This window comes from Phialemonium atrogriseum (genome assembly GCF_030411735.1).
Source record: "Phialemonium atrogriseum strain 8032-3 unplaced genomic scaffold QBC33scaffold_19, whole genome shotgun sequence".
NCBI lineage: Eukaryota > Fungi > Ascomycota > Sordariomycetes > Cephalothecales > Cephalothecaceae > Phialemonium > Phialemonium atrogriseum.
In genome coordinates this window covers 302,482-555,709 of record NW_026848156.1, presented here as the reverse complement: position 1 = coordinate 555,709, position 253,228 = coordinate 302,482, and the positions used below count along the sequence as shown (strand labels likewise).

The 253,228-nt window shown below is 55.4% G+C and overlaps 76 protein-coding genes across 76 annotated transcripts; 39 read left to right on the top strand and 37 right to left on the bottom strand.

The window, feature by feature from the left end:
* The first annotated feature begins 1,680 nt into the window (after positions 1-1,680).
* QBC33DRAFT_544621 (uncharacterized protein) lies at positions 1,681-2,339 on the top strand. Its single transcript, XM_060428472.1, has one exon. The coding sequence runs from the start codon at positions 1,775-1,777 to the stop codon at positions 2,195-2,197; it is 423 nt and encodes a 140-aa protein (XP_060281756.1). The 5' UTR covers positions 1,681-1,774; the 3' UTR covers positions 2,198-2,339.
* An 11,472-nt stretch (positions 2,340-13,811) lies between these two features.
* Positions 13,812-16,402, top strand: QBC33DRAFT_612481 (uncharacterized protein). The gene has a single exon (XM_060432484.1). It carries the CDS (start codon positions 14,064-14,066, stop codon positions 15,942-15,944), a length of 1,881 nt encoding a protein of 626 aa, XP_060281755.1. The 5' UTR covers positions 13,812-14,063; the 3' UTR covers positions 15,945-16,402.
* Positions 16,403-16,439: 37 nt separating this feature from the next.
* On the bottom strand, positions 16,440-19,734 carry QBC33DRAFT_495670 (uncharacterized protein; the record flags this gene model as incomplete). The annotated part of the gene is made up of 3 exons (XM_060425549.1): positions 16,440-16,792; positions 16,842-19,170; positions 19,269-19,734. The coding sequence occupies 3 exons, from the start codon at positions 19,732-19,734 to the stop codon at positions 16,456-16,458; spliced, it is 3,132 nt and encodes a 1,043-aa protein (XP_060281754.1). The 3' UTR covers positions 16,440-16,455.
* A 1,142-nt stretch (positions 19,735-20,876) lies between these two features.
* QBC33DRAFT_455129 (uncharacterized protein) lies at positions 20,877-22,659 on the bottom strand (the record flags this gene model as incomplete). Its single annotated transcript, XM_060424760.1, has 2 exons — positions 20,877-22,170; positions 22,226-22,659. The coding sequence occupies 2 exons, from the start codon at positions 22,657-22,659 to the stop codon at positions 20,877-20,879; spliced, it is 1,728 nt and encodes a 575-aa protein (XP_060281753.1).
* A 210-nt stretch (positions 22,660-22,869) lies between these two features.
* QBC33DRAFT_544613 (uncharacterized protein) lies at positions 22,870-25,774 on the top strand. Its single transcript, XM_060428471.1, has 3 exons — positions 22,870-23,041; positions 23,104-23,240; positions 23,307-25,774. Exons 1-3 carry the CDS (start codon positions 23,028-23,030, stop codon positions 25,706-25,708), a joined length of 2,553 nt encoding a protein of 850 aa, XP_060281752.1. The 5' UTR covers positions 22,870-23,027; the 3' UTR covers positions 25,709-25,774.
* A 582-nt stretch (positions 25,775-26,356) lies between these two features.
* Positions 26,357-28,228, bottom strand: QBC33DRAFT_454978 (uncharacterized protein; the record flags this gene model as incomplete). Its single annotated transcript, XM_060424752.1, has 2 exons — positions 26,357-26,795; positions 26,877-28,228. The coding sequence occupies 2 exons, from the start codon at positions 28,226-28,228 to the stop codon at positions 26,357-26,359; spliced, it is 1,791 nt and encodes a 596-aa protein (XP_060281751.1).
* A 1,501-nt stretch (positions 28,229-29,729) lies between these two features.
* On the bottom strand, positions 29,730-30,686 carry QBC33DRAFT_455104 (uncharacterized protein; the record flags this gene model as incomplete). Its single annotated transcript, XM_060424758.1, has 1 exon — positions 29,730-30,686. The coding sequence occupies one exon, from the start codon at positions 30,684-30,686 to the stop codon at positions 29,730-29,732; it is 957 nt and encodes a 318-aa protein (XP_060281750.1).
* Positions 30,687-31,910: 1,224 nt separating this feature from the next.
* On the bottom strand, positions 31,911-33,142 carry QBC33DRAFT_144593 (uncharacterized protein). The gene has a single exon (XM_060422132.1). It carries the CDS (start codon positions 32,969-32,971, stop codon positions 32,048-32,050), a length of 924 nt encoding a protein of 307 aa, XP_060281749.1. The 5' UTR covers positions 32,972-33,142; the 3' UTR covers positions 31,911-32,047.
* Positions 33,143-34,502: 1,360 nt separating this feature from the next.
* QBC33DRAFT_455130 (Serine/threonine-protein kinase ksg1) lies at positions 34,503-37,070 on the top strand (the record flags this gene model as incomplete). The annotated part of the gene is made up of 2 exons (XM_060424761.1): positions 34,503-36,644; positions 36,720-37,070. The coding sequence occupies 2 exons, from the start codon at positions 34,503-34,505 to the stop codon at positions 37,068-37,070; spliced, it is 2,493 nt and encodes an 830-aa protein (XP_060281748.1).
* An 897-nt stretch (positions 37,071-37,967) lies between these two features.
* QBC33DRAFT_560901 (putative swi snf complex protein) lies at positions 37,968-39,525 on the top strand (the record flags this gene model as incomplete). Its single annotated transcript, XM_060430093.1, has 3 exons — positions 37,968-38,231; positions 38,294-38,950; positions 39,007-39,525. 3 exons carry the CDS (start codon positions 37,968-37,970, stop codon positions 39,523-39,525), a joined length of 1,440 nt encoding a protein of 479 aa, XP_060281747.1.
* Positions 39,526-40,533: 1,008 nt separating this feature from the next.
* Positions 40,534-41,654, bottom strand: QBC33DRAFT_144582 (60S ribosomal protein L26). Its single transcript, XM_060422131.1, has 3 exons — positions 41,537-41,654; positions 41,359-41,471; positions 40,534-41,290 (listed from the first exon to the last, which is right to left on the bottom strand). The coding sequence occupies exons 1-3, from the start codon at positions 41,550-41,552 to the stop codon at positions 41,012-41,014; spliced, it is 408 nt and encodes a 135-aa protein (XP_060281746.1). The 5' UTR covers positions 41,553-41,654; the 3' UTR covers positions 40,534-41,011.
* A 175-nt stretch (positions 41,655-41,829) lies between these two features.
* On the top strand, positions 41,830-45,243 carry QBC33DRAFT_544594 (H(+)-transporting V0 sector ATPase subunit A). The gene is made up of 5 exons (XM_060428469.1): positions 41,830-42,047; positions 42,109-42,187; positions 42,237-44,264; positions 44,324-44,544; positions 44,612-45,243. The coding sequence occupies exons 1-5, from the start codon at positions 41,919-41,921 to the stop codon at positions 44,741-44,743; spliced, it is 2,589 nt and encodes an 862-aa protein (XP_060281745.1). The 5' UTR covers positions 41,830-41,918; the 3' UTR covers positions 44,744-45,243.
* A 1,322-nt stretch (positions 45,244-46,565) lies between these two features.
* QBC33DRAFT_455369 (T-complex 11) lies at positions 46,566-48,614 on the bottom strand (the record flags this gene model as incomplete). The annotated part of the gene is made up of 3 exons (XM_060424767.1): positions 46,566-47,256; positions 47,302-48,332; positions 48,393-48,614. The coding sequence occupies 3 exons, from the start codon at positions 48,612-48,614 to the stop codon at positions 46,566-46,568; spliced, it is 1,944 nt and encodes a 647-aa protein (XP_060281744.1).
* A 2,710-nt stretch (positions 48,615-51,324) lies between these two features.
* QBC33DRAFT_544585 (uncharacterized protein) lies at positions 51,325-52,058 on the top strand. Its single transcript, XM_060428468.1, has one exon. It carries the CDS (start codon positions 51,482-51,484, stop codon positions 51,746-51,748), a length of 267 nt encoding a protein of 88 aa, XP_060281743.1. The 5' UTR covers positions 51,325-51,481; the 3' UTR covers positions 51,749-52,058.
* Positions 52,059-53,130: 1,072 nt separating this feature from the next.
* Positions 53,131-54,285, top strand: QBC33DRAFT_544578 (transcription initiation factor IID, 18kD subunit-domain-containing protein). The gene is made up of 2 exons (XM_060428467.1): positions 53,131-53,492; positions 53,577-54,285. The coding sequence occupies exons 1-2, from the start codon at positions 53,432-53,434 to the stop codon at positions 53,996-53,998; spliced, it is 483 nt and encodes a 160-aa protein (XP_060281742.1). The 5' UTR covers positions 53,131-53,431; the 3' UTR covers positions 53,999-54,285.
* Positions 54,286-55,419: 1,134 nt separating this feature from the next.
* On the top strand, positions 55,420-58,851 carry QBC33DRAFT_579645 (putative AAA family ATPase pontin; the record flags this gene model as incomplete). Its single annotated transcript, XM_060431155.1, has 5 exons — positions 55,420-56,847; positions 57,207-57,425; positions 57,506-58,273; positions 58,333-58,649; positions 58,719-58,851. The coding sequence occupies 5 exons, from the start codon at positions 55,420-55,422 to the stop codon at positions 58,849-58,851; spliced, it is 2,865 nt and encodes a 954-aa protein (XP_060281741.1).
* A 690-nt stretch (positions 58,852-59,541) lies between these two features.
* On the top strand, positions 59,542-62,327 carry QBC33DRAFT_591211 (HMG box protein). Its single transcript, XM_060431639.1, has 2 exons — positions 59,542-60,077; positions 60,253-62,327. Exons 1-2 carry the CDS (start codon positions 59,777-59,779, stop codon positions 62,301-62,303), a joined length of 2,352 nt encoding a protein of 783 aa, XP_060281740.1. The 5' UTR covers positions 59,542-59,776; the 3' UTR covers positions 62,304-62,327.
* Positions 62,328-63,273: 946 nt separating this feature from the next.
* QBC33DRAFT_475931 (Acetamidase) lies at positions 63,274-66,086 on the top strand (the record flags this gene model as incomplete). Its single annotated transcript, XM_060425247.1, has 11 exons — positions 63,274-63,555; positions 63,623-63,898; positions 63,976-63,999; positions 64,071-64,209; positions 64,271-64,362; positions 64,428-64,733; positions 64,805-64,852; positions 64,911-65,115; positions 65,187-65,261; positions 65,332-65,466; positions 65,550-66,086. 11 exons carry the CDS (start codon positions 63,277-63,279, stop codon positions 65,666-65,668), a joined length of 1,698 nt encoding a protein of 565 aa, XP_060281739.1. The 3' UTR covers positions 65,669-66,086.
* Positions 66,087-67,400: 1,314 nt separating this feature from the next.
* On the top strand, positions 67,401-69,913 carry QBC33DRAFT_436068 (Mechanosensitive ion channel-domain-containing protein; the record flags this gene model as incomplete). Its single annotated transcript, XM_060424170.1, has 2 exons — positions 67,401-68,880; positions 68,943-69,913. Coding segments are annotated over 2 exons (2,451 nt in total), but the record flags the coding sequence as incomplete, so codon positions are not given.
* Positions 69,914-72,008: 2,095 nt separating this feature from the next.
* On the bottom strand, positions 72,009-74,816 carry QBC33DRAFT_144033 (uncharacterized protein). The gene is made up of 2 exons (XM_060422130.1): positions 74,468-74,816; positions 72,009-74,419 (listed from the first exon to the last, which is right to left on the bottom strand). The coding sequence occupies exons 1-2, from the start codon at positions 74,658-74,660 to the stop codon at positions 72,207-72,209; spliced, it is 2,406 nt and encodes an 801-aa protein (XP_060281737.1). The 5' UTR covers positions 74,661-74,816; the 3' UTR covers positions 72,009-72,206.
* A 1,916-nt stretch (positions 74,817-76,732) lies between these two features.
* QBC33DRAFT_516840 (uncharacterized protein) lies at positions 76,733-77,871 on the bottom strand (the record flags this gene model as incomplete). The annotated part of the gene is made up of 2 exons (XM_060426162.1): positions 76,733-76,970; positions 77,027-77,871. 2 exons carry the CDS (start codon positions 77,869-77,871, stop codon positions 76,733-76,735), a joined length of 1,083 nt encoding a protein of 360 aa, XP_060281736.1.
* Positions 77,872-80,914: 3,043 nt separating this feature from the next.
* Positions 80,915-82,769, bottom strand: QBC33DRAFT_579640 (nucleotide-diphospho-sugar transferase; the record flags this gene model as incomplete). Its single annotated transcript, XM_060431154.1, has 3 exons — positions 80,915-81,030; positions 81,102-82,445; positions 82,589-82,769. 3 exons carry the CDS (start codon positions 82,767-82,769, stop codon positions 80,915-80,917), a joined length of 1,641 nt encoding a protein of 546 aa, XP_060281735.1.
* A 258-nt stretch (positions 82,770-83,027) lies between these two features.
* On the top strand, positions 83,028-84,764 carry QBC33DRAFT_544543 (uncharacterized protein). Its single transcript, XM_060428466.1, has 3 exons — positions 83,028-83,935; positions 83,990-84,183; positions 84,237-84,764. The coding sequence occupies exons 1-3, from the start codon at positions 83,252-83,254 to the stop codon at positions 84,646-84,648; spliced, it is 1,290 nt and encodes a 429-aa protein (XP_060281734.1). The 5' UTR covers positions 83,028-83,251; the 3' UTR covers positions 84,649-84,764.
* Positions 84,765-85,244: 480 nt separating this feature from the next.
* Positions 85,245-88,644, top strand: QBC33DRAFT_143936 (Spt20 family-domain-containing protein). The gene is made up of 2 exons (XM_060422129.1): positions 85,245-85,697; positions 85,752-88,644. Exons 1-2 carry the CDS (start codon positions 85,367-85,369, stop codon positions 88,514-88,516), a joined length of 3,096 nt encoding a protein of 1,031 aa, XP_060281733.1. The 5' UTR covers positions 85,245-85,366; the 3' UTR covers positions 88,517-88,644.
* A 741-nt stretch (positions 88,645-89,385) lies between these two features.
* QBC33DRAFT_579637 (autophagy-related protein 27) lies at positions 89,386-90,582 on the top strand (the record flags this gene model as incomplete). The annotated part of the gene is made up of 3 exons (XM_060431153.1): positions 89,386-89,644; positions 89,714-90,311; positions 90,387-90,582. 3 exons carry the CDS (start codon positions 89,386-89,388, stop codon positions 90,580-90,582), a joined length of 1,053 nt encoding a protein of 350 aa, XP_060281732.1.
* Positions 90,583-90,852: 270 nt separating this feature from the next.
* Positions 90,853-92,651, top strand: QBC33DRAFT_591181 (enoyl-CoA delta isomerase 3). Its single transcript, XM_060431638.1, has 2 exons — positions 90,853-91,456; positions 91,659-92,651. Exons 1-2 carry the CDS (start codon positions 91,122-91,124, stop codon positions 92,164-92,166), a joined length of 843 nt encoding a protein of 280 aa, XP_060281731.1. The 5' UTR covers positions 90,853-91,121; the 3' UTR covers positions 92,167-92,651.
* On the bottom strand, positions 92,420-94,695 carry QBC33DRAFT_455402 (Cupredoxin; the record flags this gene model as incomplete). Its single annotated transcript, XM_060424770.1, has 6 exons — positions 92,420-92,663; positions 92,757-92,982; positions 93,076-93,431; positions 93,488-93,708; positions 93,780-94,274; positions 94,336-94,695. The coding sequence occupies 6 exons, from the start codon at positions 94,693-94,695 to the stop codon at positions 92,420-92,422; spliced, it is 1,902 nt and encodes a 633-aa protein (XP_060281730.1).
* Positions 94,696-96,021: 1,326 nt separating this feature from the next.
* QBC33DRAFT_544533 (putative iron transferase) lies at positions 96,022-97,871 on the top strand. The gene is made up of 4 exons (XM_060428465.1): positions 96,022-96,555; positions 96,622-97,067; positions 97,145-97,346; positions 97,405-97,871. The coding sequence occupies exons 1-4, from the start codon at positions 96,400-96,402 to the stop codon at positions 97,699-97,701; spliced, it is 1,101 nt and encodes a 366-aa protein (XP_060281729.1). The 5' UTR covers positions 96,022-96,399; the 3' UTR covers positions 97,702-97,871.
* On the bottom strand, positions 97,844-99,653 carry QBC33DRAFT_143827 (uncharacterized protein). The gene is made up of 2 exons (XM_060422128.1): positions 98,637-99,653; positions 97,844-98,579 (listed from the first exon to the last, which is right to left on the bottom strand). Exons 1-2 carry the CDS (start codon positions 99,451-99,453, stop codon positions 97,987-97,989), a joined length of 1,410 nt encoding a protein of 469 aa, XP_060281728.1. The 5' UTR covers positions 99,454-99,653; the 3' UTR covers positions 97,844-97,986.
* Position 99,654: 1 nt separating this feature from the next.
* Positions 99,655-102,264, top strand: QBC33DRAFT_591175 (phosphatase 2C-like domain-containing protein). The gene has a single exon (XM_060431637.1). It carries the CDS (start codon positions 100,042-100,044, stop codon positions 102,064-102,066), a length of 2,025 nt encoding a protein of 674 aa, XP_060281727.1. The 5' UTR covers positions 99,655-100,041; the 3' UTR covers positions 102,067-102,264.
* Positions 102,127-105,439, bottom strand: QBC33DRAFT_544524 (heterokaryon incompatibility Het-C). The gene is made up of 4 exons (XM_060428464.1): positions 104,817-105,439; positions 104,594-104,754; positions 103,305-104,530; positions 102,127-103,243 (listed from the first exon to the last, which is right to left on the bottom strand). The coding sequence occupies exons 1-4, from the start codon at positions 104,959-104,961 to the stop codon at positions 102,433-102,435; spliced, it is 2,343 nt and encodes a 780-aa protein (XP_060281726.1). The 5' UTR covers positions 104,962-105,439; the 3' UTR covers positions 102,127-102,432.
* A 285-nt stretch (positions 105,440-105,724) lies between these two features.
* Positions 105,725-106,509, top strand: QBC33DRAFT_579630 (kinase-like domain-containing protein; the record flags this gene model as incomplete). Its single annotated transcript, XM_060431152.1, has 2 exons — positions 105,725-105,894; positions 105,951-106,509. The coding sequence occupies 2 exons, from the start codon at positions 105,725-105,727 to the stop codon at positions 106,507-106,509; spliced, it is 729 nt and encodes a 242-aa protein (XP_060281725.1).
* A 970-nt stretch (positions 106,510-107,479) lies between these two features.
* On the top strand, positions 107,480-111,578 carry QBC33DRAFT_579629 (uncharacterized protein; the record flags this gene model as incomplete). The annotated part of the gene is made up of 7 exons (XM_060431151.1): positions 107,480-108,234; positions 108,292-108,658; positions 108,695-108,759; positions 109,771-110,340; positions 110,410-110,718; positions 110,790-111,254; positions 111,320-111,578. The coding sequence occupies 7 exons, from the start codon at positions 107,480-107,482 to the stop codon at positions 111,576-111,578; spliced, it is 2,790 nt and encodes a 929-aa protein (XP_060281724.1).
* A 2,538-nt stretch (positions 111,579-114,116) lies between these two features.
* On the top strand, positions 114,117-116,339 carry QBC33DRAFT_560877 (uncharacterized protein; the record flags this gene model as incomplete). The annotated part of the gene is made up of 4 exons (XM_060430092.1): positions 114,117-114,557; positions 114,615-114,995; positions 115,062-115,812; positions 115,885-116,339. The coding sequence occupies 4 exons, from the start codon at positions 114,117-114,119 to the stop codon at positions 116,337-116,339; spliced, it is 2,028 nt and encodes a 675-aa protein (XP_060281723.1).
* Positions 116,340-117,447: 1,108 nt separating this feature from the next.
* On the bottom strand, positions 117,448-118,542 carry QBC33DRAFT_455466 (uncharacterized protein; the record flags this gene model as incomplete). Its single annotated transcript, XM_060424773.1, has 1 exon — positions 117,448-118,542. One exon carries the CDS (start codon positions 118,540-118,542, stop codon positions 117,448-117,450), a length of 1,095 nt encoding a protein of 364 aa, XP_060281722.1.
* A 1,386-nt stretch (positions 118,543-119,928) lies between these two features.
* QBC33DRAFT_143290 (pyridoxal phosphate-dependent transferase) lies at positions 119,929-122,113 on the top strand. Its single transcript, XM_060422127.1, has 9 exons — positions 119,929-120,138; positions 120,218-120,263; positions 120,321-120,453; positions 120,516-120,780; positions 120,839-120,870; positions 120,927-121,184; positions 121,257-121,375; positions 121,445-121,879; positions 121,947-122,113. The coding sequence occupies exons 1-9, from the start codon at positions 120,042-120,044 to the stop codon at positions 121,963-121,965; spliced, it is 1,404 nt and encodes a 467-aa protein (XP_060281721.1). The 5' UTR covers positions 119,929-120,041; the 3' UTR covers positions 121,966-122,113.
* Positions 122,114-124,002: 1,889 nt separating this feature from the next.
* On the bottom strand, positions 124,003-125,460 carry QBC33DRAFT_455348 (uncharacterized protein; the record flags this gene model as incomplete). Its single annotated transcript, XM_060424765.1, has 2 exons — positions 124,003-124,595; positions 125,175-125,460. 2 exons carry the CDS (start codon positions 125,458-125,460, stop codon positions 124,003-124,005), a joined length of 879 nt encoding a protein of 292 aa, XP_060281720.1.
* Positions 125,461-126,590: 1,130 nt separating this feature from the next.
* QBC33DRAFT_143284 (CHL4-domain-containing protein) lies at positions 126,591-128,748 on the top strand. The gene has a single exon (XM_060422126.1). It carries the CDS (start codon positions 126,983-126,985, stop codon positions 128,558-128,560), a length of 1,578 nt encoding a protein of 525 aa, XP_060281719.1. The 5' UTR covers positions 126,591-126,982; the 3' UTR covers positions 128,561-128,748.
* A 73-nt stretch (positions 128,749-128,821) lies between these two features.
* QBC33DRAFT_579624 (endodeoxyribonuclease-like protein) lies at positions 128,822-130,227 on the bottom strand (the record flags this gene model as incomplete). The annotated part of the gene is made up of 3 exons (XM_060431150.1): positions 128,822-129,795; positions 129,891-130,068; positions 130,147-130,227. The coding sequence occupies 3 exons, from the start codon at positions 130,225-130,227 to the stop codon at positions 128,822-128,824; spliced, it is 1,233 nt and encodes a 410-aa protein (XP_060281718.1).
* A 235-nt stretch (positions 130,228-130,462) lies between these two features.
* Positions 130,463-133,839, top strand: QBC33DRAFT_143233 (ribonucleoside-diphosphate reductase large chain). Its single transcript, XM_060422125.1, has 4 exons — positions 130,463-130,754; positions 130,810-130,967; positions 131,034-133,566; positions 133,636-133,839. Exons 1-4 carry the CDS (start codon positions 130,736-130,738, stop codon positions 133,677-133,679), a joined length of 2,754 nt encoding a protein of 917 aa, XP_060281717.1. The 5' UTR covers positions 130,463-130,735; the 3' UTR covers positions 133,680-133,839.
* Positions 133,840-136,363: 2,524 nt separating this feature from the next.
* QBC33DRAFT_544488 (uncharacterized protein) lies at positions 136,364-138,252 on the top strand. Its single transcript, XM_060428463.1, has 5 exons — positions 136,364-136,733; positions 136,799-137,009; positions 137,055-137,173; positions 137,223-137,672; positions 137,728-138,252. The coding sequence occupies exons 1-5, from the start codon at positions 136,650-136,652 to the stop codon at positions 137,794-137,796; spliced, it is 933 nt and encodes a 310-aa protein (XP_060281716.1). The 5' UTR covers positions 136,364-136,649; the 3' UTR covers positions 137,797-138,252.
* Positions 138,253-143,069: 4,817 nt separating this feature from the next.
* QBC33DRAFT_142425 (Serine/threonine-protein kinase ssp1) lies at positions 143,070-147,355 on the top strand. The gene is made up of 2 exons (XM_060422123.1): positions 143,070-143,732; positions 143,897-147,355. The coding sequence occupies exons 1-2, from the start codon at positions 143,485-143,487 to the stop codon at positions 147,234-147,236; spliced, it is 3,588 nt and encodes a 1,195-aa protein (XP_060281715.1). The 5' UTR covers positions 143,070-143,484; the 3' UTR covers positions 147,237-147,355.
* A 1,234-nt stretch (positions 147,356-148,589) lies between these two features.
* Positions 148,590-150,467, bottom strand: QBC33DRAFT_142502 (putative carboxymethylenebutenolidase). The gene is made up of 6 exons (XM_060422124.1): positions 150,252-150,467; positions 150,139-150,181; positions 150,044-150,084; positions 149,797-149,948; positions 149,370-149,495; positions 148,590-149,305 (listed from the first exon to the last, which is right to left on the bottom strand). Exons 1-6 carry the CDS (start codon positions 150,313-150,315, stop codon positions 148,871-148,873), a joined length of 861 nt encoding a protein of 286 aa, XP_060281714.1. The 5' UTR covers positions 150,316-150,467; the 3' UTR covers positions 148,590-148,870.
* QBC33DRAFT_142416 (uncharacterized protein) lies at positions 150,161-153,311 on the bottom strand. The gene is made up of 9 exons (XM_060422122.1): positions 152,996-153,311; positions 152,922-152,940; positions 152,791-152,865; positions 152,174-152,674; positions 151,730-152,109; positions 151,639-151,650; positions 151,507-151,582; positions 150,252-151,435; positions 150,161-150,181 (listed from the first exon to the last, which is right to left on the bottom strand). The coding sequence occupies exons 1-8, from the start codon at positions 153,239-153,241 to the stop codon at positions 150,621-150,623; spliced, it is 2,124 nt and encodes a 707-aa protein (XP_060281713.1). The 5' UTR covers positions 153,242-153,311; the 3' UTR covers positions 150,161-150,181; positions 150,252-150,620.
* Positions 153,312-155,210: 1,899 nt separating this feature from the next.
* Positions 155,211-157,760, top strand: QBC33DRAFT_544461 (Hsp70 chaperone). Its single transcript, XM_060428462.1, has 2 exons — positions 155,211-155,414; positions 155,507-157,760. The coding sequence occupies exons 1-2, from the start codon at positions 155,346-155,348 to the stop codon at positions 157,394-157,396; spliced, it is 1,959 nt and encodes a 652-aa protein (XP_060281712.1). The 5' UTR covers positions 155,211-155,345; the 3' UTR covers positions 157,397-157,760.
* QBC33DRAFT_544460 (uncharacterized protein) lies at positions 157,584-158,792 on the bottom strand. Its single transcript, XM_060428461.1, has one exon. The coding sequence runs from the start codon at positions 158,609-158,611 to the stop codon at positions 157,859-157,861; it is 753 nt and encodes a 250-aa protein (XP_060281711.1). The 5' UTR covers positions 158,612-158,792; the 3' UTR covers positions 157,584-157,858.
* Positions 158,783-161,920, top strand: QBC33DRAFT_544458 (RNA12 protein). Its single transcript, XM_060428460.1, has 3 exons — positions 158,783-159,214; positions 159,285-159,530; positions 159,586-161,920. The coding sequence occupies exons 1-3, from the start codon at positions 158,851-158,853 to the stop codon at positions 161,691-161,693; spliced, it is 2,718 nt and encodes a 905-aa protein (XP_060281710.1). The 5' UTR covers positions 158,783-158,850; the 3' UTR covers positions 161,694-161,920.
* Positions 161,811-164,733, bottom strand: QBC33DRAFT_591106 (kinetochore CENP-C fungal-like protein). Its single transcript, XM_060431636.1, has 4 exons — positions 164,433-164,733; positions 164,200-164,369; positions 162,400-164,133; positions 161,811-162,279 (listed from the first exon to the last, which is right to left on the bottom strand). Exons 1-4 carry the CDS (start codon positions 164,507-164,509, stop codon positions 162,170-162,172), a joined length of 2,091 nt encoding a protein of 696 aa, XP_060281709.1. The 5' UTR covers positions 164,510-164,733; the 3' UTR covers positions 161,811-162,169.
* Positions 164,734-164,943: 210 nt separating this feature from the next.
* QBC33DRAFT_579610 (ribonuclease H2 subunit A) lies at positions 164,944-166,050 on the top strand (the record flags this gene model as incomplete). Its single annotated transcript, XM_060431149.1, has 1 exon — positions 164,944-166,050. One exon carries the CDS (start codon positions 164,944-164,946, stop codon positions 166,048-166,050), a length of 1,107 nt encoding a protein of 368 aa, XP_060281708.1.
* An 18-nt stretch (positions 166,051-166,068) lies between these two features.
* QBC33DRAFT_544446 (protein SEY1) lies at positions 166,069-169,190 on the bottom strand. Its single transcript, XM_060428459.1, has 4 exons — positions 168,934-169,190; positions 168,410-168,859; positions 166,600-168,335; positions 166,069-166,545 (listed from the first exon to the last, which is right to left on the bottom strand). Exons 1-4 carry the CDS (start codon positions 169,023-169,025, stop codon positions 166,250-166,252), a joined length of 2,574 nt encoding a protein of 857 aa, XP_060281707.1. The 5' UTR covers positions 169,026-169,190; the 3' UTR covers positions 166,069-166,249.
* Positions 169,191-169,289: 99 nt separating this feature from the next.
* On the bottom strand, positions 169,290-170,762 carry QBC33DRAFT_544445 (Ketosamine-3-kinase). The gene is made up of 3 exons (XM_060428458.1): positions 170,478-170,762; positions 169,709-170,393; positions 169,290-169,641 (listed from the first exon to the last, which is right to left on the bottom strand). The coding sequence occupies exons 1-3, from the start codon at positions 170,662-170,664 to the stop codon at positions 169,548-169,550; spliced, it is 966 nt and encodes a 321-aa protein (XP_060281706.1). The 5' UTR covers positions 170,665-170,762; the 3' UTR covers positions 169,290-169,547.
* A 75-nt stretch (positions 170,763-170,837) lies between these two features.
* On the bottom strand, positions 170,838-174,117 carry QBC33DRAFT_612433 (NAD(P)-binding protein). Its single transcript, XM_060432483.1, has 8 exons — positions 173,795-174,117; positions 173,454-173,736; positions 173,222-173,389; positions 172,048-172,320; positions 171,773-171,940; positions 171,474-171,707; positions 171,339-171,406; positions 170,838-171,271 (listed from the first exon to the last, which is right to left on the bottom strand). Exons 1-8 carry the CDS (start codon positions 174,050-174,052, stop codon positions 171,182-171,184), a joined length of 1,542 nt encoding a protein of 513 aa, XP_060281705.1. The 5' UTR covers positions 174,053-174,117; the 3' UTR covers positions 170,838-171,181.
* An 82-nt stretch (positions 174,118-174,199) lies between these two features.
* Positions 174,200-177,389, top strand: QBC33DRAFT_544435 (MFS transporter). Its single transcript, XM_060428457.1, has 15 exons — positions 174,200-174,763; positions 174,833-174,895; positions 174,960-175,122; positions 175,197-175,343; positions 175,412-175,423; positions 175,481-175,514; positions 175,569-175,637; positions 175,699-175,723; positions 175,775-175,855; positions 175,919-176,139; positions 176,215-176,269; positions 176,324-176,426; positions 176,497-176,704; positions 176,794-176,927; positions 177,057-177,389. The coding sequence occupies exons 1-15, from the start codon at positions 174,677-174,679 to the stop codon at positions 177,182-177,184; spliced, it is 1,530 nt and encodes a 509-aa protein (XP_060281704.1). The 5' UTR covers positions 174,200-174,676; the 3' UTR covers positions 177,185-177,389.
* A 437-nt stretch (positions 177,390-177,826) lies between these two features.
* QBC33DRAFT_579605 (uncharacterized protein) lies at positions 177,827-179,673 on the bottom strand (the record flags this gene model as incomplete). Its single annotated transcript, XM_060431148.1, has 6 exons — positions 177,827-178,705; positions 178,760-178,907; positions 179,038-179,138; positions 179,198-179,465; positions 179,526-179,550; positions 179,607-179,673. 6 exons carry the CDS (start codon positions 179,671-179,673, stop codon positions 177,827-177,829), a joined length of 1,488 nt encoding a protein of 495 aa, XP_060281703.1.
* A 2,191-nt stretch (positions 179,674-181,864) lies between these two features.
* On the bottom strand, positions 181,865-182,981 carry QBC33DRAFT_495527 (mediator complex, subunit Med18; the record flags this gene model as incomplete). Its single annotated transcript, XM_060425548.1, has 1 exon — positions 181,865-182,981. The coding sequence occupies exon 1, from the start codon at positions 182,684-182,686 to the stop codon at positions 181,865-181,867; it is 822 nt and encodes a 273-aa protein (XP_060281702.1). The 5' UTR covers positions 182,687-182,981.
* A 268-nt stretch (positions 182,982-183,249) lies between these two features.
* QBC33DRAFT_544421 (polyamine transporter 3) lies at positions 183,250-185,438 on the top strand. The gene is made up of 5 exons (XM_060428456.1): positions 183,250-183,716; positions 183,776-183,782; positions 183,850-184,299; positions 184,361-184,939; positions 185,014-185,438. Exons 1-5 carry the CDS (start codon positions 183,445-183,447, stop codon positions 185,260-185,262), a joined length of 1,557 nt encoding a protein of 518 aa, XP_060281701.1. The 5' UTR covers positions 183,250-183,444; the 3' UTR covers positions 185,263-185,438.
* A 665-nt stretch (positions 185,439-186,103) lies between these two features.
* QBC33DRAFT_455358 (uncharacterized protein) lies at positions 186,104-187,009 on the top strand (the record flags this gene model as incomplete). Its single annotated transcript, XM_060424766.1, has 2 exons — positions 186,104-186,569; positions 186,681-187,009. Coding segments are annotated over 2 exons (795 nt in total), but the record flags the coding sequence as incomplete, so codon positions are not given.
* Positions 187,010-187,639: 630 nt separating this feature from the next.
* Positions 187,640-192,956, top strand: QBC33DRAFT_495518 (ankyrin repeat-containing domain protein). Its single transcript, XM_060425547.1, has 10 exons — positions 187,640-190,278; positions 190,334-190,348; positions 190,458-190,649; positions 190,707-190,814; positions 190,865-191,183; positions 191,243-191,490; positions 191,581-191,895; positions 191,949-192,059; positions 192,136-192,247; positions 192,311-192,956. Exons 1-10 carry the CDS (start codon positions 187,984-187,986, stop codon positions 192,607-192,609), a joined length of 4,014 nt encoding a protein of 1,337 aa, XP_060281699.1. The 5' UTR covers positions 187,640-187,983; the 3' UTR covers positions 192,610-192,956.
* A 1,294-nt stretch (positions 192,957-194,250) lies between these two features.
* QBC33DRAFT_621263 (uncharacterized protein) lies at positions 194,251-195,272 on the bottom strand (the record flags this gene model as incomplete). The annotated part of the gene is made up of 2 exons (XM_060432793.1): positions 194,533-195,272; positions 194,251-194,475 (listed from the first exon to the last, which is right to left on the bottom strand). Coding segments are annotated over exons 1-2 (720 nt in total), but the record flags the coding sequence as incomplete, so codon positions are not given.
* A 734-nt stretch (positions 195,273-196,006) lies between these two features.
* Positions 196,007-200,594, top strand: QBC33DRAFT_544415 (uncharacterized protein). The gene is made up of 8 exons (XM_060428455.1): positions 196,007-196,307; positions 196,397-196,693; positions 196,755-196,968; positions 197,031-197,147; positions 197,306-197,344; positions 197,403-197,447; positions 197,505-197,702; positions 197,765-200,594. Exons 1-8 carry the CDS (start codon positions 196,179-196,181, stop codon positions 200,398-200,400), a joined length of 3,675 nt encoding a protein of 1,224 aa, XP_060281697.1. The 5' UTR covers positions 196,007-196,178; the 3' UTR covers positions 200,401-200,594.
* Positions 200,595-201,009: 415 nt separating this feature from the next.
* Positions 201,010-202,538, bottom strand: QBC33DRAFT_516799 (subtilisin-like protein; the record flags this gene model as incomplete). Its single annotated transcript, XM_060426161.1, has 5 exons — positions 201,010-201,204; positions 201,323-201,668; positions 201,772-201,944; positions 202,009-202,194; positions 202,260-202,538. The coding sequence occupies 5 exons, from the start codon at positions 202,536-202,538 to the stop codon at positions 201,010-201,012; spliced, it is 1,179 nt and encodes a 392-aa protein (XP_060281696.1).
* A 2,918-nt stretch (positions 202,539-205,456) lies between these two features.
* Positions 205,457-207,222, bottom strand: QBC33DRAFT_142126 (zinc alcohol dehydrogenase). Its single transcript, XM_060422119.1, has 4 exons — positions 206,696-207,222; positions 206,315-206,587; positions 205,882-206,241; positions 205,457-205,820 (listed from the first exon to the last, which is right to left on the bottom strand). The coding sequence occupies exons 1-4, from the start codon at positions 206,960-206,962 to the stop codon at positions 205,761-205,763; spliced, it is 960 nt and encodes a 319-aa protein (XP_060281695.1). The 5' UTR covers positions 206,963-207,222; the 3' UTR covers positions 205,457-205,760.
* Positions 207,223-208,633: 1,411 nt separating this feature from the next.
* On the top strand, positions 208,634-209,460 carry QBC33DRAFT_560846 (uncharacterized protein; the record flags this gene model as incomplete). Its single annotated transcript, XM_060430091.1, has 2 exons — positions 208,634-209,034; positions 209,109-209,460. 2 exons carry the CDS (start codon positions 208,634-208,636, stop codon positions 209,458-209,460), a joined length of 753 nt encoding a protein of 250 aa, XP_060281694.1.
* Positions 209,461-210,432: 972 nt separating this feature from the next.
* On the bottom strand, positions 210,433-211,685 carry QBC33DRAFT_544406 (uncharacterized protein). The gene has a single exon (XM_060428454.1). The coding sequence runs from the start codon at positions 211,612-211,614 to the stop codon at positions 210,460-210,462; it is 1,155 nt and encodes a 384-aa protein (XP_060281693.1). The 5' UTR covers positions 211,615-211,685; the 3' UTR covers positions 210,433-210,459.
* A 1,239-nt stretch (positions 211,686-212,924) lies between these two features.
* On the top strand, positions 212,925-214,288 carry QBC33DRAFT_621257 (uncharacterized protein; the record flags this gene model as incomplete). The annotated part of the gene is made up of 3 exons (XM_060432792.1): positions 212,925-213,172; positions 213,243-213,976; positions 214,077-214,288. The coding sequence occupies 3 exons, from the start codon at positions 212,925-212,927 to the stop codon at positions 214,286-214,288; spliced, it is 1,194 nt and encodes a 397-aa protein (XP_060281692.1).
* A 739-nt stretch (positions 214,289-215,027) lies between these two features.
* QBC33DRAFT_591038 (major facilitator superfamily domain-containing protein) lies at positions 215,028-217,529 on the bottom strand. Its single transcript, XM_060431635.1, has one exon. It carries the CDS (start codon positions 217,036-217,038, stop codon positions 215,446-215,448), a length of 1,593 nt encoding a protein of 530 aa, XP_060281691.1. The 5' UTR covers positions 217,039-217,529; the 3' UTR covers positions 215,028-215,445.
* A 614-nt stretch (positions 217,530-218,143) lies between these two features.
* Positions 218,144-219,256, bottom strand: QBC33DRAFT_579598 (Fructosamine/Ketosamine-3-kinase; the record flags this gene model as incomplete). The annotated part of the gene is made up of 4 exons (XM_060431147.1): positions 218,144-218,274; positions 218,358-218,928; positions 218,995-219,113; positions 219,175-219,256. The coding sequence occupies 4 exons, from the start codon at positions 219,254-219,256 to the stop codon at positions 218,144-218,146; spliced, it is 903 nt and encodes a 300-aa protein (XP_060281690.1).
* Positions 219,257-219,627: 371 nt separating this feature from the next.
* QBC33DRAFT_544396 (uncharacterized protein) lies at positions 219,628-225,530 on the top strand. Its single transcript, XM_060428453.1, has 3 exons — positions 219,628-220,486; positions 220,582-221,402; positions 221,489-225,530. Exons 1-3 carry the CDS (start codon positions 220,067-220,069, stop codon positions 225,246-225,248), a joined length of 5,001 nt encoding a protein of 1,666 aa, XP_060281689.1. The 5' UTR covers positions 219,628-220,066; the 3' UTR covers positions 225,249-225,530.
* Positions 225,531-228,338: 2,808 nt separating this feature from the next.
* On the top strand, positions 228,339-228,995 carry QBC33DRAFT_141836 (uncharacterized protein). Its single transcript, XM_060422116.1, has 2 exons — positions 228,339-228,474; positions 228,547-228,995. Exons 1-2 carry the CDS (start codon positions 228,387-228,389, stop codon positions 228,861-228,863), a joined length of 405 nt encoding a protein of 134 aa, XP_060281688.1. The 5' UTR covers positions 228,339-228,386; the 3' UTR covers positions 228,864-228,995.
* Positions 228,996-229,617: 622 nt separating this feature from the next.
* QBC33DRAFT_141860 (cytochrome c/c1 heme-lyase) lies at positions 229,618-231,074 on the top strand. The gene has a single exon (XM_060422117.1). The coding sequence runs from the start codon at positions 229,806-229,808 to the stop codon at positions 230,889-230,891; it is 1,086 nt and encodes a 361-aa protein (XP_060281687.1). The 5' UTR covers positions 229,618-229,805; the 3' UTR covers positions 230,892-231,074.
* QBC33DRAFT_544386 (DUF647-domain-containing protein) lies at positions 231,012-233,285 on the bottom strand. Its single transcript, XM_060428452.1, has 3 exons — positions 232,867-233,285; positions 231,497-232,691; positions 231,012-231,297 (listed from the first exon to the last, which is right to left on the bottom strand). Exons 1-3 carry the CDS (start codon positions 232,948-232,950, stop codon positions 231,224-231,226), a joined length of 1,353 nt encoding a protein of 450 aa, XP_060281686.1. The 5' UTR covers positions 232,951-233,285; the 3' UTR covers positions 231,012-231,223.
* A 4-nt stretch (positions 233,286-233,289) lies between these two features.
* Positions 233,290-234,848, bottom strand: QBC33DRAFT_475783 (GHMP kinase). The gene is made up of 2 exons (XM_060425246.1): positions 234,634-234,848; positions 233,290-234,553 (listed from the first exon to the last, which is right to left on the bottom strand). The coding sequence occupies exons 1-2, from the start codon at positions 234,699-234,701 to the stop codon at positions 233,431-233,433; spliced, it is 1,191 nt and encodes a 396-aa protein (XP_060281685.1). The 5' UTR covers positions 234,702-234,848; the 3' UTR covers positions 233,290-233,430.
* A 515-nt stretch (positions 234,849-235,363) lies between these two features.
* On the bottom strand, positions 235,364-236,002 carry QBC33DRAFT_516788 (uncharacterized protein; the record flags this gene model as incomplete). Its single annotated transcript, XM_060426160.1, has 1 exon — positions 235,364-236,002. The coding sequence occupies one exon, from the start codon at positions 236,000-236,002 to the stop codon at positions 235,364-235,366; it is 639 nt and encodes a 212-aa protein (XP_060281684.1).
* Positions 236,003-238,138: 2,136 nt separating this feature from the next.
* On the bottom strand, positions 238,139-246,542 carry QBC33DRAFT_475779 (beta-ketoacyl synthase domain-containing protein). The gene is made up of 4 exons (XM_060425245.1): positions 242,623-246,542; positions 239,338-242,563; positions 238,610-239,255; positions 238,139-238,548 (listed from the first exon to the last, which is right to left on the bottom strand). The coding sequence occupies exons 1-4, from the start codon at positions 246,276-246,278 to the stop codon at positions 238,379-238,381; spliced, it is 7,698 nt and encodes a 2,565-aa protein (XP_060281683.1). The 5' UTR covers positions 246,279-246,542; the 3' UTR covers positions 238,139-238,378.
* A 536-nt stretch (positions 246,543-247,078) lies between these two features.
* On the bottom strand, positions 247,079-249,007 carry QBC33DRAFT_544372 (uncharacterized protein). Its single transcript, XM_060428451.1, has 2 exons — positions 248,381-249,007; positions 247,079-248,323 (listed from the first exon to the last, which is right to left on the bottom strand). The coding sequence occupies exons 1-2, from the start codon at positions 248,604-248,606 to the stop codon at positions 247,113-247,115; spliced, it is 1,437 nt and encodes a 478-aa protein (XP_060281682.1). The 5' UTR covers positions 248,607-249,007; the 3' UTR covers positions 247,079-247,112.
* A 2,850-nt stretch (positions 249,008-251,857) lies between these two features.
* On the bottom strand, positions 251,858-253,159 carry QBC33DRAFT_560833 (globin-like protein; the record flags this gene model as incomplete). Its single annotated transcript, XM_060430090.1, has 1 exon — positions 251,858-253,159. One exon carries the CDS (start codon positions 253,157-253,159, stop codon positions 251,858-251,860), a length of 1,302 nt encoding a protein of 433 aa, XP_060281681.1.
* Between the last annotated feature and the right edge of the window lie 69 nt (positions 253,160-253,228).

The following is a 253,228-nucleotide window of genomic DNA, read 5'->3' as shown; positions in this document are numbered from 1 at the left end:
CGACACCCTCTCCTCGACACCCTCTCCTCGACACCCTCTCCTCGACACCCTCTCCTCGACACCCTCTCCTCGACACCCTCTCCTCGACACCCTCTCCTCGACACCCTCTTCCCAACGTCTTCCTTTCCAGGTTCTCCTTTCGCACTCTGCACTTCACGCCTTCTCCTTCATGTCCTGCCCTGGAGACCATCCATCACCAGGTACCTATAACATTCTCAACACAAATATCAGTACAGTTCTCTGCATCAGTTGTATAGTGGCCTGTTCCCCTTGACTCGTATTTATCCGCTTGGCTCCTCAGATCTTCGGTCAAGACAAGCAGACCGTGGTTTCTTCGACTGACTTCCTCCATGCCGTGAGTCTTCCAGGCCCAGTTGACCGAAAATATTTGCCATACCCTCGTGTGATGCATATACAACGTCAGTCGCATTAGACACTTGTCGTACCCATCGCTCCTCGTCCATTCAGCGAGCATTATTTCTCAACGCCTCAGAGCCATCGGCGAAGCTGCCACTGATTTGCAACAACTCACGACGAGTTGGCTTTCATCATCGGCTGCTTGCTGTTGTGGTAGTACAACTACCAAGGTGAGGACCCCCAATGATTTTTATGTTACGACTTCCTGAGCTCCGGCCATGGTGATGTATACTGAAGGAGGGGCTGTGCCCACAATGTCAGCTTCGGCTGACACCCCTCACTTCGTAGGGTCTTTCGGTTGCCTCAGACCCCTAATGATTGTGACGTTACGACTTCCTGAGCTCCGGCCATGATGATGTATACTGAAGGAGGGGATGCACCCACAATGTCAGCTTCGGCTGACACCCCTCGCTTCGTAGGGACTTTTGGTTGCCTCAGAGCCTTCGGCGAAGCTAGCCACTGGCTTGCAACAACTCATGACGAGTTGACTTTCATCATCGGCGACACGAAACAGACGTTGCTAGCTGGATATAGCCGATTCACTAGCTGGTGTAATGTGTAGATTATAGGTCTCGCACTTGCTGAAATGACACGCTTGGAGGGTTCGGCACTGCTGTTGGACAGAATGTGTATTGTGGCTTGCTTCATTAGACGCGTTTTGCCGGTGAATGCGTGAGAGACAGTGGGTAGATGAATGTAGCTCGTGGAAAATTGTCAATCTTGCCTGTTATCATATTGTTTTGCCGATGAGATACTGCGATTTCACAGGCTGGTGTCCCGACGGCTATTATTAGAGGAAGGCGTATATCCGGCCAAACTCTTGGTGGTGCAGGCTCGAGCTCGCTCCATTGAGAGCAGACAGTCTTGCTGCGGAACTCCGTCCATCGTTGGTGGCGTTGGCGGTTTGCAATGGAAGAGGGAAAAAGCCAGGATACTTCAGCGTGTCCCCCCTATTTAAGAAGGGAAGCTTTTTAGGGTGGCGAAGGGTGACGGTGAAAAAAGTATGGACGTAGAAGTAGACGTAGTAATACCAGGGAAAAGTGCTGCCTAAAGCGGCAGCCAGTGCCAGCCAAATCCGAGCTCGTCTCCGCGTGCAGGGGCAACTGTCTCCAGGTGCAGGGGGTCTGTGCACTCCAGGTGGTACCAGGCCGCCAGATATTCTGACAGCTGCTGCCAAGGGCGGTAAGGGCCTGTGGTCTGTGCGAGTATAATTCTGCCGGTTCTGCCGGCAGAATCAGACTTAGAGTGAATTCAACCTTCAACCTTCCTACCTACCTACCTACCTTACGAAAATCTTCCACCTTCCTACCTTCCTACCTACCACCCTCCTTTGCCAGGCGCGATTGACCAACCTGCGATGGAGAGCGACAGCGACTCTGAGGAGTTTCCTGATATTGAGGATCTGATCAAATATGGTCCTCGATATGACTTATGCCAAGAACTGCGCGCAGAGCCACGCCTAGAGCTACGCCCAGAGCCACGCCTACAGCAGTTCATCGATTTGACAGTCTCCAGCAGTGAGAATGGCGATTCTAATGATGAATCGGAATGGGAAGGGTTTTTAGACAGCCCTGGCAATGAAGATGAAGCCCCTAGCAATAGCGACGAAAATCCCGGCAACGAAGATTCCGGCGAGGAAGCCTCTGGCGAGGAAGATTCTGGCGAGGAAGATTCCAGCGAGGAAGATTCTGGCGAGGAAGCCTCTGGCGAGGAAGATTCCGGCGAGGAAGATTCTGGCGAGGAAGATTCTGGCGAGGAAGACTGTGACCTTGCCGTTTGACTTCTACTTCCTCTCGAAGGCAGGATCCTACAAGAAAACGGCCTGAATATCTCTGCGGCAACTATACAAGAGCTTTACAACTACCTGAACAAATTGGTGAAGGATTACAGATATGCCTTTATTCAAAGCAATGCGTTAGACTATATCTATGGCAAGCTAATTTGCTATGTAATCCGATGCGACTAATCTTTCCAAACATAAGCTTCTGCTTTGACGATACGTTAAACAAAGTCTTGTAAGACTGCCTGTCTTTTTTATAGGTTTGCAATTGCCTAGGTAATCTCTAGGATTGGTTAAGCTAAGCAAGGCTAAGTCTACTGCAACTACAAAGACCTAGCTTGCTAGGTCTATAACTATAGGCTCTTAAGCAACGCATTAGCCTATCCAATGCACTGGAAGATAATAGATGCAGCTGTTTAAATTGTTAAAGAGTAGTCAATGCGAGTTGGAATATAAGTGTAAGATATTGAAGGAATTGTCTAGGACTGCCTTTCTAGTATAGTCTATACCTAAAAAGACATTATCAATGCCTGTCATTGGCTATAGCGTGAAGAGATAGATGGCTATACCTTAGCTAGTGCTTTGATAAAGCAGTTTGATAAAGAAGGCATTACTTACGCCTATAAGATAAATCCTAACAACCTAGACTAGTTGCTTGGAATTATCTTTACATTCCTATGGTTTGAGAAGATATGAAAGCGCTATAGTAAAGTCCTTTCTATTAACAATACGTATAGCACTAACTAGAACTAATATCCTCTTATGGTAGTTACTACAACCTCTAGCGCTAATATAGTGGTAAACCTTGCGTTTAGACTTATCAATGATAAGAAGAGAGAGTCTTTTGACTTTTTAATTGAAGGCTTAGACTAGATCTAAGCCAAGATTAACACTCTAGTGCTACAGATGGTAATTACTAACTAAGATAATCAGCTTTGCAAAGCGTTAAAAGTATGCAACCTAGTCTTTTAATACTGCTTGTATAGTTACTAACTTAAGTAATTAACTTTATAATATAGACTGTATTCCCAAATACATAGCTATAGCTTTGCATTTTCCATATTAACTAGAATGTATTGCTTTAAGCCAAAAAGAAGTGGAAATATCAATCAGACTTATCCTTTAAGTCCTTTGATAATGACAAGGCTTAGAAAGCTTTGGTATAGCTTAATAAGGCAGATTGCAATACACTCTAACGCATCAACTTAGCAGTCTACTAAGATAGGGCTGCCAACTCCTCTAACCATATTCCCTATGACTATCATAGGGTTTTTTAGCTTTAGAAGGTTGTGGTATTTGCAGAGACTAAAGATAAGTTTAAGAAGGCATGGGATTATCTGCAGACTGAGTTTTCTGATTAGAAAAAGATTCTTTAGTATCTATAGAAGTCTTGGATGCTGTTGAGAGACTAGTAGGCGCAGTATCTAATCAAGCATTACTTAAACTAGGGCATAAGGGTTACTTTATCTACTAAGTCAAGCAACTTTAATATTAAGGGTTACCTTCTTAACAGTAACAACGACTTCTTTTGTCTTGTCAAGGCGCTTTGAGAGATATGCAGCGACTAGGAATAACAGCTGAAGCAGATGGTTGCAAAGTAGGAGAAAAGGGTCTGCTAGGATTTTCTAACAAAAGATTACCTTGGTTGTCTGCCTTGCCAAATCTTTTACCATGCTTTAGATTGTATTACTAAAGAGTATCAGGTAGCTTTTAAGGCTATTCTTATAGCTATGCAAGAGGCAGAAGATATTGGTTAATGTATAGGCAAATGTATTGTCAAAGACTAACTTAGTCTTCTTTGCTATTATATGATACTGCAGGTGCTTTAGAGAAGGTCTTAGCTTAAGCTTTTAGATATTGATTGCTACTGGCATCTTGAATAGCAGCTAGTAAGTGATTTTCCTTGGGTCTAAATAGCTTTACTGACAGATTGTTTACTTGGCAGGGCGAAAATGACTGATACCTTTGCATTTAGAACCCTCTAGTTGCTAGCTGTTTACAAGGCTAACTTTGAAATAACCTAAACCTATTGCTAAAGTCAATGGCGATACAAGAAGAAGATGCTAAGCCTTAGCTAAGTCTTGCGACAGCAGCATTACAATAGTCTTCACAAGCCTAGCCTATATAGCGTCAAGTACTGCTAGTATAGTGTAATAACCTAGGCTTTTGGCTTTAGCTTAGCATTTGCTATTGCAGGAGTAAATGGGAGAAAGTCTTAGACTGCAAGGAATTTGCTAGCAGGCAGTTACAAGAAGAATTGTTATAGGGAAGGCTATTATAGAGGTTGCAAGGTAGCGCGTTGGCAAGGGGCTACTTCAATAGCAATCTAGTGATATTGTACGAAGTAAAAGTGGTGATGATATTCGGTGGTTTCTACGCAAAGGGCGCGTAGGCTTTGACTAACCTGCGCTAGCGCATAGGCTAGGTCACAGGCCACTAGAGCCACTTTAGGCCCTGCCTTTACTGTCTATTTACAGCTAGTAGAAACCATCCTTTCTACCCTACCAAGCCTTACGCATTAATATGCCAGGCTTAAAAAAGGATCTACCTGCCCTTAAGTGTCATATGGCAATGCTGCCATTAGTAGAGGCTTAATTGGCCTAACTAGTCAAGCCACTACCACTAAAAAATCCAGAGATTATCTAATCGTACAAATATTGTAAATCTAGATGCCTTTGAATGATTCAAAAGGCTAGATTCTACAGCGCCAAAATCGTCAATTTCCTAAGATCAATTCCAATACAACAGATTAACCTTCTTCTAATCCTAGAATCAACAAGACATGTAATTGGCTTAAATGAGTCACGTGCCAATGTTAAATTGACTGCCAATGTCTTTGTAAGTCAGGCCTATTGCGTGCAATGGCTTGATTGCCATATATGTAGCTTAGTGGCTGGCTTTGCTAGTCTTTTGGTTGGCTTAGTAGCTAGCTTTGTAGTCTTGGAGGCTTTGGCTTTCTAGCTTTTAGTCTTCTTAGCAAGAAGCTTGCCTGCCCTAGCCTTATATTCGTCAATAAGGCGTTGTGAGTGGTTTAGATCTGCTACCTTTTTCCACTTGTTATACTTGTAGCTCTAACCTTTCTATTTGATTAGGTATTAAGTTGTAGCTATGTAGCTGCAGCTGATCTTGACCTTTTGCTTCCTAACTAGCTGCTTTACCTTGTATATTGCGTTAGGGTTGTCAAGGTTGCTGTCAGACTTGTTAGGGCTAACGTTGATTAGGCTTGGCAGGGGCTGAACCTAGCTATAGGGATTCTTGTTGTTGCTAGTATCTGAGACTAAGTGCTGTATTGAAATGACTAGGTGGATATTCCAATTGTCAGGGAGGTCTAATTTGTAGGCTAGCTTGCTAACCTTCTTGAGAATTGTAAAAGGTCTTGCATGTTGCTAGGACTATTTGCGAGAAGGTTGACTAAGAAGGTAGTAGCTGTAGTGAAGTTAGAGAAAAACCTTGTTGTTGACGTTAAATTTGACTAGGCAGTGCTTTTAGTTATACTAATGCTTTGCCTGTATGGCTGCAAAGGTTATTGCTAGCTTAGCGTCTTTCTAGATAGCTGATTAGATAAAGCAAATGAGGTCAAGCTAGGCTAGAGGGTTACCTACACTAGCGATTACCTTGGCAAGGCTTAAAAGCTTGAAGCTAAAGAGGACTTTGTTAGGAGATGCTGCTATTCTTTTGTTGTGCATGTTGTTGAGATTCTACTAGAGTATAGGAATGATGTTAACCTAGTTGTCTTTAGGGTTGGTAAAGCAGTAGAATCGAATAGCTACTTCCATAGTCTAATTCTTGCGCTTTGACAGGCTGTTAGCTTGTAAGTGGTATGCTGTTGTTATCATTAACTTGGTGTTAAACCTAGCCTACAGCCTTTTCTAGAATTTCGACTGGAATTTAGAGTCTTGATTAGAGATGATTTTGCATAGGATAGGCTAGTCTAAGAGTAGTAGGGTCTAGGTAAATACTAATCCCTAGTCTTCTGCTATATAAGTCGCATAGCTTGGAATTAGTAGAGACCTTTTGGTGAACTTATTGGTAGTTGTGAGTAGGGTGTTGTAAGTCTTGTAACCTAGAATCTGCTAGGGAGTGCTAGCTAAAGAGACTTTTGGTAGACCTATGATAAAGTCAATTGCTACCACCTGCATAGAGGCTGGTTAGGTCTGAATTGGCTAGTAATTACCAGGCAGTTTGCTATTGTTGGTATGGTTGACCTTGCAAGCAAGGCAGTTGGTGATATACTAGTTAACCTCCTGGCGCTTTTGGTGCATCTGGTACTAATCTAGCTCTTGTAGCATACGTTTGTAGCCAAAGTGGTGCTTTTTATTGTAAGCAAAGGCTAGGAATTTGTAGTATAACAATTGCGGTATATAAAGCTGTTGGGAACTATTGTGCATTGTATAGTATAAGAGACTGTTGATTAGCTTAAACGCAAAGGCTGCTTTAGCTAGAGAAGCATTCTTAATGACTTTGTTGTCACTATGCAAATCCTTAAGGATATTTGCGTAGCTTAAGTCTGCGATATAACTAGTATGGAAGCGTTCCTTTAATTTGAGACCTATTAGGGCTTTAGAGGCAAGCCATGTGTTATTAGACTGCGCAATGTATTAACTATTGTTAGGCAGGATGTTGTTAAGGGTTGGTATAGCTGTAGGTTTAGGCTTTGCAGCTAAATCGATTATCTTTAGTTAGGACAATGCGTTAGGGACTATATTAAGTTTGCTAGCAATATGGTAGACTTGCAGAGGGTATTGCGATAGGTAAATCAAGGCAGTAACTAGTTGTCGATTAGCTTGATTAGTAGACAAGGTATTGAAAGTGGTCTGCTTTACAATTTCTTTGGTAGCCAAGTGATTAGTTAGTATAATTACTAGCTTCTCTAACAATTAAATTATTGTCTTAATCTTTTGCATGGCGTAGACTAGGCAGCTGACTTCTAATTTGGAAAGTCTATAGCGTTGCTTGGCGCTAGAAAGGGTCTAGCTGATGAACATTATAGGCTAAACTACTGCTAAGAGTATCTTATGACTAGGCTTCTAGTCATGACTGTCTTTGAGGTAGAAGACTATAATGCCAAAGCTATTTTCTAGTAAGCTGTCAAGCTGTATAAATAGTAGCTTTTGAAGATTGAAATAGACTAAAACGGTGTTTTTGGTAAGGGCTTTTTGCAAGGCATTGAATGCGAAGATCTTGGTCTTTGTAAGCTTGTAGTATATCTTTTGACAGTAGGCTTTTTAATAGTTGATTGCGCTAGGTTCTAGCTTTCCATCTTTGCGACTCTTGGCTAGTAAGGCCTTCTTTTGCTGCTGCAGCAGTTTGGCAAGCTAAGCGTAGTAAGGGATTAGGTGATAAAGAAAGCTAGTGGCACTGATATACTGTTTGAAGCTAGCAAGCTAGGCTAGAAAGGCGATATTTCTAATAGCTTCTAGGCGCTTCCAAGTTGTAGATAGTCTAAATCTATCAATGCAAAAGCCAAGGAGCTTGACAGAAGGGTAGCCTAGGTAAGACTTTTTTGAGGCGATTAAAATATTGTATTTGATAAAGAGGTTGAATATGCATGTTAGGTGCTCTAGGTGCTTTTCCTTAGTCTTAAAGTATATGACGATATTGTCGATAAAGGCGTGGCAGTAATCCTTGAAAGGCTTTAAAAGTTAGTCTATAAAGCGCTAGATGTAGGCTAGCGAATTCTAAAAGCCTATCAATGCAACCTTTGACTATTCTAGCCTTTGATAGGTGATTAGGGTGAATTAGTCTTGAGATTTAGGGTTTACTAGGAATTGGTAGAAAAAGGAGGTTGCGTTGATGACAGTAATGTATTATTTGCTGCAAATTAAAGCTATTATGTCTTGCTACAGCAGCAAGAGGTAGTAGTTAGGGACTGCCATGTAGTTGATTAGTTGTAGATTGACTACTATATGGCTCTTTTTGACTCTGTAAGCCTTACGCTAGACTACAAAGACTAGTATTGCAAAGGGTGTAGGTTTATTGACTTGCTTTATATAGTCCTTCTTGTGTAAGGCGTTAAAGGTTTGATTAACTACCTCTTGGTTCTTGATTTTAAGAGGGTATAGCCTAGAAGCAATCTTTTTGTTTTGCTAGCTGTTGACTAGTAGGATCTTAAGGAGTTGGTTGTTAGGGACTCTGATTAGACTGTTGTTAGTCTAAATTTGTTGGAAACGCTTGACTAGCTAGGCTAATTTGTAAGCTAGTTGTTTGTTGGCAGTATATATATGTATGCCTTCTTTAGTGACTTGCTTAGGTAGGTTGGTTGGGGTCTTGATTTCTAGTAAGCTAGAGGTTGGGGTAACGATTGGCTTTTCTACTAGTGGACTTTCTAAGGCTGCGTCCTCCTGGGCTAGGCTTTCTAGTAAAGCTGCTAGCGTAGCTAGGTTTTGCGTGATTGCAAATACTGTGTTGGAGAGAGCTAGCAAAGCCTTATTGCTCTCCTGCGCAACCTTAGCAGGTTGCAGGTGCAGTGGTTTTGGCAGGCCTAGGGCGACTGCCTTGGTAGTGTCAGTTAGGTTAAACTTTGCGCCAACTGCGTTGAAAGGAGTAGCAGTTAGGCTAAAGGTTTAGATTGGAAGTGAGGCTGGTAGTCTAAGTGCAGCAGCGTATGCCAAGGAATTGACAGACTAATTAGTCAGGCTAGTTGGTTTTACACTTAGGGCTGCGGCTGTTGTAGCTAAGGCAGTGGCTATGGCAAGTGCTTGGAGACTGGTGCTTAATAATGGAATGGCTAGAAAGGCTGAGTTTTTAGTCTTTGCGATCCTTCTGATTTGGGCGTTTTTTGAGATCTTTAGCAGTGTGTTGGTTGGATTGACTAGAGGCATACGCTTGCAAGTCTTTGAGTCAACTAGCATGTTGACTGTGGCTGGGTAGGTTGCGTTGAAGGTGTAAGACTAGTTGCTAGGCAGGGGCTTTTAGTCGACAGCTACCTAAGCAGTCTGACTAGGTTGAATTACAACTACCTATCAATTAGTTACCTTTTGGGTGACTAGGTTGCCTTTCTTGATTACTACAATAGGCATGCCAAAGCTGTCATAAGAGGCAAATCAAAGCTTGTCCTTAGTAAATAGCATGTTGGCGCTGTGAGGCTTTAGAAAGCCTACCCTTAACAAGGCTTGAGGCTTTAGGTCTTGGCAAAGCCATGCCTAGGCGGTGAATTTGGCGATTCTAGGGTTGCTATTGTAGACTATACTAGGGGTATAAAAGGAAAAGGTAGCCTACTGCGTTAGCTTAATAGACCTGCTAATACTATCTATGGCGCCTTTGCAGTCTTTGACCTTTAGATTAGGAAGGCTTTGGGCCTATTCCTTGTCAACTAATGGGTTACTGCATCTAGTGTTAGCGTAGATACTGACTATATCACTAGCTTAGGCGGCTTTCTTAGACAGTGCCACTTGCAGCTGTAGGTAAGTATACTCTTCAAAGGAGTCAATTGACAGCTTAGCTAGGCTAGTAGCTGTGATTATGTCCCTAAGGTATGCTGTTGAGTTAGTCTTAACTGCTAGCTTGAGTGGATTGGCAGGTGCAGCTGGCTAAGCTAGTTGATAGCTTGTCTGCAGGTGCTGGAAAAGGTTGTTGCAGCTACTAAAAGTAGTCTTGCAAATGCTGCAAGTCTAGCATTCCTTGACTTAGGCTATGGCAATGTAGCTAGAGTTGTTGCAGGAGTTGACAGATTGCTAGGACTAGTCTGATTAGGAGGAGGCTACTGACTTGTCGTTAGAGGGCTTTTAGGCTAGGTTAGCCTTGTCATGCCAGTTGAAGCGTTTGCAAGTATCTTGATTATCGCAGTTGCTGCGCTAATCACGCTAATCACAGCTGCAGTTCCTGTCTTAGGTGTCACTATTGCAGGGTTGGTTGTAGGGCTAAGCGTGGTTCTTGTTGCAGTCTTGATTGCAGTTGTAGGAATTTGAATTGCCTTTCTAATTGTCCTTTTGGTTGGTATGATAGTTGTTATGCTAGTTGCTATGCTAGTTGTTGCGCTAGTTGTTACGCTAGTTGTTGCATTGGTTGTTATAGCAGTTGTCACGTAGGTAGTTAGACTAACGCTAGGAGGACTTGTTGTACTAAGTATTGGCTTTAATCTGCAAAAGTGGGATTTTTTTCTCAATATCTTGCAGGAAGGTTGGGTAGTCGATGCTCTCTTTAGGAGGGTCAATTAGGTTTCGAATGGCTTAATCAAATCCTTTCTATATGGCGGTGAAAAGGTTGTTGTTTGCCTGCCTTTCAATAGCCTTGGCAAGGCAGTGCTAGCGTTGTATATACTAGCGTAGGCTGCTGTAATCTTCAAAGAATTTGCGCAGTGAGAAAGATGCAGCCTTAAGCTTCTAGAGGCTTGTCATTTGGTTAGGCTTGAAGCGCTTTTGCAGGTTTGCAATGAATTGACTTAGGTTGCTCTTAAAGGCGTTGCGGTTGGCTAGCGTAAGCTTGTCGGTATACTACAACAGGGCTAGGCTGTAGAGCAGCGTTGGGATTAGGCTTGTAAGGGCTGTTTTATCCTCTGCCTTCTAGAGGACTTCTAGTTGGTTGGAGAAGGCGAAAACGTTAGTGTAAATGTTTAACTTGCCTTTGGTGATTATTTTATCCTTGTTAGAATCCTTTGCGTTAGAGTTAAATACCTCAACGTTGTCTTTCTTTAGACGATAGCTAGAGTGGTTGTTGGAAGTGCTAGCTAGGGTAGTGAATTGCTCTTGTTGCTGAAAGGCTAAGCTACCTTGGTTGTAGAAGGCTAGGCTTTCTTGGGTGTAAGCTAGAGTGCTGCAAGGGTTTAACTAGTCGTCAAATTGGGTTTGCTAGAAGCTACTATGCTAATTAGGGCAAGATTGGCTAGGGCAAGGCTAAGTAGTTGACTAGCGTTAAGCCTAGTTAGCTATATCAAGGCGTTTCTCAAAGCAATCTATATGCTTGGAGAGGGCGTTGACGCAGGCGTTAGACTTTTTAGCCTAGGTTACTAGGAAATCTAGCTTTTTTATAATCAAGTTGTTGCGGTTAGAGGTTAGAGGCCTAGGTCTTTCTTCCTTGTCGTTAGGGAGGCGAAAGAAGTTAGACTTGCGCTTTAACTTATGCTTTCAGAGATTGTTGTATAGGTTATTCTATATAAAGTTGCCTGCTCTAAAGGATTTCAGAAGTTAGGTCTTTTAACCTATTATGGTTTTGTCGATATTGTTTGAAGCTTTGAAGCTTGGAAAGGTGTCTTAAAGCTTGAGATACGCTTTAGAGGTGTCAATACCTAGGTTAAATAGCCTCTTATTATAGTAGCCTTTCTAGATCTTTGCGATATCTTTGTCGAATTGGTTGATAACTTTGAATACCTAGAGGTTTAGGGTGTAGTATTGATTGCTTGATTTGCGTGACTAGTTGCAGTCCTAGTGATGGAATTAGGCTGCGACGTGGATAGCTAGGAGCTAGTTATTGGTAGGCTTGTTGCGTAGGTTGTTGACAGTGTTGTGGTTATTGATTAGTGCGCTGCTGTTGTCAAGGTTCTTGTTCTTGTGGTTAGAGTAGTACTGATTAGCGTCTGGTTGATTGTTAGAAGGGTTGCTAGCAAGGCTGGGAGGGTTTCTAGGTTAATGGCAGAAAGGACTACCCAAGTGGGCGAGGGTAGCAGGGTCTGCTGTTGACGGTTTTGCTTGCATAGGCGAGTGTCTAGAAACCAATCAGGCTATGGTAACTAGTCAGATTAGCAGGTTTAGCATTAAAGGTAACAGCAATGTAGAAGGCAAAACGATGTAAAAGTAGTGTAATGCAATGCAAAGAGTTAAGCAAGAAAGGATCTTCTTTGCAAGTAAGTTGGCAAAAAAGGCAGGAAAGCAGTGAATATGCAAGAGACTTGAATATTCAAAGGTTTAGTGAATATGCAAAAGGCTTGGGTATTTGAAGGTTGGTAAATACTCAAGCAAGTATTTAAATGTTAGTAGGAAGAGGCTTGAATACTTGACAGGTTAAGCCTAAATACTTGACAGGTTTGGTTGAAGCAGGCAAATAAATGGTGCTTTACGCGTAGATTAGTCTAATCAACGCGTCAAGAGCTTGCGCATAGCTAACGCTATTCGCAAGCTCTTGGGGTGATTTTGGTATTGCTAGAATTAGCGAAAATTAAGGTTTTTGGTAGGTTTGGTTTGTATTATAACTCCGACAAGTATATCTGTGCTACCAATTTATGGCGCGTTGGCAGGGGGCTACTTTAATAGCAATCTAGTGATATTGTACAAAGTAAAAGTGGTGATGATATTTGGTGGTTTCTACGCAGAGGGCGCGTAGGCTTTGACTGACCCGCGCTGGCGCACAGGCCAGGTCACAGGCCACTGGAGCCACTTCGGGCCCCGCCCTCACTGTCTATTTACAGCCAGTAGAAACCATCCTTTCTACCCCACCGAGCCTCACGCATCACGAGGATTGCAGGGATTGTAGGGATTGCAGGGAGGGCTGCTATAGGGAGTAGAGAGACAGGCGCTACTTGCAAAGCGGCTTTGAGGAAGACTAAAGGGCAGCAAAAATCGCCTATGGAATGTCTTGACGATGTCTAAGGCGGCAGAATTATATGGTTTTGGTTTGCCATTGAAGACTTGAAGCAGGCGTGTTATTTAGCTTGCTGCGCAGACTAGACAGACTGCAGCGACTGTGGAGGCTGTAGAGGCTGTAGAGGCTGGGGAGGCTAGACAGAGAAACCAGACTAAAGTGCCTAATTGAATTGAGTCAATTAGAATTGACTTTAGGTGGGAATCTGGGTGCCTTTGCGTACACATTACAGCAACTTGGCAAAATACCTAGACTACGCTATTATGCCACAAATAGTGTTTAGAACCTTGTAATTTTAGTATCGCTAGATAGGCTTAATTGAGGAGATCCTCTGAGTATAATTTGTGTTACTTGAATATACAATTTGGTGTTGTTATTGAGAGCAGAAGGTTTGGAGTTTGGCTGGGAGTAATGCGGCAGACTACGAGTGGCCCTAGCTTTGTTTGGCGGTGAGTAAAATGGCCCTGCCTAACTCTCACTGCCTTTGGCAGCAGCTGTCAGAATATCTGGCAGCCTGGTACCACCTAGAGTGCACAGACCCCCTGCACCTCGAGATTTCTGCCCCTGCATGCGGAGACAAGCTCCCAAATCCGGCGAATTTCCCTACTACACTTGGGTGTAAACTGTAAAGTAAGGTGTACGAGGTGAGATATAACCCAGCCAAAGTGGGTCTGGGCCTGAGGACAAAGAAGAGAAATGGGCAGAAAGTGAGGCGATTCTGAACAAAGGAGCAAAGGCGGCAACGACGCGCTACCGCGGCGCACCGCAGGACGACGGATCCGGAAGCGGGCGCCGGGGAAACAGACCGTCATGACCCACACCCCCAGACAAAGGCCGAGCCCGGCGCGGCCCCTAGAAAAGGCCGCGGAAACGAGGCGATACCGAAAGAAAGCACGGGGGTTTTAATCCAGCTAGCGCCCGTTTCTTCCTATGTGATGTATTACTAGAAGAAGCACTTAAGGCAACCAGAGTATAAATAATAATAATAATAATAATACAAGTATAGTAAGGGGTTCCAGAAATTAACGTGACTAGGCATGTGATTTTCTATGGATAAGGCGGCATCTGCATGAGTGCACGGACTCCCGAGCAACATGGACAACTTCCAATTAATAATTATTGCAGCCCTTGACCCCCTGAATCCCTTCTTCGCACACGCGTACCATATAGTTCGGCATCTCGTGATATTTCGGGCCAAGGGTTGTTGATTAATGTGTCTATTCTTCCCTTGATCCGGGTTCCTTCTTATTCTTCCCCTTCGTTTGGCCGGTTTTTAGTTTAGCCCCATAAACCCATGTGAGGCGCTGACGTCCTCAACCTTCGGAAAGGTCGACTGAACCGAGCCACGATCGCCATGCCGAAGCAGTACGTTCTCTTCGGGCGACCGCTCCCGCCCATCAGCTCGCGGCGTATTCCTTGCCTTCTTGCGGGCCTTGCTGTCTTCGCCCTTGTCAGCCTTGTCTATCTCGCACCAAGCGCCATACCGACGGGTCCAAGCCTGTCCATCGCCGACCACAAGTTCTCGATACCCAAGTCCGTGAAGGGAAGTTGGGGCCACATAAACCCATTCAAGCCGCCGGCGCACCCCCCGGCCCGCCAAAAGAATGACACGTACGGGGAGTCTTCGTGGTACGCCGACTGGAAGTGGCTTACCATCCCCTTCTCCTCGTCCATCACCCTCGACGAGAACCGTTCTCTGCTCCCCCAATTGACGCCGCGACCGCCGATCTACTGCTACTACGATACGACGGTCGAGAGGGACAAGGAAAACGAGGAAGCAGAGAGCAAGCTGCTATTGACATGGCGGAAGGCCTGGTGGGCACACGGCTTCAAGCCCATCATTCTGAGTGCCGCCGAGGCCATGAACAACCCCATGTACGAGGAGCTGCAGCGGATGGACTTCGACCCAGCCTTGAAGTCCGACATTATGCGATGGCTCGCATGGGAGAATATGGGTGGCGGGTTACTGGCTCAGTACCTGGTCTTTCCAATGGGTCCTCCAGATGATCCGCTGCTCGCCTCCTTCCAGCGTGGGGATTTCCCCCAGATTACCCGCTACAAGGGCCTCGGTGACGGCCTGTTTGCCGGGCCCAAGGCCGAGCTCGCCTCTGCCATCAAGCTGGCCCTGGCGACACCGGATGGGAAGGCGGTCAAGGACTTCGTGTCCGCCCTGCCTCCTAAGGGCGAAGGCAGTGGTTCCGTCAAGGTGGACGATACCCCAAAGTCGCTAGCGTTCTACAACGCCGCGACCATCGAGAAGAATTATCCCAAAGTCGGGGAGGCGATCAGCGCGTCTCGCGCGTCCGGCCTCGGCACCCTCAACCAGCTGATCACGTCGCACCTGCACCTGACGTGGCAGAACACCTACTCGGACGGCATCGCCGTGTTGAAACCCCTCCCTGAGCACTCGACGCACATGATCGCCCCGGCCTACGAGCTGGCCCAACGTCTGGCCCAGTGCCCCCAGTCGCCGCTCCCCTCCTCGTGTCCCCCGAACCGGCTTACGTGCTCCCCGTGCGTGTCTGCCCAGCCCATGAAGATCTCCACCCCAAACCGCTTCCAAAACAAAAGCTCGGTCTACGCCATCGGCACAGTCCCGCACCCCTACACCACCGCCATCCTGGCCAACCCCCGCCAGAACATCGACGTCCGCTGGATCCGCCGCGACTCGGACCGCGACGCCTGGGTTTCCGCCGTCACCAAGGAGATCCTGGGCACGGGCGTGTCCGCGGGCCGCCGCGGGCTCATCCTCAAGGAAGCCATCGCCTCCGAGATCGGCTCCGCCCGCTCCCTGTGGTTCAGCGCCGAGCGCGACCCCCCCATCCCCGACGACGTCGACTGGCGGTTCGGCTTCGCCATCCCGGCGGCCGGCGACGCCGACGACGGCAAGAGCGAGACCCCCGTCCCGGGCCCCGAGCGCCGCCCCCAGCCCCCGCCCCCCGACAAGGCCGACGGTCCCGTCCCCAGCCCGGACCAGCTTGCCGCCGAGCCCGAGCTGCTCAGGAGGGCGCGCGCCATGGGCAAGACCAAGAAGCCCGCCGACCTCGTTGTGCGCGACGCCATCGAGGCGTGGAACCTCGCCGACACGGAGGCGTGGCACTTCGCGAGGGCGTATCTCGCCCGGTCGAGGGTCGAGAGGCTCAAGTGGGAGGAGGAGGAGGCCAAGTACGCCGGCGGCGCGGGCATCGAGAAGGACCAGAGGAGTGGGTGGGGCAGGTGGCTCGATGTAAGATGATATATGCTCAGTTGTGTTAAAAAAATAATGGCGTTTCAAAGTGGCATTTAATGGTTGGGCTTTTCTCAGATCTAGCTAGAGAGGTGGTGGCATCCTGAGTATGATGGAATAGCAGCATGCCTCGTCCGTTCGATAAAGCTTTTCTTTTTTTTTAAAAAAAAACAAAAAACCACCTACTTAATCTCCACGACAAAACCAGGGATGTGGGATGTCAGTGGGAAATGCATAACTTCTTTTGTGTTCTACAGAAAACATACTCTACATACTAATCTTGTCTTGCCAATGGATACCTAGGCGTTATCGTCCACCCAGCGAAGATTCTTGTGTCTCCCATGACCTGATCCCGCCGTGTAAGGTAGTGTAGCAAAACTCGCAAGGAACATGTTCGGTAGAAGTTGAAATCATCGCAATAATCAGCAAGCATCCATCCACCTCTCAACACCAATTTTGTTTTTGTCGCCCTGTTGGTCATTATTCATACAATACTCAATAATACAGTCGCCATGCGTAATCATAAATTGAACGTTGAGAGGTTACCACGGTTTGCAACATCCATCGAGACAACGTTCCGAAACTGCTCCTCCAAGGAGCCTTCGCCATGAGAAAGTCGCTTCTCTCCGCGTTTGTCCGGCAATGGGTTGAGCAACGCACCGCCATCGCTGAGATCCTGGTCCGGAGAGCCATCCTCGCTGGGAGAAACAGACTTCCTGTCGACAGAGGGGCTCAGTGATTTGGCGGCGTATCCGACATACTGCGGAAGATAACCTTGCGCAGTCGTGGATGAGATAGCACTGCTCGTGCTGCCCTTCCGGAGCATCGTGTGCAAGAGCTTGACGCCCCTACACCCACTGGTTAGTAGCCATCCACCTGGATACCTTCGCACAGGCAGCGACATACACAGGGTTGTCAGATCGTCTATCACGCGAACTGGCAGATCCGGAGTCGGCACCAGCTTCGGCAAGGCTGGCCTTGGGCGGATGGCCGCCGCAAGGCTGGTTGACTTCGTCGAGTGCCTTTTGGAACTCCTGAGAGCCGCCGTAGATTTGGCTGCGGAATGAGCGGAGATGCGGCGCAGACGCGTATGTATCGTCGGTGCTAAGTGCCTTTGACTTCTTGCCCTCACCAGCCGGAAACAGGGACAGGAATGGATCCATTTCGGATTGGGTCATCTTGGGACCCGACTCTGGCGAGCCGTTCGTAATCGTCTCCTTGGCTGGGGACGGCGGGTAGAAGTGCTTTCCGTCGTACTTTGGCAGGCCCTGTCGAACGAATCGGGGTGCCTTGCCCCAGTAGAGGTGTCGAGAGCGGGTTTCGTCCTCCGTCAACTCCCGTGGGTATTGATAGTCGGCGTCTCGAGCAGTCCTAGGGTCGACGCCCTTTGGCAGGGTCCCTACCAGGTAAGGAACGCCCAATCTTGCCTTTTCCGCGGCCAATGATGTGGAGAGAGGATCGGTGACCGTGTCCTCCCACGTCTTCGAGCTGTTGCCGGTCTGATCCGAGCTCTCGCTAACAATCCGCCACTTCTCATAACCAGCTGACACTGGTCTCTGAACCGAGTTCCCGAGTGGCTTGCAACATCCCGCTACTCCCAAACACATACCTGAGCCGTTGGCGTCAGATTGAGCAACCATGTCGTTCTCCCCGCGAGGTCGGAATGGGGGGGCCAGAGCTGCATCGCTGGGCAGGCGCAGCTTTTTGGCCAGATCGATAGACTTCAACGCGGCAGCCAATCCGTTGAGGTTGAAAGCACCCTCACCGCTGTTACCATTGGTAGCACTGATGGCTTCATGCTGAGACCCGTTCTCCAAGCGTCCGTGGTTCGGGGCTGAAGTGTGGTCTCGGTGCTCATGGTCGGGGACCTTCTGGACGGCAGCAGGAGCCGGCTTGGGGTCGGTCTCTGCCTCCTTGGTCTTCTCCCGCTTCTGGTTGTACAGCTTCTCGTGCTCCGTTTGAGTTCGTAGGAGAGCTTCAAACTGCTGGATATGCTCTCGGATGGCCTTCACCTTGTTTTCCATAAATTTCTCGTCGATCTGATGCCGATTGAACTGCAGCTGATCCTCGTGATATTTTAGCGAGGTCCGAAAAGACCCAATCTGCTTCCTCGTGATGTCGCTGGGCTTGATAGACGAGATCGGTGGAGCGACCGGTGGCTGGAAGTCTTTGTTGATGGGTCCGGGTCCGGCTGTGGGCAACATGCCGGAAAATCCAGGATGGGCAGGCGGAGGGACATGGAAGGCTCCAGGAGCCATCATAGGTGCTCCTAGATTTTGGGGGTTTGCCAGATGCGGCGGCATGCCAGGATGCCCCATGAGAGAATGTGGCCCTAGGATCGGGCCGGGCATGAAGGGGTTTCCCATTGGAGGCGGGAAGTGAGAAGGGAACGGAAACATCCATTGACCATTGTAAACAAATGGCTTGGTTTGGTCGAACTGATCAGGTCGAGAGAGGTTGATCTTGTCAGTTCTCTTCGGCTCCGTCGCTTTGTCGGCCTGTCCATCCCCGGTCTTCAGTGTACCATCTGCGGCAGGCTGGGAAACCATGGGTCCACCAACGGCAGTAGGCATGGGAAACCCTCCGTGCATGTGGGGTCCAAATGCCATGGGCAAGTAGGCTGGAATGGGAGGATATCCACGAGGGAATGCCGGAAAGTATTGGGGCACGCCGTGTGGGCCAAGGTTCAGAGGGCCGGGAATGGGCTTCGTGTTCTTCAGCTTCTCCGGTGGCCCATGGTTGTCGACAGCCACATCACCCGTGACACGCTTCGCCGAGGGTGAAGGAGGTCCTCGGGTGTTCGGCACGATACGCCCCCCAGCTGTGACGCGGACATGAGTAGGGGATACAACTGCCTTGTAAAACCGCTGGAAGCCCTCGCTCTTCTGTGCAGGCAGCCCTGTTGGTGCCGACACCGGCTCGTTGGCAGTAGCCTCAGTGGCGCTCCGGCCACGATACTTCCACTCCATATCGCAAACAACAGTTCGAGCGGGAGCCGCAGCTGGAGCGGTTGCTACGGCGACAGCCTGACCGGTAGCTGGGCCGGTCGCTGGAGCGGCGGATGGGGTGGTCGATGGAGTGGCGGCCAGAGCAGCTGCAGCACGACGGCTGGCGTTGCCCTTGTAAACGACTTCGTCCGCAGCGGAATCGTCTTGATTTTTCACCGCAGCCTGAGTTTCGTCAGATACCTGCTTTGGGCCCGAGTTCTCTCCTTTGCGGCGAAGGATAATTGCGGCTAGGGGACATTAGCGGAGGCTGAGCGAAGGTATTAGAGTGTGGTACTAGGACACTTACCGAGGTCAGGATTGGACTTCGCCAAGGTCTCAAGACCACCAGGGGTATGCTTGACCCGAAGAGCCAGGAGCTGATTGATGGTGTAGGTTTTAGAGACCATTTTCAAGTCGAGGTAGGCGAAAAAATGGTAGGTCCGGTGTCTCGGTTTGCAGTGCCAGCGGAACAAGGCGGGAAAGGATGGCTTCTCCGAGCCCTTACGCGGGAGTGACGCGGTGATGAAGAACAAGATAGGCAGGAGAGACTCCTTCGTACTGACTATGTCGGTTAGCTTTTGGGCCTCGATCTGAGACAAGATGAACTCCGGAAGATAGGCGACAGAGAATTCGAATCCCGTTTTCTCCGGCTCCTCGTACTTGATACTGTAGAGAGAGCAGCGCTTGTAAAGGAGGAAACGGTACTTTGCTTCGAGCAGTAGGTATGGGGTAAGTGGAAGATCCTCAGCCTGCAGTTTCTTGACTCGTCTTAACAGGCGCTTTGCGCGCTTGCGTGCTAAGTGGACCGACATATTGGCCAGGCGATGGGTGGTGAATAGGGGCGATGGGGTGACGGGGTGACTGGGTGACTGGGTGACGGGGGTAGCGGGCAGGGAGAGTGACGAGGTGACGAGGTGACGAGGTAATAGGACAAGACACGAGATTGTTGTTGTTGTTTATGTTTTGCTTGTGGATGGTGGTGAAAGTGAAAGGGCAGAAAAACAAGACTGTACGTACCTCCCTACCAACGGTGAGGATTACCTTATCACCCCAGACCCAGAGTGCTGAGCGTGGAGATAGGGGGGTCCCGTGACCTCACCCTCGCTCTGGTGATGTTCGGGGTTTGTTTGTCTTGGGACAGCCAGCCAAGCAACCAGCCAGTAGTAAGCATACAATGCTCTGTAGGCAAGGTAGGACAGGCAGAAAGGTAGAGAAGGTAGACAAGGTAGACAAGGTGGATGGTTTCACGTTGATGAACGAGCGTAGATGGGTTGCAAGTAGAAAGAGCTTGGGGATGGCGAAAGCTGTGGTGGTGAAGGTTGGATGGAAGATGGAGAAATCAATATCCTACGTGGAGGAGGATAAATTGAAGAGAATGCCTGGGATGACAAGGGACAAGACGAAAGTGGAAATCACCACAGAAGGCAGGAGCTATGGTCGTCAGGCGCTCCCCCGTGGGAACTTCCATGCCCTCATCATGCGGATGGCCTTATCCCATCTCGGCATTATGTCATGGAGGGTGTACCTATTCTATGGGGAGAATCAGATACTTCTCGTGACAACTCCCTCCTCTCCAGCATGAAGGCGCACTTTGATCTGTCTTTTCAGGCACCCAGAGACCAAAGGAGAGGGAAGCAGCCCAGGCAACTACCTACCTAGGTACCTACATACCGACCTAAGACAGGCAGGCACCTTCCTCCTCTTTCCTGACGTATTCACACAAGTACCTACCTAGGGATAGGAACGGGTACCCAGGTAGGCACTTCAGCCCCTTGCTTCGCTAAACAAGGCTGGGAGAGAAGGGATTATCACAAAGGATCAAGCAAGAAGAACACGCACCTGGCAACCTTCCAGTTCACATAACATGGATCTGATTACCTAGGTACCTAGGTACAGACGACATAGCGTCTCCAAGACCTATATATGGATCGGTCTGGCTCCCACTTCAATCCCGTCAGACAGCGCCCCATATACCAAGAGTCCAATTCGCGCCGGCAGCCGCGTTCCTCATCAACCCCCCTGGCCCCATGCTCTGCCGCTGCTGGGCTTTGAAATCAACCTCGCCAGGCCTGGTCGCCCCGGAGGCACCCTGTTGCAGCCAGAGGTCGCGATCGATGGTGGCGATGGCAGGAACTTTGAGCTGGGTAAGTAGGCTTGCACCGCTCCATGGTCCAAGAGACTCGACGGCCCTCAGCTCGCCGTGCACCCTCGACCTGGCATCACTCCCCTTCCGTAGCTGCTCCTCAATCGGGTCAACTTCAGGGCCAGCGTTTGCAGCATCGTGCCAGACCCCATCCTGCTCTCCTCCGCCATCGGTCTGCGAACTGCTTCCCGTTGGCCCATTTCTTCTTGCTTGTCGGCTGCCCCCATTCTTCAGCTTTGGATTGAGCCTCAGCTGTTCCACACCCTTGCCCAGTACCGGATCCCATCCTCGTTCCTGCACGAGATGGGATACTTCGTCAAAGATTCTCCTCCGAAGCCCGAGAACCTTTGAACAGCCGCCAGTGAAGATAATTCGTGACATACAGATTGCTCTGACATCCACGGGGAGATGTAAAAGACTGCGATATACCAGTAGGTGCAGTGGGAGTTCATGGTCGTCAAAGCTCCCATGCGAGTACTGCAAGTCGAAGAAGGCGCTTTCGCAAGGCTCCGCGAGCTGGAGGTGAGGAATTTGAAGGGTCGTCGGAGGATGAGCAGACATCAGTGGGACTGAAACGGTATCGGGAACAGCGGCTGGCCCAGTGCCCTGAAGCTCGGATTCATCCTGCTCTTGCACGGTCGGAAGCGACTCCTCCTGTCCCTGGGGGTTGTTTGAACCGCGGGCAGGTTTACACCATGCCAGCCGTGAAGTAACGTCGTCGCATTCCTCGAAGCTAACGACTTGTTCTTGGGAAGCTTCGGGGCTGTCGTCGCAATCCCTGCCTTGGGCCCGGGCAAGGGAGCGTCCGAGAAGCTTGTGCATCTGGCTAACGAGAATGCGGCCAGCGCGGATGCTTCTGTTACACCGGACCTCCCTATACTCATACACGCTCGTCACGACAGTCTCGGCCCAGCCAAGGTCGACGATGAGTGCTGACCGTACCCCAGCGGCAACTGACGTAGCGATCGGGGCCGACAGCAGAGAGATAGTAGGAGGTAAAAAACGGTTGAATAAGGTGTCCAGCACAGCGGAGAGTAGAGGTGTTGCCATGGACGAAGGAAGCACAAGGACCATTCGTCTGGGCTTTGAGTCAATCAAAAGGTATCTGGGAGCTCTTGTCAGCTATACATGTAGCGTATATCAGGTAGGGGCCATTTTACTTTGTGAAAGCTTCTCTCAACGCCCTCTCCAGTTTGTCTCCAACCAGACCTAGGTCAACATCCCGGACATCGAGGTCCCACAGCTCATGATCTCGACCCCATTGCTCCCCAGTTAGTCTCTTCCTCCAATCGTCATCATAGTCGGCTTGCCATGCCCGGAAATCGCCAGTACGGCGTTGCTGATCAGGGCCAAACGAAACCGTGCCTCTAGGAACCGGGTCTCCAGAGAACCCCACGCGCAGATTTCTCGTGCCAAACTCTATGGCTATGATATCTTCTTCGGCTCGAATAGTAGAAGGCGAGCCAAAGGCCGAATGGATGGTGCGTAGCGGAGTGTGTGGGCTTGGAGGTCCACTTCCTGAAGGAGCACCGCCAGCCCGGATGTTGGATAGAGTCCGATGGGCGAGGCTGGGAGCCGCAGGATTCGACGCCATGCTAAATAAAAGCCGCAAGCACCGTCTAAGCCCTTTGGGCCCTTAGATTTCAGTTGTGATGCCCAGATATGAGCGAGGATATCTGGAGTTGCCTTGCTGAATGACGTTCCAGCGAGCTTCGTTTACGGCCGGGGGGTGGATATAGCCGGAACGGTCCCACCTGTATCCGGCCCTGGTATCCCGGTCAACCACTGAATCCATGTGACGGACCGACGGGGCGAGGTCAACATTGAACAATTGTGGTCGTCATACCTTCCCAAGAGCATGCCGATTGAGCGCGTGAGGCGATATTCCTCGGGAATATAGTACGGCCGATATGGCCGAATGATGACTGTTTTCGTATCTGGGCTACCTAGCAAGACTTCATCATGGGCATCAAAGGGTGAGCAAGAGCTACCCCCGCCACGCGCAGGTCAGTTCCGCGCCGCTGACCTTCTCCTGCAGGATATACCGGGAAATAGGCCCCGGAAAGCGCAAGTCGCTTTGCAAACTCGCGGTCGACCAGCTAGAAAGGACAGGAAGGCCATTCCGCCTGGCAATTGACATTTCCATCTGGCAATTCCAAGTCCAAGCAGCGCGAGGTGAATTGGCTACCACATCTTGGCTTAATCTTCGCCTTCAGTTCCTGGCTAACTTGTTCGCCCCAGGGGGTGCCAATCCCGCCATACGGACGCTCTTCTACCGCCTCGCACGGCTTCTGGGCCATTCGATCCAGCCCATATTCGTCTTCGATGGCCCCAACAAGCCCGCCTTCAAGCGCAACAAGCGTTCCCTTGGGAGTGGCGACCCCGGGGCCAAGGCGATGGCAAAGCGGTTGATCCGGCTGTTTGGTTTTGCCGTGCACGATGCCCCAGGCGAAGCCGAAGCCGAATGCGCACTCCTCCAGCAGCAGGGTATCGTGGATGCCGTGCTGAGCGAAGACGTCGATACGGTTATGTTTGGCTGCACGCGGACCCTGCGTAACTGGTCCTCAGAGACAAAGGGGAATAAGACACCTACGCACGTGTCGGTATACGACACTGCAGAGCTGCGACAGAGCGAGTCGGGCTTGGATAGGGAGGGCATGGTACTGGTCGCTCTGATGAGTGGAGGCGACTACATCCCCGAAGGCATCCCGGGCTGTGGGGTAAAGGTTGCATGCGAGGCCGCAAAAGCAGGACTCGGGCACTCCCTGTGCCGGATCAAGATGGCAGACAAGCAGGCATTGGCAGAGTGGAAGGGGGAGCTGCTCCACGAGCTGAAGACGAACGAGAGCGGCTACTTCAGAACGCGGCACAAGGCGCTGGTGGTTCCAGAAAGCTTTCCGAACATGGAGGTGCTTCGATACTATACCCATCCAGTTGTCTCGCAGCAAGCAACACTCGATAAGCTGAGAGACGGCTTCCCTTCCAAGGCGCCTGTTGACGTTATAGGCCTGAGAGAGTTTGTTCGAGACACGTTCGATTGGGCTTATAAAATCGGGGCTATTAAGCTCATACGTGTCTTGGCGCCAAATCTGCTCGTCCAGGCATTAGTAGAGCGGAGCGAGCACGCATCGGCCGAGCTGGGTGATCTCGATGCCATCCAGCAGAACGAAACATCTCTAATAAAGGCCATCTCCAGTCGCCGAATCCACTTCAGCACTGACGCTACGCCCGAACTGCGGGTATCCTATATTCCAGCCAGCGTAGTGCAGCTCGACCTTGGCGCGGAACCGCAGGAAGTTGCCGTAGCCTGTGGACGCGAGGGTTTAGCCTTGAATAGCGATGACGAATTCGAAGAGGATGCCGCCGAAAACGGATTGGAAGACGTCCCCAAAGCTACGAGCCGAAAGATATATGACCCTTCGCAACCAGAACTTATATGGGTCCCTGAATCTGTCGTCAAGCTCGGTGTACCTCTGGCAGTGGAGGACTGGGAGGATCGACAGAGGGCGAAGGAGTCGCGGATAAAGGCTAAATCAAGCAAGAAGGCGAGGCCGAAAAAGAAGGATATGCCTGCTGGTACTCTCGATCAATGGCTCAAGGTATCAAAACCCAGCAACACGGTCCCAGAAAAGGGGGCCTATCGGCTTACCGCATCCTCCTCATCGCCATCCTTGCCCAGTCTACCTTCTGGTCGGGATGGCCCCGCGTTCCGGGTGCCCTCTCCACCCCTCGTCACCCTCGACGATACATACAAAGAGACATCCTCTACTACACGAAGTAAGAAATCCAAGCAGTCCAAGGTCCCTGCAACGGCGAGTTTGCGGACGGCACAGACAAACCCTTGGACGCTTGCCGGCTCACAAAGCAGTCCCAGGGTTACGAAGATCACCGGATCCTCGCCTGGCAAGTCTTCACGGCAGCCGATTGTTATTTCGTCTAGTCCTCACCCCAACCCGCTATCTTCGCCCCAGGCTACGAATATGAGGACTAGGCGATTGCAATCGTCGCCGGTACGGAACTCGTCCGTCTCAGAACCGTTCCGGTCCCCTAATTCCAGCCCTAAAAAACAAAGATCTTCGCCTGGGCCCGAAAGGATGCCATCAAAGGCTAGAAGGGTGAGAGACCGTAAGCGTGATGAAAGCGAATCAAGGGATAAGCTCCAAAACTCAACACAGACCTCGATCAAAGATTACGGGTTTCTTAACAAGGCCAGGGGGAGCCGAGCGAATACCAAAGCCTCCGCCCAGCCAGATGTAATAGAGTTATCAGGGGACGAAACGGACGGAGGTGCGCCGCTGGGACTTCTTGCCGGCGAGTCGGCCAATCCCGGCTCAGGGTTGCCAGCAGCAGCAGCAGGGGATGACCCCGACGACCCCTTTGGGCCAACAGGACCCCGTAAGGAAGGACTCATGACGGGTGAAGTGGACGCCGATGGAGGCGCCCCGCGGTTAGCCGACGGCTCGTCGAAGAAGACGAGATTGTATATAAGCAGGCTCAGTGATGTCGGGTACTTCGAAGAAGTCGAAGTCACCCCGGAGGAGGCCGATCGCCTCCGGAACGATCGGGGAGCCTCTTCGGCGTCGCGGACGATCCTGCGGTATAGTGACGTCTCCATCGTAGACCTGACTTCCCATGAGGCGTGATGGACAGGTATTGGATAGTATGATACCAAGCCACAAATAAATAAATAATAATAAATTAATAAATACGTTTGTGGCTCCTTCAGTCGAAGCAAGTCACTACCTAGTTACCAGATCAGTGAATACCTTCCACGACAACTGCCTACCCTGAGCGGCTTTTATGGCACAAGTTGGCCATGGTCCTACTTCCCCCAAATGTTCACATTGACCATCTCAACGGGAGTAATCTTGGGTATTTCTGTTAAATTTCTTCATACGACTCTCCATTAAATGGGTATCCTTCCAGTTTAGACACGCTCTCGTTACATCAGATCGTGATATATCATAATAGAAAATGATAGGGCAAAAATATCCGAAAAGAATCGTCGGTGAGACAGAACATATCGAGACTCCGCCTCCAGTCCATCCATCGTGCCTTTCCATTTTTTTCGTCTATGTTCGCTGACAAGTACGAAACCCTCCGTATCATACTTAACCTCGCCAGGTGACGACTGCGCCCTGCTTTCCCTAGAAACACCCTAAAAGCCCACTGAGGGAGAAAAACAACAGAAGAGTAGGAAAATAGAACAGAAAGGAAAAAGGAGGGGGAAAAAGAGGACCATAATCATACCCCACGAGGGTCCACCATCTAAGCCAGTCTTGCCGTCTATCTCACTGATAAATCATCCAAGGGAGATCCCTATCCCCAATGGTCGTACAGGTCAAGTACCCAATCCCATCCGCCAGACCCCTCGCGTCCCCCGCCCCGCCACCACCACCACCACCACCGGCGGGAGCCGACTCCAGCAGCTCCAGCCGGCTGCCGGTGAGCGGGCGCACGACCTCGCGCGCCATGGCCTTGAGCTCGTCGACGCGCTTCTCGAACCGCCGCAGGTTGTCGCGGCTGTACAGGTCGGGCGTCAGCTTCAGGAAGCGCTTGCACTCGTCGTGCCCGAGGTACCCGGCCCCCGAGCCCGACCCCAGCGTGCGGTACGTCCTCCCGAGGCTGGCGAGCGGCGACAACAGCACCCCCGCCGACGCTGACGCCGACCAAGGCGCAGATGGTGGGTGCCGTCCCGACCGCCCGCCACCGCTGTTTCCGTTGCCGTTGCTGCCGCCCGCCGCGCTCCCGGCGTGGCTGCTCCCGGCGCGGGCGGGCACGGGCGGGCGACCGGATGTCCCGCCGCGGGACGCGGCGCCGAAGCGCCTCTCCGGCGCGGCGGCGGGTCCGGCAGCAGAGGGAGCCGCGGTGTTGTCGGCGAGCCACTGGCGGAACAGGCTGAGGGCGAGCCAGTCGAGGTAGCCGGTCGCGGGGGAGACGCGCTCGCCGGAGCGCGTGGTGAGGGCGAGGCGGAAGAGGCGGGCCTCGACGCGCGAGACCGTCTCCTCGAGCTCGTCCACCTTGTCCTCGATCAGGTCGAGGACCGACTCGGGCAGCGCGGCCCGCAGGCTGCGCTCGCCGGCCGGCCACTGCCCGACCACGTGGATGAGGGCCTCCTGGAAGATGATCTTGCTGCGGGCGAGGTAGCCCAGCCGGAGGTAGCTGATCGGGTACTTTGCTATCTGCTTCCACAGCTGGCCCTGGAACTGGAGCAGGTGGTGGTCGACGCGCGGGCCGGCGACGGCTAGCGCGTCGTACTGGTCGGCGAGCGTGAGGAGGGACTTGCACTGGACGTACGCGTCGGCGATGTTGATGCCGTCCAGGATGGGGGGGTAGTTGTACATGATGCGGAAGAGGTTGTCGTAGTCCCGGAGGAGGTCCTGCTCGGCATGGGTGGGCGGCGGGAGGGAATGCTGGTTATGGGACGACGGTATGAGGCTGAGATTGGCGACGGAGCGGAAGAAGGAATGCGGGCTATAGGCTGCGGACGATGACTTGGTCCGGCTCGTCGATACGGGGGGTGGCCCACCGAATATGGAGCTTGATGGTGTAAGGCCTGCAGCTGCTGTGTATGCGCTGCTGCTGCTCTCTTCCTTCTGGACAAGCATTGGTATGTCGCCCTCCCCGGTGCCGGGATCGAGCTCGTATCTCCACCTCCGCTTCGGGAATCCTGCAGCCGGCGGCGATGGCCTGTCCTCCCCGTCGCTACTATGCTTTCTTCCATCCCCCAACCTTGCCAGCTGATTATCGCGGTCGTCGTTGTTCGCCGGCCCTCCCTCTATAGCTCCTGCGGTCGCTGGCGGTGAATGTCCGGGCAGCTGTTGCGCGCGGGACCACTCATGGCTGGTGCTCGCCTCGAAAAACCCCGAGCAGCGGGTGAGGGTATGCCTGTGCAGCAGGTAGCGATTCTCATGGCCGCTTGCGACCTTGACCAGAATCTCGACGTCGCCCGAGTGGCTGAATACGGGGAACTCGTTCTGTGGAGTGTAGGCGCCGCCGCCGGCATGGGAGCGGTTGTAGCGGCGGGAGCGTGACGAGATGTGGGAAGAGGCCGCCCGCGAGTGCGTGTGATGGAGGTGGCGGCTGTGACTGCCGCCGCCGATGACGGACGCTGGCCCCCGCAGCGCCAGGGAGGTGGCATTCGGGTCCGACTGGGAGGCCATGAAGGGGGCCCGGGAAGCTCAGATGAAAGTAGCCGAGGAAGGAGGTAGTTTTGGAGAGAGGCCAGCTCTTCCTGTCCTGCTTGACCTCGTTCCTTCTCGATGGGACAGGCCGCGACGGCTGGAGCCGGCTGCCGAGAGACGGTCGCGTATATTGCTAGGTACCTTTGCTACAGGGCGGGGTGCCGCAGTCAGCATGTATGTAGTCGGGGATTAATGGATTAATAGAGCAGAAAGGACCGCAATAACTGTAATAATGCCAATGATGAAATGGTAATCGAATGTCTACAAGGCAAAAACCCACAAAACCTAGAGAGATGCCCGGAATTCCTTCCAGCCTCTTCTAATCGTATTCTCCTGTCGCTTGTCCAAAGCTGTCAAGTCAGGGGACTCGGGAGGCTGTGTGCTCGCGTCGAACTTAAGTCGCCACTTTCAAGGACGGGTTGGCAATGATTGGCGATAACGCGACGGCTCAAGAGTCGCTTTCGGCGCCCTCCACTTTTGACCTATGCTCGCATCAGACGCCAGAGAATATATTTGACATAGAAGCGGTAGGTCGATATTGGAATACAACAAGAGGGTCCGTCGGTTGGTTGTTCTTTCTTTGTTTTCTTGGATAGCCTCCCAGCAACACGGCCTCGTTCCTCTTTCGTGCCTTTTGTTGATGGCAACACTGCATGCAGCAGTTTCCAGCCCTTGCGCCTGCCCATGCACTTCGCTGCAGGGAATCGACTCGAGCAGCTCCAAATGACTCCAAGCCGCTTTACCACCTACCCACCTCGTCAAATTGGAACCTCCTCACATGTGTATCTGGGCTAGTGACCCACCATTTCTATTTCTGCGGCCACTGCCGGACCTATCAATACTGCTGCAACAGATGCACACACCTTGGACTCGCAGCTTCCGGCCGCCCTTCGTGGCCAGTCCACGTTGGGGTGCCTCCCTCACCTGGCACAGAAACTTGCCTTCCCACTTTGCACATGCCCAATCAATACGTGTATGTCCAGCCCCAACATGTTTGGAGCGCTGCCATCTCTCGACTGGCTGGTCTTGTTTCACCTTTGTACATGTCCGTCCCTCCCAGAGTCCCCGAGACAGGATGTACCTACCTAGTTAAACCTCAAACATTTTGAGCGTTCCCACTTTTGAACATTGCACCTGACTGGAAAGAGGTCGTATCGCATGCTTAATAGGTATAGATACCTATTCGTCTAATAAGATATCAGGTTTGAAGAGGCCAACGGCAATGAAAAGAGAACGTATGATTTCCGTTCTAATGTTACAATACACATATGTGCAGACATGGAAAACAAACCCCGATTCCCCTAAATTGCAATCGCAGCTTACTGTTCCCAAATGACACCCCGTACCCTCGAACCCTAAATCCGTGTTACTGGCCGTAGACTCGACCGGCTCAAGCCATTCCAACCAGCAGCCTGTTACCATCGCGTTCCGCCGAAGCAAAGCCAGATCCATCCTACACCAGTCTCAATCGTCCAGTCGCTCAGTTCATGTCCATATCAATTGTTGTAGTCGGTGCAGTCGTAGGCGCGGATTCAGGTGCGGACTCGACAGCCTTGGGACTCTCAGCAGCGTCCATGGTTTCGAGCCCATCAAAGGTTGGCGGGGAAATCTTCAAGTTCTGCAGCACGCGTTCTACATCCCTGCTGACTAGGCGGCCGTGACGTAGGTTCTCGGCGAATAGGAAGAACCCTTCGTTGGCCTCGACCAGGTACGATTGTAGGCCGCGGCTTTCCAATCGAATCTTTGGATTGGTGATAGGGAAATGGTTTTCGATGTAGCGGGCCCAGCCACGAGCGGCGGCTTGGATGTGCTCGCTGTCGCTGATGCGGCTCCAGCCGATGCCAAGGTGGACTGTGAAGTCGTCGACAACTGGTTGAGCAATCGAGTCCGATGATGCCGTCATTGGGTTTACGGCGTCGTGAATCGGGCTTGAGCGGTTGCTCTGAAATGCGTCGGTCGGAGAGTGGGTTGTAATCATTTCGAGTCGTTGCGATTTGTGGCTTCTCAAGGAAGGACGCTCTTGCGATAGTTGTTCTTGGGCAATAAGAGCTGCTTCGGCTCTCTGTGTGGCTTTCTCGGCGGCCTTCTCTTCAACCCACGTGCCCGACTGGCTGGTCGCATCAGGGACATAGCCGGTGCTGCGTTTGATCAAGGTCATACCGGGTCCATAGACCCAGTCCTCCTCAGACTCTTTGATGATGGGAGGCTCGACTATTTTTTCTGGAGGGTCGAGGTTGACTGCTGCTTCGTCTCTTGATCGCTTGCGGCCCGCAACTGAACAAGAATTCTGAATTGGCGTTTGGGACCATGAAGATGAGTGACTGAACGACATTGACTGGTGAGGAAAGACTGGCCCGCCCAGTGGACCTTGATGAGCAGGCTGTGGAGGCATGGCGAGAACGGGCGAGTCGGTGTAAGTACTTCCGAACGGTGCCATAGTTTGATTTGTGTAGCACTAGATGAGAAGTGAGAAGTGAGATGGGTGTGTGTTAGATGAGTGACTTGACACTGGTCAAGACGCGTGATAGCGTGTGGGCACTAGAGTGGGAGGGAATTGGGAGGTCAGTGATGATGGTGAAGTGCCAGGCCCAGAGGCAATTGGTCAAATAATAGGTAGAAGATCGATGGATGGGAAGAGGCTGAACGAATTGACGAAGCCGAAGACGGAGTGAGAGAGGGTGGAGGACGAAACGAAGAGGAGGAGGGAAGGAGCGAGGTCAACGAGGTGTGTAGAGAGGGTAGCGTGAGGCTGATGCAAGGCAATGGCTAAGAACCTAGCGTGACTGCCACGAAAGATAGGCAATGTTCAGGAGGAGGTAAGGTTGTGAAAGTGAAGAAGTTGGGAAGGGGAAGAAAAAAGGTAGACGTGACTTATGGGGGGAGACGGAAGGTAAATATGTGCGAAGAGCAAAAGATGGGCGAAGGAGGGAAGAAGGCGGCGAACTGGGTCTGAGCTGCAAGCAAGCATTGCGGGTGCGGATGTGAGAGAGGCTTCTTTGCGTGGAGTATGCCGGTCAGGTAAGGCAAGCTCCAGATCGATGTCTCTGGTTGGCCAGAGTCATAACCCTGGTCTCTGCGGGTCGTTGCCTCCGTGGTTGGCAACCACTATTGGCTGGTTGGTATCTCGCAACTGACTGTGGGCCCCATTCCCTTGTTGCTCTGGAGAGGTCCAGTCTTCTGCCCGTGCTTACTATTTTTGGTTAGCTCCTAACTCCACGATTTCCACACGATTTCCGCGATTGCTGGGCCGGTTAAATCGGTACCTCTCTATGGTGGACCGTGCGTTGGATCCTGTGTGTCAGAGACGGCACACACAGCGTGTTACAAATGCCAATGTCCTTAAAGTTAAGGCAAAAATGAAGCAGCTAAGCCGGATTTGGATGTGGCCTAAGGATCATCGTTCTTACGCATACACGCCACCCCCCGACACCACTCAAGAACTGAGGAGGAATAAGCTGAGGGCGTATGCTTCGATAAAACATCTCCCAAGGTACTCAACGAATAACTCTCTTTCATCAACTTAAGAATTTGCCATGACCTCGCTGCTGTAACACTATCGAGGTAGTTGTCTATCAGGTCGGGAGCTCGTCATCATCGCTCCTCAGACCTTCCAATGCCGCATGTTGCTTACCTAAGAGGATTGATGGATCGCTTATAGCAGCTCTAGGTTGACCCCATGTCTCTCCCCAAGGCCTGCTCGAGTAGCGCTGAATCATCCGTGTTCTCAATTCCACCATACAACCCGAGAAACCCCGGGGTCCGCAAGCCCCCCGGACTCGGGCTCCTCCCACGTCTTCGTCATCTTCTCGTCGGAGAAGTCGGGGCTGGCCGCGGGCAGACCCTCCTCGCCGGCGCCGTGTATGACCCCTGCAACCGGCTCTGGTGTCGAGCCTCAGGCAAGTTCTCCGGCGTCTCGGGTTGCGCAGCCTGTGGTAGCCAATCGTTATAGACCCGAAGTCGCGGTACTCTCACGACGGTTGACGGGGTAGTGGGTTCCGCGTCCCGAGTTCCCGCTGCTCCACTCGGTGAATGAGGTGTTGCTCTTGTCTCTTGATCAGAAGATTGCTGATGCTGAGGGGCTTGCGGTGTGCTGTTAGTGAACACAGCGTTGACAGGGATGGTGCCAGTACTGCTTAGAGAGACTTGGCTTTCGCCTTCGGTGGCATCAGCATGTTCGGGATCACCCAACCTTCGAGACCTGCCAATAGAAACCGGGACTGCGCGGTGCGGAGTAGCAATTGAGGTTGATCTTTCTGGTGGAGCTGGAGCTGTGTTGGGTGACCCGAATGCTGGCCTACCAGTATCCGAGCTGCGAGGAAATCTCCTTGGGGTCATGGCAAGCAATCTCGTGCCGGGAGTAGGTGGCTGATGGGCACTCGAACGCTCTGCGTTGGGTTGACGACTAGACGCATGCTGTGGGGTGGCCAAACAATGTGAATTTGAGCTTTCTTCCTCCTGAGACCGAGTTCCTAGTTGAAACGGCGAGCTAGGTAGAACCTCATCGTTGCTCGAGGTGGATGATAAGTAACTTGTCTCTTCGCCTATGGGAGTGGCGAGGATTTCGGATGTCAGCCTCAATGGAAGGTCAAAGCTGTGAGTCTCTGGAGTAGGGAAAGTTAAGCCATCTCCAGAACTGTGTGAAGCCTGATATCGGAGACGGACCTCGGCGTCCTTGACCTCGGCCATGGTCACCGAGATGGTTGTGGGTTGGAGTCGAAGCATGGCTCATCATAGGTACCGAATTTCAGCAAGCATAAGAGGGTGGGAGTCGAGTGATTGGCACCGTAGCCCATCCCCCGAGCAACATCGACGATTCGACATGATCCGAGGGCCTATCCCAACCACGGCGGCGAGTCGAGGTACCTTCCGTTCATCGGCCGCATAATCGTTGAAGGTATGGGAAAGAGAGACTAGAGCTCCCCAGGCAGGCAGGTACGAGTTAAGCCCAGCCTCAGTGCGTCCGGCATGACAGCTGCATGTCGGGTGTACCTAGGTTAGGTAGGTAGGTAGGAAGGTACGGAGAAGCATCGAGCAACCTGACTTGGCCCACATAGACCGGATCCATGATGCTGCTGTCCTCTGCGAGGCAGTGGAGAAGAAGGCCGCAAGAGCCGCAATATGTGGTTATCTTCGGTAGGTACCTATTTTCAGAATACTTTTCACTTCCAAGGCTTATGAGGTTGAGACAGGTAACCAAGAATCAACGTTCCGCCTTCCCACCTCCTGCAGCCATCCAAATGTTGTTACACATGACAACATTTTTTATGAGGACGGGACACGAGAGATTCAGCCAATACGGGCTGATGCAGGCTTACATGTACTGTACCTACTTAGGTAGGCAAAGCAAAAAAGAAAGACTTTGAACTTGTATATGAAGCCGGCTTTTCCGTGACAGGCACTGTCAACTTTATCTTGCGTTGATGACGCTGGATGTCAGACTTTACTATGCGTATTGCAGTAATTACTTACATCTCTTGGTGGGTCCCAGTCGGCTCACAGCACGCATTCGCCGGCTGTTAACCCCTGACAGTTCGCCAGATATTTCAGCCAACCAGCGCCTATACCACCGAAACTAACTGCCAACCTAACCCAACATTAAGCTGTGTTTCGTACACTAAATGAGGTACAATACGCGTACATACCTTGGGTACTTTGCCTGCGCCAAAACGTCAAGTTGAACATTGCAAGCCATTGGCAAATGTTCCCATCCGGCCCTGCTAGCACCCGGGTCGAGTGTCTTCGGCCCTCTGTTATCTCGATTCCTTTCTTTCACTTGGGATTCCCATCTTGCCTCAGCTGCTGATCCGCTGCATTTTCTCGACGCCGTCCCTTTCTGGCCGTCGCCCCAGTCGTTGCCTCGCAAAGCAGCCTCTGGATCAGCAGTGAGCCCTGCAGTGCATGCCCGTGCCTGCCCGTGCCCACTACTACGCTGGCAAAGCTGCCCGCACACTGCACTACCTACCCTACCTACACTACATACTAACTGACCTTGACCTGACGACCCCCGGCTGACCGATCAACCGACCGACCGACCGACCGATGTACGTCGTCTCGATACGGCATTCATTAATTTTACCTGGCTCCACGCCTTCCTTCGCTCTCTTCTCGATCCTCTCCGGGTCTCTTCGTCGCAGCTAATGGTTATCCCGACAGCCAGCTGCATGACTGTCCTCGGCGGTCCCTGGCCATCCTCCTCTTCCACAGCCTTCACTGACGCGGCCGTGGCATCTCCCTCGCTCCAATCTCAACAGCCATGAATGGCGACTTGAGCTTGTCCAGAGCCCTCGGAGGGCTGCGGATTGCCAACCCGGACGATGCATCTCCGCACCCATCGCGCGAGCTCTCCACCGAGTCCAACGAAGTCTCTCCTCCCGCTGTAGACCGACCTTCCTCCAATCCCTCTTCCAGCCAGCCGCCACAGCATCAAGCACGCGACCCTGCGTCGATGATACCCCATAATTCCCATAATCATCCTGGTCTTTCCCATCGACAATCGGATGCCGGCAACCCATTCGACTCGCACCTTCAGCCAGCATACATCGGCTCCTCCTACCAAGCCACCTCGTCGTCAAATCCCGGCAGCTTGCCCGGCGCGAGGCCTGTGTCTGGCTTATACCCCAACTCCATGGCCCCGGAAGCAGACCAACCAGTCTCTCAGCCCGGACACCTTCGGGCGGAACCGTCACGGTCGTCTGTGTACGGCATGCCGGCAAGAAACGACTCACGATCTGGCTCTGGCCACCCTTCATCGATACCCTCACGAGAATCCAGCCGTTCCTACAACACCGCCCGACAGGCACCACTCCCACCAGGCAATAGCCCCCTACCCCCGAGGAGAAGTTCGAAAGGAATGGGTGGCGGGTATGCCTCGATACCCGGTGTGCCTCAAGCTCCGCCAAGCAGCAGCAACTACACCCCAGACATGCCTCTGCTTACAAGCAGCGAGGAATGGAAAGATCGGGGTGCTGCTCTTGGTGTACGGAAGGAGGTGGATGCCGAGGGACGCACCATTCTCAGATCCGTCAAGAAAGGCGTCCGGGATTTCTCGTTTGGTCGGGTACTCGGCGAGGGTTCTTACAGCACGGTTTATCTCGCCACCGACCGACAGACACTGAGAGAGTACGCCGTGAAGGTGCTCGAAAAGAAACACATCATCAAAGAGAAGAAGATCAAATACGTCAATATCGAGAAGAACACATTGAATCGGTTGACCGACCATCCCGGCATCGTTCGACTTTACTATACCTTCCAGGACGAAACCTCGCTCTACTACGTGTTGGATCTCTGCAATGGCGGCGAGCTCCTGGGTGTGCTGAAGAAGAGCGGCACGTTTGACGAGGAGTGCTCTAGGTTCTACGGAGCTCAGATTCTAGACGCAATCGAGTACATGCATTCAAGGGGCGTTATCCACCGCGACCTCAAGCCGGAAAACGTGCTGCTGGATGATCAGATGCACATCAAGATCACGGACTTTGGCACCGCGAAATTGTTGATGAGCGAGCCCAGGGAGGCCAAACCGCCAGAAGAGATGGACAATATGCGGAACGAAGACGGTCAACGGGCTGCTTCTTTCGTCGGTACTGCAGAATACGTCAGCCCTGAGCTCTTGACGAACAAGTCGGTTGGGAAACCGAGTGACCTGTGGGCGTTTGGCTGCATCATATACCAGCTTCTTGCCGGCCGGCCTCCTTTCAAGGGCGGCTCAGAGTATTTGACCTTCCAAAGGATTGTCAATCTGGAGTACGAGTTTCCTGAAGGGTTCCCCGCCGCCGCAAGAGACCTGGTTGAACGCTGCTTGGTGCTCGATCCGGCCCGTCGTCTGACCATCGAACACATCAAGAACCACGAGTTCTTTGATGGCCAGAAGTTCGGCAAGGAGCTCTGGAGGATGAAGGCGCCGCGATTACGGCCGTATATGCCACCGACTCAGGAACCGCGTGTGATCCAGCTCAACGGCTCGTTGACTGGCGCCCCTGCGCCGAACGCCACATCTCGAGGGCAACAATCACAATCGAATGGCTCCAGACCTGCGAGGATCATCACGGAGCTCCTCCCTCCCACACAATTGGACATAGAATGGTCTCCGGTCCTGACCAGAAACAACGAACGGATCCTGAAGCTAGGCGACCTGATGGTCATATCATCGCCAATCCCAAACAGCGGGCATGGAAAGGGTGACGGGGAAGGCCACAAGAAGTTCTCGCGGTTCTTCGGCGGAAGTACCACCAAGAAGAGGCAGCGACTCGTTATGATAACATCGAGCGGGCGAATTGTGCTTGCGCCAGCTGGCGGAGAAGAAAAGAAGGCTAAGCAGGAAATCTCGCTCCTCGCACCGGATTGCACATGGCGAAGCCATATCGATGCCAAGGGCCAGGTTGTTTGGTGTGTCGATTCGGTATGTCTCCTTTCTCTACCCCCCTGGGCTTCGAATGGCTTGAGAAGGATATACGTATTTACTAACTGTCTCCAGAACGGCATCCATTACACCTTTGAGCAATCCAAGGGCACTTCGGATGATTCAGGATCCTTTTCGGCCGATGATTGGATCGAGTCTCTCGAACGAGCGAAAGATTCGGCCATCTCACAAAACCTGGTCGGATCCTACAGCAGTGATAACGGCTATGGGGATATGTCGTCCTCGATGTCAAGTCCGGCGAGCACCTTGGGGGGGAGGTCTAATTTCCCCGATGGTTTCAGTGTCAGCGACAGATCTGGCCGGAACCAGCTGAGCAAGAGCCAGGCGAGTCTGGATGACACAAACGTGAAGCGAAACCGCTTCAGTAAACGGCAGTCGAAGAACGGGCTCGGCGCAGCTTTCTAATCCATTTTTGTCATGTCAGAGTGGTCATGTTATGTGTTCTGGAAGCCGCCATCTTTCTGCTGCCTATCCGATGGACAAGAATCACGCATGGATGTTGTCATCACACTCTTCTCTCGCAGTGTTCGAGACCCTGAGGCATTGGGCCGGACATTGTCTCTACAACCTTTAATGAGCATTATTTGGAAGCGTGGCGTAACAAAGGAGCATCTGGCTAGGCTTGTGTCTTCATTGATAAGCATGCTTACGCTGATTCCTTGTTTGTGTAATGAATAGCTAGTACCTTAGCTACTGGTGAGGTTGAGGCTTGAGTAGACTCCACTCCCCATATTTCTCCTTTTCGAATCCGCCTCTGGGAAGGCTGGGCGATTGCAATTTGCAAATCGCCAAGTACAATTCAATTGTCCTGGGAGTTGGACTTTTGACACAGTCATGAACCAGTTCACGTGCCAACACAGGTGCACGGACCATTACAGGTGTATAGGGACTGGCAAGCAGCCTATTCGCATGCCTGTCATTTTTTTTGATCTTGAACTGTACCACTGCACGACTTAAAAGGACCTCGACGCGATCGACGCGTTTCCATGCTGGGCCCATCAAAGACCAACTTTTAGTTCATTTCCCCCCTTTGTAGAACCGGAAACAGCCTGTCTAGTGTCGCCAAAATGCAGGCTCAATATCGTGGATTTGCACCACCGGGGCCTCCGAGGCCAGGCCCGGGCCCACACATGGCAAATCCCCGTCGAGGTGGAATCGGTATGCTCCATTGCTCCTCCCTCGTTTTCGTCCTTGCCTCTTCGATCCCTTAGCCCCGTTATGCCGGATGTTTCCGTCGTTGGCTGCCATAATTCCACGATTCTAACAACCAATTTTTCCTCTGACCCGTTTGCAGGCCCCATGATGTCGTCAGGCCCGCACCACTCGGTCCCTCTCACCCAGGCGCAGATTGCGCAACAGCAGCAGGCCCAGGCGCATGCCAGCGACCTTGCGAAGCGGAGGAGTCGCAAGCCCACGGACAAGTCTATGCCCGATGGCGTCGAGGATTGCAGCATCGGTGATGGCGCACAGCGTTACAAGGAGCTTCGGGACTTTGAAAGGCGGCTCGATGCTACCATGACCCGGAAGCGTCTTGACATCGTCGATTCAGTCGGCCGCAATGCGAAGGTACGACCCGGTGGCCGCCGCGCTTTCTGCAAAGTTAACGAAAAGCTAACTTCTGTTTGTAGCGCTACAAAACTCTGCGGATATGGATCAGCAACACGGTCGAGGACCAGGCTTGGCAAACCAACCCACTCGACCCCGATAACTTCAATTTCACGTCCAATCTCGAGTCATCGTATCGTGTCAAGATTGAGGGTCGGCTATTGGACGACGAGGACGACGTCGATAAGGTCGATGACGAGGCAAAGTCCGCCGCCGACGCCGACGATGCTGACAAGATGGATACCGACGCGCCCGCCAGGCCCAAGGCCACGCCGGCCTCTGCGAAGCCGGCGCAACGCTATCGGTTGTCGCATTTCTTCAAAGCCCTCACCGTTGACTTTGACCGGAGCCGCGGACGGACCGGTGCCGATGTCAGCGTGGAGTGGAAGAAGCCGGACAGGACCCCGGCTTCTTCCACCCTCCCGGCCGCAGCCGACTTCGATGAGCTGACGTTCAAGAGGAATGGAGACGAGAACATGAACGTGACGGTCAATCTCTACAGAGATGAGATACCGCCGAACGACAGATTTGAAATCAGCCCAGACCTGGCTGAGATCGTGGATATGCATGAGGGATCGAGGCCCGAAATCCTCATGGGGCTGTGGGAATACATCAAACTCATGAACCTGCAAGAGGATGTGGAGAAGCGGAACTTCCGCTGCGATGAGCTGTTGAGGAAGGTATGTTTATCGGATATTGATACCCATTTCTCTGAACACTATCTGACTAGATATAGGTTGTTGGCGCGGAAACTGGCCATCTCCCCTTCCTTCAAGACTACATCCAAGGTCACTTGAGGCCTCTCCCGCCGGTCAAGATGCCCTACACCATCCGGGTGGACGAGGAGTTCCACAGAGACCCCCAGCCGACCGTGTACGACGTCCGCGTCATGGTGGACGATCCTCTCCGGGCGAAGCTCTTCCCGTTCATCCACAACCCGCAGTACGCGGCCATGCTCAAGGAGGTGGCGGGGCTCGACGACCAGCTCGCGGTCCTCGTGCAGGCCATCGCGGCGTCCAAGGCCAAGCAGACCTTCCTGACATCGATGGCGGCTGACCCGGCCAACTTTGTGCGCCAGTGGCTCAGCTCGCAGACGCGGGACCTCGAGGTCATCATGGGCGAGGCGACGCGGGGCGGCGGCGAGGACGCGACGGGCGACGAGTGGAGGAGCGGTGGCAAGGACAGCGTCTGGGCCACGCAGAATGCTAGGGAGAGCGTCAATTCCATTCTGGCTAGGATCCCTGCTCATCGCTGATGACGTTGGCTCGGAAGGGGACCTTGTTGGAGCATTCATGGTTCGGTATCTGTTGGTCATGAGGCGTCCTTTTCTCTCTAGTTTTTTTGCCGCCCTTTTTTCTTTCCTGGGTCTCCGCAAGTATTAGGTCCCTGATTGGAATGTATTGTACGTCGGGGTAAAGCAGTGATTCCATTGACTGTCGATACCCAAGATGAGGTTATGTACTAGTATCACGGAAGGAGTTTGGAGTGTAGTATTTTCAGATCTGCGCCTACTTGGTGACTGGCTCCTTTCTCAAGCTCACTTCATCCTACCGTTCACAGGTGATCTTATACCTCCCTGAAGCCATTTCCGTCGTTTCATGTGCTTCTTTGGATGTCGGCAGCCACTATCACCCCGGACTCATTTTGTGTATATCGAATCTTGCCTGCTATTGTGCTTGATATGGGGTTTAAGCTGAGTCTATTATTTCAAGTCCCCGTTGTAACAGTTACTATTCTTCTTATGGCATCACCGTTTCTCGCGTTGGACACTTTCATCCCCGAGTGAACTTCTGGAACCTTCCTCTCATCCGCGATAGAATGCCCTCAACCTCAGAAAGGAAGTCTAGATGGTTAACTGGCACAAGCGACAGTCTCATGAAAGGGAAGCCTCTGGAGTAGGAGACCATGTAGTACGAGGACGCATGGAGAGACTAGGGTGGGAACAACCATAGGCTGTCATCATGTAGGTTGCTTTGGGAATTGGGATGCATATACTGCCTACATCTCGTCCGTTGGCCTCATACCTTACGCCGACGACGAAGATCGTCCTGTGTATCAACGGAACAGGGAGCCCCCAGAGGACAAATCGAACGCGACATACGGATCTCGGCTCTTGAAATGTGCCTCACCATCAAACTTTCGATTTCAAGGACTGAGATCTCCGCGAAAGTCTGCAGGCGAGAGGAAGGATCTGATAACGAATCCCTCGCTTGGTTTATTCTACGCCAGTCGTATACCTCGAAAACCGTGGATCTAAGTGGTTGACGCGGAGATATCTAGCGGTGATTTACTTCCATGAGAAGATAGATCCGTTTGGATCTTGAGCCCCCTGGTACCTGGATCTGTTTCGGATCCGCAGCTGTGTAGAGTTAGTCGACAAACAAATCACTGTAGCAATCAGGATGGATATGGGCACTCCTCCGATCATGTCGGCTGAGTGAAGTGAACTTCGGGAGAACCTCCCATGGAACATTTCACAGCGCAGCAAAAAAGACGCAGGCATTGTGAAATGGCCATTGAGCACGACAGTGTCTCATTTCCTTGTTTTCTGCATCTATTCCGACCGTAACCCATGCCGTCTCGTCGTATGGAGACACCGGCCGAATGCATATAGATACCCGCAAAGGACGCCAGAGCCGACGGACTCTCGGTGTGAAGGTCGCGTATTTTATGTCGTCGAATTCGTCCATGGGCGAAAAAAAAAACGACTCCCATCCCTAACCAATTCCAGCACCGGACATCTAGGCCTTCGACTTGCCCTTGGACGCCTGCTCACGGCCGATCTTGATGCGCTCCAGGATGTCCTCGCGGTCCTTGTCGAGCTTGAGCTTGGTGATGACGACCTTGCTGGGGTGGATGCCGATGGGGACGCTCGCGCCGGAAACCTTCTCGCGTGTGACCCGCTCGATGTGGATAACATACTTGAGGCGGTAGACCGAGAGGACCTTGCCCTCCTTGTCCTTGTTGAGGCCTCGGACAACCTGGACCTCGTCACCCTTCCGGACGGGGATGCTGCGGACCTGGAGAGAAAATTATCATTAGTACACGACGGGATGCGGCAAGCGAGAGATCCATGGAAAGCTCGTACGTTGTACTTCTCCCGGAGCTCCTTGCTCAACGGCGCGCTCATGATAACTCGGCGCACGCTCGAAGGAGCAGAGAAATGCGCCTTGCGAGACTTCCGCCTCGAGGAGTGGACGTCTGAAGTAGCAGTTGTCAGTACGCAAACTCGAGTATCAGGGTACCTAATGATTATCTTTACTCACTCTTGGTGATCGCCATTTTGATTGTGTTGCCGACGGAGGGAGGAATTGGAGATTCAGTCGGGCGGTTCTGCACACGAGGATGTAAAATGAAAATGGGCTCGAACTTTTTTGTGTGAGATGACCACGCTAAGCGAAGCCCTCTAATTGGCAGAAACTCACCGCCTCCTTATTTGAGCGAGGTCTTTGATCTGTGGCGGTGCCCTCCATAAGTGTGGCGCTGAGGTTTGTGCCGAGGATCTGCCGAGCCGGCACCGCATCTCGAAGCAACGTCAGCTCGGTCTAACAACTTGCACCTCACCCCTTTGGCTTTGGTCGTCAACCTTCATCAGAAATCCGCATCCCCCTCATTTTGTGCGGCCACTGGAGCTCAATCATCGTCAAGATGGCTCCAGCGCGGGATACTCCGTTCCGCTCAGCGCACATGAGCATGGTGCAGCTGTACATCTCCAACGAGATTGGCAGGGAGGTGGTTAACGCTTTGGGAGAACTTGGCTTGGTCCAGTTCCGAGACGTAAGTATCCATCTGCGCAAGGAGTATTGCTGGCAGTGTTATGTGCTAATTTACTCCCCAGCTTAATGGCGACGTTAGTGCCTTCCAGAGGGCCTTTACCCAGGAGATTCGACGCCTCGACAATGTCGAACGCCAGCTTCGTAGGTCTATCGCTTGCACGCGTTTGCCAGCACCACTAACCCATCATAGGCTACTTCTATGCCCAGATGGAGAAAGTCGGCATTCCTCTACGGAAGCTCGACCTTGATGTCGAAACTCTAGCTCCGCCGACGACCACGGAGATCGATGAACTCGCTGAGCGAAGCAAGAGCCTTGAGCAACGAATTTCTCAGCTCAACGACAGCTACGAAACCCTGAAAAAGCGAGAGGTCGAACTCACAGAGTGGCGATGGGTTCTGCGAGAGGCTGGTGGATTCTTTGACCGAGCCCATGGCAACGTCGAAGAACTTCGAGCTTCTACGGACAACGACGACGCCCCGCTCCTGCAGGATGTCGAGCAGAACCACCAAGCTGCCGATGCCGAGCGATCATTTTCCGGAATGAACATTGGCTTCGTAGCTGGAGTCATTGCTAGGGACCGCGTTGGCGCTTTCGAGAGAATCCTTTGGCGGACTCTGAGGGGCAACTTGTATATGAACCAATCCGAGATTCCCGAGCCGTTGATCGACCCCACCAACAACGAACCTATCCAGAAGAACGTCTTCGTCATTTTCGCTCACGGTAAGGAGATCTTGGCCAAGATTCGCAAGATTTCCGAGTCCATGGGCGCCGAAGTTTACAACGTGGACGAGAATGGTGATCTCCGAAGGGACCAGATCCACGAGGTTAATGCCAGGCTTAATGATGTCCAGAATGTCCTACGGAACACGGAACAAACTCTTGGTGCGGAGCTTAGGCAGATTTCGCAGTCGATATCTGCCTGGATGGTCCTCATCACTAAGGAGAAATCTGTGTACAACACCCTGAACCTCTTCTCATACGATCGAGCCCGGCGCACTCTGATCGCGGAGGGTTGGTGTCCTACCAACGATCTGCCTCTGATCAGATCTACGCTCCAAGACGTTAATAACAGGGCTGGACTGTCGGTTCCGTCGATCATCAATGAAATCCGAACCAACAAGACCCCTCCCACCTACCTGAAGACGAACAAGTTTACGGAGGCGTTCCAGACCATTGTCAACGCTTACGGCACCGCGACATATCGAGAGGTGAACCCAACGATACCGGTCATCGTCACCTTCCCCTTCCTTTTTGCCGTCATGTTCGGAGATTTTGGCCATGCCGTGATCATGCTCACGGCTGCGCTAGCCATGATCTACTGGGAGAAACCTCTCAAGAAGGTCACGTTCGAGCTTTTCGCCATGGTCTTTTATGGTCGGTACATCGCCCTCGTCATGGCCGTGTTTTCAATATATACCGGCCTCATATACAACGATGTCTTCTCAAAGCCTTTCACCTTCTTCGACAGCGCCTGGAAGTGGAATGTTCCGGAAGGATATAAGGGAGGATCCTCGATCCAAGCCACCTTGAAGGATCCTCCCCAGAGATACCCCTTCGGACTCGACCCCATGTGGCACGGCAGCGAGAATGACCTCCTCTTCTCCAACAGTTTGAAGATGAAGATGAGCATCATCCTAGGATGGGCGCACATGACCTACTCGCTCTGCTTCTCGTATATCAACGCAAGGCATTTCAAGAGGCCTATCGATATCTGGGGCAATTTCGTTCCGGGGATGATCTTCTTCCAGGCCATCTTTGGGTATCTTGTTATGTGTATCCTCTACAAGTGGACTGTCGACTGGGTCACCCTCGAGAGGCAACCTCCTGGTCTTCTCAACATGTTGATCTACATGTTCCTCCAGCCGGGGACCCTGGATGTGCGACTCTATCCTGGCCAGGAGTACGTGCAGGTCGTTCTCCTGCTACTTGCATTCATACAGGTCCCGATACTTCTATTCCTCAAACCTTTCTATCTTCGCCGGGAGCACAACCGTGCCAGGGCCAGGGGATACCGCGGAATTGGCGAGAGATCCCATGTCAGCGCCCTGGACGGCGACGATGAAGAGGAAGAGAACGGCCATGCGATAGACGGCCGGCACAGCATGGGTAGCGAAGATGAGGGTGTTGCTATGATCACGCACGACCTGGGCGATGAAGAAGAGCACGAGGAGTTCGAGTTTGGCGAGGTCATGATCCACCAAGTCATTCACACCATCGGTAAGCTTTTCTCGTCTTTTAAACTCTCTAACCGTGTCAGTCATCTAACATCCTACCAGAGTTCTGCCTGAACTGCGTGTCCCATACCGCATCCTATCTTCGTCTCTGGGCGCTTTCATTGGCGCATCAACAGCTCTCGGCGGTGCTTTGGTCCATGACGCTTGGCCCGGCGCTGAAGTCGACTGGATTTGGCGGCGCTCTTTACATTGTTGCCATGTTCTACATGTTCTTCAGCTTGAGCTGTATCATCCTCATTGTCATGGAGGGTGTGTCTGCAATGGTGAGCTTATTCCACTCCCCCGCCCACCCACTCCTACATGAACAGTTTGTTAATTCATAAACGATAGCTCCACTCGCTCCGTCTCGCCTGGGTCGAGTCCTTCTCAAAGTTCGCCGAGTTCGGGGGTTGGCCGTTTGCTCCGTTCTCCTTCAATCAGATTCTGGAGGAGTCGGACGAGTTGAGCGAGTACATGGGATGATGACTCCCATTCTCTTCTCATATGTAATTCTAGATAGTGACTTGCATTTGTCCGGTGTATAATGCTATAGCATAGCCGAGTGTAGACCAACGCTGAGCCCGTTAATCTACAACTGTTGGATTTCGTCTTGTTGACCCTGATAAGCATTTTGATCCTAGTGTGTGTGTGGCTTGACGTTGGGGAGAGATTCCCAATCCTTCCAGTGTGCTCTGCAATAGATTCGACACTGCAGCCATGGATAACGGTCCTGTCAAACCGTTCATATACCTCAACTACTTTCGAGCATGTCCATGAAACCAGGCTGAGGTACGTCCACATTGTACCTGGAACATAGAATCCACGAGGCTTGGTGTACATACCACGGGCGAAGCCTCCTTGGAATGAGGTATCAAAGGATACAGCCAATCGACGGGGGAGCCTCGTATCTTGCGTGATTATAAAATACCGCAGACAGACAGGTTTCACAGTCGGCGGGTATTTCACCTGAAGCTCTCGACCCCCACGCCTCTTCTCATCTCATCTCCCTCTTACCCATTTCCTCGATTCTTGGGCGGGTTTTCTTTTTCTTTTCTTTTCTTTTTCCTCTCCCTTGCTGCCCGTTCCGAGTTGAGGCTACCTCTGTACCCCTACTACGTCCACAAAGCCATACATGTACGACCCAGGTCATCTATCCCAATCGATTCGCCAGCCCTGTTTAGTTCCGATCTACAGTCCCCCCAAAAAGCCTTCCCTGTGAACTCTGCTTATCGCTCTCGCCGCAACCTTAAAACCTCCCTCCCCTCCCCTCGCCCTCGCCCAATGTCGATCAACATGATCACTAGACCAACACCTTGGTTCCTTGTGGAGAACACCCCTGTCGGGGGGGAGGGGGGACAAGGTCAGCCTCAATTTTTATTTTATTTTTTACATACCACTATATGAATCACCGTACAACCCCTGCCGTCGACTGGGCGATTTCCCCCCCCGAGCCGGAGTCCCCAAGAGGACGTGGCGGCGAACCGATCTCGGATGGCCCGGGGCAAAAGCAGACGCGGGGGTTAGGAGGTGGGAGGTGTTTGGCTGTGGGGGGGCAAACATGGACTAGCTTCATCAACATCCCGGGATGGACAGACGGACGAGGTGGTGGTTGCCCTTCTCATGTCGGACAAGTCCGAGGTCGCAGCCGCGTTTAGTTTGTTGTACCTGGCGGTGCGAGACATGGATGGGGTGTTCGCGTCATCAACAAGGAGTTTTGCCCGGGGTGGCTCGAACAGACACAGACAGACAGACGGATTAGGAAACACCGAAAAGAATTCGGCAAGGCTCTGCGGTTCGTTGGTCAGTCACTCATCGGCTTGTCAGGTACCGGTATTAGTTCTTCAGATCGGCGCAAAAAAAAGCAAGAAAAAGTAAAACCAGTCTGATTTTGATAAGTCTAGTTATTCCGTGCCAGGCGGCTGGGTGGTTAATCCAAAATCGAACCGCCTTGGAGGGCCAAAACGCCCAAATCGCCCCCAAATGAGAACTCCTTGCAATCTATGTACTTGGTTTAGCCCCCTGACCCTCACCGATGATAGGTGATCTAAAGGAAGAAAGCTCGAATTAAAGATCCTAGGGGGGTATTTGTTATAAAGCAATCAATACAGAATTTGTGTGTGCCTCCTATCGTATTCCAGGGGGGAATTGTGTGGTTTCCCTTTGTGTATAGGTTGAGCGGTTGGCGGGCCCATGTGTAGATAGCGTCACACCGCGGTATGGCCGGCGGGGCCTGCGCTGGACCCGAAGCCCGTGGCTCCAGCTAAGATTGTTTGTTTCCTGGGCTGACATGGCGCACGACGCCGGGTCATACACTTCCAGTGGTCATTTCGCACCCGCCCTGAATATCCCCAGTGTATACCAGTGGCGCCCAGACTCTCCAGTGGAGTATCCCTAGGTGAGCCATGCGTGTAGCCATATCCTCGACGCCGCCGTCGTCCCGGGGCTCCCGGACGGAACCGTTGCTGTCGAGCACGTCGCGTCCGCGGCGGCCCTTGTCTCGCCCAGAATCCCAAGTGCGTCCGGGTGCGTTGATTCGGCCTCCAGTGGCATGCGAGAATAGTCCAACGCCGGAAAGGTTCTTGTACTCTTTCACGCGAGTCGCCAGTTCCGACAACAAGCGTTTGTGGAAAGACTCCTCAACCTCTCTAAACGCGTCCCCCTCCAAATTGCCCAGCTTCCTCTTGAGGTGCTCCTCGAACTCGGAAGAGGTGATGTGTGGCACGTTGACGTAGCGCAGAATCTGAAGGGCCATGGCTTGAGACAGTCCATGCCATCGCTGAGCAGGACGCGGGGCTGGCGGGGCGGTGTGGAGGAGGGCGAGCAGGGAAGTGTAGAGACCACGCGTCCTCGGGCTCGGCTCGACTGAATCCCCAGTCGGCAGCCCGAAGAGGCATCCTGAATTCCGGGGAGATGGGTTTGTCGACCCACTATCACTCCAGACAAAACTCGACGGCCTCGAGGTCTGAGCGGCGGCACCGTGGTCGAATTCCCCGAAACTGCCGTCGAGACTGGTTTCGTCCATAACGTAGGCCGGAATTGACGGGACAATGACTGGGAATCTCGCCATCGCCTCGAGTTCCTCGTATTGGCGCATGCAGATTTCGAGGCAGATGCTGTCGTGCATGTCGGATCGCAGCTTCATGAAGCGGTCCTCGTCGAAGAGAAAGGTGTTTGGGAGGGTGTTTTGCTGGGCACCGGAGCTGGAACTCTCAACCGGAGTGGACGGGAGGACGAGTTTTGAGAGGGCACCAAAGAAAACAGCCGTCTCGCCGAACGACAGGGAGCAAACAAGAGGACGATCTAAACTTTCCTGCGCGGCAGTGTCCTGTGCCCTCTGGTACCATGCCCTTGCCGCATCGATGCTGATCCTGCCGCCTTGGACCTTTTTGATGAAGAACCTCTGCTCAAAGTGCACGGTATCCTCGATCAGGACAGGGCGCAGGGATCGGATCTGGTGGTTCGCGACGTCTAACTTCATTGCCTCCAAAATGCTCAGAAGCGTACGCATTCCCTTGACGAGCTCGGCAATGTCGTTATTGCGGTTGCCCCTGCTTAGTTCGTTGTACATCTCGTCAACCCACTCGTCCCGCATCGGGGCACAGTGGCGCTTCAAAATGGCCGAGAGCCACGAGGCCAGTTTCTCCAGGTCGGCAACGCCCCTATTGAACTGCTGCATCAAAAGCTCGACATTCAGGCCCTCGTCCAGGACTTCGCGATCCTTCTGTGGCACGAGTGTCTGGATTATCTCCCTGACGGACTTCAGCAACAGGGGCAGACACCACTCTCCATTGTGCCCAAAATGGTCCCTGAACGCCTCTGGATCAAGAACAAACAGTTGGAGCTGCTCTGACAGCGCTCTCCAAAACTGGTTTGCCTTTTCTTGCTTTCTCCGCCCTTTTTCGCCGTCAAAGTTGGGACGGAAATGGAGCTCGGGGTCATAGTTGATATCATGGCGTAGTTTTGGGTTGTGGATGATCTTGTTCACGTCCAGCTCGCTCAAGGTCGCCTTTGTGACAGGGGGTTCTAGCTTTTGAGGCCGCGACTGACGACGATCTGTGCTTGAAGAGGAGGACTTGGTCCGGGACAGTGTTTGAAAGGATTCCAGCCGGCCGAGTGTGGGAGGAGCGGTAACCGGAGCAGGAGTCGGCGTATTAGTCGAGAGGCGCCGGGGGGCAAGTGGTTGTTGGCTCTGGCCGGGGAGGATGGTCTGGCGTTCAGGCTCAGGGGGTGAGGTTCTCGTCTCGACAGCCGCCTCTGCTGTTAGGGTTTCGTTTTCGATCGACTTGTTTCTTGTATGGGCGGAGAAGTGTCCGCTCTCAATGCCACCGCCACCGCCATGCCTTTGCTCGCTCATTCTGGCTCCAAGTGTTCCGCAGTCCAGCTGGTACTATTTCGATTTAAATCCGGTTCAATTGAGCAGGCGCGTGTAACGGGTGTGGTGGGTAGAAGTTGGCTATTGGTTCAGGAGAGAAAATCAGTCCACTATATCTTCGTTTGGAGGGAGGAACACAGACGAAGCCGCGGATATGGGTGCAATTGGGCGGCACGATCTGGCCGCAGGACTCCTTGTGTGACGGATAGCTGCATCAGAGGGAGGGGGTAACAAGGTATCGGTGTTCCGTCTTGTGGCTCGGAAGACCAAGTAGGTACATATCGAGGAGGAACGGGAAGGCCGAGTGCCTTGTGTAATCCGGACTCTGGCATGGATGGGGGAGTGGAAAGAGACAGACGTACCAAGAAAGCACTCGAGAGCAATGGGCCGCCCAAGGTTGAAGGAATGGATGGCTGCAGAGAGCCGAGAGAGACAGAGAGGGGGAGAGAGGCAGAGAGGCAGAGAGAGAAGAGAGAGCCGGGCAAAGAGCAAGCAAGTGGCGATCGAAGGAGTGTGAAGCAAAGGATCGGGAGACGAGGGTGTCACGACGAAACAAAGGAGAAACCCATGGAGTAAGTGCAGAGGTGAAAGGTGAATGGACGCAGCAGTCAACAGTATCTGGAGAGCAAGTACGACTGGACTTGACAAAAAAGACACGAGAGTCTAGGACCTCGGAAGAGAGCGACAGGGTTCGATCAAAGAGGAAACGAAGAGGAATATTAGTTACAGCTGGGTAGGTATTACATTGGCTAGGAATGAGGGCGGGAAAGGGGACGAGACGACAGCACTTGCAGCAAGAAATTCGGGATCAATGCGCCTTCTCCCGAGAACGGACCTCTTGAGTACCTGGACCCTGGGGCGGGAAAGAAGAAACTCGACCCTCTCCGTTCCAAGACGAAAGGGCAGCGATCCCTGCGACCGGCTAGAATGTAGGTACCGAACTATTTTGTCGCATGCGCGCTCTCACTCGCCAAGGGGAGGTATGCAGTATCCATAGTTGGAGTAGTGCACCACAGGTTATTAGCCACTGATGAGACTCAGCTGTCAGGGCTGACGCAGTTCCTCAGAGTGGCTATTGATCTGATATATGAGCGCATGCAGGTACTAGATACCTTGGCCGGATGGTACCTTCGGCTGCCCCTCGCATCTGCTGTGGTTCCGCTTCTCGGCAGCTCTCGGCCACTTTTCCCCATCATGATTCAGAATCTAATGTGTTTGTATGCGGGTTAATTTTGGGGTGGATGGGGCGCATGTCAGGAGGCGACCAAGTGCTAGGATAAAGCAGTGGCCAGAGACTAAAAGCAACCCCTCGACCTAGTCGCCTGTAGACTGCGAATCAGGCTTCGGATCGGCTTGGGGGACGACATGAGTCGGTTTATACCTCCTATTTTTTTCCCTGTTCGGCAGGCGCGATATGTGTGCGCGGTGGCGACCCATTAGTGCAACTCCTCGCCTCGTATTTTCTCTCCCGAAAGGGAGGAGCCCAGAGCTGGAGGTGTGCAGCATGCAGAGGATGCATAGGATGCATTGTGTGTTCCAATTGCAGCAGTATGTACCTTAGGGTGTCCCAAGGAGTAATAATACTGCGGTAGCGTATCGCTTTGGTTTGATTAGGTGCATTGCAGTGGTCTCTGTGGGTGGTATTATTACCTGGCGGGTCCTGCAGCGAGTGTGCTGCAGCCCATTTGGAATGAAAGTCGAAAATCTTAGGTTCCATCCATGGATTGCACCCAAGTAGTACAAGGTACCTCCTAAGGCGGTTCTCTCCAAGTACCATGGTACATCTCCTGACTCGAACAGATAAAGTGGCAACTGCCCGGCAAGAGCGAGCGCGCCAGTTTGGGCGAGAGCTAGGCGAGGGAGCTGAGCCAAAAAGAAGGTGGTGCCGTTCCATTGGGACCGGCAGTCCTTGTCCGTTTGGTAAGGAAGGAGTGGGAATGGGGATGGTGGCTCCACACAGATTGTGCACGCCACGACTCTAAGCTGCTTAGTGTAGCCAACTGTTGATGGGGAATTAAATGACTGCAGACGGTCTCCCCATTCGCCTGACTCAATTTTCTTCCTCGAGTCTCCACGACTCCGACCGCCCTTTGATATCCCTTTCGATGAGGCAGACGTAGACGCTACGCCTACTCAATGACTCTCGCCGCCCATGTCCCTCGTCCCAGTTCCCAGTTGCTATTTTCCATTTTCCGCTTCCCCTTCTCATCCTTGCCGGGATTCCCTGACTACGACTAGGGAGGGCTGCAATCGGATCCGCATCCCGGCAAAGCCATGTGGCCGGCCCCAAGCCAAGGGGTGGGCAATTACGGCAAAACAGCGACTTTCCAAATCATTACGCCCCGTGACTAGCTAGGTAGGATGGTGTGCCAGGTGTCTCTTTTTCCCTTCTTTCTCTTCCTAATCGCACGATAGGGGTCTGTACGCTGCCTCCAACAAATTACAATATATTGCTCCAGACCCTGATCCAGCAGGTAGCCGGATTCGTGTCTTTCAATGTTTGCTGTCCCCCTTGCCACCCTCTTCGTGCGCTTTGCCTCCCTGCAGGTTCTCTGTATCACCTTGTCATTGATGGTGCGGCCGTCTCGGCTTGCCGATTCAACCGCCGTTCTTCGCGTAACCCGGTTAGGCCGGGTGTTCCGCGTGTTGTTGAGAGCAAACGGGCCTGTCCCTCTATTGGAACGACGTTGGGCTCCAGGTCATGTTTCGATGCGTGACTATTCTGCCATCATCCTGGCCTCAACTCTCCTGCTACGCCATCACTGATTCAACATCCGGTCTCTTGGAAAATATGTTGGGACGCTGGGGTTGCAACGCGATGGAGCGTCATCGTGCATCGTTACAAACCTATGAAAACCCTGCTCCAGGTTGCTTCGCTTGTCCCTGTTTCAAGCTTTTTATATAACACAGTGGTAGGTGAACCAGACATCGCAGCACAGCACAACACATCATATCAAGCACGGCAGCTGTTGCTCCCTGCTCGATCGCGGCCCTACGAATTTCCCCCCTTCTTGGAGCCGGATGACTTCTACCTTACACCTGGCCGCTCGAGTGTGCCCGGCCAAATCAACCGTCGCATGATGATATCTCACTCGTCAACGCCCACCATCCCTTGAGGCCCTGTATTCCTTGAGCACTTGTCACACCAGCTTAAGAGCCGTGTCGCCTTGGTCGAGATCTGTCAACCAGGGCTTGCTGTGGACTAGCCTCCACAGTAGGTTGCCAAACTTCACCTTCGCCTCTGAAGGCGACAGAAGGACTTGGATAGGAAAATAAGGCAGGTCCCATTTGGATTGCATCTTCCGGGTTATACGTGGCCCCTCTCATCCGCAGTTGCCACGCCACATGGACGAGTATACGTGGAAGCTCCGTGTCGACTGTCTTGCTGATTCTCATGTACGCATGTCCACGCGTTTCTTTTGCTGTTCGCCACGAAAAGCATACCACTTTCTCCGGAGTCTCGTATGGAGGCGGCCGGTGTACGTCAAGGTATCCCAAATCAGTAAGTCCTTGCACCGGACTAGAACTTGACGTTCTTGCAGGAAGTAACTACGGAGCTTCCTGGAGCGAGAGGCTCGCCACAGCTATTCTAGGCAAAGAACGGTTGGGCTATCGTAGCCACCATCCATACCAACCAGGCACGGAGTGGGCTCTATATATTCGTCTAGTCTCTTCAGGACATCGGGTCTGCGGCCAGCAGATAAGGAGCGAATGGATGTCTTTTGCGTATTAATTCCGGGCCGGCGCTGCATATTGCTCAAACCTATGTCCTTAATCCCAAACGCTGTGGGATCGCGGTAACTAGACTAGAAAGTTCGATGCACTTCCATGCAGGTTGCACGGGAGACAGTGCGCGCATTGAGCGGGTGCCCAAGAAGGAGCCAGTTAGAAGGCAGGAGTTTCCAAAAACGCAATGTTCTCGAAGCACTGGTAGGACATCAAATGCCCCGAAAAGTGGCCCAATTGATACCATTTATGGTGCCTAATCGAGTATCCCGATGCGCAACTTTCCACAGCACAAGGACCAACTGCACAGCCTCTTCCGTGGCAGACAATATCTCAAGTACCACACTGTTAGGGACATGTGGATGTTTGTCCTGCCAAGTTGCGGCGGCATGTATAGCAGCGTATACCAGGGCGCAAGCTGTTCTCTGGCGCATAACGTTTGTGCTAGATTGCCTCAATAGATCGGACGAACTCCCGACACATAACGCTGGAAGATCTACAGCACTTAACAGGACCTGCTAAGACGCTGTCGCCTGTCAGTGTTGCCGTTGCCCATCACCGTTGCCCATTGCTGTCAACTGCCTTTACCCCAGCCAAAAAAAAAAGAAGAAGAAAAACTTCGGCCCGCTAGCACCTAAACTGCACAGATCCCCTGCCGAAATACTGCATTGTAGAGAAGGGAAACACAGGCGTTGGTTGTACTGTACCAGGCTAGGTCCCCCAGCCTTCCGGAGGAAAGGTGGTCGGACAATCCGGAAAAACATATTTTCCACATCGCTCAGGCGGGCGGGAAGTGGGGGCGACTTAGGCCGTGTGCCCGGCGCACGGCCCGTCCGTGTTTGAAGAGCCTCCAGAAATCAGGTAGATCCGAGCAGCCGGGAAAGGTTACCTAGGCACCTACCTCGTTTGATAAACCTCAATCCCTTGATTTGGTCCCGCGGTAGATCTCTCAATAGCGGTGCCTTATATTCTCACGAGACTCACGAGATCAACATTGTCCGCAACACCGAATACCACGACCTCGCTATACTCTCAGCTCTATCCTCGTCTCCGACCAGAAACATCCGCCCAAGATGGAGCCTCGTGCTCGAGCTGGCAAAAATGTCGGCAAGATGAACTTCAACTACAACGAGCGTGCGTTTTGGAGCCCCCATCGCCACCAACCAGCAGCCTGTCCTGCCCCTCCTCTTCCCCTCCGCTAATCCATCCCCACCACAGTTGCCCAGCTCCTCTACGGCCACGGCGACGCCAAGAACCCGCTGCCGGACACGGTACGGGTGCTGGACGAGATCACGACCGACTTCATCCAGGGGGTGTCGTTCGAGGCGACGCGGGCGGCGCAGCACGCGGGGCGGCAGAAGCTCAAGTTCGAGGACTTTGAGTTCGCGATGCGCAAGAACTCGCTCTACATGGGCAAGGTGCAGGAGGTGTTTGAGAAGAAGCGCGAGATCGAGCGCGCGCGCAACATCATCAACGACGAGGACCAGATCCTGCGCGACGCGAACCGCGCCGAGAAGGTGGCCCTCCGGAGCGAGAGGCGCGCCGCGAAGACGGCCCAGGCCAGGCAGGAGGAGGAGCTGGGCGAGGCTGACGACGATGCCGATGCCGAGGCTGAGACCCTTGGGACGAAGAGGAGGTGACCTTGCAGGGGGGAGGTGTACGGGTTGCTACTGAGACGGACGGGGCGATGGCGGAGTCCCTGGGAAGAAGAACCATGGTCTTCTTTTTTGGTTGTTTGTATTTTACATCATTATGGCTTTGGTGGCTTCGTGCATGGCGCAGGCGTTGGCCGGTCTACATTCCCAATCTGGTGGGAGTTGGAGAAGGTATGATTACCATGCCTGCCTAGGAATGCATTTACGGATAGCAACCGGTTGCCTCATTCAATCCTTCCTCATGGTCTCGATTGATCAAGACCAGGCCTGGATAACGGAACCCGTCTTTGCGATGGCACCAGGACTGGGCTTGGTCGCGTGATTGTTTTTAGACAGGCGGCCGAAACAGGCACCGGGTGTGAATGCCGCCCCGACCCGACCCATGATCTGGGACATGTAAGCGCCTGCAAGTGTGTACAATTCAATGCATGAGTGTCCGGTAGCCAACATGGGTAGGTACAGAAAGTCCTGTTGACTGCCCCGCACCACCAACCCCGTCAGATGTTGGTTTTGGTCATTTTAGGCGGGAAAATACCTCCGCTGTATTCGAGATCGACTACAAAGATGGCTATGATGCCCCGATTATCAGCCAGCAATAGTAGCATTACAATTCCTCCGGCCTCCTAGTCCCAGTGATGGAAGACAAACGCCGCTATCCTAGAATTCCTGCGGACGAATATCCAACATTGGCGACGTGCAAGCGGTGATCGACAGTTCCAAGCTTCATCCAAAGGATAGATGACCAATTAAGTTTTTAGTGTGAGGGGAAATGCCAGGCAAACGCAGCGTTGAAAAGCACAGGTGGGGGAAAATGGAGCAACACAGGCCTCTAACCTGGTACGCAGTAAAGATCCTAGACTACCCCAGCTCCACCCCCAGGATGCGATATCGGGTTGATGACATTCAAAGTTGTCCTATTGACGCCGCTGAACAGCGAACCCAGGCTCCACTTCCCTCCGACCAGGGGCCAGAACCGCTCGTCATCAAGCCCGAGTGGTTCGTCAAGATCCCGGGGGCCGGGCGATGGGGTTGTAATAGTTGTCATCGCTTTCCTTTTCGCCCTCCGAGTTTTCTGGTCATTCTTGAGTCTCCACTCGCTCGGAAATCGGCGCTTGGGAACCCAGTATCACCCCTCTCGCGCTCCCTCTAAGGCTGAGTATCTGTTGACCTCGTCACACCGTCCTCTCACATCACGGCGGGCTGGCTTCTTTCTCCCAAACTCGCTCGTTCCTAGTTTGATCAAGTCACCTGTTATGCGAATTTCAGTGTTTGATATTGCATTCGCCACATCTTGACCCAGCCCTGACTTATTCTCCCCTTTGGCAAGGAATGGACTCCTAGTCGTCATCTGTATCTGGAAGTTAGTCAAATTGAACTCTCAGTCATAGAATTATTCGAATCCCATCATGACCCCCTCCTCTGAAGCTCCCCAAACTCGCCATGCAAAGAAATGGCTCGACGACGACGACGGCGACAGCGACAGCGAAGGTGATGAGATCATTGACCTCCTATCCACTCCAGAGCCGTTGAAACGAGATGCAGCGGGGAAGAGACTCCTGGACCCGGACGCATTCCGGTCATTAACCGCCAGCCCGGCATCCGCGAACGGGGGGGTGCCACCGGCCCACCTCCGCGGCCCTTCCCCGCGCCGCCGAACTCAGACATGGAAGTCCAAGGCCTCAAATATGTGGGCGATGTTTTGGGAGCAGAACAGGGGCGTGGTGCTTGTCGCTCTGTCGCAGATGTTCGGGTCTCTCATGAATCTGGCTGCAAGGTTGCTGGAACTCGAGGGCGAAGGGATGCACCCCTTTCAGATCCTCTTCGCTCGCATGGGCTTGACCACACTCATCTCTTGCATCTACATGTACAAGGTCAAGGTGCCACATTTTCCGTTTGGGCCGAGGGAAGTGAGGGGGCTGTTGATTGCGAGAGGGATGACAGGCTTTTTCGGGATATATGGGATGTGGTACTCGATGATGTATCTTCCCCTTGCCGAAGCAACGGTGATCAGTTTCCTCGCTCCCAGCGTCGCGGGCTATGTCTGCCACGTCCTGATCCATGACCCTTTCACCCGGAAGGAGCAGATAGCGTCTGTCCTGGCGCTTGTTGGCGTCGTCTTCATCGCCCGGCCCACCTCCCTGTTCTCATCGTCGGCTGCAGCTGAGGGCGCGCAAACAGCCGCAGGCATCAATGCCACCGCCGCCGCCACCAATGTGACTGGGCCAGCCCCACACATGGGCGGAGAAGCAACGCCGGCCCAGCGCCTCACGGCCATCGGGGTCGCCCTTGTTGGTGTCCTGGGGGCGTCCGGGGCGTTTACGACCATCCGGTGGATCGGGAAACGGGCGCACCCGCTCATCTCGGTCAATTACTTCTCGACATGGTGCACCCTAGTTAGCACCGTTGTGCTTCTTCTCGCTCCGGTTCTCAACATAGGTCAGCCGGCCATCCACTTTGCCCTGCCAACTTCGTTGCGACAGTGGCTGTTGCTCCTCTTCCTGGGTTCGTGCGGCATGATAATGCAGTTCCTGCTGACGTCGGGCCTGGCGGGGGAGAGGTCCAACAGAGCGACCGCAATGGTGTACACCCAGATGCTGTTTGCGGCGGGATTTGACAAGTGGATATTTGGCCATGAGATGGGGGTTGTGAGCCTGATAGGATGCGGGTTTATAATTGGGAGCGCACTTTGGGTTGCTCTCACGAAGAAAGAAAAGGATACCAACCGGTCCAGTGCCGATGTCGAGACGGGGGCCGCTATAGAAGGAGAACCCATGTTGAGACACAACAACAGAGGAGAACAGGATGGGGAAGCAGATGAAATAGCATTAGAGCTGGTTAGATAGAGCCATGCCTCAGCACCCAGAGAGGTACAGGAACAAGGTAGGGGATCACATCCTCTTTAGCATTCTTTGTGATACCCAACATATTATTCTCAAAATAACAGTCAAAATAACAGACAGGAAGAGGATCATATAGTAAGGCAGGCACCAGACCGGTATGTGATGGGATATTCCATTTTAATTCAGGGAGGCAAGTCCGCGGGTATGTACCTTGGCACACGATCAGTTGGTCCAAGCTTCCATTGTGCCAAACTTACATTACATAAGCTTCAAGTCCCAAATTTATTTTCCCTGTGAGCTCTCGCACCCACCACCAGCCTTGCCTTACCTACCTCTCGGATCCATAATCTCAGCGTCGCCTATCTTCGACTCGACTACCAAGCAACAATACCGACTGCTACAACGGCGCGCACCTTTCGACAGTCAAAATGGTACAGATTAGTGAGGTCAAAGGAAATAATCGCGACAACCGCACGGCGGCGCATACCCATATCCGGGGCCTTGGTCTGAATGTCCATGGCTTCGCCGAGAAGCAAGCCGGTGGGTTTGTCGGCCAGACAACGGCTAGAGAGGTATGCATTTACATTTGATTACATTTGTTGCTTCGCAAAATTCCTGCAAGAGCCAAGCTCACCTTCGCTTCTCAATCTAGGCATGTGGCGTCGTGGTCGACCTGATCAAGGCCCACAAGATGGCCGGTCGCGGCGTCTTGCTTGCCGGCGGTCCTGGCACGGGCAAGACAGCACTTGCGTTGGCAATTAGCCAAGAGTTGGGCACCAAGATTCCATTCTGCCCCATCACCGGCAGCGAAATCTACTCGACCGAGGTGAAGAAGACGGAGGTGCTGATGGAGAACTTCCGGAGAGCCATTGGCCTGAAGGTTCGAGAAACAAAAGAGGTCTACGAGGGCGAGGTGACGGAGCTCACGCCAGAGGAGGCGGAGAACCCATTGGGAGGCTACGGCAAGACCGTCAGCACCCTGCTTGTTGGCCTGAAGAGCGCCAAGGGCCAGAAGAAGCTCCGGCTGGATCCCAGCATATATGAGGCCATCCAGAAGGAGAGGGTCACCGTTGGCGACGTTGTCTACATCGAGGCCAATACCGGCGCGTGCAAACGCGTCGGGCGATCTGATGCTTACGCGACCGAGTTCGACCTTGAGGCGGAGGAGTACGTACCCATCCCGAAGGGAGACGTGCACAAGAAGAAGGAGATTGTCCAAGACGTCACCCTGCACGATCTTGACGTTGCGAACTCGCGGCCGCAAGGTGGCCAAGACATCATGTCGATGATGGGCCAGCTGATGAAGCCCAAGATGACCGAAATCACCGACAAGCTCCGTTCCGAAATCAACAAGGTCGTCAGCAAGTACATCGACCAAGGAGTTGCCGAGTTGGTCCCGGGAGTCCTGTTCATTGATGAGGTATGGAATCTCTTACACTTCCATGCTGTTCCGTTCCGTTCCCCGGCTTACAGGATTAGGCGCAAATGCTCGACATTGAATGCTTTACCTATCTGAACAGGGCGCTGGAATCGCAGATTTCACCCATTGTTGTGCTTGCTTCCAACCGAGGCATGGCTACTATTCGCGGCACAGAGGATCTCATTGCCGCCCACGGCGTCCCCCCGGACTTCTTGGCCCGACTGCTGATTATCCCCACCACTCCCTACGATGCAGATGAAATCAAGAGGATCGTGCGTATCCGCGCAACGGTCGAGGGCGTTTCTATCACAGACGCTGCCATTGATAAGATTTCAGCGCATGGAGTGCGGATCAGCCTCAGATACTGTCTTCAGCTGTTGACACCGTCGAGGTAAGTAGAGCAAGTGTGCCACAGAGGAGAAAGGCTATGCTAACAACCACAAAGCATCCTTGCCCGAGTCAATGGCCGGAGCCAAATTGATGTGCAAGACGTTGCCGAGTGTGAGGATCTCTTCCTCGATGCTCGTCGTAGTGCCGATGTACTCAGCAGCGAGCTGGGGCGGGGCTTCATCTCATGAGCCACGTATCATTAGCCACGGGCGTCGGCACCGGAAGACGTGTCACATATCTATTTTTTGCTCTCTTGCCTTTCCTTTTTTTCCCCCTCATCTGCGCGCATGCTAGATTATTAAGGAACGGATCGGTCAGGAAAAGCCTGGGAGGCTGGAGTCAAAGTGTCTTGTTAGTGTTTTTTTTGTTCCATAATTCGGAAGTTGGTTGGAATGGGTCCCAACGGCTCCTAATCAACGGTTCCATAACCTTCGGGAAGCCGTTCGTCAAGCATGCTCAGGCTGCCAGGCTGCTGCTCTGCAAATACCCCTGAGCAAGATAAACATGTAAGATCACGTGTACCTGCAAATTCCGATTTCTGGGCCAAATTTGGTTGACATAGTCTTTGTTCAGCTTCACATTCCAATGTGGCAATTATGCGCATTCCTCCAACCATTGTCATGGCTGGGAGAGGTTGGACTAAAAGCCGTATAGTTAGCTTGTGTACATGTCATTTGCCTGGAAATGCCCTGCGAACGGAAATTGCCATGCAAACGCGGACAAAGAAGTCGTGGCTGCAACAGCTTAGACCCCCCGGTACATTCCCGAGACATGTAAAGGCAGCTACCACTCCTAAGCTGCCTTGGGCCTACCCCCTCAATAACGACAACCACACTCTCTCCCATAAGGTCATTCAGCTGGCAGCATTTATTGTTTGGATGCTTATCAATGGGAATATGTCACAAAGAAGAACACAATCCGACAAGTGCCCTGTCGCCATTTATTCTTGCTCAGATCCAACACAGCCGTGCCCCCCCTCTCTCCCCTTGATCAACATTTCGCTCTCCACTTTGCTCCTTACATACAAGACATACGGGAAACCTGAGAACTGAGTCCCATCTGGTTCCCGCACTCTTGCGTCGAACTCCCCGTTTGCGCTTCCATAGTCCCATAATGACCGACGTAGACACCTCCTCCCGCAAGCTTCTCCCCCCTTCCAAACTAACAGCAACTGCCAGCCAGCCCACCATGGCAACAAGATCGAGCGATCCAAAGCGTGCTCCTCCTGAGTCTCCCCGGGGGGCCATGACAAGGAAACGTGCGGCGTCCATCAACACAGAAGAAGCCAACCACCCGAGGATAGAAGACTTGAGCCTGAATACCCCGGGCACTTCGAGCTCCCGCTCGCCCGACCAGACAAAAGACCTCATATGTCTCTGTACTCCTGCTCCAAAGGTTCCGAGACCACGTAACGGTGAGCCCAGCCCTTTTCTCGGACTTGTGTTGCCGGCTTTTCAGCCCTTCTTCTTTCTGTCGTTTCGTGATGGAACTCGGACTCCTCAGTCCTTTGTCCCCTTGACTCAGAACGGAGAACACTAGCCCGTAAAAAAAAGGAAGCACTGACTGACAACCATCTTCTTATAAAAAAGCCTTCATCCTGTATCGACAACACCATCAAGGCCAAGTCGTCGCTCAGAACCCTGGGCTTGCCAACCCGGAGATTTCCAAGATCATCGGGGAGCAGTGGAGAGACGAAGGTGAAGAGCACAAGGACCAGTGGAGGAGACTTGCCGAGGAAGAGAAACAACGCCACCAGCGGCAGTACCCAGATTATCGGTATCAGCCCCGACGCGGAGGAAAGGGGGTAGCGGCAAGACCGTCCTCAACCACGGGGGAAGACCCAGGGCGATGCCAAAAGTGCGGCGGGCGATACATTGCAACACCCCGCACTCCATCGACGCCATTCATACCCCAGACAGCGGCGAGAGCCAACATGCCGTCGTACAGTAACCCCAACCCCAGGGTGATCGAGACGGATCACCTCCGCCACCCGTCCCAAGCCAGCAACATGTCGATGGCGGGAGAGCTAGGCAGGGGACAGAACCCCTACGCGATGGGAGGCTACCACCACCTCCAGGGCATCAGCGAAGAGTACGAGATAATGTCCCCTTCCGACGCCAAACGCCGCCGCTTCAACGTCACCGGCAGCTACCAGGGCATGCCGCCGTCCCCCGAGCCCTACGGCCACGGCCACGGCCCACACCGCCTCCGGCACCCGTCCATCGGCGGGCCAGGCGTCGGGCCCCCAGGGTCCTACGGCCACGGCCCAGGAGGTCTCCTACCGGGCCCTTCGATGCTGACTTCCCGCGCGGGCTCTGGCCCCGGCCCCTCCATGGGCCCGCCCCCGACCCGCTCCTCCGTCTCGTCGTACCCGCACGCGCACCCACACCCCCGCACCCCGACCCCGCGAAGCGGCTCCAGCTTCGATGAGTCCCTCCGCCTACCCCCGCTACAGACGCAGCTGCCTACCGGACCGCACGACCCCGCCCCCCCTACCGGCGGTTCAACCACGACGGTGGGAATAGTGGCGACGACCAGAGCAGCAGCAGCAGCAGCAGCAGCAGCAGGGGCCGGCACGACCTCTGCTCCCCACGGCAGCACCGGCAGCACCGGCAGCAGCAGCAACCTGCGCGAGAGCCAGGCACGCAGCATCGAGGCCATGGTGATGAGCATCGGGTACGGCAACAAGCTCAGGGTGCTGGCGCGGATCAGCCCGCCCCTGGCACCGCCGGGGCCGGCGAGCCCGGCGGTCGAGACGCGGGGCGCCGTCGTCGCCGTCGAGGGCGCGGACGCGGGGCTGGTGGCGAGGGTGGGCGACCTGGTGGAGAGAGCGCTCGTGGCGTCGGGGGAGTGTCATGTGCGGACCTGGCGGGACGGTGATGAGGGCGGAGGACAGGCCCCGGGTGAGGGTGCGGGCGAGGGTGAGGGTGGACAGGGTGGTGCTGACGAGGCTGGGTCTGGTGGTGGTGGCGGTTCAACAAACCTGTTTGGGAGCTACCTGCGGACTATCATGGAGTGGCACGCCAAGTCTGCGGAAATGGTCCGGCACATTACCACGGCGCCGCCGGTGGGCCGGTCGTCTGACGCATCGTCCGCGTCGGCGGCGACTTCCTCCTCGGAGAGCGGCGGGCCCAGCGCCAGCGGCAGCAGCAATAGCGGCGGAGGGGCCACCATCAGCAGCCAGGCCAAGTCGTCGGACGGCGAGGCCGCAGCCGGGGGCCCGACTCAAGTCCCCCCTGTCCCTGCTGGCCCGACGGCGGGGGCGGTGGAGGCGGCGAGCGTCCCGCCGCGACAGGGCCGCATCCCGGTGGCGCTGGTCAAGGGCGGGTTCAGCCTGAGCATCGCGGACCGGTTCGCGTGCCGGGTGCCGATCGCGGACTCGTACGCGCCGGTGGACCACTGGCAGTGGATGGCGACGCTGTGGCGGGGGATCGTGGGGCCGGACCTGGTGGTGTACGTGCGCGGGGCGTCCGAGGAGGAGATGGCCAGGCTGCAGGCCGTCGAGCTCAAGGGGCCCGGCATCATGATGGTGCGGGTGCAAGAGGGCGTGGGCATCGCGGAGAAGACGGAGCGGAGGCTCGGGTTCGAGATTGTCGAGTGGGTGAGGGCTGGATCGTTTTCGTTCAAGGAGGGCTTCTGAAGGGTGTTTTGCTTGTTACCTAACTTTTTCCACTTTGCCTGGGTAGCAGGTGTGTTGGTGAGTTTGCATTTGCTTCTAATTGGCCGGGTTCCCAGATGAGATGGAAGGCAGAGAAGGCAGAGGAGAGAGAGGATGGGGAGGAGGGCGATGGTTCGAACAATCGAAAATCGCTGCTACATGTACACGGCCGAGATAGTATTGACGGATATCAGCAAGAATCCTAGCTCTACGATGATGCTGCCTTGGTTAGAATTTGGCTGGCAAGCTTACAGAAAAGAGAAGAGGAAAAAGGCGGGAAAAAGGAAGCCGAGATTGTTAGACAAGTTATGTATTTTCTACCAATTAAGAAGTATTTATTCCTTTGGTATCAGAGAGATCCGATTGTTGTCATGGAGAAGTCTCAGATCGCAGCACTTGACGCGCCGAGGTGAGACATATCACAGAGCTTGGCTATTGGAGGTGGCCCGAACCCCGAAGAGCTGGTGGAAGAACCATGGCTTACTCTTACAAAGACCCCCCATTTTCGTAGCCCCGCCCTCTGACTTTCCACCCCGCTGGTCCCCCAGCTCCAAGATCGACGGCGCCAAGCACCTCTTCTCGGCATGTAGGAGGAGGAGGTCGCAGCCTCGACAGGTCCGGCAAGTAATGATTGCCTCGTAGTGCCAATGCCGCCGTAGCTTGGGAACCCCCGCCATCATGGAGATTCCCCGGGCCTATCTCGTACTTTATTTTAACACCTGCCTTCCCGATGGGCTTGCCGTGACACCCCCGCATTGGCGTATTCGACTAGCCAAGGAAGCGACAGGGCACCTCTCAAGCAGTCCAGCTAGCTGATGCCTCGCAGTAGATAGAAAATAATACCGAATGCTCTTCTCCTATATGCATCAGTGAGACCCCTTCGGACTTTATTGTTCTTCGAAGTCGAAACCTTCGATCTCAGATTCCAAGATACGCTGTCCAGAAACCTAGCAAGATGCACGCACAATCGTGGCAAGACAGGGCTGCGGCCAAGAGGGCCAGCATCCTAGCCGAAATCCCGGCCGAATGGCGTCTGGCTCAGGCGGACATCGACCGGGCCGAGAAGCAGAGAGTCCTCGTCGGCCCCTTTATGGAGCAGCTCCTAGACCCCGAGACCGTCTCCATCGTCAACCAGGACAGCGTTCCCCTGGTCGAGGCCATCAAGAGTCGCGCCTACACCTCGGAGCAAGTCACGCGCGCCTTCTGCAAGACAGCTGCCGTAGCCCACCAGATTGTAAGTGTCGGGTCCCCCCGTCGGAAGGGAGGACATGGATTCTCACTGGTGCGCCCAAACTTGGTAGGACCCGTGCCTCCTGGAGTTTTTCCCCGCGTCGGCCATCGAGAGGGCCCAGGAGCTGGACCGGTACCTCGCCGAGAATGGCCGCCCGATGGGCCCCCTGCACGGCTTGCCTGTCAGTCTCAAGGACCAGTTCCACGTCAAGGGACTCGACACGACCATGGGTTACGTCGGATGGATCGGTGGCAACCTCGGTTCCAAGGACCCGAGCGAGGCTCATAAGCTAGAGAGTCTGCTCGTCACGGACCTTCTTGCTCTCGGAGCGGTCCTGTACTGCAAGGTGAGTTGGGATTGTCGATGCGGCCCGGAAGTCAGTGGTGCCGTGTACTACGTGGGGTGTACTGACCGATTTACCAGACAAGTGTGCCTCAAACCCTGATGGTGAGTCTTGACCCTAGCACCTACAAACAGTCGACAAAAGGTCTTCCAGTGGTCTCACGCAGCAATAACAGATCGGGGAGACCGTGAACAATATCCTCGGCCAGACATTCAACCCCCACAATCGACTGCTCTCTTCGGGAGGGTCTTCAGGTGGCGAGGGTGCCTTGATGGCTCTCCGGGGGAGCACCATCGGGCTCGGCACCGATATAGGTAGGTACAGACAGGGAGAGCCAGCCATGGCGTTTTTATTTGTGTTTCTGACGAGAGCTAGGTGGATCCGTCCGCATTCCGGCCGCCTTCTCTGGCATATTCTCCCTGAAGCCTACTCCGGAGAGGGTCTCCTATCGCGGGATGGCCAATACTGTGAGCAGCCGGACGGAGCTGATGATAATTCGAACGCCTGCCCGTTTTCTAACGAGTAGCCGCAGAACCCCGGACAGAACACGTATCGGTCGACGGTCGGGCCCATGGGCACCTCCATCGAGGGTGTTGAGCTAATGTTTAGGTCCCTGTTGACTACCGAACCGTGGCTCCGCGACCCGTCAGTCGTCCCCATCCCCTTTCGACAGGACGTCATGGACAGCTACTTGTCGAGAGCTGACAAGAACGGCACCGCAACGGACCGACCACTCAAAATAGGTGTCTTGTGGACCAACAATATTGTCCAGCCCCACCCCCCGGTATCGAGAGGTATCAAGATGCTAGTTGATGCCATCAGGAAGGCCGGACACAAGGTATCATCATCATATCCTGCTCAAGGGTGGCTTGGAGGAAACCGAGAAAGCGGTTGACTGACGAGTTCCAGGTTGTCGACTGGAATCCACCAAATCATGGACCCGCCTATGATACCCATGTGAGATTGCCGAGGATCTACTCTAGTGGCGAAGATGATGACCTAACTCCCTTAACAGCTGTGGTTCATCGGAGCGGATGGCGGTGATGACGTGCATTCCCACCTCGCCCGGTCGGGAGAGCCCGTGATACCGATCGTTGCCCACGCGTATGCCGTCCGCAGGGAAGCAGAGCCCTTGTTGGAGTACCAGAAGCGCACAGTGCAAGGCCTCGAGTATGAAGCAGGGTATTCTGATTACTGGAACTCGACGGCTGAAGACGACGGTAAGTTCAGAATCATAGGGGGGTGGATAGTAGTGTTGCTGGGAGACTGACAGTGACTCTCCTTTCCACAGGACAAATCGTCGACGCCGTCATCATGCCCGTCGCGGCCCACGCAGCTGTAATCCCTGGGCAATACTACGACAACCGTAGGGCTGCCCGCACACCCGCATATGGTCCGGCATGGCGCACCCAATTTTTAGGCTAACCTTTGAGTAGATTATGGAGAGGTGATCAACCTGCTGAACTACAGCGCCGGCGTCATCCCGATCACCAAGGCCGATAAAAATGTCGACGTTCCGAACACGGCGTACCAGCCGAAGAGCAGCGTGGACAAGCTGAACTGGGAATCTTGTGAGAGGACCCTGTCCCCCCGCCCCCCCTCTTGCCACTGCCGAGGCGGCCTTTTTTAATTACTGACGACTCCGTTGGGGCAGACGACGCGGAGGTCTACGACGGCGCACCTGTTGGGCTGCAGATTGTGGGGAGGAAGTTCGAAGAGGAAAAGATCTTGGCTATCATGCAGATCGTGTATGCAGCTCTACAAAAAGCGTAATCCACTCGGATGATGTAGATGTGGAATGTAAAGTATCCACAGGCTCACAGCTTACATGGTATGGATACCTCTAAATGATGCCCTGTTGGGAGTTGAACTTGGGGCAAGGATGATCAATCTCGCTCTTCGGCTCGTTGCAAAGAAGTGCCTGGCTTGTTGCCGTTGTGCGAACTGGCCTGACCTGAGCTGACTCGCCAAGGGGTAACCCCAACTCGTTGACTTTGGTTGGGTTGAACTTTTGAAGACGCAGGAGTTGACGTGGTTGGCGAGTTTGACAAGCTTTTGTAGGCAGCAGGCGTGGTTGGGCGTCTGATGACCAAAGTCGACAAAAGGGATGATTTTCATAAATCATGCCAAGGTCCCATTACCTGATGCCATTAAGTGCTAGCATTCTTTTTACCAAGGAGCATAGAACAAGTGTACTATGCAGTACCATGACTGCGTATCAACCAACGAGTGGATCAGAAAAAAAGGGTCAGCATGGATGTTCAAGACTTGGATGAGCTACCCATAATTAGGAGGGTACCTTGTGCGCACGAGTCAACGGGAAAAGTACCTCCCGTTTCCCTGCGGATCTGGTGAACCCTATAAATACCTTAACCTAAATTGTAGGATCGGACCCGACAGATTTTGATGAGGGCAAGGCATTCAGGGTCGGTGGTCACCAATGCTGGACACAGCGTGGCAGGAAAGTTGCCGTTGTGGAAAAAGTCCCCTGTTCCTAGGTTGACCGAACCTTCGGCTTCAAGAGCGGCACTCGTGGAGTATGACAGTGTAATACGAGCAAGATACATGCTAGTGAGTCCGAAGCTCCACAAATGATGCTTGTGGAAGTGTGAATGCCCTGTTTTCGTCCAGGTTACTGTGCTAGTGCACGAGTTGAATCGCAGATCAGTGCAGAGATCTGGCGAGGAGTTGCATATTTCAGGACACCGTGCGAATAAAAGGGGCCGGGAATTACATAGTATGAGGAGGCTCAGCCGCTGTGGTGATTTACCGGGATCTCCTGCGAGTTACCAGCTGATTGACCAATGGGTCCAAACCAAACCAGCCAACCGATCTAGGCGACAGGGAAATGCAGCTCTGAAACAACGAGAAAAGCCTCGGTCCGCCGTTTTACACCGCAGTCCACTCGCTGGGCACGATGCATCCCTGCATACCAGGGACATCGAACCCAACTGCTGGCCCCTGGACCCTCAGAGTTCCGTCATGTCATTAGTCGGCCGCCGTTTGAGAAGTAGGAGGGATCCGTCAGAAGAAATAATAGCTGGGTAACCCCTTTTCTTTTGCCTCACGCCCACAAAATCAGATCTCAAGCTTCATTGAGAACTCTACTCCACCTCTCGTTTCCTACCTACCAGCCAGGAAACGTCTTTTCCGTCTTTTCCCCTCCGCACCTTTCCCTTTTGATTGCGCGACGCTCGTTCCCCCCCCTCTCGTTTCCCCTCCCCTTCTTTGTTCTACTGCCTCAAAACCGTGACTCTGCAGGTGCGAAGCTCCGACTAGAGTATTTCTTTCACTTCAGGCCCACTTGCATAAACTTTCTTCGCATACAAGCAAGGGTGGAAGCTGGGCTTTGTTCGTTCCAGCACTTGAGTGGGATTTGATATCCCTCGACATTCTTCACGAGCCATCTCAGAGACAACACACCCCCCGATACCCCTCCGTCTACTCGGCCTCGTCCCCACAGTCAGAAGAGGAGCTTCTGGACTGGTCCAGGTCAAACTTGACGATGCCCATACACTCCCCCCGGTCACCGCACAACATGGGTTTCGTGCCGCTTTCCACATCCCACTCCAACAATTACCAAGAGAGCGGGATTCCTCTCACCAACGTACGGAGCAAGGCCAGCTCTACCGGAGTGCGATCCGCAAACCAAGGAGCTTTCCAAAACGTCGACATGAGTGATGGGAATGGGACGGGCGAGAAGCAGGGACTCTTCAGCCGACATGGTGCCGCTGGCCGGAGGAGGCAGCCGAAGGGCATCAAGCGGCACGACACCGATCCGGTTTCCGTGAACGCCATGGGCAGGCTCTACAACAAAATCGTCGGCTTCTCGGTTGTCACTCGATACCTCGTCTATGTCCTCCCAATCGCCCTCTTGCTCGGTGTTCCACTCGTTCTCCTACCTATCACCGGAGACGAGCCGGACGACGGGCGCGATAGGAAGGATCGCATAACCCTCGGTGATGTCAAGGATGACGACGGCAATACCATACACGGCCCCAGCTTGTTCAAACTGTTCCTCTGGATCGAGATCTCCTGGTTGACCCTCTGGGCCGGCAAGCTGGTTGCCCAACTACTTCCTCCCATTTTCATGTTCTTCTGCGGCGTCGTCAGCTCGGGCACCCGGAAATACGCCACTGTCCTGCGCGCGCTGGAGATACCTCTGTCGCTCTTCTTCTGGGCGCTCGCCAGCTGGCTCGTCTTCACCTTCTTCTTCCCGAATGATCGGTTCGGCTGGGTCCTCAACCTCAAGAGGGTCCTTCTCGCCCTCTTCATCTCGTCTGCCGTCCTCCTGGCGGAGAAAACCATCGTGCAGCTCATTAGCATCACGTATCACCAGCGGTCCTTCGCCAATCGTATCAAGCACTCCAAGCGTGAGGTCTATCTCGTGGGTCTCATGTACGACGCTTCGCGGAAGCTCTTCCCCATGTACTGCCCTGAATTCTCGGACGAGGACTACATCATCAACGATAGTATCGATATGATCCTCGCCCGGTCTAAGGGCGGCCATAAGAGGGGTGGTTCTGTCAACCCGATGAAGCTGATCGGTGACGTCGGGCGCTTCGGCGACAAACTTACCTCGGTGTTTGGAAACATTGCGTCCGAGATCACCGGCAAGCAAGTCTTCAACCCGAATTCCGCACATTCCATCGTTGTAGAGGCCCTCGAAAAGGTACGCAGCTCGGAAGCCATGGCTCGTCGGATCTGGATGTCGTTTGTGGTCGAGGACAGGGACTCCCTGTCCGTTGACGACATCATCGAGGTGCTCGGGCCGGACTTCAAGGAGGAAGCTGAGGAGTGCTTTGCTGCCATCGATGCGGACCAGAACGGCGACATCAGCCTGGAGGAGATGGTCCGGAAGATTGTCGAAATTGGCAAGGAGAGGAAGGCCATTGCACACAGCATGAAGGATATCAGTCAGGCGCTGGCCGTTTTCGACAGAATACTTCTCTTCGTTGTCGCCCTGATTGTCATCTTGATCTTCCGTAAGTTACCACCACCTCCACCACTCAACCTCTGTCGGGCAAGTTCTGACATTGTCTTGCAGTTGCCTGCTTCCAGAGCAGCTTCATCACGACCCTTACTACTGCTGGAACGGCCCTGCTTTCGATATCCTTCGTCTTCGCCGTCACGGCTCAGGAGTTCCTGGGCTCTTGCATCTTCCTTTTTGTCAAGCATCCCTTCGATGTTGCCGACCGTGTCGACATCCAGGGCCCCGATAAGCAGCAGCTCATCGTCGAGAAGATCTCCCTCTTGTACACCGTCTTCACCCGCATCGACAAGATGCAGATTGTCCAGGTCCCGAATATCCAGCTGAACAACCTTTGGATCGAGAATGTCACGCGGAGCAATGCCATGAGGGAAATCATCGAGATCAACGTCTCGTACGACACGTCCTTCGAGGACCTGGAGCTGCTCCGAGTCGAGATGGAGAAGTTTGTTCGCGCGCCCGAAAATGCTCGCGACTTCCAGCCAGACATCAACATCAACGTCGGCGGTGTCGGTGACCTTGACAAACTGAACCTCAAGGTAGCAATCAAGCACAAGTCCAACTGGCACAACGACACCGTCCGCGCCACCCGCCGTTCCAAGTTCATGTGTGCGCTCGCCCTGGCCATCAAGCGTATCCCCATCTACGCTCCGGGCGGCGGTGGTGACGCCCTGGGCGGACCCTCGAACCCGGCATACAGCGTCGCCGTCACGGACGCGTTCGCCTCCGAGGCCCGCTCGAGGTCGACCGAGAACAAGGAGGCGGCGCGGATGGTCCCCTCCGCCAGCGCCAAATCCGCTGACGTCGAGAACGTCGAGCAGACGGCGGCCGCAGACCTGAACCAGCGCAACGCGCTGGCCGAGGCCGTCGACGAGTGGGGCTACGACAACACGCTCAACTCGCGCGACGTCTCGTCCGAGCGGCGGCAGAACGACGTCGACTCGATGCGCCGCGACATGCAGTCGTTCAACCGCGAGAGCCAGCGCGGCCGCCGCAAGGCCGGAGAAGGCCTCCCCGCGGCGGCCTTGGAGGAGTACGCCTCTAACACGACGACGAGGACGACGAGCGAAGGGGCCGGCGGCTCCCATGCGACGACGCAATACTCGTCGCGCCACGGCGGACCCTCCTTCGACGTCGAGTCCCAGCCCGGCGACGGTGGTCCGGCCCTGGGGCCCGGCGGCAACCCGGCCACCTACGGCGTCTTTCCGCCCAACCCGGCCGCGTACGGCATCGCCCCTCCCAACCCGGCCGCGTACGGCGTCTTCCCGCCCCAGTCGCGGTACAGCCCGCCCGGGTCGAGCGAGGGCATGATGTCCGCCGCCGCTGTTCCGGCTCCGCCGCCCCCGGCGCTCGGGTATTCGGCCTCGGCTTCGGCTTCGACTTCGAGGGGCCGGAGCGGGACTGTCTCGCGGACGCAGCAGGGTCAGGGTCAGGGGCAGGGACTACCTCCCGGCCAGGGCCGTCCCGGTCCGTCCCAGTACTGATGTGTGGGGTAGATGGGGATACTCACCCGGGCTAGGGTAATTTTACTGAGTAGCGGCTAGTGGGATTTGGTAGGGAGGCTTCGGTGGTCTCAGGCGTTTTTTTGTTCTTTCCGGTGGCTTCATACACATACACACAAATACCTGGGACAAGCTTGCTCTCCCACAAAGACTCAGGAGGAGGGCCCAGGAGCTGGCCGTCGTCGCGTTTGCATTGCATTGCATATAGACATGGGGGAAGGTGGACATCAAATCACATCAAGACGGTAGATGACTACAAGGGGATATTTCTCCGATGTAACGCATACAACCTAGAGATGTAATGTACAGCACAAAGTTGGATTAAGGCCAGCTTTGTGGCTGTTAATGAATGAATGGCAATTAGATACAATACAATACATCTGATGTAGTCCTACTCTGGCCTGGATATTTTGTGATATGATACACCTTCCTTCCTTCTTTTGTTCTAGCTTCATGTCGCCGAGCTGGGAGAGTTGAAATCAGGTTCCTGAGTATTCATATTTGCTTCTTCTACCACCACACACATATGCTCAAGGTCATGTGCTTCGTTACTATTGGGCAGCAGGATGAGGGCAGTGAGCTTCCAAATTTCTAACACGAGCTTCAAGTATTGGCAGCCATCAAACTAAACAACCTGCATGACTAGCCAAACACCATACATTTCCCCTGCAGGTGAATGCCCCTTCCTCCCTACCATTGCAGCATCGGTTAGCATGAAAGGGGAAAGACAAGTTAACGGACAGCCAAAAAAAGGGGGCAAGCCAACCCGCGCGGATATCAAGAACTCTCAAATCGGCTCGACTTTGCCCACTACCTATTCCGGCGAGACGAAAGAGACCCCGAGCAACCTGTATGGATAGTAGTAAAAAAAAAAGGGCTGAAGTGAGGTTTGCAAAGTTTCAAGACGCGCGGTGCATTGTCAAAGACGCGGTTGCGGGCCCTCCCACCGGCCCGATAAGAAAGTGAGCGCGGATGTCTCCGTCGCAGCAGCCCCGTCTTGCGCGGCGAATGCCGTGCCGTGCAGCAGGAGGGGGGCGGGCCCTGAAGCGCCGGCTTAGAGCGGGGGGAGGGGGGAGCCGGGGTAAGATTCTTGGTTAACCCGACTCGGTTTGGGAGGGCACAACAACACTAAACTTCAGGTTCCATTTGGGACTTGGCCATCGTCCGATCAAAGACGCGAACCCGATCGTCGGTGGTCCGGCGGGCTCTGGCCTGGTCGTTTCGACGACGTCATCGCACCGCGTATACAATCAAGACCACCACCCGCATGTCTCAGACATTCCCAGATCATGGCTTGTGGTGGCTTCAAAACGACGCAGATCAGGCCCGGACTGGTATAGCCCGCTGGCCACCTGTTCGTGCGAGAATGCACCACCCCCGCATGAGTGCTGTGACAGATGCGGGCAAGCTGCAGGAGCAACATCCAAAGTTCTGGGGTAGTAGCATGTTAGCGCGCGAGGTGTTGGCCACGACAGACGACGCCGCCATTGAAGCTAGATCTAGGACGTTTTGCATCGAGATTGCAGCGTGCGGCCAAGATGATCGGCCACATTAGCGGCTTGGACGACCTTGCTCGGCTGGCTTGCTCAAAGGCCGATCGAGCCGATCCTTTTGGGAGAGCCATTGGCACCGGGACGACACGGAGTCTTCCACCGGGACTTTGAGACCACCGGTGCAAAGGTCGGCTGTTTTCTGGTTCATGCTACTCCCGCTCCCGCCCCTGGTAGATAAGAGAGGAGATACATAGGATAAAACCTCTCTTATCTGTTTCTCTCTTTGCGAGCACAGATAGCGTTGGGGAGTTTCAGCCTGAGTCCAGTCATCTCCAGAACTTTGACGAGTGATCCCGAGCCATCGCGTCCGCCAATGAGACCTCCAGCTTCCCAGTCCAGTGATAATGGGGCTCGCCCAGCCGCACGGCGGGTCCCGCCGAGCCAGCGGCCTTCTTCGCGGCGTCGAACGCCGCCCTGGTCCTGCCGCGGTACGCCTTTATGGCGGCGACCACGTCGCGCATGCCGGCGATGTCGGCCTTTGTGGGCTTGCGTATTGTGTGGGGCGGGCGGAGGAGCATGGCGTCCCAGGCCGAGTAGAAGATGTACGAGCCAGCAGGCACGCCGGCCGCGATGTGGCTTGGTGAGGCGGGGGCGGCATTGGCACGCAACGCCGGGTCTTGCAGGAGCCGCATATATTCGTTAACGGCTTCGTGTGGGCCTCGTGCGGCGGTGCCGATCCATACCGGAACTGTGAGGTCGTTTCCATTCCAGCTTACGGGGTGATCGACGACGTACTCGTCCTGTCTCTCTCCAGACGGGTAGTGATCCAGTCGGCCCGAATCTGGGGTTCGTGGCTTGGGAGGCGGTTCAGTTTGAATGTCGGAATGTCTCGAAGAGGGCGGTTGTGGCTTGTCTGAGGTCGGCGCAGATCCCCAGCCCAAATCACCGAAAAAGCTGAATTCTTTGGACGAGAGATTGATCAACTGCTCAGGGTCGAGATCTTCCGAGTCCAGGGAGTGGCCGAGCTCTTCGGTCGGATCAGGTTCAAATTCGAGTCGTATGTGTCTGATACCCCTCAGCGTGTTCGGACTGCGTCGTGATGATGGCAACTGGACATCCTGGATCGCTCTCTCCTGCATGGAAACGAGCCTCAACAACCGCAGCAGTTTGCTGACCACAGGCCCTACCGAGTATCGGGGAATGTTTGTCAGGGTCAACGAGTACAGCCGCGGATTCATATCTGGCACAAACACCTGCGGATAGGCCAACTCGACTCTTTCCCTGACGAATGTTTCTGCAAGCCACAGATTGGCCATGGTCACCAAGTTGTCCGTCTCAAGAGTGGGCACTTGAGTCACCAATGAATGGTGAATGCGTAGGACCTGCAGATTCGGCGAGATGACCGGGCGGAAAAGGTGCGCGGCTCCAAGGACAGCTGAGAAGCGTGGATTTTTGGCCAGCCACGGCGGCAGTGTCTGTTTCAGCCCCTGAGCGGCTGCTGAGCTGCACTCGAAATGTCGGAGTTGGCCGGGTGAACTTCTAATCAGTTTCTCCACGCCAGCTGCAGAGAAGGCGTTGCCACTCAGACGCAGGTGAGTGATACCACCGTGGCTGTTCCAGACGTCAAGGCGTCGAACTTCTTCTATGTCTCTGGGAGGGGTTTCCATGGTGCCAGCTAGTGCTTGTTTTATATCCCCGGCAGAGTCTCCCCTGGCGCTTTCCAGTCCGTCATGCCTCATGGACAACACCTCTTGGCCTGGCCTATATGCATTGCGTGTGTATATGGGGGCGTCTGCCATATATCGGTCGGGGTGAGTGAACTCTCGGCTCCATTCCGATTCGCAGATAAACCCAAACGGTCCATATGCGCTGCTGCCAGCGCTCATGGTCAGATCTAGCTTTCCTTCCACGTCAAAGTGGGCAGCAGTCCGCAGGCTGCGAGTCGGAAAACAGAAATGGACCATGTCATTAATAACGGCGTCCGTCAGGCCGTTTCTGCTCAAATCAAGACTCCAGAGTTGTCCTTTAAACGACCTGAAGAGCAATATCGCCGTGCTATCATCCATTTCCCGGCCTTGAGCTTTGAGGACGCGTAGAAAGGGAAGGTTTGCGGGACTGAATGTTGATTGAGCCAAAGCACTCTTCAAGGAACCAGGAGTATCCGAGATGTCAAGATACACGAGGTTCGTCAGATACGGAGAGGCAAAGAAAGTTGCCGCTAGTTGGCTGTGGCAGTGCGGGATACTGAGCATCACAGGAGGCTGGAATTGGGGCGCTTGTAAGGACGCGGGCTCCAGCGGCCTCGAGAGAAGGCCCGGATCAAGGTCGGGATGTCCATCCAGAAGAATGCAGCGCAGCCTAGGGAAGGTGGCTGGCAGGTGGCGGAACGTCGCCGAGACGCTCCGCTCGCCGCCATCTAGATCGAATTCCGAGCTCAAGATGGCGAATCCTCGGAGATCCAAGGATAGTACGAACGAGCGTGTAGCAAGCCGCACCGTCTTGATATGCTTGGGTATGAAGCGATGATACCAGCTAAGATCTGCATAGGATCAGTAATGGCTATCTGGAGAAGATAAGCTATGCTCACCATCGCCGGGGTCTAGCCCCAGCAGACGAACTGTACGGATGGGGTCTATCCAGAGACGGGGAGCGAAGTGGTCGTAGAACCGCCTCGATACAAGACAGAGACGCGTATAGTCCCCCACGAGTATGTAGGGGCCGGCCAGCTCAAGCCAGTCGCAACGACGGACGGCCTCCTGGTAGGAAGGAAGCGATGCCATTGCCCGCCGATGATCATGCCTCAAGCCAAGGAGGTAATTATGTAATGGGTCCTCTCACTCAGCGTGCGGACGTACGGATATGCGCTTCGGAAGACCAATAGCACCGGCTTCTAGCAGCCTCGGCAACCCCGCTTCCTTTTCCCAACCTCGTCGAGATCAGTTGGACCTAGGTATCTTGTTGTCATAGATCTCATGCGAAGAACATAGCGTCGATTATCATAAAACCGATGGAAACATACTGCGGTAGTTCAGTTCCAAGTTCCAAGCCAGGCACCGATGACCAAACCATTGGTTAACAATTGCCAATTCGGGTTAGAGCGAGCGGGTGCCCTCGTTCGGGGCAAGCGAACCGGAAGACACCGGGCGGAATGGGTTGGCTTCCTTGTGGGGCTGACAAGTTTGACAAGGCCCACCCAACGTGACGGGACGGCGCTGCCGTCGGGAGTCGATCAAGGCCCGTCCTCCCCAAACCAAGTGGAAATGCCGGGGTTGAATTGAGAAGCCAAGGAGCGGCCGCATCAATACATTCACAGGAACCGAGTCCAGACCTGCGTCGTTGAAGCTCTGGGAAGGCCTGTCCGCCATGCGATGTCTGGCGGTGCCGGCAAGGAAGTGTCGAGACTGTGTAGGTAATGGATACGCTGAGACAGGAAGAGGGGATTAAGCGTATAGGGAGAAAAAAGGAATGTTTTCGCCCCCCAAACTATTGTGCACGACATGCAAGCTAGAGGACTAGAGGCAGGAAGGAGAAGAAAATGCTGAAGGAGCGTGTTCGCAGGCAAGCCCGTCTGCACTCCGCACGGAATGCAATGCAGTCATCACCGCGGCACGGCGGGTCAGCGTTATGCAACATCAGAGTCGGGTCCCCAAAGACGCCTTCGGTTCTCCTGGACCTGATCTAGATCGCCCCCGTCGACCATTCCACGCGCGAGCTACGGTCCTTGCTTGGCCCTCGATCGCTAGTGCGGCTGTACGTGCACTATCCTATCCACCCGGCAAAATATTTATCACCTTGCGAGATTCTGGACGGGGCCGGTCTCGATATTTTACAGTCTCGACCTACGGAAATCAGCTGGCGGGAACCTTGGCTGTCTCATTAAAACCAGGACTAGCCAGGACTATTCTCTGCTAGACGTGTAACCCTAGGTGGCTCAGGTTACCCAACCTGTGGGGTAAGAGTATGGGCGGGCCTTGGCTAATGCAGGTACACGCTGTTTACTGAAGTGTCAGTGTCATAGAACGACGATGCCTGCAGAAATACAAACCGGGGCATACAATGGGGGGCAGAGAGCAACGGGGGGGCGAGAGATCAGGTGCTTGGACGCAGTGCCGATCACAGATCACAGATCACAGAAGCCACCAACTGAGAAGCTAAGAAGACTCCCGTAGGCAGGTTGTTCCATGAAACAAGGAACTTGTCGTCGAAGCAGAAGCACACAGACACGGTGGCGGTGGCAGAAGCAAAGGTATGGCGCTGTCTCGGTGTGGCCATTGATCTTTTTCATTTGCCCGAATTTTGGGTGCCGCATCTAAGACCTTGTCTTGGACGGACTTTTTGGTGAGATGCAGCAACTGTCATTCTTCGAGGAGGACGGAGGAGCTGGAGTTGTCGACTGTCGAGGCTCAATTAAGCTGCGCAGAAAAAAGCCGTCAGGGGAATGCGTAGTGGTAACCACCGATGGTATCAGGGGAAGGTGTTCTGTTGGGATATATCTATTTGCTGTGTATTTTTCGACAACAATTACTCATACATTATACCATCTATGGCTATGCGAGTCTCTAACAAGAGCCCTGCAGACTCAATAATAAATATCTGGATGCCTTTTGCTTGATCCCGCCCGAGTTCCACCCCGACGCTTCCATCCCCATGTTCCTTCCACCGTTCCATAACTGTTCGTACAATACATAAATAATAATATCCCATAACATTTGCCATAATGATGCCCAATGCAGGTTAACATGAATAAACAACCAAAAGTACCCCCCAATTGTTGTAGATGTTGCGAGGTAATATCCCGCGAAGAATGCCATGTCCGTCCGTCCGTCCGTCCATCCGTCCGACCCGGTCGACGCTACTCGTCCTTGACCGAGTCTCTCATCCTCCCCTTGGGTGGCGCCCGCCGCTTGATCTGTGCCTTCAACTGCGCCAGTTCCCTCGCCGCCGAAGGATGATACTCCACTCTCCCCTTCCTCCCTGGTTTGGCATGAAGCTCGAGGTGTTGCCTGTAGTTATCCGCCCGGTCGAAAATCTTCATTTTGTCCTTGGGGCAGAATTTGCACGGGATCACGGGTTTCTCGGGGTTATGGGCACTGAATTGGTTAGTTTTTGGTTCTCGGATCAAGGTTATATATCAGGTAAAACTTACGTCAAGAAGTGCCTCTTGAGATGCTCCTGCCGCGAGTATGCCTTGCCAGAACACCCCTGGTCGCAGTAGAATTGCCTCGGGGGTATGTTCTTGACAGGGCCGCATATCGGGATAGCCCTGGACGGTTGCCTCGTCCTCCTGAGCCGGGTACGGTTCTTTAGACGGGGCGATTTCTGGACGCTCTGGAGCGCTGCAGCCTTCTGTTGTGCCTCAGATATCTGAAGGTGCCGTCGGGAACTGGCCAGCTGGGCCCTGTATGATGGCGAGGACATGTGATGATGTGAGCGGGCCATGGCATTTGGGTCGTAGAGTGACTGCAGTCTCTGCGGCTCGCCGAAATCTATCGGGGTGTCCCCGGATATCTGGGACCACAACTGGTCCATGGTTTCTGGATCCTCGCCGTCGAGGGTGTGACACGGGCTGGAGAACGGGGCAGAATTGAGGTTGGAGAACGGCAAGAAGTCCATGCCGTGGGGAGGTGTCAACTGGCCATGGAGATGGTGCGAGTCAAGACCCACATCCAGCATAACATTGTACTTGGTCGGGGTGCTGGGGATGCCGTGGAAAAGGAGGTCCTGGTGTGTGCTTGACTTGAAGTCGTATGGGAATTGTGACGAGACTGCAGATGACGGTGGTGTGAGGTCGAAGGAGGATGAATCTGTGTATGAAGAGAACGAGGCATCAAACGCCGAGGTTGACCGGCGGAGTGGTGTTGAACATGCCGAACTTGGCGTGAATGGGTGATATACAGACGAGACATCCGAAAAGCTCGTGTTGCTTGACTGGCAGCCCATGGACTGGGAGCCGACGTCGAAGCTATCGTCCATGCCGAGCTTCAGGTCCATATCGAGAGTGGTCTCTGAGAACAGGTTGCAGTTTGTTCAGGGTCGGACAGAAGCAGCAAGGCTAGAGCTATCAGCACGAATGTAGGTTGGAAGAGGTTGAGGGAGGAAGATCAAGGTTGATAGGAATCCAATTGCTCGGGCAGGACAAACAATGGAGAGAGGGGATAGATATAAGGGAGCCCCAAGAGATCACCGATAGTGGTGCCATTGCCCCTTAGACAGGATTGCCCTCTAGGTAAGTATAGTCGGGAACCGTGTGGGGAGCTAGGAGCCTCAGCATGGAATGTGCCACGCGATGCGTGAAGGGGTTAGCAGTTGATGGACATGACTATGTCGGACGGCGTTGACTAGGCCAAATCGAGGGCGAGACAAACGACCGAGTTGGTTCAGAATCATGTTGATGTTGGTATCAACCCCACCACCACTCCAATGTGTGTGCCATGTATGTACTTCGTACCTGTTTCGGATGGCAAGAACCTACCTACTTACCTAGCCTGGCTCATGGATGCAGGTCCCCCTGCCATAGGCACTAGCACTACGACAACCAACCGACTTCGAAGCCAGGCTCGGACCGGCAACAGCAAGTGCTTGGCCGAGAACGCCAAAGTTGGAGCAAGCACCATCCCGACACATCGACATATGCTAGCCAGGTCGGGCCCGGGGGGGAGATGGCGCCGCCGGGGTTGAGTAACACTGAGTAACAACATAGCTACCTAGGCAGAGAAGGTCCGAGTGGGAGCTTCCTCGAGGCGGTACCTGTGGATCACTTGGAGCAAAAGCAAAGGGAAATGGGGAATATGGCGAAAAAAAGAAATATAAAAACTCTGGCCAAAAAAGGGGGGGCGAGAGTTCGAAAAAAGAAATTTACATGGCAGAACAGTCCAAATGAGGATGTGGAGAAATGGCGCCGAGCAGGGCAGAACTTGTCTTGCAGCATACTAGTTATGCTGGAACGCAATATCGCAGGCCTGGAATGAGGATGTCGGAGGCGACACCGAGCGGGGCCTGGACCCGTTGTAACTGCGAGACAATCCATAACCCCGAGAGGTTGAGAGAAGATGTTTGAAGGACGAGGAAGAGCTGAACGTTCAGCAATCAAACCAAAGGAAGAGAGAGCGACCCTGTCAGAGTACTTGACTCTGCTGGGAAATGGTGGTGGAGACTGGTGGTCTAACGACCTAGGCTGCATCACGCAGCAGTTGGCTGCACGGTCTGCCAAAACGAACAGAGCTGTCATTCATGGCGTCCAATGGCGACGGTCCAGGTAAGCCAAGGTAAGCCAGGTAAGCCTCTAATAAGCCACATACGAAGTTACAAACCGGCTAGAGCCCAGTCAGGTAAGCCTATCCCAATCCCATCCCAGTTCCCATCCCAGTCTTATCCCAGTCGTTGAGGCGATCATGTGGATTGGGTACCTTTCCAGACATAAATTTCGGTGTGTGTCCCGAGATCAACCAGGTACCTCTTCGTACCTAGGTAAGAACCTTATTTGAACACCACCACTTGTGCGTAGACCGAACTCGTACGGCAAACAGGCCGTGCTTAACCAGCGCAGGCAAGCAAGCTGATGAGGTTTAGCAACAACAGCAGCTTTCTTCTTGATTGGCTGGAACAGACTAACTGCCGTTGCGGCATTGTTGGCGCCGACCGTATCGTGAACGAGGTACAGTACAGTACTCCGTACCTACCTACCTAACCCACCTACCTAACCTTTCCTTTCCTTTCCTTTCCTATCAAGTCCTCGGTGTGATGGCCATTTCAGCGAGTAACGGACGGCCCTACTGCTGTGAGCTTGTCTCCCCCTCTCCCTCGGCTGGCAGCGGGCGGGGCACATTGTCACTAGTCTCCTCCTCCTGCGCAAGCCCTGGAGGGGGAGGATCGCCTAGAGTGGGTTCGTTTTGACCACCTTGCTCTGGATCTGGACCTAATGAGCGATAGACGGTGTTTAATAAGACAGGCGCTTCTTCGCCGAGATCTCATCTCACTGACTTGCTTTATCCCTTGAGCATTGGCCTTCATCAGACAAAAACTTATGTATTGTCGATACGCCATTGAAGAGTCCTCAATACAAATCAAACTTGTCGTAGTCCGCCAGGCACGGCTTCGCTTGGCGGGTCTGCAAAGGCGTCCCTTTCGGTCAAAAAGAGGTGTCCCTTGCCTGACTTATTACCCTGCTTCTTCATCACGGCCGTCTGGGTCTGGGATACCCATCTCCCCTTCCGATTTCTCAATCGCTTCCCTGCTCCTCCCATGGAAGAAGCCCGGCTGATGCCATTTAGGGGTCCAGTTGTCAAGCCTCCTTCCCCCCAGCACGGCACGGCAGCTGAGCACGCTTAGGCCTCCGCTATCCCCGATCCCATCCAACAATCCATTGTTAGCTGCAAGGCGATATTTTTGGCCTCGACGCTAGAAATATCCAGGGACCACCAACGGCTAGCCTAGATCGTACATGTCGGCTTGCTGGTTCCTGCGCCGGCCAATCTACCCTGCCCTGGCTGCTCCAATATTAGTATTGATGACGCCACTGCATTCACACGGCTGTCACCAGGTGCGCGGGAGTCGTCCGTGGCCCTAACTAGGTAGGTAGGTAGGTAATCATCGATCGCCTCTCTAAGGGTCAACATCCTCCCTCCGACCAAGTCTAATCTGGCCATGCTCGCCTTCCCTTCGTCTTCAAGACATTGCCCTTGTTAATTTCTTACCTAGAACCACGCAGGCTCGCCATTCATAATCTCCGGGAGCCAATAGTCCGTTCGGCTGGTTTCGGTGACAAGCACGGGGAGTTCGTGCCCGGGTACTCGTGGCTGCCCGGCTGCGCGGCTGCGCTTGGGGTCCCTCCTCCGGCATGCACGCTCAGCATGTCCACGCGTGTCACCAACGGCTGGGATTGCAGCTGCACTCCTATTCGGAATATTCCTTGTGTGTTTTCTGTTGGACAACAAATAACTGTCCCTTAGCCTCATCGATGGCGGACTAGCTGCCACACCTCACACTCTAGCGTACACTCTAAATCAAGTGATCACTTCAAGGCAGGATAGCGCTGTTATACGATTGCTTCCTCTTGACCACTGTCATCCAGATCTTGGAAAACCTCCTGCATCTCTTCCTCGGTAGCCTCGAGGCCCTCGGAGCTCATGAGTTTCGCATCTTTCTCCTCGGCTAGTGCATGTTTGTCAGAATCCAAACAACTTTCTTTTCTTCGTCGGGGGTGTAACGGTTTAGGAACTTACTCTTCGGCTCCACGAGGAGGTTCTCCTGGACCTCACAGTCTGTCAGGATTGACCCATCCCCAATCTCGCTCCTCTTGCCCAGGATACACCTTGTTAGTTTGCAATTCTTGCCAACGACAACACCCTCCATCAGCAGGCATTGTTGCAGCTTCGCGCCCTCGTTGATCTGGCAGTTGGCCCCGACGACAGACTCCTTGATAGACGTTTTCTCCTGCACCGTCACATTTTCGGCCACCAAGCTATCCTGTTTTGTAATGGTCGTGCGGGGTTTGACGCCTTCTGGGTACGCCACTTTCCGGGGATGTGCGAAAGGAGAAGCTTCCTCGGGACCGACCTCTTCAACGGATGGAAGCTTGGCCAGCTGGAGCGAGATCGCCAACAGTAGTCTTGCCGTATCCACTCGCCTTATCAACGGCGCTGTTGGCTGAGAAGGATGGATATACGCTAGCATCGGGGGCACCGTCTCTCGTTCGCTCTCTGTTGTGTGGTTGTCTCCTTTTGCCGCCTGACCATTTCCGGATGTCGTTAGATTTGACGAGCGAACTCTGAGCTCCTCGGGGTCGTCGTCGTCGGGCGACTCCCCGTCGTCCTCTGAAGATCCTGTCTCTTCCTTCTGTTCAACTCGCCCGAAAATCTTGTTCATTCCCAGCTTCTCAGATAAGCCAGTCTGCCATCCTGCCTTCGCCCACCACCCGATAACGTCCTCGCCGATGCTCTCTAGGTGGTCGTTCTCGCTTACGAACTTCATGACCCACTGTGGGAATATGTAGATGTGCGCATCGCGATGGGTGGCTAGCATGCGAATGCGGGGATGCCTTCGCAAAAGGCCATGCCTGAGTGGAAACCCCTTACGCTCTTCCGTCAAATCGTTCAAGGAGTCTGTGGGTAGTGAGTACACGAGTTTTGAGATACTCGGCAGTAGTGACCCTTTCCGCGGCGGCAGAGACGCATGTGTCAAAGGGACAGTCGCAATGAAGTCGGTCTCCTCTCCCTTGATAGGAGTCTCCGTCTTGGTTTCGTACCACACCCCAAGACCACCGCTGCTGGGACCAGCAGAGTCTCCCAGGAGATCTGCCAGGCTGGCTGACTTGACCATCCATGCCTGCAAAAGCCTTTCCCCGCCAAGCTCGCAGACCAGATCACAAGGCAGAACTACGAAGTCGGAAGTCACTATTGACCTGACCTCGGGGAGCCGGAGGATCTCCGCTGTGCCTGTGTTTTGGTCGAGGCCCTCAGGCGCGAGCATATCCGGCCGTGGATGTGGCAAGCTGGTGAGGAAAGGATTGGTGTTCAAGGCAGTGGTGATTGCCTCGGCTGCCGAAGGCGGACATATAAGTGTAATACCTACGCATCATCAGAGAGAAACCCTTGAGTTGTCGGGGCTATCTCAACGGAGAAGAAGAAGAAGAAGCCAGGGCTTCATGTTGAGGTGGGACGACCCCTGAACCCCTTGTTCATGACGCCCTAGCGGAATAAAAACCACGTACTTGTAATTCCCGTGCGGTAGCAGAAATCTATGGGATACCAGACCATAGGCCTGTTGGCGATTGGCAAAAGGGCCTTAGGGTTCTCGTCAGGGTTGGCGGTAAAGGTTGGGAAGCTTGACCCCGGACCGCACAGGATTAGGGCCTGTAAGCCCGGTGCGGCCATAGAGACGGCATGTGGCATTTTTGCAAGTGATTTCCAGAACAATATAGGCTGGTTTCTATGGAAGGAGATATTCAGCTCAGTTCCTTGTGGCCCATCTTGACTCACTCAAGTTCTGATATAATTCTGAAAGAACGTACCCATGGTCCGTGCACCACAAGCCTTGCACGTGAAAGGTCAGGGTTATTACATTTACACCTCCCGTAACCCCAACACACTCACGTTGCCCCCTGACCGAGTACGCTAATTTGACCGGCCAACAACCACAGCCTCGGTCTCGGCTTCCATTGTCCCAGGCGTCAACAACACTGCACTTACCAGCCACCAGCCACCACCAACCAGCGCCCCCCGACCAAGAAGGCAACGCTCTCCACACTTCAGCTCCAGAAACTTTTGCCAAACTCAGAACCGATATTCTCGCGCCAAATTGCTATCGCTTCCACGATCGGCGCATTGTCACTTCCCCCGTCAATGCCATGATCCCTATCGCCTCGTCTCCGTAAATGCCGTCACCATACGATCGTTCCGACCGCGGCTCGTCCCGCGGCCACAGAGTATGGGGCCACTGGGTGCCCCTGGTCCTCACCGTGACAGTCGCGACTGTCGGGCTGGCCGCGTGGGTTTGGAGTCAGCGGAGCGATGACGACCACGACCACGACGATGTCGAGCCGGTCCCGGAAGACCTAGACTATGAGAATGCCGACTACGGCGACAACCCCCCTTACGGCGCCTCGCGTGGTGATGGCGCCGGTGCTGCTGGATCCCCACGGGTGGCCGGCGGCGACTCTCGCCCCGGAGAGACAAGCTACGGAACCACAGCCGCCAACCAAGAAGGATCTGCGGGATGGGGGGCCCGTATGTCGGGCGCATTGCGCCGCACGCCTAGTCCGCAACAGTTCCTAGACACCGCGGGCAAGACGGTCGCTGCCGGTGTCGCCGCCGCTGGCGCGGCTGTGGGGAGCGCCCTCTCTTCCATCCGGGAGGAAGACAAAGCCGCGTATGCGGACCATGAGACCTGGTCCGAGGAGGCGGATGCTAAAAGGGAGAGACCGGCCAAGTCTTCGCAGGCCAGCGGTGCCGGCGGCGGCGCCAGTGGTGCTAGCGGGCGCCGGAAGACCGTGGCAATTGTGGTCTCGGCTGACGGCCATTCCGAGGATGTCGACGCCGATGAATTCCATGAGCATGCAGTAAGTTCTCTAGTCGAGTCATCCCGATATAATGTGTTCCTGACAGACCGCTAGTCCATACTTTCTCATATACCCAGCAACATCGACTTCTCTAAGGTCAAACTGTTCATCCTGATCTATGCTCCCGGCCTTAAGGACCAGTCAGGCGATTCGGCAAACGATTTGCCGCCTATATCCCTAACCTCCTCTTATTCCAACATTGGCCATGATCAGGCTCAATCACCAGGCGACGAGGCCAAGAGTCCGCTGTGAGTCTCCTTCTTTCCATTGGTCTGATGGCCTACACTGACACCCGTCCTAGACTGGCCGGGTCCTCCACCAACCCGGCATACAGTGCCGTGTACTCGCAAGCTCTAGGGCTTGTCGAGAAGGAGTCGATGGTGATGCCGTTCACAACAGCCAATGGCCACATCCACATGCTGCGCCATCTGGAGCCTGAAGTGGTCTATCTACAAGAATCCCTCGCAGGCGACAATGGAGGCGTGGTTACGCAGTTGCAGACATGGCTCCGACACGACGTCATCCTCGTCGTCGGCGCCGAGAGTGGCCATGGAGGGCTTGCCGACAGCGAGTCCGAGGCGGAGAAGCCTGAAAAGGCGATAGAGAAGTGGTGGCACAGGGAAGACCGAGTGGGCCGGGGCCGGGGAGTTGTCGTAGTTGACGGGATGAGAGTGCATGATGATTGGGCACGCAGAGTGCAAGGAAAGGAATGATTGATTCGTCCACAGAGGCGTGCATCGGGGGGGGGGTTCCGCTAACACACACTTATTTTTGAATATATGATTTATGTAGGGAAAACCTTCAGCACTGAACAATTCTAGCGAGTGGCAATCGCATACTTTATGATCCGGAGTACCTGGTAGTTTAAACTCTTCTCCAAGGTTCGTGAACACAGAAAATAAGGTGTGGGTTTGGGTGTAGGTTTGGGTGTAAGTTTGGTGTAAGTTTGGGTGTCACGTGACTTAAGCTTTGTCTCTGGCTGGGTCATTATTACGGGGCTCACGTTTGTCCCTCGCTCAGCACCTGGCCTTTGTTTGAATCCGTCTTTATTCTCCAAATGTGACTTCACGTCAACCCCACACACAAGAGAGACCCCATCGTTTCGAGGGGAGCCTCCTATCTTCGCGATATTTCTCATTCAAACATTTCTACCCAAGGAGCGCGCGACACGGATGCGAATCACCTGATTTTTCCATCGGCCGTTTCGGAGCTTCCCTCGCGGAGCGACATCCTTCCGGAGGTGTGCGGCTGCCACCGCGGATCGTCACGCCTTCTGCCACTTGACCATCTTCCACCCCATCTTGATACTCGCTATTCCGACCGATGCTTGTTGGCCACCCGTCCTCTGCGCATGCCCTGAGTTCTTAGTTGCGGAGGAGGGAACCGGTCAACCCAGGAAGCTGCGCTCAACACCTTCGCACCCAGAAAGCCATGGCGCCTATCGTTACGGCGGTTCAATCAAGCGGCGCGTCTAAGATTAAACGCCCAATCCCGCCCGGCATACAGACAAATGGAGGCAGTTCTTCGCGATCGTCGCCGTCGCCGTCCATGTCTGCGAAGCGACCCCCATCCGGTGCCCGACAACCGTCAAATCCCCCGAACACGGCCGGAGCAAATACATCGTCAGCGCGTCCTCCCAACAGACCGCGCCCGGGCTTGTCGGGCCAGATTCTGGGACGCGGGCAGAGGAGTGCTGGTCTGAGGTCCGCTAGTATCGTCCCGGACTTTGATATGTCCCCCGCGGTCGATCCCCCGCCATACGGTAAGGACTTCTCGCAGAATGGTGCTTTCGAGGCTATCGCTTACATCCCTCTAGTGGTCACCGACAACTATATTCTCAAGAAATATGCTGGGAGGCCCCCCTCTCTGGTTGTACACCTGCACCCAACACACTTCCGGTTCGACAAGCAGGAGGGGATGTTTCAGTACAAATCGCCCATGAAGTTATTTCTGGAACACCTCAAGTCTCGCACCGTCCCCCACGATATGCTCGAGTATTTCATCCAGTGGGGGGTGCCGTTCTACGAAAATTGCTTGATTGTCCAGGTACATGACCACAAGTCGATTGCGCAATCTAAAGATGTCGCCAGGCCTACCTCGGCGTCCAGCAAGACGGTTCCGTTCTCTATCCATAACTATAACCCCTACCTAACACCATCACCCTACGTGCCGTACCCTAAGGAGAATCTTGATGCGATGGGCGAGAATGGGGCGGTCATGGAGGCTGAGTCGAGGGAAAAGACAGCCGAAAAGAAGGACAAGGCGAATATGCCCGCGCCAGGTGCGCCGGGTGACGGGCAGAAAGGCAAAACTGCGGCAAAGGCCAGGGTCCACACTATCGTCCTTCACCCTACTCAGCAGACCCTACAGATGGATCTGGCTCTCAAGACGGTTACTCCCCGTGGGGCATCTGATGCGCGAGCAGATGGTCTTGGGCCCCCTCCAACGCCGCACGCTCCTGTACCGCCGACACCGACAGCCTCGACCATGCCACCGCCCAACAAGAGGCAGAAGCGGGAACGGATGGAGCTTGATGGCAGCAGTGTATACGCAGCGGAAGCCCAAATCTTGCTCGCCACGACCGCGCCTCTGGATCTAGAGCCGACGAGGAATGTAGAGGAGACAATCATGAAGCTGGAAAGCCAAGCTCATCCCGGACATTCTCATAAACCGCCACAACCCAAGACCAGAAAGAGAACGGTCGCCGAGATGGCAGCAGATGAAGCTCTTGCGGCAGATCAGGAGAGATTCATGTTGACAATCGATGAGAGACTGTCCTCCAAGGTCGCTGGCGCCCAGAGCGCGGCCAATGGTGCAGACGGCGACGGCCAGACCGGCGCGGCGGCTTGGGAGCCGAGGTTCGAGCGCTTCGAGGTCATCGCGGACATCAAGAGAGAGCACGCGGAAAAGAAGGAGCAAGAGAGGATAAAGCAAGTCGAAAACGAGCGGAGACTGGCATTGCAAAAGCAGCAACAACAGCAGCAACAGCAGGCAGAGCAACATGCAGCTCTAGTTGCTCAACAGCGGGTCGCAGACGAGCAGCGGCGGAGAGAACAGGCAACGGCCCGGGAGCAGCAACGTCTAGACGCTCAACGCCGCGCGATGCACGTCCAAGCCCAAGCCCAGGCTCAAGCCCAGGCTCAGGCTCAGGCTCAAGCCCAGGCTCAGGCGCAGGCTCAAGCCCAGGCTCAAGCCCAAGCCCAGGCTCAGGCGCAGGCTCAGGCCCAAGCTCAAGCCCAAGCCCAAGCCCAAGCCCAAGCCCAAGCCCAAGCTCGCGCAGAACAAGCCCAGGCTGCGGCACAAAACAACATCGCTGCCACGATGGGGCAAAACTCCCACGCCCACCCGGCGGTGAGCGGGCCGATGCCGAATGGGCTAGCAAATGCAATAGCCGCTCAGGGGCGCTTCCACCAAGTCCCACAGCAGGCTGTTTCGTCGCCCATCGTTCGCCAAAACACGCCACAGAATATGTCGTCGCCGATGGTTGGAAACGTTTCCATGCAGCATTCGAACTCCAGCATGGGGGTCAGCCCGCCAAGATCGTCGTCAGCTGTCCAAAACCACGCATCAATGTCTGTCCCAATGGCCGTCAGCATGTCTGCTCGGGGTAGCCAACAAAGCCACCCATCAGGGACTCCGAGGATGCGCAACGTAACGCCGAACATGTCGCACTCTACGCCGATCAGCCGACCCCAGGTTGTTCAGACCCCACGCATGTCGCAGGCCAGCCCACCGCCGGGCATGATGACGCCTGCTCAGCAGGTGGGACAAGCCATGCTGATGAACAACCAAGGGGTACCGCAACAGCTGCAGAACCAAAACTTGATGGCCGCTCATATCGCGGCCCAGCAGCGTCTACAGCAGCAGCAGCAGCATATGGCGGCAATGCAGCAGGGGGGAATGATGCCGGGCACTCCAAGCAACCAGCACATGACGGCACAGCAGCAGCAAGCGCTCCAGCAGAGGATGTTGCAGCACCAGATGATGGCCATGCAGCGGAACCAGATGGCCAACCAGCAAAGCCAGGCGCAGATTGCTCGACAGTACCAGCAGCAGTTCAACAACCTGCAGAACAACATGCAACAGCAAATGCATGCTGGTCAGATGCAGAATCATATGCAGCGCCAGATGTCGGCGGCCTCCCAGGGGCAGAACATGATGAACGCCGGCGGAATGAGCCCTGCCGCTCAGATTGCCGCCATGCAACAGATGCAGCAGATGCAGCAACAGCAGCAGCAACAACAGCAACAATCTCAACAGATGGGACAACAGCAGCAACAAGGAGCACCGAACCAGGTACTCGCGAACCAGATTCGGGCCCAATCAACCATCTTCTTCCAGAAGAACCTGCCAACTCTGGCCGAGAGGTACGGTGGCGTGAACAACATACCCCCCGACGTCTTGGAGAGCCTCAAGAGAACGTGCGCCAACCAGGCCCGGAGTACTATCATGCATGTTGTCCAGCAGAGGCAGGCCAATGCCCAGGCTGCCATGTTGCAGCAGCAGCAGCAGCAGCAGCAACAACAGCAACAACAACAGCACCAGGCTGCTATGCAAGGAATGATGCCGCAGGGTATGTAGAACTACCCTTTCGGTGCCGCATTCTGCCCGCTCAGTGCGGCTGTCCCTGTCCCAACGTGGGGGGCAGACGCACGGCGAGACGGATTAATGGATATGGGAGAAGTTTGCCTACCACATGGGCAAGTCTATGTGCCGTATTGGTGAAGCGTTGTTTTGGGGAGAGTTTTTCTTCTTTTTCTTTTGTCGGAGCGGATGGGGTTGGTTGCTTGTGTGGATCAAGGCTAAAACCGACAAAACACGGAGTTGCGGAGCTATTCAAGGCTCGATATGGGCGGTCATATTTGATTTTTCTCTTGGGAAGGCATTCTTACTATACCCCAGGGGCGGAATCGGTTTGTGCATTGGGATCGTGGGATCGTGGGATCTGTTGTGGGAAAGGGCTGAGCGATCGTCTATTTTCTGATGAAAGACAGCTTGCATGGAGTCCCTATGACAATCACCTTTACTGTATGATATAACGCTAAAAACATCATCAGCCTCCCAGACGAGGGTTGTCCGGCTGTTGATCTGCACCAAGTATGTGGTTATGTAATCTATGAAATGGCATGGTTGGAGTTGACCTGACATCAGAGGCTTGAGAAAAAGCACGGACCCCTATGTAATCAACGCTGTGGCGGGACTTCGGCAGTCAGCCAAGCCAACAACGTCAAGTGCACACGAGCTAAGATCTTCCATAGTCGGCAGCTTGATCAGATGAGACCTTGATTTGGCTGAATTCCTACGCCTTGGATGGCCATCTCATCTGCGCAACAGTAATAACACCTGATTGTCTGCTTGCTTCTTTCCCATTCCCAGCTCTCTCTCTTCGAATCTAGGCTGCGAGCAGCTTGCAGATAGCTCCATTCTCGTCCAACATGAAGTGGCCACGCATGCCTCCAGCCGGGGCTGCCGCACTGGCAACCCTTCTCCTTGCGCCCTTACCAGCTTCAGCCATGCTTCGGTGCAAGGAGCTCGTCGTAGACAACCAGAAGTTTGATTTTGGCGAGCTGGCAGGGCCTCATACAATCACCACGAGCGAGTTCCACCCTCCGACTTACACAAACACCACCTACACTCTCGACATCTGCGCCTTCTTGAAGAGAGATGGTGACGCGAAGAAGGATGAAGACTGCCCGAATGGCACAAGAGGTATGACGTCTTATACAAACGCGCCGCATCTTTAATCGCTAGACTAACCCGGCTTCCCGTGACACCCAGTCTGCGCGGTAAGGCACAAGATCGACCCGCGAAAGGAGGGCAAAAACGCCGACGAAGTCACCCACGTCATCCCGATTGCCGGAAACCTGCTCGAACACGGCGGCAAGGACTTTGAATGGGCAGCCGAGCGCCTCGCCACGTCCGACGTCCCCGGCGACTCGACGAAGGAGGGCGTCCGGCTCACCCTCAAGGGCGGCGTGTACGAGGCGCGCGAGCAGAGGACCGTGATCGAGATGCTGTGCGATAAGAGCCGCACTGGCCTCGAGGGCGAGTGGGAGTCCAAGGAGAAGGGCAAGGGTGAGGACAAGGGCAAGGATAACGAAAAGAATGTCCCCGACGACGATGCCGAGACAGAGAGGCTGCGTAGCCTGCTTGGAAGGAAGGCAGATGGTACGGCGGGGATCGACGACTTGGGCTACCCGGAGAAGCAGCTTAAGAAGGCCGACACGGCCCTGTTGTGGGAGGGCTACGGCCACTCCCAGGATGACAAGGTTGACATCCTCAGGCTCACTTGGCACACCAAGTACGCCTGTGAGAACGGCTCTTCGCCCTCTGGCTCGGACAATAGCTGGGGATTCTTCACGTGGATGGTCATTCTGTAAGTTGTCCCTTTTCCCCACACAAACGGGACCACCAAAGCTTGCGTCAGGCATGTTAACCACCCGGCACTCAGAGTCTTCATGGGGACGGCGTCGTATCTGATCTTCGGGTCATGGCTCAACTATTACCGCTACGGTGCGCGAGGCTGGGATCTCCTTCCACACGCCGACACGCTTCGCGACCTCCCCTACTTGCTCAAGGACTGGACCCGCCGAGTCCTGAATACCGTGCAGGGAAGTGGAAGCAGGGGCGGATACTCTGCCGTCTGAGGACGGCGAGGCATTTCGACTTAACGTGCTTCGAGTGTATTACCCGTCGGTGCTTTGATGTTCAGGGTCAAGGGGAAGGGGTTGCATTTGCGCGCAGCGGCTTGTCTCGGCCAACCCTTGCTGGGCGGACGGCGTTGGGGTTTGGGACTCATTTTACTGGTTAACGATGCCGAGTTGCATTCGTGTAGAACAATAACTCGCACTCCTTTAGCATTTAGAAACGGAGTTGCTCAGTTATGGGGGGGGTTCTTTTCCTTGGGAAGCCTCCATCATTTCAACGCTTTTGGGTGCTCTATTGCTTGGCTGTTCACATGGAAGCTAAAAGTCAAGTGGAGCCGAGCTCCGCCAGCTCCAGCTTAAAGCTTATCAAGGTCGAGCCGTGCCGAGGTACAACATGCTGACAGGACAGCCTGAACAATGAAATGGTCATTCCTCGCAAAAGATATCAATAAATTGGGCAATCATCCGTACAATCACGTTGGCATTCCATTTCCGTTTGGGTGATCAGAATAGAGTATCAAAAACAGAATCCAACCGTCATGTCCGCAAAAGACTCGAGCGCCCCGCTCTTCACGGTTCCCATACCGGCATCCGAGCCCCACCCGGGCGGCGCGGTGGTCTGCACGGAGGTCAGGCCGGCCGTGTACCTGCTAACGTTCACGTCGCCGCCGGACAACCGGGTGACGACGGCGTTTTGCGACGCCATGCTGGCGGCGCTGGACCTGCTCGAGTTCGGCGGCCACGCCCCGGGCGTCGTCGTCACCACGAGCGGCATCCCAAAGTTCTACTCCAACGGGCTCGACCTCGCGCACGCGGCCGGCACCCCCGGGTTCTGGTCCGGGAAGCTGTATAAGCTGTTTAGGCGGTTCCTGACGTGAGTGCACCTCTGGTTCTCGGCCCTCGTCCTCACCTCGTGTATTTTGAGAGCATCCGTTCCCGCCCCGTCCCAGCTTGCGTCCCTATCGATGTCATCGTAGATTACACCCCTTTCTCCCACCTCCGTCTCTCACTCTCCCCCTCCCCCACTCCCCCTCACAGGCAAGAAAAAAAGATTAACCCCCCCCCCCCAACACCAGCTACCCCTACCCGACAATCGCCCTCATAAACGGCCACGCCTTCGCAGCAGGCCTTATGCTGGCCATGCACCACGACTACCGCGTCATGAGCCCCGCGCGCGGCTTCGCGTGCCTCAACGAGCTCGACTTCGGCGCTCCGCTCAAGCCCGCCATGAGCGCCATCTTCCGCGCCAAGCTCGCGGCGCCGGCCTACCGCGACCTGGTCCTCGAGGCGCGCCGGTTCGGGGGCCCCGAGGCGCTGGAGAGGGGCATCGTCGATGCGGTGGGGGGGCTGGAGGACGGGGTGCTGGAGGGGTTGGTTGGGCCTAGGGGGCTGGTGGGGAAGGGGAGGTCGGGGGTGTATGGGGTGCTGAAGGCGGAGATGTATAGGGAGTGTATTGGGTATTTGACGGAGGAGGGACATGAGAGGGAGGAGCAGCGGGATAGGAGGGGGGCGGAGGAGGATGAGGTGAGGAGGGAGCGTGGGAGGCGGAGGGTGGCGGAGTGGAAGGCAAAGGGGAAGTTGTGAGGTACGGGAGGGCCGTGAGTAAGGGTAAGGGGTAAGGGGTTCACGGAATCACGGAATTATGGCGCTGCTATAACTTGTGTTTGTTTCCATACGTTGTCCTTCTCCTGATCGTGTACTATTAAATAAATAAATACTGTCGCAAACATAAATGCCAGCCAGACCATTTAACAGGCCAAAGCCCAGTTGGATATCACAAACCACACACTCTCCAAGAACCGCATAAACATTCATTCTCTAGGGCAAGACAGCCCCACTATGCCCTGGCGCCAGCGCCCCCTCCCGAGGCCACGACAACCCCTGGCTGCTCGCCCTCCCCACCAGGAGCCTCCGAGTGGACACCGTTCTGCCCCGCCACGGCGTCGCCTCCGGGGGCCGGGTTGTAGGCGGCGGTGCCCTGGCTCGGGTCCGCGGCAAGGCCGTACCAGGCGATGACGGAGATGCCGAGGATACCGCTCAGGCAGCTGAAGACGAGGGCGACGATGCCGCGCGCGGTGAATCTATTGGTTAGTGGTGTGGTGGTTAGTCAAAGTCTCTTTTCATCGTTTCTGAAAGGAGGACAAAGGAACATATCAGAGTAAGAGGAGACTCACCCTGCAGGTAGAGGCTTCGGCGGGGTCGGCTGGCCATCCAGATTCAGGAAGTCGGCCGTGTTTCCGGCCGCATTTCCGGCGGTAGGGACGTTTTCCGATACGCAGACATCGAGATGTCCCTTGGGGATCTGGATAGTCTTCTGCAGCTCCAGGGGTGCCTCGACGAAGGTGGCGATGAGACCCGAGACTACGTGCCATTCAATGTGGCAGTGGAAGAGCCAGACGCCTGGAGGAGGCAGGGTTCAGTCAGCTCTGGCACAGATATATATAAAATAAATAAATAAAATAAAATAGAAAAAGCTTGGCTGGTTCGGTTTACCTGGGTTGTTGGCCTTGAAGCGCAAGACAATGTTGCCGGTCGGGTAGAGAACAAGAGTGTCTCGTCGCATCGGAACCGGGCTGAAGTCGGCCGAGGTGACGTTGGAATCCACAAACGTGCCCGCGTCCTCCTCGGAGCGCCAAACAGCCTGGAAGGCGTGGCCGTGAAGATGGAACGGATGCTTTCCTGTGTCTAGGTTGTCCACTATGATCTCGACGATCTGGCCTTTTTCCAAGACGAAGGGGTGCGTGTAAGTTCCGTAGACTTGGGGGTTGGTGGCAAGTTCTCCCGCGCTGAGCACAGTATACAGAGTTGGGACCTTTGGACGCTGGTAGGTGATGTCGTCGAAGAAGGCACTTTCGAGTCATGGTTAGCCACGCGTTGGTGGGAACTAGATGGATGGGAGTCTTACTAGTTTGCACCATCCCCGAGATTGTCCATGATGACACTCAGATGAACCGTCTGGTCTGGCTCGCCGAGGATAGGTTCCTTGTCGTGAGGTACCAAAGTAACATCGTCGAACTCATAAAACTCATCTACAAGTGCGGGATCCGGGAAAGGCTTCGAATCGTCGTATGTCAGCCACCCGGTTACGTTGTAGTTCAGATCATCGGGAAGCGTGTCGAACAAGGTCTATGATTATTAACCCATGTTAGCCTTGACAACGACCCTCACACGCCGGGAGTATATATGCGACAACTCACAGTATCCATGCTGGCCACAAATGGGAAGTTCGCATCGGTCTCGTTCTTGGCGGTGATCAGGAAGCTGCACCGCTGAGCGGCAGCCAAGTATATCATGCTCGCCTCCGCAGGCTCGTGGTAGACGCCGTCGACCTCGACAATGGTGATGTTGTGGCCCTCAAACCAGATGTACTGTCCAGCGAAGGCGCCAATGTTTACCATGCGGATGAAGTATGTCTTGCCAGGCTGGACTGGGATTTTCAGGTCCTGGGTATCGTTAAACAAAGCGGCCTTCGGGACCGGCTCTGCGCCGCTCGGGTTGGCCTTGCTGATGAAAAAGGAGATGAGGTCGGGCATCTGGTCATGGTACCAGTCGGAGACGCTCAAGACGAGCTCCTCGTCATACTGATCCTTGAAGGGGTTCTTAGGGTCATGGATGATCAGAGGTCCCCTAAGGCCGTCTGGATATTGGCCCTTGTCGTGTGAGTGGTACCAGTAGGTCCCTGGTTGATCAATCTGTCCAACAAGAATGTTATTTATCACACCCCCAGATTCGCGGAACGGGGGCTCTGCTCACGGTGAAATTGTACGTGAAGCGGGATCCCGGCGGGATTGAGCACTGTGAGACCTGGACGGGGCCGTCCATATGTGTGGCATTATTCATGAACAAGCCATGGAAATGCAGAGAGGTGGTCTGGTTCCCCAGAGAGTTGAGGACATTGACGATGACTCTGTCCCCAACTTCGGCCTCGATGATTGGAATCGGCCATTGGCCATTGATTCCAATGGTAGGGCGGTCTGCCTGCCCATCTGGATTCGCGGTCAACCACCCGATTTCGAAGTCGTACGTGACTGTTGCAGCCCAGCCGAGTGATACAAACTGGAGAAGCAGAGCAAGCGGGAGGAGAACACAATGGACGCCCCACACGGCGGCCATGTTTGGTGATTTATAAGTTATGAAGTATGAGATTGATGCTTGAATTGGTGGAACTGGAAGGGACAATGTGCTCAAACACGAGCAACAATTCGCATATAGAGGACATGCACGTTGGGGTAGCTCCAGCGCCAGAACAGCTCCATCCCGAATACCCGACTTTCCCAGAGTCTTCTTAATGAACCTGCTGCGGGCGAGCACGGCACCTCCGAGTTCGGCAAGCCATCCATGGCTCCCTTCGGCTGGCACTGGCACTGGCCTCTTCCATATGGTCAAACCCGTCAAACCCTGGGCTGATGATATGAGCCACAGTGGAGCAAGCTAGAAATATCTTATCAATCGAATCACTCCGACACCACGATATTATCTGATCGTCTGGGGGTCATGCGCGCTCAGGTGTGATTGGCTGCCAGGTTCGAGCCGGTCAAACAACCCCCATCCTTTTTGGGTCTGTGGCCGAATGAGCGTTGCAGATTTAAATGGCCTGATGCAGGCGACCAATCTAGCCCCTGCCGGATAATAACTAGTCGGGAAGCTTGACTGAAAGCTTCTATGGAAAGCTTGAACCCCTAGTGGAGTCTTGGCCGATGGCCCGTGGGGTGCAGCTGTTTCGCCCGGAAACTGAGCTTTGATTTCTGTCTGCACCCTGCAACGCCCAGTCGTTGAACGAGTTTCGATCTGATAATGCCTCTGGAATAGCGTGCCATGTGTGCATGGGCTGAGGTGGGGACACTGTCACACGACAGGACAAGTCGCAGCTTCAACACTTTCCATACCTCCACTTGTGGTAGGCTCTAGCGAGGTGGGACGACGTGAGCGAACGGAAAGCGACGCCGGGGGCCTGGCCAGATGCCGGAAGGAGCCAGAGAGGGAAAGTGCGATTCAGCGGTGGTATACCTACCTAGTTGTGTCGAGAAACTCTGTTCCATATACGGGTTAGTTTGTTTAGTTCACAGTTACACCAAGTAGCAGCAGGTCGCAAAGCTACTGGTCTCGCCCGCGGCCACCACCGGCCTACGCCCAGATGCTTGAAGGCCGAAAGGCAGACTTTTAGAACCCGAATACATGTACGGGTTTTCACCCACTCTCTCCCTTGAAGAAAAGGAGAATAGTAAAATACGCAAACCAGGAAGAGGAGGACAGAAAATATCACAGCATCAATGACAATGTTGCGCTCTCGGGCCCGAGTTCTTGCAGCTTGCCAGCCCCTTCAATCCAGTCTGTCCAAGTTTACCAATTAGCCACCCATGCAGCTAATAAGTGAGGCATGCCCCATTGGCCTGGAGCTCCCAGGTAGTACAAATCCATACGTATGAATCCTTGCGAGCACACACCCTCCCGTTTATTGTGCCAGTGGGGTCCTGGCGTCGGCGAAGAGGGGAGGCAGAGTGTTTCGTCTGCGTGACTCAAGTTTAAACACCCCCGTCCGCCCCTGGTACATTTTTTTTCGATAGTTCTTATCAGATGGACTGATAATCGTCCGTCCTCCCGCTCCTTTTTGCCGAGATCGGGGGTCCATTCTTTGCTGGCTCTATATTTACCGCACTCTTGGTTGTTTCGCCCGGTAGTGAGCGTGTGTACATACTACTAGGGTTTCCTTCTTGACGAGGGCAATTTACACCTGAGTCTATTGCTTCGCGCGTCGCACCACTCCCAGCTCTTCAGGTCAACTAGGAGAGACAGCGCTGGCTGGACCTTCTCATCACAATGACGGTTAACGTCTTCTCCGTTCCCGTCTTTCTGATTGTCTTTCGGGAGACACTCGAGACAGTCATCATCATATCCGTCCTGCTTGCTTTCTTGAAACAAACTCTAGACGGGCCTGGGAGGGATGAGAAGGTCTACAAGAAACTCGTTCGGCAGGTGAGCTCCAATCGCAACCTGCGCATACGCAGTCCTCGGCGCGATTCCGCTAAACTTAGGGTGCAGGTTTGGTTGGGCACAGGCATCGGCCTCTTCATATGTCTCGTCATCGCCGGCGCTCTGATCGGCGTCTTCTACACACTTGGATCCAACAAATGGGATAGCAGCGAGAATGCATACGAGGGCGCCTTCGCGCTCATCGCTTCCATCATCATTACCATCGTCGGTGCCGCTCTCCTCCGTATTGGTAAGATGCAGGAGAAATGGCGGCTCAAGCTCGCCGCTGCGATGGAAGGCCCCGTCAAGACCAATAGCACCAGGACCGGGCGGCTGAAGCACTATGCGGAGAAGTACGCCATGTTTGTACTGCCATTCATCACGGTACTCCGGGAGGGCATCGAAGCCATCGTCTTCGTCGCTGGTGTATCCTTCTCGGCCACCGCCAAATCAGTTCCCCTCCCCGTCGTCATCGGCTTGCTGGCTGGCGGCGTCGTCGGTTATGCCCTGTACAAGTAAGAGCAACGCCGACGCCTCTCTCTCTCTCTCTCTCTCTCTTCTCGTCCATTTTCCTTTGCTGACCCAGCCATAGGGGAGGATCGACCACGAAGATGCAGATCTTCCTTGTGTTTTCCACTTGCTTGCTTTATCTCGTTGCCGCCGGGTTGTTCTCCCGCGCTGTTTGGGGCTTTGAGATGCATTATTGGAATAAGGCCCTGGGCGGTGGCGAAGCCGCTGAACTTGGCAATGGCCCCGGGTCCTACGACATCGATCAAAGCGTCTGGCACGTCAATGTAAGTGGCCTCAACCCACCCCTTCACAGCTCCTAGATACAGGGCTGACCCATCGCAGTGCTGCAGCCCCGAATTCAACGGCGGCGGAGGCTGGGGCTTCTTCAATGCCATCCTCGGATGGACCAACTCGGCAACATACGGCTCCGTCATCTCGTACAACCTCTACTGGCTCGTTGTGATCCTGGCATTCCTGACCATGCGATATCGCGAGGTTAAGGGGCACTGGCCACTGTTGAAGTCCAAGGTGGCACGGCAGGAGTCCGAGCCAAACAGTGATGAAAGAGGAAGCGAGGTCAACTCGGAGACGAGAAGCAAAATAGCGGCAACAGAGAAAGCCAAGGAAGTTAAAGCCTAAGGTCCAAGGAGGTAAACCTCGCCGCGTAGACGGTGGAGGCAGCCAGACTTGAGCGAATGAGATATGGTAGGGGTGGAAACTGGGAAGAAACAAATCGTGTATAGGGGGGGATAAAGGAAGAAGTCGATTGTATTTCTCGATATACCCGGAGAATGAGACACGTTCAGCACTGCTTGCTCGCTATCAGAGGGCCAAACGAATATGATGTGTATATGTGTGTGCATGTGTGCGAGCGCGCTTGTGGATCTGCGCCGTTGTTAAATAAATGGTGTGCCTGTAAGCATCTCAGTCCTCCGGAGTCCAATCCCAACTCCTCGCCGTGAACAGCTGTCTTGCTAGTCGGTCAGCTGCCATTGCTCCTTCATACCGAAGCCTCTGATCGCCAGCAGCCGAGCGAGTAAAACGGAAAGCTCCTTCGCCTCCGTCACGGCCTATTTGGTCTTCCTGCGTCGGGATCCATGAGGTAGAGGCTCGATCCTTCTTCCACGCAGCCCTTGAGATGGCGACGACGTTTGATGACAGCATGGTTTGGATATATTCCGCAATGGGCAGGATCCGTGTGCGAAGCCCGCAGTTGGTGTGATTCTTGTCGATCTGGTAACTCGGGCACTTTTTCAAGGTCGCTAGGATGTGGCTGATGTCTACAAGGGCCGAGTCTGGAACCCAGTCAACCGATGCAGGAGAGAAGTCGACGAGATACAGGAGATGCCTGCTCGTCAGGAATTTGATCATCTCGCCAAGCTGATATGAATCGCAGGCGGCGCTGGAATCGTAGCCGAGCTTACATTGCCTGTTCCGAGACGTATACAGACGGAGAAAGTGCTGCAGTGTGGAGGCGATGGTGTTCAATATGCACTCGCGCCTGTACTGGAGCTCCTCTTTGGAAACCGATTAGCAGCAACGAAAGGTCGATCAGGTCCGGCGTGTGGGCTCACTCTCAAGATGGTCCGAGAGATCCCACCAGGTGGCACCGTTCGTCTCGTATTCTGGATAGGGACTCCACCGGCTGGATCCATACATGATAAGCTCACGGGTCGCCACGAACATCTTGGTCGGCTGGTCCAGCAGCCAGGAGGCAAGAATCTTTTGCCGAAGCTGTTCCTCCGAGGCGGAAGTTAGACTCTGACTTGGACCCTCGCGGTCGTCTCTCGAGGCTCGGAGGTGGGTCGAGGGCCATTTAAATTTCAACCCCATGTTCAGATACCGCGAGACGGGAGCTGCACAGTCGAACCTGTCGGCCAGCACGGCCAAGATGGCGACATAAGACATGGTTGGGGGCTTGGTGGTCGTCTCCTTTCCATGCAATATCCGCATAAGATCACCGAACGCGGACTCTCGGCCCAGAGATCGGGTTGCCTCGTCATCATCGATGATCTCCACCCAGGGCAAGTCGTCCATGCCGGCGTCTTCAGGCCTTACATTCCGTAAAGATAGCTTTGCGAAAGCATCGGCGATTGACTTTGCCTCCCGAAAGCGAGAGTCTGAGAGCAAGTTCTCGAAGTATTTCGAGTGCTTCTTCAGAATCGCAAGCTCGACTCTAAATCCCACGCGGGCCTTGGCCTTGATGGCATGTCTGACCTGACCTGGCCGGATCTGTGCAGACTTCCTCGCAGATTTGAGCGTCTCCCTCGAGGTATCAAATACAACATCGAGTATGACATCGCCCTTTGGAGAGATGGCCACGATACCCGAGAATTGTTTGTCATCTGGATCCGCTGGGTCGCCGTCCTGGGTGCCTGCGTGCTGGTCCATGGAATCGAGGAACCGTCATAAATACGGACTCGGGCAGGTTGAAAATCGGCCGCCCGAACAACCAAACGAAGATATCGGCGTTAAATATTGCTGTATTGTGCGTATGTCGGTATGTAGGTATCCGTAGATGCAACAGAGGCCAATAGTGGGGCTCCAATGACGGCATTTCATTGCGAGGAAGCAATTTTACGCTGGCTCTTGGCTGATTACCGATGATTTGACCCGCGATGGTTCTCGCCAAGGCGTCGGCGACTTCAGCTCCCCTCAGCTCCCTCATCGTTTCAATCCGTTCTGGCTTCGCCCAAGGCTGCTCCGTTCACTCTCGCCATCTTGTTTGCTCGTCCAGCACCGGCAATGAAAAAGAGAGCTCCTAACCTATCGTTACCAGGGTTCCGGATCAAGGGTCCCTCTTTGCTTAGCGTGAACCTTCGGGCTTAAGGTCTTGGTGCTAGGGGTATATCATCAACACCCCCACCCATGGCTCTTGAGGACGGCAAGCAGGCTGTGTATTACATCGTTGGGCTCTTTGCATAGCGAGACACGAACCTCACAGGATTACACGCCGCTATTCTCGATCCTGATCCCGCAATGGCCCCCCGAATACGCCGAGCGCTCTGGCCAAGTTCACGGGTGAATAATTCCGAAACAGCTTTGGATGTCATAGCATCGGCCCAACCAGTCTTGCTTCTGGATGCCTTTATGGGCTATGTCTCGACATTCTTCCACGAGTTGCGCTACGAGCCCACAGCTGCGTTATCTTCCGCCGGTTCTCAAGATGGCCCAAGCATGTGCTCGTCCCACCAAGCTCACCCGAGGCGGCCTTGGCTACACGATGCCCGCCGCCACAGAATATTCTCCCAGACCCCGAGACGACAGTTCCACAACTACTTCGTAACGCACCTACCTTCGTCGTCTCTCCATCCCGACTCTCGGTCCTCCAGCGGCCCACACCACAAGCTCCCGCGTTCGGCTTCCACGCCGCACACCCAGGGCCCAGGATCGTCCCCCGCCGTGGTGCCGCCGAACATGCCGAGCCGAGACCTGACGGTCGTACGAATACCCCTCCGGAGTGCAAAGCACCACTTTGGCGCGTATAGCTCTCGGGGCTCGCGCGGCTATAACGAGGACACCAGCCAGGCTGGGACAATCAATATGCCCGCCTTTGCCAAGAGGGTGCCGATAAGCCTGAGTGCGAAGCGGGGCCCGAGATCCGGCGGCGAGGGTACAAGTGCAGATAGTTCCTTCGGGGATCCGCAGATCTTCTACTTTGGCGTGTTCGATGGCCATGGCGGTAGTGAGTGCAGCGAATTTCTCCGAGATGAGCTTCAAGGGTATATCGAAGCGGCGGCGGCCAATTTTGGCCTAAGGAGTAGTCTGAGGAGGGCCCAAAATGATGCGATGGGCCAAGACCAAACCGAGGATACTCGCTCCTTGAACACTTGGGAAAATCCGACCACGGCTCAAGGCCGTCAAGCTCTGAATCGAGTGCAGATGAAGAGCGGCGAGGAGGTCAAGGCTGAACTGAGCCGCTCTAAGAAGCAGGATCACGGGGACATTGTCGACCGCGGCTCTCTTAAGGAAAGCCTCGAAAGCGAAGAAACCCTTGTCCCGGAAAATGAAGACGTCCGCAGGGCACTCCTACTCGAGGAAGAGCTGGTCGATGAGTACAAGAGTACCGTGGGAGGCTACTTCCGCCGCTTCAAACCCTCGCATTTCGGCATCCTAGATCCTAGAGCACGCTCCTCAACCGACGACCCGGACAGCCCGGAGCCGGAGCCGTTGGACGATGTCGTGAGCCTCGAGTCGGTCCTCACGTACGCATTCCTCCGGGCGGACCTCGACTTCGTCACGGCGCAAGCCCGGAAACCCGACCCCGACGACCCGTACGTCTCGGACTTCCCGCTCAACCAGGATGAGGTCCTCGGCCGCCCCCACCTCGCACCTTCGGGCCAGGGGATCGGCGGCCCCGCCCGCTTCAAGGGCGGCTCGACGGCGTCGATCGCGCTCATCTCGACGCCGACCGCGGCGCCGTTCTGGCACCCGGCGGCGCACTCGACGCTCGCCGTGGCGCACGTGGGCGACACGCGGGTCCTCCTGTGCGAGACGGCCTCGGGCTTGGCGCGCCCGCTGACGTCGGACCACCACCCTTCGTCGCCGGCCGAGAGCCGGCGGCTGCGGCGGTTCGCCTCGGGCAGCCTGGTGACGGACTCGTTCGGCGAGGAGCGCATCTCGGGCCTCGCCAACAGCCGCGCCTTTGGTGACATGCGCGGCAAGCGTGTCGGCGTCAGCGCCGAGCCCGAGGTCGGCCGCGTCGAGCTGGGCCCCGCCGAGTACAGCTTCCTCGTGCTCGTCAGCGACGGCGTATCGGGCACGCTGAGCGACCAGGAGATTGTCGACGTCGTCAAGGAGGCGCGCACCCCCGAGCAGGGCGCCAGGGCCGTCGTCGAGTACGCCACCGAGGTCTCGTCCGACGGGGACAACGCCACCTGCCTCGTCGTCCGGCTGGGCGGGTGGGAGAGGAGGTCCGAGGGCGGGGTGGGGAGCTTGGGCACAAAGGAGATCAGGGACGCCAGGAGGGCCGAGGCGTTGGATCCGAGGAGGGGGAGGAGGTGAGGGAGAGAGACGAATAGCACTGTTAGACATAGTGATTTATGCAAATGAGCCGGTGTCTCGTCATGGGGCACGATATCCGCATGGTTATGGCGTTGTCGAATATAATAGCAATGAGCATGGTTGGCTACCTAGTCTACGAGTGTCAAAATACCAACCGCCAATGACCCTCCCCCGCTTCTTTTCTTCTTTTTATTGTCTGATACATGAACCGCGCCACACCCCATTTAGATAGGTAAAACCCCAAACCCCTCCCCCCAGTTCGGAACCCGCACCCTATGCCTACCTACCTACCTACTCGGTACCTAACTATGCTTATGCCGTCTCCATTTCTCCTAAGGGAGATACAAGGGGGCTTCCCCTCCCAACTCAGTACCGCTGATGCTGGCCGGGGTACTGGCCCCACGACTGCTGTCCCGGCGGTGGCTGCGGCGGATACTGCGGCTGCTGCCCGTACCCCGGCCCGCCGCCGTACCCCTGAGGGGGAGGCGGCCCGGGCGCCCAATACCCGCCCTGTGGGGGCGGCTGCTGGTGCTGGCCGGCATACCCGCCGCCTCCGTACGGCGACTGCTGCGGCGGCGGTGGCGCGCCGCCATACGTGGGGGCCCCCTGCGGCGGGTTTAGGTACTGCTGGGCGTAGCCGCCTGGGGGTGGCGCCTGCGACGGCGGGGCCTGGCTGCCGGAGCCGCCGTAGCCGTAGCCGGACTCGGAGGAGGGGCGGCCGTGGGAGGCGGCGGCGGGGGGCGCTGGGGAGGCGGACATGTAGTTGGCCGAGGGGTTGCCGTCGCCACCGCCCATGGCGGACAGGTCGCGGGTCTGGACCTGGGACCACAGCGAGCCGGCCACCTTGCCGTGGCCGAGCTGGCCGAAGGCGTCCTGGATGCCGCCAAAGGTGCCGTGCGAGTGGCCGCCCTGGCCGTGCGAGTGGCCGTGGCCCCCGCCCACCTTCTCGCCCTGGAGCAGGTGGTTCTTGCCGGCCTTGACGGACTCGGACGACAGGATCTGGTTGAGCCGGGACGAGTACTTCGTCTCCTGCGCCCACTTGCGCACCGTGTTGAACATGTCCTGCTGGATCGTGATGCGCTCGTCGCGCAGGGCCGGGTGATGGAAGGCCCGCAGCACGTCGTTGACGACCTCATCGACGGGGACGCCCGGGTTCTCCCAGGCGAAGATGACGCGGCTGTTTTCTCTCGGGTTAGCAACTGTCTACGTCCATCTCAGGGGGGCTGGCTTGGCCTTACGGGACAACGTATTGCAATATGGTTGCGGCAATTCGCCCGCCACAGGAGTTGAGGATGTTGGTGAAGTGGTCCTTGGAAAGCATCGAGTGCGTGGGGTTGGTGCAGTGGGGATCCGTCCAAGGTTCGTACTGAGAGTCAGCGCTGGTTTTGATGACTCCCGATGAGCCTTCCTTCAAGGCCTTGGAGACCTGGTTGATGATGGGCCTCACGAAGGGGGCAAGCAGGCCGAGAACAAAGGCTGTCAGTGTCTCGCTGATGTGCTCGATTAGCTTCTCGAGTCCAGGAATCTTGGCGATAATACCGTTGATCCCTTTCACGATTTTGTCTCTGAACAGGAGGATAGGGTAGATCTGCTTGGAGACCTTGACAGGGTCGAAGCTGGCGCTCATGCCCGGAACCTGGTTTGTGTTGTCTCGAGTGAGGTTCTCCTGCTCCTGTGTAGCCGACGCTGCCTGAAGGCTTCTCGCCTGCGAAGCAAAGTCGCCGCCAATGCCTGGGAGCTGGCCGATCAGGGAGATGAAATCCTGACCACCGCCTCCCGAGCCGGAGCCAAAGAGACCGCGGTCACCGCCGGCAGTCGGGCCACCCGACTTATTGAGCTGCTCGGCATTCTTGAGGGCGATGTTCACCTCGTCGACTTCGGACTGGGTGAAATGGTCGGTGGCCTCACCTAGGACCGAGTGCAGGAAGTCGACGGCTCCGAATGTGCCAGTGACGAGGGGGAAGACCTTCTTGCCCTGCACGTTGATCTGCGTAGCGGAGCCGCAGTGGGGGAAGACCTGATGGTAGCCAAGCTCAAGCAGGGCTAGCTCGCAGTAGTTGCTATGGGCACTAAAGTCTTCCATGCAGTGCAGAGCCTGGCCCAGGCACCTCAGCGCTTCACAGAGATCTGCCTCCTTGCCGGATGTACCACCAGACCCGTGCGTGTAGACACGACCGAAGTGGATGCTCCGAGCAAAGGCAAAGCGCAAGTAGCCGGCACTGGTCGCCCATGTTCCGGTTTCGTTGGCGATGTAGTTCTTCATGCCGGTGCGAGGGTCAATCTCGAGCTCTTTGGGGTCAACTGGCCCTCGCAACCTGGGATCATACTTCCGGGCGTCTTCGCCGTCAGCATAGCCGCGAGGGTTGTCGATGTGCTCCTCAGGACGATAGACACCAAGGCGTTCCTCGGTGACCTCGAATTCTTCCGTCGCGTAGCCATGGGCCATGAAGGAGAGAACCCAAACCTGCAGCAGTGTCCGCGCGTAAGGAGCCGCCCCAACGGGTCACCCAAAAAGGAGGAGTCTTACCAGAATCCTGATGGTGGCGGCATTCACGCCCTTCACGCTGCCGACATCGATGGCTTGAGAGTAGTCCCGCAGCCAGTTGCCGAAATAGGTCCGCGCCACCATCATGGTGGTCCATTTCTTCCCATGCAAGAATGCGAGCGTCTTCAGCATATCCTCGATATCTGTTTCCCCACATTGTTAACCATGTTAACCCAGTTGGAGCAGTGATCAGGATTATAGGAACCTCCATGTCTCCAATTTTGGCCCTCGACTTGGGCAATGGACGGAATATTGCCAGCACCAAAGGCTGCAGCTTTCCCAGGCAATACCACGAGAAGCAAGGCGAAGACCAGGAGCATGCTGCCCCCGCTCATCCGAATCGACGTCATCTAGGGAACCACCGGTAGGTGTCCGGACAACCAAGGGTGGGCTTGAGGATGGAGAGGTAGCTGAAAGGCACAGATAACTGTGTGAAGAAGGATCTGGAGCGTAGGTGTTGATGTGACGGAGCTCTGATGTGCAGTCCAAAAGATGATCCCGTCATGGAGGGGTCGATTTTTTGAGGGGTAGTCGCAGGGCAAGCGCCACAATTACGCAACAGGTTCAGCTGGGTCTGTTCGCTTCTCCAGCTCTAACGAAGCTACGGGATGGACTGCGATGCAGCTGAAAATAATGCACAGCCTAGGTTCCGGGAAGCACTTAACAACAGACAATATGCCATCCGCAACGGCGCATGGTTTCCATAGCCACGAAGACATTGCAAAACCCCCTAATCACCTCCAGGTTCCTTACCCAAGCCGCCAAGGTTCTAGTGGATGTATAGGTTAGGCAGCAAGCACAGACTGCACAGTGGTGTGGTGATAGTCAAGAATTGGTAGTGGCCAGTGCTAGAAAGCTGTGGAGTAAAATATTCACGTGCTAGACCCTGTTTGAGCGCGTTCCTGAGGCAGGGGTTCCTATGGCTGGGGCCAGGATGGACCTACCCCCGCCGTGTAACCCCTGCGAAATCGCGACGTCTCATCCATTCTTCCAACATAGTCCGCGACCAGATTTGGTCATTGTCGCCCACACAATCATCCCTGACCCCAGAATCCGAGTCCTAGAGAGCCTGCAAATGGAGTCCAACCGATCAACGGTGGACTGCTAGCCCGGATGCTAACCATTCTCGCCATCAGGGTCAAATCGCAAAAGTACCTGAGCCGACTCTGGAAGCCCTCTGGGGGACTGCTGTCTGTTTTTGGCTTCTGCATCAAAGTGAAGCCTTTCTCGAACCTAGCCGAAGCACATGCAATGCAGTTCGTTGCCCAACATACCTCATCCCCGTGCCCAAAGTGTATTGCGCCTTTGTCCACAACGGTTCCACATACATCGTCATGAGCAAGATGGACGGAGAGATAGCCGCGAGTGGCTGGCTCTCGCGCACCGAGGAAAGCAAGAGACGGATTCTAGATCAGCTAAGGAGCATGGTTTCCGAGCTTCGCACTATACAACCACCGGAGGGGATGGGTGTTGCCAATGTCAATGGCGGCCCTTTCTACGACTGTCGCCTAGCTTCAAAACTGCTCTGGGGCCCATTTAGCACTGTCTGCGAATTCCATAGGGCGCTGGCGAACGAGCCTGATCTGGATGCCAACTTTGAAAAGCTTCCTCCCGACCTAGTCGAGCTTTTGACGTACTACAAACGACCTTGCAATACCCTGGTCTTTACACACGGCGACCTGAGTAGCTTGAACATACTGGTGCGGGGAGACGATGTGGTGGGCATTATTGACTGGGAAACATCGGGCTGGTCTCCGTCCTACTGGGAATACACGTGTGCCTGGAATGTTAATTCATATAATCCATTCTGGCAACAGGAGGTAGGCAGATTCTTGACGCCGGCACCTCACGAGCTGCGAATGGATAGCATACGGCGCAAGTATTTCCCCCCTTTCTGAAGTGCCACTACAACGACATGGGCCATCCTGTCTATGGCACCAGTTCTCTATTCTGGAGTATGTCCCAAATTGCTGCCGCCTAAGAGTTATGGCCTTCTCCGTCGAATCGATGAGCGGCTCCTTTCTTTTCGACGTACCACATGGCTGTTTGTCGCACATACCTAGTTAATTGTTTACGTGGGCCGTTTCCTTACCCAGAAGCGATCCATCCTTCTCCCCCACCGGGCAGTTGTCACGCCATTAATCTAGCAGGACGTGAGAGTGATTGGCGAGCGCAAGACTGGTGGCATGGCATGGTCTGATGCGGGAGAATTCAAAGAACCGCGGGATTTCATGTCAACCTCAGTCGAGCGACTACTGGCCCATATTTGTGGCAAGTTCACGCGCCGGTACATTAAACGGTTGTCTGAATCTTAAAAAGATGGAGGACGGAGCTGGCTGATAAGGCAGACCTAGAATGGATCACGTGTTCCTTAACTAGCAGATCGGATGGGGTTATGGAAATGCCTATGCCAAGTAGAAGCTGTTGATAATTTCACGTTCTTCAAGGAGGAAAAGAGCCAGTGACGTCTGAAGAATGGGGCGATACTCCGTTAATCTCGCCAAGATTGGTTACGGAAGCGCCGGATTTCTAGAAATTTGCACGGGCCTGCGCTCAACCCAGCTTACCCTGATTGGCCGGAGACGGCGGGCTCTGCTTCTCTGCTGACGGGCTCTGCTTTCCTCGCGTCGCAAACCCCTAAAAACTTCAGGGTGCAAAGTTGTCCAGACTGAAATGATTTCTAAACCCCTATTCGCTTTCAAATCCCATCCGCCTTATTTGTCCTTGTTGCGTTTGAAGGCCTCTGTCGCCTGCCTCTATCCTCCACCTCTGCCTCGGCCGCCGTGCCATCTCTCTTTAAAGCCGTCGTCCTCCGTCGCCCCTCGATAGATTGATTGTCTTATAAGATCGCCCCATCTTCTATTCGAGATGCCCTCCGCCACTCTCCCGACCTTTACGCTCGCCGAAGTCGAGTCGCATAACACGAAGAAGTCTCTCTATGTCACGCTGGGAAAGAATGTCTACGACTTGACTGATTTTGTCGACTCCCATCCCGGCGGTGCCGACTTGGTGCTTCAATATGCTGGGAAGGACGTCGCAGATATACTCAAGGACGAGACCTCGCACCCGCATTCGGAAACAGCCTACGAGGTCCTCGATGAGTCACTAGTTGGATTTCTAGCCTCGGGCAAGGCTGCTGCGAATGGCTCGGCTTCGGCCAACTGTGTGGCCAACGGCGTGGCCAACGGCAGCGCCAAAGCCGCTGGCAATGCACCCGACGTGCATCCAAGGACGGGCATGTCGTGTGAGGAGGATCTGAACAAGGAGACGGACCCTGTCGGAGACTACAAGACACACAAATTCCTTGACCTGAACCGCCCGCTCTTTTCACAGGTCTGGTACGGGGGCTTTAGCAAAGAGTTCTATCTAGACCAGGTCCACCGGCCACGGCATTACAAGGGCGGCGAATCTGCCCCCCTGTTCGGAAACTTCCTCGAGCCTCTTTCCAAGACTCCATGGTGGCTGATCCCCATCATATGGCTACCACCCGTCTGCTACGGCGTCTACCTTGCTCACCAAGGATTCAACACTGGCTTGGAACAAGCTGCCTACTTCGTTCTAGGCATCTCGATCTGGACCCTACTGGAATATGTCATTCACCGTTGCCTATTCCACCTCGACCAGTAAGAAACTCTTTCCCCAGATTGGACCGTGGTGTACTGTACTGACGCTTCTCTAAGTTACCTGCCCGACAACCATGTATTCCTCACGCTGCATTTCGTCCTCCATGGCGTCCACCACTATCTTCCCATGGACAAGCTCCGGCTGGTGATGCCCCCTACCCTCTTTGTTGCTCTTGCTTCTCCGTTCTGGAAGCTGGCCCACTTCATCTTCTTCTGGGATTGGAATATCGCCACAACTGTGTTCTGCGGCGCCGTCTTCGGATACATCTGCTACGACCTAACGCACTACTTCCTCCATCACCAGAACCTACCACTGTGGTACAAGGGGCTGAAGAAGTACCATCTCCAACATCACTTCCTGGACTATGAAAATGGCTTCGGCATCACCAGCCGCTTCTGGGATCGCGTTTTTGGTACTGAGATTGTAACTCTAGTGAAGACATCATAAAACACAGTGGAGGGCGAAGGTAATGCATCAGGAAGAAAAGGAGAAGGAGAAGGAGAAGAAGGGAGGAAGCTGGAACTGTCACCCTCCCAACTTAATCAGGTCCTCCCAACTTAATCAGGTTACAGCACTTGCTTGTCATGGGGGTCACAGCTGGATGGTGTTTCAGGGGGAATGTATTTATGCTTGGCTGGGGATGGCTACTCTCAAGGGAAACCCCTAATAATGCTTGATATCTTAATAAGTAATACTCACGATCAATCTGTACTGACACTTAAGTGCTCATACATGAAGGTCTGGCTGCCCATGTACCAAGGTACCTAGCAGCGCTATTTCCAAAGGCGGGTACGTACCTACCTTGGGGCCCTTGGCCCGACACCTCCGAAGCAGTGAAATCTTAGGCTTGGCACGACCTTCACAACCCTGCACACAACCACCCCGCATCGCGTCGGTATCCTGCACCTAGCATCCCGCCTGTGTGAACAGAACTGCGCGCGTGCGTCAAGCAGCAGATCATCCTTCGGCTTGAATCATTCTTCTGGCAAAGTCAAGATTTAATATCTATATTTCTGGCTGTGCAGCTGAGAAATAAAGCTCAACCTACCAATCTCAGCGACTCGTCCTCCTCTCCTGGGCTATCGAGGCTATCAAGGTACCAGGTACAGGCAAAAAAGCTTGAAATCCAGAAGGTAAGCACGTGACAAGTCACTCGACGCCTCTCAGATTTTACTTTCCGCCCTCCATTTTTCACATTTTCTCCCGTCCCCACTCCCCACTTGCCAAATCTCGCCCCCCCCCCCAGGCATCTCGAGTTCAGCCTGACTCAAGTCACAAGACCAGCCACACAAAACCTGTGTCTTTCCGCGCATCCTCAGCACGATTGTGCCGACAACATAGAACTTGCAGCAGTCATCTAACGGGATTACAGAGTTACCTGAGTAGTACAAACATCTCCCTCCCGTTGCAAACATGTCGGGCCTAGACGTTGAGGCATTGCTCGATTCGACTGCCAACTCGGCTGCTGCCAAGGAGCAGGCTACCAAAGCCAGTGTCAATGGTGATTCACCCAAGAATGGCCGACTCAGCAACAGTGAGACTTCCCGCGATGGCAATGGCAACCGGGGCCAGGGGCGAGACCGAGATCGGGAGCGCAAAGTCCGGACTCGCAGCCCTGAGCACCGTGGCAGCCGCCGGGGCACCCCGAGTGAACATGGAAGAGACACCCCAAGAAGTGAAACTGGCAGCCACAGAAGTAGGCGCAGAAGCCGAAGCCGTGATTCTGATCGCCGACACTCACGTCGTGATAGAGACGGTGATTATTACCGCAGCAGAGGTGGACGCTCCCGCACTCGCACCCGCTCTCCAAATGGCCACTATCGCAACCGCCGAGGTGGTCACCGTCGCGACCGAGACCGTGACGACCATGGCTATCGCCGACGCGATGACGAACGAGACCGCCTCCGTGGTGGTGACAATCGCAATGCCCCCCGCGATGCCCCTCCTGCACAGCTGACTGAGGATGAGCGTGACCGTCGCACTGTCTTTGTCCAGCAGCTTGCGGCCCGTCTTCGCACCAAGGAACTCAAGGAGTTCTTCGAGAAGGTTGGGCCTGTGGCTGAAGCTCAGATAGTTAAAGATCGCGTCAGCAATCGTTCCAAAGGGTATGTGCCCTCCCCCCCCCTCTCCCCCCAACCCTACTCTCCGAAGCCCCTGCTAACTCCCTTTCAAAGTGTCGGCTATGTGGAATTCAAAAACGAAGAGTCTGTCGCTGCCGCCCTTCAGCTTACGGGCCAAAAGCTCCTAGGTATTCCTGTCATCGTCCAGCTTACGGAGGCCGAGAAGAATCGCCAAGTCCGTAATACGGAAGCCTCCGGGCAACACCCCAACTCGATCCCATTCCACCGCCTCTATGTGGGAAACATCCACTTCAGCATTACAGAACAGGACCTCCAGAATGTCTTTGAGCCATTTGGTGAGCTAGAGTTCGTCCAGCTGCAGAAGGATGATACCGGCCGCAGCCGCGGCTACGGATTCGTCCAGTAAGTTAAAGTCCTCCCATGCTAGAAGCGCTCCTCTGTGACGTAGCAGCTACTAACATGCCCACTCCCAGGTTCCGCGACGCTGGTCAGGCCAGAGAGGCCTTGGAGAAGATGAACGGGTTCGATCTTGCTGGTCGCCCCATCCGTGTTGGTCTTGGCAACGATAAGTTTACCCCAGAGTCAACTGCCAATCTCTTGCAGAGATTCCAAGGCCAGAACCAACAGTATCAGGGATCGGCCTTCTCCGGTGCTGGAGGACGAGGAGCCGCAAACTCAGCCTTCGATCGCGCCGGTGGCCGAGACAATGAAAAGGGTACTGGCGCCAGCGCCCTCGACGACACCGACGTGGCCGGCGTCAACTTTAACAACTACAGCCGAGATGCCCTCATGAGAAAGTTGGCCAGAACTGACGAACCCTCTAATGGCACCAATGAACGACAGATTATCAAGCCCAAGACTGAGGCCAAGCCTCTCCCCATTAACGTCAACATGGCGAGCCGTTGCGTTGTCCTCCGGAATATGTTCGACCCCACTGAGTAAGTCCCCACATCCGACCTCATCTAAGTGGCCATGCTGTGATTCTAACTCTTGTGTGTTATAGGGAAGAGGGCGAGGACTGGATCAAGGAGCTGGAGGATGACGTCCGCCAAGAGGCTGAGGAGAAATATGGTCACGTCGTTCACATTTCTTTAGATACCAACTCCCCAGGCGACATCTACCTCAAATTCGACAAGGTCCAGGGCGGCGAGAATGCCATCAAGGGCCTGAACGGCCGCTACTTCGGCGGGAGGATGATCACCGCTGCACCTGTTGTGGACGCAGTCTACAGCAGTTTGTTCTCTCGCACCAAGGCGATCTGAGACGCTAATCTCCACTTGACAAGATGCTGCCTTTAGGGTTCCTCCCGGTAGGCCCTTGATCTGGCTCCTGGCTCCTGGTTTCAGGTTGCCAGGCTGACATGACTTGGCAGTATCTCGAATATCCGATCCCCGACCTCACCTCGCCTCGCTTCGCCTCACCTCCACGACCTGACCGACCACGACCCCGCGCCAGTCCTGATCATGTCAGTTCCCCCTTCTCAAACCACCATGACCTGGAAGAAACCGTCCAAGCAAGGATGAATAAGAACAAGAAAACGAAGGAGAAAAAAAATAGGAAAAAGGAAGGAAAGAACCGAGAGACCCTCTCTGTCCCCGTTTGTCTCCTTCTAACGAGTGGATGTCTTGCACTGGCCCTAGCTAGTTCACCATTCTGCCCCGAGACGACGCAACGACTCGCCCCGCAACCCCTGTACGAGTTTAATTCGGTATCCGGTCTGGCAGAATCGCGTTGGTGTTTCACTGATACCACACAGCTGCAGAAAACCGTCTGCATTCGCTTTAGCCCCTCGGCACGACGAGGAGGCCGACATCCATCGAACTGTTTACATGGCATTCATGATGCTGATCTTTGTACCTAGATCGATTCCCGACGTTCGGAGGATTTGTCCGATCCGGAAGGCCCCCATTACCCCATTTGCCGTAGGTAGCATGTTGCAGGTGCCCTAATAGGAGTTTCGGCTAGGTTACTGTCAATTAAATTCCCCATTAATCTCAACATCATCCTCATGCACCGTGGGATTAACGTTTGGGCTCGTTCCCGTCTCTTTTAACGAAGCAACTTTCCTTGTCCCTTCTTCTTTTGGCTCCCTGATTATTATCCTATCACCCTGGCAGCATTGTGGCATGCGGGGTGGCCCAGCGCCTCCTTGTCCTCTCTCTAGCCGGTCTTCCTCTCCATGCTTTGGATCATCAGGGAATGGGGACCTCCCGTGTCTTATTCCGATGCTCGAGGTTTTTCCCATTGACTCCATCGATCACCATCCTCTTGGACGTAATGTGGCTATTGAAATGGTCTAGGCCTCTCGTTTTCCCGACTTCCAGCCAGCCAAATGGAGTTTAGCATTTTGCTGTGGCTACCCCTGAAATATATAATAAATCTTTGCCTGTGAGATACATGCCCTCGACTAGTCTCAGTATATTGTGATTCTGATCTCCCAGGCATCTTCCATTTATCTGAAGAATGAAAGAAGACGAGACATATGCACAGTTACCTATTCAGGCAGGCACATCGCCGGCCTCACAACGCCATGGCCAACGTTCTCTTTTCATAATCCCCGAAACGGCGTAGCTAACCAATCGCCCTTCTTTTACAGACCCAAGGTTCTAGAGAGTCAAGTCAGAACGACTGGTAAGATCAACTGTCCCTTTCTCCTCCACCTAGGGCTTGTCTGGTAGGGACCGAGCATTCGAGATAACGCCCTCCCCCTGAAACGTCTTTGGCAGGTCAGCCTTGCCTACGATCTGCCCAACTTCTAGATCCATCTCACTTGGAGGGAAGGAGCTTACTATTCTCTACCACTCACCCTGATATCGACCTCACTTTCGCTTCAATCTCTGCGGATTTTTGAACCAACACAGTGGACGTGGTGGACCTGACCAAAATATTCACAACTCTCCGCCCTTATCAACCTACGTCACTAGAAGCAAACATCTTTCCACAAGGTAAGTCTTCACTTTCCTTCCTGATACCTCATGGGACCACCGCCTTTCTTCACTCCTTTCTTTCTGCCTCTGCTGCAGACACACCCCCCGGTGTGTCTCCCTGCGGTAGCTACTATAACTACCTCTGGCCGACTGAAAGGTTCTCTTTCGCACAACGAGTCCCTAGGCCAAGACTTGACGTGACCTGCCTCTTTCTTCTCCCGATCACCATCTTTCCTACCTCGGGACGACTATCAACGGTAATATCTCGCCCTACTAATCGGCACCACAGTCTACAAGACAGGGCCCTCATCACGCATCTTGAAAACTCGAGTCCAAGGTACTACTTTATCTACCTATGCCGTCCCTCTGGCAACTCTACCCAGTGACCTCTCTCACCAGATCTCTCACAAGATCCCTCAGGAAATCCCTCACCACATCCCTCACCATATCTCTCACTCTTTCCAGGCAGCTCCATCCATCCCAAGACATCTTCCATATTATCTTCCCCTTCCCCAATCAAATTCCCTGCCAGCCTTCAAGACCAGGTAATTCCGCCACAACACTGCTTGACAGCCATCATCCAACCATCCCTCTTTCATCTGTTGCCCTTAACCTGCGTCTGATTCCACCTGAGAATCTTCATCTCATTTGGACTTCCTCTGGTCATCGTTCCATCTTTCCTTCCGCTTCCCTTGCCCCTCTCACTTTTAGATTTTGATCTATTACCTTCCGAGCACCAGTCACCTTCCGAATACTTGCCCTTAAAACTGACAGTCGGCGGTCCTAGGATCTCTAGTCCGAAAGCGCCTGTCAAGATCTTCACCCTCCTTCCAGATATCAGATCAAGTCCACAAGAAAAATACCACCCCAAGCATGTCTACCTCGCCTAGCGAGCAGAGCGAGGGTGGCGTCCCTCTCCTGTCGTCGCCACGGACTCCGCCTAGGTGGGCGAATGACCGTTTGTCGATCCACGGGGGAGATCGAAAAGAAGAAGCCGGAGGGTACGCCCGCAGCCCTTTCCCCAACTCCGAGCCGGAGCCTCGATCCTACTATGGCGTCAGACCTCCTCGGCCAATTTCTGATGGGGAGTTTCTGAGAAGCAATTTTTCCAGCCCCGACTATGCCTGCCCTGCCCCTATCGTGGCATATAACAGCACAGTTCTCGAAACAATCCCCGCGGGTAGCGTCGCTCCTCCCCCAGCCCATCCTTCCACCAGCCGGGGATACTACTCTGCCGACAACTCGAAGCATGGCATAGAGGAGATGAGCAAGTCGATTGGAAATCTAAACACGACTGCCCATCCGGATCAACAGGTACGCACCTTTACTCTGATTTGTGAGAAGAGTATCCATGACTAACAGCATCACAAGGCTGCGCACTTCCACGTCCGCATTGCCCACCAACGTATCAACGGTATCATCCAGGGAGCTCGTAGGCGGGCTGACATGCCCCCGCAATTTGCCCACCAGCTTGAATACGAGTTGAAGGAGACCAGCCAAAGCCTCGCCAGAGTGACGCTGGCCATCGACAAGCTTTCACGCCACCTCGAGGAGAAGATGGTGGATTGTGATCGTGTCCAGGCAACAGCCGGACTACAGGCAGTGGAGATTGAGCGCCTCCGGCACGATATTGACACGGCCCGCCGAGAGACCCAGTCTGCTGAGACGAACAGCGAGGAGCTCCAGAAGACATACCAGGACGTCTTGCGGTCGATGGAAGAGCAGAGCAAGATCGACCAAGAGAAGATCAAGGTTTGTACCTCTTCTCGAGCCAAAAAGCACAAGAGATATACGCATTGCTAACACACCCATGTTCAGATGTACGAGGAGCAGCTGAACGGCAAGCGTCACTTGTTCTTCGCCCCTGCTAGCCGTGATCCCCGAGAGAAGACCAATGGCTCTAACTCGACCAATAGAGCCAATACGCCTACCACCGGCATGACGTCGGTATCCCACTCGTCGAGGATGGCATCTCCCAGAATCCCCTTCGCCGTTCCGCCTCGGCCATCATCCGCGTTTCCCGGTGCCGGCCCGAGATCATCTGGATCCAAGCCTAGATCCACCCCGGCTCTCCGTGCCAGTTACAACAATACGGGGAATGGCGGCCATTACAAGTTCGAGGAACCCCGTCCCCGCTACACTTCCAACGAGCTTGGGAGCCCTGTCGCGTCCGGGCCAAGCCAGGCGCTCGTGGCCAAGGCCTCCCCCGAGGTAGAGGCTACAATTATGCACTGGCAGGAGAGCTTTGGAAAGGTCTTCTCCATGGTCCACGGGTGGTGCAGCACTTATGCCAACCAGGTCAAGACCGATGACGCGGCACAGATCCAGGCTCGAGCACCCAGGCTCTGGGACTACATAAGCGACATCATCTACCCAGGCCGGCCGGAGAGTGGCGCCTCCCACGCCAAATACCTCCTGCAGGAGGGATCGTCGAGGGTCTATTTCGTGGAGCGCCTCATGCTCCAGTACATCATCAACTGCATGTTTGCTGTCGAGGGATGGACCGAGTTCCGCGAGGACGTGGATTCCAAGTTGAACGCCCTCTCGCAGAGACTGCAGAGCACGGAGTGTGAGTCTTGCGCCGCTCCCCCCCCCAATTTCCTAACCAGATGCAAGTATGCTGACACGCATATTTTTACAGTGTACAAGACGTTCGAGCGGCAGTCCATCGTCGACCAGATCGCGAGCCATATTAACATCATCCTCATGGACCCCGAGTTCCCGTCCTTCCGGCAGCGCAAGGAGAACTTCCACCACCAGCGCCTCAAGACCATCGTGGGGCCCCTGATGGACAGCTCGGCCTCGCGGTCCGACGCCGCCTACGACCTCCACAACATAACCGTGCTGGTCCTGCAGGCGTCGGCCAACATGTTCCAGTCGCGCCAGCACATCCAGTTCGCGTGGAGCAACACGTGCAGCAAGTTCTCGGTCGAGTCGCACGCCGCAAAGGAGACGGTCGTCGACCCCGTCACCCTGCAGATGAAGCAGTGGCGCCTCAAGCTGGTCGTCACCCCGCTCATCACCCTCCGCGACGACCGCGGCCTGACCGCCGTCCCCAGGCGGGTGCTCCGCTCCGAGGTTCTCGTCATGAACTAGGGGTGGTGTGGCATGGTTTTTTTCCCACTCCGGAGGTTTTCCCTTCCCTTTCGTTTCCCCGTTCGGATGGATACTAATGCGTCGGTCGGGAAACTATCGTTACCCGACCGACTAGACGTGCCATCATAGCTCTCTGAAACGGACTCGTCATTTTTCTTTTCCATTGTGCGTCGTCTAACTCCCCTTCCCTCTCCCCCATCCGCCTTTCCCGTCGCTTGATGTCACGGTGGGAGGGGATATAACCCCGCAGCCACAGATTTCTCTCTACTTGGCAAGCCTGGACAGGCCATCCTTGGACGAGGAGTTTTTAGGGCGTTTGATGGATGGATCTTCATTCAATAATGGAAATGGGGGAAAGGGGTAAAGGGGAGAAGAAGAAGAAAGCTGAGTTCTTAGTCCCAGTGGCATAATTAGGGAGAGGAGGGGAAAATCACTGTGACAACCCAGTATTTTTAATGATTTCTTTTCCTCTTCTTTCTTTTTCTTCTCCCGCAAACAGACTGCTTTCTATCCTATCCAGGGGGGGGACTGGTTTGATATGACGGACGACAAAGATGGATTGGTTAGGCGGGTGGGTAACCGACATCCTTGGATTCGTTCATGTGTTTCCCTTACGGCAGATAGGTAGAGATGGTCTGAGAACGGAAAGGGAGTTGAATTTTCGAGCTCAGCCTCCTTCCGTGCCCCGTGATGCTTCTTGAATGCGTGTCAGAAGGAAGGGAGGAATAGAGTGGACCGGAACTTCGCCACCGGGGCGTTTTCCATTCAGGGGTCACTTCTTCCCTAGGGTTTGCAGATGATGTTGATTGCAAGCGGATACATACGGCAAACTGGAGGCACAACGAGCCTCGTATTCCAGCAAATTAGCGAAGTCGGTTCTTTGTCTACCTGTCTAAATGATGGGGTATCAATAACTCCTCTCCTTGATCACCAATCCCCCATCCGCCAGTCTATAGGAAGTCTAGTAGTGATAGTAATACAAAGCAAGAAAGAAGGAAGGAAGAAGAGGTGCCAGAAACTCCAAACTGCCCGCATGAACCCCCGAACCGGAAACCCCGAAAATGCCAAGCAAGGTAACACAGTAAAGCGGCCCCCCCCCTGGACAAACTTAAGCAGCACCGCGGCGGCCGCCGCGCCTGCCCTCGAGGCTGATTCGCCTGCGATCGAGCCGCTTGACGACGCCCCCCAGCACGGCCTTGAGGATGCCGTCGGCGGTCAGGACGCCGCGCTCGCCGTCCCAGGTGGTGGTGTCGACCATGTCCCTGACGGCGCCGGCGCCGACCTCCCCCGCGATCCCGTCGTCGAGCTCGAGCAGGGCCTCCCGCGCGCCCGGCTCGTCGCCGACCTGGAAGAACTGCACGCCGACCTGGTACGGCGGCGCGTTGGCGCGGTCCAGCCTGCGGGCCAGGCCGAGCAGCACCGACTCCGGGTCGTCGGTCGGCACGCCGTCGGTCACCACGATGAGGTTGACGGGCTTGACGCCCGCCGCGTCGGCGTCGCCGCCGGCGGCCGCCACGGCACGCTCGAACGCCGTCACGTACGGGCCCAGGATCGCCTGGATGCGCGTCCCCGTCGGGGTGCCGCCGCCGGGACGGACGGCAGAGAAGAGGTCCTCGACGGCGGCGGCCGAGCGGAGGTTGTGGAAGCCGCCGCCGCCGATGGCGCCGGCAGAGGAGGGGTGGCGGTTGCGGGCGTTGAGGAAGTAGACGTCGACGCCGTCGGCGTCGTGCGAGGCGCACACGGGCGCGATGGCGCGCAGGGCGGCGCCCGTCTCGCGCCACGACCGCCCCGCCATGCTGCCGCTGTCGTCGATCAGGAAGACGGTGTCGAAGGCGGCCAGGAAGGCGTGCGGGTCCTCGGCCGTGCTGAGGCTGTCGGCGCTGATGACGGCTGACCGGCGAGACGCTGCGTCGACTGTGTTGTTGGGCGTGGCGACGGCCTCGTTGTATGACGGCGGTGGGGGTTCCACACCTGTGGGAGGTCCGTTAGTATGGTGGCATGGAGGGACTGGGCTAAGTGACATACGTGGACGGCGTGTTGCCGGCGCGGGGCTGCCGAAGGGGTTGTTCATGGTGCTGCTCTGCTGGGAGGTGGCGGAGTTGGTAGTAGGACGATCCGAGTTGCTGGGTTTTCTTGACAGCTTGCTCTTGAAAGTCCCAAGCTTGGACGATCCAAGGAATGATCTACGGTAGTCCTCAGACATGGTGGATGGATTCTGGTGTTGCATTCTGGAGAAAGGGTGATCGAGTTCGAGGAAGAGAAAGCTCTTAAAGAAGCAGTGATGGGGACTCCGTTTGCGGGGAGTGGAGTAATGACTTAAAGTTCGACAGAAAGAGGCAGTGTGAATAAAGCTTTCGTCGGTGAAGGGATTCACTTGCAACTGCGCCTTTGTGTGTGTTGTGGCAAGACTTAGCATCCATCCTTTATGGCACCTAACGTGGAAACTCTATATACTGAATAATGAATAACTTGGCGATGACCCCAACTCTCGCCTCAATCTTAATGTCAACCTCGTTCGGCCTCTTGCGGATCACGAAGGGGCGTAAGAAAGAACGCCTTCCACTGCCTTCCTTGGTGATATGGTGATACTCCGCAAGAGGTACTAGTGAGGTGCCTCAAGGCGCCCAAGAGATTGGGGCAGCAAATTAGCACGTGATTATTCGTGGCTGTGGAAATTTGTTTGGCGGGGACTTTGGCTACACAGCCTGCTTAGCCACAGTCAGGCTGACACCAATAGTGGAGCCAGGCCCCCACTGACTCGCCGTAATTTCTACTCTGCCGTGTCTGCATACCCAGGCGTGCCAGGCAGTTGAGCCTTTCCGGCGTGGTAGCTCCTGTACGACAGGCGTTGTCCGGGTTTGGTTGATTGCCATTCAAGTGAGACCGGCGCAGAGTTTCGGCTGTGCTTGTGGTGGGAGACCCACGCCCCTAGTGCGACAAGTTCAAAGCAGACTGTCAGTGATGAGAGGTCCATCATGGGCCCTTTTTAACAGTAACTACAGACTCCAGCGCGCAGGATGCCGCCTCCCTACCACGTTGCCGTCAAGTGTGGATATTGATTGGCTCCCTCCTGATAGTTACGGATCGGCGGGGTAGAACCAACCCAAAACCCCTAGGATTACTGTCATTCATCGATCGGGTCTCATTTCCAGGCCATCGCTGAGGTGTTTCGATGGTTGAAAGGCAATCTAATCCACCCTAAACGGGATCCTCAATGAAACATATGTCAATGTGAATGGAGTGAAATCGGCAAGAACCTTCTAGGTTTGGTCGTTTGGATCGTTGCCTTCCCTTGTCCTCTACTGCCGGTCTAATGCAGCTGAGTTTCCCATCTGGCGTATACTGTGATACTGTGACAAATGCGGCGGCTACTAGTTGGTTGCGATGCCGCCAGGATTCCAGTCACTGCTGCCCGATGTCCAACAATCGTAGTAATTGGATGCTTGTAACATTTCCATCCGCAAAGTACCGGTGAAGACAAGCTTTGGCTGCCTCCTTCCTATCTTCCTTCCCTTCACTCCCTCCTCGGTTTCATTTCCAAGTGAAGCCCACCGGCATATTTGCCACAAATCATCGACCGGACAATACGTGTTCCTCAGCAGTCCTCTCGCTCTCAGCGCTCACCTGCCATCTTGACCGCAAAGCTGGGAAACCTCCCAGTCAACTTATCCTACAGGAACCCTTTCCCCCTCAGCCGCAATCATGCAGTCGTTTAACAACCGCAAGTTCAGTATCAACCGCAATACCGGTGTCCCAAAACCGGCGCGGAGGTTCTCCGTTGGGGAACCTGCCATGAGCGGTAGGTTGGTGGTTTTCGCTCAGCCCACTTGACGAGGAAACTAGTTGATGATTGTACTACTAAAACCATGTCCCTCCAGAGACTAGCAGCAAGATCCATCGCCAGTTTCGAGCTGCCCACGAAGGGTATATCGTCTCTCCCAATCCCACCTGCAGCACTAGAGCCTAACCACCGCTGTCTAGGCATCTTCCCCACGCTGGCCTAGATGCGAGCCGAGCCTCGACTGGGGTTGTCTGGTGCAGCGAGAGGGCCGGCGAGTTCGGCTTCTTCGAGGAGCCCGACAAGTGGGCAAATCTAGGTCAAGGTGCCCCCGAGGTATATGAGTGACTTCCCTTCCCCCTACTCCGCTTGTGGGCAGAATACCGAAACTTCTGCAGGTCGACGACGACATCGAGGGCTGCTTCCCGAAGCCCAAGACGCTCGACATCTCGGTAAATAGTAGAGAGTATGGGCCGACGGCGGGCATTAAACCCCTGCGGGAGGCCGTCGCGCACCTCTACAACGAGATGCACCGCAAGGACAAGCCCAGCAAATATACCTGGGAAAACGTCGCAATTGTGCCCGGAGGTCGGGCCGGGCTGATCCGCATTGCTGCCGTGCTCAATAATGCCTACGTTGGGTTCTTCATCCCGGATTACACAGGTGAGCAGCTTCCAGCTATAGCCCCCCCGTGGTGCGACGCCCAGCTGACCCCTTTCAGCGTACAATGAGATGCTCTCCCTGTTCAAAAACGTAAGTTCGAGTCTTCTTCCGAGGGGATAATCAGAAGGCTCAATAAGGGCCCATAGTTTGCCGCGATCCCGGTCCCCTTGTCGGAGGAGGACGGGTATCATATCCACCCGGACAAGATTGCGGAGGAGATTGCCCGGGGCACGGGAGTCATAATTACCTCCAACCCCCGGAACCCCACTGGTAGGGTGGTTCGGAACGACGACCTGGAGGAGATTCAGAATATCTGCCGTGGGAGGGCAACCCTGGTGAGCGACGAGTTCTACTCGGGATACAACTACACAAGCGATTGTGATGGTTCTACCATCAGCACTGCGGTAAGCCGTGATCTTCTTGCCTGACTAAAGCGTCGGCGAGACTAGGTAGCTGACGCGCTAGTTGCTCTCTAGGAGAATGTCGTGGACGTCGATGAAGACGACGTGTTGATTATCGACGGCCTCACCAAGCGCTTCCGCCTGCCAGGCTGGCGCGTGGCATGGATCCTTGGTCCCAAGGAGTTCATCAAGGCGTTAGTCTCTCACCCACCTTCCCTTCCAGCAGTGACGCGGAAGCTAACTGAGCAAATTCGCCGGCGCAGCATCGGCTCCTGCGGCTCGTACCTCGACGGCGGCACTAACGTCCCCTTCCAGGAGGCGGCGGTCTCCATGCTGGAGCCCGAGAAGGTCCAGAAGGAGATGGCGGCTCTGCAGAAGCACTTCCGGGAGAAGCGCGACTACGTGGTGGCGCGGCTGCGGGAGATGGGCTTCACGATCAAGCACGTGCCGGACTCGACCTTCTACCTGTGGCTGAACCTCGAGGGCCTGCCGGGACCCATCTCGGACGGGCTCAACTTCTTCCAGGCCTGCCTGGAGGAGAAGGTCATCGTCGTGCCGGGCATCTTCTTCGACCTCAACCCGGCGAGGAGACGCGACCTGTTTGACAGCCCGTGCCACCACTTTGTGCGCTTCTCGTACGGGCCCAAGATGGATACGCTCAAGATGGGCTGCGACGGCATCGAGAGGGTCATCAACAAGTACGGTGCCCCCCCAACCTCCCCACTGCTGTACCTAGTAGACCCGTGATGCTAACCTGGCTCGTAGGTTCAAGAAGAAGGACTAAAGAGCGGCGCTGGGAGGGTCAGGCATGGACGGATCCATTTACTGCAGAGTCTGCAGGATCTCGTTAAGACGCAGTAATTTTCCTGGCTATCGACAGAAAGGGGGGGAATCGACATCTTGAGAAGTTCGGATGTAGGTACCTAGATAGCTGGGTAAACTTTGATGATTCAGGAACAATTGCTGGGTTTCCCAAACTTGCAGGTTGATACCATTCGTACATGATTTGTGCAACCCTGGCATCGCCGGCTCGTCCAGACCCCGGCCGATCAAGGTTGGACGAAAATGGTTAACCACATTCAGGTGCACCGATGCGTGGGGGTCTGCAGCACGAAGGTTTCGAAATGCATTGATTGATTGGCTCCGGGCCGATTAAGCGTGGGAGGACTGGACGCACAGCACTGAAGATCGAAGGCTTGAATGTTGACCTCATGACTGCTAATTGAATGTTTGAATTCTGAAGAGAAGTTCCTTTTCGTGCCATTCGCTGTCATAGAAGTAAATAGGGCACGTAGGGAAATCGAAACGGGTTGAAATCAAGGCCTAAAGGCCAAGTTTGTAGAATGCCATGGAATCTTGGGAAGGTCTAGGTCGCCAAGCCAAGCCAAATAAGAGCCTCCTGTGGGCCATCTTAATTGCGACGAACACCTCCCTATAAAAACAAAATGAACAGGATATTGAGGAGAATAGCCCCCACGACGATATTCCCGCGACGACCCGCATCTCAACCCAATCAACATCCCAGCATCTGGCCCTCAACGATCGGCAGACCCTGCACAACCACAGCCCCCCCAGGCAAAACAGCAGCAATGGCGGCGGCCAGCGACGTGCCCCCAACCCCGACGCCAGCCGCGACCCCCGCAGTCACGCCATCAGGCGGCGGAAATTCACCATTGCAAGCCCAGCCACTCAGGGAACCCGTTCGCGACGACGCCCGCCAGGGCGTGTCAACGACCACCACTGACAGGCCGCGGCTCGCAGCCACCGCGCAGGGGACCAGCCCCGGCGGCGCCAGCGATCGCCCAGATGCTGAGGGCCGGGGGCCTGAGCACCACCGCGAGGCAGAACCAGCAGCAGAAAGCCACCACCACCACCACCAGGAACGGCCGTTGCTACCCGGCCCCGACGGTGGCGGCGGCGGCAACAGCAGCAGTGGCAGCACCACCACCACGACGGTGACGGTCGACGGCGAGGCCGTCGCGCTGGACCACCTGGGCCCCTTGGTGGTGCACGCCGACGGCACGCTGTCGCGGGTGGCCAACTGGGCGGAGATGACCGAGCCCGAGAGGCGGACCACGGTGCGCGTGCTGGGGAGGAGGAACCGGGCGAGGCTGGAGGCGCTCCGGGGAGGAGGAGGAGGTGGAGGGGGAGAAGCGTCGGGGTAGGCCTTTTCTCCTTTCCTTTTAAGTTTGTGGCGTGGCAAGTTACAGGCGTCGGTCGGGAAGCAGCAGGCGCGGACGCCAAGGCGGTAGGGATGGCGTCGAGCCCGACCGTTTGAGATCTGTTACCCGGCCAGGGCAGGATCAGGACTTGGCACGGCCTTCTCCTAGTTTGAAAGCAGAAGAATATGCTCGGCGAGCCCAAGAGTTGGCTCTTTAGTATCGCTACACCATTAGCAAATACCTGGTCGATGCTGTTATCAAGGTCGAACATGCCAATCGCACAATATGCTTTGGTTTCTGTCAATGACAAGTGTTGCATGATATTGTCAGAATAGTTCGAACACATCCATCACACCCTCTCCACAAGTGACACCCAGATACATATATGTTCATAGTCTCCATCTCAAGTCAGCTTCCACATGGTGCCATGGTCCCCGTGAAAGCATGTACCTGCTAGCCATGTGGCAGTCGGTGACAGCCATCGTAAGCAAGAACAGGATATAGCCTTCCCGTCTTCCCACGAGCCCCAGAAAACACATCGCCTGCCACCCCAGGATATGCTCCTACATCCACTGACGCCGCCGAATAAACACAAAAACAAAGGAACCAAAAAGGAGAGACATGAGCGCATAGACGGACAAGATTGCAGCTTGGCACTGTCACTCCTTGGACAAAGCCTTGGCATCCAGCCGCGCTACCGTCACGCTGTCTCTAACGTCTTCTTTCGATTTTCGGGGATCCCGGTCTTTCTTGTCGGAATCCTTGGTGGCACCAAACTCCTTCCATAACCTGATGACGTCCTCGTTGCCCTCGTTCTTCTCCATGATGAGGTTCTTGAGCCATTTGTTCTCCGTCTCAAGCTGCTGGATACGGCCCTCGAGGGCGTTGACCTTGTCGGTCATCTCCTTGGCCGACTTCTCGAGGGCCTGCTCGCGCTGCTTCTTCTTGACGCGGAAGCGGGCGCTGGCGGCGGTGTTGCGTCTCCGCTTGTCCTCCTCGGCGGCGAAGCGGGAGGCGTCCTCAAAGCTGAGGGCGCGATTCGGGCTGGCGTGGGAGGGCGTCTCGGGCTTGTGTTTCTCTCCTATCCGCGGCGCCTGGACACCGTAGCCGGCCTGGTGCTGCGGGCCCGGGGGCGGCGGATAGACAGTCTGAGGGTTGGGCTGGATTGGCTGCAGATTTCCTAGTGTGTCGGCGAAACTAGGAATGGTCGGTGAGGTATAGGCTGATCCAAAATCGCCCAGGTTGAATTCCCCTGGAGCCATTGTGCCATGGTCAGCGCGTGAGCGATTCCCGGCTGGGCCTCATGACAAGAACAAGACAAGATTTCGCTGAAAACAGAAAGCAAAACATATCAAGAACAAGGGGAGCGTGGCTCCGTCAAAGCATCGGATAACACTGATGCTGGTCGAGGGCGGACATTGCGCGTCGGTGGTTGGGCAGTCTGACACCCTGACCGATTGCACCATCGCATCACGGGGTATTGCGTGACCTGACGGAGACACTTCATTTGTCATCCGCATTTAGGCATGCCCCCAGGGCGCAGAGTCCATGCGGCTTGCATGCCAGCCCGGGTCCTTTCCAATCAGGATACACCGCTGGAGCATGCGGAAAGATGAACTGTGGGGTGGGGTTGAAGCCCATCTTCCTTCCGTGATAGGAAGGCCCTTTTTCGCCTCTGGCGGGCGGGCGGTTGCATATTGAGTGAGAGCAACGGTGAGTAAGGCGAACCGCTGTCGGCACTCGCCACGACAGCAGCAGCACCACCACCGGTTTGTGAGGAGAATGCAAAGAGGAAGAAAAGAATGAAACGAAGGAAATCGTGTCGACTAACCTGACATAAAGTCGATGCCACCAAACTCGCCTATGACTGAGTTCGGAGATGTGAGATCGTCCGGACGCTGCGTTGTCTCGGCCGAGTCAGGCTTGGCTGGTGGTGCATTGTAATCCGTATTCTGGCCAGAATCGAAGTCGAAGAACTGCGTGTTGGTGAACATGGCAAGATCGTCCTCCATGCCAAAGGCCTCGTCGGCAGCAGGCGGGTCCTGCGCGGGAATGGTATTCAGTTCCCGCAAATACTGCGAGACATTTGGTCCCCTCCGACCATTGTATGTCCCCATGATGGGCCTGCTTTGCGACCAAAGACGTGGTTCGCGACGTCAAAGAACTGCTCGATCCGCTGCGCTCTCCTCTTCCCGGGTTCGATCGTGTCGCTCTTGGGCGCGTTCCTGAAGCGGTCGGATATTGATTTCTGCTCGCCGTCGACGACGAGGCTTTTGTGGTGCTTTTGGTTTGTTGGAGATTGAGAGCGAGGGGATGGTAGTACCAGAAACAAAGAGACTGGGGGCGGGGCACTCTTTCTTTTCTTCGAGTCTGACCCGCAGCGTGACTGTATCCAATGACACGATCGATACTTGCAAGGAGTGAGTGGTTGATGCTGTCTAGGTAGGCGGGTTTCGAGACCAATTTTTGGGGGTTTAGGAAGGCTTGCTAAGGGTTTCTAGGTGAAAAGGCAACTGGTGACGGCCAACCCACAACGTTCCGAACAGTGCCGCCAAAAATGCTGGATTCCAATTAGTCAAGCGATTGACTTATCCCACGCTCTCGGTAGACCATGGAAATTGCCCCGCCATCGGCGCAAAGTTGCGTGCACACTTTATCCCGGGACCCCCACTTGGCACTTCCTCAAAAGTACCGCAAAGGGCGCACCCACCCAATCAGCCGTACGATGTACCTACAGACTCGAATCCGCCGAGAACCCATACACTCTTGCACTTCAATCTCCCTTGTGCATAGGAAGGGGGGACGGGAATTACGCACAGCAATTCTGTGAATATTTCGGAACCTGTAGAGATTCCCTGTGGAATGGGGGACCAAAAGTACCCATTTAAAGTTTAAAGTAGATACTATGCAGGCAAATATTTCCCAGCTGCAAGACAAAAGGCATGTGTATTAGCCGGACGTGGGAGGTGGTGCTGTCGAGTCGGTGGTCCAGACTGGCTCCAGGTCCCCCACGGCAAGGTGACTTCCATGCGCCCTGCCCCTCCTCTCTTCAGATGGTTCAATCAATGATTACATCGGCCGATCAACTCCACTAACAACATCATTCTGCCCTGGGCCCCTGACTTATTGATGCGAAGATCACCAGAGTATGACGATGAAAGATGGCGGGTTTTTCCCTCGACCATGTGAAAGCGGAGAGGTAGATAACGTTCTGCTGCGTTGCTGTTGGACGACGTAGGTCCCGTCTTTGTCCGTGTCAGCTACTAAGGAAGAACTCGAGATAATCCACTCCGCCACCCTGCTCTTAAGCTGACAAATTGGCCACGATAATTAACGGTAAGTCGGTTAACAACGAAATGCGCTAGACCGTTTCAGGAACCTGGCAAAACGCACGAGCCCACGACGCGCTCCAGCATCCAACGCGTCACAACATGGGAGGCGCATTGGGATTCAATCGCATTTGTAGCTCATCCGCACCTACACAGGAAGCTTTTTGATGTGGGGCATGACTTGTTGGGGGATGTAGGCGAGGCCGACTTCTTCTGGCAAATGGTTTCAACCATCACAGTGATACTTGATCCAATTCGCGACCAGAGTGTGCCAATTTGATCCATCCCCAGGATCCACGATGCTGCAACAATGGCGCCAATCTCCATCCCCACGACGTCTCGGCTGCCGTCGTCCTTGCGAATCGACGCGGCAAATCCCATTGTCCAAAAGATCCTGAATCGCTTGTCACGTTCATCTCTCCTCTCGATATCACTCGACTGGCTTGACGAGAACAACCAGTCCCTTTCAGCCCCCTACCTGCTCGACGATAGCGACGATGATGACGACGAGCAGGACGATTTCCACCCTCCAGCTCACTCCCTGGAAGAGCTTCAGGAGCTCTATGCCGCCATGCAGACACGCAAGGGATCAAAGAGGGAGGTTGTTGACAGAATACTCGATGGCGACTGGCGCCAAGGGGTCAGTCTTTACCAATTGGCAATGGCCGATTTCCAGTATCTGTACGACCATCCAACATCGCAAAAGTGGTCCGCCTACCGCATAGTGCCCTTGCGTACACCATCAAAGGATGCCGAGGCGGAAGAGCCTCCCAAGGTCGACAAGGAGTCGCTCACAGTGCCGCGCTTCCATCCATCCTCATTCCTGCAAAACCTCCAGGCACAGGTCCTCCCCGATGTCAAGGCACATTACAGCTTTGAAAGGCATAGGAATCTGCCCGTCCTGTTGCTGCGTATTTTCATCCTCGACTCCCCTTATAACACAAATCTCGCGGCTACCAGCAATGGGGGCGACAGGCTATCCTCCACTTCCGAAGCCTCGCGCACCGTCTACATCGCTTTTCCAGACGCATCACCACACATCTTCATCTCCAAATCACAGACAGTAGGGCCGGCCACGGCCGGCGAGTCGAGAAGCCTCCGGACTCTCATCATCCAAGGGATTCCCAAGGCCCTGTCCCGGCCGCGAGAAAGATATACCCTGAAGTCGACGAGCCTGTCGACCAGGAACCTGGAGGAACTCCTCCACCGGAGAGGCTCAGGGCGGACCAGTGCCGCGGGCGGCGGCTGGAGCATCTATGCGGACGACAGGAAGAAGGAGTCGCCCCTGGACACGGTCCTGCCAACACCGCCACTATCCGATGGGGATAACCCGCCATCGCCGAAGCCGGCCGAGGGATCCCGAAAGAGGGCAGCCAGCCCGGCAACACAGCGCGACGAGCGCGCTGCAAAGCGTGCCAGGCGTGTAGCGCAAGCACGATTTGGCGACTCGGCCAAGATCGACGACGGTAGGGGGGTTGAGAGAGTCGACATTATCATTGAGGACGCTTTCCCCTTAGAACGAGATCAACGAAAGCCCATATCTCGAAGTAATGAAGATGGCGACAAAGTTGCTGGGCCGAGGAATAGAGTGAGAAGGTCGATTGGTGGTCGGCGCAGCCAGGTTGAAGAGCTGCTGGAGCGAGAGAGGGAGGCCGACGACCGGGATGAGCCCCTGAACCAGGACCAGGAAGAGCCGGAAGGCAGTTGGCGGCCCAACATCCGGCTGACATTCCACGGGGCCCACGTGTTTGCCGGCATCAGGCAGCTTGTAGAAAACGGGATAATAGATGGGACGCGCATGCCTGGCTGGATGACGGGCGAGGAGGGCGTAACAATCGGGGCCGTTAGGCATGGCAGGATACGGGGGCACAAAGGTTCGGGAATTTGAGACAGGCCTGTCCGTTTGGTTTCTGCGATGAGTCGAGACGAGAAAACGTTGTATGCGATATGAGGTCACACACTATTTGTAGAACATTCAATGAGGTAAAATGTTCTCTAATCACCTCTATCTAGTCGGCTGGCCGAGAGTCTAGACTGTTTAAGAAACTAAATGCATCCTGTAGTTCACTTCACGGAGCCTCAGGACTCCAGGGAAGTGTTGGTTTCCACATTTGTTCAGTCGACCGAGGTAGCGATGAGATGTTCTATATCAGTTCAATCCGAATACCTTGACCGTGTTCTCCCAGGCTGCCTCGCACACGTCTTCCACCGGTACCCCTTTAATCCCGGCGATGATCTTGGCAACCCGTTCTATCGTGCAAGGCTCATTCCGTCCTTTCACCATTGCTCCCTCTTGCCACTTCTCCTTCTTGACCACCTTGAATCTCTCCGGGACCTCGGATTGCTTCTTCTGATTCTTCTTCCCCTGCTTTCTCGCCTTGCCCGGCGCATCTCCTCCGTCCACCACCGGACCACCACCGCCCGCGACGGCCTCCCCGTTCGCGTCCGCGGGCCTCGGCTCGACTAGGTACTTCCACCCCTCGTGGCTGGGGCGGACCTCGCACCAGGGCCCGTCGGTCTCGATCATTAGCCTGTCCAGGCCGACCTCTGCGACGACGGCGCAGTTCTCTGCCGTCTTGAAGCTGCACCCGTTGATGCCGATGTACAGCCCCAGGCCCGACAGCTCGCGCATCTCCTCGACGGTGCCGGTGAAGCTGTGGACGACGGCGCCCCGCTCGAGCCGCTCGAGCCGCTCGCCGAACCTGGACCGCAGGAGGCCGACGAAGTCGGCGTGCGCGGCCCGCGAGTGCAGGAAGAGCGGCAGCTGCGGCGACAGCGAGGCGGCGAGGTCGAGCTGCGCGGCGAACGAGTGCAGCTGCACGTCCCGCGAGCAGTAGTGCAGGCGGTCGTAGTCGAGCCCGAACTCGCCGAGGGCCACGAGGGCGGCGGCCGGCGAGGGCGACGAGCGCGCCTCCCGCACGAAGGCGGCGAGGTCGCGGATGATGGTCGCGCTCCGGGCGGCGTCGATGGCGTCGCCGTCCTGGATGGGCTGGGTCGGGTCCGGCCCGCAGGCGGGCGTATGCTCGTCGTCCGAGTGGTCCTCTTCGTGGTGCCGCGGGTGCGAGGCCTTGAATATGGAGCTACTACATGGGTGGATTCCCGCGGTTGTGTAGACGGTGCCGGCTGATGAGGAGCGTGAGTTAACGGACTACCGATCCCCGATCCTGCCGGAACCGTAACATAGGATTCCTCTTTGGCAGGTATTGCATTGTACTTACGGAACTCTTCGGCGAGTTTAAGAGCATCCCTCGAGCTCTTGAAGCTTGACCCCGTCACGATGAGCTTCGAGCATCCCACCTCCTTTGCTCTTTGCAGCACGCCATTCAAGTCGTCTGGATGCCGCTGCGAGCCATGGTAGCGGCCGCGGTAGATGGGATCAGCTAGATTGATGCCAATCTTTTACTTTGAGTCCCATGGTCAGCCTCGTAGTACAATAGAGACCGAGCAGGATTTAGATCCCTGATTAGGACATACATCGACGTATCTGGGCTTATAACCAGTGGACCCATCCAACTGTTCCCCAGGGGTGGAGGAGACGGCATTTGAAGCCGCCATCGTGAACCCAGCTGCTCCTTTGCTTCTCAAATGAGGTATGTTTTTCAGTCCAAACTGTACAGCTCGGGTTCGCATAGCTCGGCCGAGATGTTTACACCGAGAGGACGGCCCCGGATTCCGTCTTCAATTCCAGTCTTGGGTCGGTTACCTAGTCGAGTTGAGTCATCCAGGTTGACAGTTTTAATTGGTACTTAAGCAAACGCCCTGCCTGTGCATTTGTTTTTTCGCGCTAACACGCGTGTCAACACGCTCCCCCACCCCACCTCGCGTTCTCCTTAAAAGCCCCCGAGAAGATTCACCTTAACATTTCCCAGTCTCTTCCATTCAACACCACCACCTCTGCAAGAAGCAAATTAATATCCTAGAATTGCATTGAGACGTGTCCCGACCACTTTGGTACTTGCAACCAGCAATTATCTCTTTGAGTGTCCGCACTGCATAGTGCCTTCGCCACCCTTCTGACCTTCCGAGCTTCCCTCCAGTCTTAGTCCACACATCCATTCTCGCCATGTATGTCAGAAAGCGCGGTATGTATTAGCCCAATTGTCGATTCTGTGCTTCTCCAAGCTGACTGCTGTGTAGATGGACGCCAGGAACGCGTCCAGTTCGACAAGATCACGGCACGAGTCTCCCGACTCTGCTATGGGCTTGATATGGACCATGTAGACCCCGTTGCCATTACCCAGAAGGTCATCTCTGGCGTCTATGGTGGTGTCACAACCGTTCAGTTGGACGATCTTGTAGGTTGGCCTCCTGTTCCATCACTCCATTTCACTTAACTAACGCTTCTCTCTCTCTGCTCCTAGGCTGCCGAAACTGCGGCGTACATGACCGTCACCCACCCCGACTACGCCATCCTTGCAGCCCGTATTGCTGTCTCCAACCTCCACAAGCAGACCAAGAAGCAGTGGTCATCTGTTATCAGCGACCTCTACCACTATGTCAATCCTAGGAATAAGCGGCCTTCGCCCATGATTTCCCAGGAGACGTACGACTGCGTCATGCGTCACAAGGAGGACTTGGACTCGGCCATCGTCTACGACCGAGACTTCAATTACCAGTACTTCGGCTTCAAGACTTTGGAGCGGTCCTACCTGCTCAAGCTTGATGGCAAGATTGCCGAGCGACCCCAGCACATGATCATGCGTGTTGCCGTCGGCATCTGGGGAGAAAACATCGAGCGCGTCATTGAGACTTACAACTTGATGTCGGGCAAGATGTTCACCCATGCCTCGCCAACCCTCTTCAACGCTGGTACTCCCCAGGCTCAGTTCTCATCCTGCTTCTTGGTCGACATGAAGGAGGACAGCATCGAAGGCATCTACGACACTCTGAAGACCTGTGCTATGATCTCCAAGATGGCTGGAGGCATCGGTCTCAACGTCCACCGCATCCGTGCCACTGGATCCTACATCGCCGGCACGAACGGCACCTCCAACGGCATCATTCCGATGCTCCGCGTCTTCAACAACACTGCCCGCTACGTCGACCAAGGCGGCAACAAGCGGCCGGGTGCTTTTGCCATCTACCTCGAGCCCTGGCACGCCGATGTTTTTGAATTCCTCGATCTTAGAAAGAACCACGGCAAGGAGGAAGTCCGTGCCCGGGACCTCTTCCTCGCCCTCTGGATCCCTGACCTCTTCATGAAGCGGGTTGAGAAGAATGGCGAGTGGACTCTGATGTGCCCCAACGAGTGCCCAGGCCTTGCCGACTGCTACGGCGAGGAATTCGAGGCTCTCTACGAGAAATATGAGCAGGAGGGCCGCGGCCTCAAGACCATCAAGGCGCAGAAGCTTTGGTATGCCATTTTGGAAGCTCAGACCGAGACTGGCAACCCCTTCATGCTCTACAAGGACCATTGCAACCGCAAGAGCAACCAGAAGAACCTCGGTACCATCCGGAGCTCCAACCTGTGCACCGAGATTATCGAGTACTCTGCCCCTGACGAGGTTGCCGTCTGCAACTTGGCGTCGCTGTCGCTGCCGTCCTTTGTTGACTACAACGAGGGGGCCTACGACTTCCAGAAGCTCCACGAAGTCACTCAGGTCGTCGTCCGCAACCTGAACAAGATCATCGACGTCAACCACTACCCGGTCCCCGAGGCGCGCAACAGCAACATGCGTCACAGGCCTATTGGTATCGGTGTCCAGGGTCTTGCCGACGCATTCCTGGCCCTCCGTATGCCCTTCGAGTCTCCCGAAGCCCGTGAGCTGAATAAGCAAATCTTCGAGACCATCTACCATGCCGCTCTCACCGCCTCGTGCGAATTGGCCAAGGAGCAGGGTCCCTACTCGACCTACGAGGGCTCGCCCGTTTCCCAGGGTATCCTGCAGTATGACATGTGGAACGTCAAGCCCAGCGACCTATGGGATTGGGAGAGTCTCAAGGCCACCATCAAGGAGCACGGCGTCCGCAACAGTCTTCTTTTGGCTCCCATGCCTACGGCCTCGACTTCCCAGATCCTGGGCAACAACGAGTGCTTCGAGCCGTACACGTCGAACATCTACCAGCGACGAGTGCTTGCTGGTGAATTCCAGGTTGTCAACCCATGGCTGTTGAAGGACCTTGTCGATATGGGCCTGTGGTCGGACAGCATGAAGAACCGCATCATTGCCGCCGACGGCTCTATCCAGGCTATCCCCAACATCCCGGCCGACATCAAGGCCCTGTATAAGACTGTCTGGGAGATCTCCCAGCGTACCATCGTCCAGATGGCGGCTGACCGTGGTGCCTTCATCGATCAATCCCAGTCCCTCAACATCCACATGCGGGAGCCTACGATGGGCAAGATCACCAGCATGCACTTCGCCGGTTGGAAGCTTGGTCTCAAGACCGGCATGTACTACCTCCGCACCCAGGCTGCTGCTCAACCTATCCAGTTCACGGTTGACCAAGAGGCTCTCCGCCTGCAAGACACGGCCGTTGGAAAGACGACTTCTGGTCTGAGGAAGCGCGCCCCACCTTCGGGCAGCTACATGGCATCGTCGCACTCGGCCGTGCCGCGGCCCATGTATGCCAAGAAGGAGGATCGCCCCGGCGGTAATATCGCCAGCAACGGGATCCCGACTCCCAGCACCACGCCCCCACCAATCAAGCTGGCTGCCAATGGCGACGTCCAGTCGCGCCCGCTTGCATCGCCTTCAAAACCCGTCCCCTTCAAGGCTGATATCCCCGAGGGAGACAGCCCCAAGGCCTTGCCCACCGAGCCAAGCGAGAAGATCGAGCTCGAAGAGCTCAGTGACGCTACCCTCGACAGCAAGAAGGAGAGCCAGAACGAGGACGAGGAGGATGAGAGCAAAGAGCGGGAGACGGACATCTACTCGGACGCTGTCCTTGCTTGTAAGTTGTTGGAAGAGAAGCCATCATAACTGATTCACTAGATCCAGCATGCTAACTCGGAATTCACAGGCAGCATCGAGAACCCCGAGTCGTGCATCATGTGCAGTGGCTGATCTGTCACCCTGTCGGAGAGCGATGATGAGTAATGCGATGGTTGATGATAGGATATAATATTGTACTGCATGGTCTTTCTGGAGCGCATTCTCTTGCTTTGGGCGCTCAACACTAAACACCTGATACCAGCAAGGATGCGCGTTTCGTTTGTAAGGGCGGAATGAATTGGTCTGGTTCTCTTTTCTAGTGGGCTTGCATGGGTCGAGTCCATCCTATCAACTGTCGTTGTCATCGTGTTGTATTTACTGTTATTATCAGGCACCTGGGTAGGTAGGCAGGTAGGTAGGTAGGTATTGTACCAGGCTCTGGTAGAACAATATGCTTGCGCACCACCTCACGATCATGCTTCACCTACGGAATCCCCGAATTCGGGACAGCTGTTTCCATGTCGATCTCTTCAGCTACCAAGGCAATAACAGAAAAGTTAACATGGATTGGCTGCGCTACTACTCAGCTCTGCTGGAAGGTGCCGCTCCTTTCCTGTTGGAGATGAGGTTGTTGGTGATAGCCGGCATGCTCTTCCGAGCTAAGCGATCATCCTGTGAACTAGCGTACAAGGGTTTCAGTTTAGTACACTACAGATCGTCGGGAGAGGATAACAGCGAGTCAGGAAGCTTATAGGGTGGATGGAGAGAAGATTGGCAATCTAGATAAACCGTAAATTTTGAAGGCATTTCTGATCGGACCTCCTCTCATCCTGTACGACCCTGGGCTAACCAACCCCCTGGCAGAGCCGATCGTCTTCCGTAGCACACGATATAGTCATTGAAGTTATGAAGTAGGCAGGTGCGGGGCATCCATGGTTCAGGGGGGACAGCTTGAGCAAAGCCGGCAACGGAATCCTGTTGTATTCCGTACGTCTGTATTCCGTACAGTACAAATATCCCATCCCCATTTCCCTCTAGCTGATTTCTTGGAGAGCTAGAAACTTGTGCACCAGTTAAACAGAAAACCCTCGGTTTGCCCGACAGGCAATCATCAAATGGGGTGTGACGTTCACGCTCCATAAAGATTAACGCTTACGTATGCAGACATGCACGACGTCCTGCACTCAATTGCAGGGGAAAAACAATGGTCGCAAGCAAGGTCTCAGCGAAGCTGGCAGTAGCCGCGCTAGCAACTCCACACCCCCCGCAACTCCCCCGATCTACGGATGCGTATCCGTACATGTGTAAAATTTGAATTCGTGCCCAGCATGCGAAAGAGCAGTCAGTGGAGGCGGGACTGGGAATCGAAGCAGAAGTCGGCAGCGGAGACGACTTCTTTTGGAGCGTGAGAGTTTAATGCCCGCTTGTGACATCAACATCAGCAAGATCGCGACGATCAGCTTTCCTGCCGTCTCCCAAAAAATACCCTGCTTGCAGTGCCAGCTGAACAATCTTGATCCGAGACCACAGGATCCCTGTTCCCGCTTCCTGGATTGAGCGGGAGCGCCACGATCTGCAGATCGGAATATGCATTGGCCAATAGGAGGTTGCCAACGAGAGATCCATCCACGGACGTGGCAAGCGTCCTGACCTCATCCTTCCTGGCCAGGCCCATCTTATTTTCTTTTTCTTCTCCAACCTCCCAGGTCGAACTGACCAGCGACGAATTTGGTCGACTTGGCAGGCACCCACGGATGCTCCAAGGGTATAGCAGCAGGCAGTTCTGAGATCCCCGCAGCCTCGGTGCAGACCTAGCGGACAAGCGCCAATGGAACTCGGGGACCTGATCGCTGAAGCTTATATGGGCCTAGTCGAGTGTAATTCTCCCTAGCCTCTCACTCAACTCGTTTGGTTGGTCCTTTTGACGGTTCAGACGGACAAAGTCTCGTCATGGAGAAGTCAGATGGAGTACAAACTCAATTTGCGCCTCCAGTGTCCGCTCCTGCGACCTGTCATACAAACAGAGTACGGGAAGGCCGAGGCCCATTGGACGGCCAATGGTTGGCACTTTGGCCATGGTAGCACACACCCCCTTCCGTTGAAACCTGGAGTGAATTCCTGGTCGTTCGCCGTCGCCTCTCGCTGCACTAATGTCTGCCATGCCACCCCTGTCGCGCCCAATGAGCCCCATGCGATGCAGTCCCGCTTTTCCTCCTATGACTTCATAATAGCAGACGGGGATATTCTCCAGTCCCGGGATGCTAGGTTGCTTAGCTTGATCTCTAAATGCACTTAATAAGATTTTCAGCTTGGTTGACTGGGCAATGAATGGTGAAAGCAGGGAAGTCTGGGTGCCAGGTATTTCCAAACTGACAGGTACCTCGACTTACCTACCTGCGAGATATATGGATGTTCGCAAGCGCGCCTCCTGCTTCTTCTTGACAGCGAGGAGGTTGGTGCGTAAATTAAAGGCTGAAAAATAAACAAACCGACGTAAGGGACTTGCAGCCAGGTAGACCCCATTCAAAGACGGTGCCTGAAGTCGGCGAGAGAGACCGGGAGGTACCTTCAAACCCCGGCAGGTAACTCATACTCCAGCTTGGGGGCCTCTGACGAAGATTCACACATTCAGTGACATGTACATACTACCTTCCGTGTGTACCTGCAGCTGGGTGAGGCACCCACGGCACTTTCCCAACCTAGATCGACCTCACTCACGGCAGGTAGTTGCCCGATTTAGACCAGCTTGTCTCGCACCCTTTATTAGATACCAGTCTCCCGCCTGCCTCCCTCTCATTTCCCTCGTCAAACAACCTACCTAATAACCTGGGTGCCCTGAACGTCACTCTCCAAACTTGGTCCGTCATACCAAATCCTGGAAGCTTTGAAGTGAGCATAACTTCCCCTTTCCCTCGTCCTCGCCCTCGCCATCACTCTCTCCACTACCTCCACCAAATCTCCCGATTCCAGTCACAGCCTAGACTTTTTCCTAGCTCATTACCCGTCGCGTCCATACAACTTTAAGTCTAACCACAAAACACTCGCAGTGTCGAGATCAATACTTGAATATTCCATTCGCTCCGACCATCCAAAGCCTACACAATGAAGTCCAGTATCTTCGTCGCCGTGGTTGGCACCACGCTTGTCGCGGCACAGAACTTCCCATCCGGGTTCCCAGAGTGCGGCGTGAGTATCCCCCTAGGCCGGCCCCAACCAAGATAGGACACTGGTGTACTGACTCTCCTCCCCAGGTCACCTGCATCAGGAACATGCTCGCCAAGGCCGGCGAATTCAACTGCCAGGCCAACGACGCTGCTTGTCTCTGCGGTGTCCAGAACTTCAAGTTCGGTGTGCGTGACTGTGCCTACCAGTCCTGCGGAGATGACAATGCCGCAGCGCAAGTCGTCGATTGGGGTAACCAGTACTGCGCCAACGTCGGTGCTGGTGGCTCTGGTGGCTCTGGTGGCTCTGGTGGCTCTGGTGGCTCTGGTGGCTCTGGTGGCTCTGGTGGTTCTGGTGCATCCGGCACTGGTGCTTCCGGTGGTGCCGGCGCTTCTGCCACGTCTGGCGGATCTGGTGGTGGTGGTGGTGGTGTTGGCGGAGGGGGGGGAACGGGTGGAGCGGGCGTAAGTCGATTCATAATCCCTTCTGTGGTGCGATGCTCATATATCTCAGGGTTCCGGTTCCGCGATCACTACCTCTGCGATCGAGACTGTTATCACCAGCGGTTCATCCACCTTCACGTCCACGATAGGATCGACGACCATCTACGGTGGTGGCTCAGGCGGTGGCTCAGGCGGTGGCTCAAGTGGTGGCTCAAGTGGTGGTTCCGGTGGTGGTTCTGGTAGTGGTTCCTCGGGAGTCCATACCAGCACCTTCACCACCACTGGAACTAGCGACTCCTCGACTTTCACTAGCACTGGAACAACGACTATCTCTGGTACCGGTGGCGGTGGCGCCGGTGGCGCCGGTGGTGCCGGGGGTAGTAACAGTGGTTCCCATGCTGCAACCACGTCGGCTATCGTCTCAACCATCACTAGCGGTGGTTCGACCTCGAAGACCACTGTCGGATCTACCACGGTTTCCTCGGCGGGTACTTCCTCGAGCGGAACCAACGCTGCAGTGGTAAGTTTGATGACATATCCCAACCCATGACAGCACAGTCTAATAAGATAAACAGGGTGCGTACAAGACCGGATCGCCAGCTGGCTTCTTTGCCGCTGCTGGTATTGCCGCCATGCTGCTCTAGTTCGAGGGTTTTCTTTCAATTGATGCGTTATGAAGGGCCAGGGATGGAATTGGGAGCCGACCCAATGATTCAAATATTAATGCTGGGATGGAGTCAGGAAACGTGGATCTGGGTCTCTTAACCGGTCGCTAGGAGGGCTGGCTTCATCCGCTATACGTACATACCGTCGTGTGAAGATAAATACCCATGATGGTGGATGGCATTTGCGTTGCTTTCTCACTCTCATTGAAGGACCAAGGTTAATAATAGATAGAACCCTGGTCATTGCCAGGGAATGGTACGAATGACCATTTTCTGATACGCTTTCGAGTCACTTTGAGTGCTGAACGGCGATGCCTCGTTCTCTACAAAAATACGGTATACCGGTTTGTCTAGCTTTTCAATGTTTGTTCTTGAGATGCCAGTCGAGACTACTATCACGCGGTCTTCCTTTCTCTATCCGGGACGATACGCTAGGAATTCAACAAAGGTCCTGGTACCAGGCCCTCGCAATCCGCTTGCAATCTGGTTTCTTAAACCTCCTGGTCCACAGCGAGTATGTCTCCCACCCTGTGCTAGCAGCTCTTCGAGACTGCCGCCATCCAGCAGGGCGGCAGAGGGTTTTGCGAGTGAAGAATGGGTTCGGCCACGGCGCGCGGTCAGGGGAGGTTTCGCCGCAGCCAGCAGGATGGATAGAAGAAGCAGACTCGGGCCTTGGGGAATCAGTTGCTCTTTTTGGGTCCTCGGGATTCCGGAGCTAACATGGAGCTCCCTGATTCGTTGGTGTCTCCTCTGACATATATGTGCAGAGGCATACATGCACACCGGGGGCCGGGGGAGGTTGGTGAAATCAACCTCGTCCTGGGAGTTGGTGTCTTTGGCTTGGCGGCTGCGTGTTTCTCTGCCTGGCCAACTTGCAGGTTTAGGTTTCGGGGTTCGAGAAGTTTGCCGGTTGGGATGAGTCTTGGTTGTAGGAATCCGGCGATGTTTCTTTGAGTTATATTGTTGAGCGAAAGCTTCGACGATGGAAGTTATAACCGTTGGGCAGAATATCTAGGTAACCTCGCGTGGGCGGGCCATCAGGGGATGGTCGACCTTCTGTCGGCGAGGGGCACTTGAACCTCTCGGCGAGCCCTGGGCCTGGGTCCGGCCGGTATGCGAAACAGGTGCAGCAATTCACCTTACGGGAGGACTTTTGGGAAATATGGCAACGACGACGACTGGTTATACGATCGCCAGAAGGACTCAAGGAACAAGGCATAGATAAGTCGAAGCACCTCACCCAGATGATCGGACGACTTGCCCAAGGCATATTTGGATCGAGAGACTGCTCTCCCGCTGAGTCTCTCACGTCTTGGTTGGGAGTTTACCCCTGATCTTGTCTCCGTGAGGCATCACGAGTTCCGAGCCTGGTGCTGGCCTTGCTAGCTATCATTCCCCAACCTGCATGGTATCCGAAAGCCAAATACGCAAACTTCTGTTGACCGAACCAGTCAACCGACTGGTTCTGTTGGGCCACCTAAACAACAGACACAACGTCGGTCCCCCTTCAGCACGTGCAAGATCATGCTCTGTTCCCGTTGCAGAAGCATGTGTCAGATATCAGGAGATAATAGCGGATTGTTGGTAAGGCCTCCCACCACAGCCACCATCAGGTGATGGCCCAGCGTATCCGAATCTAGCATGACGCTAGATTCCTTGGTTTGACCACCACCACCCCAGTAGCAAGTTCTCTTGGAGGCCACCCAAAAAGAAATACGGGTGGGGATAACAAAGGAGTTAGCGACTAGCCTACTCGCACTGGCTGGTTGTGTAGAAGTCATCCCGTCGATGTCGCACCCTGCCCATCAGGCGGGTAGGGAAGACATCGGACAGTGTCGTCATATTCGACCCTCGGCGACTTTATACAGAGAGGCGCGGGGATCGGCGACGCATCTCGGGCCGGCCATCTTGGATCTTGCATGCAGCGGCGCCGTTGGAGCTTTTACAGCTTAACGCGGTTCCAAGGAAAGGGTTGCCCTGCTTTCAAGGCCGATGGCTATTGTGGGTAGTTGGTCCCCTCCCGGCGGAGATTCAAGATCAGCCGGTGCTGATAGGCCAAGAGCTGACGGGCGACGGCGATGGTGGAGGAACCCGTCATGTGAGAGAGAAGATCACAGGGGTTTGGAAAGGTGTTAGGGTTCAGGGGGAAGGGGGGACGGATGACCGGTGGCCTGGTGTGTCTGCCATTTCTGCCTTTCTGCTTGCGGTGCTTTCGTAACTTTATTCAGGGAGGGCAAACAACTTGGTTTCGCCAACTTAGGCATCGTAATCATCGACGTGATCAGGAGTGGAAGCTTGGTTCTGATTGGATGCCGGTTGGCAGATCATGAGTGGTGTGGCAGCCGAGCTGGACATCGCAACTAGCGCGTCAGAAGGCCGCGGCACCAACCTTAGGTTAGGGAGGGGAGGGTATGGACGATGGGATCCTGAACTAATAAGCATACTGGTGGGTAGGTGTAAAGATGTACACTATGTGTCACATGTCGGAGGCAGCTCAAGATAGTGCATAGGTAGGTGGCAGGTCAAAGGGGCAAGAAGAGGACGTCCTCACGGGTATGCAAGGCTCCGGTTGAAGACTGGGAAGAAACAATGGTGACCCCAATGGGACGTTCTCAATGCAAGGACGATGACGTGCAGGTGTATAATCTGCTTCGGACTCTGGTTTCCATATCTAAATTCGTACACAACACTACCTACATACCTAGGTAGGTGGTATTTATGTGTAGGTAGTTAGTTAATGAGCTGCAACTGCAGTCTGGGCTCTTTGGTGAGACCCCAGCAACCGGAAACAGGATTAGTTAGACGATGTTATATTAATAGGTAAGATATCATGGTGGGAAGGTTGCACCGGGTCAGGTGAGATGCATCGACGTTTCTTGGGTCCAATAAGCAGTCGATATTGATGACCAACCACTCGATGGCTTCGACAGAGCATCCTCACCCTTGGGGGAAGGCTTCGGAGGGATCTCAAATCGGTGTGATTCCTGTTGACTTGCCCATGCATGTTGGTTGGCGGGGTATTGGAGACTGGAGGTTTTACTTGGCCCCCCCAGCCTTGGTGCGCGCACGCACCGCGCTAGGCAAGCCTCAAAAGTCTGGGCATGTTGGAGGAAGGAAGCTCTGTCCCGGGCCTAGGGTTTGGGGGCGGCAAGCTATCGGAAGGCGGAGATGTCCGCTGCCCAACATTGTTCAAACCTTGGAAGGCGACTAAGTACTCCGTCTGGTACGGGCGTCCGAGAGCCCGCACTGCGATTGTTGAGATTGTTTCTTGTCCAACGTGAGACGGATATGGCCCTCGGACGCGTCGTTCGTGCGAGTTGGGCAAAGCCGTTGGGTGTTTTGAGCTGTTGCCGACAGGAAATATGACAGGTCAACTCGTTAGTTCGCTTAGTGGCTGATAAGAAACGGAGGTATGTATGCAACATCCAATGCAGGTAATACTTAATCCGTCCTAGCAGGGCGAGGCAAGAATCTGACAATAGGTGGTGGTGTGCTCCGTATGACATAGATAGGCAGGTACCTACTGGTACGCAAGGACGAGCACACCTCCTCACCACCTTCATCCATGGGTTCACAGGTATTCGTTCCTCGTCGCTTTTAGCTAATTGGTCGGCTGCCTGCCCTCCTGCAATGATTCCGAGATCCCTATCAAGTAACTCTTGAATCTGGGGTAGTAATGCCACTGACAAGGGTGTTGTCTGCAAGGAGCACCAGGGGCCTTTGCCTGGTGATACACAGACGTTGACAGGGCATCTGGAAGCGGAGAGGATATCGACAGGGGAGGAACCGGGCATCGAATCGTTGAATCGCACGTCTTTTCTGTCCTAGCATTGCCGTCTCTTTGCGATAGAAGCCGAGGGCCCTCAATATTTCGCTTATCAACCCCATCTCACAATTCCGCAACTGGAAACGAAGGGGCTCTTTATCTGCACGTCGCCAACAAAATACCGCAGTAGGTAGGCGCGGTACGGTAGAGAGGTGATGTACCCAAGGTGGCCAGATGGATTTCCTCGGGGCTGTTTTGGCAACAAATCCGAAGAACGCCAAGCAGAAGGCTGCACTTCACACTGGGAGTCCAGGTTGTATGCGGGGCAACGGGCGTAAGAGGGGTGTGTTATGTAGGTACGGGGGTGGTACTGATTCAGAGTTTAAGAGTTGCATGGATAAGGTACCTACCTACCTCCCTTAGGCAGACGAACGGGAACCTGCGTAAACTGCGTTGAACGGGCAGTCAGAACGTATTTTAGCGCAGCTCTGATCATGAAATCCCTAGAGGTACCCATGTACCTGTTAACGGACATCTTGAAGGAGGTATCCCAGGTATCCGTAATTGCACCCCCTCCCCCATTCGAGTTCGAGGCTGTAGCCGCGTGCTTTCTTATCTAAGATAAAATATCGGAAGCAAAATGGGAATGCGCTCTTGGCCCATAATCCCCTCATCCAACCGTGATGTTATTCTATGGTATATAGTAGCTGGTAATTGGGTAGGTGCTGTACGGATACCTACCTACCTACACTACCCTTGTGGTTACCCAGAAGCCTGCATGCGCCATGCTTAAGTGGCCCCACCAGAGACAATGGGCAAGCGCGATAAGCTACCCTGACTTCCCGCAATTGCCACCTGAGCCTGTCCTTTCCTTTCCCTTCCTTCCTAACGCCGTAGGCTACTCTCTGGGATCTTTTTCATTTTTATTATTTTCCAGCTTCCCTCCCTTGTCCGAGTCTCCACTTTCACCCGGGCCCCACTTAAACATTGCTATTCATACGTCAGGCCGCCCCATCGCTATCGCCTTGGCGATCCCACTTGGCCCCTACAGAGCACGCTCGTACAAATGAAGGCAAGCTAGCAAGCGTGTCTTGGCCCCGCCCCTCCCATTTTTCCTTCTTTTGTCTTTTTCTCGCCTCCTCGCTCCAAGAGTGGTGTGGTGGTGGTGATGATGATGGTGGATGATGGGTGATGATGCCAATAATGCTGGTAGTGTCCTTGCTATTGGCAAAAATGCACTGTACCTGTCTCATTGCCTACAGAATTACCTGGCCCTACGTCAAGACATTCAGATAGGTTGGCAGAGGAGCCTCCTTTACCGGCCATCACAGTCTTGGTCGTGAATTTTGTGGCTTGTGGAGTTCGAGTTTGAGCTCTATTCTGGGCTCTCAGGCCAGAGGTCCAATTGGTATTCGTGTACATGAAGACACTGTATTAGCATACTGTATTTTCATGTACCTACTATCTGCCTCTCAATCTACGCAGTGCTCTTGAGGAGTGTACCACGCTAGGTAAGGTGGGAACTGGTAGGTAGCGTGGAGCGAAACAGGCGACTCGCCTCCGGCCGGCCCTGTCGCTCTCGGCTGGGCTGTTCGCCATGGCCCCATCCTCCTCAACTACTACATCCCATTAACAAGTCAATCTGCCCCGACCACCATCCACCATCCACCCGACGACCCTTTTGTTGCCAGAACAATTTACGTGCAAAGTCATTCTGTTTTATTTTCGCCTTCTGGCTCCTGTCCGCTCCTTCACTGTCCGCTATTACAATGGCTATGTGAAGTATTGACGCCTATTTTTTTTTCTTTTGTCCACTTCTCTTTTTTTGGCCTCGCCAATTCAATGACTCTTTGAAAATGCCCAACCGAGCATGAGGAGTCGTCAACAGAACCTGCGACACGATGGAGCCGCAACTCTCGCAGTCGTCGAGGCCGCATCCTCACCTCCACAACATTATCCCTCCGCTTTCCTCCCAACTGCCTCATCACAATGCCACTGCCGATACGACACCGGTCTCGTCGCCAGGACTTTTCAGTCCAACCAATCCCCGCTCCAACCCGTCCTTCCCCTCCATGTCCGAGGGTGCAACGCCGACTGGTATCGGAAGTAGCCCCTATCTTCACCCTCTGCAAAGCCATAAAGTCAGGGAGTAAGTTGTTCGCGCCATTTCGTCTTCAATCCGTCTCTTCGCCTTGCAACCCCTCCATGGATTGCTGAGCATCGGCCTGCTTCTCGCTCGTCTACCCGGAGTGGGGAGAAGCCTCTGCGGGGCACTCGACAGACTGGAATGAATGCTAACCATCTTGACTCAAGGACACACAAGGCTCTCGTCGACACCAACTTCACAACCGGCCGGAAGCTCATAAACCATTATGAAATCATCGAAGAGTTGGGCAGGGGCATGCATGGCAAGGTCAAGCTTGCCAGAAACCTCGAGACCAACGAGAACGTGGCTATCAAAATCATCCCAAGATTCTCCAAGAGGCGGCGACTCGGAAAGGTCACCGCCCTAACCACACAGGATAAAAGCAAGAAGGAGATCGCCATCCTCAAAAAGATACGCCACCCCAACATCGTCGCCTTGCTCGAAGTCATCGACGACCCTGAGCTTAAGAAGATCTACATGGTCCTGGAACATGTCGAGCTTGGCGAGATTGTGTGGAGGAAGAAGGGTCTGCCTCACATCTGCTCCTACGAACGGCGGCGGGTGGAGCGGGAGATGCGAGGGCAGAAGCCCAACGCCGAGGAGGAGAAGTACGAGCTAAGCCTGGAGCGTCGCCAAGCCGCAAAAGATGCGAAGCGTGCAAGGATGTCCCAGACGGCGGGTGCCCAGGCTGAGTATTGGAGCTTGGAGTACGCAGCGACGGATGACGACGATGCCGAATTCCACTCACGCAGCTACGACGGCATGGCCAGGTCTATCCCATCCAACGCGGACTCCTCGACTGGTTGGGGGTACCTTTCGCAAACGCCGTCGCGGACACAGTCATATCAGTCCGTCTCCGGCGCCGGTGCTCAGCTACCTTCGGATCCCGATTTCCTTCCCATTCCATACGAAGACGACCTGGAGACGCCTGGGCCCCTCCGGTCCAATCCCGCGTCTTCTACGGCCCTTGATGGGTCCATGTACGGCCCCTACGATGACCCATCCATCGGGGGGCGGTCTCCGAGCATGCCCGACTCCATCATCTCGCACATGTCATCGGTCGATTACAACCGGCCACTTGATCCCTATGCCGACGATTATTCTTACGTACCATGCTTCACGTTTGGGCAGGCAAGAAACGCGTTCCGGGACACCGTCTTGGGTCTCGAGTATTTGCATTACGAGGGAGTTGTCCACCGAGACATCAAGCCCGCCAATCTTCTCTGGACAAGGGACCACCGCGTCAAGATCTCCGATTTCGGCGTCTCCTACTTTGGTCGACCCATCCGCGACGGCGAGCCCGATGAGACCACCTCCGAGTCCGAGGCACGTGACTTCGATGACGACCTAGAACTTGCGAAGACGGTGGGCACGCCCGCGTTTTTTGCTCCCGAGCTTTGCTACACAGGCACCTCGGATGATTGGCCGCCCACCTCGCAACCGAAGGTCACAGAGCAGATTGACGTTTGGTCCCTGGGTGTCACTCTCTACTGCTTGATCTTCGCTCGTATCCCGTTCCTGGCCGAAGACGAATGGCAGATGTTTAAGAAGATCGCCAACGACGAGGTCTACATCCCAACGAAGCGCTTACGACCAGTCGATCCCGCGACGAAACCCGACGAGAAATCTCTCTACACTAGAGTCAACCGTCCGCCCTACCGCCATGACCACGAGGTCGCATACGAGGAGATCGACCCCGAGCTTCACGATCTTCTCAGTCGAATGCTCACCAAGTCGCCGGAGAAGAGAATCAGACTCCGAGACGTCAAGCGTCATAATTGGGTCGTCGAGGGAATTGAGAACGTCGTTGGCTGGCTTGATGACACCGAACCGGCGAGGCGGACTTCTGGCAAGAGGATCCAAGTCGACGCGCGCGAGATGGAGCGTGCTGTTGTGCCTCTTACTTTCCTCGAGCGGGCGAGGTCGGTCGTGAAGAAGGCCGTTGGCAAGGTCATGCACCCGCGAGGAGAGCGGGCAGAGAGTGCTTCTTCAAGGAAGAGGGCTACAAGCAGTGCTGCCAGCTCCGGTGGCGATACTCCTCCAACGCCTCATCTACGAGACGGCCGTCGACGGAGTCTGCGTGGGGACTTTAAGGGAGACGACTACTTTACGGGCGCGACGAGGGACCATCCCACCAGCGAGCATCCCTTATCTCAGAGTGTAACTGCCAGCCCACGTCACTCGCCGAGTGACGACTACCCACCCTCGAGGCCCGTCGACCTTGCCCCAAGGGAAGCCTTTGCCGACCGACCGGCTCGGGGACCAAACCGAAAGCCGCACACTAGACACACACACGCCCGCTCCATCTCGAATGCTTTCCTCGCCCTCACTCCAGCGCTCCACGAGTCCCGCACTGTCCCACCGACCCCGAGCTTTGATGGGGAAACCGATGATCCGAGCAATACGCCGAGGAGGACTCGTGATATGAGGTCGTCCCCCGATGACGCATCTCGGGCACGATCCGTAGACAGGGGCCTTTTTGCGAACAACGATAAGCATGCTGAGACGAGAGTCGCGCTGAGCACGGTCATCGCCCCGGGGGCTATGCACCTGCCTCAGCGTCAGCAACCACGACCGGCTCATGCTCTGGTGGCTCATGCTCTGGATCCGAGCAGGGCGTTTGACGGCATACTGCTCCCACCGCTATCAGCCATCGTTCCTCAAACTGGCTATCAGAACAACTACCCCCGGTCAGATCCAAACATGTACCATAAGCAACGCGCCATCATAGACGCCGGTGAGAGGCCCACTTCAGCAGATAAAGACAAGGATACCCCGGATGGCAGGGCCAACCTGAAACCCGAAGTCGATCCTGCTATGGTGCCTTGCCCACCGTCGCCCAAGGACAGCGGATTTGTGGGCTCTTCAGCTTCGTTATCTGGGGACGGAACTATTGCGACCGCCGTCTCGTCGAGCTCGACCTCGATGGCGGCTCTGAATGGTACTCCGTTGACCAGCCCTAGTGAGACAGCAAGTCCGATGTGTCCTTCTCGATCAGGTCTGTTCAAGGATACTTCACACCACCAGATTCTTGCTTTTCAATCCGACCCATCCCTCCCAGCTCTGCTGAGCAGTACGAGTTCTGTCTCGGCGGATCTTGAAGGCGAGTTCCTCAGAAACCCAGGAGTTGTACAACGGAACTCGGTCCTCGATACGAGCGACTCCCTTACACCACCGGCCATGACGAAGGAACCGATCGCGGGCTTCCCTCTTGAGGCACACGATCAGTTCAACGAGGGAGTAGTTCCTGTCGAGCTCGATCATGGTTCATCTCAGCCATATCTTACCATGTCTCCATCGGCGGCTTTCCAACGTTGCGTTGACGAAGATGACCGGGAGAGCGAGAGCGACGACGGCCTGACAATGGCCAAGCCGAAGAAGCGGCAACATAAAGGACCGAGCTCCGGTTCCATGAGCAGCGTGATTGTTGGCTCAAGGCGAAGGGATACCAACGGAAGCATTGCCAGCACAGATACAGCCAAGAAGCTGGAGGTCGATTTTGATTGAAGACCTCGCTTCATATCGAGATGAGAATCATTCCAGAATTTTTATCGACCCACCTCCTGGCTTTGCGTTTCCGTCGACGCCATTTCCCATCGATTTTGGGCATCCCCTATATATCGTCTACATACGTATGGGAGAGCTATCAACAACAAATCAACAAATTTGACGACCACGCGGAGTATATATCGTTGCAATATCGAACATTTACACCACGGGCCCTCGAGCGGAGGAGCTTCAATACCTAACTATCCGCGAGGATTTCATCTTTTCTTTCCCTTTTTATTACTTCTACTTTTTTGGATTGGATAGCGGATGCCGGCAGGATGGAATGAGCATATGAGAGATGAGAGATCTGGGATAATGGACACATCGCAGGCAGGCCGGGGTGGTCAAAAGTGTTTCGCTCCAACATAACGGAGGGAGGCAAACATTGTCCAGGGTCAAAGACTGATGCATCACCAGCTTTTGGAAACATGACCTCGGAAGGAAAACTCGACCCGACCAGGCCGGATTATCGTTTCATGTAAAGGATTTCATGGTCCAAGGCGTCTATGTTCTTGGGGATTCCTCGACATATACCATCTGTTGTGTTCTTTATTCCCTACCAGCCGATGTGCGCGGGACCTATGGGGAGAGACTTGGGAGGTCCGGGGACTGAGTTCATTGTCAAGGTTTACGGATGGAATATTATAGAGAGGCCAAGACTTGGGCTGTAAGGGTTCACTGCATACTTTGTGTTGGGGCGGTAACGATCCTTTTTGGATGGGGCGCTGGGCGGGTTCATGTAATGGAGGTTGTCTGTGTTGTTATTGCAGCATATCCATAGGAACGGGAAATCACGAAGGGGGGATGCTTGGGATATTTGGAACAGTTCATTGGGGTTTTGGGTGGTACCGATAGAATTCCGCATTGCGCTGGAGACCTAATCGGGATCCAGAGACAGATATTACTGCCATATCTACTGCTACTTGTTAGTATTTGTAAAAGATGAAGCCAACGAAGCTACCTACTATTACTTGTGGCGCATAATGTGGCCTTGGCAATCATGAGGAAACAGTCGGTGAGGTGGTCAATATTGGCTCTCACATATAGGGTAGGGCGGGCCGGGCTGGGAATCGGACGACTACTATCGCCCCACACTCGGGGAAGTGCCGCGAGTTTGAGGTAGACAGACAGCACCTAAGCAACCCTGGTGAGGCCCTTACATAAAACTATCCTCTCGGATTCCATCCTGGTCCGGGCAGAGATGCCCGAGTCAGGGCTACCGGGGCGATCCCGCGACCCCGGCTTGTTGGGCCCTGCATGAGGGATCCACCGGCTAGGACACGTAGTTAGCCGCAGGAACGATTGGGCTCCCTGGCCACACCGCCGACGTAAGAGTACGAGTAATGGTGTAGCTGTGGGCCAGTGTTGCGATTTCACGCAGTATATTTCGTTGGACTGCTTGAATACATGACATGTATATCCGTTTTGGCCCTCGTGTGTACTCGGAAGTACTGTACAAACGGGAGGGTGTTTGAACGGCCAACGGCGTCAGGCACTCCCGCATCGGATCTGCGTTTTGCTCCCCTCCGAGTACCTAACTAGAGTATCCGTCCCTTCCAAGCCTCAACCCCAAGCCATCAGCCAACCCTCACTCAGCAGACGTGCTCGACCGCGCCCCCGTCGCCGCCGCCCTCGCCGAGGTCGGTCCGGAGCACGCGGCCAAAGACCTCGAGCAGGACCTCGAAGCAGGCCCTCGAGACAGCCGGGTCGTAGCGGCCCTTGCTGAGCTCGTCGCGGATGAAGGCGTGCTGCGCCCACGCGAACTCGTGCCACGAGAAGACGGCGCCGGCGGCGCGCAGCGCCGCCCGGATGGAGTCGCGCCCGGCGTCCGGGACGTGCGTGTCGCGCAGGCCGAAGATGAGGGCCGACTCGCCGCGGAGGGACGGGAGGAGGTCTAGGGTGTGGCGGCTGGTAGTGGAGGTGGAGGCGGAGGGGGGGGAGGGGTCCGGGCCTTGGTTGGGGCCGAGGGTGCGGCTGTGGATGTCGGTTGGGAAGTAGCAGACTGAGGCGCTGATGCGGGGGTCGAGCTGGAGGGGAGAATATGGTTGGTGGATGGGAGATGGAGGAAGAGGGCGGGGATGAAGGACTTACGGCTGCTCGAAGGGCTAGATGCCCGCCTAGGCACATACCTGTGCTACCGATCCTTCCAGTGCATGTTGGCAGGCTGAGGAGGTAGTCGACGGTCTTCTGGGAGTCCTCGTCGTACGAATCAAGGGTCTGGGAGAGAGAGAGAGGGTAAGCACGGTGTAGAGCTATGTTTCGCACTGGTGGAGTCGGGCGGGAATGCATCAAGTCCTCAAACACTGGACTGAAATGGACCCGAGTCAAGAACAAAGATGGGGTTTAACGGCCGGGATATCCCTAACTGGCCGAACTCTCTGGATCAAAAAAAGGGAGAAGGTACATCGGGCCTGGTGCCTGACGGGAGCTCACACGGTGTTTGGGCAAGCTGCCCACTGGAGCAGCCCGTTCGACGGATCGATGGAGGGAGCAGATGAGGCTAAGGATCCGTCCTTACCTTGGCGACCTTCCACTCGTTCCCTTGATCGGTTCCGGGGACGTCATATGCCAATGGCTCAGGACCAGTGAAGTCATGATAGCTGCTTGGGGCAGCGACGATATAGCCCTGGCCTGCGATTTGTCTAGCGAATCTCGCCACGGGCCCAGTGACTATGCCGTACGAGCAGGTGTCAGCATGAACTAGCAGTGACAGATTGTTCCAGAGTTCCCGTTCGGGCCCCTTGGGACAGGGAGTAGACTCTGACCTTGGTAGATCTCGCTGAAGAGGGCAACGCCGGGGAACCGTCTGCAGCAAAATGTGAGGTTTGACCCCTAGAGCACAGAGACTGAATGTCCTCACGCGTTGGGGTACCCAGGGATTGTAGGGTGGAAAAGGAAGATCCCTAGTAGAGGATTAATACAGATTCATGGCAAATACTAGGTGATACCGGTCCAAGGTATCTGGGTACTAACTCATCGAACTCTCCTTGCCATTGACACTCGTCTGCACGTCAACGTGGCTCTCCTTGATCAACATGATGGCAGGAAGCTGATTGAGTGTGCTTTTCTAAAACCTGGTTCGGGAGCAGATTATAGATCGGTTTCCTTTGTGTGGCCTAAGCTTCACAATATCCCTTCCCTGTCTATCCGATATCTATGAAGCTGTTTCTCGCCGAGAATCGTACAATTAACTTGACGAGATGCCGCTTTCGGACTCCTTGAAAAATGGCACATGATCTAGCCCCACCAACGTTCCGCCTGCTGACATCAGCTGCCAGTTAGGAGAACTATTCTTTCTTAATAGCAGTGATATCCTCACTGCTGCCAGCTCCCTGTAGTTAGTTATACATCAATCTCCTGTCCCTCAAAGACAGGCAACTCCTTCTCCACGTCTCCCCACGTCTTCTCACCCCCTACCATTTCTCTTATCGCGCGTAGCACCGTGTCCTCATCCGCCCGGACCTGCCTCGTCGTATCCCTATCCCTCAGCGTGACCGCACCATCCTTTAACGTCTGGAAATCGATAGTCACGGCCAACGGCGTGCCCAGCTCGTCGTTTCGGCTATACCGCTTCCCGATCGTGGAGCCCGAGTCATCGACGCGGGTCGAGATCGTCGCAGCGCGCAGCTTCTTGGACAGCCGGGCGACGTACGGCGCGAAGTCCTTGTTCGAGGACAGAGGGCAGATGACGACCTTTGTCGGCGCGACTGCGGTGGGGAATGAGAGCACGCTGCGAGCTTCGTCGCTTCCCTCGCGAGTCCAGTAGACGTGCTCGCAGAGAGCATAGAGAATGCGTCCGATGCCGAAAGACGGTTCGATAACGTTGGGTGTGTACTCGCGAATGTGCTCCGTCCTAGCGACGAAGTCGACTGAGAGCAGATTCTTGCCGACTTCAACCCCGCCGAGGCCCGGGACGTCGATGGTAGCTTTGCCAGTATCCAGCAGCTCCTTGGCCCAAGTCTCGCGACACTGCTGCGTCGACGCCAATATGACAGCCTCGATGGCCTTGCTGTCTTTCTTGAAGAGCGGGCCGAACTCCTTCTTGGAAATTTCACACTGCCATTCCTGGACTGTGCGTGGGATTTCGAGCTGTTGCCGTACTAGGAGTGGCTTGCCGGTCTGTTTGCTGTGCACCGTCAGGTCGTAGGCACTCCTGTCTGTTGTTGGATGACATCGCGTTAGCCCTCCCGACTGTCATTCTCCGGGAGTACTCTCCGGAAGCACTCACCAGCACAGCCCACGCATTCCACCCAACCAGACGACGTCAGAAGCTCTGCGTCCCAGCAATCGCATGCGTAGTGAGCCTGGTACATGTCAGTTGAGTCAGAGAGTCATGTATGTCCCGCAGAGCGTGGCTCACCATCTCGTTGGCCTATTGTGCCTGGTCAGCTTTTGCCTATTTTAACACTCCGGCTACAGGAGCGGGAATTCCGAAGAAATAGGGGACCAACCATATGTTGGCGGAATCGTAGCTTATGCATATCGACACCGATCTTCTTCATAAATAGCTTTATACGGGCCAGGAAGTATCCGAGGGTCTCATTATCCACAATACCTTCCCTTACAGCCTCCCCGATAGATATTCTTTTTACAGTGGTCTGGCCTGAGAGCTGAGCATGGCGATCGAGGAGGTCGAGCTCGATATCTTTAACCTCGTCGAAACGGCTATGAGTTTTACCGCTTTCGGGATCGACGAAGTGCTCGATCTCGGCCATCAGGAACTCCCGGACACGCAGTAGGCCGGCCCGCGGCGAGATCTCGTTACGATACGCTTTGCCAGCAGATGCGGAAGCAAAGGGCATGTCGCCCTGGTTGAACTCGAGAAGCTTAGCTGTCCAACGAAAATTCGCGTTAGTCGCAACTGTCAGTCTGTGCCAGGACCTAGAGTTGCTCACCGAAGTTCAGGAACTGGCCCTGGGCAGTCTCTGGACGGAGATAGCTAGGTGAATTGCTACTTGGACCAATTGAGGTCTCAAACATCAGGTTAAACGCCATAGGCTCAGTCGGTTGCAGCCCACTCTTGGGACATATTAGGTCGTATTTCCTAATCAACTCGCCCAGCTGCTCGCCATTGTAATTGTCGATTTGCGCAAGCACCTCCTGGTACTCCTTAACTACAGCATCATCGAGTCTGATTGTGCTTTGCTGGCCTTTGACCTTCTTCTTTTCTCGCTTCTGCTCCTTGGGCTTCTCCTCGACGGCCTGCTTGCGCGCCTCTTTGTCGCTCTTTAGTCGGGTCTCGAGTACATCTTTGACAAAATGGTCGGCACGGAAAATGTCGCCAAACTCTGGGTCTTTACACATCCAATCGGCAAAGCGATCGACGTGGCCGCTGGTCTTGAAGACAGCGTGGGGGGTCAGGATGCTGCAGTCGACTTCTAGCATGTCCTCTTCGACTAAAAATCATCGTCGTTAGCATTGAGTACTATCGGAGGTGGGAATAGGAGTAGGAACGGGGGAGGGGGGAGCAGTTGGTTTTAGACAGGGAGGAGCATGGCAGAGGTGAACTCACGAACGAAGTGTTTCCTCCACACATCAAGGATGTTTGACTGCAAGGCAGTACCTGGTGGGCCGTAATCGAAGAGACCTGTCTCCTCGGTGAGTGGAATGCAATACAAGACGATATAAAGACGAGGTGCTGACCAGAGACGCCGCCGTAGATCTGCCCATACTGTTAGTTTTTGGCTTGTTCAGTTCTGTCGCGGAGAGGCTCGTACCTCAAAGCTGGGAGTGTAGAACATGCGCCTGCGCAATACGCCATCGAGGGCAGCCTTGTCAAGTGGCTGGCCCTTGAAGGTGGTGGTTGTAGTCGTCGCCGTCTTGGAGGATGTTCTTGTTGGGGGAAGCGCACGAAACAGCGGCGGGCGAGTGGTCAGAGTTCGACGAGAACAGGAAGCAAACGAAGTCGAAACATTGCTCGAGGGCCAGGCCCCAAGCAGGCGATTGCCCAGGAGCGTCCGCATCAAGTTGGCGACAAGCGAGTCACATGCAATTGGCAAACACTGGAAGCAACTATTTTGTCTCCAGCAGTCAACTGGTGGGGGACCAGAGCTTCGCTGTGGCGCCGCACCGCCACATTTCAATCGCGTTACACGCGTGGGCTAGAGGAACGAGTTACGCATGAAATCATGTGACGGCAAAGTGTTCTCGCCATTATTCGTACTACCTACGTACTGCTAGGGAAGCTCGAGAAGCTCTGTTCTTGCCTTGAACTGTAATTCAAGGCAAGCATAATTCTTGCAAGAGCTGGTACGCCACAGTCTGCCATCGAGGGCAAAGCTATTTGCAAAGAAGCCTGCCACACTCCACCGTCTTCAACTAGGTAGGTATCTACGTATGCTTTGAACGCTGGAAACATTCTCAACTCTGGCGACAACGGTAGGCCGCCCTGACAGAAGTCGTGACCTTCACGACGGCCGGTAGGAGCCCGGAGAATGAGACTGCTTCCAAGCTTCCATTATTTTGTCACGGTTGCAAGAAGAGTCTTCACACCTCAACAAACAGGTTGTCTATGAGATGTATCTGCGCCGTATTTGCCAAGAGCAGGTTGCCGAGCGGAAAGGTGAGTTTACGGTACGGGCTGCACTTCAGGGAAATTGTCTATGGCCCTATTTACTGGAGAACTGTTGGCAACACTCTGATTCTGGCATCGAGAGTACTTCTTCCACACCTTCCGAGAAATCGGGTCGTCGTCTGGTGTCATCATAGCATCGGCTGTCTTCTAGAATACTCTTCGTTGTTCGCTCATGGCAGGCCTCGGCGGCAAGGAAGACTACGTTGAACAGCTGATCGAGAGCATCCGAAGTAGTATCGGACCCACCCGGGATCTCGCGCTTGAGACCCGTGGCAAAGGTCGGGAGACTTACACAAGCAAGTGGTGGAAAGAAAAACTGGTGCATACGTTACACTACGTACTAACAATTTTCTTGGTAAAGGCAACTTAATATTGTTAGTGGGCGGGGTAACACACGCACTGGTTATTCTTTCCACCGCTTGACAAGATGACACTGTTAGGCCGTGGTTCGAAAGGGCCACTGCAGACTGGTGCTATCTATAAGTCGTTCGGTTTGAAGTGCCTACCAAAGAGAGACCTTCACACGAGCCAGAGACCGCCCTCAGGGGCAAACAAGAGTAAAATCAGCAACATAGGAGGAACTCAACTGCTCTCATCCCAAACTCCCTCCCAAGGTGTGAAACAGCTCCCCTCTTTCACGTGACCCATTTTGCCCCCCCCGCCTCAGTAAAACCTGGCTCAGCACCTAGGTACCTACCTAGGTACGGCTAAAACTGGCTGAGCGGATCCACAACAGCTTGTGGCTTGGGCTGGGCAGAATTCAGATGACGCTAGCCAGATATGGGTGTTGGGATGGTCAGGTTTCATGTAATCTGTATGTACAGATAACCAACTGCGTTGGTAATACCTAATATCGATAGAGAGCGAGACTCGTGCTGCAAAGGAACATCGATCGATCTTAAAATCTGGATGGGTATGGGGGAGAGGAGTCCCAGCTGGCTCGATGACTCTCCAGCCAGTCACAATGACGCATTTGATCTGTTCAATTGCCCGATCCCCTATGACGACCGCCCTCGTAAAAATAACCTCAATCCCCTCCTTTTGACTAGAGACTAGGTAGGTAGGTAGGTATGGTAGGGATGGTTAGTTGTTCCTTGGGATACCTAGTTGGGCGGACAAACATTGGCCAAAAGTTTCCAGGCAACTTCTAGTTGCCTATAGATTTGCCTAGCAGGCACTGGTTGAATTTGATGATGTATTTGATGATGATGCCCTGTCCTGTTCGGGAAAGTGGGTCCTCCAGAGGATTCCTGTGGGTACCTGTACATTCTGGAAGTTACCATGGTTGCCCCGCCACAACGAACTCTAAAGAACCAAATGGAAAGAATCACTCAGGTACTTCTTATAATATTTCAACCCCTCCCTCAGTGGTACTTTTTCCCTCCAGACCAACAAACCTTGACCTCCAAAACCTGACCAAACGACCTCTTCATAATACCATTTCTTCTTGATACCCATTTCGCCTTGTTCAATCCATCAAATCTTCAGTCAAAATGGCACCCGCTGTCGGTATCGACTTGGGAACCACCTACTCTTGCGTTGGTATTTTCCGCGATGACCGGGTAGGTTTTCTCACCGTTTGCTCACCAGCGAACTCCCCCTCCCCCTCCCCCAACTTCAAAACAAAGCAGCAGCTGGCTAACTTTCACCATAGTGCGAGATCATTAGCAATGACCAGGGAAACCGGACCACACCGTCATTCGTGGCCTTCACGGATACCGAGCGTCTGATCGGAGATGCCGCCAAGAACCAGGTCGCCATGAACCCGGCGAACACGGTCTTTGATGCCAAGCGTCTCATTGGCCGCAAGTTCAGCGATGCCGAGGTTCAGGCAGACATGAAGCACTTCCCCTTCAAGATCATTGACCGGGGCGGCAAGCCCATCATCGAGGTTGAGTTCAAGGGCGAGAACAAGACCTTCACTCCCGAAGAGATCTCCTCCATGGTCCTGACCAAGATGAGGGAGACTGCTGAGGCTTACCTTGGTGGCACCGTCAACAACGCTGTTGTCACTGTCCCGGCCTACTTCAACGACTCTCAGCGCCAGGCTACCAAGGATGCTGGCCTTATCGCCGGCCTCAACGTGCTCCGCATTATCAACGAGCCCACCGCTGCTGCCATTGCCTACGGTCTTGACAAGAAGATCGAGGGCGAGCGCAACGTCCTCATCTTCGACTTGGGTGGCGGTACCTTCGATGTTTCGCTCCTGACCATTGAGGAGGGCATCTTCGAGGTCAAGTCCACTGCCGGTGACACTCACTTGGGCGGTGAGGACTTCGACAACCGTCTGGTCAACCACTTTGTCAACGAGTTCAAGCGCAAGCACAAGAAGGATCTCTCCAGCAATGCCCGTGCTCTGCGTCGTCTCCGCACTGCTTGCGAGCGTGCCAAGCGCACCCTCTCCTCGTCCGCCCAGACCTCTATTGAGATTGATTCCTTGTATGAGGGTATCGATTTCTACACCTCCATCACCCGTGCCCGCTTCGAGGAGCTGTGCCAGGACCTCTTCCGGTCCACCCTCCAGCCCGTCGACCGTGTCCTTACCGATGCGAAGATCGACAAGTCCCTGGTCCATGAGATTGTTCTCGTCGGCGGTTCCACCCGTATCCCCCGCATCCAGAAGCTCATCAGCGACTACTTCAACGGCAAGGAGCCCAACAAGTCCATCAACCCCGACGAGGCTGTTGCGTACGGTGCTGCCGTCCAGGCTGCCATCCTCTCGGGTGACACCTCGTCCAAGTCGACCAACGAGATCCTGCTTCTCGACGTTGCACCGCTTTCTCTCGGTATCGAGACTGCTGGTGGTATGATGACCAAGCTCATTCCCCGCAACACCACCATCCCCACCAAGAAGTCTGAGGTCTTCTCCACTTTCTCCGACAACCAGCCTGGCGTGCTTATCCAGGTCTACGAGGGTGAGCGCCAGCGCACCAAGGACAACAACCTGCTCGGCAAGTTCGAGCTTACTGGCATCCCGCCTGCTCCCCGTGGTGTCCCCCAGATTGAGGTCACCTTCGATCTTGATGCCAACGGAATCATGAACGTCTCCGCTCTCGAGAAGGGCACCGGAAAGACCAACCAGATTGTCATTACCAACGACAAGGGTCGTCTTTCCAAGGAGGAGATTGAGCGCATGCTTTCCGAGGCCGAGAAGTTCAAGGAGGAGGACGAGGCCGAGGCCCGCCGTGTTTCTGCCAAGAACGGCCTCGAGTCGTACGCCTACTCGCTCCGCAACACCCTGCAGGACTCCAAGGTCGACGAGAAGCTCGATGCCGGAGACAAGGAGAAGCTCAAGACCGAGATCGACAAAATCGTCAACTGGCTCGACGAGAACCAGCAGGCCACTCGCGAGGAGTACGAGGATCACCAGAAGGAGCTGGAGGGCGTTGCCAACCCCATCATGATGAAGTTCTACGGCAGCGCTGGCGGTGCTGGCGGTATGCCCGGTGGCATGCCCGGTGGCGCCCCAGGCGGCTTCCCCGGTGCCGGTGGCCCTGGTGGCGCCACCCACGACGACGGCCCGACCGTCGAGGAAGTCGACTAAGGTGTCACGCCTATTTCGGTTTGCATTTCGCGCTCTAGATTGGAACCTTGGAATCCGCGTTCGATGAGTGGCGGTATCCACTCAGGTAATGCAAAGGGTGGTTTAGGAATTTCGGCATCACAGGGCTAGATTTGCGTTCTCTCTTACGACCTCACGATAAAGGGGAAAAAGTATGGGTGGCCTGCATGGCTTGTATTCTAACCGCGATTCCCAGTTTTCCGCTGATCAATAAAGTTCATAAAAAAAATCCTCGGCCTTGCTTCATTCATCGTGCATGGTGATATGCCCTCTTGTAGTATTTATTGTATGCTTGGTTCGCTGTCGGAACTGTCTTGATTTGAATACAACTAACTGTCTTAAAAACCTATGCTCATGCTCCTTCCTGCATGCAAACCGGTGCTCCTCATGATCCTGAATTTGCCATGCCATTGGCTTCGTTTGTACTCAAGCTGCCAGCCAGCCTCAACTATCCTTGTTAAACCCCATCCGGTCCCTAACGGCTCGCCTCCTCTCAATCTCCCTAACCTGCCACTCCCGATCATCCTCCTCAGGCCCGTCGAACCTCTCGTTAAACGCAGTCCCGGGCTCGACCTTGCCGTCCCTGCTCTCCCAGACGTCCTCGCTGCTCGGCCTGCCGGGACCGTAGCGCTCGGCCTCGCGGGCGCGGAAGTGGGCTCGCACGGCGGCGGCGCGCGACTCGGCGCTGTAGCTCTTGGTCCGCATGCAGAACCAAAAGTCGTCCCACAGGTCTGAGCACGACCGCACCGCGCCGTACCGGTACACGGCGTTCCACTGCGCCCCGGGCGTGTGGCAGTGCCACGCGTAGTCGAAGGCGTCGCGGCAGGACATCTCTGTCGCGAGGAGGGACTCGGATATCGCGCGCGAGGCGGCCGTTTTGCCTGCTGCTTGGGGGGGGGCTGGTGGTTGGGAGGGTTCGGCTGGGGAGGGGGTGGTGGTGGTCCGGGGGGAGAACCAAGAGGAGGAGGCGGTTGTGGTGGTGGTGGTGGTGGTCGTCTGTGGTGCCGGTTGGTCGGCCGGCTTGCTGCCTGACATCTCGGACTGGATCATGTCCAGGAACTTCTGCATCTCGTGGTCGGCCGCATCGGACCTGGCTGGAGGCGGGGTCGCGGACGCCGGTGATTGTGAAGGGGCGGCCGGGCTTGAGCCCGACGGGGTGGGATCCGCGGGAGCGGGGTTGTGCCAGAACCAGCCCATCTTGACTGTTCCGGTTTGGAATACCGGCAAGGAATCAGAAGAGATGCTCTAAAGAATGGCTTTTTCAGTTTTCGCAGGCTGTTCCCTAAACTTTGACGGCGGAGGACGAGGGCGCTTGAAGAGAACGATCCTGTGATCGCCGTCTGGTCGTCTTTGGCCAGGGCCCCACAAGATAATTTGGCCGATGTCTGATTGGTAGAAGCTTTTGACCATCGCAAAGGGCCCACCTGCCCTGAGTGATGGGGCTGGATGACCTCATTGGTATGAGCAAGCTAGGTTCGCAAGTGAGAAGGGTCGTGGACTGCCCTCTCCCTTCACCCCCCCAGGTCAATGAACTCTTGTCTAGGATACGGTATACTGTCAATTATGAAGCAATGATACCAGGCCGCATTCTCTTCCGACCGATATCCCGGCCGTGGTCGAGCCTCCCCGGGCTTGCGACAAGATGTCCGCCAATCCCTAACGGTGTGACATCGCTCCAGTCGAAGCCCGACACCGTCCGTGGAAGATGGGCTGGAATAGCATGGAAGGGTTCTGTTGCGGGTGACGAGAAGAGCGGACACATTGTTGCTGGTCCTAACGAGTCTATTCTGTATTTCGACAGTAAGGAGAACTCGACCTCGTCGCAACGCGGCTGATTACTTGACTCTGACGGTGTTGTGCCTCCATACAGATGTCTTCCCCTTGAAGCTCAGCTCAGTCCTCGGACGATCATGGGACCCCGATAGCGACCTCTCTTACCTACTCAAGAAATTTGAGAGCCCATCGACTGGATTCCTGGACCCAATCAGCCTGGTTAAGAGAGCCATCCCAAAGTCGATCCCCATGAAAGTTACCGAGATCATACCGCGACTGAAGGATGGGGGCGCCTTTGTCAAGTTCAGCCACCCAGCCGAGATATCGGCAACAGAGATTGAAGGTCAGCGGGCTTCCTTCCGTCGTTGCTTAAAGGGGAGCTTACGAAGTGGTGTTAGGTACCTTATCCAAGCTGCTTGCTGAAAAGCCGTTAAAGCCTTGGTTCAGCCCGTTCCGCACAGTTCAGGCGGGTCTCGTTAAGGGCATCCCTTGGCTCGAGGACTTGCACAGATTCCCCAAGAACCGGCTTAAGATCGAGTTTACTTCGACCTCTCCCGACGGCGATGGCGTCGAGTTGTCACAAGAGACGCTGTACAGCCTATTCAGGAGATACGGGAAGATTGCCGACATCACGTCACAACCCCCCGACTCCAAGGTCCTTCCAAAGTTCGCGTTTGTGGACTTTGTTCTCGTTCGAGATGCTATCATGGCCCGGAACTGCATGCATGGCTTCACCCTCGCTGAAACGCTCGGAGGTGGTAAGAATGGTACCAGGCTACGGCTCTCCTATGAGCGACGAGTCAAGGCGCACCACATCTGGAACTGGATAACCAGCCATCCGCGAGTTGTCATTCCGATCATAGCGACTCTGCTCGCTGCCTTCACCGTTGCCGTGTTCGACCCGATCCGGGAGTTCTTTGTCAAGGCTCACGTGCAACAGTCGTTCAAGCTGTCGAAAAGCAGGCTGTATACCTGGTTCAAGAGGCAGACTTCTGACATGCTTCCCTTCCATCACGAGAAACCAGAGAAAGCTGGCCTGAATGCTCTCTGGAGCCACAGGAAAGACCTCATCGATACCGTTAATAACTGGTTGATGGAAACCGCCGACACTTTCATCGTGATCCAGGGTCCCCGGGGCTCCGGTAAGAAGGAGCTGGTCTTGGACCAGGTCTTACCAGGGCGGAATAATGTATTGGTCGTTGACTGCAGGCCGGTTGTCGAAGCCAGAGGCGAGGCTGGAACGATAAAGAAGCTTGCCAACCAAGTCGGGTACCGTCCCGTGTTCTCCTGGGCGAACAACATCAGCAGCCTAGTCGACTTGGCCGTCCAAAGCACCACGGGGGTCAAGGCCGGCTTCTCGGAAAATCTCGAGTCACAAGTCGTCAAGATATTGCAAACCACGGCTGCCGCCCTCAAGGAGGTGTCCCTGGACGACCGGAAGAAGGATGACAGCGATGCTGCCCTGTCAGAAGATGCCTACCTCGAAGCCCACCCGGAGAAGCGGCCTGTCATAGTCGTCGACAACTTCCTTCACAGGAGCGACGACGCGAGCCTCATCTACGACAAGATCTCCGAGTGGGCTGCGTCCCTGGTCCAGTCCAACATCGCGCACGTCATCTTCCTCACCAGCGATGCTGGCTTTTCCAAGACCCTCTCCAAACCACTCCCGGATCGAGTCTTCCGGCAATTGGCCCTTGGCGATCTGTCCCCGGCCGTCGCAAAGAAATACGTCATCTCGCACCTGGAGCATGACGACCAAGTGCTAGCAGGCGACGAGGGCGACGAAGGGGAGAAGCAGAAGGTCCTGAGCGGAGGCAAGTACCGGAAGGACCTCGCCGAGCTCGACGAATGCATCGAGTCCCTCGGCGGGCGACTGACGGACCTCAACTTCCTCGCGCGCCGCCTCAAGAGCGGCCAGAGCCCGAAGCACGCCGTCAACGAGATCATAGACCAGAGCGCGTCGGACGTGCTTCGCATGTTCATCCTCGCCAAGAAGCACCCCGGCGGGGACCAGAAGTGGTCGCCCGAGCAGGCGTGGTACCTGGTCCGGGAGATCGCCAAGCACGGCACCCTGCGGTACAACGAGGTTCTCCTGTCCAGCACGTTCGCCTCGTCGACGACCCCCGGCGCCGACTCCGCCGAGGCCGCCCTCGACAACCTCGCGGCGGCCGAGCTGATCTCGGTGGGGTCGCACAAGGGGCGGCCGCAGACGGTGAGGGCCGGCCGGCCCGTGTACCAGGCCGCGTTCGCGGCGCTGCTGGCCGACGGGGCGCTGAGGGCGCGGATGGACCTGGCCGTGCTGACGGAGCGGGCCGCCGTCGAGGCCAAGAGCCTGGACAAGGTCGAGGCCGAGCTGGGCCTGCTGGGGTCGCTGCCCCGCCAGCCGCACCAGACGGCCGACCGGGTGAATTACCTGTTGGCCAAGGTGCAGAGCAGCCAGGCAAGGATACAGGAGTGCGAGAGGGAGATGGCTGGGCTGAAGAAGATCTTGTCGCAGGAGGCTTAGGGTTGGTTCTTTCTGTCCCCCGACGACTTGAGATGATCGACGTGTGTGTGTGTGTGTGTGTGGATATGCGAAATGACTACCGTGCGAGGGTATACCGGACAAGGGGGTGACTGATACGCCTTCCCTCTCAAATGTATATTATTCATGGGGAAGCATCTCTCAATAATCTAGACCCATCATGGTCAATCCCCCGGACTAACTGCCAATTCGTGACGGGGCGCAGGAACATAAACAATTACTGTGCACTCATTTTCCGTGAACAAACCCTCGCAACCCCGACAATGCCCGCCGCCCATCCCCAAAAGGAGTAGGTTTTAATGTCCCTGCCAACTTTCATATGCCAAAGTGAGTTTGATAGTTGGGCTCCCTCCAAAACGCCAGAGAATAATCCAGGCCAATGAGGCGACAGGGGGCACCGATTCCCCAAAGCCATAATAGCACTGTTTCGTAATGGAAAGCCCACCACTCCGACTTCTTCACTCCGCCCCATCCTCGCCCTCGACGGGTTGCTGTAGCGGCTCGCAGCCCTGAGAGAAGAACACCCTCGCGGGCTCGTCGTAGTCGTTCTCGATGCTGTAGATGTTTCCTAATGTAGGAGTTCACGAGTCAGGTCATCATCTCCTATGTGTTGGAGGGCGGGGAGCCCAGAACCGGCAACAGGGATTTCCAAAACAAGGGAGAAAAGGAAAGAAGACAAAGGACTCACCCCTCGGAACAAACCACATGCCCCCCCTCCCGATCCTGAAGGTCGACTCGTTGACGGTGACGAGGACCCTCCCGGCAAAGACGAAGAAGGCCATGTACATCTTGCGCGAGTTCTTGGGTCTCTTCTCGCTCCCCGGGGGCAGGTCGACGACGCCCGCGCCGAAGAAGGGCATGCTGAGCGTCTTTGCGAACCGGAAGCTCGCGTTCCGTATGTCCCTCGTCTCGATGGCCTGCCCCGACACGGCCAGCTGCTCGGGCGCGAGCTCGATCTCCTCGTCCAGGCCCGGCGGCGCGTACTCGTACTCGGGCTGCCACACGACCGCGTCGCCCACCACCGTGCCCGGGTCCTCCTCCCACGCCTCCGCCGGCTCGTCGAACATGTCTGCCCCCCCCGCGCCGCCGGCCTTGCCCTGTTTTCGCTTCGCGCCGCCGCTGCCGGCCTTGGCGGGCCGACCGCGCCGCTTGGGGAGCTCGGGCTCCTCGACCCGGTGGACCTCCTTGATGGTGGGCAGGACGAACTTGGACGGGTTGCCGCGCGAGGCGAAGGCGTCGTCCATGATCTGGTCCTGGTCGTAGTCGACGTGCTCGTTGCGCCAGAAGGCCAGCGGCCGGAACGAGTTGCGCCCGGACCGCGTGCGCGTGATGCCGCTGTCCCCGGGCACCTCGCGCCGGCTGATGAGCAGGCCCCGCGCCTTGGGGAGGGGCGGCCCGCGGGGTACGACGGCCAGAGACCTGTCGGCCGCGTCGATCGAGGAGCGGCGTGGACGGCCGCGTTTGCCTTTGGTGGCCGGCTTGGTGGTCTGCTTCGATGGCTCGCCGGTTTCGTCTGTGTTCGTGGCCGTCTTCCCGGCTGGCTTTCGCCCTCTCGGTTTGCCGCCTGTCCGCTGTTTCTTGCGCTCTGGTTCCGGCTCTGGTTCCGGCTCCGGCTCGTGCTCCGACTCGGCTTCTTCTTCGGCGGTGATACTTGACCGTCTCCGTTTTGTAGATCCACGTTGTTGTGCTTCACCACCGGATTTGTTCTTGGCTGGGCGGCCGCGCTTGCTTCGTACCGGCTCCTCCTCCTCCTCCTCCTCAGCTGCATCTGGGACGGTATTCCGAGCAACGCCTCCTCTCTGGGACTTTCTGCGAGATGATTTGGCTTCGGCTTCAACCACCTCCTCGTCGTTCCGCGATTCCTCCCCCAATTCTACATCTCCACCATCGTCGTCGTTCCGCGATTCCTCCCCCAATTCTACATCTCCACCATCGTCGTCGTAGTACTCGTTGTCGTACCCGGGATCGGACGCGTCATCGCCGCCATCGTTGATCATGGCCATGGATTCTTCGGGTTCCCGACTGTCATCTTCCTGCTGCTCCCCGTGCAGGATGGTCTCCTCATCAGCACCGTCCACGTCCTCATCCTCGTCCTGCAGCGAACGCCTATTTCTGAGTCCGTTCACCCTCGGTCGCGCTTCGGCGGCTGCTCTCCCGCCGCTGGAAGACGTCGTGGGTTGTGAGAGCGAGTGCGATGTCGCGTCCAAGCTGAAGTCCAGCCGGCGCTTAACCGACTGTGAGCGTGCGGGTTCGTTCGGGCCGACGATGGATCCGCGGACGGGAGAGGAGTTGGGGTTGAGATGTGGGTTCTGGCGCGCCGGGGACTGCAGATATGTCTTTATGGGCGAGCGACTACGGGGCAGAGGCACCTTGAGCGTGTTACCGTGGGCACGCATCAGTATTGCTGGGTCCGGGGCGGTTGCTAGGAGGGGACAATGTTAGCCACAGAGGCCGAGAGCGAGACGGAGAGTCAGCTGAGAGGCCCTACTATTCTCGATATCCATTTCTTGCCCGCTGCTGTCGCCGCTTTCATCGTCGTCGGCGGCGTGGTTGGTGTCGATTCGCGCCGTCTTCTCTGGTGACGAGAAGATATCCTCGAGGGGCTGCATGCCATGCTCGTCGCGGACACCCGTGTCGCGTAACGTTACGCCGGTTTTCCTGGGAGAGATTGTCAGCCGGCTCTTCACGGAGCGAAGGCGTGAGGCACAAAGAACACCATACCGTCCTTGCACTCCAAGCTCGAAGAGGCGATCGGTCTGCGCCTGGGTGCGCCGCGAGCCCGTAGTTCGGGGCGCCATTGGGGTCGAGTGTCGTCTATTTCCTGGCGCGATGCCTCTTAACTGGAAGAGAAAAGTGGGAGAGAGCTCGGTGGAAATGGACTCGATGCGGGCGATGCGTATATTCGGTGGGAATGAGTGTTGTGCCCCTTCACGAGTGTGTTTGTATTCTTTGTTGATTGATAGGTATGCACGCACGGACCAGAAGACGATGTGACTTTACCTAATCCGTCCAACGCTGCCAAGTGACCTGATTGGCCGAGACGCGTGGGACGCGACGCGACTGACTTGAGCCCCTCCACTGTGTTCAGGGTGGCTTGAGGAAGGAGATAAGATAGGGAGGATGGGACTTTAATAGATTGTTAACTTCGTCGAGAGTCGGGGTCAGTAAGACCATCATCTGAAGAGCCACAAAGTCCGGCTTGGAAGCATCGAAAACCCACCTCCCGTCCAAGATGGAAGATTCTCCAGAGAACGAAGAGGTTGCCCTCGAAACGCCCATCTCAGACGTCTTTATTCCACCCTCGATAAACGAGCCCGCTCTCCTCTCAGGCGACTCGTACACCTACTTCTCCCCCATCCCCCCGACCCTCCTAGCCACACACAACGACTCCTCCCAAAACGGCAACCCCGCCGCTGCAACAACAATAACAACAACAACACCACCAGCAGCGGGGCCCCCCTGCGTCCTAGGCGTCGACGAGGCCGGGCGCGGCCCCGTCCTCGGCCCCATGGTCTACGGCGTCTTCTTCCTGCCGACGACGCTCTCGGACAACGGCCTCCTCCGCTCGTCGGCGCACCGCTTCGACGACAGCAAGGCCCTGACGGCGTCGTTCCGCTCCTCGCTCGTGCGGGCGCTCTGCGCCCCCGGCTCGGACCTCCACTCCAGCTGCGGCTGGGCCGTCTCGGCGCTGTCGGCGCGCGACATCGGCGCCGGCATGCTGCGGCCCGGCGGGTCGGCCGCGTACAACCTCAACGCCCAGGCCCTGGACGCGACAGTCGACCTGATTCGCGGGGTGTACGCCCGCGGGGTCAACGTCGCGGAGATCTACGTCGACACCGTGGGCGTGCCGGCTGCGTACCAGGCTAAGCTGGAGAGGGTGTTCCCCACGGCGCGGATCACCGTCGCCAAGAAGGCGGATAGCCTGTATCCGTGCGTCAGCGCGGCAAGTGTGTGCGCCAAGGTGACGAGAGATGTCGCGCTGGAGGTACTGTACCGGGCGAGGGGTGCGGTGGACGGGGACGGGGAAGGGGACGGGGAGAAGGGGATGGCGTGGGGGTCGGGGTATCCGTCGGACGGGAAGTGCGTCTCCTGGTTGAAGACGAATGTGCATCCCGTCTTTGGCTGGGGGCCCGAATGCAGATTTAGCTGGGGGACGGCGAAGGATATGTTAGAGGCTAAAGGGAGCAGCAATATCAGGATCGAGTGGCCGGTTGATGATGACTATGGCGAGAATACCCGCATGACCGACTTCTTTACCGCGAACAGGGACGACGACGAAGATGAGGCTGATGAGTTGGGCACGTGGTTCGGCAAACCAGTTGGGATAGAATCATTCTGACGCAGCAGTTGGACGTGAGATTGGATGTGCCTCGGAATTTGTAAACATTACTATTGCATTATGGGCGGAGTAGGGCGTCGGCCATGAACCTGAGGAACAAATACCGTATCCTGCGCCAGTTGGGGTCCCCACCCCCATCACAGCAGTCCTCATACCTGTATATATATAAACCGACCTAATGTATCAAGGTGTCAAAAATCTAGATATCATCGTCTTCATGCGCTGCTTGCCCCTGTCTCTTCCCCCGGCTGTCCAAGTCATCCAATCTGACCGAGTCGTCGCGCCCCCTCTCCCTCTCCGGCATCGCGAGTGCCTGCCTGGCGGTCTCCGAGTTCTCCAAGAAGTCTCGGAGTCGCTGTTTTCCAATCTCGACCGCCTGCTGCGTGGCTGCATTCGTCATCTGCATCATCGGTCCGAGCAGGTTCAGGGTGAATGCGATATATGCTCCAGCCCCAAGGAGAAGGATGAGGACGAAGAGGACCGGGTTCCGTATCACTTGCAAAGGGTTAGCATGGCGATCGATAGTATAAGGGATAAGAAGAGACATACCCATGACGATTTCGTTCCACCCAAGTACCAGGAGAATCGCATAGAAATACAGTGGTACTTGGGTGATCCCACCGATCGCGCTTCTCTTGGCCTCGACGTAAACGCCGTCGGCTGTCTTCTTGAACCTCACAACAAGGTCCTGGCGCTTGCTTTCGCTCAAGACGGTCATCTCCTCTTCGAGGCTCTTGCCGTCTTCCTCGTCGACACCGCCAATGGGAGCGAGATCGTCCTCGTCCTCGGGCTCGGCGCCGGCCGGTTGAAGGCCGACCCAGCCCGCGAGATCCGGCGGAGCATACGTCTCGGACAGTCTGAACCTTGACAGCAGGGGGATGAGGGTGAGGGTCGACTCGCGGGCCCGCGTGTAGATGCCTTCGATGTCATCTGTCGGGCGCCAGATCCTGGGAACACCGGCCTCGTCATACCGGAACTTGTCCTCGAAGTTCTCCCGCAGCTTGGAAAGTATATTCCCTTCCATGACCTCCTCCTCAATTTTATCCCTCAGCGCCACCCAGCTCTTGCGCCGCAACCGCCAGAGGCCCACCACCACTTCCTCCTCGTTGGCCTCGAAGCTCTTTGCCCTGTCGGCAAACCTCTCCTCGGCCTCCTTCACAATGGCAACAAAGGCGCTCCAGATACGATCCCACAGATCCTTCTCGGCGGGTGGGGGGCTGTCTCCCGTCTCGGGCGTGCTGGTTCCGTTCCTACCGGATCCCAGCTTGGTGAACTCAAGTCCAACAGCATCCCCAAGGCGAGACCTGACCCAGCGCTCGACACGGACGGCCAACCGGCGCATCTCCTCCTTTCTAAGGCGCGCACTGACCTCGTCCAGCTCCTTCTCGAACAGGATGTACAGCGACTTGAAATTCGACCACGCCACACCCTCGATGGCCAGACTCTGCGCCTCCTTCTTGAAGATCTCGAGCGTCTTCCTCTTCTGCTTGTCCACGATCTCGGCGAACTCGTAGGACCCGCCCGACTTCTGGCCGGCCTTGACGGCGTTCGTGACGGCGTCGCTGAAGGCGGCGACGCCGGCCTTGTGGGCCGCCGACAGCTGCCCCTGGTAGAGCGCCTTGAGCCGCGTGTCCATCTTGCCCTCCAGCTCGGCGCGCTTCCTGGCGTAGACGCCCTTGTGATACCTGCTCGCCTGGACCTCGAAGGCTTTCATGCACTTGTCGCGCGCCCCGGCCCCGGTGGTTCCGAGGTCGGGCAGGACGGACGGCTTCCCGAGCCGGGCTGCTTCTGCCTGCTGCTCCTCGAGAGGGGTGATGACCTCGTCGAACCCGTTGAGGACTTCCCGCGAGATCTCGTCGCAGCGGAACTGCGCGAGCAACTCTTGCTGGGTGGGGAGGTCGAGGTCCTTGTTATGGACGATCTGATCCCAGACGCCCTCGGCGTATACCGATAGGCCATCTGCAGGGATGCGGCGGTGGTATTCAGGGAGGAAGACGCCCCCCACGAACTCCTGGTCTTTGGTCGAGCGGTGTCCGGCGGTGAAGCGCGCGCCGAGATTCTCAACCTCCTGCACAAACTTGTCCGGCTGTAGGATCTTGTGGGGGAGAGCGGCAAAGGCGAAGTCGAAGTAGTCTTCGATTTTGGAGTTTTCGAGCCCCTGGGGTTTGGAGATGGACGCCCAAATCTTGGTCAGGTCTTGGAGCAGGGTATTGCGCAGGTTCGAGAGTGGCGTCGTGCCGATGTGATCGCGAATGACGAAGAATAAGAGAGATCTCGTGTTCGACCTGGGCACACGCGGTTAGAAAAATTGCGATGCGCTGCGCCGCGCTAAATCACACACGGTATGGGAAGCACGTACTGTTTGTCCTTGAGGAACAACTGCAGGTTCACCTCAAAGACGGTCTTCAACAGGCCCATGTTGGCACCTTGGTACAGGCCAACCTGGTGCTCCCAGATGTTGACTATGAGAACCTCGCTGGTCGCGAGGGCGAAGAGGGCGCTCTTCCGCTCGAAGTCCTGGTCCTCTCCGCGTTCCCGGCCGTCGGTGCCCTCCACGTCCATGACGAGGATGTTCTCGGCCATCCTGGTGGCGCCAGAGCCCGCGACCTCCTTCTTATTCTTCGACATCCATATGCCCTTCGTCGTCTGCCGTCTTTCCGACTCGGACATGATACTGAACTGGGTACCGAACAGGTTGTTGAGGAGGGTGGATTTCCCCGTCGACTGCGAGCCAAAGACGGAGATGAGGTGGTAGTTGAAACCAGTCTCGGCGACATGGCTCTCTTGCAGGTAGGCATTGAGGTTCGAGCTGTAGGAGCATTGGTCAGCGCAAAGGTGGCTTTACTCGAGGCAACGCCTTCAAGGGGGTGATATATGACGGACTTAAATTCTTTTTCTTCGTCGATCACCTGTATGCCGTGCTCATAGTCCCGAGCTGTCGGCCCTTCGCCGACAGCTGCAAAATGGCCATTCATTGCGGTGGCGTGCGTCAAGTTCCAAGAAGAAGGTGGTGACGGTTTCGTTATGGCGCTGATAGGAAGCCCGTTGAAGTTGCGACGGTTGCCACAAAGGTCGCAATATGGAGCTCCCGAGATGAGCTCCCATGTGACAACCAAGGATGATTGGGCGGGTGACTAACCCAATTTGACCCAAACCGGCCTCCAGGCCAGCTGACATAATGTTAGCGTCGGGGCGTTGGTGGCACGTCATTCACTGGCAGAGCCTAGAAATAGAACACGGAAGTAAGATACTACATCTGATGTGGAGCTGGTTTTAAGGTTTCTGTCACATTGCTTTGTCCAAGACCCGGTCGGTGGAGTTTTATGCTTGATTGTTCATAGAAAGAGAAGATTTGGATCCGTCCAGACACTTCGTTCAGGGGTAATTAGCTGGGGATCTACTTATGCCAAGACTTATCCTGTACGCTGCCAGGCTGCTTTCCCAGCAACGATTCCCGAAAGCTCTTGGCTCGCCGTCCCCAAACATAGACCAGGGCGTCAAGCATACTTTGAAATCAGCTTCCTCATGATAGACATGGCGCCACTTCGATAGCCCCCTCCGAATAGCGCGTGGTGGTTCAGGTGGTGGTAACTAGAACAGGCAGTCAGTCGGCTGTTGTACTCTCGTTCAAGCGACGCACAAGAAGGGGGATCCCTACAGCTCGTAAAGGGCGACTCTGTCTTCCCACTCGTCCTTCGGCTCCGCCTTGGGAACCAGCTTCTCGTACTCCTTCCAAAAGCTGCTCCCAAAGCCACCAAACATGCGCATGATCCCCAGCTCGTACTCCGAGTGGCCGTAGACGCAAGCCGGGTCGTACACCACCTCCTCAGCGCCACCCTTCCCGGCGATCCTCCCCCGCCCATGGTTCCCGCTCCACAGGTCCCCATGCACAACCACGGGCACCACCCCCTCCAGCCTGTCGTCGCCCAGCAGCCTCGGCACGACCTTGCCGGCAACCTTCTCGACGGCGTCCGCCAGCTCGGCGTCGGGCCCATTGCTCCGGGCGCCCGCGCGCAGGACGCTCCGTAGCCGGTTGTCGGCGTAGAAGTCGGCCCACGACTCCCGCCACGAGTTGTCCTGCACGGTCGAGCCGCAGCAGGTCGGCACGGGGAAGCCGAACCGCCCCGGGACCCCGCTCGGGAGGGGCGCCGGCGTGGTGTGCAGCCGGGCCAGCTTGGCGGCCAGGGACTGGCCCGAGCCGCCCGGCGCGGAGGAGCCGAGGTCGAGGAAGTCGGTCGCCAGGAAGAACTTGCCCGGCGATAAGCTCATGGCCCCATGGGCGTGTGAGGCCGGGCAGAAGTTGGGGACTACGGAGTGGATGGCGTTGAGGGAGGCATGCTCTCCTAGAGAGAAGGGCAAGAAGAAGGCCGGTGTAAGTGTGAGGGCGTGGTAGGTGAAGGACTAGCGAGATGGTGGCGGGTGCTAACCTCGAAACATGACTTCGGCGTCCTTGCCGGTTCCCGTTTTGACAAAGTAGTTTATCTCCTGCCCGTCTTTGATGGACGATAGCTTGAACGTGGATGAGAAGCCTGACCCCCCATGGGTGACGATCTTGGTGTTGGCGGGATCAAGGCCAAGTGCATCGAGAATGGCTGGGTCTACTTTGGGGGCCATTGTAATAAATGGGGCACTATCGAATAGAGATAAATATGAGATACCGTGATGGTTTGCTGTGGTCACGGTCGATTTGAGGACGGGATGGGATAACCACGAATTAGAGTAGAGAAATGACTTGGCACAGATGATCGGATTTCCTGCTTATGTGTACAGTGCATTACCTCATACCTGCGCAAGCTCACCTACCCGAGGGTAGATCGCTCCTTTACTACTCTTCATGATGAAAAGCCCATGGAATTCCGTCGCATAGAGTCAACAACCTCACCTTCCCCCTTTTTAAATCTAAACTCGAGCCCTGTAACTCATGAATCTGAAGCCTCTTCATACATCCTCGACTTGCCACAAATGACGGCAACTTTAAGACTCAACTTTGCCTATGTACATAAGCCACATGGCCATCCATGGCTCTTTAGATATATATAGATAAAGACAAATTCAAACCTCGTCATGAACTGAGCGACGCACACAGATAAATTTTGAAGTATACAACTGTGGCACCTAGTCATACCCCTATTCATAACTTGGCTTGGTTTGGGATACCTGTGTAGTTTTCTGCAAGGGTATCTGCCTTCAGTGCCGGCCGGTCTGCTTTGCCTGCTGTCGTCTATAGTCGCGCGTGTTAGTCGTCATTCCATTCCCGAGGAACAACGAAAAAGGAGGGGAAAACTTACACCGCCGTCAACAGGCATGATAAGCCCAGTGATCCACCTCGCTTCTTTACTACACAGATATAAGATGGCTAGATTTAAAAAGTCAGCTCTCGCGGTTTTAACAAGCTCCCCATCGGTCCGGAACTGAAAACTCACCGTAGCCAACATCCCAGGCGGTGCCTTCGACCTTGAGTAAGTTTTGGTTGATGCGGGCTTGTCTCATTTCGTCGGTCATGCCCCTCCCGCGGACCATAGGGGTGTAGACCATTCCCGGCGCGACGCAGTTAACACGGATGCCCTCGGGGCCGTGTTGGGCTGCCATTGCCCGCGTCATCTGGATAATCGCACCCTTGGTCGTCGGGTATAAGAGACTCGGATTTCCCCCGAGCACTTGTCCCCGTCACCGTCAGTGTTCCGAGGTAGATGATTAACTGGGGGGGGGGGGAACTACCCACAGCCGCTGACCGAGGACATGTTGACGATCGAGCCACGCCCGGCCTTCCTCATCTCCGGAATGGCGTACCGTGCCATCAGCACCATGCTCGTGACGTTGATCCGGAAGTCTCGATCCCAGGCCGCCATATCGATCTTAGTGGCATCGCCCATAGCGCCTCCGACACCGACTTTTCACAAAACCCAGATCAGCACGAGAAACAAAAAAAAAAAAAAAAAAAAAAAAAAAATTTCACCCTCCCCCTTTCCCCGTCCCCATTCGCCCACACAAACTCACCGATATTAACCAAAACATGCAACCCCCCAAACAGCGCCACCGTCCTCGCGACAGCCTCCCGGCACGACCGCTCGTCCGTGACGTCGGCGACCACGACCTCGGCGACCCCGCCCTCGGCGTCGATGACGCGCTTCGTGTCGCGCGCCCAGCCCCCGTCGCGGTCCACGAGCGCAACCCGCGCCCCCTGCCGCGCCAGCAGGATCGCCGCCGCGCGCCCGTTGCCGACCTCGCCCGCCATACGGGACCCGGCCCCCGTCACGAGGGCGACCTCGCCTGTGAGGTCGAAGGCGCGTGGGGGCGGCGGCGGCGGTGGTGGTGGTGGCATAGCTGGTGACGGTGTGAGGGTTTAGGCGGTTTATCTGGTTAGGGGACGGGATTGAGTTTCGCTTTGTTGGTTGGGTTTTCTAGAAGGTAGGTTTACAAGTCTTCTTCGGCAACAAAGATGTGGTGACAGGCGTCTGGAGGCCTTTGTACAATACATAGGTACTGTACATCCTTCCAACTGGGAAACAAGACCGGCCGGTCACGGAGGCCGGCCCCGGGGACGGGGCCCGTGGCGAATCATCGGGGAAGAAGACCAGACTCGGAAAGCCAGCACGGAGGTTTAGCGAGGACCCCTGTAAGGTGTTCGTCCTCGGGCGATTCCCCTGGGGAATTTCCGTGGAGGAATACCGAGTAGGAAGGCATGTTGGGGGGGATCGCCAGGTATCTAGCGTCCCGCTAAAGTCACCGCCTGAATCCCTGCACGGCACTAATTAGATACGGGAACCAAGCTTGTTGGTTAGTGGACGTAGTGCCGGCCGGCGGCCGGCAACGGCCTCTTCGTCGAGCAGGGGTGGTATCACGATGGTTTGTTGGGGATTATCACTTCCAAAGTGCGTCACAGTATACGAATCGAGCGATGGCATCTAAATGAACAGAAATGCGCCTGGAATGATCACGGAGTTTATTCATGTTTGTATGAAAAAGGAAGATATTGGAGCGGATGAGTTGCCCTAGCCTACTACGGCGGCTGCCGGCTGCCGGCTGCACTAAAAGCGCCACAAGCATACTCTATTGCGACAACCAGAAGTCAAACCACTGAACAATCCCCTGGAGACTCTGCTCCTTGACCCAGCCTGGCGGGCGGTCTCAGCATCGACGATCAGGCATGACTGGGACAGGCGCGACTTACGTTCGTATGGGTCATCCACGTTCCCTCGCAGCGCGAAGCCGTGCTGGACGCCGGAGAAGAGCTGAAGGTGGTATTGCTTGTTACCGCTCTGCATGATGTCGAGTGCCCTCGCCCGCGACTCGGTGTCAAACGTGTGGTCTGTCTCGGCGCACGACAGGAAGAGCGGCTCTGTTCGAAGGCGATTATTAGCTGGCTTCCTGGGCACACAGACACGAGCCTGCGGACAGCTTACTCTTCAGGTTGGAGAAGTGGTGCTCCTTCAGGAATGCCGGGTGCGCAAACGCACCGGCCAGGCAGGTGTCGTCGGCCAGCGCGTCGCAGACATACGGGGCTCCGAAACAGTAGCCGACGCAGGCGTACTTGGTGTCTGGTTTGCCGTACGCGGCCTTGACGGCATCGGTCCACTTGGGCACCGCTTCGTTGGCGAAGGCTGTGTGCTTCTGCTTCCACGCATCGTAGTCGAAGTCGGGGTTCGACTTGTCATTCCTGTCTTTGCGATGCTTCCACACCGGATCCTGGGGATGCCTGATTAGCCAAGTATCGATCAATCGTTTCAGAGGGAAGTCCAGTTACACCGCGGAAATAGTCGAGTCCCAGAGTCAGATAGCCTGCATCGGCATAGCCGTCCATGATGAGCAGGCCATTGTTGAACATGCCCCATACGTCGGGGAAGTAGAGTAAGATGTGGCCATTTGCCTTCCCCTCGGGCGGTTTTGTGATGTACGTTTCCACGCCCGCGATGGTCTCATAACTGCCCCTCGGTTCACCTTTGTGGATTGTGCCTTTGAGGCAACATTCTCCTGACGGCTTGGCCAGATATTTGTCAGCCATGTCTTAACTGCTTTTCGTTGATTTCTTGGTGTGTTCGGTTGGTTACCTAGTCCTGTCATCATTCACGACCCCTCTATTGTTTATCTACCGCCTGACACAGGCCTCGAAACACAAGCCTCGAATCATGACTCGGACGACTCCACTCCCCCACGCAAAGCAGGTCCCGTCTTGCTATCGGCGTTCCGCCGGTCGGCCCGGGGTCCGTAGTACACAAGCTCCACCCGACAAACATGAAAAAACCATCCCTAGATTATTGTTTTCCTGCATTAGATGGTGGGGGGATTATTTCCAGTCGTTGACAGCCTGGTAGGGGACCCCACCGCTCAGACGATTAGCGGCCACATGGCAGGCAGCCCACGGGGACTCATTGAGAGATCGGCAATATTGACCGGCATGCATCCTTGTCCCATGCAGACCCCAATGCCCTGGAGCCGGGGTCCGGTTTGGGAAGCGACTAGCCCCGCTCATAAGCCGGGTTCTTTCCCACGGGGAGCTCCGATACCTTCCTGGCCTTCCCCAAAAGTTGATATTTAGGATGATCCATTCCCCTCCCAGCCAGGTCTTTGGTCACGACACGAGTTAACCCCCTCTTCTTGCGAAACTCCTAGACCAAGGCTGTGGACAATGGCGGATCTTCGACCGGTTGAAACAAACGTCAGCGAGCATCCAGAGGATGGCAAACGTGTCCCTGAGCTCAATGCCGAGCAGGAGGTAAGGAATCACTGCCCAGGGCGCGAGAAAAAAAAAACCCCTGCAGCGCGAAGCTCACAAAGAAAACAGAAGAGTGCTGTCGGATACAGAGAATATGTCCAAGGTCTAGATATCGAAGTCTCGGACAGAGAGGTGAGAGGAATCCCCCGATATCACCCTTCCCCGCCTCTTCACGCCCGCTGACTCCCCGGATTAGAACAGGAGAGTCAGATGGAAGATCGACCTCATCGTCCTCCCGATCTTCCTGATCACCCAGGCTCTGCAGTTCATGGACAAGACTGCCCTGAACTATGCGAACCTCTTCGGGTATCAGGCTGCGCTGAACCTCAAGGGCCAGCAGTTCAACTATCTGTCTGCCAGTGCGTACTCTACACCCGAATCGAAAGGGGTGATGGTGAAGGTGATGTGAGGTGCTGACGGCGAGGGCTGTTAGTGGTGTATGCCGGTTACTTCTTCGGCCAGTACCCCTGCGGTTGGCTCATTGGCCGGTTCCCTGCCCAGAAGGTCATTGCCGTCAGTATTATGAGCTGGGGCGTGCTGGTCATTCTCATGACACAATGCCACAACTATTCAAGCGCATGTGAGTGGCCGTGAGGTCCTATCCTCATGGGGTTTTTGGCAATCATACTGACCAATGTTTGTTTACAGTGGCTGTGCGATGTACGTTGCCCCCCAGTTGGAGGCAGTTATGTGTTTCTAAGCTGACTTGATCTCTAGTCATCATGGGAGTGTTTGAGGCCTCGGTGACACCGTGAGCATCCCCATCCCATCGATATCGAGCTTGCAACCGCTAACCTAACCTTAGCGGCTTGACCCTTATGACAGGTTTCTGGTATACCCGAAGGGAGATTCCTCTGCGACAGTGCATTTGGTAGTAAGTATCAGCCTTGATTACTCGATGACACACTCTTGGGTTGCTTACGAACTGGTTAAAGCTCTGCTCTTGGCTGGGGCGGTATTGTAGGTTGCTCGACCTATCATTGGCCTAGTCCTCGACTCACCTGCTTCTAGATCGGTTCATATATTTCCATGGGCGTGTCCAAGCTACCGGAGACCATGACTCCAGCTCGTTGGCAGCTGATCTTCTACATTGTACGTTCCAGCGTGGATCCGCTATTTGATATCTAACAAGGACTGACGTCTCTGTGCGCTTAGCTCGGCGGTGTCACCTGCCTGTGGTCATTTGTTGTCTACTTCGTCTTGCCCGATGCGCCTTCCAATGCCAGTTTCCTGAACGAGCGCGAACGAATCGTTGCCGTGAAGCGTGTGGCCGGGAACGAGACCGGTATCAAGAATAAGGCCTTCAACAAGAAGCAGGCTCTTCTGGCCTTCTACGACGTGAAGGCAGTGCTGCTTTTCATCTCCGTCTTTGCGGCGTAAGTTTGATACTACTGCTCGGTCTCTCGTCTCTCCTGATGCGGATAATTTCTGACGTTGCGTGTGTCCTCCAGCGCGATCCCCAATGGAGTCGTCAACTCGTTCTCTACAGTCATCATTCGGGACATGGTAAGAACCGATTGACCCCCTTATCAATACACGGAAAACTAAGTCGCTCTCCAGGGCTTTACGACCACGAAAACAACGGCACTTAAATCCGTCGGAGATGCCGTCCAGATCGTAGCCCTCTTCATTGGCGGCGCAATTACGCTCAACATCCGCAACTGTACGCTCACCCAACCCAATTCTCTGCCGGGCGGAACAAACCCAGTGTCTAACTGACATTTCAAAAACAGCCCGACTCCTCACCGCCACGACGGCCAACATCCTCTGCACCCTCTCAGCCGCCCTGCTCGCCTACCTGCCCCGGTCCAACACCTGGGGCCGCCTGGTCTGCTTCTGGTTGACAAACGCGCAGTCCGTCGGCTTCACCGTCTCGCTGACGACCATCTCGTCCAACATGGCCGGCTACACGCACCGCTCGTTCGCCAGCGCCCTGATCTTGTAAGTTTTTGCCCACCTTACTTACCTTACCCTCCCTCCGCCAGGGTAAGGTAGTAAGCAAGGTTCTATCTAACCCGGGTCGACTGCAGCACCGCATACTGCTGGGGCAACTTCGCGGGCCCGTTCGTCGTCAAGCCATCCGAGGCGCCGTACTACCGCGGCGCGACCATCGGGCTCCTGGTGGGCTACGCCATCAAGCTTGGGTGCCATCTGCTGCTTCTCGGTAAGAAAAGTCCCCCGCTCCGTCCCCGCCCCGACCTGATCCTATCTATGGGCTATCCATTTTTCATTTTTCATTTGTATGTTTTTTAAAAGATGGAAGAGCAAACTGACAAGAGGTTCGTCCGACTAGTTTACATGTTCACGGCCAACAGGCGGCGCGATCGCGTATATGGGCCTCCTAATAAGGAGTCGAGTGACGAGGCGGGCATGCAGGACAAGACAGAGTTTGAGAATAAGGACTTCCGTTACGTGCTGTAAGGATGGGAAGACAGGCGCTCGTGAGACGTAATAGCTCGTCGGCTGTCAGACATGGCGTGTAAATGCTAGATTCAAATATTTGTCATCGCATAGATGGCAATGGCTAGATAATACAGCCGGTATATCTGTTGATCAGAACTTCCGCAGGTCGGAGCTATAAACCAGTCACCCTGTGTGTTTGTTCACCAGCACGGATCATCACAAGAACAAGCCCGCTGTATTTGGGATAGGCTTAATATATGGAGGGAACAAAAATGTGCTTAACCCCTTAACACTGGAGGCTCTTTGTGTGGGTGCCTGCTGCCTCCCCATCTTGGAAGGGTAGCATCGCGCAACGTGAGGGAGAGATGGGTAGCCCAGGTTGTCTCAGTCCTCTATTTCTTTTGTTTTGGGTGGCTGCTACTGCCGGGCCATTACGCCAATCTTGACGTACCTTGCCCTCCCCGCGGGGTTTGGATATCCCTATGTATGCTCTATCTGATGGGGCTCTGCTTCGTCCTCCTGGAAGGGTCCTGGCTAGCCTTCTATTCCCCAAGGTTTCCACCGATCCCTGCTGCCCAGCGAGCCCAAAAGATACATATACAGGCCGGCCAAATCAATTCTTTTCGGTAGTGGGATACTGGATCCCAGAAAACCCATTTTCTAAGCCGATGCCAACAACTTCTTGACTTCTGATACCAGATCCGTCCTGGCAATCAGCGATCCCTCCTTGTCTGGGTGGCCATCGGGTAGCCCGAGGACCTTCAACCTGATTTTGCCCGCCGCCAGCTCATCCTCACCGAGGATCAAAGCAATAGGGACACCGCCGGCCTCGGCCGCCTTGAACTGCTGTGGCAGCTTCGGCTTGACCTTGGCTGCGAACTCGGCCTTGATGTTCGCCTTCCACAGTTCACTGGCTATAGACATCCGCTCCAGAAGGAAACCGTTGAACGTCTTCCCGCCAAATGCCATGATGAAAACGTCAACTTCGCTGGATCGCAGGCTGGCTTTCCCTTGCTCTCGTTGCTCCTTCTCGAGCCGTTGCTTCATAATGGTGAAAATCCGATCCACGCCGAAAGACACGCCGACACATGGGATCTGACGCTTTGGGCTGAACATGTTGACCAAGTCGTCGTAACGCCCGCCCGCCGCAATACTTCCAACTCCAACAGAAGGATCGTTTGATAGGTCCTCATCGTTGCCGCCTTTCCGCTTAGTCTTGCCCTGAGACCCTTCAGCTGGGGCGGAAAGCGGCGTGACAACCTCGAAGATCAGTGAGGTGTAGTAATCCAAGCCCCTGGCAAGGGAGAGCGTGAAGGAGACCTTGTCGGCCACCTCAAGCGCGTCCAAGTAGCTGAAGAGGAGTTCCAGGTCATCGAGGCCTTTCTTAATATCCGCATTCGCGGATAGCTCAGGGTCGGATCTGAGGGTATCCACGAGCTCTCGGCCACCCTCAAGCTTAACGTACTCGCCGATCTTGTTGGCAACTGCGGGTTCGAGTCCCTTCTCCTCCATCTCCGCCTTTACCTGGTCCCACGGCATCTGTAACGAGGGGAGTCAGGCTTAATCTAGGTAGCAACACCACGACAGACATACCTTGTCAAGCTTGTCAACCGCAGAGCTGATGGAACGTATCTTATCGGCAGGGACACCGGCGACCGTGAACAGGCCGTCAAGGATCTTTCTGTGGTTGATCTTGATCGTGATGTCCTCACGAAGCCCCAGCGCCTCGAACACCTCCACTCTGCAAGGACTGGAGTCAGAATATTCTTGAAGGTATATATATGATCCGGGGGCGTGGGAGGATCGGCATCGGGACGAGTCAAGCGACAAGTCGAGCCTGAAAAGGGGGATCAGGCCATGGGTCGACTAACATTATACGGACAATCTCGGCATCGGGAATCATAGGGTCATAGATGCCGGCAATGTCGAAATCGCACTGGTAGAACTCGCGCATTCGTCCCTTGGCTACCGCCTGGAGCTTCAGTTAGCTCAAACACGCGGCTCAGAGCGGGGGAGTTGAAGGGTGCTTGCCGGTTGATCCCGCCGATAGACTTTGGCAAGCTGATACCGCTTGATGTGCTGTACTGTAGAATTCATGGCCAACCAGCGGGCGAAGGGGACAGTCAGGTCGTATCGGAGCGCGCATAGCTCCCCACCTTGGTCCGCGAGCTCGTAGATGAGCTTGGAATCCTCGCCATATTTGCCGGCCAGGATCTCCGTCCGTTCAAAGACAGGTGTGTCTAGGGAGGTGCCGCCGTGACGCTTGAAAACGCTTACTATCGACTCGAATATCCGGTCACTAGCGGGCTAGCAATAAGTAAAACAGTCGGGTATCAAGCGTCTCGCACTGGGCCATTACCGTAGTATCATGTCGGTACCCATCCCTTTCACAAGTTAGCTGGGAAGGAAACACCACGAGTGCCGGAAATATCCTACGCACAGTCTCTAGTCCCTTTGGGGGTCTTGAGCTGGATGCTCAGCTTGGCCGTTTTTTCCTTCGATGCCATGTTTGGTTCGTCCTGCCGGTTCGGCGGAGAGATGGAGAATCGTCGACAGGTACAAGTTTCGATTGGGCTTCGACGACGGGTGAAAGTTACGCCTCGTGAAGGTCGGTTGTTGAGAATTTGGAATACCGTGGTTCGAGAGGATCGAAGGGACCGCATGAATGCGAGATGGTGGGATGGTGGGATGGTGGGATGGTGGAGGAGGGACAAAAAAATATCAGAAGTCGGATGAGTCATCCATGTTGACGGGACGGGACGTAGGTAGCAGGGGTGCGGGGTTTAGGGTGCAGTATCGGCGCTCAAGTTAATCCGGGTTTGCCTGGTTGCCGCTAATAATAGGCACAGGTTATCAAATAGGGTTAAAAGTACGGAAGTACGGCATAGAGGTGGCTATTTTAAGGAGAGATGTTTAGATTGTATCTGCGTGGACAAGAAGTCAATATCTGGTCTCTTCAATTTGGTAATTATCGTTTGTTAAGCCGTAATTACTGGATCCTGGAAAGTTGCACTGATGTCTTTCTCATGCGGGGAAAACAACTGCGAGGGCAACATCTCGCGGAGTTCGCTATTAGCCTCCGGAATTGAGAGGGCAGCATGCTCAGAGCTCGTAGGATGCACAAGTTGGATATCGGACATTGAGAGGATACTGTTGTGTAGCTTGTTGTTGCTTAGGATTTTGTACCCAATTACGAAAATACCTGGCCAAAAGGTTGGTTAGTCTTCTTCGATTCCTAAGTGAGTAATTATGGATTACGTAGTAAGTGAGATGAAGAACGATTATTTCTGAGTGCGGTTGGTTGAAGCTGGTGTCTGCGGAGCCAGTCTAGGAGAGTAATGCGACGCCCCCACGATAGAACGAGGGTATGGTATCTCTAGTATAATGACATGTGGTGTGCCTAGTCGATGACATGAAAGTATGTTGACGGTCTAAGTAGACGCGCTAGGACTGATCCTCTGCTCGCTAAACCTTCCAAAGCTGCCTCGAATGAAATGGGATTGTCGGATCATCTTTCATAGGGGATTTCTCCAGGGGCATGCGCTATTTGCTCCGCGGGCAGGCGGTTAGTGCATCACAGGTGGCAGTTGCTGTCTATCGCCATTGCTGTTGCTGTCTATCGCCATTGCTGTTGCTGTCTATCGCTCTTGCTGTCAACTCCTGTCACTCCTGCCGTTGCTGTCCATCGCTATTGCCGTTATTAGGAATAGCAATAGTGACAGCGATGGCAATAGTGACAGAAGTCAAAACGACGAGTGCCAGACTTACGAGAGCCTGATCGGCACGAGTCGTGCCATCCGGAAAGTTGCCCACCACAGCGGCGGCGGCCACAACAGCGTCAAACGCGGCTTGGTTCTGTGAGGCAGCGGCGCAATGGGCGATCGTCTTCTTCACCTAGCAGTCGCCACTACTAGCCACAGTTTGAAGCCACATCTGCCTAGAGTTAGTATACTGACGTCGGAACAAGGAATTGGGACCATACTAGGGTTAGTCTTGCAGATTTTACCGGCCAAAACGCAGGGCAGGTAAGGGTCAGCCTCAAATGACCATCAGGAGGCACTTCTCCTTATCAACAGAGCTAGGGTTAGACACTAGCAGGCTAAGAAGTCAGCAAAAGGTCGCAATAAAGACAGAGAATTGGGGGCCAGAGGGTTACCTACTTGTGAGAATCTCGATAAGCATTGCAGAGAGTATGCGGAAACGTGGAGTGAAGACTTGGGTGGAATCAACGTGACTAGGACTAGACAAGGTCAGCGCAATATCGCAACAGGCCAACAACAAATCGCAGGCATAACGACCAACACACAAACAAGTCAGAAGCTGCCTGGACTCACTAAACCCAGTCTCCTGCAACCTAGCAACCCACAACAAAGGCCCCACAAGTGCCACGGCAAAGACCTCTCCATGACAGGGCAACAAGGCAGACTGCATGTCTGCAAGACAAAAGCCTTTCCCCTGTGACGGGGGGGCCAAGAGACCAGGGAAGTTGCTTCAAGAGGAGAGTACAGGGTTTTCATCCAGCCCCCTCCCCGACTACGACACAGGCACGGTTTTATCCTATCTATGCATACCAAGCTAGATGAGCGGCATGGCACTAAGCCGAAAGCTGCGTACTAATAATAATAATAATATAGAAGTTGTCTATCTCGACTCCGTCGTGCCATCTCCTCGTCGAGGAGGAGCAAGAACCTGGGCATCCTAAGCCCTGTCGACGGTGACGACCTGGGGGAGCGGCCTGGGCATGGTGCTCGCGGCCGACGGGGCCGCGACGCGCGTGTCGTGGACACGGCGGTCGAACTGGCGGAAGTTGAGGACGCCGAGCAGGTCGGCGCGTGCGGCCGCCAGCGCACCGGCCGCCTGGGCCATGCGCTCGGGCGTCGGCTCGGACACGAAGGCCTTGGCGCGGAGCATCCAGTTGGAGCTGAGAGGGCGGAGGTCGGAGAAGGCGGGGAGGAAGGTCCGCGGCTCCGTCTGCCTGATAGGGACCAAGGGATCTTCTCCGGGGTAGATGTACATGCGCTCGAGGGTGTACTCGACCGAGTCGCGACACCAGGTATAGGACTCCTCGATGCATTCTGCCTTGATGGTGTGGGCGTTCTGGCCCAGGATGCTGATCAGACGGTCCTGGTTGCGGATGTCGAGCATCTTACGCTGCACGTGCAGGACCTGGGGCGGGACAGGATCCGGGATGTCGGTCCATCTCAGAGTGCCCTGCCTCTGGTCCAGACTGGAGGATCCGCCGACTTCTTGGCCAAACTCGTCTTCGTTGAGCTGATATCGCACTGTCATGAGGTATGATTGCTTGGTGAGATATTGGTGAAGGTCATTGAACAGCCGCCGATTTGGCGTCCCGTCTAGATCCCCGACCTTCTTGAAGCCGCTGGGACGGTCTGGGCCGGTGTAGTACAGTACGCGGGTGAGCTGGTGAACTTCGGGCATGGCGCAGTATCCCTGGAGGACAGAGCGCGCCGCCAGAACATCGTTGCCCGGCACTGAGGCGGTGAGAAATAGCTCATGCATTGCGGGGATATGATAGGATGGTGTTTGCTGCTTGCTGCTTGTAGAATTTTGTGATGTTCTGTTTCGGAGAGCCTCGAATAATGCCTAGGTAGGTGTACCTAACAATACCTGGGGAAAGCTTATCGGTGCCCGCAGGAAGACGGGATGCACCGGGCTAGAGGTACTGTACCTAGCCGATGTGGAACCTACACAGTGCGAAATTGACTCAAGGTTTGCGGTAATTTTGAAAAGATTGCCGTATAACCTACTGTGAGAACCCTAAAGGCACACTGTAATGAACATGGGGCAATCCAACCCGTACCCACCTGATAATTAATGAAATTCTAACCTCTCGTTCGTGAGGAGCCGAGCCTCAATCACTGCCAAGGTTCTAGGCAGGTATGTCCGTACCCAGGTTGTACCACTCTTGGCACCGGATTCTAGTGTGGGTTTGATCCGTTTTCGGGCCCTGGAAATTTCCATTCTCCGGCTTCTGGGTCTTTCCCCTCCATTACCTCGGTGGGTTTGACTGGTCAGAACCCCGACGAAGGCTCTCAATGAACGGAAGCGCTAAATCCCGCCACAAGTTATGCAGCCCCCGACATAAATGACAAAAGCTAATAATGCCCGTCTCCCCTTACTCTTTGGGCATGTATTCTCCTCGAGTGATAACCTTCTCTCCCCATCTTAATTATTCCTTCTTTTTCTTTGGCAGAGCCTTTTTTTTTGTTCTTGGGAAGTAATTACACTCAACAAGCTGCCACTCTTTTATATCCATAATGGCGGGAGTCTCGCCTTCGCCGAAGACACCGTCCGTCGACGTTGAGAATGAAATCACCAAGAAACCCTCCCTGGACGACGACGCCACCATTACTATAGACCTGGAGGCTGGCTGCACCGACCCCGAGGAGAAACGGCCTGTTACGGAAGATGAAGACGACCCCAACCTCGTGTCCTGGGATGGACCAGATGATCCTCAGAATCCCAAGAACTGGCCGGATTCCAAGAAGTGGTTCAATATCGCTGTGCTCTCCATCTTAACCATCATCACGTGAGTCTAGCCGCCTGACCGGCGAACCATGTCGTTGGGTTTATGCTGACTTGTCCCAGCCCACTGGTAGGCCGATATAAACCGTCGCATAATAGCCGATCTGCCGATACTGACTAATTATCCTGTGTAATAGGGCTCGTCGATGTTTGCGCCGGGAATTCCCAAGATTATGGTCGAGTTTCACAGCTCGTCTTCCACCACGGCCACCTTCGTCCTATCCGTCTACATTCTTGGCTTCGCCTTCGGACCTCTTTTAATTGCCCCCTTGAGCGAGATATATGGCCGCGTACCGCTCTACAACCTCGGGAACCTCCTGTTCACCATCTTCACGGTTGGCGCGGCCCTGAGTACCAACATGGGGATGCTGATGGCATTCCGTCTCCTCATGGGGCTGGCCGGCGCCGTCCCCATTACTATCGGAAGTGGGACGATTGCCGACATCATGCCGGTGGAAAAGAGAGGTAGGGCCATGTCTGCATGGGCTCTCGGCCCTTTGCTCGGCCCCTGTGTGGGCCCGGTGGCTGGAGGATATCTCATCGAGGCCGCAGGTTGGCGATGGGTCTACTGGTTGATCACGATTCTGGTATGCCTGCCTTCGGAGTTACACTGCGTTTGGGGCGAACAGGCACTGACGGACATTACAGGGCGGTATCTTCATCCCAATTGCCTTCTTTGCGCTAAGCGAGACCTATGCACCAGTCCTACTTGAGCGCAAGGTTCGCCGCTTGCGTAAGGAGACGGGGAACCTGTCACTGCAAACCAAACTGGGGAGACAGAGCACCGTGACGGACCAGTTCAAGGCGGCCATCATCAGGCCGATGAAGCTCTTGCTGCTGACGCCTATTATCACACTCATGGCATTATACGTCGCCATCACGTATGGAATCTTGTATCTCCTGATCACCACCTTCTCCTTTGTCTACACCGGACAGTATGGCTTCGGCGAGGGTACGGTCGGCCTCACATACCTGCCAGCCGGGATTGGTATGATGATTGGGGTCATCACCTTTGGCCAGGTCTCGGACCGCCTGGTCAAATCTCAGCAGGCGAAAGGGTTGGAGGCCCAGCCAGAAATTCGACTCAAGCCAGCGGTCACAATGCCAAGCGGCATCGCCCTCCCCATCGGGCTCTTCATTTACGGTTGGACCGCCGACAAAGGCGTCCACTGGATCGTACCCATGATCGGTGTGGTTATTTTCACCGCAGGACTCATGGGGGTTATGGTATGTCCTTCCGAGTCCTTCCCGCTTCCCTTTCCCCGTGCTTCCCCGTGACAACGAAAACTAACGGCCAGCAGATGTCGGTCCAGAACTACCTCCTTGACTCGTACCCGCAGTATGCCGCCTCGGTGACAGCCGCCCTGACGGTGCTGAGGTCTCTGCTTGGGGCCCTCCTGCCATTGGGGGGCTTGCAGATGTACGACGCGCTCGGCCTTGGCTGGGGGAACAGTTTGCTTGCATTCATTTCGCTTGCCTTGGTTCCCATCCCACTCGTGTTTTTCCTTTTCGGGAAGCGCCTGCGAACGAGGTTCAATCCTGCGCTGTAAACCTGTCGGTGGATAAACAATTAGCATTTTAATCTTCTTACCCTAGGTATTATAGAGCAGGCGGATGAGGGATAGATAATTGTCCATCGCCATATCTAATTAGTCGAGGACAAGGCAAAAGGAATAGACATGACCAGCCTATGCTTTCATCTGCTGGGAGAAAAATAAATCGAGACTTGTGATATTCGCAGCATGTCGTTTATGAGACAAAGTGTGCAAGAAGAGCCGCAACTTGCATGGGCCTTAGATCTGATCAATTGGGAAGGAACGGGCGTCCCCATAACCGGGGATCCCCACTCAGGAAATTTAGAGGGTATCATCCGCTTGTCCTGGGCCCATATCCGGCTATTCGGGGCGACATTGCACACATTCGGCGAGCTCGTTGATAGGTTCCCGCAAATTGACCCTCCGAGGTGCTGCATTTGGAGCGCCGGTGGGGCCTCCCCCCTACCAATTGTCTTACATGGGGCCCGGAATCATGATGCCCGCAATCCGGGGCGATGGAGCCGTCCATCACTATCGTTCGTTAATATAAGAGGCCCGTACCGCACAGCTCCTGGATGGATCATCTCTCGCTGTTCCTGCGTCAGGACAATCTTGCACCCTGCTCTTCGTCCCCCCACCCCACTCGAGCCAAGCTTTTTTCTGCAGCATCGATAACCCAGTACCATGGCAGCCCGATTCTTGGCTCTTCTCTTGGTACCCGCTGCTGCGGCGGTTGGGCGGTCTGGCCAATGCGGAGGCGCAGGAGACGCGAAGTACCTCATCACCTTGTAAGTCGATGTACCTGCGTCCAGGACTGTGTGAGTTTCGGGGCCAATGTCTTTAACCCATCACCAGCGGAGACTCGTACTCCCAGACCGGCTTCGACGTTACCCTGGCCAAGCCGAGTGCCGCAAACCCAATCGGCAACCCAGCTCTGCCAGGCTACACGGCCAGCGGCGGGCTGAACTGGGTCGGCTTCCTCGCCTCGCAGTTCAACGCGTCCACGCTCCTCACGTACAACTTCGCCTACGGCGGCGCGACCACCGACGCTGACCTGGTGACGCCGTGGCAGCCGACCGTGCTCAGCTTCATCGACCAGGTCGGACAGTTCAGCGACAGCATCGCGTCGCACCCGTCGTACGCGCCCTGGACCGCCAAAAACACCCTCGTCGGCGTCTGGATGGGCGTCAACGACGTCGGCAACTCGTACTACAATGAGGGCGTGGACGAGCTCCTGGTCAAGATCATGGACAAGTATTTCGAGCAACTGCAGACCATCTATGATGCCGGCGCGCGCAACTTTGTGCTCCTCACCGTTCCGCGTAAGTCCCTCCCTCCGTTCCCATCGCGTTTACCACCCGTCACCGAGGAAACCAAGAATGCAAGAGAATGGACAGACAGACAGACAGCTAACAATAACCCCCTCACAACAGCCATTACCAAGACACCCATGATGCTCGCGCAGTCCGACGACGCGCGGGCCCAGGAAGACGCAGTGATCACGCAGTACAACTCCCTGATCGCATCGCGGCTCGAGGCCTTCTCGGCCGCCAACAAGGGCGTCACGGGCAAGGTGGTCGACACGGCCGCGCCCTTCGACACGGCCATCGCGGACCCGGAGGCCTACGGGGCGCCCAACGCAACGTGCTACGCCGAGGACGGCAACTCGTGCCTGTGGTTCAACGACTACCACCCGGGTATTGCCATCAACAAGTTGGTGGCGCAGGCGGTGGCGGATGCTTGGTTAGGCAGTTTCTTTTAAGAGGCAATTGGTGGTTGGGTAATGAGGTTGGGTGGTGTCTTGATATGGGTTGTTAGTCAGAAAAAAATATACGGGGGTTTATGGATCTCTAAACCTTTTGTTTGATGTCCCTAGGCTGATCCCCCGGTAATTAATGCTCACGTTGCCGTGAAAATATTGGAAATATCTCTTCGGTTTTCCATCAGATTTAAGACCACCCTTCACAACTTGGTAAGACGAAACTTTTCGCGATCCTACTTTTCCGCATGTAACTTCATCTCCCATTTCATCAATCAAGTATCAAAAGAAGGGCCATTTTGGCCATAGTTTAGGGGATCTACGGTTCCCCCCAGCATTGCTGGGAACTTGCACCTTTTCAATATAATTTGGGCCCCTAAATAAGTTTGCCGCTAAAATACAGAGAGGTACCTGCCGCTAAGAAGCTACCGCGCCGTGGTCCAAGCTCCAAGCTCCATCGCCAACTGCCTTCCACCAACTCTGCACCTCACAGCGATGCGGAAGGTGTGCTATCGTGGGATCCACGGTTCTCCCACGCCGGGAAGAGCGGCTGATCTATTACTACCCCGCTAGCAGCTTGGGCGCCAATCAGGGTCAGGCTGCCGAAGCAGGCTGTGGTGACAACGAAGTGATGGCGCTTCCGATTCGGTGCTGCATTTGCATGCATCGGCACCCCAGCTGTAGTCCTCGTTGATTTGGAAATCGCGCAATGCAGCGAATTGGTAGTCCGGCTTCTGTGCCGGGGCTCTACTGCATAGTAAAACAACCGACGTACCCCCCCGCATGTAACCCAGTTCAGCTCGGCCCAGTCCTCACTTCATCCATTACCCATCCTTCGTCACGCCTAATTTTGCATACTGCTTGGTTCCGCCGCCAATATTTGTCGCCCGACACACTACACCGCCAGCGACAGTCAACCCGTCAGACAAGTAAGTCAAAGCCTTGCCGACACAGCCTTCTTCGCGGCCGCCGCCAACATGGAGGACCCAACCCCCGTCCCCGATGCTAGTCGGGGTGAGAGCACAAGCAAGGACAAGAAGACTGAGCCTGACAGCCAGGCTGTCACGGACTTGCACAAACATTTACTGGATGCGGCCGAGAAAGCTGCGGATGATCCCAAGAGAGTCTCTGACTTGATCGATCAAATGGCGAGTTCTCAGACGCCCAACTTCGCGCCGAGAAACGACAATGGAGAAACGCCGCTGATAGTGCTCCTTCGCAATGGCTGCACCGACGAGGATTTGGTTATCAAGCTGTTGGGGAAGATGAGTGGGGACGAAATCGACGCCACCGATAAAACTGGCTCGTCCGCCCTGCATGAATCAGCAAGTGAAAACCTATTCTACGCTGCGGATGCTCTCTTATCCCGGGGAGCTAAACCCGACCTCAGAGATGAGCTCGGCCGCACGCCTTTGCACCACGCCTGCTGGAGCGGCTTCCTCGACATCGTCAAACTTCTTGTGAAGCACAGCGTCGAGCACTCCTTGGACCTCGACGCTAAAGATAATGATGGGTGTACTCCGCTAGACCATGCTTGTCAGAGCGGCCACACGGATGTGGTGCGCCATCTTATGGACCCGGGCCGTCCAGGGGCGGTCGTGAATGTCGATATTGTCGATAATGACGGGTGGACGCCGTTGTCAACAGCAGCTCGATTCGGGCATGGAGATATTGTTAATGATATTCTGGGGCATGGAGCGATAGTCGATACCGCTGACGATGAAGGGTTAACGCCGTTATTGGTGGCAGCTCGATTCGGGCATGGAAATGTTGTTCAAGCTCTCCTAAGCCGAGGAGCGACAGTCGACAAGGCCGACAATAAAAAGTGGACACCGTTAAAGATGGCAGCTCGATACGGACATGGAGATATTGTTGAGGCTCTTTTAAGGCAACAAGCAACAGTTGATACAGCTGATGATGAAGGTTGGACGCCGTTATTGGCGGCAGCTCGATACGGACACGGAGATATTGTTGAGGCTCTTTTAAGGCAAGAAGCAACAGTTGATACAGTTAACGATGAAGGCTGGACGCCGTTATTGGCGGCAGCTGAATTCGGGCACAGAGATATTGTTGAAAGCTTACTCAGGAATCGGGCGCATCGAAATAAGGCAGCCAAGGATGGGCGGACTCCACTGTCAAGAGCTAGCGCAAGTGGTTATGCAGATATTGTCTCCGTCCTCCTGAGGGATATGAAATCAGGTGATGTGGACATCCCTGATAACGAGGGTATGACTCCTCTCCATTGGGCTTGTTGCTCTTCTCAGTATGGGGAGGAACCTCTAGATGGGGAGAAACGAGGATCGAGTACCCCAGGGCAGTATCTGCAGACTGTCGAGCATCTGATCGAAAAAGGGGCGAAGCTCGATGCACTCACGAATGCTGGTGAGACGGCTCTTGATCTTGCGGTCCAAAAGAGGCACAGACAAACGGCGATGGCTCTGTTGCAGCACTCCGGCCCTGTCAAAGCTACAGAAATCAACGGCGACATCCTGGACTGGGCGATCGAGGACGAAAGGACTCACGGGATTGTACGGATGAAAATTAAGGAGGGACCCAGAGTACACACCCAGTACAAGGGCATCGAGCTCAAAGAAAACTGTACTGTGCTCGAATTAGCTACTTTCCACGGGGACTCCGAGATTGTCTGGAAGTTACTCCGTACTCCCTCTGTGGCAGATGTGGTCCGGGGGACGCGGGAGGATGCGAAGCGCGTCCTAGATGAAGTCGAGGAGCAACGGCGCCGGAACAAGGAAAGTACCAAGCGACCGGAACGTGACGATTTCACTCGAAAAGATAAGCAGAAGACATCAGGAAAGGACGAGAAGAAGACATCAGCAGAAGACGAGCAGTGGACCTCGGCAAAAGACAAGCAGAAGACACCGTCGGAAGACGAAGAGACGGACGCCCACTATGCCCTCATCAAGGAGCTCTTGAATGGCAAATACATCGAAACGTCAATCCAGCGCCTAAAAGCGCCAGAGGCAGGCGTGACCGTCGCCTTCAAGCCACCGACTGCCATTTTCGACTTCTACGCCGTTGGAATCGGTTCTAGGGTTCAGCAGAGCAAGTACAGCGTGGTCGACGTCATTTACGGCGAGGGGCCGGAGAAACTGATGGAAAAGGAAAGGCAAAGAAATAAATTTGTTGAGAGGCTGCTAGGGAAGTTGAGGTCCCAAGAAGAGGGCATCCAGGCGAATGCAACACCGAACGACCCGAGTATACAGGCGAAGGAAACTTTTCAGTTTCGATGGATTCACTTGCCTGCAAACAATGTAAGTATACTCTCTGAGACTTGGAAACGAGAACGGGACCGCTGACTGGATATAGATGCAATGGATGGAGGTAAGAACGCCCCGAGAGCGCGAAAGGGCGTCAACGGGATCCTTGCAAAAGGAGCCTTTACCGCGCGAAGCGTTCAGGTGCACTAAACACTAAACTATAAGTCACACAGGACTTGACTATGAAAGTACTACACGAGCAAGCCACAACCGCCAAAGCCCTCAGCGAGAACGCACCAGGCGCCAAGGTAGAGGAAAGCGAGCACGATGAGGAATTCCGGAAGTTGAGCTCTTTTCTCCAAAACAGCTGGCTCGAATTTCCAAACGCATCGTCTTCATCTCGGCTTATGAAGCCCAAATTCGTGGTACGTTGTTGTCCCAAGTTCTAGGCTTGCTTTTTCTTCAATTAATTGCCCATGCAGAAAACTAAGCTTGCTGTACCCAGAGCTCCTAAACCACAAGCTCCTGAGTCAAAGGACCTGAAGTCACCGGCGAGCGACGACAACGAAACCGAACGATTTGCACTTTACGTATGTGCGACCGAAGCGTCTTAGATGCCGATTGCTAACCGGGGCTTTAGATGCCCTACCTTACCTTCGCTACACAAAAGAAGAATACAAGGGGCAATGAGTATTACGACGAGTACGAGAAGCTACTCAATGACTATAAAAAAGAAGTTATTCATGGATCGCGGACTCTAGACGAGTTCTTCTACCAGTTCAAGTCGGACAAGCTCTACAGCGAGGATGACATTGCAGAGCGCAACAAGGACCAGGTTGTCACCAAGTGGCTTCACCGCGACGCCCAATTCAAGGTTCTCGACAAACAGGGGATTAAGGAACTCGACGAATGGACTCTTTTGAGAGTAGATCAACTATGGCTGTGGGTTATCGGACCCAGTAAGTCTGGTCCCTCCTGGTGTCTGGTAAGCTCAGGACAGGACTGAAGTTCTCGCTAGAAACCATCATTACATCGTCGACTCACCGCCTTGACGGACGCGAGGATATTGTCTTGAGCAGTGTCCAGAGCCACCTCCAAAAGAGCAACGACCTGCCGAAGACGGTACAGGAGCTGACACGTCTGCTAGTCGACATCTGCATTCGGCTGTACGACGAGGCGAAAGAGCCCGAGTCGGCAAGCGGCCGAGGAGTGAAATTGAAGGACCTGTCCGTCCGTGACATATTCTCAAACTCCATCAACAAAGCGGTCAGTTGCCCCCAATCACTGAAAATCCACAGACGTCGTCGGAGAACCGCGAGGTTTAGAGTAAAATACCCTAACGTGGATCGGGAGTAGGCCGTGGAGGAAACAGAGTTGTTCAAAATCTTCACGGAGAGCGAAGAAACCAATGGGGAGCACAAGATGGAGTCCAAGCAGTCCACCACCAACCGCAATGGGCCCATGGTCAGAGCTGCGAGGCTACTCTGCACGATCAAGGACCTGCGTGACGAGCTAAACATCCTTAGAGCCGTCGTTTCGCAGCAGCAGCACGTGCACAAAGCGGTACAGGATGGGCTGTTCCGTGGCCAAGCTAGACGGTCCCAAACGACGTCGCAGATTGTTAGCGAAATCAAGGATATGGACAAATACGCCGAGAGACTCAACGCAGCGGTAAGTCATGGCGTTGTGATTCGTGTCTCCCGAACTAACGGGTTGGGTCCCAGGTTGACGCAACTCTCGGCCTGCAGCAGAATAATATTGCCATTGGATACTCGACTGAGTCGGTAGAGCAAGGGAACACGCTCATGGTCTTCACCGTCACAACCATCATCTTTGTAAGTCAATCGAATTAGATATCCTCAAAGACCCTTCCTTTCCTGTGTCGACTAATAATTTAATCCATGTTTTTAGCTCCCAATGTCGTTTCTGGCCGCCCTGTTCGCAATCAATATCTCCGTCTTCCCACACGACGACGAAACCAAGGAGTTGCGATACAGCCCGGGATTGATTTTCCCCATCATATGTAAGTCGGCCGAGAGGCGACATGGCACAACCAACCGAGGACTAAGGCTAACTGCGCTTGCAGTTGGTGTGACGGCCGTTGTCTCAGCACCATTGATACTCTACGCTTTCCAAGAGAGGATATTGAAGCGGCATCCATGGCTTCGCGGCCTGGGGTGGACCGGATCGGGCGAATCTGACAAGCAGCACCAGCGCCACACTTTCCAAGAGAGGATGGGGAACAGGCTTCGCAGCCTGCGGCGGACCGGACCTGACCAGCAGCGCCATCTCGACGCTCTCCAAGAGACGCTCCGGAACGGGCTTCACAACCTGAGGAGGACCGGACGTGACAAGCAGCGCCAGCTTGTTGATCCAGAGAGGTAAACCGGGGGACTAAAATGGCTGAGCAGCATCGTGAAGCTACTTCGGAAGCACCCATTACGCTGGGTTAATCACCAACAACGGACAGCGATATAATATTAGCAAGTAGTCTCAAGGCACAATCTCAGCTTCTCGCGCTGCTGGGTCGCTTGTTTCATGTGAAGCGCCTATTTGTTCATCTGGAATGGCCAAAGCACTGGTCCCCTCCAAAGTTACTGGACGACATATGCAGGAAGCCTTATAAAGAGAATCCAGGCTGTGGTATTGGGGACCACTACATACATGGAAGAACCGAACACGTTGCTGAGAGGGAGGTGTGGTTGGAGAAGATGGTTATGGGTGCTTCATACTACACTAGCAATTCGTTGGGTAGGGAAGAATAAACTTGATTTGATACCATCCCTTGGCATCTTGGTATCGACCCTATTTGGAGACCTCCATGGTCAGGCAAGTGGAAAAAACTGCAGGAAATTGCGAGGTTCGACTCCTCTTCATGAGTCACCGGGACCTTTAAAAGCTTCATATTCTGAACTCTATGGTCTCTAAGCCTCTTCTGCCTGCTGCGTCCCATGTGTAGCCGAAGTGCTGATCATTTAAGAGGAACTCCCTCTCTGCTCTAGATCTAGGTATCACCGAGGGGCCGCCTTGAAATATATTTCAACGTTTTCTTACTGTGTCCTTGCCTTTCCCCTTCGAGATGGTGGTGTCCTTTGAGTTGCCTTTGCTCTTGGAAGAGAGAGGCGTCTTTCCCTTGCCTTCGCGGCGAGTTTTGGACGACGAACCTTCAGTTGACTGGCCAAGACTCTGACTCTGAGTCTGACTCTGGCGACTGTCGTCCGGCATGGAACGTGGATCATTGGGATCGTGCCACCCTTCAGAGATGGGCGCTAGAGGGGACGGCTGATATTCCAACTCATAAAATGGGTCGTATTCCCCGTATTCGTCAGACATGGCTAGCTCGTGCGTAGTATCCCTGTCGTCCTGAAAATTGCGCTGTGCTTGTCTAGGGCTCGAATGACCGAACGGAGTGTCCTGGAGCGTAAGGGAACCGGGGTCGAAAGCACCTTCATATCCATACTGATTGTCGACAGTTGAGGTAGGCGGGTAGTGGTATGGGTTTTCTTGTAACCAATGCTCAGGCTGGTCCCCATATTGGTCGTAAATATCGTCAAATAACCCAGGATATAGGTCTTCAACATTGCCTTCCATGTATGATCCTTCCGGCGGTATGGTGACTGAACTAGGTTGATTCTTAGGCCCTCCGGTACGATCGACTCTTGTTTGGCCATCACCACCTTCCTTTGCGCGTGGCCGGTGTTTCTGGTGTTTCTGGTGCGACGTCGTTCTGTGGTCAGGCTGGGGTTGAAGGTATACAGTCAGACCCTCGTCCTCACCATCTACCTCGGTGGACGTTATTGCGCCTCTTGAACGCTCTGGTCTGTCGGAATGTCTCCGAACCGGGCCGTCTTTGAGTTTCTTCGAGGATTCCCCTTTCCGGTGTGATTTGGGATCCGACGAAGGTGACTTCTCCTGAAGTCTACGACCACAGATATGTTCAAGATTCCCACCGTCTTTACAGGCCATGCATGTGTGGCATGTCTCCGGGGTCTGTTTTTCTCTCCTCGGGGAATCTTTGCGCCTCACTGCATCGCCCGGTACCCATAGTCCATGAGCATCACAGTAGTACCCGTGCCCGCAATCGCAAGTTACCTTGGCCCATTCTTTATTACCTTTTCTCCAGTCCTTGTGAGCTTTCTTGAACAAATCGGCACTTCCACGGTATATAGGATTGTCCTTGACGGGCTCAGGAATTGGAGGCAGTGCTGGTGCAGCCAAGGCTTTACAGTGCCACGGGCAGCAAGCGCAGATCTGGTTGTCTGTCGTTAGCGTTCATGGTTTGAAAAGCCAGTCCTGCACCGTAATTACCCTCTGCCCGTCTGCATCCCTGTCATGTTCGCACCCTGCCTCGTCAATCACTCTCGGTTGTTGCAACCAAGCACCGGCTTCATCGAATCGACCAGGTTCCAGAATGAACCCTTCATTCAAGGTCAGACGACCCAACTGGTCATCGACCTGATCGGAATAGCCCTGCACTACCCGATCAAATCGGGCGCCCAAATGACTAGACGGGGAGCCTGTCTGGTTGAAAAGGCGAGTTTGGGAAGCTTGCTGGGCCGGCGGGGTTGTAATCTGCCCCTGCGGAAAGGCGCCGTGTTCTTCCCGTTGGAGCCCTGGGTGGGTTTGATCATGGTGGCTGTAGGGCTGTGGCTTGCCCAAAGGTTGAGGCGAGGTACTCCCATGGCTGGAATGCCCTTTTTTACCCGCACCTAAGTCTGCAGTCTGCTGGTGAGACTCGGCATCCTCGTCAACCGTTCCAGACTCGATAGCACCTTGTTGAACGGTGTATTTGGTCCGCTCCATCTCGCAATCTAACACCTGCTGTGAATCGTGACTTTGCCGGAGTTAGGGGTCCAGGGAAGGGTTGGCGAGAACAGCAAGGAAGCACGAGGTGCGATACGATTACGGGCTAAATATAAGGCTCTGCAGGGACTGGCCTCATCTCGCAGGGAAAGAGGCTCAACTGCAGCTACTTGACCGACGAAACTCTACGGAATGGAGAGCAGCTAATAAAAAAAAATGCTTTGCTTCCCTACTGGTTCGAGAATCAACTCCCGGCAACTGTTGCCTTTCGACCCAGGCAGATTTTTCGAATCTGTGAGGTGGTGCTGAAGGACAGCGCATGATTCGCCCTCAGTCGTGAAAGCAGCCCACCACCAAGCAGAGCAGAGGAAAGGGGACGGCAAGAATTGGGCAGCCCTGAGCAGATTGGGCTACGTTGTCCTTGGGTGCCGTAGTTGAGACACATAAACGCCTCGTGCTGCAAGGTCTGATGCGCAGGTGACTCCCTGTGATACCCTCCATTTCATGACAGCCAATTTACAACAGGAGGTGCCAGCGCCTTTGTTGGTGAGAGATGTTGACTGCTCGTCGTTGGGCTACAAGCTTGCAAGTGCTTGCGCAGACGTTGATAGATGCGCGCTGCAACCGTCCCAGGGCCCGATTCGTCGGCCTTTCTTCTTCTTCTTCTTCTTTTTTTTCTACGACTGCTTGCGTAGAATATCTGTATAGCATGCCAGTCGATCAATGCCAGGTCAACTTTGGGACGAAATAGCCGTGTGAAGCCTGATTCCGAGCCCCATGTCGCTCGCATACTATCAGGATGAATTGCTGCCAAGCGTTCAAAAATGCAAAGCACCATCCGAATGGAATGTCTGGGGTGATACCCGCCCACCTGCATGTCGAGTTGGCCCACTTTCGTCCAATCATTGTGTAGCCCCAACCCTGTTGAGGTTGTAGCCGGTCGCCGGTGAGGCCACTTCCTGCAGTCTCTCACCTATCAGGGCAGTCCCGGGCAAGCGCCAGCCTTACGGTGTGAGGGAAGACGCAGCCTAATCTCGACAAGGATTCCCACCTTTTTTTCGAGGACCCCTCGACGTCCACCCATCTACGCGACGCTTGTCGAGTCCTGAATTGGACGGGAGAGATTTTTAAGATGAACAGTGAAACACGGTATGTGTCGGTGGACCAAGGAACGGATCACCATGAGCGACGACGATGCCTCAACTGGCATGCACGCTGAACCCAAGTCAAAATGGGCACGGACGAGCGCCACATGCTGGTGCTGGAGAGAAGCAATCAAGGTCTCTGTCACAGCGCGCTCACCGCCTCTGCCCCTTGTCTTACTTCCGGCGTCGCACCCGGATGATCACGAAAATTGACCGTAGCGTAGATCCACAATGACGGCAACAAAGACCGCCCCGAAAAACAAATTCCTGTAGCGTCGAGAGAACAACAAATTCCTGCAGGGTCGAGAGAACCAAGTACCTCTATCGCCATTTCCAGTCCGCAAGCGGTTCAGGAACAGGTCGCCGAGTTGTTAAAATCATACAAGAACGGAAAGCCGGCCGGAAAGCTTAGCCACCTCTCGAGAGGTTTGCTCCGATACTGCAAAGTGGTTGACCTCTTCTGCGAGGGAGAGCCTGTTCAAGTCGGCGTGGTGTGGGGGTTCTTCAGATTCCTGATCCAGGTGGGCATCAAACAGTGCTTCCGGCAGAGCTGCTGCCGGTCAACTGACAGCTGTGTAACAGGTTGCAGCACAGGAGGCGGACTGGGTCGACACTATTAGCGAATCGCTGGAATCAGTTCTGCAGTTCATCCAGCGGGGCGAGATCATCTTAGATATCACCAGGGAAACACCGCAGCCAAGGCTCTCCGAAATCAGACAACGGGTTGCCAGACTGTTTGCATGCACTATCTACTTCCTCCAAAAGGCGAAAACCCACCTGGAAAAGAGCAGGCTTCGTAAGTGAAAGCTGGTTTCTGTGCTTACCTAGACAGGAAAACTTACCGTGAGATTGTGCTAGGCCGGGTGAAGAGGGCCGTGTTCGAGAACTTGGACGAGAAATTTGCCAAGAAACTCGAGAAGCTGAAGAACGAGGCCAATGAGCTCACAGTGTTTATGCAACAACTGATTTATGAAGGTAATTATATGCCAACCAACTTCCCGAGCGCATGCAGATAGCCGTTGCTGGTTCCACCAAGTGCTGGCGACCGGTACTACTCTCGTCACCCCCTGTTTTTGGACTCTAACGCGGGTGGACTCTTTAATTAATCACTGACTAACGTCTCTCCCTTGTAGACTTTCAAATACACCGATACCAAACTTCCCTGTGGCACAGTATGTGAAAGGAGCCTCGCCGCCACGAGATGCTGCTAATCTAATTCGCGTGAAACAGAGAGTCTTGACAGCCGCTTGTCAGAAATGATGGATTTCTTGGATGGTCAGTCAAGATATCATTCCTATCAAATGCTCAAGTTCTAATCCGGCCTCATTAAAGAGAGCTTCATCAGAAGTCTCGCCGTGCCTGGTTCTCGTTGGCGCCACCCGATGGAGCTGCTGGAAGGCAGTCCTGCCATCTCTGGTCAAGGCATCGATGACCCAACACCTGGTACTTGCCAGTGGGTGCAGAAAGACGCAGCGTACACTGATTGGTTGAACAATGGGCATTGTATTCTCTGGCTTCTTGGTTATCCAGGTGGGTAGCCCGATCCGCGTGGCTCGGGGGGCCCCATGTCAACTACTAAACGGTCGTCTTAGGAACTGGCAAGTCGGTCATCATGAAGTACTTGGCTACCAGAGCTATCGAGTCTGAGAAGTTTGCCTTTTTCTTCTCTCGCATTCCTGATAAGCAGGACAGGTCACCGACAACATTTCTTCGGAGTTTCCTGGGCGCAGTTTCAGCGACCGATCGCGAGTTAATCAAGGCACTCACCTCTGCGCCACCACCTTCCCAACTTGACTGGCAACGACGACAGGAAAAGGCATGGAGCATAATCCACGAAGCTTTGAAAATAAGGGGAAGATTTACTGTACTCATCGACGGGTTAGATGAGTGTCGGTTCATCGACGACTCCGACATTTCCGATTTCATGGCCAGAATAACCCAGCTCTGCGCTCACCCGAACGTTCGAGTGATAGTAGCTTCCCAGCACCAAGGCCGGTTTCATGATCACATCCACAAAAGTCTACAGCTGCAAGTCAACCACGACAACGTTCACAACGACATTGCTATCTACACCGTCGACTTCATCAATACCAATCCAATTCTCGAAAAATGCCGGAACGAGATTATGGCGGAGCTCTCTCGGCGGCAGAAAATCACCTTTTTGGAGGCGAAGATGCAGTGGATGTCTGTAAAGGGAGCGCGGACAAGTAAGAGGAGACAAGACCGCATTAAGAAGTTCCCCGAAGGCTTGTCGGAGGTATTTCAGAAGGTGGTGCGGGAAGCCAATCAACAACTCGACCAGGAAAGCCGCCAATTCAGGCGGCAGATCTTCCTGCTCTTGTACGGAGCACGACGACCATTGACAGTCTACCTTGTGTGCACCGCTGTCGCCTTGGACGGAGAAACTCGGACCTTGGACGATGGTGATCGCTTCGATAACCCGGAACACGACATCAGAGACATATGCCAGCCGTTTGTTTCCCTCTCCGATTCCTTGGTCGACTTTGTCCATACTTCGTTTAAAGATTTTCTCACCTTCCACGTGGAACCTTGTGGATCTCCCGACGAGGAGCTCCGGATGTCATATGAGGATTCGGATGACTATTTTGTCAGAAAGTGCTTGGCTTTTCTGCTCCTGGATCGGTACAAGTCTCCATCCCAAATCGGCTCACTACTTCGGCAAAACGTGTACCCAGAGTTCTCTGTGCCTGTTCTCCTAGAACCCTGTGACGACGATTCTGACGACTTTTACGACTACGCTGCGAGGAATTGGTTCATTCACCTTACGTCGATCCTGAACCCGACAACCGATGTCCTCGATATGGCAAACGAGTTCCTCAACACATTTGCATTCGTTCACTGGGCAGAGTGCATCTTCAAGGCGGATGATGGTTTCCACCTTCCCTTCCAGGTTAACGCCAAACTTCAACAATGGTGGGCCGAACTCCCGCCCAAATCAAAAGATCGGCTCAGGATCGAGAGGTACTTTGAGGGCCAGTATACGGCGTTGAGTGATCAGTACAACGCAGAGGAAAAGGACAAAGTTCTTCAATGGCTCTGTCTGTACGAGCTTGCAAGCTACTATAGCCTCTCGTCGGACTTCGAAACAGCAAAGCCTATACTTGAAACCCTTGTGAAAGGGCTGACAGATCTCCTTGGTGAGGAAAACCCACTAACTCTCCGCGCAGCCTCAAAGGGGGCGCATCTCTATTTCGGCGAGGGGAGGATGAGGAAGGCTCGAGATGTGTTCCAACAAATTGCGGAAATCCAACGGAGAGTCCTCCCTCATGACAACCCTGACTCGTACAAGAGCCTCCAGCTTGCCGCTCTGGCTTCGTACTACATAACTGAATATGAAGCTTCTGAGGAGCGGCAAAAGATTGCATACTCGGGACTTGCAGGAGTCCTGGGTGAAAGTAGTTACGACGCTCTTTGTTCGAGCCTTTACCTCGGGTACGCCATTACCGGGATGGCCCACGATCTGCAAGCACGGGAGAGGTTCGATGAGATATACAAAGCCTACTCGGACTCCAGGGGACGAGACAATGGATTATCCATGATTTCGCTCGTCGCAAGAGGGCAGAGCGAGAGGATTTTAGGCAAACTCAGCAAGGCGCTTGAAAGCTACACGCAGGCATGGGAGATACGCGTTCCGCTCTGGGGCCTCCAGGCCTTTACCGTCATCGACACTGCCATCCACCTCCTTGTCGTGTACCGGGAGATAGGCACGCCGGACAAGGCGTGGGAGATCCTTGACCAGCTGGACCGGGAGTCTGTGACGACGAAATACTTCCCGCAGTACTGCCAGATCACCCACATCCGCGGCCTGCTGCTCTACGACCGCGGCGATGTCCAGGAAGCCAGGAAGCTCCTCCAAAAGCTCGTCCACGACACACCTGCGGACAAGAACAACAGGTGGCTGTTGTGGGTCCGGCTGACACTTGCTGTTATCCTGCGGGAGCAGAAGGACGAGGACGCGGCGTCCATGCTCTTTTCAAAGCTGGTGCGAGAGGTAAACCCGGAGTCGAAGGCGCTGTCGCTGGACGAGCCGGACCCGCTGAGGCTCCTAAAGATTGCAGAAGAAGGCCTCAAATTGGTTCGTCAGCGACGGGATGGTGAGGCGAGATCTCTCTTGAAGGGACAAGATTGTCAGTGGGTTCGGGAAGAGGATTTTTGGATTCCAGTGGGAGGTCCGGCGGCTGATACCGGGCTGATGACGGGCCCGTGAAGAGGGGCGAGATATCAACAATCATGGGCGGGCAGAAGACCATTGTAGCTAAGCCTACTTTTGGCAGTGAAAGGGGGAAGAGCCGAAGGGGCACGGAATCTGGGGTACTTGACGATTCCCCCAGGGGGATTTCTTACCTTCTTTTCTTTGTAGTACGGTTCAATATGTAGCCCAAATGAGGATACGTTGCCCACATTCACTGTCGATATAAGATGTTTCGAAATTGCAATCCACGAGTTTCTATTGATTACGCGTAGTGTACGGAAGCCAAAGTCTGGCCAGAATTCAAAGTGATGTCCAAAATGTAAATGACAGGTAAACAACCTACCAGTTACTGTGTTCAGTTATCGCTCAAGTGGCTCAAGTTACCAAGTTATCAAAGTAAATATCACACGTAGGCCATGACTCAATTGGCCAGTTCTATGCAACAAGATCACCCAGCAGGAAATCCTCCGACGTAAGTGAAATATAATGATGCAAATTACTCAGAAATGCTCCCGATCTCCTCATCCAACTCATCTAATATATGTAACCCTGCCCGCCCACAGTTAGACACCCGCAAGGCCACATTCGAGGGGAAGGCCGTCCAAGACCTCTGGCTGGCTCCGCTCAACCCGAGGGGTTGCCGTTGAAGGCGAGCAGGTTGACGGTCCCGCTGGGGATGCCGGTCAGGGTGCCGGAGATGGCGGTGCTGGCGATGTACGAGCACAGCTCAGCGGGGGTCTTTTTGCCCAGGAGGGCGAGCAAGTAGGCACCCAGGCCGGTGATGTGCGGGGTGGCCATCGAGGTGCCGGAGATGGTGTTCTGCGCGACATGTCATTAGTCTCTTGGACGCTTCTCTCTGTCATCTTCTTCTCACTGGGAGGGAGAGACGAAGCACACAGCGAAAGGTAAAACAAGGGGGGGGGGGGGGATATCTCACAGTAGCGGTGGTGCTCCCGATCCAAGTAGACAGGACGCCCGTGCCCGGCGCAAAGATGTCGACGAGGGCGCCGTAGTTGGAGTAGCTGGCGCGGGCGTCGTTGGACTCGGTGGCGCCGACGGTGCACACGGTGGGCTCGCTGGCGGGCGAGTAGAAGGACGCGTCGTCGTCCGAGTTGCCGGCCGCGACGGCGAGGAAGACGCCCGCCTTGACGAGCGCCGCCGCGGCGCTGTTCATGGTCGACGACGCGCCGCCGCCGAGCGACATGTTGGCCACGGTGCCGTTGGGGCAGTTGCGCGTCTGCGAGTCCGTCGCGACGAAGTTGATGCCGGCGATGACGCCCGAGCTGTGTTTGTCGTTAGCATGCTATTGTTTTTTTTTTTTTTTTTTTTTTTTTTTTTTTTTAGAAGGGGACGAGGGAAACATGGGCTGGAAAATGGGGAACTCACGTAGTGCCGGAACCGCCAGAATCGAGGACCTTGACGCCAAAGAGGCTGGTCTTTTTGGCAACGCCGTAGGCGGCCGAGCCGATGGTGCCGGCGACGTGGGTGCCGTGGCCGTTGCCGTCCGTGTCAGAGCTGTCGACGGCATTGTACAGGAAGGTAGCACGGCCTTCAAATTCCTGTGGCCAGACGCATTAATATCACGGCAATCTCGGATGGGAGAGCTTCGCGGATTATACTTACAGAGTGAGCTGCGTAGATGCCAGTGTCGATGATGTAGGCGCAGGTGCCAGCTCCGGCGCTGTCGTCGTAGGCGTAGGTGGTGCTGCCTGCCTCCTGGTGGGAGATGCGGCCAAGGCCCCACGGAGCATTCTCCTCAGAGGTGAAGGTGTTGATGGTGAAGACGGCATCCTGTTCAATGTAGTCGACCTGCCAGGGGCGTCAGCATATCACGCACCCAGAGGTTGTAACCGACGTTGTGGCTGAGTGCTCACCTCGGGGATGTTCTGGATAGTCTCCAGCGTCTTGGCGTCAATCTTGGAGGCGAAGCCTTTAAAGTGGGCACCCTTGTAGACGTGGTCGGCCTTGGTGGAGCCAAGTTTGCTCACGGCGGCGTTGAGGGCGCTATCGGAAGCGCCATCCCTCAGTTTGACGATGTACTTGCCAGGGACCACTTGCCCCCCTCGTGGCTGGATGACAGGAGCAGACCGACTGGCCGGTGCAGGGGCAGCAAGGGCCAGAGGCACGAGAGCAAGCAGACTAGACACGTGCATGTTGGATGATGGGTACTAGTTTCGTGTAAAGAAGTGTGAACAAGTTGAAAAGTTGCTCTCAGTGATACCTGCTCTGCTAGGTCAAGGCCAGTTTAACTTCAGGGGCTTGCGGTCTCCTTTGTTACGAAGGGGGACGAAGGTCTCTATTTATTGACCTCAAGTCTCGGATATATTGCACCTTCCTTCTAAGGTTGCACGACGGCTTAGGCCGTTTGTAGAAGCTAAACACCATTTTGTGGCGGCCGAAGCATCATCACGACAATGCCAAGAATATGCGATGGGGGAGTGTATGGCTGGGGAAGGACGTGATGACTCCAATTATGACGCTAGAGGTTTCGACCTTCCAAGATGAGCTATTGGCAGGGTCAAGACCAGTTCTGTTGATAACATTGGTCTCATGTGGTGGAAGCTGGTCTTACGCGGAGAGGGACGGATGTGTACCATCAGACCTTGGTCTTTGGAGTGCTGGGAGAGCTCGAGGGCATGCTTGGGCACGGGCAAGTCAGGAACAGGAAGGACCTGTACGTCATGCACTAGACGGATTCCTCACCTCTTCATGATTTGCTCTGGCAGTCGAGGGTCTGCGACCGGGCCATCCTAGCGTGGGAAGGGGAGTGTTGTGTGCAGGCAGGGGGGCAACCCCGAAGTTATTGAGTGGAGGCTCGAGCCCTGTGCCATCTGATGCCACGGCATGCCACGTCAGGAACCACACCCAGATGTGGCTTGATCATGCAGCCATATCTCAATCACACCCAACCCACCCTGCTGTCCAATAGCAGGTACGACCGGGGCCAGCCCGTCTACGTGGGATCCGGCAGGTGGCCGGCGATTCATGTACGTACTAGTCGTAGCTTCATTCGCCCTCTCGGCATTCGAAGCTGCCCGCCCAGGTGCTGCCTAGTACCTAGGTACATGCGTAGGTAGTTCTCCAAATTCCACACGTGACGGTCCATCTGCCGGTTGTGTAGATAGATTTCCCCTTCTGGCAATACCCGAGCCGCCTAGTCGGATCCCCGACTAGAACCTGTCAAAGACATTTCCAAGTCCTGTCGTACGAACCTGCGCATGTGGTAGACAGGCCGCGACTCGACTGGAGGGTAATGCCATGGCAGATAATGCAACGCTGCATCGCCGGATTCCACTTCGGTCACAGAAGGATCCGATTTTCAGGAGCTTGGGCCGCCCCCTCAAAAGCACGTCAAAGTCAGTTGACTGTTATTGCGACATCATCTGCTGTCCTTCCTTATTTGGACACCCTCACGCCGCGCGCCAGCTGCCCAAACCTATAAGATGCTTATCATATGCTTATCAGATGGCCACACCCACCAGCTTCCCTTGCTGTTTCCCGCCTTGTTTCCCGCCCTGTTTCCCGCCCTGTTCTAATTATGACAGTTCCATACACCTGGTCGCGAGCTTCTTTTTAATATATTCGTGTCGCTCTGCCCATATGCACCTGTAAGCTTATCCATTGCTTAGCGAGAAGTAATATCGTCTGTCATTTAAATTCTGGCGAGCGTGGGGGTGCCCGAGGCGGCTCTGGGGGAGTTGCAGCAAATATTGCCCGATCCCTTATTGCCTTCCGAACCTCGGGCACACTCTGTTGACCGAAGCTGCTGCTCAACATATTCCTTTCTGTCTCTGTTTGTTCGCAACCCTAGTTTTCTGGGTTTTCGAGAGACTCTTCGTGGAGAGAACTACCTCTCTTCGCCAAGTAAGTAGCCGAGTTGCAATCCGGCTGCTGCCCACGAACAGGGACAAGGGGGTGATTAGGCCGTAATCCCATGCAATGAGACTGAATCCCAGGTGTATTTAGGCACTGTGCAATGCTATCTCGATCGAATACTGCAAGTCTGTGTTGTTGTGTCTCTTCGGCCCCTTATTCGGCCTCCTTTCCCTCTGTTTCCAACGGCCCGACCCGGCACCACATGGAACTTTTGGAATATTCTTTATAATCAAAGACGGATTGCTGTGGTTCAGCCAATGGCACGAGGTGAGATGTGACTCTCGGGGTCCATCCGTTCGTCGCCGTGTCAAGATACCCGGATTCGATCCCACCACTTCTCCAATGAGACGGGAAGGTAGTAGACAGATTAGGGGAAAGACAGATATGGCAGGCGGTGTGCATGAGACATGCATCGTCGCTAGCTCAGTCACCCTCCGTCAGGGTGCCTATATGGAACAAGGTACCGACCGTAGTATTGCCACTACATGGCTGCCACAGGGTCCTCGTGGGAAGTCGTGTCCTCGATGTCGGCTCGAATTGGCAGGAAGCTACTAGGACCTGTGTCGTCCGGCGGTTATGGTTATCTGGTAGTGAGTAATTCGTCATCTGCGAAAATCGATAGCGGCGACTTCTCGCAGATCTGCATTACTACCTTCCTGTGCTGTTTCTAGACTTGGCTCTATGCAGATATAGAATGCCACTGTCAGATTTGAAGCCGCTGCAACCCCATGTCTATGGAAAGGAACAAGGTTTGGATTCTCAAGCTGCAGCAAAGTATCCGCTTCGTCATTCTGATGTTTAGTGATGGCAAAACCCGAATCATTTTTTTTTACTGCCAGCCATGGGTGAGGCCAAGTGAGGAAAAGAAGGACGGAATCATAGGTTGCCCCTAGGGCCAAAGTTGAATCCAGAACACTAATAAAACTCTTGTATTATCAGTCATCTCATCTTTCGACAAGCATGTGACCGACCCCCTCTCACCTCAGGTCCCATGTCTTCTGTCTTCTCGAGGAAACTTGAATGCTCCTTTCCCAGGCTTAAAAGGTGACCTACTGATGAGTTTTCACTGAAAATGTTCGCTCACTGCTCACGTATGCCGAGATTAAGAGTGCTAGCTGCGAAGCTAACCTAAACGAAAACAAACCAAAACAAGAGCAGATGGCCAAATAGATACAAAACCAATACATCCTACATTCCCTGAAGCTCTGGCTGGTAGAATCGGTCAAGTGATGTAAGATCAGGATGATCGGAATGGTTCAAAAGATGAAGAAAAGTAGGTGAAATAAGTGATCTATAATGTCAGGGGCGAAAGTCGGGTATCTAAAATACACAGAATACCCTGGGGAGCATATTCTTGCCGTCTACTTCTCCCGAGCCAAAGCCCTCCACCCACACATACAGAGACAGACGAACACACAGCTCTTTCTTCTCTTTCGAACTTGGGTTTCGCTGTATTCACAAACCGACCAGCAGTTAAAATTCCATGTTCCATCTACCCGTCACCCAACCTTGATCACGACCTTCCCTTTAGATCTCTTACTGACCACCCGTTCGTAGCCCTATGACAGTGTTAATTATCATGCGCGGCGGCTTCTCTTCAACCGTGGGAGAATTAATTACCTTCAAGACATCCTCCATATCGTATTCCGAGTCAATCGGCACCTCCTTGATCAGGCCCTCATCAAACCACTTGACCACTTGCCTCTGCAGCTCCCCGGACGGCTTGAGTCCGAGTATCTTGTATGTCCTCGGCGTTCCTCCCAAAAACCCGGGCCACATGCAGTTCTTCAGGAATGGCCAGACCCCATGGGACGCCCCGCCAACGAGGCTAATCACCTTTCCGGTTGTCGCGAGATAGCCGGGAGAGTAGTCGAAGAGGACCTGATGCCCGACGCAGTCGAAGATGTAGTCAAACGGCACCTCCGAGTACTGCTTCGCGAGGTACGCGTGCAACGGATCATGCACCGTGTAATCAATCGTCTATCCCCGCCCCCAAACTTCATTCAGCCCATACATCCTCCCGCAAACAGCTCGCACCAGAAGCAAGACTCACCTCATCAGCACCAAGCCGCCTCACCAACGCCTCATTCTCCGCAGAGCACACCCCAACCACGTAGGCGCCATGCCCTTTACTCAACTGCACGAGCATATTCCCCAGCCCGCCACTTGCCCCGTTAACCAAGACCCTATCACCAGCCATCAACCCGGCCTCCCGCAGCGCAATCGCCGCCGTCTGCCCCACGACGCCCAGCCCCGCCGCCACCGCCGCGGACCCCCCGACGCCCCGCGGCCAGGGCGCCACCAGCTCCGCCGGCACGACGACGTACTCGGCCAGCGACCCGCGGCCCGTGGCGACGAGGCCGACGGCCAGGGCGCCGCAGACGGGGGTCCCGGGCCGGGCCAGGTCGGCGGCGGCGTCGGGGCCCGCCAGGACCACGTGGCCGGCGAAGTCGAGCCCCGGGATCGGGGCCCGGCGGAAGGGGAGCAGGGTCGGGAGGAAGCGCATGAAGACGGCGTCGGCGGGGTTCAGCGCCGCGTGGGAGATCTTGATTAGGAGGTCGCTGCCAGTCGGGGCGCCGGGAACGGGCCGGTCTGTCTGCAGCGAGATGGCCTGGGCCGGTGCGCCGGTGCGCTGGCCGACCCAGGCTTTCATGGTTTTAGGGGGTGAGTCCGTCGTTGTTGGTTTGGGTGGGGACTCCATTGCGGGTTGATGTGGGTGCTGGTGGTTTCTGGGTCTCAATTCATACAGTGCGTCCAAGGGGGGTGATGGCGCGGCTTGTCCACCGTTCCGAAATGCGATTCCTAGGCGGCCTTCTATCAAATTCGGGTTTTCAATTCTCCCTCGAACTTTTTTGAGGTATAGCTATGCAAAGTTATCAACATCTCCGTGCCTTGGAATCCCTGTTTTAAATTTTGTTTCAGAACAAGGTGGGCCTGGAGAGCCCCACTGAAAAGATATTGATGGGTAAGGTGACTTTGCAGTCGCCTGAAAACATGTCGACAAAGGTGCTGATGCCTGTGGTCACTGGAAAACCTCTCACCTATGACCAGATGCCGCTGTTGAATGGTCGCCTGGACCAAGACGCTCAAAAAGGACTTCTTTTTGGACTCTGAAATATCGTGTCATGCAGATGGGCTGGAGCAACCAGGAGCTGTCCTTCATGAGGGTAATCAAGGAAATCCTTGTTCTTGGGAACAGCCACCTGGACCTAGACAGATCCAGACCCGTTGCGTTGAAGACACATACGACAGTACCTGACATAATTTCCGTCTGGGCTATGATGGCTGGACTGGTTAAGCAGCCCAAGAATATGGCTCGCTCTAGGATGAGGCTTGGCCTGGGCCCTAATGTGCTTCAGTATATCCACCTCAAAGACGTCCTTTTGGGCGCGTGAACAAATCGGCGGGTTGGATGTCGGTTCATGGACCCGAATTGATGCCGAGTGGAGGACTTCCATGGCGATTTCCTTGTAGACCTTCTTGCTTGTCCATAATCACGGCTAGGAGGCCGTAGGGCGAACTCCAGTGTGCTCGAGCCATCTTCAAATACAGGTCCATGCACTCATCAAGGTAGTCGCGGTAGATTTGGTCACCGGAGGAAGGGAGAGGAGGATGGAATCGCGTTGCTCCGAGGCCATTCTCTTTGATGCTGAGATGATGCAAGACTCGGTGCCCTGCTGGCTGCAGTCGCAGACACTTGATGCTCTCCAATGGTTGCTTAACCACTAATAAGATTAGGTTCCGTACTTTTGCAACGCCAGCTCTCAGAGAGAACCCGATAGCCACTTTTTCAGCCCTAACTCATTTTAACTGCCAAGGTTAGGCCTCGTTTCGCAATGCTAGCCAACTCTAGCGAAGAGATTTAGGACGAAAATAGAAAAGGGGGACGTCTGGGGATTGGCTGAGATCCGGATTCCTGGCAAAGCCAAGATGAAGTGGGTCGGATAGTGACATGAACCTTAAATGCGAGATTTCAGCCACAGGTCTCAAGCTCCGAGGTTTCTTCGCAAGTAAGAAAACTTGAGAGTCTCACAAAAAAACAGCAGCATGTAACATCTACAACCCCCTCTCAACTTTGTTCTTGACCCGTTTCCCGGGCGGTTATCGGTAGGTACCGACTGTATGGAGTACCTGGTTTGCCATTTTGCACTGCCGTCAGCCATGTCATTCATTGGTCGAGTATTTTAGCGCTGTGGATAGGTACAGGGGCATCTAGACTTAGCAAGGCTTTCCGCCCCCCCCTTGGCTGCCCCATATATCAGAGGGCTGAGCCAACCCCAACTTTGCTCGTTTGTTCTTCGCGACTTCTTCAACAACCAGCATTTTTTTTATCTCTCTGTCGCGCGGGGCCATGAACGCGCCCACTGCCACGATGGCTACGCAATTCGTTGCTGGCACGCCCGCGTCGCCCTTCCTGAAGCGCGTGCTCATTCCCTTCTGGGTCGTCCGAATCCTGATTATGGTCGTCGACCTTGGCCTCTACGGCCTGTCGATTGGAGTTGTTGCTGCCTACAAGGATGATATTGACGACGAGGTGGGCAACACGGGAAGCACAAGTGCCGCCCTAGCCATCCTGGTTGTCATCGAGCTCCTCATCCTCACCTGCCTCGTCCTCGACATCGTCTGCATCGTCAAGCGCGCCAGGCGGACCCTCAGCCCTCGCTTTTTCCTCATCGTCAACGTGATCCAGACCCTGTTCTGGACCATCATGTTCATTATGGGCATTATCAGCACGAGAAACGGTCTCAACGTTGGCATTGGTGTCCTGCTCTTGTTAGTACCCCGCCTCGGCCACCGGAGCTGGGCTCGCCCGCCTCCGCCTTCCTTCCTAACACGTTCCTCGATAGCCTGTCCTTCCTCGGCCTCCTCATCTACGCCAGCGTCATGTATCACAGGCACCGGAAGGGCACCTTGAAGGGCGCATACGTACCAGCGAACCCCGGTCCCCAGTATCAGGGCTTCGTCCAGTCCACCGGTTACCAACCCACCGACTACCAGCCCACCGAGTATCAGTCCCCGGCCTACCAGCAAACCGCCTACCAACCCACCGCCTACCAGCCCACAAGCTACCAGCCATATCCAACCAACACCTATACCGAACAGCCTCAACAGAAGCCCGTCTATTACGACCCGCAATCTGTGCAGGCTGCACCGGCAGGTTCATACGAAATGGACAATCGCGGGGGCCACTATGCCTGATGCCTCGACCGCGCTATACATATAATGGGCGGCTACCTCTATATCGGATTTAATAAAACACTCTTGGCCAAATGCTTGGATCGTGAGTGGCAGAACAAATGTGTTGCGTGGACACTCGCGACCTCTTAAGCCGATCCCGGGCTTGAACGGCTCCCTTTTCCGTGAGGCATGCATGATAGGGCCTGGTTTAGCGTGTGCTCGGCCTTGACACCAAAGGGTCCACGGTTGCGCCGAGGATAACGCGTCCGTGCTAGATCATCCTGAAATGGTTGATCTGCACTTCAGGTTGCTCTCCGACTTGGAAGGCCACTTGGGCGTCGACTTTCGGGCAGTATAAACAGGGTAGTTCAGGTTGTGGGGGTAGTTATAGCTATCCCGAGAGAGCCTCGGACTTGCATCTTGTCAAACCTGAGAGAAAGTCTCGTTGCTGCGCTGGGAATATATGGCCCATAGACAATATATCAGGCTCGGCCCACGCATGGTCCCTCCCGAGGCGTGTTTGCCATGCCTTTGCCCGTTGTGCATTTCGTCACCACTCTTCTGGCCACGCCCGAGTCGCCGAGACGAACAATCAATAAGAGAATTGGGGGTAGAACCATGGTGCTATCATCTGCATTGGAAGGGTGATGATGCGTGATAAACTAGAAACTGTACGTTTGAACCGAGAAGGTAGCAATCCCTTCGTCCCTTCTGCCCCCTTTACCCCTTTACCCCTTTCCTCCTTCCGCCCCTCTATTTCCTCCGTGGGCATGGCAGATGGTCTCATTCACCTGTCAGCTTTGGGTCTGGAGTGTGAATCATGGCCCAGCATGAGTTTCTCGTCAAGTAGGTAGAAGGCCGTTGTAAGCGAATTGAAGACAAAATTATCCATTATTACTATTCTGCATCTTAAAAATCCCCCCCCCCCACCCTTTTTCCTCTTTTTTTTTTTTTTTTTTTTTTTTTTTTTTTTTTTTTTTTTTTTTTTTTTTTGGCGTGACCATCGTAAAAGCCCACTCTTCAAAAATCCGGAAACGTCCACCACGTGAACGGCCTCCTTCTTTTTAGCCCCCTTTTAATGCGTGTCCTTTCCTCGCATGCACCTCGATTCCCGTCACGGACTTGCAAGTCTACGCTGCTGTGGACTCGATGCCGCCTGTTGTTGACCGACAAAAAGTTCAGCTCAGACGAGTTCCGTGTCAGGAGACTGTGGTGGCGTAGGCTGTCCAAGGCGGTACCAGTTCCACCATCGCAGGTCATGACCAGGTTGTAAATCTCGTGCGCCAGGTTATTCGACCTCTTTCTCAACTTTGCATACCCTTTAGTGATGCCTTCGTATTGATTCCAGCGCCTCTTGCAGCGCCATGATCGTGGTTTTCCGCGCCTGCAATAGTGGCACTCCATTCTGTGGCCGATCCAGTCGAACAACTTTTCGTATCCAAGGAACCGCCCTTCGCCATGGCTGTCCGTTGCTCGGAATTCACATGGGTACTTGTCCGTGTCGGGGAAAGGTCTTAGCCGCATGGCGGTATCGCCAGTCTCGCAATCTCCAATCTCGGCAAACGGCAGGGAGAGGTATTCGTAGTACCGGCCCCCTTGATGACGACTGGACTTCAAATCGCCATAGCCGTCTGGAAATATGAGGATGTTCTCCCAGAATGGTGCTCCCGTGCGTTCGGCCCATCTCTGCATATACACATTCATGCAGCAGATATTGAGTCTCCGCAACAACGAGACGGCATCCTGCACCTTCGAGAAGAGGAGCAAGAATGAGTCCATGTTGTTCCGCTCCCTTGGATCCTCCATCCATACATACACATCTCCAACAATTTTGACCTGCTGGAGCAGCAGCGTGACAAAGGGGTCATCTAGACTCGCGACGCTGAAAGTGGATTTCCGTTTTCCAGAGCGTGTAAGCCAAGTAAAGCCGAAGGAGAGCCAGTAAAGAGGGTTATAACTTGTCTCGAGAGTGATTGTGAGTACGGGGAGTCTCGTCAGGCCTTCCGGCAGACACCGTCGATGAAGTTCCTGCCGGATTTGTCGGCATGTGTTTAGAAGTCCCGTGCATCGTCCCTTGATGTCGCCCTCGGCCTCCAAAACTTCAACATAGTTGTAAATCAGCAGTCTGACACGGGTAGGAAGAGCGAGCAGCGGTGGACGACTTGGCGGGGGCATGGCTGTGTTGATGGATTGTAGGTTGCTAGCTCTGACAGAATGAAATGTTGATGTAGTAGATGATTTTGAAAGAATGGATTGAGCACGTATGGACTTGCTCCAGAGACGTCACCTTCTTATAAAAGAACCCATCTGTGTGTGAGTCATGCTTTAAGTTACGGAGGTACCGCAGGGTTTTCCCTCAGCGCCCATAGTCAGACCCAGCAACCGCGGCCGAACTTGGAAATTTCTCTGCGGGCATGCGCCATTTGCTCTGCAAGCAGGTGGAAAGTTGGCAACAGCTGCATCGCTGTCAATATTCTTATTTCTAGAAACGGCAATAGCGATGGACAACAACAGCAAGAGCGATGGATAGTAACGGCAAGAGCAATAGGAGCGACAGCAATAGGCAACAGCAACAGCAACTGCCACCTGTGATTCACCAACCGCCTGCCCGCGGAGCAAATAGCGCATGCCCCTGGAGAAATTCCCTCGAACTTTACGGCTACATCTAGCGTCGAGGTATGTGATTCCGGAGGAATTAGACTTCTAGATGTACCAAAGCTTCCAGGTTGAATTGAAATACGAGGGTGGAGAAACTTGAACTTTGAAGTGGTACGTATGTGGACGGGAGCCTTTCCGTCGGTATGGTCGCATGGGTCTCAGGTCCCAGTTGCCTGGTACCTAACCTACCGAAACCCGAAGGCTTACGTCCACTTACACGTACCACTTTTAAAGTTCAAGGCAATGGATACCTATCTTGTGGTCTGACGACTCGATTCCGTGGCGTGGAGAGCGAGAGTGAGAGCGTTGATAGGTCGGGTGGGTGTATCAGGGGTGTTGGGAGGCCGGGTTGTCGTAGATTGTGGGAGCGCTCCAATCAGGGTCGGCGTATCTGGCTGTTGATATTGTTGCCGCCACTGGGCAAGGAAGTTGGCAAACGCGTTGCGCCGTTCACCTTCGAGAAACGACAGGGCTCCGTCCTGCGCGTCGAGGCTAGGCTCCAATTCCCTGGCGTATCGGAGGTCGGCGTCTGTGATGTGTGTGGCGTGGGGATATCCAGACGTAGAGGTAGTGCACTTGCCTAAATCGATGTTATTGTCCGGAATGGAAGGTGCGTCCCACTGCAAGTTTGTCTATATATTCTGCTTCCCATCACCTACAATCCTCCCAAGACAACCATCCCCAGCCCCATCCCCATCACATCCGTCATGACTTATCGTGCTAATCAAGTGCTAGGTACCTCCTCTTCTGCCGACTCTGATACTACTACTTCATCCCCCAACGCCTTTGAGCCAGTCCTGACCACCTCAGCTCCCAGAGATTGCGCCATGTCATCACCGATGTCGCTGTCTTCACCAACAACGTCCCCGGCCGATGGGGCTCGTTTGACAAGAGACGAAGATACGACGTCGATGATCGACTTGGTAATTTCGAAGCTGGACGATAACCCGGACGAGGTCGTGCTCTCTGGCGGGGAGGCCCGCCGCTTGGTGGCGCTTCTCAGTCGGAAGAACGAAATCGTCCGGGAGCTGTCGAAGGTTACGGAGGACCTCAAAGAGATCCGTTTCCTAACAAGGTATGTGAAGAACACTTCGTCATAGACAAGCACAAGCACAGCAAATTACTGACATGACCGATGCCTCCAGATACGGTGACTATGCGAAGGAGATGTGGACCGATATGAAGAGTGTGGAGAGACCTGAGTGTTTCAAGGAGTTACCAAAGCTTCCGCAGAGACCAGCCGCGACGCTACAGAAGCTGAGGGAGGAGATGCGTGTTGCTAAGGGCCAGCCTTTAGCACCGCATCTCAGGAAGGACGAGACCAAAGGCCGCCTCTCTGACGCCTTTGCAGCCTCCACTTCCTTCCTCCAGCCTCATGTAGCGATCGAGACAAGCCTTCTGGCCACGGAAGCCTACGCTGATCGGAACGAAGCTTGCCACGCGCCGATAGAAGACCTGAAAGCCCGCAAAGATTCCCTTGGTCTTGCCGATCTGATAGACCGGGACATGGGCGATCTGGTCGACTGTCTGCCGGATAGCAGATCCGATGAGCTGCCTCATTGGAAACTCATTCTCGACTACTTCAGATATCGGAACCTCGACCCGACGAGCGATACATGGATCTTGGCCAAGGAGGATGATGTAGCACCTGTGCAACATCCTTCAGACAAGGAAACCAAAGACTCTTCGGAGTCTACGGCTTCAACCACCAATGGTTCTGCGTCGCCCATCGGGATCGAGGCCCTTGGATTTATGCTCACTCGAACGGCAACATTCCTCTTTGAGCGCAATCACTTCGCCAGCTGGCCAGAGTACCCAGCCCTCACCAAGTCGGAGTCTCCAGGACGACTGCGTCGTTCGACGTCAGTCCCCTGGCCTGGTGTGGACAGCCGGAAGAGGAAATGGTCCGAAGACATTTCCTCTGAGTCTGCCACGCCATCAAAGAGACAAAAACTTGAGGGGGATGGTGAAATGACTAGGGGGCGAGTTTGGTCGTGTTCCTGGGCGGAAGGAGTTTTTCGTGGCCGTGGACGCGGTCCTCGATGGACTCCTCAAGTTGGAGGAGAGCTGCTCCAGCCTCCCGGCCGCCGTACGGTTGGTCGGAGAGGTTGATAGAGCCATTCAAGGGGTGGTATCAGAGGCATTGTCCGAGGCAAAGAGGAGGGCCGAAATTGATCAGCACGATGTGTAGGACGGTGATGACGATGGTGGTGTGGGATTGCTGGGGGGGTTGCGGCTATAGAGTTAGTACGGCATTTTAATCTGTATTTTAATTTTGCAATTTTGGGCTTGGGCGGTTGGGACATAATATCATGTATATAAGGGCGGCGAAGTCGGACTCTGTTGGCCTCCACGTTGGCGCCGCCCGGGTTCCTGCTCCCTTTCGGGGAGTCCAGGCAACAAACAGAGACGCTCCAAATATAAAACTGACTTTGTCAACCGTGGGGATCTCAATAGTGACATTGAATGGTTGGAACATGCGGGCAAGGGATTATTGCTATGTCCAGGCGATGCTGCCCAAGAATAATTACCATAAGAACCTGGTGTCGCATGTCGCACTCGAGAGCCCACGCTTCAACCACCAATGGTTCAGCGCCATTCAGCAAGTGTGATGCTCTTGCACAGACACACGGAACAACAGCAAAATTCCTCTTCGGGCGTGATCATTTCGCCATCCAGAGTACCCAGCCCATGCAAGGGGTAATATCAGAGGCATTGTCCAAGGCGAAAAGGAGGGCCGAAATTGATCAGCACGATGTGTAGGACGGTGACGACGGTGGTATGGGATTGCTTGGGGTGGGGGGGGGGGGGGGGGTTGCAGCTATAGAGTTAGAACGGTATTTCAATCTGTATTGCAAATTTGGGCTTGGGCGGTTGGGACATATCATCATGTATATAAGGGCGGCAAAGTCGGACTCTGTTGACATCCACGTAAGAGTACATTGGCAAAGGCTTGAGATGTCCGGTCGGACGAGCCCGGTCTCTATTTATGTAGTCTAAACCCATGACTTTAATTAAGCTGGCCTCTGAATGATATGTCCAATCTCGTATTTGGGTATAACATTCTGCAAGGGCGTGGCCGTTGTAGGCGGACAGATACCGCTGGGCCATGACGGCGGTCGCTGGGTAACAGGTCCGTGTGCATCTCAGAGGAGGCGGTGGCCCGCCCACCCACTCCGACTTTGCCGCTTCTTGAGGTACTGCGCGATATCACATCCGGGCCAATGAAGATGGATGACCTGAGCCTCTCTATTTGAGGCTGCGGGCTTACGTGCCAGTAGATCATCAAAGGCCTCATCAAGGGCTGGGGGACCACGACCCTCCGGCTTTTCCCTACCCGACTCGAGTCTAGACTATGGCACCCCCCGCCTTCTCCAGAGCCCTCTTTCCTCTCCACTCGGGGCCCCACCGCCGGAGCACCAGCACGGCGGCGACGCACCCGCCGGCGTCGACGAGACCCAGCAGGGTGAAGACCCAGGCGCGGCCGACGGCTCGGCCCAGGGGGTCGAGGACGGCGACGGCGGCTGCCGCCAGGGCACATCGCGTGATGTTGTTGGCGGCGGCGGCGGCGCCCGGCGCGTCGGCGAAGTTGTCGACGACCAGGACGCTGAAGGTCTGGTGCAGCGTCGTGCACTTGCAGCCGAGGTAGGCCTGCAGGAGCAGCGGCACGGCCGGGTGGGCGCGCCGCTCGACGGCCCAGCCGTAGCCGACGACGGCGCCGACGGAGACGACGAGGGTGCGGACGGAGCCGCGTGAGCGCGCCCGCTCGATCGGGAAGTCGGCCATGTCGTCGCCGCGCACGAGGTCGATGGTCAGGCCCGCCGATGCAGCGACGGCGCGGTAGTTCCAGTCCATCAGGCGGCCGGCTACGAAGCCGCCGGCAATGATGCCCGCGCCGCCGGCTAGGAAGCACGCGCCGACCTGCAGCGGGTTGAAGCCGTACAGGTCGGCGAATATGGGCGTGATGGACGTCTGTACGCAGAACCACAGCGCGTAGGGGGAGGCGGCCAGCCATAGGGCCAGGAAGATGTCGGGGTAGAAGAGGAGGCGGACTGACTTGAAAGGGTTCGGCAGGATCATCTTGCCGCGGCCAGTGGGCTGTTGCGTGCCCCGTGGGCCGCCCCCTTCTGTGGGGGCGGGGTCCTGCCCAGGGAGAGGCCCTGCGAGTGCTCCTTTCTCGAGTGACCCCTCGTCAGCGCTGATCGTTCTATGCCCCTCCCCTGCCAGTGTCTGTGAGGGTCTCCTCCTCCTCCAGCTGCTGCGGAGGAGGCTCCACCACGTCCTCCATATGCTCTTGGCGGGCACGCTGCCGTTACCCACCACGTTCCTGTTCGTCTCGGGCATGGTCCACCCGATCAGCAGAATCGCGGACCCCCCAAAAATGAGAAGCGCGCGGAAGCACCAGCGGGGGTCCCCGGTGGCCAAGACGGCGCCGCCGCCTATGATGGGCCCGATGCAGGGCCCCACGTTGGTGGCAGTCAGCATCGGGGCCAGGAAGCGGCCCCGGTCCGCGTGCACCGACACGTCGGAGACGACGGCGTACGCGAGCGACAGCACCGTGCTGCCGCCGACGCTCTGCACGGCGCGCAGCACGAGCAGCGCCGCGTAGTTGCGCTCCGCGATGGACAGCCCCAGTGATGCGAGCGTGTAGACCGTGAAGGTGGCCAGGTACACGGGTCGGCGGCCCCAGGCGTCGGAGAGGGGCGACCAGAAAGACGGCGCGATGCCCTGGAAGACCATGAACAGAGTGATGGTGAGATTGATGGCCTGGATCGAGACGCCGTCTTGCTCGGCGAGGAGGTCGAGAAGCGGGAAGTAGATGTTGGCGGTTAGGGATGAGGCCAGGGCGAGGTAGCCGAGGAGGCAGACCAGCAGGTAGCGGTCACGGTCGTTCCATATTGTGTATGGGGTCGACGATGGTGCCTCTTGTGCGCTGGCCATGGTGTCTGGCCTGGCAAGCAGCTCCGGAATGAATGGGTTGGAGTAAGAAAACTGTCGAGGTACAGTACATGGGGATACTTGTATTGATTGGGCTTGGAGGGAAAAGCGGGATAATCAGCCTCAACGGTCTCGCGCGGGATGCAACGTCAACCCGTTGGCTGCAGTCCACTCACACCGCTGTTCGGCCGCCATTTCAGCGACTTGTGAGTCTCTGGGGCAGCTGGACGTTTCTGGGGAATGTCATTGCCTTTTCATCCCGGGGCAATGTCGGGATTTAGCAGTTGGAGCCAGCTGGTAGGGAGGACTGTGCGCTAGATCCTGGCTGGGAACCCTTCCACCATCTCTCCTTCCAGAAACCTACCTACCAAGTTCAACCTTCTTCTACAACCGGTAGCTCAAACCTCGTATCTCCACCATCTAATCGGGCATTTTTAAGGAGCCTATTCTCAGGATACGCAGGCAATCTTTGGACCTGAGCAATTGGTGATCAGGGTCCCGCGGGGCGACCACGTGTGGAGGCATCAATTCGAGACCAGGACATGGAATTTATTTTATCCAATGGATCGTAATGTGCTCTACCCAACCAGCGGCTGCAATAACAGAGTTGAGCCATCCATGGCCCCAACAGGTAAAGACAAGGGGCCTTCCCCACTTTTCACTCAGCAGCTGACGGAACGGGTACGTCGGTGACGGGCACCTCGGTGACGGGCACCTCGGTGACGGGCACCTCGGTGACGGGCATCTCGGTGACAGGCACCTTGGTAGGGACACCTAGGACATCAGGGGAGTCGAACGGTTCCTGGATCACCGTTGCCCGGATCTCGGCATTCTTAGCGAAGTTGGCGGCATTGATGGCTTGAGCATCGAGCTGCCTCTCCTTCAGGTAGCCCTCGTAGCCGAGCGGATACTTCTCGATCAGACGCCGCATCGAATCCTTGGCTCTAGAGGCTCGATATTTAATGGACGTTGCTGATGAAGGGTATGGATGGGTCTCTCGCTTACAGGTTTCTAAATCGGTGGTTGCCCGGATACAGGGACGAGGAATGCATGTCGAATCTCCTGGACGGAGGTCAGAGCAAATAACAGGGCTAGCAGACGGGGGGCCCTACAAGTTATAGATCAGGCCGCGATCGTTGAAGTCCTCGACGGGATCTGTCATCTGGAAGTGTTTGATGTACTCGTTGATGTACTGATCCGTCATCTTGTGGCGAGAGCACCACCATGGGCCCATCTCGTCTGCAGTCCGATAGCCCGAGGTCAGCATCGACATGGTCCACCAACTAGCAACAGGTTCAGGTCCATGGTCAGGATGTGCTCACATTCGTTGTGGGCATAGAGAGGCGTAGCGTCGAAAATCATGAGCTTGCCAGTGTTGACATCGACCGAGGTGTTGCCATCCCACAGATCGCCGTGGACGAGCCTGGGAGTCAGCGTCCTGCCCTCGGTCTCGAGGGGCCGCAACAGCCGCGGGATGACGAGCTCGAAGAAACCCTTGCGGAGCACGGCAAGCTCTTCGTCCGGCCCCTGCGTCTGTTCTTCCAGGTCAAAGATCATCTTCAAGCCCGTGCTGAAGCATTCTTCCCAACTCTTGGTCACAGGGAAGAACTGTGGATTCCTGCCACCGTACGTGACCAACGGGAACCCGAACTGGCCCGTGGGGGACGGGTTGTCCTTGTGCATCTTGGCGATCAGCTCGGTGAACTCGGCGGCGTCGGGGACGTCGTCCGACATTTCGTGGAAACGGCACAGGAAGAAGTAGGCTTCCGGGTCGTCTTGGTAGCTACCCCATCCCAGGGGCTCTGCGACCAGCTCCGGCATTGCCTTGTACAGGATTGCCATGGATTGGTATTCATTAGATACCATGTTCTTGCCGTGGTCACCGTGATGCACCTGTTGCGACGTGGGTTAGGCTCGATCTGCCATGACCGGACCAGTGTTCTTAGTGTTCTCGCTTACCTTCATGAAGAAGGCCGTCTCGTTGCCGTCCGCATCGGTGGCGCTGATCTTGGCCGTGCGGGCCCAATACGAGGCTCCGCTCGGGGCGATGTCTGTCGGCGTGGTCCCAGGAGGAAGCTCTTGGGGCCCGTCAGCTCCGTGCGCTCCGTGTTGGCATTGCCCTGGCCTAACCCAACTCACTTGCAATTACCGCATCGTCGACATACGCTATGAGGCTTGCTGGCACGGGAATCTCCTTGTCCCACACCGATTTGTCCGTCATTTTGTCAGTTAGATGAAGCAACTTCGATCACAGCGCCACGACGGAAGGGTCGTTATACATACATATATAACTCGTTGGCGGCCCGGGCCTTTTCAGGCGCTTCCCGCCCGCGAGGCTGCATCTTGAAACGCCCACTACGGGGCCAACACTTGCCAACCAAAAGCAAGCTGAGATTCTGTTCCACCAGAGCCACTCAGCATCCTTGATAATAAGGTGCTGCGGGGTAATTAATGCGCGCCAGGTAGCACGCATCCTTCGCGGCTCTTGGTAGTGGTTTACTCCGTTTGCTGACCACCCAAGGAAAGACCGAGCCAATAGTGCGGGCACAATACGCGCTTTCTCGTTTGCCCGCAGCTCGCCCTTGTAAAAAGTGCAGAAGCACGCCGCGCTGATGCAACAGGCCGCAGCAGCGAATTACGACATTGGCTGAATGAAGCCTGGGAGCCCCTTGAGAGGAATGTGCGTGGGGCAGATCCCTCGTTCCCGGTCTCGCCTGCGCGGAATACACACCCATGACCACCGAACCGGGAGGGGTTTACAACCCCAGCCATTGAGACCTTTCCGAGCCCGGGACCCTAGCCTGGGAGGTTGAGGCGGCTCTGTTGCTAAACCTGCCGTCATTTCCGTGATGGGATGGTTCGACAGCAGCCCTGCGACCCGCACTTTACACCACCTTCTGTCGCAGACCGATTGCTGTAAGGCTCTCTGTCAGCTCCAAGTTTCCCTTGTCGCGGCCAGATACTGGGTTATTTTAGGCCGGTCGCGGCGGCATGCGTGTAAGTAAGCGGCACCCAACCTTCTTCCGCGATCATGGACGGCTCCCGCGATCTCAATCGAGACAATGCCGCCAGATCCTTCTTGACTCGGACCTTGACACGGCGAGATACTCGCGCGTCCGTCTCAGATGACACGGTCGCCAGCGGCGTCTCGAAGGGCCCCCTCGGCCTTACCACGCTGTACGACCCTCCAGGAGACTCCGTTGTTGCAGACCTCATCTTTGTCCACGGCCTGAACGGGGGCTCGCAGAGCACCTGGAGCAAAGGCAACGACCCCTCTTTATTCTGGCCTCAGGAATGGCTGCCAAGGGACGAGGCCTTCCGAGATGTGCGCATCCATACCTTTGGCTACGCCTCCGGTGTCAACCGTGAGTCTATCCTGGGCCTGCGAGACTTTGCAAAGTCTCTGCTCGGAGCCATCAAGGACTGTCCGGCGATGGATCGCGATGAAAAGGTAGGCACGCCTCTCCCAACTACGCCGCCTGTCGGTGGCCGTATCAGCATCCGGTTGTCATGCCGCGTCGTCCGCTTACACTCGACTCCTCGTAGCCCAGTTTGATATTCGTGGCGCACAGCATGGGCGGGCTCGTCGTCAAGAATGCCTTCGTCATTGGACAGCAACACCCCGAGTTCCATTCGACTGTGCAGCGAGTTCAGGCCATCTTCTTCCTGGCTACACCGCACCAAGGCGCAGCCATTGCGCAGACCTTAGATCGGTTGCTCAACTTGGTCTCGGGATCGCGGCCCTTCATCGGGCAGATCATGCCTCATTCCCAGGCTCTGCAGGCCATCAACGAGGATTTCCCAAGGGCTAGCGGGGGACTACACCTCGTGTCGTTCTACGAATCGTTGCCGATGAAGGTTCTCAAATCCTTGGTTGTCGAGAAGCACTGCGCCGTCATGAACGCGCACAATGAGAGAACCGAGGCACTCAACGCGGATCACCGCAACGTGGCCATGTATTCCTCCCCCGAAGACCGGAATTATCTCACAGTACGGAACGCTCTGGCAACGTACATCAGCCCCCAGCGTAAGACTGTCGAGTCCCGGCTCCAGACTCTCGCACTTGAAGTTCAGACTGGGCTCAACACCTTCCTGGGAATTACGGACGCGCCCGAGGACGAGATAGGGAATCTGGATCTTGTCCGGCTATCTGGCTCTTGCACGTGGCTGGCCACCAAACAGAAGTACCGCGCGTGGCGGGACGGGCGAGACACAAGACTTCTTTGGTTTCAGGGGCGGCCCGGTGCTGGCAAGACAGTCCTGTCCAGCTATATCGTTGATGACTTGCGCAAGAGCGGCATCGATTGCTGCTTCTTTTTCTTCTCGTCACAGGACAGCGCCAAGTCAACGACGAATGCCTTCCTAAGGTAAGCCAGAAGTACACACACCCACACACTCGCTCACTCATGCGCCTGGTGTGTCCTCGCCTAGATGCTGACAGTGAATAAACCAGGTCCATGGCATGGCAGATGGCCATGCTCCATCCCGAGATCCGGTTGAAGCTCCAAGAAGCCTCCAGGGACTGGCAAGGCTCGCCAGTCGACAAGATCGACCAGAACGCGGTGTGGCGACGCGTCTTCCTGCTGACCCTCCTTAAAGTGAGACTTAGTCGACCTCAGTACTGGGTCATCGATGCGATGGACGAGTGCAAGATGAACTCGGATATGCTGAGTATCCTCACACGCATTCAGGAGGAATGGCCAATGTCCATCGTGGTGACTTCTCGAATCTCCAGCGAAGCTTATCTCAGCACAATCGCCAATCCGAGGGCCGACGTCGTCGGCGACACCATCTCGGATGAAGACTCGGTTCGAGACATTTCCCTCTTCGTCCAGTCCAACCTCAAGTATCTTCCATTTCCACCATCTGCTGCGTGGTCAAGCCGCCTCGAGATGGCTGATTACATCGTCAAGAAGTCGGCTGGGTGCTTCCTCTGGGCGTATCTGATCTGCATGGAGCTCCGCAAGACTAGCCAGCTCGAAGAGATCAAGAGAGTGCTCGAAAGCACTCCCTCTACAATGGATGATCTCTACAAAAGGATACTGCTGAGCATGGAACAAGCCACCTTCGGCAAGGATTCAGCCAAGTCGATCTTGGTCTGGGCGACGTATTCCTTCCGGCCGCTCTCGACGGACGAGATGCACGAGGCTGTCGAGGTCGACATCAATGACAAGATCGACAGGGTTGATCGCCTGATATCTAGGTCGTGCAGCAACCTCGTCTACGTCGACAGGTACGACAAGGTGCAGTTGATACACATGACCGCAAGGGAGTTTCTCGGTCGCAAGGATGCCAACAAGGGATCCGAGTTCACATCCGAGTTCATGGTTGACAAGGCCGATGGGCACCGGAGGATAGCAAAGGTATGTCTAGAGTACCTGATTCAGAGCAGTAAGGTCGCGCCCCGAGCCAGACGCCTGTTGTCCGATCCAGACCTCGCATCCCAGGGCTCCCCTGCAACCGCCCGGGCCTTTACCGACTATGCGTCCAAGTTTCTCTTCCAGCACCTCAACCTCATCAAGTCCACCGACACCGAGATGTTTATAACGCTTTCCAAGTTCCTCAGCAGCAACAGTGTGCTTCTCTGGATAGAATACATCTCGGCTCGTGGGGAGCTGCACACCGTCTACCAGGCTGGAAAGATCATTAATGCCCTTCTCACGCGGCGGGCACGCCACTCGCCCCCCATGAGGTTCGCACAGAAACAATTGGCGCTGCTGGAGAATTGGGGGAACGACCTGATACATATTGTCACAAAGTTCTCTCGGTCGCTGCGGGCCTCCCCCTCCTGCATCCACCACTTAATCCCTCCGTTTTGCCCCCCCGACTCGGCGATTCGCCAACAATTCTCGTCGCCCTACCGTGGGCTCTCTGTCCAAGGATTATCATCACGGCGCTGGGACCACTGCCTCACCACCATCGCCTACCCAAAGGGCACAAAACCAAACGCTGTGGCAGCCGGCCCGGGCTTCTTCGCGATAGGCATGATGAGCAAGTCTGTTTTTGTGTATGACGATTCCATCTTCCAGGAGGTCCACATCCTCGACCACAAGGAGCCCGTCTGGCAGATGGCCTTCGGCGAGACGGGCAAGCACCTCGCCACCGCCGGCGCAAAGACCGTCAGGATATGGTCCCTACAGCTGGGAATCGAGCTCGCCAGCTTCCGCATCCCCTCGCTCTGCCTCGCTCTGACCTTCACAGAGACAGACGAGGCGCTGCGCGTTGCCACAAAGTCGAATATGTTTCTGGAATGGGACGTGGAGACAGCCAGCATGCGGGCCGAAGAGGACTGGACCACTGATTTCGAGGACGATTCGCCTCTGCAGCTCCGTGCCCCCCAGATGGCAGCCATCAGCGGCCCAAGCGACCTGCTCGCGGTTATTTATAGGGGGGAGGACATTGTCATCTGGGACTGTGCCAACATCAGGATCCACGACATTTACGAGAAGGAAACCGGGTCGAGAAGGTGGGGCTCGGAGAAGGTGGCCGGTGGCTCCACGCACATCCGGGCCTTGGTCTTCAGCGGCGCCATCGACACCAACCGGCTGGCCACGACCCACACAGACGGCGATCTGACTCTCTACGACACCGTGGATGGGAAGCTTTTGGCGAAGGCGAGTTCGGTGAACGCGAATGTCCTGGCCTCGTCCCACGACGGCCGCACGCTCGGGGGGGTCGACTCGCGAGGCAACCTGATGCTCTTCGACTTCGAGACGCTGCGGTGCCTGTACCGCGTACAGTTTGACACGCCAAGCATGGCCAAGGCGCTGACCTTTACGGCGGACAATCTCCGGTGCATCGAGATCCGCGGGGACCAGTGCCGAGTGTGGGAGCCGACGGTGCTGCTGCGCCAGGACACGGCCGACGAGGACGAGAACAGCGACACGGTGTCGGTCTCCACCGGCCCGCAGGAGATCGACTACCGCGTCGCGGGCAGCAACAGCGACGGCGCCGCCGCCAAAATCACGGCCGTCGCGTGCGCAAAATCCGCGCCGCTCGTCTTCTATGGCATGGAGGATGGCTCCGTGCACGTGTGCGACATCACCGCCGAGCCGCGCAGCCAACGCCTGTACGAACAGATTGCGGGCTGTCCACTCGACCTTCTGTACTTTGACGAGGAGGCCTCGGTTCTCGGCTGCGCGGACCTGTCCGGCTGCGTCACGGCCAGGAAGGTGACACGCCGAAACAACCCCCGACAGAGGCCGCTGGGGGCGACGTGGGAGATTGGCGACATCCTGCTGCACACGCGTATCCCGGGGACGGTGAAGCAGATCCTGCTCTCGGGCAAGGACAAGAAGCTACTGCTGTCATCGGAGCAGCACGATACCCTGTGGCCGATGCCGAAGCAGGGCGAGGGCGTCTGGATCGCTCGGGTCGAGGGGAACAGCACGCCGAGATGGCTGGCTCATCCGACCCAACCCTACCTAATACTGGCGAGAGAGGGCGAGTTCCGTATCTACAACTGGTCCAATCTCGAGTGTGTCCGCACCGTATCGCTCGCTCACCATGGCCAGTCCCTGTTCAGCCTGGATCGGATCGTCTCCCTGCAGCACCCGCAGTACTTCACCACCATTTCCCTGGCCAGATCGCTCGAGTCCTGGACAACGGAGAGCCTGGTCCAGTTGTGGGACGTCAAGGACCTGGACCTGGACCTGGACCTGGACCCCACCTCGTCGCTCTCGGAGACCACCTCCTCCCCCAACACCATAAGCCCCGTCCGAGACCTCGGCCCGGACGACCTCTCAGGCACCCTGGAGCTAGTCGTCGGCGCTTACGGGTCCCGCCTGATCGTGTACACCAGCGACCGCTGGGTATGCTCCGTCGACCTGAAGCCCGCATCCGCATCCGCGCCCGCGTTCCCATTCCCGTCCCGGTCCGCGTCCCGGTCCAGATCCCCCCGGTCCAGATCGCCGTCTCCGTCTCCGGGCTCGGACCAGCACCAGCACCAGCTGGTCAGACACTTCTTCGTCCCGGGCGACTGGATAGGAGGTAATCGGCTGGGCATGGGGGTCGGGCGAGGGGGGGAGATCGCGTTCGTCAGGGGACCGGAGCTGGCTGTCATCAAACGGGGGCTCGAGGTCACGGAGGGCGGGGAGAGCTTTAACCCGAGGAAGGGGATCGGGGCCCCGGTTGCTGGGGGTGCGGGTGCGGGGCCGAGTCTGGGTCAGTCACCGGGAATTCCGGTGCGGCCGAGGGTTGGGGGGTCGGTGTGAACTCCAGAGGCCGGAGAAGTGGGGAGGTGGTTTGGAAACTCTGCCACCCAGACATGGTGTTGATATACTTGTTGGCCAATAGATGCATTCAGAGGAGTTGTTGGGATAGCGTCGTCTGGGGGGCAAGTACGCCTCGCGGGCAGAGGGTCGCCAGCCCTCTCCTAGTACAATACTGGAGGTAGAAGATGTTTCAAGTCTCTAAGGAGAGAATAGTCTTACCAGTCAAGCGATAAATCAGCGGCCAGATTTGATGCCAAATCCTGGTTCCATTCTCAATGCGTGATAATCTGGGGGGGATGAGAAAGTAAATATCCCTGAAGAAATGAACACCCCCTGACGCCCCCTTTTGCCCTCTTTGTAGTGGGCCAGTCTCGTTGGCGCTGGTGAGCGGTGCAATTGGCTTATTGCATGTTGTAGTTTCCTCATGAGTTATATGCGGTTTATTGGGAGCGTTAAACAATGAGGGATGGGGTTCTTTTCGATGACTGACTTTACTAACACTCAGTCCCTAAAATTAGGACCTTCTTCTCTCAGCAATTCGTTTGCCTCAACCATGTGCTATACCTAGACACTGACACTGGGTTCTTACCAGTTGACAATAAATCAAACTTTAGGGTGTCCATGTGCACTCAGGTGTAGATGCATCGTGTGAGAAAGATGTGGCATTGGCGATCTGGCGACCGAGGGTGTTAAACCTATCGCATAGGTTTGGATTATGGGTATACTAAGTGTATGGGGAAGCGGATATCGTCCAACTTGAGCAATTGCTGCAAGATAATCACCCCTGGTAACTAGTAGGCGAGCTCTAGGCTCTTGGTAAACCCCTGAGCACTCATCGTTGGCTTCAGGATTACAAGCCTCGTCGAGACGCTCTCATGACGGTGAAGTGGCTTTCTTTCTTACTGCAGGCCTTGAAGGGCAAAGAGGCCGTACGTCTTACCAAAGGTTCACCCAGCAGGGCCTGTTGGAACGTCATCCACGCCCTCCAATCTCTCGTTCTACGTCGCGCAACAATAGGGACACTCACATGCTGCCCGCCCAAAGATTCAACTCCTTTTCGGAGTGCCCCAGGGACGCCTTGTGCCCGACACAGGCGCCGTCCAGTAGCCGCCGACTCTTCCTGGCCTGCCAAACCTACATGACGAAGCCAGATGTGTGAAGACCACCCGGAAGTTGACATTAGGAACCTCTGCCTCCGCAGGAACCAAAAAAAAGAGGTGGTCGGGGGGTCCCGGATCGGACAATTGCGGGACTATCGAACCCCGGCAGATGTAGGATCCCGAGATTAGCCCGGAACACATTCACATAGGCGAACTACCCCGTCAACAAAACATACTATGTAAGCCGGGTCCCCGAAAGTGACTAGCCCACGGATCTTCCGACGTTCGCCTGCCTTGGCCGATTTGTGTGGGGGGTGCAATTGTGCGCCATGGTTAGGGGCGAGCGATGGTGCAGGGGAGTTCGGCGTGGTGGGATGATCCAGCACGACGGCTGCTCTACGCGGCGTTTCCGGCTTCGAGTTCCACTACAGCCCGACTTCGTTTGGCGTCGAGCTGGCGGGCAAGGAAAGGCCGATAGTCCGACGGCCTGTGGGCGAAGTTTACCGCCGCCAAGTTTCTGGTTCTGTCCAAGCGTCATTGATCCGCGTCCGAGAGCTTGCCGTCCATAGCCGGAGCGGAGACCGATCTTGATGTACGTAGTACAGCGCAATCACGAAGCGTATTGGGGATGGAGTTGCTGGGTGGTTTAGATTGGGCTACGCTCGAGCCGTCCGATGCCGTGAACGTTTCGGAACGCTTTCGCAGTTACGGAGAGCGGGTCGGGTGAGCGCTGCGTATCGAGGCATTGTAGGCAGCCCATAGTAGCTTCAGGGAGTGATTTGATGGTCGCGCAAAGGCGCTCGGGAAAATCGAGGGACGAGTGCGATTCGGGCTGATCTTCTGCTGTTTCTATCGGGTCTTCGGCGTCGCGATGAAACAGAGGTTATGGGTGGAGTCTGTGATACCCACTCAACTTGGCAGCTTCGCGTACGCATCAAGAGGATCGAACCAACATCAACACGCAGCCATGCGAACGGGGAAAAGGGAAAGAAAAGGATGCCAGGCTTCCGACCACCAAGAATTAGCGCGTGTCGCGTCGAGTAAGCGGTGTTGATCCGTCGAATGAGGAAAGAGCTTTTCCAAACCAAAATGGTGGGGAGACTGCCAAGAGATAAGCTATCTGGCAGGGGTTTGAATTCTGTTGTGTGAATGAATGAGAAATCACGGAATCTCAGCGAGATCGGAGAGATCGGCCACGCCCGAATCGAACGAAATTCTGAAGCGACCTGCAGCAATCAGCCGATGTAACCACGAAAGCACGGACATGGCATGTTGGGCATTGGGGAACAGCTGTTGTTCCGTGAGTGTATGTACATGTTGAAATATCCTTATCTTGGTTGGTTTTATAGCGTTGGGGCACCGGAAGCGAAGGAAAAAAAAGAAGAAAAAAAGAAGGAAAGGGTAAAGGTAAGTACAGGAATGAAACTGAAGAAAATGAAACAATAGAACTCGAGAATGCGTTAAAAAATTTTTAAAAAAAAAATAAACTCTTGACAGAAGGTTATCTGCATGGTTCGGTTCCCCAGCCTGAGGCTTCGCGCCATCTCGCATTAGGGCGCAGGTCGCCCGACAGGAGTTTCCGGATGTGGGAAGGGTGGGGCGCCGAGGGCGTGGATGGGGCAGGAAATGGCATGCTCTCTGCCTGCACTAAGCAAGAAACTCCGAGTCGGAGCTTGGTCTCTGGCTTGTGGTTGGCTGGAGGGCCCCCTAGCTTCACTCTCTCCCCCCCCAAGCGAAGCTTGTGAAAATTCGGGGGAACATATCTCTCGTTCATCCTCTCCCTCCCAGGACTTCCACCCTTCTTCTTTCTCCAGCCCGACCTGTATCCCCCCAACCTACCAACTACTGCCAATTCTCCTCCATCGATCTGTGCCTTACGATTCCGAACGCCCGACAGCCATTCTCGCCCAGTGCCTGCCTGTCCAGACCAGCAATCGACGTGAGGAGAATCGGCCGTAGTTGACTGAATTGGGACGACGGACCAGACATCGGAGACTCGAACACCTCATCATTCCAAACATTAACACAAATCGCAACCATGTTCGCTACCAAGGTCCTCCGCCAGGCTGCCCAGCAGGCTGAGCGCACTCCCTCCATCCGGTTCATTGGGAGGCGGATTATCCCTGGTATGTGTCTTGCCCGAGAAGCCCGAGAAGCCCGGTTGCATGTATCAAAGCTAACACGGTCTGGAAAATAAGCCTCTGTTGACCACACACCGCACCCTCACCCTGCCTCCCCAACCAACTCTCTTCCCGCCTCCTTCACCCAGCGCTCCTCGCACACGTCTTTCAGCTCCTACCGGGACCATGCCCAGCAGTTTGGCCCCCTCCGCAAGACCATCAAGGGCGACGCCGCGGGCGTCGGCGGCATTTCCGGGTCCGAGCTGGGCGCCATTTTGCCGCCCAAGGGTGTCTTCTTCGACCGGAATGAGCTGCCAGCACGCTTCCGCCGCGCCCCCCTCACCGCAGCCGAGATTGAGCTGGTCGAGACTGGTGGCGCTGCAGCTTTTGCTTGAACGCAAAGCGGGCATGAAACTTATATACACAACGATCATTCATGATGGGCCAGGATGACAGCTAAGCTGTCCCGCCCTCTTCACTATTGTATGGACCATGGGGGCTGCGATTTCTGGATGGAGGGCCTGGGAATGATACCAGCGAGAACGACGCACGCCAGCATGTACGATCAACCAGCGGGGCCATGACAAAACGGCACAGCGGGAGGTATTGGGCTTGGAGAGATGTGTTTACACTGGTGCTGCATTGCAGGCGTACCTTTTGCGAGTTTTGGGAGTGGAAGGCAAGCCTTTTTCGTTTCCGTGTCCTGGAGACAAGCCGGCGGCAGCTCCTGCGCTGGGTACCGAAGAGAGGGACCGGGGCTTGCCCCGAAAGCTTCCGGCTTGCGCGGACGAAAGTCTGCACGCTCCTTCCTAGTTGATAGGGCGAATCAAACCTCTTTTAACGAGCCCAGGTACCCCTCCCAAGAAGGTCTTGCAGACAACTCCGCGGTTGACTTGTCTGTTCCTGCCCGAGATGATTTGAGTTACACGTGAAATGACGATTCTGGATGAATCGAATGCTACTAGATGCAGGTGATGCGCAACAAATCCCTGTGAATACCCATCGACGTTCCATCAAATGCCTGGATACCAAGCTGACCTCGCCGAATCTGTTGAACGATTGCGAAGCCAAGACTTACTCCGCTGCTAGCCAATAATATAATTGCTTCGTTACGTTTTCGTAAATTAACATGTGGAGAGAGGCACGGGCAGTCTGGCTGTGGAATACTAGCCCCACACCTATACCTCGTGGCCAATCAGATAGGCGTCAGCAGCTCCATTTAAATTCTATCCCGAGTGACCTCAGCGACTGGGAAAAAAAAACGAACTGATCACACCACTTGGAGCTTCGCGCACGGCGTACAAACTTCACCGACAAGCCTTCATGATGTCTTTACCATGCATCTCGACATCCTAGACACCGTTCTCGTCTCGCAAAAGGATCCCTCCACGCTCGCCCCGGGCACCACAACCGAGGGCGAGGGCGGCACGACTAAGAGGCCGCAGCCCAACATGAAGGACGCCGCCGCAGATGCCGACGCCGAGGCGAAGTGCCCTGTCGACCACAACGCGCGGGAGACATGGCTCGCCCAAGCTAGAGCTGCCGCCGCGGCGGCGGGCGACGGTCAAGGCACATCCTCGTCGTCCCCGCCATCTGGTCCGGATGCGCGGCCAGCGGGCTGCCCCTCGTCTTCCTCTGGCAGCACCAATGCCGTGTCCCAGTCGACTTGGAAGAGCTGGGGCATACCCTTCTTCTCGCGCCCCTCGTCGGAAGCAACTCCCGCAGCCGCACATCAACAACAGGACCAAGGACAACGACAAATCCCCTCCTTCCCCCCGACAACCGACGCAACCCCCACCCTCGACACAACCCGACAAGTAAGCTCCATACCACGAGCCAGCACCCCCTCGCCCAACTCCTCTCGCCCCGCCAACAACGAATCCGAGACGGACGCCGACCCCGCGACCGGCAACTGGGTGTACCCGTCGGAGCGGCAGTTTTTCGACGCGATGCGCCGCAAGGCCTTGGCGGCCGCCGACAACACGACGACGACAACAACAACCGCCGCGGTGGCGCCGCCCCGCCCCGCCGACATGCGCACGGTGGTGCCGATCCACAACGCCGTCAACGAGCGGGCGTGGGCCGAGATACGGGCGTGGGAGGCGCCGCACGTGGCCGGGACGGCGTGCGCGGCCGTGGGGCCGCGGCTGCACAGCTTCGCAGGCGTCAAGGGGCGCATGACGCCGCGGGCGAGGGTGAACACGCTGCTCGGGTATACGGCGCCGTTTGACAGGCATGACTGGGTTGTTGATCGGTGCGGGACGAGGGTTGACTATGTTATTGATTTCTATGCGGGGAGGGGGGATGGAAAGGGCGGGGTCGGGGGGGACGGGAAGGTTAACTTCTATCTTGATGTGCGGCCCAAGCTGAATAGCTGGGAGGGCGTCAAGATGAGGGCTATGAGGGGGCTTGGGCTTGTTTGATGGGCTGTGGGACTGTAATATTAGCTGTTTAAAAGCCACCGGTGGGATACATTATATGGGCGTTTCTCCAATCAAAACAAAAGGGTGGTGGTCATGGGCAAGATAAGAGAAGAAAATGAACAAGGGGCTGGGAGAAGGGCAGAATACCGCATAGCGCGCGGCATCTCCTATCTTCTATATTTGTGGTATCTCGCCTCTAGTGTACAAACAAGCAATGGAAGGTCATCAAAACACCCCCGTAAAAGCCAGCCAGCCAGCCGGGCAAAATGTTCCGTAACCCCTGCCCTGTAGTTTCCCCTCCCCAGATCTAACGCCGGGCCAAAACAAGCACCTCAGTCGTGCTTGACCTCCTGAACTCCCTGGAGCGATGGGAAATGTGCGGGGTCCTTCTCCGACACCGCGGGGACTGGAGGAGAGACGGAGTATCAGCATAGGGTATCTTCTTTATTGCAATGCAAATTCGGCCGTGGATAAAAGGAGAATAAGGGAATTCGTCAAAGCTCATGGAAATCGTGAGAAAAATGCATGGATTGGGGGGGTGGGTGCATGTGAGAGAGAGGTGCTCAACACGAGCAAGAAAAAGAGGTCGTTTTCTAATCACATGCCCTTCTTGCCCTCGCCCACGCGGACGCGGACCGGGCTCCGCGTCTCGAGGGCGTTGGTCTCGAGGTCCCAACCGGCGGCGGTCAGGGCGGCGAAGATGGTGTCCTTCTGGTCGGCGGACACGTAGCCGCGCGGCATCTCGCTCTCGTAGTGGCTCTCGAGGCCGTCCTTGAGGGCCGACTCGAAGTGGTAGGCGTGGTTGACGGCGTCGAACCAGGCGGCGAGCGGGTTGGCGGGCCCCTCCTTGAGGGCGATGCGCATGCAGAAGTCGCCCCCGCGGTGCCAGACGCCGAGGAAGTAGCCCGGCGTCTCGAACAGGTAGCGGTGGTAACCCCGCGGCGACCAGCCCCGGACGTCGCCGTAGCTGGCGAAGGAGCACACGCCCGTGAAGTCGCCCGTCTTGCTGGACAGGCGGCCGCGGCCGTGCAGCATGATGCTCTCGCGGCGGCAGACCTCGTGCGGGGTCAGTATGGTGCCGTGCTCGAGCCACTCGCGGAAGACGATAGTGGCGCGCTGGCGGTTGAGGGTGCGCATCTTCACACTACGAACCGCGCGGTAGTTCATCGTCAGGTGGACGGCGACAAGGAACATCATCAACATCCAGACCGTGTGCCTGTCGTCGACCATCTTGACGATCAGGGTGCCCGTCAGCATGCCCAGCAGGCTGACGACCGTCTCCTGCGAGGCCTCCTTGGCGTTGAGTTCGGCGAGGTTGCTGTTGGTGGCGAAGTGCACAGACAGGCTGGCCTTGCTGGCGTTGGCGGCCACGCCGCAGAGCGAGCGCAGAATGCTGGCCGAGACCATGACGCCGAGCTTGGGGAAGTAAGGGAGCGCCGGCGTGAGGAGGTCCAGGAACTGGGCGCAGTCGTTGAAGATGTCGGCCAGGAAGCGGTAGAATTTGCACTCGGGCTCGATCGCCTGGCCCATGCGGTGGGCGAAGAGGATCGTCGCCATCCGCGAGAAGGTGTCCTGGATGATCTTGAGGATCATGGCTCCAGTCGGGGACGCGCTGTCGCTCCCGACCCCGAGGCCCTCGAGGACCGCCCGGTTGGCCAGGAGCGAGGCGATAGACGACGAGAAGGCCTGGAGTGAGTCATATGTCTGGTAGGCGAGGTAGTCGTCCGTGACGCTGTGGGGGAATCCAGCTGGGAGGAATGCGTAGAAGATGGCCTTTGCCAGTGGCACCTTGGTTTTCTCCTACACGGCAGTCAGCTCTGTCAACTGATGACAGGGCTCATCTGATCTCATTCATCCCTAGGAATGATGTACTGTATTGATGGAACCGGAGACTGAACTGAGAACAGAAGGTTTGGAAGCGCCGTGACGCAATGGCAAGCTTCAAAAGGCGAGGCGGGGAGTGAATGCAACGTACTATCTTCAGCTTCTCTTTATCCGAGTCGGCATACGTGCATTGCACGTTGCCGGCTTGGTCGATGTCATAAATAGCCTTACTCATGGCCGCGACATCATCAGTGCTGTGATATTTCCTTTTTCCTGTTTCTTTTTTTTTTTTTTTTCGGGTTGCCAAAGTGAAACAAACGACGGACTTGAGAGGAAAATTGGGAGGTTTGGTGCGCAGAAAAGAAACGCGCCGATGGGTGATAGAGAGGACGAGATACGTAGATTAGCAGTGAATGAGGCTCTGGTGTGGGCAATATGATCGGCGTCACAACAAGCCTTAATTGGCTCTAGGCACAAGGCTTAGGTGTCCCCCAATCAGCGCCCTTCGTGCCTGGCTGAAATGGCATTCATTAGTCAGGCAATCCCAAACTTCAACAATCACCAGATATTCGCAGGCGGGCAGGGAGACATTGTATGGACACATTGTATGGATACAAAGGTCATTGGCATACCAATCATTTTTTATCTTCATATACCATATATAGGCATATATAGCATATAGCATTAAGCATATATGTGCTACTTCTCAACAGCCTCATCGCTTGACAGGAGTCCCATCCTCAGCAACCAGGAATTCGTCCGTCTTCATTGGACCCTCTCCCACACCAGTCATGATGACCCTTCCCACCCCATTCTTGAGCAGGTCAGAGACACCCGCGTCCAAGGTCATGCTCGGCTTCAGGCCCTGGATAACGGGGGCCTTCCAGCCATCCATATCCCCCAATACGTGATAGAATGTCCCTATTACCGCCTCGGTGTCCTGCTCCAGGTAGTACACAACAGCATTCGGCCCTGCATCGAAGGTATACGCCGCCACCGTCCTCCCAGCGTTTGCATTGATGGCCTCCACGGCCCTGATTGCCGCCCGCGACACATCATTCATGTAGAAGATGGGCGGGTACGTGTCGGCGCAGGTGGCGTGGAACGAGTTCGAATCGCGCATGGTGACCTCGGCGAAGGCGGCAAAGTCGCGGTCCCGGATCGCCGCCTCCATGGCGTCCATGTGGCGCGGCACGACGGCGGCGACCCTCTCGGCGAACAGGCCCGACGTGCCGACCGTCTGCTGCATGCCGCTGGACGAGCTGACGCCCTTCCTGGCCGCCGACACGACGAGCACCAGCGCCCGCATCTCGGGCCAGTGCGCCGCCGGCGCCACCTGCTCGGCCAGCGAGTCGGACCCGTCGGCCGCGGAGCCCGCCCGCCACGCCACGTAGCCGCCGAACAGGCTGCGGCACGCCGACCCGGAGCCCTGCCGGGCGATGCGGCTCAGCTCGCGGGGCTCGTCGGGGAGGCCGTATAGGTCGGCAACGGCGCGCACGAGAGCCGCGAACCCGGCCGCCGACGACGCCAGCCCCGCCGCCGTGGGGAAGTTGTTCTCCGACACCAGCCGTAGGGACAGCTGCGAGAGCTTGGGGAGGTTCGGGTCAGCGGCCTCGAGGGCCGCCCGTCGAGACCGAAGTGCCCGGAAGCAGGCCTGCGTGCGTGCGCCGGACACGTCCGAGGGCTCGCCGTTGATGACGAGGGAGTCGCCCTCCGACGAGGGGAAGGCCGCGGAGCATGAGGCTGTCGTCAGGGTGCGGAGGTCGGATTGGGAGAGCGTCACGCTGAGGGAGCTGTTGGTCGGGAGGTTGAGCTTGGGGTCGCGCTTACCCCAGTATCTGGAGGTTGGAGGGAGGGAAACTGTCAGCTTCGGTCGGGAGCAGATGCGAGAGGGGCACCCAGGGGGACGCTGCCATACTTTACCACGGCGATGTTCACGGGAGCGGTGGTGCTTGCCCGGTAGACTTTGTTGTCGGATGCCGCCATTGTTGCGTTCGGTAATTCCTTTCCCAAATCAAATTTACAAATTTTAGAGCTCCAGGCCACAAAGGGAGACGGCAGAGAAGTCGAGGAAGATAATCCTCGGCCTCTTCCCAACGATGGCGGTCAAGTATTTGGCGGGGCAGAGCAGAGGTTGAAATTGGGCGTGAAATTCGAGGGGTCTCGGCCCTACCACCAAATAGGATTAGTGCGAGCTGCGTTCCCCGCCAGTTTGGGCGGCAGCTATCAACCACCAAAACCACATCACCAATCCACTGCGGCTCGGCAGGACTACCACTTCATGTCACGCATGGGTCAAGTCAAGCATGGAGTCAAGTAAAAACGGTTTTGAGTGGTTTTTTTAATTTGTGTATGCCACTCATGATTATTCCTTTCTGTGAGGAATGTCCGCAGGGTATCGACCTGATGTACGGAATATGCAAGCCCAAAATGCCCGGGGTATAATAATGTTGATGTATGCCAATAATGCCCCAGCACCAAACAATGAACCCAAAATGCCCAAAACGCCCAAAAAGTCTAAAAAGAGCCAAAAGTCTTGGATCCCCAAATCAAATCCTCGGCCAATCATCGAAACATCGTGACTTCTCCCCAGTCATCGATAACCGACGTCTTCGAAGTGTTGATCTTGCAATCCGTGCCGGTGGCATTCATTCCGGATGACGCCTGGCCGTGACAAAGCTGCCCGCGATGGTGAGCAGGTCATTCAGCGAGACGCCCAGCTGCGCCTCAAAGGCATGGAGCGGCCCTTGCTCCTCGAGGACCTGGTCCCGCTGACGCCGCAGCGCCGCGACCCGCTCCCGTCGTCGCTGCCGAGCGAGTTCTCGTAGCCGGCGCACGTTCTCTCTGAGGATGGTATCGCAGTCGTCGTCCCACTGCCCCTCCAAGATACGCGTAGCCGCGGCCGCCTCTTCATCGTAGATGGTGAAATCGGGAATCCGGCGCCGGAATATTGCCGGGCCAAGGCCGGGCTCGTTCTCCGGGCTGGTGTTGCGGGACCGGGGCCGGTCCGAGTCGTCACCGAGTCTGTACCCGGTGAGGGGGAGGGGTGTACCGGGCACACGATTATCGGCCCGGGTGGTTGGTGCCAGGGGCAATCTCGGCGGTGGCCTGTTAACTCGGACCGCCGGCGCAGGGCGGCGAAGCCCCGAGTCTGATATCCTGGCTGGCAACAACCAGGATGGCAGGCGGGGTTCCTGCCGCCCGTTATGGATGGCCGCGGTGGCAGTGGCCGTTGCGGAGTGGAAGAGAGGCTCCTGGGAGGAGGGCTGGTTGATAGTGGAAGGCATCCCTGAGGTTGGGGGGTTCTCTGTGCCTTTTTTTATTGTGTGTGTGGGTGTGTGTGTGTGTGTGTGTGAGAGAGAGAGAGAGAGAGAGAGAGAGAGAGAGAGAGAGAGTCGCTATTAAGCGTATAGTGGTAAGCGTATGGGTGGCTGGATAGCTGAGTTGGACCTAGAGCTTTAGATGAGAGCCAGAGGTAGAGCTGATAGTTGTTGCTGAAGCTCTATCATGGCAATGTAGCAGTCCAGAGTCTGTGTGTCCAGAAAAATGTTGTAAGGGGGAGAGAGAAAGATGGGATGGGAGGAGAGAGGGCAGGTATTTATATTTTGACGAGAGGCAAAACTTGGTGATAAACTTCACAGAGAAGAGTCAATAGAGGAGATATCGGGAGCTTGATGCGTTACAGTTCCCGACATATGTCCTCATGACTCAAATAAATACTTTTCGTTTCGAAGTACACGGATTCTTCAAGTTCTGAGCAGGAGAATTTCTCCGTGGTGAGCAATTTGATTTGCACAGATCGCTATTACACTTCTCGTGTTTCTCCCACCTCTTCAAAAGATGTAGGTAGAGCGAGCAACTGCTTGGCCGCGATATCTCCTTGCCCTTGACAGCCTCCCTCTAGAACAGAAGGGCATTCGACATGTTTAGAGGGAGATATTTCTTCCATGTCAGCTGATGTGATCACCCCTACTCCAGCCTGCACATCTGCTCCAGCCGCATAGCTGCTCCTGCCGCACAGCTGCTCCTGCTGCACAGCTGCTCCTGCTTCCACAGCTGTTCCTGCTTCCACATGGAAGCAGAATGACAGAACAAATTAACATTTGCTGATTCACAGCAGCCCACAAAGCCTAAATTGAACCTAGTTTCTGGGAAAACCTTGTTCGTCCCTCGCATCTCCATGTCTGGCTGCCTGGGTCGCAACGCCCAGGTAATTACATAACATATAACATGTACATGTACATACCTGCATTCCTAGAGCCTCGGGGAATCTGCAAGAGGAGCATCGAATCATCACTTTTCGCAGTGAAATTACCTACACAGATCACACACTGACCAATTTAAACTAGGGACAAGGTTCGCAAACTTTTTAAAAAGGAGGCCACTGGAACTTGCTACAATTCTGACAACACTGCAGCCGCGTACCTCCCTCTGAACACGACAGGATAGAGTTTGGCGCGGGAGATGTGAGCGTTTTTAGATGAATTTTTATCGACATCCACCCGTCGGCGCCACACCGCGCTGTTCCTTCTCACGCCACGATCGTTCACCGAGGTCAGTAAAAGCCAGACAACTTAACGTGATGGGGTGCCCGTGAAGCAGGCTCAAGAGGGCGTAGTTGTCGACCCAGGTCTTGTCCAATGGGTTTCCAGTTATGATGAACGTACGAGCCCGAAATTTGATCAGGGGCCCCTTGACAGGATGTGCAATCTTTGTGCTCCGGGACACGAGTCTGGGTCAAACTCGACCATTAATGGCCAGCCGTCGAGCCCGCCGTATCACGTATCTACCCTACACGTAACTGGTCTTAGTCAGGCCAGATACTCCGGGGGGAGACTCGGCGTTTGTTTAAACGATCGCCGACAAAGCCGGACTCGAGAAACCAGATACGAAGGCCGTGGCAGGGATGACGTGGTCTCCCGCTTCGTCGTCGGCTGCTTGGCCTAGTATACAGAAGAAAATATCGTACCTAATGAAATAATCTTTGTAGACCAAAATCCACAAATATGTGGCCCATGTTTTTTTCTTGCGCCGAATCTCTTCCGGTTTTGTTGCCCCCCCTTTCTTCTGCCCCTTTCTTCTGCCCCTTTTCTCGCCCCTTTTCGGCTGTTTTGTCCCCCTTTTCGGCCCCACTTTTAATCGGATCCCATTTTGGACCACATCCATACGAGTGAGTATAACCTTAAGAAGGCTGATTTTTAAATACCATTCCCTGGAAGAGGGAAGATTGCTATGGAGCACAGGGATCTTGTGAGAGAAGAGACTAGCAGATTCCATGTGTCATCGGCCACCGAGGGCGCAATTTCGTATAGCAACCACTGACTCGCTGACGAAGGCCTCTGGCCTGTGGTTCATACGAGATGCTGCCCGTGTCCGTCGAGGTCACAAAACTGCGACGATAGTTTGACAAAAGTGATTGTCTACCTAGGGGTTAGGTGTGTGTACGTATGTACCAGCTAGAGAGCCTCGCAAACTTAGTCGGGTACTATGTAGTCCTGACCCGAGATAAATCTCATCTCCCTGTCTCCCGTCATAAACAAACAAATTCCCAACACCTGCGCCGAACACAAGATGTAAAAGGAGGGAAAGGAAAAAAAGAAAGAAAAATAACAGACACCAAACACATCGCGCCATCAACATGCCTAGCATAGGAAACCGCTCAACTACTCCGAGCGAGCCACCGACCGCGCCGAAGAATCCGCCCCGCCCGACGATGGAGAGGTCGCCGACCCGCCGACCACCGAAACGTCGGCGTCGCTATCAGCCGAATCCGCCTGCTTGTCGCCACCTTCGGTCCTCGACTGGACGATGGCTTCCGCAATCTCTTCACAGACTAGTTCCCAGGCACCGTTAGCAGCAAACACAGAAAAGAGTCCGGGGAAAGAAAAACTCACGCAAACCAATACTCCTCGCCCCCAAAATCTTCATGACAGCCACATCCCTCCCGGCAGCAGCCCAGATCCACGACCGCACCTCCACGGCGGCGAGCGAGTCGACGCCCAGCTCGGCCACCGCGCTGTCCGGGCCCACGCCCCCCGGGGGCAGGCGAAGCATCCCCTCAAGCCGCCTCGCCATCGCGGTCGTCAGCGCCGCCGCCGCCTCCCGCGCCGTCGGCGCCGCGTCGAGGAGCTGCCGCACCGCGCCCGGGGCGCCGTTTTCCGCTCCCGCGGCGGCGGCGCCGTTGCCATCTCCATTGTCGGCATTTTCGTCGTCTTCGCGCGTGTAGTGCGAGAAGCGCGGGTCGCGGTGCCAGTGCAGCGGGCTGGGGTCGTCGACGCGGTAGCGGCGCAGGCCCGTGGTGATGTCCTCGACGGCGCCCGCCGCAGCCGAGTGCGTGTTTGGCCGGCCAGCCACGACGGCCTCGAGGAACATGTGGTGGATGTCGCGCTCCGACACGGGCGGGTATCCCTCGCGCTCGAGGCCCGTGTACAGCTCGTCGCGCTCGCGGTGCAGGAACCCGAGGCCGTAGATCACGCCTATGTTGAGCGCCGAGCCGGGGAGGCCGCGGCGGCGGCGGGAGGTGGCTAGGCCGTTCATGTACTGCGGGTTTGTCAGTCTCTGTTGGTCCGGGGGGTGGGGAAACTTTTGGGTGTTATGAGGGGAGGGAGAAGGAGATGCTCACCATATTGGCGGCCGCGTAATTAGACTGCCCCGCGTGGCCTCCGACGGCGGCAAACGACGAGGTCATGATGAAGAACTCCATGTCGGGGGAGTCGAACGCCTCGTCCAGGTTGCGCGACCCGGCTGTCTTGGGTCGCATGACGCGGCCGAGGGTGTCGAGCGTCATCTGCGCAAACACCCTGTCCTCGAGGACCATGGCGCCGTTGACAACCCCCGCCACCGGCGGCATCGTCTCGGCCAGCGCGTCGCGGAACCGCAGCACGTCCTCGCGGCTCGTCACGTCTAGGGCCTCGATGCGCACGTCGACCCCGCGCCGACCGAGCTCGTCCCGCCACCGCGGCGTCCGGTTCGGGTTGCGGCTGGCTAGCACGATGTGGCGGGCGCCGTGGTCGGCTAGCAGTCTGCACAGGCTGTGGCCCAGGTCGCGCGTCAGACCAGCGAGGACGTACGTCTTGTACGGCCGGAAGAGCTGGGTCTCGACTAGCGGCTTGATCACGTGCTGTACGTTTCGCTCCTTCCTCCAGTCGAGCACCTGGAACGGCTGCGTCGGCTGGGTGGCGTCTAGCAAGTCGGGGACGGCGAGGAGGGGCAGGCTCGGCAGCGAGCTTCCCGATGATGCCGTCGTCCTCTGCAGCGCCAGGTTGATGCCGAGCTCCCAGATGTGCTCGACGCCCGACGCGTCCTCAAGCGTGTTGAGGTGGTCCGAGGTGAGGAGCGAGTACCGCGAGTGGTATTCGCAGTTGTCCGGCAGCGAGTCTACGAGCAGCTCGGATAGCCTGCTGCCCTCGGGCAGGAAGTCGAAGACGTAGGCTCCGTCAGGGGGAAACAGCGCCCTGATCTCCCGGCTCGACGAGTTCGGATGCAGCAGGTGGGTTCGTGGGTCACCTCCTGCGCGCTTGCCACCATCCACCACGCAGATGCGGAGGGTTGACCCCTGGCTGGAGAGGACCTCTTCGGCGCACTCGAGGAACAGCTCGTCCGGTTCGATAAGCAGGACGGATTTGTCGCGCAGGTTCTCCGCAATCGTCAGACTCGTCAGGTATCTCAATAGTAGGCCGAGGAAGCCCGGGTAGTCCGGCGAAGCGATGGTCTTCGCGCAAGCCGCTGGAACGGCAACAATCGACGAATTGGACTTTGACAGGACGGCCAGAGTCTCTCCAGTGTCGACATTGCGCCCGACGCAGATGTGGGCAGAGTACGCCCAGCCTAGATTGAGGACGTCCACCGAGCTGTAGTCGACCTGGACGGTAGCCCTCTCCGCAACGGCCTCGTGGAGGCGTGGGTCGACGGGGTCGAGCCTGGCATCATAGCGCGCCGAGCCGTCTCCGGACTGGGACGAGGCAATCTCGACGGGGCGCTCTAGGGTATTCACTGTCTCCGAAACCACTCTCCGCGAGGCGTTGACACGGTTGTTTGCATCAGTCCACGGTAGGACGCGCGGGACGAGTCGGCTGCCGCCTTGGATGTGGACCTCCGGCTCGTGAGACCAGAGAACGGCTCCGTCCTTGGCTTGCACGGCGACGTCACCGCTCGTAGCTAGGCGAGCAAATTCGTCGCAGATGACGCCCGACGAGTCGCCCAGGGACTCGAGATCCAGCATCCGCAGGACGAGGCTGGGGGTCTCCGCCAGCATTGTCCGGGCGAAGCCGAAGGAGGCTGCGTGCTCTGGATTGTCGAATCTTGCCCCGCAGGTGATCCAGAGGATGGTCATCTCCGGCTTGATCAGAGATTTCAGTATCTCTAGCCTGCTTTCCGTCATCTCAGACAAGACGGGCTCATCCAAGTCGTTGAGGAAGATCGCGGCGCTGAAGGACGCCAATTCCGTCTGGTCGATATCGTCCAGGGTCTGTGCTACAGTGATATCGGCGCAGCGAGACGAGAGTCGCTGGCAAGTCTCGGTTGCTATCCGGGCAGTCTCTTCGTGCTTGCCGCCTACAATCAGGAGGCGACTTGTAAACTCTGCGCCGCCAGGATACGCCAGAGGCTGCAGGGCGTGTTGTTTCAGCTCGGACTCGGCCTGCCGGACGATGAGAGAGAAGCCGGGCGGGAAGCTCTGGTACGAATTCTTCATGGCGTGGCCGAACCCGCACTCGTCGAGGACGTCAGGCCAGTCCGGCGGCGTGAACATGTCCTCCGGGTCGGGCCTGAAGCCCGCGCACCTCCGAATACGTTCCTTGAGGCTGCTCCGCGAGACGTGGACCAGCACGAGGAAGCCGCCGGCCTTCATTCTCTGCCTCAGCTTCTTAAGCATGGCGCGGGTGTTCTGGCTCTTGGCCACCAGCGACGTGGAGACGAGAGCGAGGTCGTACTGCGGGCTCTGCACATGGTCTTCCTCGAGCTTGTCGTCGAGATCTGCTTCGTCTAGGATGATCTTCTTGCGCTGGGCATCAAGCATCGGAAGGCGGTCGACCAGGGCCTTCTCCGCTGCGGACCCCACCGTGTAGGACAGGAAGGAATTCTTCAGAGCCGAAAGAATAGGCCTCGTGAGACCCAGCTCTGGGTCGGTCAATCCCAGGATGTTCATCCTCGGATACCGATGCGCGACCTGCTTGGCAACGCGGGAGATGTGACTCTGCAGCCCGACGAGCTGGTGCGCCTCTTCGATCAATGTCGGGAGCATGCCTGGAAGGGCATCGGGCAGGTTCTCTCCAAGGGAACGGACAAACTCCAGGGTGGCGGCGTACGGCGAGTCTTGGATGAAGATGTCGAGCACTTCGGACGTATCCCCAGGCCAGCGACCGCCCGATTTAACTGGCCGCAATGAGTGCAGGGGATCGCGGGAGAATGAAGACAACTGAGGTGAAGGTGGGGGTGAATGGTTTGATTGGCGCGATGCCTTGTCAAGGTAAAACGACGCGACCCTCTCACAGCTTTCGACCAGCATGGGGCTGGGAGCACTGAGGTCCAGAACCTGTGCGGAGATAATCTCGTCCTCGGGGTCGACGTCCATCACCGTCGTCAGGTAAAGCTCGTAGTCGTTCTCGGGCTTGGTCGCGGCGAAAGAGGCCACAATTAGCCCCTCGACCTGGATCTCCATCTCGCCGGCCTCGTTGAAGATGCACATATCCCCGGAAAAGTTGGCAGCAGAGTCCTTCGTCAAGGGCTTGAAGTTGGTCAAGTGAGCTTCAACGTTGAGCACAGCATCATCATTGGGCTTCGAATCGCAGATGGCCAGGTTGAACCTGACTCGCTCGATGGACTTGGGGAGGAACGAAGTCCACAGGGCCCTGTTAACTACTTGTTAGCAACTACGACGGCAAGTTATTGTGGTGAAACAGAAACCTACCCGTCACCTGGAGACGACAACGTCGCAAAAGCGGACTGGAAACAAGAGTCGAGCGTCGCGGGGCTGATGCTCAGCTGTGTCGTGTCCTGCACGTGGCGCTTCTTCAGCACCGCCGAGGAGAAGTTGAACCGCCGGTCAATAGTCTCAATCGCCCTGAACGGACCCGAGTAGTCGAGCCCAATCTCGGACATCATATGGTAGAACCCGTCCGTGCTGACCGTCAAGGTCTCCACCGGATCCGGGGCTCGTGAGGGAAGTGCCTGTGGAGCAGGCTCCCCTAGGACAATCCGCAGTCGGCCCGCAAAGTTCTGCTTCATGGGCGAGTTGCCGTCGGCATAGGCGGACGTGATAGTAAACAAGGCCTCGATGGACTGCTGCGGACCCCTCTGGTGAGGAGCTTGCACAATAGACAGGGAGAAGAGGACCTCGACGCCCTCGGACTCGGGCTCGATGACGATGCCGCTCATGAATTCCATGTCTTCCAGCTCGACCACCGAGGCGGCGCGGCCGGCTAGCACCACCCTCGCCGCATCTAGAGCCATGACGCAATAGGCCGATGCGGGCAGCAAGGCTTGGCCTTGGAACCTGTGATGCGCGATCCACGGGACCTTGTCCAGCCTGAGGATGTTGCGCCACCGGAGCTCGTACTGGTTGTCGTCCCTCGTCCGGATACCGAGCAGCTCGTGCGGCGCATGGGTTCTGAAGTGGTATTGTCGGGAGATCCTCGACTCCTTGTAGTGCACCTGGGAGTGGTCCCAGGGATATGACGGCAAGCCCTCGAGTGGACCGGACCCCGACGAGCCCTGAATATAGTTCTGGAGTAGAATTGAGCTTGGTCCAAGGTGCGTCCACATCATGCCCAGGAAGTCAGAGAAGGCATGCCCATCCTCCTTTTTCCTGTCTAGCAGTCCCGAATAAGGCACGATCCGCCCATCGCTTGTCGCCTTCATTGTCTGCGTAGCTGGGCCCTTCAGTGCCGGGTGGGGTCCGACCTCGATGGCGAAGTCGAAGGGGCCACATTCAGTGAGAGCGGTCGTGACTGCTTCGTGGAAGAGGACAGGCCGGACCATGTTATCCTTCCAGTACGACGCCCCAAGCTCCTTGTAGCCGGGCTCGCCGGCTCCGTAGACGCTGGACACCCAGATGGTGCCGTTGCCCTTCTTCATGGGCGACACCTTGCTGGTCTTGAGGGTCTCGACATACTTCGCTGCCGGATGATCCATATGCGGCGAGTGGTAGGCAGTATCGACCATGAGCATCCTCGCAAACCTTTTCTGCTCGACTAGCTCATCCCTAACCCTGTGAAGAACATCAAGATCACCTGACAGCGTGACGCTCGACGGCGCATTGCTAGCCGCAACACAAATCCGCCCGCCGTACTCCTCCCTAGCGCACAGCTCCGCCGCCTCATGCTTCGACATACCCACAGCGAGCATTCCACCCTTCCGCCCATCCCGGCCGCCGGCCAGGTGCGCGTACATGCCGCGGTAGTACGACACAAGCATCGCGTCCCGCGCCGAGATCCTCCCGGCCGCATACGCGGCGCCGATCTCGCCCGACGAGTGGCCCACCACGGCGTGGAACCCGACCCCGACGCTGCGCAGCAGGTCCACCAGCCCGATCTGCACCGCCGTACACAGCGGCTGCGCCACGGCCGCCGCGTCGACTCCCCCCGCCTCGTCGTCAGCAGCAGCCAGGATCAGGCGCTCGAGCGTCCACGGCGGAGGGTGCGGGCAGCTCTGTAGAGTCGCGTCGAGGGACCGGATGGCGTCGCGGTACACGCCGCCAGGGAGTAGCAGCAGGCCCCGCGACATGGTCGCCCACTGCGCGCCCTGGCCCGTGAAGATGCCGAGGATCCGCGCGCGGGCCTCGTCGGCGGTGCGCGAGCGGGAGCGGATCCCGAGGGCCGGGGCCTGGCGCGCCTTGTCGAGGAGCGAGTCGAGGTTTTGTGCCAGCTCGGCGGTCGAGGATCCCGACACGGCGACCTTGAAGGGCAGGGCTGTGCGGTGGGCGTAGGCGTGCCAGGCTAGCTTGTCGTGCGGGAGGGAGTCGTCCCGGGCGAGGAGGTCGCGGTAGGACTGCGCGACGGCGAATAGTGACTTCTGAGAGTTGGCGGATAGAAGCAGGGGCAGGGCGATTGGCGGGCCGTCTGGTTCGCTGCGGATGGTTTGGATTCTCGGGGTCAGCGACAGGGTCGGACTGAACGCCCTTGCGACGGCATTGTGAATGTCCGGGTTGTACTGCTCGACGATGGCGTGCGAGTTCGTTCCGCCGAACCCGAACGAGTTGACGCTCGCGCGCCGCGGCTGCCCGCCCTGCGGTGCCGGCCAGGGCAGGACCTCGGTGGCGATGCGGAGGTTGGAGTAGAACGGCTCCACGCTGGGGTTCAGCCTCTGAAGGTGGAGGTTCGGCGGCACGGCGCCGTGGCGCATGGCCTGTACCACCTTGAGCACCCCGGCCAATCCGGCTGCGCCCTCGGTGTGGCCAATCACCGTCTTGACGGATCCGACGAGAAGCGGCGGCTCTGATTCGGCAGCAACTTCGGATGAATCGGTGTCGTCTTGGCGCCCGGTGGATCCCTCGACCGTCGGTTTGGTCTGGCTCTCAATGGCCGCCGATTGGGTTGCATACTGGCCAAAGAAGGCGTCTTCGATGGCGGCGGCCTCCCTCGGGTCGCCGGCATGGGTTCCCGTCCCATGTGCCTCGAAATACTGACACCTGTCTTCCTGATTCCTCGAATCAAGCCCCGTCTTCCGATAGGTATCCCTGATCAGGCGGGCCTGGGCCTCGGGGTTGGGCATGGTGATGCCCTTGGTGCGACCGTCGGAATTGACGCCCGTCTCGCGAATGATGCCCTCGATGCGGTCACCGTCGGCCAGGGCGCGGCTCAGGGGCTTGAGGAGCAGGGCGGCGACGCCCTCGCCGCGGGCGTAGCCGTCGGCGTCGGCGTCCCACATGCGGCAGTGGCCGGTGGGGCTGAGCATGTGCAGGCTGGACTCGACGATGAACTGCTCGGGCGTGATCATCAGGTTGGCGCCCGTGACGCACGCCATGACCGACTCGCCGGACCGGAGGCTCAGCACGGCCTGGTGGAGGGCGACGAGGCTCGAGGAGCAGGCCGTGTCGATGGTCATGGACGGCCCGTTGAAGTTGAAGAAGTACGAGATGCGGTTGGAGATGATGGAGCGGGCATTGCCGGTCGCGTAGTATTGGCTGGCCGTGATGTCGTCTCGCTGCGAGAGGGTGTCGTAGTCGGCCGTCATGATACCGGCGAAGACGGCCACGTTCTCGCCGGCATATTGCTGCAGGGTGTAGCCGGCAGACTCGAGCGCTTCGTAGACGACCTCCAGGAGCATCCGCTGCTGGGGGTCGACAGCCTCGGCCTCCTTGGGTGTAATATTGAAGAAGGCCGCGTCAAATACGCGGTGGTCTTGATCCAGCCAGTAGGCCTTGGGTGAGTTGGTTGTTCCATGATACTCGCCGTCTGGGTGGTAGAAACCCTCGATGTTGAACCGCTCCGGGGGCACTTTTCTTGAGAGGTCTGTTGGGTCTTGGAGGAGACTCCACAGCTCCGAGGGAGAGGATACGCTTCCTGTGAAGCGACAGCTGCTACCAACGATGGCAATCGGCTCTGCGGTTGGTTGTTTGTAGGACATGGTCACATCGTCTTCATAAGACGCCAGTGATACATGTGAGAGGGGCTGTGGTATTTGAAGAAGTAACAACACACTTATTGGTGGGAAAAGAGAGGCAAAGAGTGATGGGATGGAAGTATCTCCAAAGTCTACCAAGATGATGATTATGATGATGCAGAGACTGTGACAAGCAGAAAAAAGGCAAGAAGAAAGACTCGGGTGTGTTTTAAGAGGCGAGCCTGACCGCCTTGTTTTGTTGGTGAATGGGATGGATGGCCTTTTCCGGGTGGTGGTGACATGATATGCACAGTACACAAAGCAAAGCACCCGGCCCCTTATTCACCAGCAGACTGCCGAGCCTCAACCTAAGAAAGAAGGGGGAGGGGGGGTGGGAAGGTTCGGAATTCCGTACCTACATGACGGGCTAGCCGGGGGCCCAGGGCCTAGTCCTCCTGCTCTGATAACGCCCACGGCCCGACTCCGAGTGGTTCACCCGACCTTGCAACAGTCCACACGGCGGCTTGGCCATATGTATTCACCTTGATAGAGCCCTAGCCTTCGGGTCGGTGCACAAACTGGGTGCCTGAGGTGTCTTGCCTCAACATCAGGAAGGTCGAAGGACAGTGAATTCTTGGCGGGGGAGACGCAATTCACTGGTAAACTTGGCCATAGTCAGTGGTTAGACATGTGATAGGTTATGTGGTGTATGGTTGACCAACTTGGGATTTCTACAGAAACGGACGGCTAAAGTTGCCAAATGCCAGACCAATACCCACTGCCCTTCCACTACCCTTCCACTTCCCTCCCACTCCCACTCCCACCCCCACCCTACCCATCAGTGTGACTGGCTCTCTCTCATGGAGCCGAGGACATTTCAGCCAGCCTCACCCTAGTCTTGTCCAACTCCAGGCCAATGAGTTTTTCCTTGGCCATTATCTCGCAAAGTGAAACCTCTACCGCTCCCGAGAACATCGATGATTGGCTCGTGCTGCCCGGCTCTGGCGTGGAAACTGGGGTCGGGAGCCACGAACCGAGGGACGAGGCCGCTGTTCGGAGTTTGGAGAGGAACTCCTCGGCCAGCCGGATGGTCAATTCCATCTGGAGAGACGGGGAAGGGGGCACTTGGAATGACCCGACCGAGACATCTGGCAGCTTGCACAACCGCAAGACTTGGTTGGGTCCAGACAGTGATATCTCTGTTTGGACATTTTGAAACACCTTCTGGTACAGGTCGAGCAACCTGACGTAGACGGACAGGATCAGCAAGCCAGTTCCGGGGTCTAGTAGCGGTGCGGAGGATTCCCGCTGGAGAGGCGCGCCGTCCTTGTGAGAAGCGTCGACGTCCTCTCCTGACATTTGTATCTCATCCAGGCTTTGGACTAGACGCCTCGAGAGCTTGAACATGGACTCGATCGGGAAGCCATTATTTGACTCCCGTTCATCATCCTGGCCCGCGTGGATGTAGTAGACGTCTGTGTCGCCTTCCGACGCGAGGAAGGAGGGAACTGAAGCAGCGAGGTGCCAGAGGTCGGAGCTGATATCTGACAGCTGGGCCAGGAATTCGCCCTGCAAACTCATAACCCTCGAAGACGAGTGCCGAAGCACGATCCGACGGCGTCTTTGCGGAGTCTGGGCCGAAGGTGGCTCCTCCCGGGTGGGGGCGGAAAGTTTCTGTTGTGGCGAGGAAAATTGTCGGCGGTACAGGTATTGGTCGGGAAAGGGTGAAACCTCCTTAGCCTGGACCACATGGCCGTGGGCGGAAGATATATCCGCCACCGAGTCAGTGCAACCGTTCGACGAGGGGGGAAGGTGGTGGCCCCAGGGGGAGGGCATGTTCGCAAGGTTTCTCGGGTTGCTCAGGTTGCCCCCATTCTGGAGCGAGTAGGGGATGCCACTGCTATTTGGACGCGGGGTGAAGATGCTGCTGCCATCATCGCCATCAAATGCAAACTGAAAGCCGACGATCTCCAGCATGTGATCCACAGAGGGGTCGGTCGCATGAGGAGCCATTGGACTATTGTCGAGTGCACACTCGTGTGGTAACACTCGCTGACCCCTCGCCATGTCTTGAGCACCACCATCAGTCATGGATCTGCACCAATGGGTTTGTTCTCAGCACGTACCGAACTCCGAACTCGACCCTGTACGCCGCCGCTTGGTGGGCCTTGTCGCATCCTGCGAATCTTCAGGTGAATGCTGCTGCTTCCTTCGATATCTCAGCGAAGGGCTGGACTTGCATTCGGTCCGGAGTCTGACGCATCTCTCACAGGCCTCGTCCCCGTTGCGCTTGCAACTAAGTTTCTGTGCATGGCAGCGGTTACAAGCTCGTCGAATAGGCCCATCTGCCATCCTGGATCCCTTGTTATGGCCGTCCGGAGGAATAATTCCATGGAGGGCGAGGAGCGAGACGCACGTTCGGAGTAGGCGTTCGGCGGTTGAGTTGACGACACGCCGAGTGGATTCCCTCGCTGTCCAGTCCAAATCAAATGACCGAGGTGGCTAGAAGCTCCAAGGAAAGACAGAAGCAGAAGAAGAGTGGGAAGATGGTCGGGCGGCATCCATCCATCGCCCCAGAAATAGCGACAAGTTGCGCCGATGGGTTGCCCATACATGCAGTAGGCGTGGAGTAAACCCACCCTGAGCCGACTAGCCCATTGGCGAGTCACAATGGCGTGGCACGCTATTCCTTCCACTTGGAGACTGACGGATATCTTACCGGCTGAAAAGGGGGGGGGGGGGGGGGTGGGTGGCGAGCTGCGTGGTGGGTGGGAGCCATGCCCACCCCTCTCGGCTAACCTGCAGCATCCGGAAGCTTTCCCAAGACATGCGAACCCGAGTAAGATCTGACCGATAACGCAGGTGGATGACCAATGCAGAAAGGGTAGCCGGCGCTTGACGCACTAAAATCCCAGAGATACGGTAGACGTCATATAAGATGCAGCAGGACGGGGCAGGCAATGGTTTCCCAATGGAGAGGTTGGCTGGCCGCAAACGCGCAGTCATGGTGCTGCAGAGGACGTAGCCCCGCCGGAACGTCCGCAGAACCGACTGGATGCCGGCCCACTGAGACGATCGGTGATGTAAATATGGAATGTGCTGAGTCCCCAAGTCCCTCCACGGTGCGGGGGTCAGCGCCTATTCCATGTGCTTGTGACCACCCAGATGGACGCATTTGAACACAGCTTGGGGTCTTATAGGGTCATATATCATGACATCGATATGCAATATAAGGCAGGGAAGCAGCAGAGAGCAGCCAATCCAAGGGCGAGACCTTGCACACCTTGATGGGGGTGGCCGCTCTCCAGCGCGGCGGTGTTGACCTTCTCGGAGCACATTGTCGGAACAGGGAAGCATTGTCTGCGAGAGCGGCCGACGGCAGCCAATCTTCAGCGGAGGGGGCTTGCGGAAGCCATGCCGGATACGCCTCGTGTGCATGGCACTATACCAAGGTCAGATGGAGGGGAGACGCGTGGGAACGAATAGGGCCAGCCCGCATGGTTATCTGCCTCCTTCTAATGATAGACTAGAGGTACCTTGGGGAGCCACGCGGTTTGCAAACTATTTGGCATGGGACGGAAATTGGTTGGATCCCCTGACGCACTTCTGCAGCGTTGAACCGGCGTCCTGGAAACGAATGATGCCGCGAGCAATACAACAGTGATACCATGCTTGCAGAAAAAGGACCAACTTCGGTCGACAGTGGGAGTGGGGGCATCGGGGCCAAGACAAATCAGCATCGAGAATTGGATGCTGATTCGGTGCTGAATGGAAGGTGTGTCTCACCCAGAACCAGCTCAGCAAGCATGGGGCGCCGACAACGCAGCGTCGGCGTTCAGCCAGAGACATATCCAGCCGGCTAGAACATGTAGTTGGCTGCAGCTTCGTTCTCTAGCGCAATGTTGGTAGAGCCAAGGGAGGGACTGGCCAAGTTTCGATATCTTTCGAGGAACACTTGACAGCGAGAAGGCCATGGATGAATGGGATGCTGCAGGGGGAGGCCAAGGCACGACTGGGGAGGGAGACGATTGTTTTCTCCAGGTACAGCACAAAGAAGCACCGAGAGGTACCCTGGAAGGGACGACTCCTGACGAGGAGAATGGAACATTGGGACGCCGATTCGATCAGCTGTGGACGATGTCTGACAAAAGTGGGGTACGCTTGCTCCCTGAAGAGTAACTTGTACATAATTAGTGTCAGCCAGCCATCTTACCTTTCCCTGCCGAACAAGGATATTCCGACTGGCGTCTTTAGCGCGTGTGGTTAGCATGGGTTGCGCTGGCAGTGCGCCACTGGGCTGGCCACGCATCTTTTGAGCGGGGAGACTGGAAGACATGGAGAGGTAAAGGGAAAGGGAAGAGGAGGGAGGGGGATGAGGAAGGAGGGGATGAGGGGGGTGGGGGGGAATTGGGAGAGGGGGCGAGGGGGGGAGAGAGACATGCGTCGAGGCGGCGCCCACGTTCCCCCGATGCAAGGGATAATAGAGAAAGAGATACATCGCGGAGGTCGGATGCGGCGCGAAGTTGGTGCAAAAGCTGCCCGGCCGGATTGTCTGTACCCGCGTCGACCGACGTTACCCTAACTACCTATGATGTAGGTCATTGCGGCCCGTTCCTGCTCGTCAAATCCCGCCTGTGGCGCGACGGCGGGAACCTCGGCAGCGATCTGAGGGTAGCTTTGAGCAGAGAATCAGAGAACGAGAATAGATGGCTACCCTGCGGTGCCTGGCTCGGCGGGTCTGTGCGGTTGCACCCGGGTCGAGGAGTGCACACCCCCGGCCCCGGCGGCATTGCGCAGGCATGTACAAGCAAGTACGCATGTATGCCTACGCAGTACATACTTACCGCAGTAGTAGAGAAAGCGGGATGCTCCGGGAGGCCAACAAGGACCAGGATGAGACGAATTTGCAGATTCCCCCAAGCCTCATGGACCGCGGATTGGCTGCTGTCCGGATCAAGACGCAGCAGGCAAGGAAAAGCACTGCTCGGGCTCGGAGTTCCCATTTCGCAAATGGACCGCTGTTATAGGCTTCCACTCTGTCGGGACCGCCAGTTATCCACCGATTTGGGCTGTGTTGGTTGGTGTCTGTTGGTGCAAGGAGCTGCAGGCCGAGCATGGCTACAGGCAATGTCGTCTTCCGCAATTCTCCGTGGGAAATCGCAAAAACCTTGCGAGACAAGCGAGATTTGAGATGGCATCATGCGGCATCATGCTGTGCAACTCATCAGTTGGCCGGCAGCTGCCGAGGACACACACTTCTTGATTGACGGGCTAGCGGGGGTGGCTGGCGCGCCACCAACGTTGACGAAATTGCACGTTTCCCACCTCCCCCAGTACGGATTCGCCTGGGCAAAGTGCGACAATTGAAGGAGGCTGCAAGTTTGCCAGTTGATACTCGGCATGTAACTGGATCGAACCAGAATTGAATGGTAGAAGTATGTAGGTATGTACAGGTGATTCCAAGGAGACCAACGATTCCAAGACTGCCAGCTCCGAACGCCGCACAACATCTCGCCTCAGAAAACCATGCATCTATTGTCTATTGTCTTCCCCGCGCAAAAAAAAAAGAAAAAAAACCCCAAAAAAAAGGCAAAATCCATGCATTACTCAGCGGCCATGTCGCCGGTAGCAAAGAGCTCAAGGTAGATGCGCTCCTTGTCGATGCCCATATCGACCAACCCCCTCCGCACGTCAGCCATGAACGTCTCGGGCCCGCAGATGAAATACTCTGCCCTCGGCTCGGCGGCGAAGAGGTCGCGGTCCCTGTCCAGCTTGTCCAGGTCCAGCCTCGCGTGTGCGAACTTATAGTTGACGTCGGCCTTCTCCTCGGGCTCCGTACCGATGGCGTTGAGGAAGACGTGCGCCGACACGTGCTCGTTCTCGCGGCAGATAGCCCTGACGGCGTCGCCGAAGGGCAGCGAGTTGCTCGACCGCGACGTGTGGATCCACGAGACGGGCCTGCGCACCGCCGGCGCCGCCCCCTTCCCTTCGGCGCCCGCGAGGCTGCCCAGGATCGCCATGAGCGGCGTGGCGCCGACGCCGGCCGAGATCAGCACCGCCGGCGCCCCCTCCTTGGCCTTGTCGCGCGGGTCGACGAAGAACTCGCCCTGCGGGTGCGACAGCTCGACCTCGTCGCCGACGCCGAACCCGTCGTGCAGCAGGTTGGAGATGACGCCCGGCAGGCCGGCCGCCTCCTCCTCGTCCTCGCCCACCTCCCGCTTGACGCTGATGCGGTAGTAGTCGCCGCCGCCCTCCCGCGGCGCCTCGCTCAGGCTGTACTGCCTGCTCTGGAGGTGGCCCAGGCTCGGCACGAACACCTGCAGGCTGACGTACTGGCCGGGGAGGTATGTCGGCAGGGGCACGGCGCCGTCGCTGGGCGCGAGGTAGAAGGTAGTGATGGTCTCGCTCTCGGCGATCTTGCGCACGATGCGGAACTTGCGCCACCCGGCCCAGCCCTCGGCCCGGTTGGCGGCGTACATCTGGCCCTCGAGCCCGATGAAGACGCCCGCCAGCACGGCATAGGCGTGCGTCCAGGCGTCAACGATCTCGGGCGTGGCGGCCTCCTGGAGCACCTGCCCGATGGCCTCGATCAGGAACTTGCCGACGATGTCGTACTGCTCCGGGGTCACCTGCAGGGAGACGTGCTTGTGGGCGATGCGCTCGACGGCGTGCTGCAGCTTTGCGAGGTCGTCGATATAGGTCGCGTAGGCGAGCACCGACGCGGCCAGTGCCCGAGGCTGGCGGCCCGTGGTCTGGCTGGCCAGGCTGAAGATGTTCTTCAGCTCCGGGTGGGCGTCGAGCATGTTGTTGTAGAAGAGGGTTGTGATGGTGGTGCCGTGCTCCTTGAGCACGGGGGCAGTCGCCTTGACGATGGCGATCTGCTCCGGGGTGAGCGTCGCGGCCATGGTGGATGCGGATTGATGTGTTGACTGAGTCAAGTAGAGAGATGGATGATGGCAAGAGTAAGGGATGGA

What these genes read in the sequence shown, in the direction of transcription:
- QBC33DRAFT_544621 (XM_060428472.1), top strand. Translation starts at nt 1,775, where the DNA reads ATGGAGAGCGACAGCGACTCTGAGGAGTTTCCTGATATTGAGGATCTG.
- QBC33DRAFT_612481 (XM_060432484.1), top strand. Translation starts at nt 14,064, where the DNA reads ATGCCGAAGCAGTACGTTCTCTTCGGGCGACCGCTCCCGCCCATCAGC.
- QBC33DRAFT_544613 (XM_060428471.1), top strand. An exon ending in CCAAGTCCAAGCAGCGCGAG is followed by an intron (nt 23,241 to 23,306) that starts GTGAATTGGCTA and finishes TGTTCGCCCCAG; the next exon opens with GGGGTGCCAATCCCGCCATA.
- QBC33DRAFT_144593 (XM_060422132.1), bottom strand. Translation starts at nt 32,971, where the DNA reads ATGCTTCGACTCCAACCCACAACCATCTCGGTGACCATGGCCGAGGTC.
- QBC33DRAFT_144582 (XM_060422131.1), bottom strand. An exon ending in AGCTCCGGGAGAAGTACAAC is followed by an intron (nt 41,291 to 41,358) that starts GTACGAGCTTTC and finishes TTTTCTCTCCAG; the next exon opens with GTCCGCAGCATCCCCGTCCG.
- QBC33DRAFT_544594 (XM_060428469.1), top strand. Translation starts at nt 41,919, where the DNA reads ATGGCTCCAGCGCGGGATACTCCGTTCCGCTCAGCGCACATGAGCATG. An exon ending in GCTTGGTCCAGTTCCGAGAC is followed by an intron (nt 42,048 to 42,108) that starts GTAAGTATCCAT and finishes TTTACTCCCCAG; the next exon opens with CTTAATGGCGACGTTAGTGC. An exon ending in TGGAGGGTGTGTCTGCAATG is followed by an intron (nt 44,545 to 44,611) that starts GTGAGCTTATTC and finishes CATAAACGATAG; the next exon opens with CTCCACTCGCTCCGTCTCGC.
- QBC33DRAFT_544585 (XM_060428468.1), top strand. Translation starts at nt 51,482, where the DNA reads ATGAAAACCCTGCTCCAGGTTGCTTCGCTTGTCCCTGTTTCAAGCTTT.
- QBC33DRAFT_544578 (XM_060428467.1), top strand. Translation starts at nt 53,432, where the DNA reads ATGGAGCCTCGTGCTCGAGCTGGCAAAAATGTCGGCAAGATGAACTTC. An exon ending in GAACTTCAACTACAACGAGC is followed by an intron (nt 53,493 to 53,576) that starts GTGCGTTTTGGA and finishes TCCCCACCACAG; the next exon opens with TTGCCCAGCTCCTCTACGGC.
- QBC33DRAFT_591211 (XM_060431639.1), top strand. Translation starts at nt 59,777, where the DNA reads ATGACCGACGTAGACACCTCCTCCCGCAAGCTTCTCCCCCCTTCCAAA. An exon ending in GGTTCCGAGACCACGTAACG is followed by an intron (nt 60,078 to 60,252) that starts GTGAGCCCAGCC and finishes CTTATAAAAAAG; the next exon opens with CCTTCATCCTGTATCGACAA.
- QBC33DRAFT_144033 (XM_060422130.1), bottom strand. Translation starts at nt 74,660, where the DNA reads ATGGCATCGCTTCCTTCCTACCAGGAGGCCGTCCGTCGTTGCGACTGG. An exon ending in GGGGCTAGACCCCGGCGATG is followed by an intron (nt 74,420 to 74,467) that starts GTGAGCATAGCT and finishes GATCCTATGCAG; the next exon opens with ATCTTAGCTGGTATCATCGC.
- QBC33DRAFT_544543 (XM_060428466.1), top strand. Translation starts at nt 83,252, where the DNA reads ATGCCGTCACCATACGATCGTTCCGACCGCGGCTCGTCCCGCGGCCAC. An exon ending in ATGAATTCCATGAGCATGCA is followed by an intron (nt 83,936 to 83,989) that starts GTAAGTTCTCTA and finishes ACAGACCGCTAG; the next exon opens with TCCATACTTTCTCATATACC. An exon ending in GACGAGGCCAAGAGTCCGCT is followed by an intron (nt 84,184 to 84,236) that starts GTGAGTCTCCTT and finishes CACCCGTCCTAG; the next exon opens with ACTGGCCGGGTCCTCCACCA.
- QBC33DRAFT_143936 (XM_060422129.1), top strand. Translation starts at nt 85,367, where the DNA reads ATGGCGCCTATCGTTACGGCGGTTCAATCAAGCGGCGCGTCTAAGATT. An exon ending in GGTCGATCCCCCGCCATACG is followed by an intron (nt 85,698 to 85,751) that starts GTAAGGACTTCT and finishes ACATCCCTCTAG; the next exon opens with TGGTCACCGACAACTATATT.
- QBC33DRAFT_591181 (XM_060431638.1), top strand. Translation starts at nt 91,122, where the DNA reads ATGTCCGCAAAAGACTCGAGCGCCCCGCTCTTCACGGTTCCCATACCG. An exon ending in CTGTTTAGGCGGTTCCTGAC is followed by an intron (nt 91,457 to 91,658) that starts GTGAGTGCACCT and finishes CCCCAACACCAG; the next exon opens with CTACCCCTACCCGACAATCG.
- QBC33DRAFT_544533 (XM_060428465.1), top strand. Translation starts at nt 96,400, where the DNA reads ATGACGGTTAACGTCTTCTCCGTTCCCGTCTTTCTGATTGTCTTTCGG. An exon ending in ACAAGAAACTCGTTCGGCAG is followed by an intron (nt 96,556 to 96,621) that starts GTGAGCTCCAAT and finishes CTTAGGGTGCAG; the next exon opens with GTTTGGTTGGGCACAGGCAT. An exon ending in AAAGCGTCTGGCACGTCAAT is followed by an intron (nt 97,347 to 97,404) that starts GTAAGTGGCCTC and finishes GACCCATCGCAG; the next exon opens with TGCTGCAGCCCCGAATTCAA.
- QBC33DRAFT_143827 (XM_060422128.1), bottom strand. Translation starts at nt 99,453, where the DNA reads ATGGACCAGCACGCAGGCACCCAGGACGGCGACCCAGCGGATCCAGAT. An exon ending in TCTCTCGGACCATCTTGAGA is followed by an intron (nt 98,580 to 98,636) that starts GTGAGCCCACAC and finishes CGGTTTCCAAAG; the next exon opens with AGGAGCTCCAGTACAGGCGC.
- QBC33DRAFT_591175 (XM_060431637.1), top strand. Translation starts at nt 100,042, where the DNA reads ATGGCCCCCCGAATACGCCGAGCGCTCTGGCCAAGTTCACGGGTGAAT.
- QBC33DRAFT_544524 (XM_060428464.1), bottom strand. Translation starts at nt 104,961, where the DNA reads ATGACGTCGATTCGGATGAGCGGGGGCAGCATGCTCCTGGTCTTCGCC. An exon ending in CCAAAATTGGAGACATGGAG is followed by an intron (nt 104,755 to 104,816) that starts GTTCCTATAATC and finishes GTGGGGAAACAG; the next exon opens with ATATCGAGGATATGCTGAAG. An exon ending in CCGCCACCATCAGGATTCTG is followed by an intron (nt 104,531 to 104,593) that starts GTAAGACTCCTC and finishes ACACTGCTGCAG; the next exon opens with GTTTGGGTTCTCTCCTTCAT.
- QBC33DRAFT_143290 (XM_060422127.1), top strand. Translation starts at nt 120,042, where the DNA reads ATGCAGTCGTTTAACAACCGCAAGTTCAGTATCAACCGCAATACCGGT. An exon ending in CTTCATCCCGGATTACACAG is followed by an intron (nt 120,781 to 120,838) that starts GTGAGCAGCTTC and finishes GACCCCTTTCAG; the next exon opens with CGTACAATGAGATGCTCTCC. An exon ending in TGCTCTCCCTGTTCAAAAAC is followed by an intron (nt 120,871 to 120,926) that starts GTAAGTTCGAGT and finishes AAGGGCCCATAG; the next exon opens with TTTGCCGCGATCCCGGTCCC.
- QBC33DRAFT_143284 (XM_060422126.1), top strand. Translation starts at nt 126,983, where the DNA reads ATGGCGCCAATCTCCATCCCCACGACGTCTCGGCTGCCGTCGTCCTTG.
- QBC33DRAFT_143233 (XM_060422125.1), top strand. An exon ending in CCGTTCAGTTGGACGATCTT is followed by an intron (nt 130,968 to 131,033) that starts GTAGGTTGGCCT and finishes CTCTGCTCCTAG; the next exon opens with GCTGCCGAAACTGCGGCGTA. An exon ending in CTCGGACGCTGTCCTTGCTT is followed by an intron (nt 133,567 to 133,635) that starts GTAAGTTGTTGG and finishes CGGAATTCACAG; the next exon opens with GCAGCATCGAGAACCCCGAG.
- QBC33DRAFT_544488 (XM_060428463.1), top strand. Translation starts at nt 136,650, where the DNA reads ATGAAGTCCAGTATCTTCGTCGCCGTGGTTGGCACCACGCTTGTCGCG. An exon ending in TGGTGGCTCTGGTGGCTCTG is followed by an intron (nt 137,010 to 137,054) that starts GTGGCTCTGGTG and finishes CTGGTGGCTCTG; the next exon opens with GTGGTTCTGGTGCATCCGGC. An exon ending in GGGGAACGGGTGGAGCGGGC is followed by an intron (nt 137,174 to 137,222) that starts GTAAGTCGATTC and finishes CATATATCTCAG; the next exon opens with GGTTCCGGTTCCGCGATCAC.
- QBC33DRAFT_142425 (XM_060422123.1), top strand. Translation starts at nt 143,485, where the DNA reads ATGGAGCCGCAACTCTCGCAGTCGTCGAGGCCGCATCCTCACCTCCAC. An exon ending in CAAAGCCATAAAGTCAGGGA is followed by an intron (nt 143,733 to 143,896) that starts GTAAGTTGTTCG and finishes TCTTGACTCAAG; the next exon opens with GACACACAAGGCTCTCGTCG.
- QBC33DRAFT_142502 (XM_060422124.1), bottom strand. Translation starts at nt 150,315, where the DNA reads ATGTTGATCAAGGAGAGCCACGTTGACGTGCAGACGAGTGTCAATGGC. An exon ending in ATCCCTGGGTACCCCAACGC is followed by an intron (nt 150,085 to 150,138) that starts GTGAGGACATTC and finishes ATTTTGCTGCAG; the next exon opens with ACGGTTCCCCGGCGTTGCCC. An exon ending in CTTCAGCGAGATCTACCAAG is followed by an intron (nt 149,949 to 150,043) that starts GTCAGAGTCTAC and finishes CGTACGGCATAG; the next exon opens with TCACTGGGCCCGTGGCGAGA.
- QBC33DRAFT_142416 (XM_060422122.1), bottom strand. Translation starts at nt 153,241, where the DNA reads ATGCGGACGCTCCTGGGCAATCGCCTGCTTGGGGCCTGGCCCTCGAGC. An exon ending in GTGGAGGAAACACTTCGTTC is followed by an intron (nt 152,675 to 152,790) that starts GTGAGTTCACCT and finishes GATGATTTTTAG; the next exon opens with TCGAAGAGGACATGCTAGAA. An exon ending in GGGCCAGTTCCTGAACTTCG is followed by an intron (nt 152,110 to 152,173) that starts GTGAGCAACTCT and finishes TTCGTTGGACAG; the next exon opens with CTAAGCTTCTCGAGTTCAAC.
- QBC33DRAFT_544461 (XM_060428462.1), top strand. Translation starts at nt 155,346, where the DNA reads ATGGCACCCGCTGTCGGTATCGACTTGGGAACCACCTACTCTTGCGTT. An exon ending in GTATTTTCCGCGATGACCGG is followed by an intron (nt 155,415 to 155,506) that starts GTAGGTTTTCTC and finishes CTTTCACCATAG; the next exon opens with TGCGAGATCATTAGCAATGA.
- QBC33DRAFT_544460 (XM_060428461.1), bottom strand. Translation starts at nt 158,611, where the DNA reads ATGGGCTGGTTCTGGCACAACCCCGCTCCCGCGGATCCCACCCCGTCG.
- QBC33DRAFT_544458 (XM_060428460.1), top strand. Translation starts at nt 158,851, where the DNA reads ATGGGGCTGGATGACCTCATTGGTATGAGCAAGCTAGGTTCGCAAGTG. An exon ending in GTCTATTCTGTATTTCGACA is followed by an intron (nt 159,215 to 159,284) that starts GTAAGGAGAACT and finishes GCCTCCATACAG; the next exon opens with ATGTCTTCCCCTTGAAGCTC. An exon ending in ATCGGCAACAGAGATTGAAG is followed by an intron (nt 159,531 to 159,585) that starts GTCAGCGGGCTT and finishes AAGTGGTGTTAG; the next exon opens with GTACCTTATCCAAGCTGCTT.
- QBC33DRAFT_591106 (XM_060431636.1), bottom strand. Translation starts at nt 164,509, where the DNA reads ATGGCGCCCCGAACTACGGGCTCGCGGCGCACCCAGGCGCAGACCGAT. An exon ending in GAGCTTGGAGTGCAAGGACG is followed by an intron (nt 164,370 to 164,432) that starts GTATGGTGTTCT and finishes AATCTCTCCCAG; the next exon opens with GAAAACCGGCGTAACGTTAC. An exon ending in CATGTGGTTTGTTCCGAGGG is followed by an intron (nt 162,280 to 162,399) that starts GTGAGTCCTTTG and finishes CTCCTACATTAG; the next exon opens with GAAACATCTACAGCATCGAG.
- QBC33DRAFT_544446 (XM_060428459.1), bottom strand. Translation starts at nt 169,025, where the DNA reads ATGAATGGCCATTTTGCAGCTGTCGGCGAAGGGCCGACAGCTCGGGAC. An exon ending in TTGTTCCTCAAGGACAAACA is followed by an intron (nt 168,336 to 168,409) that starts GTACGTGCTTCC and finishes GCGTGTGCCCAG; the next exon opens with GTCGAACACGAGATCTCTCT. An exon ending in GTGGAACGAAATCGTCATGG is followed by an intron (nt 166,546 to 166,599) that starts GTATGTCTCTTC and finishes ACCCTTTGCAAG; the next exon opens with TGATACGGAACCCGGTCCTC.
- QBC33DRAFT_544445 (XM_060428458.1), bottom strand. Translation starts at nt 170,664, where the DNA reads ATGGCCCCCAAAGTAGACCCAGCCATTCTCGATGCACTTGGCCTTGAT. An exon ending in CGCCGAAGTCATGTTTCGAG is followed by an intron (nt 170,394 to 170,477) that starts GTTAGCACCCGC and finishes CCTTCTCTCTAG; the next exon opens with GAGAGCATGCCTCCCTCAAC. An exon ending in AGAGTCGCCCTTTACGAGCT is followed by an intron (nt 169,642 to 169,708) that starts GTAGGGATCCCC and finishes TGCCTGTTCTAG; the next exon opens with TTACCACCACCTGAACCACC.
- QBC33DRAFT_612433 (XM_060432483.1), bottom strand. Translation starts at nt 174,052, where the DNA reads ATGGCTGACAAATATCTGGCCAAGCCGTCAGGAGAATGTTGCCTCAAA. An exon ending in CCACTTCTCCAACCTGAAGA is followed by an intron (nt 173,390 to 173,453) that starts GTAAGCTGTCCG and finishes GCCTTCGAACAG; the next exon opens with AGCCGCTCTTCCTGTCGTGC. An exon ending in CGTGGATGACCCATACGAAC is followed by an intron (nt 172,321 to 173,221) that starts GTAAGTCGCGCC and finishes TCGACCTCACAG; the next exon opens with GCGAGGTCGCCCTCGTGACG.
- QBC33DRAFT_544435 (XM_060428457.1), top strand. Translation starts at nt 174,677, where the DNA reads ATGGCGGATCTTCGACCGGTTGAAACAAACGTCAGCGAGCATCCAGAG. An exon ending in AGCTCAATGCCGAGCAGGAG is followed by an intron (nt 174,764 to 174,832) that starts GTAAGGAATCAC and finishes CAAAGAAAACAG; the next exon opens with AAGAGTGCTGTCGGATACAG. An exon ending in CAGTCATCATTCGGGACATG is followed by an intron (nt 176,270 to 176,323) that starts GTAAGAACCGAT and finishes GTCGCTCTCCAG; the next exon opens with GGCTTTACGACCACGAAAAC.
- QBC33DRAFT_544421 (XM_060428456.1), top strand. Translation starts at nt 183,445, where the DNA reads ATGGCGGGAGTCTCGCCTTCGCCGAAGACACCGTCCGTCGACGTTGAG. An exon ending in ACTGGTTGATCACGATTCTG is followed by an intron (nt 184,300 to 184,360) that starts GTATGCCTGCCT and finishes CGGACATTACAG; the next exon opens with GGCGGTATCTTCATCCCAAT. An exon ending in CAGGACTCATGGGGGTTATG is followed by an intron (nt 184,940 to 185,013) that starts GTATGTCCTTCC and finishes AACGGCCAGCAG; the next exon opens with ATGTCGGTCCAGAACTACCT.
- QBC33DRAFT_495518 (XM_060425547.1), top strand. Translation starts at nt 187,984, where the DNA reads ATGGAGGACCCAACCCCCGTCCCCGATGCTAGTCGGGGTGAGAGCACA. An exon ending in TTATGAAGCCCAAATTCGTG is followed by an intron (nt 190,650 to 190,706) that starts GTACGTTGTTGT and finishes TTGCCCATGCAG; the next exon opens with AAAACTAAGCTTGCTGTACC. An exon ending in CCGAGAGACTCAACGCAGCG is followed by an intron (nt 191,896 to 191,948) that starts GTAAGTCATGGC and finishes GTTGGGTCCCAG; the next exon opens with GTTGACGCAACTCTCGGCCT.
- QBC33DRAFT_544415 (XM_060428455.1), top strand. Translation starts at nt 196,179, where the DNA reads ATGTGTCGGTGGACCAAGGAACGGATCACCATGAGCGACGACGATGCC. An exon ending in GCTGGAGAGAAGCAATCAAG is followed by an intron (nt 196,308 to 196,396) that starts GTCTCTGTCACA and finishes ACCGTAGCGTAG; the next exon opens with ATCCACAATGACGGCAACAA. An exon ending in CCAAACTTCCCTGTGGCACA is followed by an intron (nt 197,345 to 197,402) that starts GTATGTGAAAGG and finishes CGCGTGAAACAG; the next exon opens with AGAGTCTTGACAGCCGCTTG.
- QBC33DRAFT_142126 (XM_060422119.1), bottom strand. Translation starts at nt 206,962, where the DNA reads ATGGAGTCCCCACCCAAACCAACAACGACGGACTCACCCCCTAAAACC. An exon ending in TCGACTTCGCCGGCCACGTG is followed by an intron (nt 206,588 to 206,695) that starts GTCCTGGCGGGC and finishes TCGCTGGCCGAG; the next exon opens with TACGTCGTCGTGCCGGCGGA. An exon ending in ATATGGAGGATGTCTTGAAG is followed by an intron (nt 205,821 to 205,881) that starts GTAATTAATTCT and finishes ACACTGTCATAG; the next exon opens with GGCTACGAACGGGTGGTCAG.
- QBC33DRAFT_544406 (XM_060428454.1), bottom strand. Translation starts at nt 211,614, where the DNA reads ATGCCCCCGCCAAGTCGTCCACCGCTGCTCGCTCTTCCTACCCGTGTC.
- QBC33DRAFT_591038 (XM_060431635.1), bottom strand. Translation starts at nt 217,038, where the DNA reads ATGGCCAGCGCACAAGAGGCACCATCGTCGACCCCATACACAATATGG.
- QBC33DRAFT_544396 (XM_060428453.1), top strand. Translation starts at nt 220,067, where the DNA reads ATGGACGGCTCCCGCGATCTCAATCGAGACAATGCCGCCAGATCCTTC. An exon ending in CGATGGATCGCGATGAAAAG is followed by an intron (nt 220,487 to 220,581) that starts GTAGGCACGCCT and finishes GACTCCTCGTAG; the next exon opens with CCCAGTTTGATATTCGTGGC. An exon ending in ACGACGAATGCCTTCCTAAG is followed by an intron (nt 221,403 to 221,488) that starts GTAAGCCAGAAG and finishes TGAATAAACCAG; the next exon opens with GTCCATGGCATGGCAGATGG.
- QBC33DRAFT_141836 (XM_060422116.1), top strand. Translation starts at nt 228,387, where the DNA reads ATGTTCGCTACCAAGGTCCTCCGCCAGGCTGCCCAGCAGGCTGAGCGC. An exon ending in TGGGAGGCGGATTATCCCTG is followed by an intron (nt 228,475 to 228,546) that starts GTATGTGTCTTG and finishes CTGGAAAATAAG; the next exon opens with CCTCTGTTGACCACACACCG.
- QBC33DRAFT_141860 (XM_060422117.1), top strand. Translation starts at nt 229,806, where the DNA reads ATGCATCTCGACATCCTAGACACCGTTCTCGTCTCGCAAAAGGATCCC.
- QBC33DRAFT_544386 (XM_060428452.1), bottom strand. Translation starts at nt 232,950, where the DNA reads ATGAGTAAGGCTATTTATGACATCGACCAAGCCGGCAACGTGCAATGC. An exon ending in ATAAAGAGAAGCTGAAGATA is followed by an intron (nt 232,692 to 232,866) that starts GTACGTTGCATT and finishes ACTGCCGTGTAG; the next exon opens with GAGAAAACCAAGGTGCCACT. An exon ending in CGTGGGCGAGGGCAAGAAGG is followed by an intron (nt 231,298 to 231,496) that starts GCATGTGATTAG and finishes TCTCTCCTCCAG; the next exon opens with TCCCCGCGGTGTCGGAGAAG.
- QBC33DRAFT_475783 (XM_060425246.1), bottom strand. Translation starts at nt 234,701, where the DNA reads ATGGCGGCATCCGACAACAAAGTCTACCGGGCAAGCACCACCGCTCCC. An exon ending in GTGAACATCGCCGTGGTAAA is followed by an intron (nt 234,554 to 234,633) that starts GTATGGCAGCGT and finishes TCCAACCTCCAG; the next exon opens with ATACTGGGGTAAGCGCGACC.
- QBC33DRAFT_475779 (XM_060425245.1), bottom strand. Translation starts at nt 246,278, where the DNA reads ATGTCCTACAAACAACCAACCGCAGAGCCGATTGCCATCGTTGGTAGC. An exon ending in TTGTCGTCTCCAGGTGACGG is followed by an intron (nt 242,564 to 242,622) that starts GTAGGTTTCTGT and finishes AGTAGTTAACAG; the next exon opens with GGCCCTGTGGACTTCGTTCC. An exon ending in ATTACGCGGCCGCCAATATG is followed by an intron (nt 239,256 to 239,337) that starts GTGAGCATCTCC and finishes ACAAACCCGCAG; the next exon opens with TACATGAACGGCCTAGCCAC.
- QBC33DRAFT_544372 (XM_060428451.1), bottom strand. Translation starts at nt 248,606, where the DNA reads ATGGCAGATGGGCCTATTCGACGAGCTTGTAACCGCTGCCATGCACAG. An exon ending in AGGGTCGAGTTCGGAGTTCG is followed by an intron (nt 248,324 to 248,380) that starts GTACGTGCTGAG and finishes GTGGTGCTCAAG; the next exon opens with ACATGGCGAGGGGTCAGCGA.